General features: G+C 34.5%; 7 protein-coding genes across 16 annotated transcripts; 4 read left to right on the forward strand and 3 right to left on the reverse strand.

Annotated features, from left to right (window-relative positions):
* Positions 1-211: 211 nt before the first annotated feature.
* Rala (Ras-like protein A) lies at positions 212-39,238 on the reverse strand. Of its 3 annotated transcripts, none has more exons than XM_085944970.1 (5): positions 39,135-39,238; positions 22,551-22,751; positions 20,821-20,981; positions 19,752-19,926; positions 212-3,591 (listed from the first exon to the last, which is right to left on the reverse strand). In XM_085944970.1, the coding sequence occupies exons 2-5, from the start codon at positions 22,701-22,703 to the stop codon at positions 3,478-3,480; spliced, it is 603 nt and encodes a 200-aa protein (XP_085801096.1). In that variant the 5' UTR covers positions 22,704-22,751; positions 39,135-39,238; the 3' UTR covers positions 212-3,477. The 3 variants fall into 3 exon arrangements, with proteins under 3 accessions (XP_085801096.1, XP_085801094.1, XP_085801095.1); XM_085944968.1 differs by lacking the exon at positions 39,135-39,238 and adding an exon at positions 34,396-34,478; XM_085944969.1 differs by lacking the exon at positions 39,135-39,238 and adding an exon at positions 34,396-34,478 and having other exon boundaries at positions 212-9,895.
* A 12,098-nt stretch (positions 39,239-51,336) lies between these two features.
* mio (GATOR complex protein mio) lies at positions 51,337-96,377 on the forward strand. The gene is made up of 16 exons (XM_085944141.1): positions 51,337-51,668; positions 60,775-60,972; positions 63,294-63,434; positions 64,595-64,780; positions 65,551-65,746; positions 66,553-66,782; positions 67,913-68,094; positions 68,184-68,277; positions 71,379-71,526; positions 74,344-74,527; positions 85,967-86,143; positions 88,413-88,551; positions 89,337-89,475; positions 91,995-92,205; positions 92,991-93,268; positions 96,163-96,377. Exons 1-16 carry the CDS (start codon positions 51,539-51,541, stop codon positions 96,257-96,259), a joined length of 2,730 nt encoding a protein of 909 aa, XP_085800267.1. The 5' UTR covers positions 51,337-51,538; the 3' UTR covers positions 96,260-96,377.
* LOC147073628 (uncharacterized) lies at positions 76,328-79,459 on the reverse strand. The gene is made up of 2 exons (XM_085944142.1): positions 79,309-79,459; positions 76,328-78,151 (listed from the first exon to the last, which is right to left on the reverse strand). The coding sequence occupies exons 1-2, from the start codon at positions 79,326-79,328 to the stop codon at positions 76,948-76,950; spliced, it is 1,224 nt and encodes a 407-aa protein (XP_085800268.1). The 5' UTR covers positions 79,329-79,459; the 3' UTR covers positions 76,328-76,947.
* A 2,374-nt stretch (positions 96,378-98,751) lies between the features above and the next one.
* LOC147073629 (uncharacterized) lies at positions 98,752-111,845 on the reverse strand. 2 transcript variants are annotated; one of them, XM_085944150.1, is made up of 2 exons: positions 111,275-111,845; positions 98,752-100,074 (listed from the first exon to the last, which is right to left on the reverse strand). In XM_085944150.1, the coding sequence occupies exon 2, from the start codon at positions 99,733-99,735 to the stop codon at positions 98,887-98,889; it is 849 nt and encodes a 282-aa protein (XP_085800276.1). In that variant the 5' UTR covers positions 99,736-100,074; positions 111,275-111,845; the 3' UTR covers positions 98,752-98,886. The 2 variants fall into 2 exon arrangements, with proteins under 2 accessions (XP_085800276.1, XP_085800277.1); XM_085944151.1 differs by lacking the exon at positions 111,275-111,845 and adding an exon at positions 103,494-103,583.
* Trp1 (translocation protein 1) lies at positions 111,116-125,206 on the forward strand. Of its 5 annotated transcripts, none has more exons than XR_015070334.1 (10): positions 111,116-111,216; positions 111,474-111,609; positions 113,287-113,420; positions 114,027-114,146; positions 117,422-117,630; positions 118,778-118,964; positions 120,598-120,776; positions 122,136-122,294; positions 123,284-123,841; positions 123,907-125,206. XR_015070334.1 is itself a non-coding variant. In XM_085944146.1 (9 exons), exons 1-8 carry the CDS (start codon positions 111,181-111,183, stop codon positions 122,281-122,283), a joined length of 1,149 nt encoding a protein of 382 aa, XP_085800272.1. In that variant the 5' UTR covers positions 111,116-111,180; the 3' UTR covers positions 122,284-122,294; positions 123,284-125,206. The 5 variants fall into 5 exon arrangements, 3 of the variants coding, with proteins under 3 accessions (XP_085800272.1, XP_085800273.1, XP_085800271.1); XR_015070335.1 differs by having other exon boundaries at positions 122,136-122,209; XM_085944146.1 differs by having other exon boundaries at positions 123,284-125,206.
* A 2,676-nt stretch (positions 125,207-127,882) lies between these two features.
* Positions 127,883-168,411, forward strand: LOC147073631 (glycoprotein-N-acetylgalactosamine 3-beta-galactosyltransferase 1-like). 3 transcript variants are annotated; one of them, XR_015070333.1, is made up of 9 exons: positions 127,883-127,916; positions 131,309-131,365; positions 145,093-145,213; positions 152,570-152,835; positions 162,249-162,387; positions 165,401-165,624; positions 166,064-166,221; positions 166,318-167,137; positions 167,509-168,411. XR_015070333.1 is itself a non-coding variant. In XM_085944143.1 (8 exons), the coding sequence occupies exons 2-8, from the start codon at positions 131,344-131,346 to the stop codon at positions 166,576-166,578; spliced, it is 1,191 nt and encodes a 396-aa protein (XP_085800269.1). In that variant the 5' UTR covers positions 127,883-127,916; positions 131,309-131,343; the 3' UTR covers positions 166,579-168,411. The 3 variants fall into 3 exon arrangements, 2 of the variants coding, with proteins under 2 accessions (XP_085800269.1, XP_085800270.1); XM_085944143.1 differs by having other exon boundaries at positions 166,318-168,411; XM_085944144.1 differs by having other exon boundaries at positions 127,883-128,219; positions 166,318-168,143.
* Positions 168,412-184,551: 16,140 nt separating this feature from the next.
* Positions 184,552-205,100, forward strand: LOC147073632 (calpain-7-like). The gene is made up of 13 exons (XM_085944520.1): positions 184,552-184,656; positions 185,823-186,103; positions 187,154-187,296; positions 191,243-191,462; positions 193,866-194,176; positions 194,969-195,145; positions 197,107-197,253; positions 198,370-198,597; positions 198,802-199,046; positions 200,292-200,494; positions 202,484-202,689; positions 203,449-203,678; positions 204,295-205,100. The coding sequence occupies exons 2-13, from the start codon at positions 185,905-185,907 to the stop codon at positions 204,446-204,448; spliced, it is 2,463 nt and encodes an 820-aa protein (XP_085800646.1). The 5' UTR covers positions 184,552-184,656; positions 185,823-185,904; the 3' UTR covers positions 204,449-205,100.
* The last annotated feature ends 22,304 nt before the right edge of the window (positions 205,101-227,404 follow it).

The following is a 227,404-nucleotide window of genomic DNA, read 5'->3' on the forward strand; positions in this document are numbered from 1 at the left end:
AAAATGGCGATCTCAACTGTATTGACTTGTAGCTTTACAGTTTGTAGAATTGTACAAGGTTATTTTTCTTACATTCTCAATTAATCTTGAGTATTCACGTCAGCAGTTTAGTTTGGATAATCCAGTTAGCCCACTGTATATCGCTTACTGAAATATTGTGATGATGTAAGATTTATTAAATAGTTAAAAGAGGTGGAAATAAAACACAACGTTATGTAAAATGTTACTTTATGACTATGTGTAAAATATCCATATGCTTTTATAAATATAACAAAATAATATACAAGTTTTTCAAAATACATATGAATCGCGTGCTTATAGACAAGAGGCAGTACAGCGTAGTGCTAAAATAATGCTTTGTTTCATTTAATATCATGTTATTTGAACGACAATCTATGGTTATTATTTTGTAAAAATGTTTTATATAAAATGGTCTGGAATCAAAAAGGTGTTCCGTTTTATAAAAGTTTTTTTGGCTTATTATTTCAATCACTGTCCACTGACGTCTCCCCCTCTCCTTCCACTAAAATATTCACCCGTCACACGCATCTTTTCGAGGTTTCCACAATAAATACTCCCCCCTTTCGTATTGCTATAACTATTAACATTATTTTGTCTTACGACGGCTACAAAATGAACATAAAAGTGAATGCTAGATTTACCTTTACTAAAACAAACATTATCAATACATCTTAAAAACGGTTTCTGTATTTTAATTTTATTATTTTTAACAATTTACAAAATACCGTAGTTATTTATTTATAATTAAAAAAATATGCTGGGTTCGTTTTGTACCTACTCTCTTTAAATTAAGTTAATTTTGTTTGTACCAAAATCTTATTAAATTGTATGTTAATTTTACGAATCGAGATTAGTGATGATTTTTTTATCAGCCCCCGCTGAATTTGTAATTTTTTTTTTAATCATAAAATTTGATGAGAGCAACATTTATGATATTGTCTATGATTCTTTATCAGACATGTTCAACATGCACAATGAATTGCTAAAGCGTCAATAAATAATTTTATAATTATGTAATACAATATAAATAATTTCAATCATAATATTGAAATACGATGAAAATTAATATAATAATTATTTGCATTTTTCTTGCAAAGCCATATACATTTATTACGATAGAATGAAAAGAGGATTAAATGGAATAATTTTGAATAAGCATACAATTCGATAATATTATTAACTAATACATAATACACAATTAAATTGATAAAATATATTATATCGAATGCTGCAAATATTTTGAAGTCGAAACTAAAAAACATCAAACACATAACACATTGAATTGACTTTCAATTTTAGAATATTATGGCGGCAAAACAAATATTTTTTGAATTCAGTATAAAAGTAATGAGAATAATATTGTGTTGCATATGTGAAAAAATTTTAGTGTTAGAGAAAAGATTGTGCCACAAATTAATAGTATATTTGGGTAATATAAAATAAACTTTTATATTTAAAAAATCAAATTGATTCGGTCGCACCTCGGGCGGTAAGGAATCAATCCTCTCCATTAAGGAATTATAACAGTTTCGTCTTTTATTTTTAAATATACAAAAAAAAAAACAGCACCACCAAAATGTCTATGTTAAGATGTTCAATTTAAAACATAGACAAGAACACACTTATATACAAATAATAATAGTGGAAATTTAATAGTGCAAGATTTATATTAAAAAATTCTCATAATTATAAATAGTAAGGTGAAATAACATTTTTTTTATAAACAAGAACATTTTAGATACATACAATTTTTTATAGCCAACCGTATGGAAAACAAGAGATAAAAAAATGTTTTTTTTTAATTCCTGCAAATCAAAATAATATACCATTCTCAGCATGAAGTTACTGTAATATGCCACAAGTAATATTCAGTGGATAAGGTACAATACTGGTATATCATATCTTCACAAATGGCAATTTGACATAGTAGGGTTTATAAGACATCCTTTATCCACGGGATAAAGAAAGAATAGAACATACAACATCAAATGTTAACACTACATAATATCTGAGTTTCAGCAATAATGTAAAGGTTGGCAATATTACATTCTTTTTGTCTATGGTCACCTGACTGTCACCCAAATATACTCATCAAACATCAATTCTCGCTTGTATTAGATTCCATGTATATATTGTATTAAACATTGTGTATTTTTTAATGACAATATTCCACCATATACTAATTACAATTATGAGATATTATAACGATTGCAATAATCGTTTGTAACTTTTCTAATTAAAATTAATACAAACTTATCGACGGTGACTTAAAGTCTGAGCAAGTAAGTAAACACATAAAATAAATTGAAAAACTAACGATAGTTGGTGCGCTCTGCTCTTTGTAAAACTCACAGTTAAAATAATAGATCTATGTTATTATTTTTACACATTTCGCATCCTCTCAAATACAATATAATATTGTCGTTTGGTATGGACAAGTATTAATTTCAATGCGATTTATCTAATACATCCGTTATTCGTCAGATAAGATTCATTTATAAGAAAACAAATGGTTATGAACACATTCCGTGAGTGAGGTCACAATACATTTATATGACTTTCTCAAAGCCTGGGTATTTCTATGATTGTTTTACTATACCACTGTTTCATTACGCTATTATCATTAAGCATCATGGCCTGTTATAGACTGTGGAATTTTTAAGTGTGTAGTGCAGTAAAAAATTGATTTTACGAACTTCGGATTCAACAGACTACAGAATCTCAGACACGTATTCCGTTCGTAAAGAATGTTCGACGCGTGATTAGAATGTGAACACACAACATTGCGTGCGATAACTAGTTTTGTTGTCTGGATTGTGTAAATAGGATTTTGTTTTTAGAAAATAATTGAAAACATGTACACTAAGTTGTCAATTTTTAACATATTATGCATTCAGGATACTTATAATGGACTTTCGGCTTTAACGGAGGCCCCCTCGCCCGAATCAGTCACACACAATATTGACAATTACAAAAATGCATAATATTATTCATGAAACGAAAGGACATGTATCTTCCAATAAATCCATTTGTATATGTTATAAACGAGAATCTATTCCGACAAATAACAGATATCGATGTAGAAATTTCAATTACTGCATACGATCAAAACACATTTGGAATATTCAAGTTTTTGGAGTATTCATTTTAAGGGACAATTCTGTGATTTTACAAAACATAGTTTCTCCACATGACATTATATTATCACAAATAAACCGTCAACCTATGAAATGAATAAGTCCTACAACAATTGAAATCTCCGACATCGACGTGGATTCAATTATCACTTAACATTAGAACCGTATGCACAGATCAAATGCAAAATTATCACAAAGTATTGTGCCTTTTGCACGCATCTTTAAAATATATTACATATATATATAATCGGTCTGTCCTATTTGCAATATTGATTGATGTCCATATTCGTAGGCGAGTGTTAATTAGAATAAACTACAACTACATCAAGGCACAGCACTTGGCAATGTGTTTCTTTTTGTGGGCGTGCGGAGAATTGCCGTTGGCAAGGTCCGCCTTGCGCCGCGACACTTCCCTGATGAGCTGGTGAAAGAGCTGACGCACAAAACAAAATAATAAAACATTTCGTCAGTCAAATAAAATCAAAAGTGTTTGTTCGGACAGTTACAATTATTACATTAAAAAAAAATGTTACAACATCATACTTAACCACTCGTCTGATTATCTTTAATAAAATTGTAATAAAGACGTATTTTATCCAACCGTGTTCCAAAGAATATGGCCACCACGTTATGTGGAGCTATAGTAATCTTATTAGTTACCATTAATTTAATTGTTTATTGAGAAGAGGAAGTGAATCAAAAATACAGAATCACATCGCCTCAGTCCAAATTCATACATTAATGAAATTGAAAAATTGAATCAAAGATTCTCTGTATGTACCAATTACCCACAGCAACTAGCAGAAAAAGAAACTTACACGGAGAATGGTTGTCAGCCAATCGCCCGATCCATTAGGTTCTCACTCTGGTTCAAACACATTAGAAAACAACATGTAGTAATTATTTATGTAATCTAGACATGGGATTGTAACATGAACCCGCAGCTTCACAGACGGGAGCTCTGCCAACTACTCAATTAAATTGAATGGACTGACATTTTAAATACGATTCGAAATCGAAAAAAAATTCTTGCAGTCTTTAGACATTTTTATATGAAAGCTTTTCCAAACCAACAGTCCGATCTTGTAAAACTCAAAATTTTGTTCAATAATCAATATCTAGTTCTGTATAAGATTTATTTTACCCAAAACATGTCGTAATCATTTCAAAAATCCTCGCAAATCGTGACTATACAATGGAAAAATTTGCAAACCTAGTAAATTACCAGAGATCATTGTCATTTTATAAATTTAATCTGTTTTCATTTCTTAAATTTCGAAATTAATTTTAAAACAAAGTTTTTATTGATAAATAGATTTACAAAGTCTACAAGATAGAGCAAAGATATGTCATGATTTACTATCTTTGAAGATTTTAAAAACAATCAAATGAGTGATTTAAGTATGAGTACAACATAGTTATACATGACAACAACAGAAAATTCAGCAAATATTATTTAAGTTACAATAGAATAAATAAGTATGTGACAATGCACGTTTAGGATACATGGAAATGGTGATACGAAGACAGCATAAATGATACGATTAGGAATGTCGACAAAAGTGTCGATACTTTTGTTTCAATATGACATCCCTATACATTTTATTGAGATTAAAACGATTCCCGAAGAATGAATTGTTAGCACATTGAGACAAGGATTGTATTCACCGTAGATTCAAAACGCTTAACACTATAAATACAGAGATAGAAGCTCATTAAAAATTAAAATAATATCATTTGATTCGCCCGCGGATGTCTTCTTCTTCGAACAATTAATGGGAATGCTAGTGAGATGACGTACAAGAAAGTAAAACGAGATTATCCTACAAAATAAATAGGTTATTATCTAACAGAAAGCTTTATACATTTTTATATTATTATTATTATCTGATATTTTAAATTGATAAAACTGACCAGGATATTTGATCATATTTATATAGAAGTAATAATTTACTATTAATTATAGGGTATTATTTTTTGCTTACATGTATTCAAGGAGAACTAAATTCTTTCTGCGAAAGGAAAAAGTCTAAACGGCTAAAATAATGAAAAATTAGTGAAACATGCAAAATTAACCATAATGCATAAATGAGAAAGAAGATGAATCGAATCAGCAACGCAAAATTCACACAGAAACATAGACCTTCAACATACAAAGTGGCCTAAAACTCAATCTTCTTTTGGCTCTTTGTGGTGTTAAGACTTATCAACCTTTTCCTTTCGCACACAGAATTATTTGTCTATTAGAGCAGCGTTTTCCAACATTTATATAGCGATACACGAGTCCAATGAGTGTGGACTATAACTAAATTTTTTTTTTTGTATTACAACAATTTATGGCGATTCCGAAACGCTTTTGATGTGGTCGAGTTTGGTAGTCATAGTTAAAATAATATTCTGTACGTTGGCGCATAGAAAATTGGCTGTTTGTTTTGACAATAAATCGAAAAAAATTTATATCAGAACACAAAAATGAGACACTACAAATTAATTTATAATACAAAATAGTAACCCTTCTCCAGCTTCACTTTCATATGGTTAAAATTCATTTTATAGAACAAGGTTTCCTTCAACTCTCAATGCCCCTTTTCCAACGTATTGTACTTTTAAAACTGTGCATGTTGTAATTAATTTCAGCCGATATTTCATTCAAGAATGGTATTCTAACCCCCCACACGCAGAATGCAGAACTATTTTACTTCACATTTGAAATATTTTGAAGGAGAGTTTTTTGAAACAGTCTACTACTACTACAAATGTATGTACCATTTTATTCATCAATAATCCTTCAAAAATATGATGCGTACATTTTCGAGACAAATATTAAGTGAGCTTATATCGAGTTAAGTCCGCTGATATTAAAACAGTAAGTTTTAACACTGGCCGAGTCGCTGATAATCGGGCGTCATTTTAAGAAGCATATGATTCATCAAAGTAGTATATCAATGTCACAAACAGACATGCCCTAAATCCATGTAATCCATAACAGTGTGTACATCACCTAGCCAACGGGATTCAACCCCTAAATCCTCGTCGCAGTAGCACATCATGCTACCCTTTTGCTAGTGAGTGGCAGAATTTATTAAGAATTGTATCCGTAAAGTATATTTTTTAATGATTTCTAAGTAGATAATTAATTTATAAGATAACTCTGACCATCACTTTCGGATACCTTGGAAAACGCTGCATTAGGTCGATATTACAATATAGACTCATTCATAATAATGTAGCTGTTTAAAAGTTATCAGTCACGAGATATTTGATAAACATCATAGCTTAGCGGTTGTTCTTTATTCTGGCCATTGTTTAGTGAATATGTACAATATTTTATTTAAATTCTGAATGTTAGGGATACAAAAATACATGACATATTATGCTATTCAGCGAGTGATTATGGTGGGCTACATTTATCATTAATTATCATTCATTTATTTGTACAATGAGATTACCACGAGATACTATCATTACAACAGGTAAAAGATAAAATTATGTTGAAGCAACATCTCCGGCATTAAAAGTGCATCAATGACAGTATGTTAAGCACCATTTTTTTTTAGCAGAGATCTAAGTAAAACATAAAAAATCCCATAAACTGTAAATTAATTAAAATACTCCATTGAAAATGCCAACACTTCGGTATATAATGAGGAATTTGACATTGAAATAAATAAAATATCACGAAATAAAAGTAATAAAATATTTCCAGACAGATGTCACAATGTAGCTCGAAACAAATTGATAATGTACAATAAAAAATAAACAAGTCATGGTTGAAGCTGCTATGTGTTACAATCGTCAAAAAATTAGGAAAGAAACGACTCAAACCGTGTTAATTTATATTGCGAATGAAAGCAACACTGAAAAAAAATTATTGATTATTTCACATTTTAATTCACATTAATAAAGTTTAATTTATAATACAATTCATAAATTTTATTCCACTATGAATTTTGATACGGAATTAGGTATAAAACAATGTTTTAAGAAATTTCTCATTACATATTACCAAAGATATAAACATTATAATTTCATCTGGGTAAAAAAAAATGATAGGTTCAAATGAAGCATTTCAAATAACAAATGATCCGTTTTATGAATATTGAATTCTGATATTTAATGAATACATATTGCTTTTGAGTTAGAGAAGGGCAAAACAAAAAAAAACACCAGTCAGTGCAGTGCAGTCTGTTACTTTGATATGATCACCACCCTCACCGCTGTTACGATAATCATTAATCTTAGCAAACAGTATTATCCTTCCAAGCTTACCATGTGTGCAATGACATAATTCGGGTGACACTAATGAGTAACACCGGACGGTACCTGCAATCAACTGGAGCAGTCTACGGAATACTAAAACGTGCAGCACTGTTTTTAAAATTATTTCTTAACACGTAAGATGCCGTTTTCAACACTTTACCTACCACAAATACATATCGTCGTTGAAACTAGTGGCCGCTGTTAACCCGTCTTGCAAATGATGTAATTCGAAAAACATTGTAACATTGTTAAATGGTGAATGATTTAACTCCATAACCATATATTTGTATACGAAACCATAATGTTTTTTGTCTCTGCTGTAAAGTAGCATTTTTGGAGTTACACAATTTTCTAGTTTCAACGACGAATATGCCAAATATTGCCAATGTCTGATAAAAATTCAATCGAAAAATTTGAATTATGAAACTTTTGAAACTACAGATATATTTCAATCAAGTTTCCAGAAAATATTTTCACCCAATATAATATAATAAAACTTCAGGAATGTTCCAAAACAAAAATGCCCATTCAAGACATTTTTATGATTATTTTATGACTAAATATTTACTAGCAGCCACTTGAAGTGACATCCTCCACCACAAGATGGCAAAGTGTGTTTGGACCCAAAGTATCGACTTAATAGATTGCGCAAGTGGCCAGCAACCATTTCTCGTAAAAACTAAAATCTGTTAATACCTTACTCTGTGGAGACCCTATGATCTTCTTAAGATCCAACATGGCAATACTTAGCTATAACAGGGAGCGGTAGGTAGTGTTAATTATTAAATTAATCACGTTACAGCAGGTAATTTCAGCGGGACATTATTCATCTAATCTTAAACAGTTAAAGTGTTAATCTTAGATGACATGATCTAATAATTCAAACTGATGATGTCTGCTGAGTTGAATTCCACTTCTGCCACCGTCCGGCGCTCTCCCACAGTGTTACCAACATTCAATCATATTAGTCAATAATTATTATCGATTTGATGTGTTTGATGAATTATTACAACGACCGAAACATAAACAATCACTTGGGAAGGCTACAGAAAAATATACACGGGATGAAACACACTGCAGAAATCTTCACGGTGACAATGTTGACTACACAATAATATCTCCGGCTGTTATTGACACATGAGTGATGCACGTACATTAAGGTGATCCCCCCGACCAGAACGTTGCGAGACTGCCACACTTTCAAGACTTAAAAACACAGCACATATTTTTTAATGTAAATGGGATTTACTTTAGTATAATTTCGTTTTACGAACTTCTCTCTTCACAATTAAATTGGAAAAAAAAACAGATAATTAACGCTAAGCGTTCCAAAAAACTAGCAATAAATAATCCCATTAGCATTATCATTCAAATGCTATGATTACAGGGAAATGATGCTAGAGCTGAAAAAGTTAGTATGACATTCAACATGGCAATGTCGCACAACAGATCTGGTCATTGGCTATGCATTACATTATAGATACCACATTAGCGACCCAGAGGACTAATATGTATTAGAGACATCTAGTGACGAAATTGTGACACATGCAATTAAATACAATTCACTGATAAATTAACACTGACAACGTACTAGACAAAATACTACAAACTGCTTTATTGAACATACATAATTCAGAAAACTCATTAGAAAATATAGCCAATAGAAAAAATCTTTTTCAAAAGTAAGACACCCGGCAGGAATCGAACCTGCGTCTCTTGGGTATCTTGACACCCGTGTCTCACTTTTTTCGAAAAAGATTTTTTCTATTGGCTATATTTTCTCATGAGTGTTTTCAGAATTATGTATGTTCAACAATCGGAATGGTACATTCTTAAATCTTGTGAATTATTCGTTGAATAAAAGAAATAGTTGATTAAACTGCTTTATAAAAGAAGGCTTATAATCGATTGATATATAATTATTTAAATATAAATAAAAAGAATTTAAAGTTAAAAACATTTTTTAAATAATCAAATGTGTATACGTAAATAAAATGTCAATGTTTATTTTTAGTATATTGGAATGGGTAAATTAATGTGGGAAGTAAGTTACTTTATATATTTCAATTGCACGTATCGTAATTCTGTCACTAGAGGTCTCTAGTGCATATTTCTCTTGATGAGTCGAGAGCGGACCACCTTAACTTACAGCAAACGAACGAGCGCACAAACAATATCTAGTCCGGACGCCACACCTCGCCACCGACGTCACAAAAACAAAGCAACCATCACACACAACAATAATATACAGTTCACAAGCCACTCGGGTCCTCGGTCGAGAGTCACGCCGCGCCGAACCTGAACAAATGAACCGACTCGCGATCCGAGATCCGTTTACAAGCCCAGGCGGGAAGAGTCGCGCAGACCTAAAGCAGCACGCACTTGATTCTCTTCCTCTTGCGTTTGTCTTGGCCGTTCCCCATCTTGTTGTCTTCGGACTTCCGCGAGCGGATCTCGCGCATCAGATCGAAGAACACCTGCGGGACGGACACGCCACATCACGCACAGTTCATTATATCACGTATGAGTAACAGTTAACAGTTACCGACCCCCCACACCCACCCCGTGAACCGTAAACAATATTTACACGTATTTACAACCACAATGAAATAGCAGAACTCATTTACCCGGTGCTGATGATTTTTTAAATGCTACAAAAATTAAAGAACTACATAATCTAAAATCATCACTAAAATTTCCATTTGTTGTTTATTACATCTCAATCCCCGATTTAATCTTTTCTAGTGATTTCCCATTTAATTGGTAGTAATTTTAAGATAATTATTTAAGCTTACTTATAATATATCACTTGTGTATTCAGCACATGAGAACTTATTCGTGTAGAACAGTTCGCGAGTGGAGAACTACAAGGTTCTAAGTGTTTGTCCTTGGAGAAACAAAAGTAACAATGAGGCAGCTTAGAATACTACTTCATTGTTGGGTTTGTTTTTTCAAGGACGAACACTTAGAACCTTGTAGTATTAGGCTCGCGAGTTATTTTTATAATATAAAATACCATCTTATAGCATTGACAAAAAATATATATTTATGTGTGAAAGGAAAGGAAAAATAGTTTTTAAAAAATTTAAATGATATGCCAAATTAACCTCTGTATCAGTCAGTGGCAAGGAGTGGAAGTAGGCTGTTAAAATCTGACATAAATAGTGCACACTAAACTTTTTCAGTCATACTCATTTGTTTTCGTTGAATTAAGAATAAATATTACATGTGGTGTTGGTTGGTTTTTAAAATTCATTAAGCTCTGCCTAAACCAAACCATAATAGATATATCTATAAAATAATTTTAAATAATTTATAGATGTTTTCTTACTACTATTTATTATGGCTTGGTTTACGCAGTTTAAAAAAATTAAAAACTAACCAATTAGATCAATGAAAACAAATACGTAACTGACAAAGTTTGATGTGTACTATTTATGTCAAATCTTAACAGCCTACCTCCATCCTTTACCGCTGATATCTGCAGTCTTCAAATTAAGTATAATGTAATGTTCGTAACCACAAGTTTACCAAACTCATCTATTTTGGTCAACCCAAACTATTAAAATAATGACAATTATATATCTGATGGTTAGTTTTATATAATTTAAGAAGTGAAAGATAGATTATATTCCAATAAAAGATATCAGTTATCCAAAAGTCGCGAAATGTGGCATGTGTGAACAACACCAGTGAATTACTAAATTTCACACAGAAGTATAAAAATTCCAATTGAAAGTTGGCCAAACTTTCTCCCGAAAAGTAGTGACCTGCGTCCAATCTCCCAATTCCTTTCACACACGGATATTTTAGAATATCAAACGTAGATTTTTGGTACCTACACTCGATAAAGTTGGCTATATTATTAAAACATGTGCCGTACCTTTTTAATAGTATGATAAATACCAAGTGTCATCAAATTTAATATGTTTATAGTAGACTCAGGGTATCTCTGAATCAGATAAGTAATAATTAATGGTTCCATAGTCGATATACTTTTTAAATATACGACCGCTTTTTACTTTATCAATCAATCCCTGAATAAAATAACATAATAGGAAAGACATAATTATTATATCAAAGAACTGATAATAAACGTTTTAAATATCCATAGACAATAAAAAAATATTTGAACATAATTCATAAATTATTAGAAGATTTTTTTCTCAGTGTTGTCATACCTTCGTAAAAAATATAATAAACAAGCATTGTCATGAAATTTCAAACTCTGTACAGTAAATATTATTATTCCTCTCCACCAAGGCACAAAGCGAATAAGCAACAATGGAATTTTTCACACCATGCTTTTTACTGTCACCAGATTATAAATGAGTTCTACTAAATACATAAAATAAATAAAATATCATTGTAGTGTTGATGGGACACAATCGGATGTGATAAATAGCCGAGGTAAAAATATCGATTTAAAAGATTTTAATAAAAAAAAAAATAACAAGCACTATAAATTGTTAACCAAAACCCAAAACACACAGAATTTATTTTAAATGGTTCACATTCGGCCCCGACCTCGGCAACTGGGTATAGTAACTCTGCAACCCAGAATAAGGGCTAGATGCATAATCATAGTTGTGTTCATTAAGTGGCCTTATTTTTCCTATTAACTTATGAAGCATAATCAAGTTTCATACACAGAATTCAAGCAAATTCATCCCTCCATTTAAATTTGTTTTTAATATCATTCTCGAATACGACTCTCAAAGTACTTATTATATTATATTCATAAACTATCAAATCCAGCTATATTTGTTGGGGTAATAGTATTAAACTGGAGGAATTTGAATGACTCTTTGAATGAGTTTGATTTACCAATTCACTCTTTATTTACTAGTATGTTTTCAAAAAGGAAATATTATATTTGCAATCAATGACATTAATATGGACGATGCATCTGGAAAGAAAAATGACACTCACTTTTTCGTCGGGTCTGCCGAATGGCATAATCTGTTCTAACGCCATTACAATAAAGGTGATATTGCTATAAATTCCCGATGCTTTTGTCGGGTCTGCCGAATGGTTCGGTTCGAACGGGTTCGCTCAAATGAAGATTGACACTAGAAACACTGTTCTAACGCCATTACAATAAAGGTGATATTGCTATAAATTCCCGATGCGTGATATCGCATACTGGAAATTGCGTGACGTCTACCTATACAATGCGAATGTGGCTATGCGTGAATTTATTTGCTAGCTACTGTATTGAGTGCGTTGTCCATTAATAATGTCATTGTTTGCAATCCTAAATGTGCTCGATAATTTTTTTGTGCTTTCTCAAAATAGCGTAATATGGAGATAACTGACTTTGAAACTAATAGCTTTAAATATAATATTAAACTTTGTTTATTCATTTATGGCATTTGTATGCTTAGATAATCGGTACCCGATACAATTTTGCAATGTCGCAAACAAACTAACAAATTACAATACTTAGTTTACTGTGCTGCGTAAATGCTTGGTGCTAATCAGCAATCACCCGATTACAGCCGCATAAGTTAAGAGGCATATAAGGTCACTTATGACTATGCATCTGACCCTAAATTGACATCAAATAAAGAGATTATCTCATTTAAAACGCTTTTGCTGTTACTTAATATTCACACCTTTTATCTCATACTATTCGTTGTTGTCATATTTACCATAATTCATCGCGAAACGAAGGAATAGTAAACTAAATTGGTGACAGAAATTGATTAGTTGTCAGATTGAAAAGGCTTAATTTTTCGACTACAAAACAATAGTCTGGACTGTAGAATACATTAAATAGTTTGATATTTTTTCAAAATAAAATTGAAATAATATAGTGCAAAACATCAATTACTGCGACGTAGAAAAACAGATAATTAAAAATCGAATTTCTCAGATTCTGTAACAAATCGAATGTAGACAGAAAAAATTTGACTGGGTACTTCAATAAACGATTAACACATATTATGTACAATGTTAAATACTATATTCAAATAGTGTCTGTCAATTATATGTGATTAGCTAACCATTATAAGATCCTCATTATTAAACCACGTATGTTTATAACGCAAGGTAATTATTCAAATTTACATATTGCCCATCTATTAAAAGCAACTAAAATCATGTCATAGGAGCACTTTTCAAAAAGTATCTGACATTCCGCCGGTTTTACACGCGGAAACAAATGAAAACAAGCTCATTCGTGATTTTTTCCCGCCCGCCAAGTGCGTCAGTCGCTGGCAATTAACCTGTGAGCGAGGTAGTGTACTTGGCACAAGTCAGATTTTCATTTCACACGAAATGACAGAACGACTTGAGCAGCAGTACCTATTGCATCAAACTTGGCGATACCCAAAGAGAAAAACTCAGCAAGCCAAAATGACAAGATCATTGACCGTCTGCTAACTTCGGTAATGCAGGACCCAAGGCCAACTATATGCAGACCATGGTACTGAATTGCGAATTACGATGGTACTCTAGTTAATGATCATCTTTAAATGCAATGCGGTAACTTGTTTGCAATAATCGATTGCAAATTTTGTTCAAATTATTACCATATTACATTCAAAGTAAGACCAATAACTAGCACTACAACCGAAATTTACAGTTTCATGTCACAGCCTGATTATATTCGGCCTAGTGCAGGGCTGTAAGGCAACGTTTTGAGCCAGAATTTGGCCTTTGTGTGTATGCTGCTAATAATGGAGCAGAACTAACTACATTCGATCTTGGTTCTTACGACCACGGAAATAGCGAGATTTCGGATGTAATGATTAAACATTCGTTTTTACATTCTTTCATACATTTTAGTTTATGATTTTTTCCATACGTTTATTTATTCACTTTTGTAACGAGCTACCTCTCGGGTATACCGAGCAAAACTGTTTATGTGTCAATCGTTTAAAAACAACATTTTCGACCATAAGCAATAAAATCCGACCGGACAGTGAACTAGACCAATGCCGCCGGTATCGGATTACGTTTATGACACTAGTTAAGCGTCTAAGTACCTAATTAGTGTTTTCGCCGACAACATTGAAAAAGTATCCACACATATGATTGAAATTACATGTAAAAAATCCAAGCTTTGTGAAGTCAGTAGGTTACCTACCAGCGCCGGCGGCTCAGCGCTTCTTTTGTAGTTTATTAATGCCATGCTTGTTTCGGGGATTTTTACGATGGTTTTCAGATTTTTTATGTTCTATGCTTAAGAACGTGGCCCGGAAAATGTTATATAACAAATAATGCTTATAACGAGCAAATTCACTCGGTCCCATCTTCCTCGTAATAACCAAGTTCGACTGTACATATTTCGTAGAACACGCTTTGACCCCCTACTTTCCCAACATAGTTTCTTGTGATTCTTAGCTTTTCAAGCTGAAAATGTTGCTGAAAAATACCCAATTTGGCACACCTATATAATATACTCCATTCCCAAAGAGGCATTACAGAAATGCTTCCAATAATAGTGAAACCGATGGGAGATGTCGACTGCCTCATGTAATAACACACCAATTCGAAATAGTGTGTTTTATGTTTTTTGAGCTATTGTTGCATAGAAATAAATACCACACCAGCCAATTTTTTTTTGGATTTTTTTCTCGAAAAACACCCAAAATACTGTTTAAAATAATACTCGTAAGTAGAGTTATGATTATATAACATTTTTTGTAAAATCTTAAATTACATGGAATAATAATCCACTTGTAGTTGGTGTGTTATTACTCGGAAAAAATATACATGCTCCCTACACAAATCATTTTAGTGTATCATTTAACTATGATTTCACCGTGGAATATGACACTAATTCAACTTTCACCTTCAAATCTCGCCTTTATCAACATATAACAACACTGTATTGAAAAATCATTATCCTTTGTAATGAATCGCACCTACTTTCATTATCACAAATTGCTTTTGTGACAGTAAAATTGTATTATTTTTGTTATTGTGTACAAATGACTAATTTTAATATTATTATTAATACTATCGGCCTATGGTAGGTACTATTGGAATTTGAATTTAAATTCTAATGGATTTAAGTTATGAACTATTCCATTTAATTAATATGTCGCCAACTAGATCTCGGCGAATATTACAATAAGCTCAAGAGACTAATAAAATAAAGGATGGAAACAATAAAAAAATAAATCTCCTATTTCAGACAACACATTTTTAGGTTATAATTATAAATGATTCAACCTTAAATATTCTGTCTGTACTATTGGCTCCTACAGGATTTTCAATGTTTATAATATTCTGTGTTTCGTAATATAAACTATAACGTCTTCCTATCATTAGTAAGCATCGTATAAATGCATATTTGCACCATTAGTTTCCAATTTATAACCTACAATAATTATTCTTCTTGTATTGATTCCATGACGACTTGTGATAAGTAAATAAGGTAATACTTGCCTATTTTTGCACATGTGTTGACCTTTTTACTATACTTTTATGATAAATATGGTAGTAAAAAAAGTCTAAAAGGTTTATTGCATGTTTGGGTGAAAATTGGATAGTCCAGGTTGATTTTATCCCCATCTGAAGACTACGAATAGTCCTAGTGATCCTGAATTGTCGGGTTTTAGTTGTTCCTCCAGTGTGCCATTATGACGCAAAAATTTGGAGTAGATTTGGGAATGATTGATGATTTGATCGAAGAAATTACGAAATCTCCAGCAGATCTTACACAGAATGAAATATATCGCTCTATTTTAGAGCATAATAAATAACAGTATACTTCTGTCAGTACTTTGCCACCTTGAAACATAAATGCACTTGTAGACATCACGTCATCAGACATGACGCTGTCCTTACTAAGTGCATCTGTACAAAGTATTTTCACTATAAATTGACACACTTGAATCGAGAAAAAGAAGAGAGCTGTAATTTAAGACTTGTGTAAAAGGAAGAAAGCCAACAAAGCACTCAATTCAGGTGAAGAATATGTGAATGAATATAAGAATATTTGAATACCATGGAAGCACTATGTAAAAATTCTTGCCAATTCAAATATGTACCCAAAAAATGAGTGAATCCAAACGTCAAGTTAGTTTTGATTCATTTTGTATTATTGGCAATCATGAGAAACAATTGGATTACATCTTACGATATGACAAGTTAGTGCAAAAGAAAACCCAAAAACTACCAGCTTCTTTAAGACATTTAAAAGCACTTATTTATGGTTTGTCATGCAATAACGAAATAATAAAAGTATGTAAAACTATGTTTTTACAAACACTTTCAATTTCAAATATGTGGGTGGTGAGTGCTTTTAAAAAAAGAAAGAGTCAGAATTGCTATTGTATAGTCAAGGCAGGTACAACAACCGTTCTCATGCACTCAAGGAAGCAAAAAAAATAGTGTAATTGAACATGTTAATAATATATTTCATAAGAAAAGAATCCCACTATGTTAGAAAAAATAGCCAAAAAGAATATTAAGACGAGAATTTGAATATGGTGAAAATGTTTCCCCAATATAGCATATGATTTGGATCAAAATAATATCAATTTCCAATTGCTACTGAACGCCAATATAAAGGCATATTTTTCTCGTATTTATTCGTCTGAACAGGAACGGAAACAATAATTGAGTAAATTAAATATTTAATAAAAAATAATGTGATTATCAGCAACATTTATTATTTACAGAACGTTCGAGAGAGATGAAACAGGGTGATATAAATCGTGCAAAAGAAAATCACATTACAACTGTTACAGCATGTTTTGATTTACAAAAGTTTTAACTGTGTCACAAAGTGAAGTATGAGTCTTTCATTATAAGAGAAAATAATATGCCATCTATAATCTCACTGTTCATGATAGGATGGCTATTAATTGTTACCTTTGGCATCTACAAACAGCTAAGTGAGGTGCGATAGAAATAAGTAGCTGCATAGAAGTATAGAAGTCTTATAAGTACTATTTTTACATATTTTAAATCTAATTTTAAGAATACAGTTGTATATTAGTTGATAGTTTTCCTATACTTAATTTAAAAAGTTTAATTTACATAACGTTTATAATGCTGCAACGTAATTTACGTAAAATATATAGGTAACAAACTATCCTATCATTTCTTAATTTATACTACCAATCATTATTATGTTGAGTGGACTATTCATTAAGTAACTTTGCAATTATTTTACTATAATATTATGTTCTGTAAAACAATTTCCTGAAACTGACTGAATGGTTAAAATACAGTTTATTGCGATAAAATATTGTTTAATTAAAAAATCCTTCATATTCCATCAGAATATCTAATCATATTTTTGGTTTAATCAAATATCATCGAGAGAGAAAACACTAAGAGCACATACTATGTCATTTCCCGTAAAATTCAAAACAAAAATCTCTCTAAGTCGAGATATTTAAGATTATCTTTCAGAATTAGCATGAAAAAAAACACCATCTCAAGTTACGTGGTACTTTTTTTATGAAAAAAAAAATAATTACGTGGAAAAACACACCAAGTATAGATATATACACCCTCTAAAAATATATAAACGGGAAAAATCACACCAAATCTAGATGTAATATTTTAGTTGTCAAACTTAACGTGGAAAAACACATTTAGGGTATTATTTCCCAAATTATTGTCTTGCAAAAGTTGATTGTATGCTTAAATGATACTCTATTTAAAGATATAAATTATAATTTAAATAATATTTGCACATAATAAACGGCTTTTGCTACACATTTTTTTGAATGGTTTTTTTGCTCTCCTGAAAAGTTGATAATTTAGAGTTAGTGTGTTATTCCATGAGGTAGTCGATGTGAATAATGGTATTTTTCCTGGCTAAAAAGGTCGGATACTTTTTGAACAGATATCACATTTTTGTAATAATCACCTTGTTTTATACACAATTGCTTTAGCAGTACGAGTATCTTATAATGGTAGACAATTTTAATGACATAATATTAGTAACTACGAATTCAAACAAATACTGTTAGAATAATTAATGTAATTAATTTTCAGTGTGACTACATATTGTTACGGGGTGAACTATATTAAAAATTTATTTATAGGGGAACTTATTGGTGGGCCATATTATATTTACCTGACAAATCAAATTTAATCCGTTTCTTTTACGTAAGACTTGCGTATCTGTTATAAGTAACATAGAAAAAAATCAACTACAAAATGAACAAATGTAAAACTTTTAACATACGTTCATCCAACTATTTGTTGGACGTCGGCTATGTTCAGAAAAATTAGGCATTTTGAACATAGAAGGTTTGCAAATGTATAATAATGCTTCTACATTCTGGCTGATACGTCACAGTGTTGTATGTGGTGTGAAAAGATGAAAAATGAATACAGGAGACATATCGCGAGTGGAGAACTACAAGGTTCTAAGTGTTTGTCCTTGGAGAAACAAAAGTAACAATGAGGTAGCTTAGAATACTACTTCATTGTTGGGTATGTTTTTTCAAGGACGAACACTTAGAACCTTGTAGTATTAGGCTCGCGATATCGCGAGTGAAGAACTACAAGGTTTAAAGTGTTGGTCCTTGGCGAAACAAAAGTAACAATGAGGCAGCTTAGAATACTACTTCATTGTTGGGTTTGTTTTTTCAAGGATGAACACTTACAACCTTGTAGTATTAGGCTCGCGATATCGCGAGTGGAGAACTACAAGGTTCTAAGTGTTGGTCCTTGGCGAAACAAAAGTAACAATGAGGCAGCTTAGAATACTACTTCATTGTTGGGTTTGTTTTTTCAAGGATGAACACTTACAACCTTGTAGTATTAGGCTCGCGATATTGCGAGTGGAGAACTACAAGGTTCTAAGTGTTGGTCCTTGGCGAAACAAAAGTAACAATGAGGCAGCTAAGAATAGTACTTCATTGTTGGGTTTGTTTTCTCAAGGATGAACACTTAGAACCTTGTAGTATTAGGCTAGCAATATGTAGTTTCCCAGTAGGCAACTGTGACGTGTTAACCAAATTACAAAAATCATACCGTAGGAATTATTTAAAACGATATTTCTTATAAAAATATATACCTACAACAGAATTACACAAGTTTTCATAAAGGAAACGAAAAAAAATTCAGTGACCTAACATGGAATCTACCTAAAAATCATTTCACATTGGGCCTCTTCCTGAAAATTCGACGGCAGAGATCCAGACGTCTGGATTTGGAAAGGTGTCCAAAGATCTGCTGGCTTCATCAAAATTTATGGGGAAGCAGCAAAGGTCAACAGATCTTTAGAGAACTAAGAATACTAGACAGTACACGTCTATCTATCAGATCATTTTTTCCGAAGGCTGAATAACAGACACATATAATATATAAAATAACAAAAGCATTTAAAACGTATAACAGAGTTGTGTTTACCTTGTCGACATTGTCTCTGGTTTTAGCGGAGGTCTCGACGTAGGGCACCCCCCACTGTTGGGCTCTGCCCTGGCACTCCGATAAGGGGATTTTCCTTTTCTCATTCAGATCTGATTTATTACCTACCAGCAGGAAAGGGATGTTCTCGTCATTTTTTACCCGCAGTATTTGTTCTCTGGAGAAAAATATACAACAGAAATTGAGGAACTGAGGATTAAAATAAACCGAGTGAGGTTATCAAGTTAAGTAAAACGACTTCAAAATTAAACATGCAATTGCAAATTCTACATAACTGTTTGTAACATCGTGTAAGTGAGGTCCTGTTTTAAAATAATTCATTACAAATTCCATGAAAAAATGTAAAATGAAACCCTGATTGTATTTGGAAAAATTCAATGCTGAAAAAAAGTTAAAAAAAATATCTTTTATGGGTAACAGCTAATTAAATAATATTATGATCCTGTAATGTAATACCACCGAACATATCACATATAACATGCAACATGCATGTCATATAGCATGAAATAATAGTGTGCAAAAAGAAGAAGGCTTTATGTTTAAAATCTGTACTTTTCAGAAGCCAAAAGATTGATTTTTGGACCATTTTGTATGGGAACTCCAATATTTCTGTGTGTAATTTAGTAATTCAGAGGCATTGATTTGACTCTTCCTTTTTCTCATATGTCTATGAGTATTCGTATTTTGGATCATTTGACATATTTAATTTAATTTAATAATAATTTAATTTCGATTTTTAAGATGCATCACCTTTTTTCCTTTCGCTCAGATAGGTAAAAGGATTATATGATTATATAAAATTTATTTAATTTAATTGGCATCTTCGGTCGGTTGCATACCGATTAACTATAGGCAGACATAATGCCTGATGATGCCGAAAGACGAAACCGTGTCATTTAAAAGTGATTCCTTTGGAATTGTAATAAACATCCATTATTTAGAATTACTTATATATTCAACCATTTTAAAGACATTCTGAAATCGCTATTGAGTGATTTATTTGAAGTGTCCAAACTCCTTACAGGACGACTTACGAGCAACATAATCCTACCTGAATTCCTGTGTAGCCTGAAAGCTGTCATCTTCGGTGATAGAGAACACGCAGAGAAATCCTTCTCCGCTTCTGAAGTAGTTATCTCTGATGGCCGCGTAGTCCTCCTGTCCCGCCGTGTCAAGAATGTCTATCTGAACCTCTTCCCCGTCCAGTACAACCTATGGTACAAACAAATACCATGAGAAACACCCAGAACAATGCATATTCAACTGTGAAGGTTTTTAGCTTATAACGGTTACCATTAATTATTCTAAAACAAAATCATGGAATGGCTGAAAAGTCTCAAAAATCTCAATTTCATATAACATATCGTTCGACAAACAGCAATGTTGTAACCCACCAATTTGGATAAATTTACATTTATGTCTATCCAAGCGAGGAGTTTTACCATACACATCTGTGTAAAATATCAGAAAGTTTTGATATAATAGTTTTCTTTTAAACTAAAAAAATCAAATTGTCCTATATAAGACCTAAAAAATAATTGCAATATGTCGTATGACGTATGCTTTCCAAGCGAGATATAGAACATTTTGCATGTTCGATTTTTACTTGGTCGTATGTTACAAAAATGTACAGAATAAACTATTAACAACTTCTCCATACACTGCATTATATACAGTTTTTTGTGCCTCCTGTAAAATTTGTGAATAACTGTGACCAGCGTTGCTAGATAATTATTTTACGAAATCGGGATTTTTACCATGTGAAATAAAAAAGGATTTAGGAGGAAAAAGCGGGACACCCTGAAAAACGCATAGTTCAATATTTCTAATGTTTATTTCTATAATATCAATCATTAATGACACAACACAGACTACTAAACTTATTTTTCCTGACACTCGCCTATTTGTACTTGTCTGAAGAGTTTCTTTCTGCTGCTTAATTTATTGGTAAAATTCAGCACATGAGTATTTATCATGTTGAATTGAATAAACAATTCCGATTTTATCAACTCAATAGAACATCTGTTTTTTGCATCCGACCTTTTGAAATACCCGTTCGGTATAGCAAATCACAAGAAAGATAAGTACACAATGAATGATATTATTAATTCTTTACCAGCATCTCATCTCATATTGTTGCAAGTGCATAATTTTTGATAAGTTTATCTGAAATACTGACAATCGAACACCTACTTCAAGTCTATTAAACTGGTACCAACAATGTGCTCTATAAACTGTGCAAGTTTCATCAATATTGATCCAGTTAGAATTGAGGGGTATATTTTCAAAATGAATTTCCACTACTATTTGACGAAAATGAGTTACAAATGACAAAATTTAAAGGATAAAATTTTAGTATTTTTTGTAAAGAAGAACCTAATAGCATTCAATTTAGTGGAAAAATCAACTTCAAAATCGGTGTTAGTTACAAAAGTAACTTATTACAATAACAAAAACATTATGTAACATCAACATTGTAAACAGTTTTTTGGCGTTTGCCAAAAATTTGTTCAAGTGGAATAAGTTCACTTTGAAAATACACCCCTCAATTATAACCGAGCAAATAATACAGAAAGAAAGACACTCCGATAATTATATTATTAATATAAATCGTTTTCCCAGTTGTCAATAACAACGCTATTTGTGTTCCACCAAATGAAAGTTATTTTGTATTAAGTGATTTTTCGCAGGTTGATTTCCATTACAATATTCTACAAAAAATACAGTTGATGCTTATTTAAAAACGCATTAAGTTGTCGGTATATGTATACAACGGCTTGCCTTTTTTCTGTAGCTATCGGCCTTGGTGGGTTCGTAGTCCTCGACGAATTCGTCATACATGAACTGCAGTGTGAGGGCGCTCTTGCCGACGCCCCCCGACCCCACCATGATCACCTTGTGCAGGGTGGGCGCGATGGCCGGCTTCTTCGACATGGCTGGAGGCTGCGCGGAAGGGAATCCGTACGAACCACCCGAATCAAACTGAAAACCATTCATATTATTAAAACAACTGACTTATTATATATTATTACAACCATACACAGGGTTACGTTTTGATTAACTAAATTAACTAATACACTAATACCTCTTTTTATGGCTTTAGTATTTTATTTATATTTTTTATTTGTAAAAGAAATGTAATACGTAATACGTTTCAACTCTCTCCTGAACATTTACATAAAACGAACATAGAAAGTTTGCATAGTAAGGCATAAAGTCCACTAAAGCAGGCTTGCGGGGCGCTCGCACATTTTCTATGTGAATCATCGAAAATACAACGTAATCAAATACGCCAGCACACACTGGATTTGACGACGCCTTGTGCCCGCCTGCCCCATGAGCCACCGTTTTTCGCTTCTCAGCGATACGAATTAACGAAAATACAACGTGGTCCATTCATTGAACACGGCAAGCAAAATCACGCTCCTCGAAGCGTCGTCGATAAGACGGGCGAGAAGCCATTATTTTAGAACAGTGAGCTCTTTGTTTAGTTATTGCGTGTCCGATATTAATTACATGCCCCGAGAAATTTAATAATATTTTTATTGCTTTGTTATGAGAGACGCTGATAATAATAATTATTTTGTGCTCCTTGAGCCCCTTATTACATAGGTGAAGGGTAATGCGCGGGTGGGAGGAGGCCTACTCAGTAGTGAGCGCACCGAACGCTTTTTTGGTGGGCTTTATGCCTAAGACAACGATATACTTATACCTATATGTATATCTGTATCAAATATTTTCAGTGAATGAAACTTGAACCCACAACCATTCACATTCCAGGCTTTTACAGATTAATACACCAATGCACTCACTAATCACACTGATATTAGTAACAACTATGTAACTAAGGTGTTATATCAAAGTGTCCTCGTACGTAAGAAACAAGAGGAACTCAGAATTCTCTCCTACTGTCTAAATAAGTCTAACCTAGTGATATGTAAGGGTTTATGTGGGAGAGTTTGTTTCACTATAATTAAATACACGGATTCGGGGAAATTAAATATTCAGTATTTTTCGCTTTTAAAACTTATAAATTGATTGGAGTAAAAATTAATTATTATCAACATTTCACGCTAAATACGAAAAGTAGCAAATTAGATTGAAACAGTCAAGGCTCTAGGGATAGTTCCCGACTGGCCAGTACCTACCCTCTATCCTTCATCTACCCAGAAACAAGCAACGGGAATTTTTTCACTTGTTTGTTTCGCTGTGCGTCCCAGTCTAACATTTTTCTATTGACTCATTTAAAGTTACAAATATTATTATGTCCGTATTCCTTTCTTCCCAACTCTGTCGATTGCAGGATTTTTGATGGGGGATTTAGGCATTTAATGATGTGATATTTTTGGTATCACTAGCTATAGCAATTTGTACAAAAATAACATAGTGCCATTCCCTGTTTTTTGCTGATAATAATGATAATTTTTCCCCCATTAAAATATATAACTAAACAGGAAACAGGGCAGGGCGTCTTCAATCAACGTATTCATATCAATAGCAAATGAGAACATATTATGACATCACTTCCCTCCTGTTGGTTGCATTGTTGCTCAGTAATAATTGCTAATGCAAAATAATAATAATTGGATCATATGTTTTTAATATACAAAACTTATTTAAAAAGACAATAAAATATTTATTTTGGTTATTTATTTATTTGCGATTTTATATGACTGTTAATAAGGAGAGGTTTTTTTTCAGCTCTGGGAAAATTATATTTCTTAACCAATAATAAAAATCTAAGTGTAATATTAGCCGGTTCTATGCCTGCAGCGAGTTTTCTCACTCTATGAGCCCATCATTGATATACTACTGGATGAATCATATGCTTCTTAAAATGACGCCCGATTTTCAGCGACTCAGCCAGTGTTAAAACTTACTGTTTTAATATCAGCGGACTTAACTCGATATAAGCTCACTTAATATTTGTCTCGAAAACGACCTGGCAATAATTATGAGTAAGCCCGATCTAGCTTGCATCTTACTCTAACTAATAGTCAGCGCATGACGACTTGCTCTGTCCGCTCAGACATGAATTTTTGGTAGCTTGCAAGCTTTGGGTTGCAGAACCCTTAGGGTCACTATTCCAAGAACGCAAATTTAGTTTTACAGCCAGGGCAATACGGGTGAAATTCGGGAATCCATGTTAACAGTCTTAACGCATTATACCTACAAGAAAATATTATAAGACGATATTCGTAATATCTTCTTTTGTGGTACATTTTTAAAATGACACTTGTATGGGAACTCCTCATCTAGTAGTATATCAATGGAGCCCATACAAATTTCGCGAGTTGTCCCATCCTCAAATTACTAGCCACTGTCGATTGATTTGCACATCTGTTTGAATAATTATGAATTATGAAATACTAAGCCACAAATTATTGGTATTACAGCTAGACTTTCCCTCTACATTCAACATATGTCGTTAAAAATCTGCGGCCTGTCAGATGCTGCCATAGTAATACGGCAACTCATAGAAAAGGACGTGTCTCTTTTGAATTTCAAAATGTTAGTTTTTAGAAATAGAACAAATTGAAACTGAAATTACAAAGTTGCCATTCCACACAAACACCCTATTTATCAGTAATGAAAACAGTAAAATTAAAAATAAGTAATACATAGAATCATATAGTATATTAGTCTATGCATAGAATGTTGTTATGCTACTGATTTGTCTAAATATATGAATGTAGTGCTGTCCTGTTTTTAGTCAAAACGAATGTCATATCGAAAGAAAAAGTAATGATACCTGGTATCGGTATTGTATTGATATCAAAGTATCAGAGTATCAGTATCAAATGATGCATGTCCATGTCCACTAGGGATTTATTTCTGAAGAAAACTTCGCAAAATCAGTATCGAAGTATCGGTCAAAATGTATCGATACTTTTTTGACATCCCTACTTGTAACTGCACTAAATGAACATTCGATGCAATTAAAACACTTCTTATCACAGCACTTATTCTTATCATAGCCTATAATCTAGGACAAAGTGTGGGTATCTGCTTTCGGTACCTGTTTATGAATTTTATTTCATCTCAATCTTTTGATTGTCGATAAGTCATTTAATTCTTCCTGTAATTGCAATTCCGATTCAATATGAAATGGCTAACATCCATTTCCTGTAAAAACAATAATTTATTAATACAACCTCCACCCTGTAGGGGCCCATATGATCTTCTTGGGAATGCATACAAGGCCTGAACAAAAACAAACCATAAGTGCGAGTGAGTAAGCATTCGGCACACTTATATCTCCGCACTATGCGTTAGAGTAAGATAAAATTTATACAGCTGTATTAAATATTTTTTGGAAACGTCACCGGTAAATATGGATTTGACTGATTACATTCATTTAAAAACTGCATGTACGTGTTACTGAAATTTATTGTTTTTGTGTTAAATATAAAGTTAGTGGTAATTATTTTTAGTTATTTTAGTAGAACATATGGTTAACTATATTGTGTTTAAATTTGGTAGCCATACTGAGAAGCAACACGATGGTATAACATTTCATAGTTAAGTTGATAATAATAAAACATGCATTATACGCAAGAAACACAGCTTCATTTTGTCGAACAATAGGCGCTCTCTATATATTATTATCATTACTCTGAGCCTTCATTCAATTTTTAACAATTTAATAAAAAAAAAAAAAAACTACCAACGTCTTATGATATATTTCATAATTACTTGAAAAAACAGCCGTCAGTGACGAAAATACTCCAACCCAATCATTGCAATAATGAATGATTTTGTAAATAATTGTGAAATGTAGAAAATATGATGAAATCAATCAGATCTCTATTTTATATTGTAACCATGCAATTTATGCCTCTTTACACTGCTTTTTTTTATGTGATAACAAGTATTATACTGTCAATTATCAAGTATTATTGATACATTATGTACACTTATGGACCACATGGAAAGATAGAGGCATCAATTGAAAACAACACATTAGGCACCAGGTACAAAAAGATTAAATAATTATAATTCAAAACACTTGTATTTAAACAAATATTGTAATTATCACAAAATAGAAACAACCATCAATAAATTGGAAATTAAGGTACAGTTCGGTTATGAGGAATACAGCGGCAAACCCTTTTTGAAAATACACGATATACTGGATTATTTGTCAGGTTAACCTAACCAAACCTAACCTAACCTAACCCAACCTAACCCAAACTAACAAATAATCCAGTATATCAGGTATTTTCAAAATGTGTTTTCCGCTGAATTCCTCATAACCGAACTCACATACATACACTCTTAGTAATCCGCCGCTCGATTATCCGACAATTATTATAATCCGCCGTTATTTTTACTAGTTGAAAGCACAATATCAAGCTCTATAATTCGCCGGTATTCGATTGTCGAATTCAGTAGTCCGCTGCGTACAAGTGTACAACGCAGATGAGATGGGTTGGGTTTATTTTGGAAACTTCTCCTTCGTAAAACGTACGTTCATCGCGAAAAGAGTAATGTACCAGGAAGGACAGTGCCCAAGGGCTGCATGACAATTATGCCGTGCTCCAATCCAACTAGGACACACAAAATCAAACTGTTGCTCATATGGGAAGCCAGGAATCCTAAGCCATTCAAGAATATCTGCCTCGCTGAACAACTGGTTGCGTCAAGTAATTTACTTTTTAATATTTCGTTAATAAACTTAGTTTATAAATAGGTATGTATAATTTAGTAAATACTTGATTTTGATTATAAATAAAACCGTAATTTGCTAGTACAAATTTCTCAAAAAAACTATTTTTACGAAATACCTGTTTTAATTTTTACCATATCTAGTATGTGTCCACTATAATCCGCCACTTTTACTAATTGGACAATTGTCTGGTTTTTGGGGTGTCTGATTACTGAGAGAGTACTGTACATCAAAACCGCCATGGAGGTGTAGTTGATAAAGATCCCGTTTCCGAAGCAGTAGACATGGGTAAGACATAGGGAAGGAGTATATGTTATTTCTACAATGTACATTATTTGGTCCAGAGAAAAAGTATGGACGAACGACAGACAACCATTCCTCATAAAAAAGGTCTATTAGGACTCTGTGGGAGTCCAAGAGTGAAAATGGTAATTCATTTTACTTTTACAAATCAAAAAAGAGGCCAATTCTGATGGGAAGGTAAATGTCTTTGTGGCAAAGTAATTAACTACTTTGAACGTACAGTAGCAATTTTTTCCCATGCGCAGGAAGTAGACAAAACTAATGTGATTATCGCCACTATTGCATCACTTTGTCTCAAAACTATCAAACAACACGATTTATAAAAGCGATCACTAAACTTAGCGTGTCAACAATTACACATATCAGTACTACAAATGTAGACGATATATCACTGCTTGATCAACCAATATGTGATACCAACGGTTATATATATACATGTATAACATAGGCTTCAATGTGAGAAAGGTGTATGTCAGATCAAATGAAGAACCACAAAATAAAGAAACAATGCGATAGAAGTTGCTTAAATGACAATGGGTTGGATTGTCGCTCGGCACTGTCATACAGAAACGAATTAACCATTTTCACTACTAAACAAGGCACATGGGCCTCCGCATTCGAGGTGAAACAGAACTCTTTTGTTACGGTGAGTGGTTATTAGGAATCAGATATTTGCTCTGGATAAAAGAAATAATCAACTAAACAAAATGTGAATTTTGTTAAACACGGAATTTAAATATGGTAGCTTCAGAGGCAGACACCCTGCCATTACTCCACTGTGGGTTCTACGGTTACATGTAATTTGTACGTAAAACATTTTACCGGGCCATAGTGTGCCGTGAGCTTTTTTATCGGATGACCGTATACTATATGGTCTCCAATTTTATTAGATTCAATCGGAACATTAATTCAATTTTCATAGCTGATTTTGGCAAAATTCATGAATTCAAGATTGAAAACCTAACCTAACCAAACAAATAATCCAGCGTATCACCCATTTTCAAAATTTATTTGCTACTGGCTTCCTGTTAAGTGTAAACGACAAGAACCGTGTTTTATTTAGACATGAATTTTACATCAGTAGGTGCTATACGACCCAAAGAGGTTGGACAGTCTTCAATGTATACAACCATATATTTCCGATATATCATTTCATGGTAAAGTGTGATACGGCGAACTGCATACGTACAAGTTCCCGGACATGGGGTTCTACCATATATGGTAGCCACGAAACGTGTCAAATCGACGAATTGAATAAGTTAGATGAAAATACCTGTCAGTGAAACGTTTATGACTGTAAGTAACTTTAAAGACCTCTTCGACCAGCGGAATGACCCCAACTGACGTGATACAACAAAGAGGTTTAGATTACGATTGGATTAAAGATAAAATTGACCGACTATTGCAAATATTTTATTACCAAACACAGTTTACTGTAGAAAAATGTAATCCTGTAATTTAGTGAGCGTAATTAGATTAATCTATGATAACGTAAGTGTATAGGTAACATTACGAGCCCTGCACACACAAATTCGACTAGACCAGGGATGCCCAACCCAAATCGTTTGGAGGGCCAAAAAAAATATTACTGAGCTTAGGTGGGCCACACATAAAAAAAAATAAAGAACTTATTCTAAATATTTTATTTCCTTATAATTAATGCGACACTTGTTTTTGTATATTGTTTGATAGCTTTTTCATATTGACTGGTGGTTTAGCCAACGCGCATCGCAGTTGATTGGTCGTGTTTTCATCGAGCAACCTGCTGCGACACTTCGTTTTTACTACATTTAATTTTGAAAAGAACGATTCGCAGCGATACGTAGTCCCAAATGCTGCTGTAATGCACATTACCAGTCATTTTAATTTTGGAAATTTATCTTCGAGGATATATTTCTGATAAAACTCGAGCTTATTTCTTTCGAACATGCACTAGCTCTATGCTTGATTGCAGTTCTGTTTTGTAAACTTGGAGGTGCTGATTCCACCTCCACGTTAAATGGAGTTAAGAATATTTTTAACAGCTCCTCATACTTTTGCATAAATGCGAATCTGGTATCGAATTATTTAATTAATTTTGTGACTTCATTAGAATATTTTAAAAAAATCTTTACGGTCACTATTGAGTACGGAGTGTGTGGAGCCGGCATAAGCATAAAAACAGGTACTAGCACATAGCATAACAAGATCTAATTTCACAAAATATAATATAAATGTTGTAAAATTATGAGAATTTTTTTTATGGTATGAATACCAAAATACAACATATAGAAAGCTGAAAACTTCAATAGGGCCACAAAAAATCTTCATTTGGGCCGCAGTTTGCGCATGCCTGGACTAGACATTAATATAATCCAAACTTAGAAATGCCGAAACATATGCAAATTAAACCATGGAAAACCGACAATGATTTTTGGTTAAGACAAAATTTATTGAAATGAGTAAAATAAATTTATATAAAAAAAAAAAACTTGAAACGCATACAATCGCATTGTACACCCTTGGTCTTGGGGACTGCAGACATGTCGATAAATAGAAATGTACACATGCGACTGAAATTCATTTTAATAATTGCTATGCAATTAATGATTTTTAATTTAAATAATAATATAAAGTTTCATATGAATTTGAAGAGTTTCAATTATTGTTGCAGAGGAAACTAAATGCAGTTTCATTATTAACAGAATTTGAGCGCTGCAAATGGTATGAATTCTGTGTACGATGGCAGTAACTTTTTGAATTACACACATAAAAGCTGAGAACATTCTTACTTTATTGCAATCGCCAACAGCTGTCTTTCAATGAATAATGTTGCATTGACGTAAGGTTACGTGATCCCAACTGGATCACATATGTCGACAAGTTGGTGCAGGCGCACCGAGTTTGTATGTGCGGCCCACCTAACAATTACATAAACAAAACGGAAATCCAATTACTAATAACATGACTCATTGGTTTCTTATCAACAGCAATAAAGATAGTAAATATTGTTAAGTATCTGATAAATCTTTGATGGATTGACAATACCAATGTCATAATATTATTTCCCATATACTTGAAAAGGAAACATGATAATATTTGCTGATTCATAATATAATATACCTTTTCATTGGGAGTAGCATATCGCAATTATACACACATCAATAGAAATATAACATTAAGTAAGTAGAAACTTCAGCAAAAAATGCAAAAAACTACAAGGTTATGAGACACTTTTTCGCATATACTGAAAACGTCTATGTAATTAATGTAACAACATATTATGAATGTTTTGAATGATTGATATATTTCCTTCCTATTTGATACCTACCCTAGCCTGGTCTAGCCTAACCTAAATTAACAAAATATTTTTTTAAATGTACATTTAGTTATCAAATTTTCAGAGGTTTTATAAAATAGCCGAAGTAGTGATATGAAAGGGTTTATGTCAGGGGTCCTAGATCCCGGTCTAGCATTCGTCGATCGTTTCCAGGGTTTCAAACCGGAACTGAACCAAAAAACGAAAAATGGAAAAATCATTATTTTTGTCGGAACGAAAACCGGAATCGAACCGAAAAAATATATATCGGTTTTTTTGTTTCAGTACATATTTAAACATGCGCGTTAACATGATCTTACTCTCCCCACTTCAGTTATCGTGACGCATCTCGACATAATTCTCATAATTTATAATACTATTTTAAAAATTTATGGCAACGGCCGTGCAGTGCAGCATAACCAATGGTTTCGGAGTGTGGCGACGGGCTATTATAAAGTACCATAAAATGATGTATATTATAGTAGAACACAAATTTTTAGGACAAATAAAAACATTTAAAAATTAATCACTCGAAGCTGAACCGAAAACCGGAAAAACTGTTATTTTTTTCGGAACAAAAACTAGAACCAAACCTTACGACTATAGATACATCTAGACGCCACTCATTGCATTGCTAAATGAAGCTGCGTGCTGTGCGTTTGGTTTGTGGCGGAGCGAACGCATTCGTATACAAATGTTCGAGACCATAGACCATTTCGCTGGTGCTCGCCCAAAGTGCTTGCACTAGACACTCAGAATTAAAATATATTTTTCTATTTTTTTACGTTATATAGCATTTTTAAGCGGTTAAAATGCAACCATTCGGTAAAAATATCCATAATTTAAGTTATTTTAAAGAAACTTTGATATTAAAATATAGAATAATATACAAATAAATTATCACGAACATGTATCAACTTACCTATGAAACGTAATACCATCTTCTTGCTTATCAATATGGCTACCACATTTTAATACAACACACAGAACCATCTTTTCTACTTAATTAACTAAAAATATTTACCACTGACTTTATGTTAAACACAAAAAACAGCAATTTTAGCAACACGGTTATCGATGCTTAGTTAAGCAATAAGGTAAGATTTGGCGACTACACCGTAGCAAACCATCTCCTACATCTGTAAACCTTTTATCTTACTCTAGCGCGTGTCGCAGAGATTATAAGGGTGCCGAATACTTTCTCACTCGCACTTATGCATCGTTTTTGTTCAGGACTTGAACCAAACCGATATATATTTTAACGAAAACCGAAACAAAAAAAATAATGATTCGAATCCCTGATAGATCTGATTAAAAGTTACAAATATTATTACGTATGTATGAGTTCTTCCCAATTCTGTTGATTACAAGATTTAGACATTTAATTAATTACATTAATTGCTATCCGTAGGTAGTGATATGTACTATGACTTGTCTTTCTTCAAATGCATGATGTACTGAATTAAAGTGTCAACCGATGATTCCTGTATCCTTGCTATCATTGAAATTTCCATGAGAGTGGTTGGCTGAATTGATATCAAAACAATCCAAGTCGCTCACTTTAATCAAAATTACCACGTAGTTGTGTACTCAAAAATTATCACATTTACTAGGCCTCGATTGTAAATTTGGTCACCCTGGAAGGTTGCTGGTCCGAGGCCAACCGAAATCTACTGTGGGTGATTTTGTTAAAATATTGACTAACTGACAACTCCTCCCTGCGCGAGGACGATTTATGGGATGTCGGTTTTTTAACATATTGCGACATGAAGATAAGCGAAAGATTACACTAAAAAAATACACAGTAAATCATTTAAGAATGAGGGCACATCAAAAAATATTTACATAAAACAAATATAAAAATAGATAATATGGGACAAGTCAGTGTTACAATCAATATTATTTGGATGTATTTGATAATAATTCTTATGGCTTTATATTTATTAGGTTGGCAAAGATGTAAAATATTCTTAAAAGATGGAGCCGCCTGTGCTTTCCCTACAAAAATCAATGAAGCCACTTTCAGAGTGATATCAGTGCTTATTTTGTATGCAAAAAGTAGTATTTACACAATTTCACTTTCCACCAACTTTATAAATTTTCAATTTCTCTCTAACTGTCCCTTTATGATGCTAATAAATTCCGTCCGTTCCGGTGATGGCACCTTGAGTTACCATATGAGATTGACACTATTACAGTAGGTAAAAGGTGAATGCCTATTTTGGCAACATCATCATTATGTACTATTTGTTTTATCCATAAAATGATCCAAAGCGCATCAAAACCTAATTATAATCATACGAGTATTTCTATACATTCTTACAGCCTACATGTCATAATGCTATCTTGATCTCATGTCTTATTATCATATCTCTTTCTCACAATTGAGTATGTCACTCTTTGTCGCATATACTCTTAAATCTATCTCTATTGTTCATAATGCAATGTGATGCTCCATATGCAATGTGCATTTATAATTTATGACAGGTAAATGAAATCTGAAAGATATCTATCAAATTATGATATATATTTACTGCATAATGCTACCGAATTAAAAAAATATTTTAATGATAATTCTAGGAATAGCCGAAATATGAAGAAGACAAAGTGCATATTAACTGAAAAATATGCAGTTTAATGGGCTGGGTAACCTAAGGAGACATTATAGTAACGGGTGTGTAAACAAAAATGTGCTGGTTGTAATGAAAAAAATATGATTCTCGGTGAACTTGAGCATCACTGACATTTCGATACGTTTTATTTTTGAGAAAATGGTCCATAGATCTGAACAAATGATAGCCCGCTGCCACAATATCCAGTAAATCTTAGACTTATCAGTCAAACTGTTTTATTTTTTCATTGTTTGTTTTGCACATTTTATGCTGTCTTGCCCAGATACCTTTCTGATTTCAAGAATGCGTCTTTGCATTGTCGACTAAATGACCGCTAGTGTCAGCTATTTTTCGCAGTTCAGTCTTGGATCTGACTCAACCAATGAATTTAAAGCGTCATTATCGAATTCAAGACGTCCACTTTACACACTATCAACAACACATTAAAATATCCCCATAGGTTTATCTTTTTTGTTGCATTACATCCTGATCGAAAATAAAACAACATGCAAAGACATAATATGAGTTTGTCTGTATATTGGTTGTCCACCATTTTGTTTTGGAATAATAGAAATCTTTTATTGATCAAAACACAATACATGATAGCAAAATATGTTCCAGAGAGTAAAACTAACTGACTAATTAAAACAAAATCACAATTTATGGGTACCCCATTACACAGTTATCCTAAAACTATATTTTACAGCATTAATTCACTTTATTTAATTATTATTCTGTAGTTACATTTTGACTGGAAAACATGTTTTGTGAGATTTTCAGAGCAGTGAAAGTAGTAAACATTTTGAACGAATCCTGCTATCAATTGAGCTGATAAAAACAAACTGAAGTTTGGAGAAAAACATCAGACGCGGTATCGCTGAAGACAATCTATCACATGATTGCGCGGGACGGAAGATAACGATTGTATTCCAATAGCAAGAAATATACATCTTCCTAATCAAAAGTTTGGACTATCAACAAGGGGAAATCTTATGAACATTATCTATTACAGCAATAGTGAACTATGCTATGTTTATGTTCCAATAAATAATGGGTGGGATAGTAACAGTTAATATATTATATTTTATTAGCAACCCTGCTCATACTGAAAAAACCACTTTCAGTAATAAAAATGTAATCTGTCTTCCAGTGGCAATGGGTGTAGGTAGGGCCAGCGTTGCCAATTTAGCATTTTTCTTGCCAGATCTAGCATTTTCCGATAAGCATCTGGCTTGTGGCGTTTTTACTAGCATTTTTGAATACCTCCAACAGATTTAAATGTGCTAGAAATACGCTAGATATTTAGTTTATTTATTTTCATGGGCATCAAATTTCTGACTATCAGATACCTGCTTAATGCAAACAGATCGGTATCTATTTTAGTAGCAAGAGAAATAAAACGACAAAACTTAACACTTGAAACGACTGGAGAATTCATGGCCTTATGGTAAAATAGTATCATATAATTTAATGTGTACTTAGGTATGTGTAAACTTTGATGATGATCGGAATGACATGAAACGGAACTTGAATGCCACGCCGTTGACACAATATTTATTGTAAATTTTGAAATATATTTCTGTTAAAATGTGTTGTTTTTACACGTATAGATATTTTTTTGATATTTATTTTTTCCTGCCAAATAGCTTGTGTTCGTACCCCGTCTAGCATGTTTTTGTCAGTTAGCGACAGTTAACAACACTGGGAAGGGCTGTGAAGTTCTGACAAAAATGGTGCATAGTAAACTTTGTTAGTCATACTTATTTGATGTTATGCCATTAGATCATACATGATAACAACAAATAAGTATGACTGAAATAGTTTAGTGTGCAAAATTTACGATGAATAAAATGACACAAATAGAGTGTTTGTGGATATACAAGTAGAATTAAATCAGATGCTTGTTCAAATATTAATATAATGGTGGCCAACCGTCCTGTTCTGCCAAGAAACACAGTATTATTGAAGACCCAGGGAACTAAAATAACGGGAACTGAAATATCTAACGGGTAAGGAGTAGCAGGTAACCGATCTCGAGTAAGGAATAATCCGGGATAAACTTAAATACGTGTCAAGAATACGTCATACGTCGAATACTGACAACTGCTCTCGGTTTATGGATTGACGCTCCTTTAATATTGGTGTGTTACACACACTATTGCACCTGCATAATGCGTGTTTCATTTTCGTAGGACACTCACACATTCAAAACCCTGCAACAAAATGTAGTGTATTGAATATTGCCTATCGGAATTCTTTTTATTATCTGTTCTGTGTGAAGACCAAGCACCTACTTTCAAAAAAAATATATAATTTCGTAACATATAATTTCGTAATATATAATTCGCGTGCCAGCAGATTTTCCTTGAGTGCCACGGTAGTACAACTCTTGATAATGAAAACTAATTTAGTATACAGGCACATAAGACTTTAAAACGTAATTGGTTCCTGAAAATTACTTCGAATGTTGAATGTTCGAAAGTAGAGGGATGTAAATTAAACATCAAAAAGTGTATCAAAATATTTATTTATCGAATGGTATAATAAAGTTAACGAGGCGTATTATTAGCAATCAGTTGTTTTCTTTATAAACTTGTCAACACATGAGATTTGAATACCACCCTTTTATGTATGGAGAAAGGAGCGACTGAAGCGTACAGTTTTTGCATGAACAACAAAAATCTCAATTTTAAGAAACGAACAAAATAGCGAATTTTGCGAAAGTAGAACCCTTGAAAGTCGAGGGTCGCCTGTATTTGGATTAAAATATGACAGCTAAAAAATGTGGTTTATAATCACTATCTTTGGCAACCTTTCCACGTTTTGTTATTCCATACGCCTAGTATGGACAGTAAATAGAGTCGTATGAACTTTTTGTTTTCCAACACTTGATAGTGATTCCACAATGATTTTTGTGGGGTTAAATAATTGGTAGCAATAGGAAAATAATTATTCTGTACAGTAAATTAGTTGACTGAAATTTTTTATGATGGTTCATGTAAATATTTTAAATAAGATAGTTTGGTGTATTTGGCTGCAGTCGGTCCTCTCACAGGCAGTTATAAGCTATATTAAATTTGAAATTAGATCATTTTGAAAACCTCCCTAGAATAGTGAGATTCAACCTCACATCTTTCACTGTCAGAGTGTGTGCTCGTATTCTTGGAACTATCGATCTGGTCTATGATTCATGTGAATTTTTAATGATAACTACACTCATCTGGGGCTATTTATCATTAAACTTTTTTTTAAATACTACACACATAATTTAACTCTCACTACCATACCAATATTTTCCTGAAAGGTATGTTTCTAAGGTATTCCAAATTATCTAACTCATTTATCAGTCGGAGTTTTGTAATTTGTTTATGTAGGTAAAAGGTTTACATTTTTCAGTAAACATACTATTTTTTTTACAAACATTCATTAATTTTCTTGATTCAAGATGAAATTAATCAATGCTAAAATAAATATTTACACAAAACAGTCTCTTCGCTGGTCATGTGTTTCTCGTAGACGATTTTTAAAATAACCAAAAACATGTTTACCATTCAGCTGGCAACCGTGAAAAGACCACTTGTCCTGTGAAAATAGCAGGTTTCATTTACCGAAGGTCAACAACAACGAAGGAGACGAACCAAAAGGAAAAATACGAATACATAAGAATAGTTGTCATATATGGCTCCGAAACCTGGTATGATCAAGAACATGAAGAGGGCACTGGTCTCATTTGAACGTAGCTTTGGATTGATTAATGATCGAATTGAAGAAACAATAATGAGCTAGCTATTCTAATGGATGTAAGTTTTGTACTATTCCATTTGTGTCATTTTTTGCGACCCGGGTTTCGCATTTCGACATCTCCAGGCGCTGTGTATACTCACCAAAAGGCAAACACACACTGATAACGAACACTATTAACTCTAACTTATATAATAAATCAATAAAATAAAGTAGGTAAAAACTTATTATCAGTCTATTAACTAATCTAAAAACCTATTAAGTCAAGGATCCAATAAACAAAAAAAACCAACAAATTATGAATAGTTGAAGTGTTTGTAAAAAACCCATACCTTATCAATGATAGAGATCATTAGTAATTATAAACAATTAAAACACTACACTCGAGAGGTGTAAAATCGTCCATTCTGGGAACAATGGAAATGAATGAGTTAACTAATGAGATATATCTATATCAATTAATTATTTTCAGTTTATTCCATGTAGACAATTATATTAAATACCTATTCTGTCGGCGCGAATGCTTTTCAATCCAATTATTGTTAACTTGTCACACACTAAGATTATATTAGGTTATAATATTAGGTTGGGGTAGGTTAGGTTAAGTTGGGTTTGGTCTGCGGCATATTTACCAAATATTTAACTAGTCTTCTTCTTCAATGCATTTATCAAAAACCAACGACCCTCGCAGAAACCATATCATGGAAAATGCTACTCTGGTTGAAACAAACTAATAACACAAGGATAAATGAGTACCTTGGTATCAAAGTGGGATAAACGCCACCTCCCACTAAATTCATGTTTTAATTGATTTTTGTAGTGCAAGTGATGCTCTTTTCAAAAAATCCTCCAAAAGTATCAAAAACGGTAGTTTTCATAGAGACTTTTGAGTTTAAAGTTGGTATGTTATATGAAAAACGGACACTTTTCACACATGTTTGTGAGTCTCCTGTAAAATTTTGTAAATGGCTTATTTCCCACTTTGATACTAAGCAACTCAAATGTGTATTTACAATGTTGTGTAATACGACATACACCTAAATTTGATATTTAATACCTACCAGGCGAAATCATTGTCAAACATTACTACTTACTATTATAATAATATGAATGGTGGATAATAGGCTTCATTAGGTAACATAAATATTGTGTTTGTCGAAAAGTACCTGTATGTTCATGTTATTTAATTATTTTATAATGAGTATGTATTATTATTATTAAAGAAAAAGTGACAAAATTCTGTCAGGCGATGTTTGACATTTCCCAACTCTGCTTGTGCATTGTGAATTTCGTTAGCACGTCATACATTTCTCAAAACCGACAGGGATGGATATCGGCCAATTACTTTCGCCCATGATTTTAGTGAGTAATGTTAATTTATGGAGAAATCGCTGCAGGCACGGTTTTTGTTTGTAAAATGATAAATGCAACGAAAAGATACGATCGACTCCGCGGTCAAATGTGCAATCGGAGTCATATCCCACGTCACGCCACCGTGGGAAATTTGACTCGAGAGCAATGAAAACGCAACGGTATTTTCCTCACGCATTGTGTGATTTTTTAACGAGATTCGCGTTAAAATGGAAACAATTGAGTTATGGGAAAAGGCGTTGCCGACGTAGTAAACAATCAAGTCAATGACCTCATCACTATTTCCCTGACATATCCGTCATAAAACATAAGAACAAACATAATTTGCTTATAAACTAAAGATTATATCGTTTATGTATGCACAATCTTACCCTTAAAAACAGTACCGCAGAGATAAAGATAAACGAGATAGTTTCCACTGCCACTCAAAAGCACAAACGAGCACCGCTGTCAAATGCAATCGACTGGTCTGACGCCATCTATTAATAAAAGCATAAACTATATTTCAATCCCGTACCGCTCTCTAATGTCTATGGTTAGGAATAGTTGAATACCTACCAATAAAACTCTTATTATTCATGTTGACTTTGAAGTCCTTGAGATAGGGTTTGCTCTTCCTTCTTCGCGTGAGGTGTTATTCTACTAATTTAATTTCCCATTTGTTGTCGTTGGTCATTCCTCCCTTTTTATTTACTGGTCATACCCGCGCGTTCATTTTTTATGTAGGGAGTTTGGGACTCCTTTGTCTTCATTATGATATGGCTCAAGGAACCAGGTAGAAGTTACCTGGACTTCAAAGTCAACATGAATAATAAGAGTTTTATTGGTAGGTTCAACTCCTTTCATTATTCGAATTTGACTTTGAAGTCCTTGAGATATCTGTTTGTTATCACCTGGTGTTGGGTATGCCAAAATCCTGTAAGTGACAATGATTCATTGACGAGGTATAGACCATCGTGACGTTCAATGTATAGGGTTGAATAGAGAAGTGAATTGGTTTTTTTCCCCTTCTGATGGTGGTGTGTCCATCGTTCTCTGGTAGATGTAGTGAAATGTCGACTCACTACGCCAGTTAACTCTCTTTAAGATAGGTATCATCTATTAATTGTGTATATTTACAGTTTAAGGAAGTCACCATTGAGCGGACACTGCCTGGTGGTTATGTACCCCTACTTCCAACAATACTCACCTTATCCAATTCCCTATAACTGTCCTGGTGGCTGGTTTTGGTGGTCCTCTTGAAAATATAAATAATTCCAAAATATCCCCACCTTCCTCTCTCCTTGGGTTTGCCATGCAGACGAGTTTCCGTAACCAGAATACAGGGTCGATGTTCTGACACGTGGAAGCGCTTAGCTTCCATTCCGATTGACGATGCTTGGCGGTATCTGTCTGTGTGCCAAACATTGGCCACTCAATTATGTGGTCATCTTTATCCATCAATCCATTCTCTACTATCACTGAGTAGTGTGATGTCATGAACTCTTCGTCCCGATGCGAGAAGCAGCCGAGTAGCTGTCCTGCGAGACGTTTCGTATAGGTTGTACTCCACCGGTGTTTTCTTAAGATGATCTAGGTACCACTCGTCATGGATCCCAAGCCGGTGATTTGACGGGTTTGGTTTTATGTACCGAAATTGCCTTTAACATATTGTGTTGTACTACCACGTTGATGCTGATATCTACAATGATCATCGGTTTGCAAAATGTGGCTATGGCTGACTTATGCACCAGGGTGGTGTTGTACGACAAATCGTCCGAGCTGTGCAAGTAGCCTAGGTATCTGACCAATTCCATTGGTTGAGGACTATTATGATCCATTAGGTTCGTTTTAACATGTCATTGTCCTCCATTTGTTCCAAGCTGGTTTGTAAGTTTTTAGAGTCGAAGGCCGCCATCTGGAAGTAAGGAGTGCCCTTTCTTTCACCATTCAATTTGATGTTATTTCACACCACCCGAGATTACCCATAGTTAAAGGGACAGGTCCCGGGTCCTTGGAGGTGGACGGTTGGTCTCCGTACCTAGTAGTGTGGTATGTAGGTGAGGTATTGTATAAGGAGGTAGGTACTATCCCTCTTTTTCGCAAGTCCACTCCCCAAAAGCATTGTTTCCAGCTCGGTGCCACTAGTAAGTACTTCCCTTTTGCTGAGTTCAGGTACGCTAGAACTCGTGGAAGTAAGTTTGGTGGGGGAAATATCCACGCCAGTCTGAAGTCCTATACTCGGCTGAAGGCGTCGTGAAACAGCGCGCCACTGCCTGCAACGTCTCGTGAGACGTATGTTGCAACGACATGTGCTTTTTCGCTTGCGAATAAATCCACCTCGGGACACCCCATCTTTGAAACAGAGGGGGGTGGTTGCGGTGTTGATGATGTGCCATTCGGGAATGAGTTGTCTGCGGGAGAGATGATCTGCCGCACAGTTGTAATTTCTGCGGAGGTATTGTGCAGTAAACGTGATGTTGGCTCGACTGGTAAATACTAGTATCTGTCGGCATAGATTTAGGAGGGTGACAGATTTTGTGCCGCCCTCGTTGTTGATGTATGCCACCATTGTTTTGTTGTCTGTCTGCAGAAGCAGATCTGATCCTATGATTGTTTGTACCCGAGATTGAATTGCAAACATTTCCTTCCTGTTGGAATGCCATACCATGCTAACTAGTCTTGTTTCCACGTACCTGATAGGTTGGGCACCCTATCCTGTGTCGGCTACGTCTGTCGTCAGGAAGTGATTGAATTTCGTACTGTGTGTCAACTCTGAGGAGCCGATAGGCTATAACCTGGAGCCACCACATGATGTCCTGTTAGGCCTGTGGTGGGATTGTCGCCTATTGGCGAGAATGGGACCTCGACAATATTGATGACTAGAGCTTTGTAGCCGTCGGCAATGCAACTTTCCTCGTGGAGGTAGGATGCAAAGTTAAGTCGCCCCAGAAGGGATTGAACATATGCCTTTCTGAGGGACCAACTGCCTTTTTGTACCTGCGTTGTGTCAAATCTGAGGATCCTATCGCCTAGAGCCACCACATGATGTCCTGTTGGGCCTGTGGTGGGATTGTCATCAATTGGCGAGGATGGGACCTCGGCCATATTGATGACTGGATCATTGTAGTCGTCGGCAATACAACCTTCCTCGTGAAGGTAAGATGTGAAGTTGAGTGGCCCCAGAAGGGATTGGATATGTGCCTGTCTGAGGAACCAACTGCCTTTTTGTACCTGCGTTGTGTCAACTCTGAGGATCCTATCGCCTAGAGCAGGGGAGGGCAAACTGCGGCCCGCGGGCCGCATGTGGCCCACCGGGTATTTTTTTGCGGCCCGCCATCATTAATTGTACTTCTGATTACGAATAACTTTTTTTATATTTTTTTAAAAAATATTGACAATAGATTAAAATTTGAAGAATTTGTTGTTTCGTTAATGTATTATCTCAGTATGTCTTCCTTGCGTCTCGTCTCACACTATGTAACCACTATTTTCTATGTTGAACATCGTGACACATTTAAATACTTTTAACTCTGCGTTGCAAGGAAAAAAAATATATGCCCACGAATATGGTGAAGAGTTTGAATGGATTTCAATTAAAACTCAAGTTGTTCCTTCGACAAATATCGAATAAGAACGTGGACCACTTTCCAACTTTGAAGTTGCTGAATATACCAGAATATAAATTTGAAGAATATGGTAAAATTATTAAAGCTCTGAATGACGATTTTTTACAAAGATTTGGTGACTTCCGAAAAATTGAGACAAGTTTAGCAACAGTACGCGATCCATTTTCAATAGATATTGATAATGTACTGACAGAGCTACAACTTGAGATTATTGGTCTGCAGTGTGACACTGATTTAAGAGAATTGCATCGTCGTGAAGATTTATATCCAAATTTTACAATGCCCTTAATTCAGACAAATTCGAACAACTTAAAGATTATGCAAGAAAAATGTTCGTTGTTTTTGGATCAACCTATATATGTGAACAAACATTTTCGATCATGAACCTCAATAAAAATTCTTTACGATCAAATATCTCCGATGCCCATTTACAAGCAGTTTTGAAAATATCAACCACAAAATTAACACCTGAATTTGAAAAAATGTACAACACTTTCATTCTTCTCATTAGTTTTTTTTGTGATGTTTATTTTTCGTGATAATAAATGGTGTATATCTAAAAATGTTATTTTACTTGCGGCCCGCCGCTCATTTTGAATTTTTGAATTTGGCCCTCCATCCAAAAAGTTTGCCCGCCCCTGGCCTAGAGCCACCACATGATCTCCTGTTGGGCCTGTGGTGGGATTGTCATAAATAATTGGTGAGGATGGGACCTCAGCCATATTGATGACTGGCACGTTGTAGCCGTCTGCAATGCTATCTTCCTCGTGGAGGTAGGATGTGAAGTTGAGTCGCCCCAGAAGGGATTTTTTTTTCTAGTTGCCTTTATGGATACCTCGCATTTACTATCGAGGTTTCTTAAGGACTTTGACACGCAAACTACTCTACTTGATGCTAGTCAAATGAAAATTGTGCCGGCTGAGAGAATATGCCTTATTGAAAACTATTCTTCTACCCGCATCGGGTATTGCTAATTTGAATTCGGCCAGGGCCTATGAAACCGTCTTGCAAAAACCCTGGAAAATTCTTTGTAGTGCAAGGCGGTGGTGATTCTGATGAATATTTTGTCGTATTCATTGGAAACTGAGGACTGCGATTTGTAGCCGAGTTTTTTCCCGTGGTAAAAGAAATGTCGCATAGGACTGATATTCTGAGTATATACTTATCCTATCTTATATGGTTGCAGTCACTGGATCTGAAAGGCATGAATCGTCGTTACATGTCGCCATTTATTATTTTTATCCTTTTTATTACATCAATACAAAAAATTAAAAAGTGCATCTCTTCCGGCCTCGTTTGTCATGGTCCCCGGAAGGTCTCGAATGTCCGCATCTGCCATCTGTAATAAAAAGTTCAAGTTGTGCCGCTCCTTGCTAAAGATTTGACAATCTAGGAGTAAATGTAGGACGTACTGGTCGCTTCCGTCGTCGCATGGACACTTTCCATCAGATGTTATTTTAAACCGGTGCATGTATGCTCGCATGACTCCGTGACCTGTAAGAATCATCTCAAAACACAGCCCCTTATGCACCTGACGTCTCGTGATGCTGAAATCGAATGTAAAAACTTTCAGGTCAACTCCCCTGTCGATGAGTTTATGTATCGTGAGTTCCATTCGTTTTTTACCATTTCTGAAATTATAATTTTCGCGTAGCTTAGAAGAAATTTGTCATAAACTATCGCGGTCTTAGGTTCAAAGGCACCATGCCGAGCCAATTTGTCGGCTCTTTCATTTCCTTATATCCCAGTGTGTCCCCTTATCCACTTGAAGTGCACCTCGGGGTGGCGCCGTCTCAGTATTGCGGACTCGCTGTGAATAGAAAAGACAATCGGATTAGTAGACAAGGGATCTCCAATTGCTTGGATTGAGCTTTTGGAGTCAGAATAAATACAAATACTATGGTTTTCGGTGAGCTTTCGTTGTATTCGATCTGAGCCTGCCCACTCCAGAGCGCATTGGACGGCATAGAGTTCGGCCTGCATTACCGTACAATAGCTAGCAAAGCGGTAGTTACGAGCCGTTACCTCACCGCCTTTAATGTATGCCACAAACCCTGCACCAGTACTGCCATCAATTTTGCTCCCATCCGTGAAAATCGGCATGTTATTGCATTCGTTGCTTTCTAACGTTGCATGATAAGAAACCACTTCAGAAAATAGTCTAGCCAGGTGTGGCAGCCTTCTATAGTCCACCGGTTTTTCGTAAAGCCTATCGTCTCGCAGAAAACCTGCGAGGCCATCCTTGCCCTTCTTAGCTCTCTCTGTAAGTGAGAGCGATTTGTTTTAAACGGAAATCTAGAGGCATAAGTTCTGCTAGAGCTTGCGTTGAATTTAGTGAAGCCGTGCGGTAAGCTCTGCATTATCGTATCGCTAGTGCACGCTGAACCGTATTGAGTTTTTTTGCTACGTTTTTTCGTTTGGCAGCTTCTTACCATATGCTGGCCGCATACGTGATCATAGGCTTATGGCGATATTACATATTACAAATTGATTTAATAGGCATTTCCATGTAGGTATCAAGTCAAAGCTAACTTTGTAAATCAATGACCGCGACAATAATCTTTGTATATCTGTTCTCACTTAGTTAGTTAATAGCCTAATTATGACATATCAGTACTACGTCATAATTGATAAAAAGAGAATTATTCGATTGTAAGTTTTTGACCGAAGGACATCGCTCTGTGCTGTGATTCACATTATTGTAACAATTGTACACCTGTACTTATGCAATTTAAATAAACTCACACCCTTCATAATCACGACAACGACTTCTCATCTCTCCTCGTCACAACTCCATTGGCCCTCACATCGACAACCCCTACAGTGGTGAACCCGACGTTCCACGCAACCGTAAATTCAACATATTCAAGACAATGCTGAGAGGATACGACGACACCCACAGCCCCGCCGCAACCATAACAGCGAACTTATGGAAGCGCTGATTGAGACCAGGATGCGGAAACTCGCATTAGTATTGCAGGAGCAAATGACAAGCATCCGAGATGAAATCGAAGGCATCCACAGCCGTGACTCACGCCCACGGGCAAAGAACCACGACCGGCGGTTCAACAGCCGCTCACGAAGCCGTACAAGTGGACGTTTATTCAGCTGCAACAGAGAAGATACCCAAGGGAAATGCTGGTACCACCATATGTTCGGAGCAGCCACACAGAAGTGCAGACAACCCTGCAGCCATCAAGTGGGAAACGCTCCGGGCAATCACTGATAGCGGCCAGCGAATACAGCCCAATGCCAAGCCGCCTATTTGTCACCGACCGCAATACGAAAATACAGTTTCTAGTCGACACAGGCGCCGATCTCTGCGTGTACCCACGTTCTAATAACAAAAACAACATACGAGCTGTCAGTGGCGAACGGTACGGTAATCGCTACATACGGGAACCTTCCGTTGACATTAAACTTGGACCTACGACGAGACTTCACATGGAGGTTCGTCATTGCCGATGTTAATAAGCCCATAATTGGAATTGATTTTTAATCCATTTTGGATTGTTAGTTGACGCCAAGAATAGACGTCTGTTAGACCAAACCACTCATCTCACCATTTCCGGAAACCGCAGTACGTTAGAGGTCCTGTCAATCAAAACCGTTTCAGGAAGGTCTGCGTATCATGATCTGTTGCAACAGTTTCCAGATATCACACGTCCCGATGGCACAGTCAAAACGCCGTATCACACAACGAAACATCATATCAATACAACACCGGGACCACCAGTGGCTGCGCGCCCAAGGCGACGCGCTCCGGACAAATTACAGATTGCGAAGAGGGAGTTTCAAGATATGATGAGACTTGGGATCTCTCGACCATCAGGTAGCAGTTGGGCATCGCCGTTACACCTGGTCGCCAAATCGAATGAACAATGGCGTCCGTGTGGTAATTAACGAGGTCTGAACGCCATATCCATACCAGATCGGTATCCGGTACGTCACATCCAAGATTTTTTCCAAGCTCTCCGCGGGAGGAAAGTATTCTCCACCATCGACCTGGTCCGAGCATACAATCAAATCCCAGTCGCCGAAGAAGACATATCGAAGACTGCCATTACGACATCTTTTGGCCTCTTCGAGTTTCCATATATGTCGTTTGGCCTCCGTAACGCGGCGCAAACCTTCCAAAGATTCATCGACTAAGTACTACAAGGCATGGACTTCTGCTATGCCTACATCGATGACATCACTTCAAGCTCAGAATAGGAACACATCCAACACCTGCAAACGCTCTTTACACGTTTGCAGGAGTACGGAGTCGTGGTAAACTCGAGGAAATGCGACTTCGGCACCTCAACGGTCAAGTTCCTTGGATACCTCGTATCTTCGGATGGCATCTGTTCACTACCTGACGAGGTAGAAGCCATTCGGAAGTACAGCCGCCCAGAGAATATCAAGGGCCTACGCTGGTTTTTGGGTATTTTGAACTTCTATAGAAGGTTTATACCCAATGCTGCAGGTACTCAAGCACCTCTGCACACACTTCTCCAGGGCAACATGAAAGGCAAGCAGCCTATTTCATGGACTCCCGAGAGTATCAGGGCATTTGAAGCATGCAAGAAAAGTTTGGCTGATGCAACACTGCTAGCTCATCCGAAAAATGATGCACCGCTAGCTATCATCAGTGACGCCTCAGACACCGCTGTTGGCACAGCATTCCACCAATTGGTCGACGATCAATGGGAACCACTTGCGTTTTTCTCCAAGAAACTCAGCCCAGCCGAGCAGAAGTATGGAGCTTACAACCGTGAACTTCTAGCGATTTACATGGCAGTCAAATATTTCCGACACATGGTAGAAGCCCGATCATTCGTCAGATACACGGACCACAAGCCCATCACTTTTGCTTTCAGGCAGAAAGCCGAGAAGTCTTCTCCACGACAGTTTCGGCATTTAGACTTCATCGGACAATTCTCCACCGACATCCGTCACATCTCTGGCAAGGACAACGTTATTGCTGACGCTCTTTCTAGAGTGGAAGCGATTGCCAAAAATCCACTCGATTACGCAAGCCTGGCAGCTGATCAACAAAAAGATGAAGAGCTGAAGATATTTCTACGCGACGGATCCTCCTTACAACTAAACAGGTGCAGATTCCGGAAGTTAACGTAGTTATCTTTTGTGACGTGTCTACTGCATACGCAAGACCATTCATCACCAAGCCGTTCCGTGAAGCTGCATTCAACGCAATACACCGACTTTCACATCCTGGCATTACCGCGACCACAAAACTCGCAACACAGCGTTTCGTGTGGCCTTCTATCGAAAAGGACTGCAAGCGATGGGCTCGCAGTTGCATTCAATGTTACACGCCATGTCTCAGCACCATTTATTAGGCGCGTTTGTGCCACCGTCAACTCGATTTGAGCATGTCCACATCGACATTGTCACCCTACCACCATCGGAGGGATATCGATGCTGTTTAACATGTGTAGACCGCTTTACTAGATAGCCAGAAGCCTTCCTGTTGAAAGACCAAGAAGCAGAGACTGTGGCACGAGCATTTTACTCCGAATGGATCACGCGGTTTGGAACTCCAGTCCGAATCACCACGGACCAAGGAAGACAGTTTGAGTCACAGCTGTTCAGACAACTAAATCGTCTGGCAGGTACAACTCACATTCACACCACCGCCTACCATCCCGCAGCAAATGGCATGGTTGAGAGATTACATCGTCAAATGAAAGCAGCCATCAAATGCCATCAAAACACGCGTTGAATAGAGACACTACCCACAGTCTTGATGGGAATCAGGGCAGCTTGGCGAGATCTCAAAACTACCTCAGCCGAGCTGGTCTATGGCAAACCTCTACGGTTACCGGGCGAATTCTTAGGGGCAAAGCAACCCAACGACTGCGAACCAGCCAATTTCGTCAAATATCTCCGACAACATTTTTATGAGTTGCAGCCCGCCAAAACAACGCACCACGGCGGGAAGCACTCATTCATGTTCAAGGATTTGGATAAGACTTCGCATGTGCTACTCCGAGATGACACGGTCAAAGGACCTTTGCAGTCGCCATACACTGGCCCACACAAAGTTATCCGCTGGAATACCCGGACCTACGTCATTCAAGTTCGAGGCAAGGACACCACGGTCACTGTAGACCGCCTCAAACCTGCATACATAATGGCAGAGGAGGATGACAACTCATCAAAGGAGAAACCGGCACTGAACGATCCAGCACCAGAAAACATCAGCCAGCACAGTCACACGATCAGGCAGACGTGTACGCTTTCCTGACCGTCTAGACCGCTGAAAACCACACCAAAATTTCATATTCAAAAGTGCTACGAAATAATAATAATACAAGTGTTTTAATTAAATTATATTTTTCGTCATTTTATTTTTATTTCAGTTGTTTTGTTTTCATTAAGCTCTTAACAATTGTAATTAATTTAAGCCATCATAAATCTGTGATCATATAACAATATAACTTAATTACTTTGTAATTATTGCTAGGGGAGTTATATGGCGATATTAGATATTACAAATTGATTTAATAGGCATTTCCATGTAGGTATCAAGTCATAGCTAACTTTGTAAATGAATGACCGCGACCATAATCTTTGTATATCTGTTCTCACTTAGTTAGTTAATAGCCTAATTATTACATAATTATAAGTTGATAAAATAATAATCAGTACGTCATGATTGATAAAAAGAGAATTATTCGATTGTAAGTTTTCGACCAAAGCACATTGCTCTGTGCTGTGATTCACATTATTGTAACAATTGTACACCTGTAATTATGCAATTTAAATAAACTCACACCCTTCATAATCACGACAACGACTTCTCATCTCTCCTCGTCACAACTCTATTGGCCCTCACATCGACAACCCCTACATGTTCAATAGCACAAGTGTAGAGAATTCTAAGAGCTTCAGAAGATACACTCCATGTGGGTTTGGCCATTCTTGCTAGTTTGAGCGAAATCACCGCTGCTCTTTTGCAGATGCTATCTGCGTGATTCGACCAATTTAGTTTGTCATCGATTATTACCCCTAAAAGTTTAAAATCCCTAGAAAAAGATAGAGGTTGCCCATTCATCACCAGCGAAGGCGGAGAGACGCGCCTCCCAGTAAAGAATAAGGCCTTCGTTTTCTCCGCGGAGAAAGACAATTGGATATGTGCCTGTCTGAGGGACCAACTGCCTTTTTGTATCTGCGTTAGCAGATGGTGACGGAGTGCTACACACTTTTCCGGCGATAGAAACCTCCGTTTATTGTGTGTGTCCCACGTGATGTCCAGGAACCCTCATTGTTGGCTTGGGTTCAGACCAGGGATCGAAATGGAACGGAACGCACCGGAGCGCCGTTCCGGCTCTTGAAATTTGTAAAATTATCGCTCCGTCTCGTGGAAAAAATATGTTGACCATCTGAACTAGATAGGCCATAGAATAAAAAATCTTATTTTTATAAAATACACATACAATTTGATGACTATGTAAATATCTTGAGAAAATTTGTCGAGCGCTCCGGTTCGTAAACTTTTCCATTTCGAGCGCTGGTTCAGACAGGATCTTTTAATATTTATTAACCACCCTAAAGATTGTAGGAAAGTTATCCTGTATTCCACCTGAACCGAAACTGTTTCTCGGATTGGTTGGCTACTAAGAAGTCGTCTAGGTAAGTGAATATTCACAGCCATTCTTTCGTAGGCGTTCGGCGACCCAATTGGTCAGGGATGCAAACATAATCGGAGCGGCTGACAGCACGAACGGGAGACACGTGAATTGTAGGAGCTCCCCTTGGTAGGCTAGTCGAACGAATCGACGATGTTGAGAAGCCATGGGTACCTGGAGGTACGCCTGGCTTAGATCTATTATTACTAGCCAGTCTTCTTTTTGTAAGACGGCTGGAACCTCGTAATGGTGAATTAGTTTGAATGGCTTTGGCTGTAGGAACGCATTCAAACGCTTTCGGTTGAAAACAGGGCATAGGGTCCCGTCTTGTTTCTTGATCAGAAACAGGGTTGAGAGAAAACTGTGGGTTGGACCCGCTTCTTCTAGAACCCCTGAGTTCTTTAAGTCCTCGATCTCGAGAGTGACCTCTGCTGATTGTTGCGTTTGAAATTTTTTCCGTAAAAGTAAAGAAGGACTTACCAATGGTGGTGTCCGCACAAAAGGTATGCGGGCTACGGCTATTATTTTTACCAATGTTGGGGGGGGGGGGGGTACACTACGCCATCCAAACTCCCCGAAAGTCTCTTAGGCGGCCCCCAATATTGTTGGTCGTCCAGATGCGATCACCTCCGCTTAGAGTACGGATCCCTGGTGGAGCCCGTACCTCCGATGGAGAACTCCCTTCCCACAGGACGTCGCCCCTTGGGAGTACCCCGGCCATAATGTGAGTTCGAGGACCTTCCGGGACTCTGCGCTCGGAGGAATCCTTGATAGAAGACAAAGGAGTCCCAAACTCCTTACATAAAAAATGAACGCGCGGGTATGATCAGTAAATAAAAAGGGAGGAATGACCAACGACAAGAAAAGGGAAATTAAATTAGTAGAATAACACCTCACTCGAAGAAGGAAGAGCAAACCGTATCCCAAGGACTTCAAAGTCAAATTCAAATACCTAATAATAATTTAAATATGTACCTAATCACTTTTTTATCAGAATTCTATACCACGTATTATGATTAAAGAATTATTATTAAAAACAATCAAATACACTACATGACATCTTTAATTTCTTTACATATTTTTCTTAGAGGTTAATGAGAAACTTGATATTTCTGCATCCCTGATTAATTGAAACATATTTTTCTTTTATTTATCCACTTTATATTTTACTATAATCACTGAACATTCCAATATTATAATGCCAGTATCCCAAAATGGATCGACGAAACCGGTTCTAATTATTGTTATTATATCACCAGCTATCGATAATCTTTGATTGAATAGTCGGCAGAATATCGAGAAACCAATAGCCATAAATATGAACTGTCAGTAGTGTTTAATATTATTATTGTGTATTCTCTTGTCTATGGTCACTGCATAAAATTGATAACAAAATATAACCTGTCTCCGTGAAGGTTACTAGACAAAAAAAATATCGAAGATAAGAGAATCATAAAAGTTGTTTTGGTTCAATAATCTTCAAATAATTTAGATTAATTTAGCAAATGCAGATCATTGGCAATTGAGGTTATGATGAGCAGTGGCGTAAAACTGGAAATCTTGTGGTCACCGGTACATCCGAATAAATTCGTCACTTGGGGCACAGATGTTAGTCTTTATGAAGTTGCCCCTCTCAAAGACATATCGACGAAACCGGCATGTAAGTATTGTATAACAATCAAGTAAAAGTCCATTATTCATTTTATGATAATTTTACTGATTTTCTAGGAATAAAATGTTGTTTGTTTATAAAATGTAAAGTGCTGTCAAAACAATGCTAACTCGATAAATCATACCATTGTATATTAGTCTATGAATCATACTTTGAAATATATCCATCAAGTCTGTTCACAACGGTTCACAATAATGAATTAAATTCATCATTTTATTTTATACTGTAAAATTTAGTTGGAACTTTGCTTGAATTCCATTATACCTTCGTAAATATTAGTTTTGTTGTAACATAATATAGGACCTATTTTTAAAACTTTTATAAACAGTAAGTAGTCTTTATACATGTAGCACCTGTACACATGTGAAGGGATGAAAGGGTGTGTAGCGATAAAGTCATAATTACTCGGATGACTCGAGGAGAGAGTTTATTTATCGATACAAGAATAAATAAATACAATAATAAAAATGACAGAGTAATGTTATAATCGCGTGTACGGATGTACTGATAAGATTGACTTATTATTGAACTAATTGGCGATGTACCGAGATATTAATATAACCTAGAGACTGCGAACAAGTGAGTGACCGTGGTCGAGTGAGAAGTGAAAATGACTGTTATCAATTGTCCTTCGTTATTTATATAAAAGCAAACAATACCTTACGCGAGCCACCGTTTATCTAGGTTAATATTGAGTAACCAGTTGACAGCAATGTTAAACGACTACGAGGTGTTTTGATAAGCAAGCATGAGATAGCCGATTGCTATGTCATTGCCTCAAATAAAAACGCTGATGCTAGATGAAGCAATTGATAGTTAAATGACTTGATTTTACATTGTCAAAATTTATGCTGACTCAGTATAAAGTCATCGATCGCTATACGTGCATGGATTTACTGGCACCAATTGTGTGTATTTTAAACTATCGCGATGTTTACATGTCTCACCAATATCTTGTGTAGTTTGTATTTTTTTCCGGCAGGTTCGCCACTATCGTTCTACCATGCAAGTTCCAATTATTGCGTGAAAATTCAGAAGCGTGATCCATACATGTAATCTTGCAACAACTTACTCTACGATAATACATGTTTACACATGCATTTTCTTGTTATGCCCATGATAAAGCAGTTAATCCATGCACATGTAAACGGGGTAATATTCTTATATGATGCAGGAATTAAATGGGATAAATCCCCTTAAGCCAGCTCCATATTGGCATATTATAATAATAATATGCTCTATCTGAATTGGGTATTACCTATTGTAACCATTGATATACAAAATCAAATGAGAAGTAGATTGCCTTTCAGGTGACGTTGTAACAAGTTTTAAATATCGAGTGTGGAGAAATATGGGATAAACATCTGTTTAAGAATATATAATTTACATTAAAGTTTATAACGTAAACGAAACGCGCATTCAAGATAAATTTTAATGGTTGTTTCATACAAATCAAATACTTAGTTAACACTCCCGTTGCCATGAAGGACTCGCACTTTATTTAGGCCCTTAAATCATGGATACCCCATTTATTATTATATACAGAAAAATCTACTTTTAGCTATTTGTAGATAAAATGCTTATGCGTAAAAATAAAAATGCACAAGTAGTTTAATTGAATGTTTTCTATATAAAATTAATCAATTTCCAAAGTCTGATCGATATTTTGATAAGACAGTGATAGGGCTATGTAAAAAGATATACGTTAGAGAAACCCACATAATAATTTTGCAAAGTGAGACACTATTATAAAATGTTATTTGTTAGAACAGCAAGAACAATTTATGTGTTTGTTCAATTTAATTATATGACTGATGCGCTCGTATAAAACATCCCATAATATAACGAACCTTGAAGTTTAAAATGTTCACTGCATCTGACGATAATATGCTAAAATAACCCTTAATGTAATGTTATTAGTGTTCATTTTATCATGTTAACTTTGCTTCATATGGCGTTTATTCCCAAACACTTACCGAAAATTCCCGGTATCACGGGCAGGTCATAAAAACCTTTTTACCCAGATTTAGAAGAATACAAACCCTTATTTACAAGGTCTGTAAAGTTTACATCAGTTTGTGGAACATGTGCATTTGAAAATATACCTACCTCGAGTGACCTGCACAAAAACGCACAGCAAGCGGTCGGTTTGCCTTTATGCCTATGAGTACTTGCATATTCTACCTCTATAATAAATTCGAAAAGAATATTTAGTCAGGACATGCATTTATAATACAACTAGATATTCTTTTGTTTATGAAGTATGTAGGTATACAATAGTCGCAGAAAGTATTTTAAGTATTTTCAATAGTATACACGACTTTCTCGTGGTACGAAACACTATGATTTCTTTCAGTTGGTTACGTCTAATGAATAATTGCTTACTGATATTTATTTTTATCTTTTTTATTTTATACAAAATAATATTAGTGAGTAGGTACATGTCTAAATAATTAATTATATTGAAACTGTTGCATTTTCATGTAGTTATTATACTATAACATTAACTCCATGTTATTATGTCCCTGAAATCTGTGAATTTTAGTTAGGTAGGACTAATACATTTAAGATTACCTACTAATTATTAATTTTGCTTTTAATGTCATAAGTACCAAATAATATTATTTTATTATAAAAATGTTATCATATTCAATCTGATGTAGGTATAAATATAATATAATATTATTTCTCTGCACCCCATGTCTGTAAAATCAATTCATTTATGTTGGTATACCATTTTGGACATAGTCCGTACATAATGGTATTGACTAAATTTAATGTAAATTGCAAAAAATACCTATATCACATGTATAAAATGTTTTTATGTATTTTGTATATATTATGTAGGTAATGTTATTCTTAATATTTTGCATTTCAGAAAGTGAGTATTTTTCTTAGAAATATAATAGTAGGTAGTTTTATTATTTCGGTTGTTTTATATTGTAATATAAAGTTATGAGTCACCATTTAAATTTTAATTAGATAATATTATGTAAATATATTCATTTGTAGTTTGTATAATATGTTATGCTTAGAAAATTAAGTTAAAACGTAGTACAATGAAATAGGCGTAATGGAAAAACCACAGATTTAAAAAAAACCCGCAATTTAACTGTACCTCCACGGTGGTGTGGAATTCAGTACAATTTTTGAAGTAAGGGGTCTTTCACACCGTTATCTTCTACCTAAGTAAATCTAATGATTGTTTTATTATATGTAGGTAAGTATAATGTTTAGTATCTACAAAAATACACAAGTATTAAATTACGGTTCCTATCAAATACATCAGTGATTTCTAAACGTAATGTTATTACGCCTCCTTTTTTAAAAAAATCGAAACTTGGCGCCTCCCCCCTCTATTTCATTAAATAATTCAGACACCTTTTTAAATAGTCAAAAATGTAGGCACTAATACAAAAATGAAGAAAACTTAAATATATAAATAATAAACATAACAAATATAAATAATAACAAACCTATATCTGAGGTTAAGGGCAGTGTGGTACTATAATGTAGTGTTTCCTAAATTATACACATACACGGGAGTTATCATTACATATATCAATCATGATATAGGTATCACATCAAACGTACAACTACCTACATATTTAATATACGTATCATAGTTTTGAAATCAAATGATTTTTTTTACTATTAGAGTAAATTTGTGAAATAAACAATCTTAGCAAACTATCAAAGCGCTCAGTAAATAGATTTTTGTTTGCTTCAATATATCTGGCGCAAAATCATTTAAAAGTGGAAACATGACGATTTTTTTTTAAATTTTGATTTCCAAAGCTCCATTTTTTTATGTATGCCTTCACTTTGTCTTTTTAAATCAGTCAATGCATTAGTGGTCCTTGCATTGATTTATTCACTTTTTTTTAAATTTTAACTAAATAGACAAGTTTAACAACAGTTATCATTCGTAAACAAATTTGCCTCAAATTTCAATATTATGATTTGATCCTTGTATATCATTTTTTCACGAGATTGCCAGCACACTCAACAATAGTATAGAAGTGAGGTATTAAAAAATTAGTCTACATATTATCTTCAGACAGGTTTACAAACAACGTTTTTAAGGACTGTTTTTATGTAGTTTATAACTAGCGGCAGTTTTATAAACTTTATTTGCAAACTGTAATCATGACGTGGCTTTATTTGTGTAAAACTTTTCGTGCCTCCCTTCGCAACACTGCGCACCTACCAGTTTGGCAATATACGAGGGTGGGTCAATAAGTCCTTAGAAAAGCCAACAGGTGGCGCGACTAGTACTGTAAGCGGTTTGTTTTCATGCAGCGGCACTACCGATTCAGTATGCTGCGAAGTTTCAATCAGATTGGTCGGGTTGTTGTGTGTTTCTCGTACATTTAAAAAAAAAATTTGCTTGTTTACAAAAAATGGAGAAAATTGAGTTTAGAGCTGTTATTAAACATTTTAATATAAAAGGGTTAACAGCAAAGGAAATAAAAAATGAGTTGGATTTAGTTCACGGCACATCTGCTCCTTCACTTGCAACTATTTATAACTGGTTAAATGAATTTAAACGTGGTCGTACATCAACAAAGGATGAACCACGCTCAGGACGTCCTGTATAGGTGACTACACCAGAAATGATCAATAAAATCCACGATATGGTGTTAAGTGACCGAAGATTAAAGTTGAGTGAGGTAATTGAGGTTACAGGGATCTCAAAAGGTAGCGTCATTTCATCAAAGGGTGCCGCGTTTGCTCACAGTCGACAATAAACGCAATAAGGTGGTGGCCTCTAAAGCCCTGTTGTCGCTCATGCAACGCAATCTGGATGAATTTTTTCGTCGCTTTGTGACTGTAGATAAAACATGGATACACCACTATACTCCCGAGACGAAAGAACAGTCAAAGCAGTGGATTGCGAAAGGCAAACCATGTCCAAAGAAGGCGAAAACCGTAAAATCAGCTGGTAAGGTTATGGCTACTGTATTTTGGGATGCACGTGGAATTATTTTCGTTGACTATTTGGAAAAAGGAAAAACAATAACAGGGGATTATTATGCATCTTTATTGGACCAGCTAAAAAAGAAAATTGAAGAAAAACGGCCTCATTTAAACAGGAAAAAAATCCTCTTTCATCAGGACAATGCCCGTGTTCACACATGTTTACGATCAATGGCTAAAATTGAAGAATTGAAGTTCGAATTGGTCGACCACCCACCGTATTCGCCAGATTTAGCTCCCAGTGACTTTTTCCTTTTCCCAAACTTAAAAAAATGGCTAAGTGGACAACGTTTTTTTTTCAAATGAAGAAGTCATCGATCGGACAAATGCTTATTTTGAGGACCTTCCAAAAACTTATTTTTCTGACGGTTTAAAAAAATTGAGAAACGTCTAACCAAGTGTATTGAGCTCCAAGGAGATTATGTTGAGAAATAAAAAAAAATAAAAAAAATAAAAACTGTTTTAATGCTTTCTTCTAAGGAATTATTGACCCACCCTCGTATAATATGTATGAAAGTACATTTTTATGGAGATACAATATATTTATTTTAACATAGACTAGAAAACCTCTTGTTATGAAATTCTCGAAAGGTGGGTATATTATAGACTTACTACGTGCGTATAGATACACACAGCGTAGTGATTTAATTTTTATAATGTGTAATTATTTCAGCATAATAAACATAACATTAAATAATTTTAGTGGAAACTATAAGATTGGATTATTTTTGTTATTAATTATTCTTATATAAATATTTAACGTGTTTTGAAATCCGATTTTTAGGAATACTTAATTACATGATACAATAAGATCAGTGTTTTCAAATTATATTATAGGTGAGATACCCGGCTTCGCACAGGGTTGCTTAGTGGATACATTTACCTTAGATATTTAAAAAATAATAATGAAATTATCTTTTTAATAATAAAATATCTGTGTAATACAATATGACAATATGAAAGTAATTCTAATAGGAGAAAAGGTCAAACAAAAGAACAGTAAATTAAAATCGAATCCAAAATATGCAAACGTTATTAATAGTATTAATATGTAGTAAAAAATTCAAAATTGGATGGAACAAACAAACAACAAACTTTGTATTTTATTTAATACTAACCATCCCAGGTGTGCGAACAACAACTGAGAAAAATTTCATCGCAATCTGATGAATGTTATAAGAACGCATACGAATAGAAGAAGAAGAAGAAGATAATTGTACTAATTTAGAAACCTTCGCGGGTGTTGGCACAATTACCGACGAAAGTTTTATTGAAATCGTATGAATGGAATAGGAACGCATACAAATAGAAGAAGAGGAAAAATATTGTTGTACTAATTCAGAAACCTTCGTAGGTGTGGGCACAACAATTGACGAACGTTTTATTGCAATCGGACGAATGATATAGGAATCATACGAATAAAAGAATATAGAATAAAGACGATGAAGAAGAAGAAGACGGTTGTACTAACTCAGAAACCTTTGCATGTGTTAGCACAACAACTGACGAAGGTTTCATCGCAATCCGATGAATGGTATAGGAACCATATGAATAAAAGAAGATATAATGAAGAAGAAGAGATAGTTTTTCTAATTCAGAAATCTTCGCGGGCATGCGCACACCAACTGATCAAAATTTCATCGCAATCGGATGAATGGTATAAGAACGCATACGAATAGAAGAGGAAGAAAATGGTTGTACTAATTCAGAAACCTTTGCAGGTGTTACCACAACAACTGACGATGGTTTCATCGCAATCCGATAAATGGTATAGGAACCATGCGAATAAAAGAAGATATAACGAAGAAGATGGTTTTTCTAATTCAGTAAACTTCGCAGGCATTCGCACAACAACTGATCAAAATTTCATCGCAAACGGATGAATGGTATAAGAACGCATACGAATAGAAGAAGATAGAATAGAAGAAAAGGTTGAAGAAAATTGTTGTACTAATTCAGAAACCTTCGCAGGTGTGGGCACAACAACTGACGAAAGTTTCATTGCAATCGGACGAATGGTATAGGAATCATACGAATAAAAGAATATAGAATGAAGACGGCGAAGAAGAAGAAGATGGTTCTACTAATTCAGAAACCTTTGCGGGTGTTGCCACAACAACTGGCGAAGGTTTCATCGCAATCCGATGAATGGTATAGGAACCATATGAATAAAATAAGGTATAATGAAGAAGTAGAAGATAGTTTTTCTAATTCAGAAACCTTTGCGGGTTTGCACGCATCTTCTTCTTCTTCGATGGCGCTACAGCTCAAGTCGAGCCCTGGCCTCCTCCACCGCTGTCCTCCAGCCGAAACGGTCCTCCGCACGTCTTTTCCAGTTCCTGATTTTTAGTATCTGGTTGGCATCTTTTGTAACCCCATCGTGTGCGTGGCTTTCCCACTGGCCTTTTCCCTCCTGGGTTTCCTTCGAGGATCTTCTTCGGTATCCGCAACTCAGGCATGCGCTGGACATGGCCTGCCCAGCTTAGCCTCTGGAGTTTTATGAAGTTGGAGAGTTTTGAATCTTGGTATAAGCGGTATAGTTCCGTGTTGTACCTAATTCTCCACTCCCCATCATCATTCATGGGTCCGTATATCCGCCTAAGGATCTTTCTCTCAAAGCAATCCACCATTTCAGCTGCTTTCACATTTAGCGTCCATGACTCGCACCCGTAGTGCACACATCAATTCACCAAAATTTCATCGCGATCGGATGAATGGTATAGGAACGCATAGGTCAGACAGACAGACAGACTTTCATTTTTATGTATAAGATATAGTCTATAATCTGCGCGCAAGTTCAAGCAATAAGATGACAAAGTCTTATCGCAATCGGATGAACGGTATGGCAGCGCATAAAATACGAACAAACAAACTAACAAATATTGATTTTTATATTATAGATTATAATCAGAGAATCGATATTGCAAAATTATAAGTATTTTTTTTATATACTAGGTTATACTTGGGAAATTATCTAAAAGTAGGTTGATATATCTATAGTCTTAGAGGTATAGACTTAATACGTGCGTATAAGTTCAAGTAGCGTAGTGATTTATATTTATTAATGTGTATTATTTCAGCATAAGAAACATGATATTAAAATATATTTAGTGGAAACTATACAATCAATCGGAGTATTTTTCTTGATGTAAGTATATTATTTTAATGTGTTTTAAAATACGATTTTTAAAAATACTTAATAACATGATACAATAAGATCACAGTGTTTTAAAATTATATAGGGAATCGATATTGCAAAATTATAACTATTATTTTATGTGGTGAACGTGATAACGCAAGTCCACACAGATGTTATCCTACCTAATAACATCCCTCGTTCGCTTAGGATGAATTAGCCACCCCCACACTCCGTGAAATGGCAGCGTATGTTGGTTGTTCCATTTAAAACAGACCGAGACACGCCGTGGCTTAGATATGACGTACTTTTATCGATGTCCGATATTATACACGATTATAAGATAATTGCATGTAATATACACAGAATAAAATGTTAAACGATGACTAAACAGTATTTAAAAACATACTTTACCTTTTGAAGCAATCAATTAGCTTTTAAAATGCCTTAAAATGCCAAATTTCTATCGGGACACTGAGTGGACGGCATGGGAACGGGCGTAATTTTTTTACCATGGTAAGGGAAAGGTTAACCATTTGTTTATTTTGTTTTTTTCTGCGGTTTATAATAAATAACAACATTAAGGTTTTTGTATAACTGTCAGGGTTACTATAGTCAGGCCGTGATACAAAACTGTAAACTTCGATTGTAGTGATAAATATTGCTCATGTTTCGAATCCAATGTGGCAAATTGTTTGTGGACAATGATGATTGTTGCATATTGAAATAAATGGTAATAATTTGAATAAAATTTGAATGAAATATACAATCGAAAATCTTCATTTATTGCGAACATGTTACCACATTGGATTCGAAGATAATCAATGACTAGCATTTTAAATTTGCAATTCACTGCCATAGCCTGTATAAATTTAGCCTTGAAGCAGACCCTAGCAGACCCATTCTCTACGGCTTTATTTTTCTTCAAGTCTATATGCTTGTAATGAACCTACTAAAATAAAAACTGCTCTTTTCCAGGTATCAAATTATCAGAGAGGTCCGGTGCGCATTTGGTAGCCACGAATGGAAACTACCAATACGTCAAATGTGTGGACATTTATCCGCAACCTAAGACTGATCTCCTATTGGCTCTGGGCCAGGCCAATGGGAAAGTTGTACTCACTACGTTTGGTCCAACCACCTTTGATGCGTTAGGGATCAACGGAAAGGAATTTGGTAAATTGAAAACATTAACTACTTAGTATAATATAATATTCTAATGCTTGGTTTATTCAAGGTTTCATTGTATTTTACCATGTTTTTATTAGCTCGTATTCTTGTGTGTCCAGTACAAATTTTTTCTTGTTTGTCCAAGATTTGTATTCGATGATTGAAGATTTTTAATTAACTTCCCGACTAGCTAGACATTTGAAACTTTTAGAATATATCAGAACACAACGACAATGCATTCTTTTAATACTTTTGGCCATCTTTAAGCAGAATTGAATTCGTTTTCAGTTAATTCTGTTTTGTATGGTTATTTGGGAAAAAATTCGTAAAAAGTAAAACACTATTATTGGTTGCTAAGGGGGTCCTAGCAACTAAATTATTAATATAATACATGCGTTACTATGGAAATCCATATGAAATGTCAAAATGACATTTCAGTATTCTATATTTATTCAGTATTTCTATCAAGTACAAAAAAAAGTATTTATTAATACATAGAATTGTCAAGTTTATATGATTCAACAGAAAATTTAAAAACGTGGTATATAAAAAGTTCTTTTTATCTTGTAATTATTAAAAACTAACCTATACCATCGGCAATTTGTACTCTTAGTTCAATGAAAAGTATGACTGACAGAGCTTAGTGTATAGTATTTATGTTGAATATCCGCAGCCTACATCCACTCTTCGCCACTGATATAATGCTTTAATACAGTAGATACTTTAGTATATTATCCAGATTAATGATTATTTGGTTTGCACTATGATCATGAGTTTTTTTATGATTATAATAACAATCCATATACCTATGTCAATAATTATTAATAGTTCAATAATTAAAAGGTTACTGTATCGGTGGTTTCATTGAATATTTTGGATGGAGTGACCCTTGCATTCCTTTTAGTTACTTATAATTTAAATAGCAACACGCTCTCCGTATTCATTATCCACGCTCAATCCATAATACGTATGCACATACTAAATGCATGCAAATTATTCATCATTTGTTTTGGTTGGTGTTTGCATAGATAATCCGGATGCAATACAATTTTTATTGGTACAAACCGAATGAACAACATCCGTTACTGTATGTACCGTAAAACCCCCTAACTTCGCCAAGCGTCCCTAACTTCACCTAAATCAATTAAACATTAAAAACTCATGTTTTTATTATCGCACCACTTTAAGCCACTAAGGCGATTTTAAAGATAATATTCGTCCTGTTACCACACAATTTTCAAACTGCCATTATTTTCGCCGTGTTTGTGTTAGTACCGTTTTTTCAAGTCCGGTTTGAAGAGATTTTTTCGGAATACCTCTGAACTTTTGCTGATTTCTACGAATCTTGTAGAGGTAGGTTCTTCATATTTTTAATATAATATAGTGATATAGTCTGCTTGCCAAATGTAACGTGCGATTTCCGATATTTATAATAAAACATTAATTATTTGAGTATGCAATGTCAGGCTATGTTTTGTGAACTACTTGTTCCTACACTTCCCCTGGCTTTAGGGTTGTCACAAAAAAACGATTTTCTTGAAATAAATGTGTTTTTTTTATTTTTATAGTTTTTAGACTAAAAACTATTCATCACTTTGAATCACAAGTTAACAATTTTTCTCATACTTCCTTTATTAAAAATTTGCTATGTAAATCAACACATAAAAATGATACTATAATGTTTTGGGTTTTGGCAGCCCTAGCGTAAATTGGTAGGTTGTATGAAACAGTCATTGAAGTGATTCCTATCTTCGCCAATGTAGATATTTCTTTAAAATATGTCAAATTGTCTCTAGCATAAGACCTGAATTTGCTTAAGGTCATTTTTTAATAGATTCGTGAGTATCCATAGGCAATAATTTTTTAGTGGACCTACTAAAACACATTAGGCGAAGTTAAGGAATCGTGCCGTAACTTTGTCTATATAAAAAATAGTGAACTATTGTATTATTTAGTATGAAAAGGGTATTACTTCAATACAAATAAAAATAAACACTGTCATTGTGCATTACATAAGATCTATAAGACTATTGGTGGATATTTTGGTGGCAAAACGACTTTCTGTTAAAAAACCGGGCGAAGTTAGGGGGTTTGACGGTAACTAATTGATTTCTGTTTACAAATGTATTTATTTTGACACCTGACACTTCTGTTTGAATTTTGCCACTGTTTGGAGCTACTTGTTATGTTCCCGAAAATCGTCTATGTTGGCCATACCCCTACTTATTTACATAAGTATGGCCAAGAGGCTGTGGTCATTCTTTACATCTTCATTCTCCTCCTAATGTGGTATCGTTTTGTTACTTATGTGATTTTTTTTTTTGAAGTTCCCAAACATCCGAGACAATGCAACGCCGTCGCTTGGAATGGGCTGGACTCGAGCATTTTGGCTGCAGCTCTAGATAGATACCGAAACGACCATTGCATTCTGCTTTGGGATGTTATGAAAAGCACGACCGGCGGAGATGGTAACCTTTACAATCTTCTTACTTTTAGTATTATGTCATTCATTATAATCAGTTTACAATCAGCGAACATTACATATTATGGGTTTTAAAGAAATGAAAACTTACACATATAAATAAGCAATTTTACATAAATACAATGAGATATTATGTGTATGGTGAAACTCCGATTTGGCTATTGTGAAGGCACTTAAAAAACGTAAATTGGAGATATCGAAACAGTTAAAATAATTTATTTATTTTTAGTTAAAAATTCATATAATTTGGTTTGGTACGTATGTCAACGTGCTCTTTCTTTTTTTAAGTTCTCATGTTTCTTTTCTCTTCAACTGATGATGTTTTTCTTTATTGAGACTTCATAGTAACATCTATCAACATATTAAATTCTAACTAACGAGTTTAGACGATAATTAAGTCAAGTGATCAGTCGATATCAAACCTTCCAATTGAGCAGTTCAAAATTAACCTCTCAATGAAATAATCGTTCCACACATATTGTATTATAACGTGTGTTAAGCCTAATACAATGCTAAACTATTAAATACCAATTTAACATAGATAGCTAACTACAACATTATTTGAATAAGTTTAAAGAACAAACAACTACAAATTATTAATGTCAGCAACAGGATGTGACTGATGCTTTGATCCGAAACACAGAAAGACAAACAATTCATTATTCTTTTAAACATTTTCTGACAGTAGTGTAGTGAAACAATAGTGTATTTAATAATAGAAGAGAAATAATCACAAATACCCAGGCTTTGAGAAAACCACGTAAATATATTGTGACCTCACGGAGAATCGAACTCGGGGCTGCCAAATGAAATACCAGCGCCTTACGCATTGGACCACCCCTAATTGGCATGACCTTGGGCATTGCAGATATGTCTGTAAATAGAAACACACACATGTGTCTGCAATTCATTTCGATGATTGCCATGCATATGATGATGTGTTAAAATAAATTCGATTTTGAATATTATAGATTTAAATTACGGGAAATAAAAATGTTAAACCTTGAATTAAACGTTCTAAAATGAAATTGGACTGCAGAAACTGCATTCAAATAGCAGGATAACATGAATTCCGAGCACGTAAAATTGAGATTACGCTGTGTTGTATCACAGTAGGATCTATCTGAAATAAGCTTTGTTTTCCAGGCAACGCGTCACCCCGGCTGCTGTCCCAGTACTCGAGCAATGCTGCGCCTGCAGTAGAACTGGCGGGACCGATAGCGGAGATGGGCCTATCGGAGTTGGCTCACTCTTTAGCTTGGCTCAAAAAACAGTCGCGCACCCTCGTAGTCGGCATGAATCAAAAGCAGATCAAGATATTTGATCTTAGAGGTTGGATTATTTTTGAATTCGTTAGTCAAACAGGAAATTATAACGTGGAATTGCTTTATTCTGAAATGAAGATTGATCACATGGGTTAAATGAAAAAGAAAGTTAATACAGCCTCTTTAAAAAATCAAATTTGATAGATTCGAATTGAATGTATAGAAAATCATAGGACATATTATTATCAGTGACATTTCCTTGTAGGGATGCTGTTGAAAAATACGCATACATTGTATAAATCATTGAACCTTGGTAGACGATCAATGGTATTGCAGCCTCGTGATTCCGACATATGTTTAAGATAATTTCATAATATGTAGTAATAATATAGAATCTTTGGTACAATTTGGTTATGAGGAATACAGCAGTAAACACATTTTGAAAATACCCGATGTACTGGATTATTTGCTAGGTTAACCTAACCAAACCTAACCCAACCTAACCTAACCCAAAACTAACAAATAATCCAGTATATCGGGTATTTTCCGCTGTATTCCTCATAACCGAACTGTACCGAATCTTTTGAATTAAAAATATATTTACCATACGATAACAAATACCTGCATTATTAGTACTATATCGATTATTTCTGGGTATGCGGAACATTTACAGCATCTATGGACCGCACGCCAATGATTATTATGTATTTTAATATAATAGTTTTGAAACATCTTGATAAGATTATGGAGTAGGAATGAAATATGAGATTGATTTAAAGTGATTCTTGTAATTGAATCGAAATTATAACTACACTCAACAAGTTAAATATCTTGCAGACTTTTCGAACAAGGCCGTCATTACGACACAAACGAAGGCGGTGTTCGGTGTGTGCGTGGACCCTCACAACGATTACCAACTGGCCAGCAGAGTGGACAACATCATCGCCATCTGGGACACGAGGATGTTCGACAAGCCCGTCCTGTCGCTCTCGCAGAACAAAGCCGTCACAAAAATATTGTGGTGTCCCACCAGGTAATTAGGCATTTTGGTATTTTGTTTCTTCAGGTAAAATTATCCCATGTCTTGTAAATTCAACGATATTTCAATGTGTGCTTAGATCCCGTTCATGGACCTAATAAGTTGACCAAAATTATGACAAAATTTGTTACGAAACTTCCTCATGAGTTGTTCAAAATCTTCACTGAATTGTAGAGCTAAAGAGGTAAAAATTTAGTCAATGCTACCATCTAACAGAATATTAACTTTTCTACAGTCGAACCAATTTAACTACAGTCGAACTTGGTTATTACGAGGAAGATGGGACCGACTGAATTTGCTCGTTATAAGCGGTACTCGTTATATCAGAGAATTGGTATTTTTAAATGAGCAGTCACATAACAAAAAAAGTCGAAAATAATAAATCTGAAAACCATCATAAAATCCCCGAAAAAAGCATGACCTTCATAAACTACAAAAGAAGTTGTTTATTGTAATGAACGCTGGTAGGTATCTACGGATTTCACAAACCTTGGATTTTTCAACCATATGCGTGGATACTTTTTCATTATTGTCGGCAAAAACAACAATTAGGTAGGTACCTACTTAGACACTTAACTAGTGTCATAAACGTAATCCATCCCCGGCGGCATCCTGTCCGATCGGATTTTATTGCTTAGGGTCGAAATGTTTTTAAACAATCGACACATTAACAGTATTTTAGCTCGGTATATCCGATAAGTTGCTCGTTATAACAGTGAATAAATGTATGGAGAAAATCATAAACCAAAATGTCAATGAATGTGTCAAAAATTGTGTAAAAATTGTTATGTTAATTGCAGGCCTAATCTGTTGGGCTCCCTGCAGCGTGACAGCTCGGTACTTCATCTGGCAGACCTTAGAGGGGTGGGCAGTGAGGATGGTGCAGGTGGCGGGGAGAGTGCGGGCGGGGCGGGGGGAGATCCTCCAGCGGCGCTGGAACGCTCCGTGGCCCCCGGCTCCCCTCACACCATCACCAGTTTCAGCTGGCATCCAGTCAACAGCAATAGACTACTCACTATCGCGCTCTCTGGTAAACTACCTGTTTTCACTTACAGCCAAATGCAAAGACGTTAACACTATATTAAATTAAGTACTTAAGTCTTATGAGTCATATGCATAGTTGAAAATGCCGATATTATGTACATTTTTTAAATGATATATGTACATACAATGGTAAAAGTATGAAAACTGCACAATTAAATTGAATAGTCATAAATCAATAGTTAATATAAACATTACCTATATAATTTAATGATAACTTGAATAACGCACACATCGTGGATACAGTATCCCTAGCATTTGTCCATAGCAGGGTCCCGACAAAACCTCCCGAACCAAAACCACCCAGACATTGCGCCACAACAATTTAGAAATGAGACAATTTTTATTTTTACATAATATTATATTTTAGATACACAAATAAAAAAAACATGCAAATAAAGATATATAAATATAAGGATATAAAAAAATAGTAGATATTCCAGATATTCCATTAGGGAACTCAGGTATGAGCTATGCAGCTGCATCGGATTAAACACGTATTATCGTAATTTTTTTTGTTTTTAGTACTAAGTGTTAAAAGCTGATGATTTTAAGTTATTACTCTACTAACAACTGCAATGGATTGAATCTCAAATTACACTGATTATCGTAAGTATGTCTATCGATACGCAATTCGAAAAACCAAAAAAGCACTTGTTTTATATATTTTTGTATTTTTGGGGGATGGTTCTGTCTAGGCGGATTTGTCCGGGCGGTATTGACGAGCACTGGTACGGGCGGATTTGGTTTGGCAGCAATATCTGGGCGGTTTTGTCGAGGTGCCTGCAACACTATACACAACGTAAACGGAATGTCAAACTTTTTTCAGTATTTTCAATAGCATAAACTTGCATTTTTAATACTACTAGTATTTTGTGTTTGTGTAGATAATTGATACTCAATACAATTTTGCTTTTTCCAAAACAAGTAAATGACATTATTTTAATACCTACTTATTTGGCACTAACTATTTTTTATGCGTTGTGCGTTGTACTGTTGAAAATCAGTTACATAATGCATAAGCTCACTTATTTAGATCGTAGATTGGCAACAGTTCTCGTGGCATGAATAAAAGATAGTTTAGTATAAATTGTATGTATCCTGTTATCATCATTTTAGGAACATTGACTGATTACACGGTGTGCGAGAGAATTACACTCAACTGGGGCTCGGGAGCAGGTCCTATTGTCTGGTCCCACGGCAATACTACGCTCAAGATACTGACCGAAGGTTTCAACTCCATCGCCGATGATATTTCTATCAAAATTAAAAATAGGACGCAAACAGAATACGGTCTGAAGGTACACCCATTACCTAATTGTTGTATTTACATTTCTATACCGATATACATATAAGTTATTACATGTTTTGTGATTAATTTGTTTTGCAGCCTGACTTGTGGCATAACGGCGACTTAGCAGAGGATGACCAGCTCAAAAAGCTATGGTACTGGCTTTACCTTAGCAAATCCCTTGTTGAAGAAGGTAGCCAACTTTTTCACTACAGTACGATTGATGAATAAATATAACTCGATAAATTTTACGGTGTTTGTCAAACACGTAATAATTGACTCTAATGTTTCTCTCTCGCATGACGCTATATAGCTGTAATATATGGCTGGACAGGACCGATACATGAACATTATACTGTAATTCTTAAGGCCGTACATCAGTTGAGGCACGGTCTAAAAAGATCGTGGCTAGGCGATGCGCGGATTGCGGGTTGCGGGTGCAAATGACGCCTGTCAAACGAAATATAATTTGTCATATAAATCCAACATACGTCCATTTTATGTTCTGTTTATTGTTCTATTTGTAACAATAATAATATATTCATCGACATGTTTTCTTTTTAAAGTAAATGGGTAACGTTTTTAGTCATCTTTACACGATTTAAGAATTAATTGGCCCGTCGCCATCACGAAGCAAAGTGACGTGTTTCCAGCTCGACGTTCTCTCACTGAATGCGAGCGAGTCCAAAATTCCGTCGCGCCTATAGTTCAAAATTATTTGCCGTTTCACTGATGTGTCACCTTAAGAACCATTTTGTTTAATGCAGCTGTCAGTTTAATTTGTCACACTACATGTATTCCATATCTATCTGCATACTGGAATATGGAATGCTGCTGTGGAAGGGTTATCCAGAGCCAAATGAGAGATATTGGAATTGTTCCAATCCCTGTTTGATGCAGTTTATTTTATGAATTCCTTAAAGTTGGCCTCGATTGGAATCGGGTCAGTGTCGTCGATCGTTTAGATCTCGTCTTCAGGTATTTACATAGTATCCGATCAGTGTCCTATTGCTCGTGTAAGAAAAGGAGGTAATGGAGGCAGGGAAAAATGTCCATAAGGAAGCAGACAATACGTTCTGACTCCTGACAACAAACAAATTGTGACTGGACATGTTGGCCTCGTTAGCAAGCTCTATTAGCTTGAATTTATTACCCGTTCTACATGGAGAAGTTTAGGATACAAACCTTATCCTCCAGAAATGTACTGAAATGTGTACTGAACAGAAAGAGTTGCTGAAGTCAGTCCATCCAGCTGTTAGGCCCAACAGCCAACCTCGTCATCACAAATACTATTTTTTTTGCTTTCAAAAAATTTGCATTGTCATACTCCAAACAATAGGATCTCTTCACTTAGATCGTTTGTCAGTTTTAGCTTTTGATTTATATTATATTTATTTTTGTCTGTTCTATGTGCTCCTTTTTCCCATACTCTTAACCAGTGGCGGCCGGTGATCATAAAATTAGGGAGTGCATGCAAAGACATGCATTTTCCTTTTTGTGGTATTGAAAAAAATCGGCAATAGCCTTCAGAGTGGAGGTAGGCTTATGCTTAAATATATAATACATCTTGGGGGGGGGGGGTTGAGAAACGAAACGACGCTCACATTCACCGATAGCATTTATTTATTGTCAAAGTTATAAAGTCCAAGCTTCTGGATATGATAGGTATGATGCAAAAGGCATACAAACTCTTTTCAATTTTTATTGTAATACATTTCATATGTGCCAACGTAGTTTCCACGTTTGACACTCCTAACTTCCATTATCCACTTGATACAAGTATTTTAGACAAAATGTCATTGGCACAAAGCCGTAAACTCCTCATTTGTGTAGCTCCGATAGGTAGTACGCGGGTTATGGTCGGTTGAAGTTCACATACTGACGCAATTCGGGCATATCTTATACTCCCCTTTCGGTTATTTGCATCCCACATTCTCCGCATATACCTACGCGCTGTATCATTTTGATAAATACTATGGATCGGTGATTTTTCAACGGGATATAGTTACTATCTGTTAAAAAATTGCTAATACTTTGTACACCTCAACTCCAGAATTGCACTCCAAATGGGACTGATTTGAAAGACGTATTCAAAATGAAAAATACTTCGGTAACACGAATATTGTATTTGATAGAATAATTTATATTTCTTTTCTTCAATAATTGACATTGGAAAATTGCTTTGTTCATCATCTTAAAAAATATTTTATCCTCTTTTACGTTCAAAATAACGCTCATACTCCACATACACTATTGAAATACCTAATATTGTAGAAATTGTTACAATGTAACGCTTTTGTTAAATAACTACTTCTCTTAGAGTAGTAAAAGTAGGTACGTAAAAAATTGTAGTATGTATATTATATTATGTAAAGGTTATTAATAGTTTATCAATTACTTACTTACAAGTTTACTTTGCTCTAGGCATAATAAAATTATTTAATTTTTAAAGGTAAAATAATTATAAAATTGGTATTTGTATGTTGAGATTGCTACACCTAACTTAATGAACACAATATCACTCTAATCGATATTTTGATCGATTCAATATCATATGGCAAACAACGTAGCATTTACCTCATAACGTACGAAATAATAATATAATAATTTGAAATATTACGCGGGAATCTTGTACCGACTTCAAAAGCGTTTGTGAGTTGTTATTATTCGCGCCAGTCAAACACAGCATTGTCGTGAAATGTCGTCTGCGCTCGTAAGCTCAGATTGGGAGGCACAGTGTCCCAAGTGAGGTAAATATTGCACGTTCGGAAATAAAAAAAGATCACAACTGAGCCCACATTATCGGCAGCGTGAAAAAAAAATCATCGCCAGGCGGTTCGATTTCTCTCCTGCACAATTAATACTACGAAGGACGTACCTACGCATACATGCAGGCCGCCAGAAATTACGCGCATTTTATGCGTGCAGACGGGCGACAAATTAAAGATATTTTACAATAATTAATTCATACAATATGTAGGTATTTGAATACGTACTTATTATTACATAGTTACGTAATAATTTGGGAGATCAGTGCACCTTTGCTCCTGTACAAGAGCCGTCCCTGCTCTTAACTTAAAGTAATGTAAACTTAGTCATAGCCCACATTAGTGTATGGTGACCTCAGTCTTCGGTAACTGCTCCTGAGGCATAAGCAACTGCCACCTAAATGATATGTCCGATTAAGGCCGGATGTGGTGCGGAGCGGTTGGTTTCAAGTGCTCTATGTTTGTGAAATTATCATGGACTGTATGTTAGATAATAGACTATATGTATTATGTTTTTATCCAATAGGGTGTATCCGAGGCCTAAACTGTAAACATCCTGGCATCAAATCGGTGCTGAGATTTGATCTAGCGGAAGCCACTCCTGGTTGTCTGAACGGAAGCAGCGTTGTGTCACTACGTGCTGATTTCGGAAACATGCAGAATACCGTTTATAGGTTGGTTATTTCAAATTTTAAACACGGCTTGCCATACTTCCGCTTATGAAAAAAATGACGTATCATGTTTTACCACTGACCTCTCATTAAAAATTCCAAACTCCTAGTATCTATCGTCTGTTCAAAAGTGACCTTTAGAGGCCATCCATAGACTGAAACCATATGCGGTTTAGTGCCATACTAAACTTATGATTTCCGTTCATGGAAATATATTTTCACAAAGTATAATATTAAAAGCATCTGATCGTATCCGTTAATACCATACACTTACAAAAACTTAGTGAAAATATATTTTCATGAACAGAAATCATAAGTTTAGTATGACACACGGTTCTAAACCACAAACAGTTTCAGTCTATGGATGACCTCTAAGGCTTTAACTAGGTGAAATACTTACGTAATATGTAGTATTGTTTGGAATTTCGCACTATTTTTTATCCCTAAATGTGAAAGTATATTATGAATTACTTTGCAAAGATTGATTGTTGATCATTCCCACGATCCTTAGTAATGGGGTAGGAAAAAAGAAGAAGTAAGGGAGAACATCAAAAAGCACCTATGCCTTAGATCCAAACTAGGTATTGCAATACCGAATGAAAATACTAATACATACCGGTATTTCCTATTGAATACCGGTATTTTGAAATATTTGGGGAAAAAACAGAAGTATCTACTAATAAATTTACATCGTCGCTTTACGCTTTCAAAATCGGCTATCTGTATTTTTCAAAACTTTACAGGAGACGGAAAAAAAGTCTAAATTACAATGCCTGTCGCCTACATCATCGAAATATTTTTTAAAGCAATTTCAGAATACATTTTATCATAATCATTTTATTTTTTCCTTGGTATAGAAGGAATTATTACAAAATTTTTGTGCAAAAAACTTGTTTTGTAAAATTTATGCACATGGCCGATTTTTAAGGCGCAACGACGATATATCGTCACTGTTCTGGCAGAAGACACTAATTCGAAAAAATGACATATTGAGTTAGTTATACCAAAATGTTCCTTATTTCAAACATTACCGTCTGGAAACCTTCTTAATAAATAAACAGTTTTTATTTTAAAGTCATCCTTTTTACGATTACTTAATAAACTCACATGATAGACCATTTCAAACATTTTAACAACTTCAAACTCAAATTACTCAAAACTAGTATTCTCCAGTTAGTGTGTTCTGCCAGAACAGAGACGATATATACATTATATATATAAAAAGCTCCTTAAAATATTAATATTTTATAGCACTTGGCATTGCTTGTCTTCAATGGCATTGAAGGGTAACGGAAGTAAATCAGACATCGCGTAACTCGACAAAAATACAGTCATGTTAAACCTTTTATGTTCATTAACAGGGACGGCTTTTGTATAGGAGCAAATGTGCACTGATCTCCCAAATTATTATGTAATAATATGTACGTATTCAAATAACTACATTTATTGTAATAATTAATTATTGTAAAATATCTTTAATTTGTCGCCCGTCCGCTAAGTGCATCCACGTAAGTATTTCTGGCGTATTTTTAACCAGCCGCTGAGCTGGAGATGTGTATAAATGTACGTCTTTCATAGTATTTGTTGAATGTTCGAAAGACGACCTGTACCGCCCGAGTGCCCGACCGTAGACGATTTTTTTGCATGCTGCCGAAATGTAACATCATTGAACGTACAATTTTTACCTTGCTTTGAGCAATGTCCTCCCTCTTAGTGCTTCAAGTATAACCGATAGATGTCGCCATTGACTGGCGCGTTTATAATAATATTATTGTACGTACGTATGAAGTAGGTAAAAGGTTCCCGCGCAGTATTTAAAAATACTAGGTATATTATTATTTCATACGTTATGACGTTATGAGGTAAATGCTCTGTTGTTTGATGTGCCATATTAATATTGAATCAATCAACATATCGATTAGAGTAATATTGTGATAATTAAGTTAGGTACAGCCATCTCACCATACAAATACGATTTTATAATTTTACATTTCAAAATTAAACACTAAATAATTTTAATATAAATAAATCTACAGAAAAGTAAGTCAGTAACATAATACATACAATATACCTACTTATACTTATTATTATTTTTGATGTTGAATGTCTTTCAAATCAGTCCCATTTGGAGTGCAATTTTGGAGTGGAGGTGTACAAAAGTGGCAAATTTTTAATACACGTGATATCCCGTTGGAAAATTAATGATCCATGCCCAGTATTTATAAAAATGATACAACGCGCATATGAGAATGATGTGGGATGACATATGAGGATTTTACGGCTTTTTCTCAATGACACACGTCTAAAATACTTACATCAGTTACGATTTATGGAAGTTACGAGTGACAAACATGGTAACTATGTCAGCACATATGAAGTGTAATTAGGTACAATAAAAATCGAAAAACGTGTGTACCTATTGCCTTTTGCATCATACTTATCATACCAGAGGCTTGAACTTTGTAACTTTGACAACAAATAAATGCTGTTCGTGAATGTAAGCGTCGTTTAGCATTCGCCTACCTCCACCACGAAGGCTATTGCAGATTTTTTTTCAATACCATGAAAAGAAAAATGCATGTCTTTATTTGCACTCCCTAATTTTATTATCACTGGCCGCCACTGTTCATTAATACACTTTGTTTCCACTTTCCGATTTTTAAAACCGGTATTTCGGTATCGAAAAATATTGGGATACCGGTTTTAAAATACAAATACAGGTATTGTAATCCCTAATCCAAACATCAATATTTACATTACAACTCCGTATTCTAGTGCTCAATGCTATCACTGATTTGAGAATATTATCACTGTGTTCAGGAGTGAGGATCGCGATAAGGCTCTCCAGTTGTGTGGGTGGAGCTTCGACAAAGAGTCTGCATCGCTCACGGCATTCCTTGAGAGGCTGGAGTCGGAGAAGGCTTACACCCGAGCAGCTACTATCTCCGTCTTCAACATGAAATTCAGAGCTGCCATCGATATTCTTAACAGAGGCGCCGAAAAGGTAAGTTCAATCAATAATACTCAATTCCTGATAATTAGCGGAAGAAGTAAAGAATACTTCTCACTTTACAGAAGAAGAAAACTCGTCTGCACACTATATTGTGTTTGATGTTTAATATTACAAATCAATGCTTTTGTCATCTATATTGAATGTATGTATGTACTGTTCGACAACAAGATCTCGTCGCTGTAGTCGCATATGGAAGACTTCTCATCGACGTACATATCATGGCGGTAACGCGTGTTTGAATAATGTATCGGGTCTCTTTTTAGATGCGACTCCTTTTCTTCTTCGCAATAAACCAAAAGTTTACTATTAATAATTCTAACATCACTCCTGATCGTTTTAGACATATTTTTATTATAAAAAGCATCAAATTACATATAATCCATAGATCCGTACACTACGGAAGCGTAAAATGAAATGATAAATTTGGGGACATTTGAAAACGAAAGTGCGATTTACTGCACAGGAGGGGTTTATTAGTTCACAGTTTTAACACGTGGACAAGAAGTTCTTTTTCGACAATAGTATGAGGATTGCTTCCACGCATCTGACAGGTAGCTGGCGGCAAACAAAATGATCCATTTACGAGTTAGTTTTATAGTAGTTACAAGAAATCGTTTATTTGAGCATTTTTAGTAGCAAATTTTTTTTTAGAATTTTCAGCTTTCGTTGGTAAACACCAATACTACCAATATATACAATAATGAAAAACATCATTTGAACAAAATTTCACTTTCAGGTGACGTTTCCTAACCTTCAAAATATGAGTCTTGTTGTGATTACGTGAAAATGGAAAAAATGTATCAATAATTAAATAAATCGATTTATTTATTATTGATTTAATGTTTTTCAAACTGTGGTTTATGGTTTCCCAAGAGTACATAAGATTTTCAATGAGTGGATAAGGAAGCAGAGAAGGGTTTGCGATGTAATAGAGTTTATTAAAAGCCTTAAATGGAGATGGGCTGGACACATAGCTCGAAAAAGAGACAATCGTTGGACAAATCTAGTCATCCAGTGGTATCCAAGAACTACAAAACGTTCGCAAGGTAGACTTAGAGGCCGCTGGATCGATGAAATGATAAAGTTCTGCGGAAGTACGTGGCAACGCAATGCACAGGACCGAGAGAAGTGGAAGCAGCTTGAAGAGGCCTTCATCCAGCAGTGGATAGATTCAGCCTGATGATGATGATGACATAAGATGTTCATACAATTAGTACTTATAATTTATTTTTATCACCCCAAATATTCATATAAAAAATAAGATAAAACGTTTCTAACCCAGCAGATATTTTAGATAATAAAATAGAAATAAATATGGTTCAAAACGACCTTGAAATTTAACACTTGTTTCAAATGAATTGCTTGCTGGGCTATCTATACCCAATTTAAACAGTGATCTTTTGTTATATTTCCAAGAATTAGTCATTGATAGTATCAGAGGTTCTCAATCCATAGAAATAAAAGTTTTATAGTTTAAATAGATTATTTAAAATAATAAAAGTAAATAAGGAATAATTATATTTAAAATTATAAATCTCTATGGATTATTTTTCAATAAATGTAAATTTGGACTTTCCCCAATAAAATTATTTTTACTTGTTTTGTTTTCAAAACATCGACACAATAGAAAAATATAAATCACAAAATGATCAACATTTGTGAATTCACTGTAAAAATTTGATTTTAAATTTCGAATATGGTATTTCATAATATACATACATAATATCTACACTGACATTTGCTCACAAATTTGGAACACGATATTAGAGCATCATATTTTTTTTTGTATTCAAAGTAAACATGTGTTGTATGACGCCAATTGGCGTTCCCGGTAAATAACGTAATTTTGTGATTTTGAATGTGTTACTGGAGTACTAACTGACCTAAACTCCTAGATGGTCTCAGATATGCTATAAATATTATTATGTATGCAGTATCATAATATTAAAAAAAAAACAAAAAATCAAGCACGGAACATAGATTGATTAAAACGAGGCAAGTTTTAGAATGCTAATAGCATTAACTGGCATAGCAGTGTGACAAATGAAAACTATTTCGTAGCATTTCTGTATATAAATACTCCATCTTTTTATTTACTACATCTATGATAAAAAAAAATGGTATAATTGAGAATTTCTTTGATAAACATACGATACACCATTAAGATAACGTCATAAGACGAAACCGATCTTTCGGTTGGATTTTATAAAATGTGGAAATTGTTGGTAAAAATAGGGATATTAATTAACTGACATAATAAATTTTAATACTGAGTATTTCAACTATTATGATGTCTTCCCACCAAGTAAAAATAATAAATAAAATTATTATTAAATTGAAATGTCCTGTAAGTCAATGATGTCAAATAAGTTTTATATATTAAAATTTATAAGAATATTTAGTAATTTGTGTTATTCAGGGGCCACATTTAAATATTCTTCTTCTTTTCCCTGCAAAGTGTTGCTGATAATTTCCAATCCTAGCATCAGATATTTAGCCTGCTCACGCACCATGATTTTGTTCTTCTCGGCGGCCCTCCAATCTGCCTTCGGTAGGCAATTGTAATTCCTGAGGGAGTACTGGTCGATCATGTCGCCTTTTACGCTTACATCCATCTCTTCGAAGTTGTATAGCTGTCCGATTTTGTCAGATCCGTTGGTGATGGTGTCCAACATCTGCCGTGCGTCATCGGTAATATTTTTCTGCCTCTCAGTTTTCTTAATGAGTGCCGTTATCTTGTCTTTTTCAACATTACACAGTGTATCGGAAACTGTGTCTATTTCTTCGACATGTGTTGTGGTTTTCTCCGTAGGTACAATCGATTCATCATTATTTCTTTCCGGACATGTCTCGATAATCTCTGTAATCTTTTCGTTCATCGTATATGCGAAGGATTTCATCAGTAGACATCTATCGATGTCATCTTGTGAATATGCCATTAAGTATCTATCATGGCATCCCATGTTTGTCATCAAATTTATGAAGTTGATCTTAAGTGCTTGTTCAGCATTTGACGGTGCCACTTTCACCGTGTTGCACGGATTGTTCTCCAACTCGTTGATGAGCAGAACGTAGCCACCGATTCCTTCTCGTCTACCGATTGCTATATCACCGGTATTTGGATCGACAGATACACTCGTGACAGACGATCTTACTTCTTCAATTACTTTCAATATCACTTTATGATTCTTCACTTCAGGTTTGTTTGTCTCAAAGACATACAGAGGGCCACCTTTTTTGATAGCAATAAACACCATCCTTCTATCTTTGCTCATGGCATACGTCGCATCATTTAAATATGGCTCCGTTCGATAGTGCTTATTGTAACATTTTATATATACATATACTGCTTTTTTAAACCTTGCCATGTAGAATCTGTTGCCCTCGGCGTCTATGATATCGTCTGTGTGATGAAAGTGCGTATGTTGGACACCGAGTCCATAATTTCGCTCCGCAAATGAGATGTATTTGGGGAATTGATCACGATAGCTGGCGATGATTCGCGTGCTGAAAAATTTTCCCGATATCTTGAACGTGTTGCTCGCGCAATCTTCTCGGGGCTGTTGAGCTCCAGATGACACCGCGAGGAGCGCCACGACAACTGCTGAGAAATATCTGAAACACCGATTAGTTTATTACAGCAGTGTTGGCGAAGTTCCAACATGCGCGCAATGTTCAAATTTTCATCATTCAAACATTTTTATTAATTGAATTTTAAAAAAGAAGTGAACTTACATAATTTTGAAAACACTTCTGAGAAAATATATTATAACCAATAAAAAAATTTTTTTTTGAAAAAAGTAAGACACCCAGCAGGAATCGAACCTGCATCTCTCGGGTGTGGCGCCCCTGCACATAGATCACTATGCTATTTGCGTCATACTTAATTGTGACAAATTTTAACTAATGGCTCTCAATACTCTCTGAAGCGCTCTCCAAGAAAAGTAACCAAGACTATCAGCAATTTGTAGTCTTAGTTCGATGAAAACAAATATGTATGACTGACAAAGTTTAGGTTGCATTTATGTCAGACCTTAACAACTCACCTCCGCCCTTCGCCACTGATTGTTATTATTTAAGATCGGGTGTGGTACATACACGATGATTAAATATTCTTGATAAATCTAGAGTCAACTCTATAACAGTTACATCAATGTAAAATGTATCTACCTACCATATTTAAAACTTATGTATACCGTCGAACTTGGTTATTACGAGGAAGATGGGACCAACTTAATTTGCTTGTTATAAGCATTACTCGTTATATTATTATATAACATTTTTCGCGCCACGTTCTATTTAAGCATAGAACATAAATATCAGAAAACCATCGTAAAAATCCCTGAAACAAGCATGGCATTCATAAACTACAAAAGAAGTTGTTTATTGTAATGAAGTGCTGAGCCGCCGGCGCTGGTAGGTACCTAGGTACCTGTACATGCAATTTCAACCATATGCGTGGATACTTTTTCAATTTTATCGGCGAAAACATCAATTAGGTACATAAACACTTAACTAGTGTCATAAACGTAATCCGATCCCGGCGGCATCGGTCTAGTTAACTGCCCGGTCGGATTTTATTGCTTAGGGTCGAAAATGTTTTTGCTCGGTATACCCGGGAAGTAGCTTGTTATAAAAGTGAATAAATGTATGGAGAAAATCATAAACTAAAATGTCAACGAATGTCTCCTCATAACATCCGAGATCTCGCTATTTCCGTGATCGTAATAACCAAGTTCGACTGTATATATATTTAACATTAATTAGCTTACCCCATTCTATGTAGTGTCATATTCGTCACTTTTGTATCATGGATTGCTATGCACGAGAACCAATAACTTTATTTCATTTAAAACTATAACTTTGGTTTGACACCACAATAAGAACGTCTTATCCACTCTACGAATGCAAATACGTTATAACGAAATTATCTGTGCAAATTACTTCCTTTATCAAAAAATTTACGAACGTCGTTATGACTGTACCAACTGCAATTTCTAATGTGTATTATGATATCTTTATGCCTTAAGGTCACAACAAAGATTAGGAGTTAAAGACAAGGGCTGAGTGGTAAATCATAATAAATGATTAATTGCGAGGAGCGAGCAATCTCTAAGCATATCTATTTATAAATCAAATTAAACTTAATTATCAAAAATATCGTACAACAAAAGAACGGTTAGGCTTGGTTAAATTTTTAAACAATACATTTAGACCTGGGCTTCGAACCGTAACTGAATCGAAAACCAGAAAAACCATTATTTTTGTCGAAACGAAAACCGGAACCGAACCGAAAAAAATCATATCAGTTTTTCGGTTCACTGCATGTTCAAACACGCAGTTTTGACATGATCTTACTCTCCATTTCAGTTGTGAAAATGATATAATATATTCTAAAAATATTTTTTTACATATCGTCCAACACATGTATCGTGTTACAAGTCATCCATACACTGCAAATAAAAAAAAATATTTCATTTAAAATATATTGTAGTTGGTACATCTTAAATGGGGACTGTCTGAAAGATTTTAATGTGTGACCACAAATATAAAGTTTTGTGGGTTGTATAATTTTTTTTTCATTTGGCATTTTTTGACATTTAAAATTTATGTTCGTGGATGTGACCACTTGTTTCCCATATTTTAAATTCTGACTAATGAAATGATCACCCACCATGCATAGTGTGAGGTTAAAAAAAATTACGCTATACAGTGGAACCCCGATCTACTGTTCTCGCATAAATCGTTTTCCCGCAAAGATCGTTCATTTTTGAAAGTCCCGCCAAACAACCCGTAAGACCTTATTAACCGTTCTCCGATTTATCGTTTTCCTCGATCTATCGTCTAAATATTATGGTCCCGTCACAAATATTATCCCGATTGACCGTTTTTATTGAATATTTTTCATTTCGCTTTCGTAGAATTGATTATGATACATACAGACCTTACAGTCGCGTCGCTTTGTTTGCGTCGCATCAAGTATCACGAATTTTTATAAGTCACAACTATAATACCCCCCATGAAGAAAACTAGAACTCTGTTGAGAAACTGAAAATAATTCAAGACGTCAAAAAAATCCAGGAGAAAAACGAGTTGACATTTTTTATATATCCCACATTCATCGTTTCACGTATTTATCGTTTTTTTAGGGTCCCTTGAAAACCGTAGAATCGGGGTTTCACTGTACCCACATGTTCATAGATAATACGCCAAAACACACATACATAAACTACTCTTAAATTCTAATGAAACTTTTTTTTTGCAAATTTGTTCCATAAATAGTAAAAAAGTCGCATGCGTCGCTATTTATGTCTTACATATCTCACCGTGAGTGTAAAACCAAGGTATCTGCAAAAGACATATTTTGGATATATTAGAGTTTAAAGTCTTTGTTTTGTTAGGATAAATAGAGTTTCTAAAAAAAACCATAATATTTGGTTTATATCTACATTATATTGCATGTTCTTTCGATTACTTCACTTTTACATTATCAAGCTCACGACTTTTGCAGTTGTTTTGCGTTTAATCTCGAAATTGAAAAATTTGCAGATGCCTTGGTTTTACACTCACGGTGCGATATGTCGGATGCTGTACAATGTGAGTTCAGGTTATTACCACGTTTTTATTAGCTCGTATTCTTGTTTGTCTGGTACAGATTTTTTCTTGTGTGTCCAGTACAAATTTTTCTTGTTTGTCCTAGATTTGTATTGGACGATTGAAGATTTTTAACTAACTTCTCAACTAGCTAGACATTTGAAACTTTTAGAATACATCAGAGCACGACGACAATGCATTCTTTTAATACTTTTGGCCATCTTTAAGCAAAATTGAATTCATTTTCAGTTAATTCTGTTTTGTATGTTTCGGAAAAAAATCGCTAAAAGTAATATTTACTACCCACTATTATTGGTTGCTAAGGGGTCCTAGCAACTAAATTATTAATATATACGTGCGTTACTATGGAAATCAATATGAAATGTCAAAATGACATTTCAGTATTCTATATTTATTCAGTATTTCTATCATTCAGTATACATAGAATTGTCAAGTTTATATGAATACGTGTATTAATTAAGGCGCTAAATACCAAAATAATAAAAACTGACATTTTTATAGAAAAATGTTCTACATACCAACGCCAATAACTTCAACTATAGTCTAAGTGCCTCAAGCAAGTCAAAAAAATACAGCAAAATAATTAAACCTGTCGACGTTGTAAGTCCGTTGGCGTGTTTTATTTATAATGGTGTAAGTAGCACTGCAGTGGTCAACGGCATTCAATATAAAATAGCTGACGATGGTGTGTTGACACTTGCGAGTTATTAATACCTAAAATTATAGAAGCTGCCGTCATTGCTTCACACTGTAAAACTACATTTTTCAAAAGGTCTGCTTCATGAAATTTTACTGCAATGACTCGGTATTTTGTAAATACAGGCAATACTACTTTTTGGTACTTAGAGCCTTATTTAATACACGTATTCATATGATTCAACAGAAAAATTTTAAATGTGGTATATAAAAAGTTCTTTTTATCTTGTAATTATTTCTAGATTTTGTTCTAATATTATGTACATTTTAGATATAATTGATACAGTACTCTCTCAGTAATCCGCCACCCAGACAAACCAGACAAGTGTCCAATTAGTGAAAGCGGCGGATTATAGTACATAGGTACATACAAAATATGGTAAAAATTAAAACATTTTAAAATTTTTGTGTTACAGTATTGATTTATTATATAAGCTAGAGTTAAGAGTGTTCGTTGGCAGTGTATGTTTGCCTTTGGTGAGTGTACACAGCGCCTGAAGATGCCGAAAGGCGAAACTTGGGTCGCAAAAACGACTCAAATGGAATCGTACAAAACTTTAATCCATTAGAATTTAAATTCAAATTCCACAAGTACCTTCGGTCGATAGTATTAATATTATATATATTGAAGTAGCTATGTGCCGATTATATTCTGGAGAAATGTGGTATCCATACGGGCAACAATATTTATAATCAGCCAAATGAATGACTTTGTTTTAGTGCTTCATTACTGACCTTTTAAAAAGTTCAAGTCTTTAAATAGAAAAAATATTTTACAGCATCCGGAGAGATTATAGCAATGACTTGTCGTATGCACTGATTCAGCAATATCCCCAAATATTTTTTCAACACTGCGCATTGCGTATACTTGAAGCCTCAATATAAAATAGAAGTCTCGATTTTTTCTTTCGATTAATATTACATTCTATGCATTCCTCTTAATGAACTAATTTGTTTTTATTTTAAACTTATCATAATATGTAATAAGTAGGGCCCGGATTTATATGCTAGTGCATGTTTTGTTAGGGTGTATGCACAGCTATGAGAGTTGCACATACATCTGTTTTGAAAGACACAGAATCCAAAAATAATTTTATTGTGCATATAAATGCATATTTGAAACGTTAGAGCATATTTGAGACATTAGTGCATATTTCATAAATAAATGCATATTTTAGAGCTTTTGAATTTATAATTTTAGTTTTTAAAATATTTTATCGAAATATAACTAAGTTAGGAAGGTAGATAGTTTAGATGCACTTGCATTTTTAATGCCATCTCCGAACTGTGGATTTATCAGAAAAAGTCAACTCGGGCACTCTTATTTAAAGTTTGTGCCCTATCACTTCTGTGGACGTTGAAAGGTCGTTTTCCGTATATAAAAAAAATACTGACTATGCGGAAAAGTGTATCGTTGTTATTTTTTTAAGTTATGTTTGGTTAACATTGCATTTATTATTCAATTAATTGTACTTTTTAACTATTTTGAAAATTGTAATTGATTAACTTTATATTCATTGTTTCTGTTTTTTTGTTGTGCTATCGTATTATATCAAATCAGTTATTCGATTTTTTGTCAGTAATATTGGGTAAAGTGGGTATTTACAATTTTTTTCCCACAAAAAATGACAATTTTTAACTGCATATTTCTTCAGTTTTAGTGCATGTATTATTGATTTTAAGTGCTTACGTGCATGCATATAATCATGTTTTTTGCTGCATAGAAATCCGCTCCCTAGTAATAAGGTCATCATAATTCATTGGGAATTCCCAACATGTCATAATAACAAATTAATCGTTGCAAGAAATTATAATGGTGAAATTCAAAACATTCATTCTATTCTTGGTTGTCTATCACAGTGCTTCCCAACCAGTTTGCTAGCAATTGAGAAGGGTCCCATATGTTATTATTCATCATCGTCCGAAGCGTGACAATGCGGAATAGATCCTGGTATTCTCTAATGACTTTCTCCACCTGTTCTCAGTGGCGAGTGACCTTAAAAATACCTGTAGATCACCACTGCTCGACTCAATCGCAAACGATTATTAAATAGTTAATTTTTACCTTTACTTGTAAAGAAATCTAATTACTTAGATGAAAATGAAAGGTAAAAAAATAATGAAAATATAATTAATATTAAATTCTACAGGTTTTTAAAAAAGGTTTGTCGATAGCTATTTCGGTTGTAACACCATTATCAAGACGAAATAGCTATCGACAAACCTTTTTTAAAAACCTGTAGAATTTAATATTAATTATATTTTCATTTCTTGTAAAATGGAATTCTACCAAGTAAATGCTAACTCAATTAATAGAAAAATAATATTTGTTGATTGTGTTTAATTTAATTAGGTGGTACTTAACATCTCTCTGAATCATTAAAACCACACGATTATCGCAGCACATTCCATGTTTACAAAATCAAAACAAACACAAATAATATTCAAAGCGTATGATATGATAAAATGAAACAATGTTTGAATAGAAAGGTACAACATGATAATGAAAATCTACCGATGCCAGTTTTATCTGTTTGATATTTGGTCTGTTTACTATGTTATCTGTGTCTAAATTGATTTGAATATATTTTTTCTCACACGCTTTTTACATCACTCACTTTGGCCGAGTTGGTAGAGTGGCAGTGGGTCGTAGGTTCGATCACGCGGTTGGTCATATAAAAGTGCATCTTGTCTTTTGTTTTCTGTTTTCAAATCTGCTGTGACGGTATTTCGTTACACGTTTACTGGTAAATTTTCTGTACAACCTGTAAAAAAAGTGTCATTTCAAACATGTCTACATACAGATGCTGATTTGTGGCATTAAGCATCCTTTTAGTTATATGAGTTGCACTTGGAATTACAAAAAGGAATTTAGAAAAGTCGGAATTTATGGATTGAAGCTTAAATGAGAATGTTGTATTGAGCACCGCAGAACTGAGTTGACTTGAGAGAATGAAAATATTCTTTTCATTTCCCTTCCCATTAGTACTGCAGCCTCAGCACCTAGCGACCTCTTATATCATACTGCCCAATCTCTATAAAGTCAGTTAACTAATCAGTGGCGAAGGGTGACTTTTAAAAAGAAGTAGGCTGTGGAGATCAGAGAAAAAGAGCACACTTTTCAGGTATACTTATGAGAAATAAGAAGATAATACGATATTACTACTGATGAATAGCTACACACGAATGACAATGACACACTACATCGATGAAATTTCAATACCTTGCTAATAATATAAAGTTGAGCGATGGGTTTAAATTACGTATTTTTCTAAACATTTATACACATCAAAAATCATTTTTATTTTTAAAAACAATCTATATTTATATGTGATTAGATTATCTAAAATTAGCCTCAAGAGATCCGTCGTCGAGGCTGGCCCTTCCTCACCCTGCGGCAATGCTTCAAAAGCGATTTACGCGCTGCAGGTTTGGCATGGCGGGAGGCGGAAGAGTTGGCGATGGATCGAGGGAAGTGGCGTGAACTTGTGCTTGCCCTATGCCCCAATTCTGGGTTGTGACAGGGTGAAAGAAAAGAAAGAATTATTTTGGACAATATTACGCGCAAAGGTTTTAGGCTTCGCCTCTTGAGCCTACCGTGTTGCATACATTACGATAGACACGACTGAGGTAACCGTGAGGTAAATTCCATACAAAAAAATCTGGCATTCATCGCACAATAATCTGATACATACAATAGTTGCATTCTTTTAACCTTTTGACAGATGGTTCTGTATATATTTATAATAACACATTACTGCATAAATACGACAGAATTGTCTGATGTTATTGGCAAATTGAATTATTTTTGTAGAATATAAAATAACAAAGTTATTATTTAAATACATTAAATCGTTCATTGCACACACCGCACCTAGCGCGTAGCAATTAACGCTATAATTAAATGTGGTAATTAACGAGTTATTATACAATTAAAAAATATTTTTCTTTAAAAGGTATGCTTTAAATAATAACTTAGTATGGAGTCTTCGCCGCTGCTAAATGTACGTAGAAGCCATTAAATGTATTATGTCCGCTTACTGTATACAAGTAAATTTGAAACATGATTCAGAGTTAATAGTTCTCAGCAATAAAGTGATCAAAGCAATTTTTATGTAGGTGCCGCAAAAGGGTAACCTGTGCATCATCGCCATGGCCTTGTCAGGATACTCGGAAGCCCCCGGCAGCATGTGGCGTCTCCTGTGCTCCTCCACCAGAGCACATCTCTCCGACCCTTACATCAGAGCTCTCTTCGCCTTCCTCACTGCCGACAGTGGATGCTACGATGCCGTCTTGGTAAAAAAACTCCTCATTCTGTCATAAATCTTCCACATTTTGGTTCATTGGGCTGAGAAAAAACACCATTGATAAAACGATAACAATTTCCTAACACATAACAAGTCATGAACAAAATTTGATTGCTAACACATGACAAGAACTACTCAGCTGACACTTAACTTCAAAGGTTTCGATAAACCATTTTGTTTATTCAACAAATAATTCAAAAGATTTTGAGAATGTGACATTCCATATATTGAACATTCATAACTTGAAAACACCCCAAATATATCGCACCGTGAGTGTAAAACCAAGGCATCTGCAAAAGACATATTTTGGATTTATTAGGGTTTGAAGTCTTTGTTTTGTTAGGACAAATAGTTTCTAAAAAAATATAATATTTGGTTTATATCTACATTATATTGCATGTTCTTTCAGTTACTTCACTTTTACATTATCAAGTTCACGACTTTTGCTGTTGTTTTGAATTTAATCTCGAAACTGAAAAATTTGCAGATGCCTTGGTTTTACACTCACAGTGCGATATACTCACTAGAAAAAATCATCCAACAATCAAAACCAATTACAAACTAATAAACAGCAATACTACATTGTAACAAAAATTTTACTAAACAGTGTAACCGGAGTGGCCCAGTCCACCCTACCCATCCAAACTTAAATTACAGTTTATAAAATATCGCGTACAGCATTTTACTTTACGACCAACTTTCGTGGAATGTATCTCAATAATTGTAAAGCAAGATGTATTAGATATTTTGCATTACACATATTTCCCGTCTCGGTTTCGGTTGAAATCCTGTCGTGATAATTCACACATTGCTCTTTATATGTGAGTCTCCTAGAGTCATAACTCACATTTTGCAATTTTGTCAATTTTTAGTTAAATATACCTGTGATTCTAAAGGCATTAATATATATAAAGAAAAATAGTTGGGTATCAAAAGTCAATTTAAACCATGTGAAAATCGTTGATAAAGTTGACTGTTGGTGTCATTACTCACATTATTCAATAAATAATGTGAGTTCTGTCATCAAGGCATTTCTAACCAATCAGGAAGCTCTATTTATCATAGTGTGCTGTGTGTCTGCAGCCTTAGGTGTGTTATATATATTAAAAAATAATGTAAATCGACTCACTCACTCATTACCTAATATTCAAGGGAGTTCAATACTTTTCTTCTAATTACAAAGACAGTGATCTAGTGGTTTTTTGCAATTATCTCAAAACCCAATTTTTGGAATATGTGAGTTATGACTCTAGGCAACTCATGCGTGTTTTGATCCAGAGCATAAATCATATCGTGTCTGTTCTAGCAGAACACACTAACTGGAGAACACTAGTTTTGAGTAATTTGACTTTGAAGTTTTTAAAATGTTTGAAATGGTCTATCATGTGAGTTTATTAAGTAATCGTAAAAAGGATGAATTTAAAATAAAGACTGTTTATTTATTAAGAAGGTTTCCAGACGGTAAAGTTTAAAATAAGGAACATTTTGGTATAACTAACTCAATATGTCATTTTTTCGAATTAGTTTCTTCTGCCAGGAGGGCGATTCACAAATGAAGCACTATGACCGGTTGCGCAACATAAGCGCAAGCCTACTTCAACGAAGTATATTAAAAGTCAACCGGTAGTGTCGACTACAGTATGCAATTGAAGTATACACGCTTTGGCGGTAGAGGCGCCTTTTACATAACTATTACCGCTGAAAGTATTATTTTGTGTTTAAATTCTCATTTAAATATTTATTGTGATTTTGTAATATTGTTATATTGGAGATATAACTAGCTTGTTTAAAGATTAATTGGCTACGTACTTCAACAATGAATGGTTTAATCATGCAACGTTAACGGTAAGTACTGATTAAATATAAAGTCATTACCAAAATGGATAAAAATGTTATTTAATTTCCATGAAATTCAGAAGAGTTCCGTCATGACATGTTTACTTTCTATCTTACTCTAACACATGGACATGAGGTATAAGCATGCTGAATGCTTTCTCACTCGCACTTATATATCTTGTATCCATTTCGTCCGAAGCTCTATACACACAATATCTCCTGTAAAACTAAAAAATTTACGTATTTCAGTTAAAGCGGTTCGGTGACGTGTTTTGCAGTGCTTCATTCGTGAATTGCCTTCCAGAACAGTGACGATATTTATGTAATTGTTTGTAGATAAAAGGTGCACATACGTATCGCAAAAATGCAGTAACTTGCAGTGCATATTGGGTAACAATAATTAACGAATCGTTCTTTTCCAGAATGAAAGCGGGATGAGTGTAGAAGATAAAGTCGCATTTGCCTGTACATTTCTGTCCGATTCTGAACTCATAGAGTACATAGAGCAGCTCACCAACAAACTTATTGAAGAAGGAAACCTGTTTGGCATACTACTTACTGGTAAGACCTTTCATTAGTTAGAACCTAATGCATAGAATATAGACATTATTTAAAACTGTCTATGACATTTTAGCAAAGCAATCAATTAGATGGCAACATTGCTTTTGGCGATTTAGTAATTTTTTAAATCATGATAATATGAGTTCTTAAAAATATATTTTTTAAATAAGTAGTGTAATCATACCTATCGATGCAATGTTCAGTAAGGCACACACAATGGTCCAGATCACTCCCAGAAATGGAAAAAATTCAAATCATTTAGTTTAATGGAATATTGCTTCTTCTTATTCTTCATCAGGACCTCATGACTGAGGATCGTGACCCGAATGATTTGGCTGTTGAACAGCATTCTGAACCGGTTGGCCCCAATCCTCTCGGCATTCTACGACACACTGTGGCCACTTGAATACCTGTGACACTCATTAATTGACAACTTGACAATTATCAGGGGCATGCTTTAATATTCCAATGCGACATGTTTAAAAGACAAGGCAGCACGAACAATACAAACGGACACTAACGAATTTAATAATTATGACCGTTAAGCCACGCGCATTCGATAACCAATATCCAGACTCAATCTACGGAGTATCTGGGTATGGGGAATATCCCTGGAAAGTGCGAGGGTCGGCGACTAACGAAACAATAAGTTATAAGAACCTAGAAGATAGGGTATGTGAGTCTTGGCTCCATCCAAGTCTGTTCAAATACATGAGGAAATAATATCAATTGATCATCAGCTGACATTATAAACTTCTTACACAGATGATAATGTCTTGTTGCAGGTACGAATATGGAAGGGGTGAAGCTACTCCAGCATTATCTGGATATAACTGGGGATGTCCAGTCGGTTAGTCTGATCGCCTCACGAGCCTTCCAACCGGAACTCCTCAAAGAACCCCAAGTCGCTGAATGGATATCAAGGTTGGTGAAATCACCCCACCGTGTACTATTTTCCAACCCTAATTTCCTTTGTTCGATGTCGATATGAACAGGAGCGCGACTGCCCGGGGTGAGTCCCGCTTCCTCGAACAACTCTTTCCACCTGTCCCTATCCAAAGAGGTCACCTTCCAATTTGGCAGCATATGCATACGGCAGTCAGCTATTGGTTCATCTAGCCATTGAATTATCGTGTTTTTGTTTATTTGAGTCTGGCGGGTAAGATAAAATTATCCAACACATAGATTTGGGGTAATGCACAAAAAGTTCCTCGACCCCTAACCTAGACATAACTTTTTGTATTACAGTGCTATAAAGCTTTTTGTGTGGCTGAATTGGTAGAATTGACTATGATGGCCGAGCGGTAATGTGTCAGCTTATGTCGTGGGTCCTGGGTTCGAAACCCGGAAAATTGTTTTTTCAATGTGTGTTTGGACGCAGCGTATGGACCTAATAGAATGAGCAAGTGGCTAATGTCCATTTCTCTTAAAAATAAATATATGGTAATACAACCTCTACTTGATCGATTGTGGTGATATGTATTGGTGTGTGATTGGTAGCGATAAAAAAAATATATTCTGAATGAAAAAGATGCCTGTTTTGACATTTTGTCATAATGTACATAATAACATGATTGTTCATCTAAATACTGTAAAACAATGGTCGGCTACCTGCTACCCGTGGATAATTGAATTACCCACTAAAACATTTTGAGTTACCCACCAAGAAAATATGAAAATATGTTGGAAAGGTTTTTGTTTGAAATTATCTGTATTTGAAAAACACACGAAGGCATTGAAGATGTAGATTTGAATATAATTGTGAAATATATCAGCGCTATAAAAACGGAATTTGACGCGAGATTTGATGATTTAAAGACGTATGTTCCAATGTTTAGCTTTATTATAAAACCGGATGAGATAGATTTAAACGAGAGCTTGAGCTTAAATATTTTGAAAATCTTGGAATAAATAATCTGGAATTAGAATACATTACATTCAAATGCTCAGTTCAAATGGACAGATAAATTTAAATATCTTCACCAGCATCTTGAAAACACAGAACACGATCACATGACTGTAATACCATCATGCTGGGCATCATTACCACAAAAATTTTCAAGTTTAAAAATTGCATTTGCTCTATTACCAACATTTGTTTCAACATATTCTTGTGAGCAAACATTTTCTCAAATGAAATGTGTCCAGAATACTCTGTGAAATGTATGCGTAATGGTACTTATCTATATATTTTTATTTTATAAAAATAAAATTGTTTTTTTTAATATTAAAAATTTGTTTCGAACTTTCACCCACTAACCAAATAATTTTTTCAAAATTGATTTTTTTACCCAGTCTCTCAGAAGGTTGCCGACCACTGCTGTAAACAATGAAGGTTCATTGTTTTTACTGAAGTAACACTTACCGCATGGTGTTTTTATCTTAGTGCAGCCTTCATAGAAGATGTGTTGTTTGCTATGAGTAAATCTTATATATGAATTGACCTGCAGCCGATTTAATTATTTTAAGCTCCGTCTCTAATTTAATTACCGGGAACGCCAATTGGCGTCATACAACACATGTTTACTTTGAATACAAAAAAAAAATATGTTGCTCTAATATCGTGTTCCAAATTTGTGAGCAGATGTCATATCAGTGTGGATATGTATATTATGAAATACCATATTCGAATTTTAAATCAAATTTTTACGGTGAATTCACAAAAATGTCGATCATTTTGTAATCTTAATTTTTCTATTGTGTCGATGTTTTGAAAACAAAATACGTAAGATTAATTTCATCGGGGAAAGTCCAAATTTACATTTATTGAAAAATTACTTAACTTTATTCCATAGGGATTTATAATTTTTATACAATTATTCCTTATTAACTTTTATTATTTTAAATAATCTATTTAAACTATAAAACTTTTATTTCTATGGATTGAGAACCTCTGATACTATCAATGACTAATAATTAGTCATTAGTCAAACAGTGATCTTTTGATATATTTCCAAGAATTATGCTTGGAAATACAACAAAAGATCACTGTTTAAATTGGGTATAGCCCTGTAAGCAATTCATTTGAAACAAGTGAAATTTCAAGGTCGTTTTGAACCATATTTATTTCTATTTTATTATCTGAATTAGCTTCTGGGTTAAAAACATTTTTTCTTATTTTTTGTATGAATATTTGGGGTGATAAAAATAAATTATAAGTACTAATTGTATGAAAATCTTATGTACCTTGGGAAACCATAAACCACCGTTTTAAAAACATTAAATCAATAAAAAATAAATCTATTTATTTAATTATTGATACATTTTTGATGATTCTTGAAAATTTTATGTCAATAATATGTCGACGCATTAAAGAGATATAGCGATTTTAATAAAAAGGTCGATATTTTTCGCAATTGCAAAAAATTAGCTGGTACCGGTATAAGTCATTGATTCACGTAATCGCATACAGTAAATGATCGTTTACTTTTTTTGTTTTGTAGCTACCGGAATCTGTTGGACTCGTGGCACTTTTGGTCACAGCGAGCTCTCTTCGACATCTCATTAAACGCCTGCAACCCCACCAACAAGCCCTCACAGCAGGTGTACGTGTCGTGCAACTACTGCGGCAAAGGGATCTCTGCGTATATGCAAGGACTGAACAGAAGCAGAAACACGTTCGCCAGAATCGCCGCATCCTCCAACAAACTTAAGGTGAACTTATTATAAGTTTTTTGGCCGCAGTAGCTTAAAATTCTTCAGAAGTAAAAGAGTGCCCTGCTCCTCCGATTCAGGCTTGACAGTACAGTAAGTCAAGCGTGAGATGTAAGCTGGTCTCACATACCATCCCCATGCCTCCCAGTATGAGAATCTTAAGATTTTTCTGAGACAATTTTAATTATTTTTATGTATATTTAAATCTAAGGCATGAGTGACTATGATGTTCTACAGTGGCGCGTTTAAGGACATGGAAACCCGAGGCACTGATTGTATTTTAGGCCTCCTACGATAAACAATGAAATAAAAATCATAAACTCCATCTACCACCGTATCTCGTAAAAATATCCAATTATTATTGAAGATGTCACATTATAATATTAGCGAATATTAGAAAAAAATACATTTGAGAAAGGATACAGGCGCGAATCCAGCAGATACAGGTTCAAGTACCGTTGGGTGTCGTATTTTTTTCTACAAAATGATTTTTTCTAGTGTGTATTTATATGCATGAGATGTTTTCAAATTATGTATATTCAGTAAATAGAATGTTACATTCTCAAATCTTGTGTCTTATTCGTTGAATAAAAGAAATATTTACAATATTAGTGGTTTATTTTTTGTGTACAAGTACATATCTATTTAAATGGTTATGTTATAGGTCCTTTTGATTATATATATTATAAAAGACTCAGATCATTCAATTCATATTTAAACAAATACAGAGGAATACCAAGTGGAAATGAATAGAATAAAATACATATTGAACTATTGATTTGCAGCAAATGTCAGCGTGTCCACACTGCCGGAAACCACTGCCGCGCTGCGCCATCTGCCTATTACACATGGGCGCACGCGGAGTGGTCAGCGGGGGAACCACGTCTGTTTCCTCTTCATCTAACGCCGTGGCAATTAATCCGACAACTGTGGTGGCCGCATCAGCCCCCGCTGCCCCCCCTCCCCGGGACTCACACAAGGGCGGCGACTTCTCCGGCTGGTTCACGTGGTGCCAGACCTGCAGGCACGGGGGCCATGCTGCACATATGACGCAGTGGTTTAAGTAAATCAACATTTTATATATGTACAACAATAATTATGTAGATTTAAAGAATCAAGAGGTGTTTGGTTATCCATTGGAAATACAGTCGAACTTGGTTATTACGAGGAAAATGGGACCGACTGAATTTGCTCGTTATATAATTATATATCATTTTTCGCGCCATTTTTTATTTAAGCATAGAACATAAAAAATCTGAAAACCATTTTAAAAATCCTCGAAACAAGCGTGGCATTCATAAACTACAAAAGAAGTTGTTTATTGTAATGAACGCTGGTAGGTACCTACTGACTTCACAAAGCTTGGATTTTTTATATGCAATTTCAACCATATGCGTGGATACTTTTTCAATGTTATCGGCGAAAACACCAATTAGGTACTAAGACACTTGACTAGTGTCATAAACCTAATCCGATCCCGGCGGCATTGGTCTAGTTAACTGCCCGATCGGATTTTATTGCTTAGGGTCGAAAATGTTGTTTTTAAACGATCGACACATTAACAGTTTTGCTCGGTATACCCAAGAAGCAGCTCGTTATAAAAGTACATAAATGTATGGAGAAATTCATAAACTAAAATGTCAACGAATGTTTCCTCATTACATCTGAGATCTCGCTATTTCCGTGATCATAATAACCAAGTTTGACTTTATTAATTTTTTGTTAAGCATGGCTCTGGAAGAAGAAGGATGTCTTGACTCAAGAATCTCAGAGACCAGTATGAACTCAACACTCTTTCACTCTCAGCTATTTAGATCAGCGACAGACAACGGGTGTGGCACAGAAAGAAGGAGAATTAATTGTTATAATAGATAATTAATATTTCTCTAATTATTTTAATTTTTATTGAATGGTAATGAATTGTACTATGAGATTATATTGTATACAATCATTTTAAACCATAATATTGTGGAAAATCTAGTCAATTATAAACTCCAATATAAAGTATTACAGAAAATAAAATATTTATAAGAATAAGCCGAGAGCATATGTCAGTATTCGACGTATGACCTATTCTTGACACGTGTTTAAATTTATCCCGTATTCTTCCTTACTCGAGATCGGTTGCCTGCTTCTCCTTATCCGTTAGGTATTTCAGTTCCCATTACTTCTGAGTTCCCTGACCACGTATAACTACCTAGTGTACAAAATATAGCTTTATCATAAACTACCGATCGCCCATGACTTTGTTCGTGTGAAATACGGAAAGGCAAAATAGACAAATAGGTTTAGTAGTATATAGGTATAATAGTAAATAGGTCTAGTAGTTTTTGAGCATAATTGGACATACAGACAACTCCAATTTAAATAATATCAATATACATTGGGCTATTGGTCTCAAAGTTGGTTACCTCTACTTATTTTTTTGTTGATATTTTTCATGATTCTGGATTACCTACTTACTCATTTTGCTAGTAAATTGGTATTAAACCGGATATTGGTTGAAAATTTAGTTATATGTATTCGTCAGCTGCCATTTTTTATATTTTCTGACTAACCTTAAACATAGGTTTCCAATATTTTTATTGTGTTTTATAACATTTTATTTCGCAATTTGCCTTTTATTATGTTATTTAAGGGACTGAAAAAAAAAACCTAATTGGAGGGAAAATGTAAAAGGGGGCTATTGAAAAAAAGAACATTTAAATTTTATGTTTCTAAAAAAATAATGTTTTATTAAAAAACAACATTCAATAAAAAAATTTTATTAAAAAAATCATATACTTATATTAGTTTGTTGCATTTTTGTTTTTTTGTTATGTAATTCTCTTTCAAGACTATATAATCATTTAAAAGTGTCATCTGCTTTCCGGAAACAATTCTTTATGGTACAGTCACGACCCAATAATGTCAAGCGCGCGTAACTCGCATATTTTGAATATTTCCGACGTAAATCGCGGGAAAGAAAAACATAAATGCGGGTATTAAATGTACTGAAATACATCGGAACTGAAAAAATTACACGCAATTGCCGGAAAAACGTGAATTCCGGGCACGTAAAAACGAGGTTATACTGTATTACTAAAACGTTTCTTCTAATTCCAGTACTAAATGTTCTTGGTAGTTTTTCGTGATTATTTCAAAGTATATAGGGTTAACCGACTTTGAAACCTCATAAGTATATCATATGATGAGAAAACGTGGGGCATCATAATGACACAAATCTTTTGCGTACAAAGTTTACAGATCATTCAGGCTTATAAGGAGTTGGAACTCTTCTTCCTTCCTTCCCTCTTATTAATAAATTATAAGTTGTCTTTACATTACAATAATTTGATACAACGCGAGTATAAGTTTGCGGGGTAATTTTATACTGAAACTACGGCATAGTCAGACCATGTACAGTAAAAACAAAACAATGGTTTGGTTGGTCGATGGTGTGCATGCGGATGTTTACCCCTACTAGTGCTACAAATTACCTGGCAGCCGATGTACTCGTAGCGCTGACGACGGTATACGTATTCATACACATACAATCCACGAACCAAATCATTGTTTTGTTTTTACTGTACCTAGTTCAATCGAATAGCTCACTTGACTCTGATACGGCTTAAGGCTAACCGCATTTATCCGTTTAGTGCAAGCAAGGCTACTGTAGTGAACTAGGTGAATTAGATCTTTTGACGAAGCCAAGCTCGACTCAATTCTAATGCCATATATATTCAAATAGGCGATACCTTCTCTACCGTCTGTGTGATAACGTCTGCGCGCTATGGTGGGAGCGCCTGATAGTGGGAGTGTGTGATAGTGGGGGCGTCCGATGAGTGAAAGAGAATGTATTCGAAGGCCCCGCGCTATAGGCTTAGTTTGTCGCAAATTTTTCATTTTCAACCCTTTAGAGACACTTTACTAACGACTAATGGTTTTTGTTACATCTAAGCAATATTATGATTTCAGAGAACATTCGGAATGCCCCGTGACATCGTGCACCTGCTGCTGCTTCTCCGTTGATTCCGTTTCTAGTCATTCTTTTATGCAGACGTGTGTAAGCTGATGATCTCCCAATAATTTAATTTTCTTATGTATATATTTTTGTTTATGCAATAATTTGTACATTTCCACATAATATATATTACTATTAACAATAAAATACGTACAATGTTTTTATTTATATAGATTTGTTTTATTTTTAACATTTTTTCATGGCAGGAGTTCTCGACTGTGTGCTCGTTCGACTCATTTGCTTGGACATGACTAATCATAGCTCATGTATGTTCAATAATTATAATGTTACATTTTTTCTGAGTCTCGTAGTTGAGGGACGAGACCTCTGTGTTTGGAGTTGACCAGAAGGTGTAGATGGAGAGTCGTTAGGGGAGAAATGAAAAGTCGAGATTTGGTGATGGTTGCTCCGATGGATGCAAGAGCGAGTTTTATTTGCAGCATAAACAGTTGATACAAGAGTATGTTACAAGAGCGTTATGTTACAAAACTTATGATAATGTTTCGTGGTCCGAATGGTTATTAGCAAGTTCAAGTAAGTTACAACAAAAAATCTTGGAGTGATCCGTGACGTCCGTTAGTAATTACAGTAATACATACCTACTTTGATTTAAAATACAAAAGCTGATCGCTAATAGTAGCTCAATTTGGAAAGCGCTTCAGTGAATATTAAAACCCATTAGTTAAAATTTGTCGCAATTAAATATTACTCCTTTAGCATAGTGGACTATGTGCGTGGGCGCGATACCCGAGAGATGCAGGTTCGATTCCTGCGGGAGTGTCTTACTTTTTTCAAAAAAGATTTTTTCTATTGGTTATAACATATATATCAATTAAACCCTGCCCCCAAGCCATACTATCTACTAAAAAAAATATTTGTTCAACTAAAAAATATTTAAATTATGCCATTAAACCATACATAATTTTAGATATTTTATAGATAAAAGAATATTTTTTATCGATTATGATTTGGAGAGGCAGGGCTTTATGAATTTTAAAAACTAACCAACTCCAACTGAAATATGTATTTTTAATTCAATGAAAACAGATTAGCATGACTGAAAAGTGTGCACTATTTTTCTTGGATCACCAATAGCATCTCCTTTCTTCTTTGGCCATATCCGCCCCTTAATTGGAGAAAATGGACACCACGCAGCGCCTCCAAGAATCCCAGTCTTTTTGCTGCACCTAAACTATTATGGTTTGGTTTATGCAGGGCTTAATTAATTTTTAAATCTCTCTCTTCTTGGTCGTGCACTCATGGCTGAGGATCATGACCACATTTAAATTTCACTACCCTTTGAGCGACCAAGACTTTCCATCCTTCTCGATCTTCCGCTTCTCTCAGTGCAGAATGAATGGTGCCCCCATTCAGCTCTTTCACTTGGTCGCTCCATCGCGCAGACGCTCTTCCTCTGCTTCGCTTTCCCTGGAGGCTACCCAAAACTACCAGTTTCTCCAGGTTGTCCGGTCCGCGCCTGACAATATGTCCAAAAAACTGCAGAATTCTTCTCAGACATATCGTCGAGAGCCGTTCCTTTATCTTCAGTCTCTGGATGATTGACTGGTTCATCCTGTGCTCCGTCCAAGAAATGTGAAGCATTCGGCGCCAACACCACATCTCAAAGGCATCAATTGCCTTCTGTTCTCTTGCCTTCAGGGTCCACGACTCAACTCCGTATAGGAATATCGAGAACACCAATGTTTGCACAAGCATCAGTTTTGTGGCAATCGAAATTTAAATACTATCTGCATATTGCAGTCTTAGTTCAATGAAAACAAATACGTATGTTTGGTACAAACAATGGTACATACAAAGTTTGGTATGGACTATTTATGTCAGATCTTAACAAATTCGCGGACACGATGTCCATAGACGTCGTTTTTTTTAAGTGTGATATGACAGAACGTCTATAGACGTCCTGTACTGTACAACGTAATACGACACAACGTGTATAGAAGTCGTATTTTGGATTAAAACACTATGTTCCTTATCTACTTGTGTCACGGTGCGAACATATTTCCATTAGATAGTGTCATATTAAGACTTAACTCATTTCTATATATGTGTCGCTGAGTTTCAAAACCTGCTATAGCACTTTTTTGAAATGATTAAGATATATATATTATATATCGTTAGATTCGTTATTAAAATCTCTACATGAAAATTTTATCGCCTCTTTCAAAAGCCGCTACGATTAACTGTCATTTATGAAACAAAATCAATGTGTCTATCAAATCCCGCTATAACACTACTGAAACATTCAAAAAGTTTTTGTTGATTTTCTCAACATAATGAAGTGTTATAGCGGGTTTTGAAACTCAGCGGCACATATCTTAATCGAAAATTTAAAAAATTTAAGTTTTGAATATGTGTCATATCACTAACATGTATTAGCTAACATGGGTCCGTGAATGTGTTAACAGCCTACCTCCACCCTTCACGACTGCCTAATTAATTAATTGATTGATTATTTATTTTCAACTTTTATGCTGTGCTGCTAAGAAATAACACTAAATAATGTTACTAATAAATTGATATGTCATGTAAGTCAATGATTTATTTATTTATTAGAAAAGAGTAATAGTGCATTACAGTTATGGGTCGATGTCATAATATATAAAGTTTTATTAGAATTCATAACAAAAATCAATCATAATTATTATTTGTCATTTGTGTTATTCAGGGACCACATTTAAAAATTCTCCTTCTTCCCCTTGCAAAGTGATCTTGATAATTTCCAATCCCAATTGCATCATGATTTTATTCTTCTCGGCAGTCTTCCTCGGCAGGCAGTTGTAATCCCTGAGGAAGTTGTGGTCGGTCATGTCACCTTTCACACTCCTGTCCATCTCTTTGAGGTCGTGTAACTCTCTGATCTTATCGGATCCATCAACGAGGTTGCTCAACATCTGCCGTACATCATAGGTAATATCGGTCATTGGTAAATTGCTATTCTTCTCAGTAATATCATTGAGCTTTGTCGTTTTATCATTATCTTTTTCAACATTACACAGCGTATTGGAAACCATGCTCGTTTCTTCGATCCGTGTCGTGGTTTCTTCTGTAGGTTCAGTCGATTTGTTATTTTTTGAATACATCAAAATCATCTCTGTAATCTTTTCGTCCATCGTATATGCAAACGATTTCATCAGTTGACATCTATCGATGTCATCTTGTGAATATGCCATTAAGTATTTGTCATGGCATCCCATGGTTGTCATCAGATTTGTAAAGCCGATCTTAAGAGCTTGTTCAGCATTTGACGGTGCCACTTTCATCACATTGCACGGATTGTTCTCCAACTCATTAATGAGCAGGACGGAGTGGCCGATTGCTTCTCGTCTCCCAATCGCTATATTACCGGTCGATAGATCGACACTAACACTCGTAACAGACGGTCCAACGTCTGTAACTACTTTCAATACCACTTGACTATCGCTTAAGACAGGATTTCCTGTTTCAAAAACGTACAATGGTCCGCCTTTATTGCTAGCAATAAAAATTATTCTTCCGTCTTTACTCATAGCATATGTGCCCCCCTTTAAATTTGGTAATGTTTTATAGTCATAACCATAACGTCTAATATACCCTTTCACTGTTTTTAGAAATCTTGTCGTAAAGAATCTGTTGTTCTCAGCGTCTACAATCTCATTTTTTAATTGAAATGGATGCGATGGGCACCATATTCATTGTTTCTTTCCGCATATGAGATATAGTTAGGAAATGTTTCAAGATATTTGGCAATGATTCGCATGTTGAAAAATTTTCCCGAAATCTCAAACGTGTTTTTCATGCAATCTTCTGAGTACTGTCGAGCTCCGGATGACACCGCGAGGAGTACCAAGACCATTGCTGGGGAGAGTCTGAAACACCAATTAGGTTATATTGATTAAATGTATATTGTACGTATTACATTTCACCATTTCACAGTTCACTCTAAACTGTCGTACGGGAAAGAGATGGGTGTATGCAGTGTTTCCCAAACGTTCAACATATGTGTACCATTTCTATAATTTTCGTAACACTGAGTACCCCTCGTCAAAAAAAATTGTATATGCTTTAATAACAATCAAAATATATTTATTTTTCCTTTAGTACATAAACAAAATAATAATAAATGAAAAATAAAATTCATTCATAACAAAATATAAATAAAAGTTATATGTATTATAAATAATATTCATTATAATCAATGGGAAGAATGAAATTGTTTATGTTGAGACTACAGATCATCATAATTTGGTTCCCTGGTTGTTAATTTTAATCTGAGATGCGGTTCCACATCCAAAAGCCTGTTCCTTTTTTTTACTTAATGTCTACAAATAATGCTGAAAAAGCAGCTTCACATAGATATGTGTCGCTGAGTTTCAAAACCCGCTATAACACTTTTTTGAAATAATTAAGATATATATATCTTTGGATTCGTTATTAAAATCTCTACATGAAAATTTTATCGCCTCTTTCAAAAGCCGCTACGATTAACTATCATTTATGAAACAAAATCAATGTGTCTATCAAATCCCGCTATAACACTACTAAAACATTCAAAAACATTTTAGTTCAAAAAGTTTTTATTGATTTTCTCAACATAATGAAAAAGTGTTATAGCGGGTTTTGAAACTCAGCGACACATATGAAGTTGGAAAATGCAAGATGTGTTTCAGGACTCTCTCTGTTAAAACTGGATACACATGTTGCATTTGCAACCAGAATGATGTTAAAGTACATACACTCCTTATATTTATTTTTCAAGAATCCATCGGAAGCTAATTCCAACAACTGCTCTTCTTCCGCAGGTGATAAACTTTCTAGCATGGATGTTGTATTGATGTCGTATTAATGCTTGTTGCACCAGGCACAGCCAAAGCCCGGTGCAGCGCGTACCCCCACCAAACTCTTCCCGTACCCCAGGGGGTTCGCTTTGGGAAACACTGGTGTATAGCATTGAGATCTGTGTGTAATGAGGAGGTCGTGATTTGGTGGTTGCTCCGATGGATGGAGTACGAGTTTTATTTGCAGCTCAAACAGTCGGTACAAGAGTATATTACAGTAGCTATGTTACAATACTTATGATACTGTTCCGAGGTCTGAATTTCGGTAGAATGAGATGTTCTGCGGGACGATACAGAGACTGAGTTACTAACAGACCATGAACATATATCCGAGTGACATGTCCAATGAATTATGTTCCACTATTTATTGATGTACTCTCAATCAAAATAATATCTTGGAAAGAATATTTAGGAAATAACTATTATAATTGAGTCAGGTATTTTATATGGAGTTTGCGTCATCGGATATAGCAATGTGAAAAAACGGATATGCGGAAATTAGCATTGCAGTCAGCTATTTACTGAGTTTGCCATAATTGGACAATATGAAAAATAGATATTTAATATCGCCGTTCAATATGCTGAGTTGTTTATCCCCATAGATCTAAAAATGACATGTTGTTCGTGGAGCATTGCAGACAGCAGTAGCGAAGGGTGAAGGTAGGCTGTTAAGATCCGCCATAAATAGTGCACATTAAACTTTGTTTGTCATACGTATTTGTTTTTGTTGAACAAAGACTACAATAATTTACAGATGGTGTTGGTCAGTTTTTAAAAATCAATTAAACCCTGCCTAAACCAAACCATAATAGTTTTGGTATACTTTGGGCGATACGACAAAATTAGGCACACTTTTTCATTCATACTTATTTGTTATCATTGGATTAAGAATACACATTACATATAGTGATGGTTTATTTTTTTAAAGCGCTAAGGCACTGCCCTAACCAAACTATAGTAGATGCAAAATATTATTCTATATATAAAATATCTAAAGTTATGTGTGATTTAATTGCATAATTTTAGATATTTTATAGATAGATGAGTATTTTTTGACTATTATCTATTTGGCTTGGGTTTCGCACCGTTTAATTTTATTTTAAAAACTAATGAACACAATCTGTAAATTCTAGTCTTATTTTAATGAAAACAAATACGTATCACTGACAAAGTTTGGTCTGCACTGTTCATGAAGGATCTGAACAGCCTACCTCCACCCTTCGCCACTGGCAGACAGTAATCTTCCAATTCTATTAAAATCAATAAAAACATTAATTTGATAAGTATTACGCTCATGAGCACCTACTTGCTAACCATTCATTCAACTACACAATGACAACGAATACTATTAACTCTAAGTTTGTTTTATTGGTACTTTGATTCAAAGCACAAAAGCCAGTCGTCAACATTAATTTGTCGTATATAATTTTGTTATTGATAAAGAATTATTTCCTGAGCAAGAGATAAGACTGGAGAGCGGGTAATGTCCAGCTATATGCAGCTGTTTTCTATACCTATCAATATGATTAAATTAAAACCAACATGACGCACAACAGTGGCAAACGGTAAAGATCCAACATAAATAGCGCAAGAAATGAAAATATAATTAATATTAAATTCTACAGGTTTTTAAAAGGTTTTGTCGATAGCTATTTCGGTTGTAACACCATTATCAAGACTATTCAGATAGGCCGTTTGCTTTTGCTTAAATACTATACGTATAGATAGAGACAGAATACATTTTCTTATTCGTTCCAACAATATGACTGTGTAACAACAATACTTTGAAAACCCTAAGTGGGTTTTTAATAGATATCTATAATAGATATTTGACGATATTCCTAATATATGTCGTTGTGTGTTCAACATATTTGTATGTTTAAAATAATTGATTTACGTTAAAAGTTTACGTAAAATCCGGTTTAAAGCGGGACGTCCAAAGACGTTATTTTTGTATGAGCGGTGTTCCGTTCACGGAATAGTCGAATGTCTTAAGACGTCATTGGTAGCCATCCGTTTAAAATTCATTAAGCCCTGCTTAAACCAAGGGATAGTATATAAAAATATTATTCTATCTATAAAATATCCAAAATTATGTCTGATTTAATGTCATAATAATTATAGATATTTCAAAAATAGACGAGTATTTTTTGACTACTGTCTATAATGGCTTTGTTTTCGCAAGGTATAATTGAATTTTAAAAACTAACCAACACCATCTGTGAATTGTATTCTTAGTTCAGTGAAAACAAATACGTATAATTAACAAATTTTAGTATGCACTATTTAAATCGGATCTTAACAGCCTACCTCCACCATTCGCCACTGCTGTACATAAACGAATAGAGAACATAAAAAAACTATTTCAACCAAATTATCACATCGGAGGTTTTAACAGTTCCCCGAAGATATTATGTAGTTACATCATCAATAAACCTTAATAAGCTTACCCCATTCTAAGTGGCGTCATATTCGTAACTTTTATATATTATGATGGATGTGTACGCACAATAATTCTCTTCCAATTCAAAACTACAACTAGGGTTTGTTACCACAACATGAATGTTATATTGACTCTTCAGATAGACATAAAATCAGTGATGCCTGCTCTAACATCCTGCATTATTTTGTGTTATCACTCAATTATCACAATGCAATACAAATAGCATTATTATCAACGGTATGTATATATATATATGAGATGCAGGGGTGTAGTTCTAAATATCCAAATTAATAAACTTGAGTTCTTGTATAATAGCGCCTGTACGCGTGCATGGATTTACTGGCAGCAATAGTGTGTATTTTAAACTATCGTGACAATAACTTACTGTTTACACGTAAAAGTCCTGACTGTCTCTTCAATCTCATTCTTCAAGAGTGAGCGACATGCGATGTAGTCATTTTATGATACTATTACTACTATTTGACAGGTACTGAAAAACGGTTAATCTCAAAATTCGTTCGAAGTTGGTTTTTTTGCCGGCAGGTTAGCTATCGTTTTATCTACTACTGTCACATGAAAACTCAGAAGCTTCCAAACTTTTTTGATTCATGCATGCAAGCTTGCAACTGCAGGATAATACATTTTCTTGTTATGGCCGCAATAAATTCATACACGTGTAAACGGGGTATATCTTTACAACTCTGCGAGACTCAAATTCAATTACGTCCACACCTGATGAATCTTCTGGTTCTGGACTTTCTTAAGCCACGAAATGCTGCGTCATCCTCTACTACGCTTATCATTGATCTTTCCTTGGATGACAAGTTGGGGAATGCTGTATTTTGTCCTCTCATAATGTGACCGAGGTACTGTAGTTTTCTGGTTTTGATAATACGTTTTCTCAATCCTCTCCCATGCAATTGAGAACGTCAACATTTGTCAAAGTCAGTCCAAGGAATTTTGAGGATGCACCTATACAGCCACATCTCGAAAAACTCAACTCTCCGTGACATCTCCTGGTATAACTTTCATACCATAGAAAAGATTGAGAGAACATTACTATAAACCATACGCAGTTTCAGACCTAGGTTAAGGTCTTGGTCTTGCTAAGGAGGCATCTCATTTTGAGAAAGGCACTCCTTGATCTCAATTCTAGTTTTCATTCCTGAGACTGGTCCCATTTCTCATTGACCCATGTTCCTAAATATTTATAGTGGGTCACACGTTCAACCGGTTCGCTGTTAATTACAAAACTTGTGTTGGTGTTTGATATCGATATTAATGATATTGTTATTAATTTTATTTTCTTGAGGTTCATTTTTAAACCATAAGAATTACTGACCTCCTTATCCCTTTCTACCATTTTATGTAAACCTATAAGCTATCACCAATTAGCACTGTGTCATCGGTATACCGTATATTTTTAATAGATTTCTCATTAACTACAATACTTGCCGATTCACTTTGTAAGTCTTCTTTGAAAATAGCTTCCGAGTACAGGTTAAATAGTAGAGGTAACAGTATTATACCCCTGTCATACACCTCAATGAATGTCTATCTCTTCATTGTGTTATGTTCAAATATAAACATGACCAATTTATTTGACCATCCGGTGAGTGACTTCACTAAACAGGCGATAATGTTACATGTCCAGAAATTTGTATATATGCTGTTCGCCATATCACACTTCACCGTGAAATGTTGTATTGGTAATATATGGCCGTATATTAAAGACCGTCCAACCTCTTTGGGTCGTATAGTACTGACATAAAATACATATCTAAATAATACACGGTTCTTATCGGTTTACACTTTACAGGAAACCAGCAGCAAACAAATTTTAAAAATAGCCGATATACCTACTGGATTATTTGTTAGGTTAGGTTTTCATTCTTGAATTCATGAATTTTTGAAAATGAACCACACATTACAGACATGCAATAGTGTGTGTAGCATTACAATATTAAATGAGCGTCAATGCATAAACCGAGAGCAGTTGTCAGTATTCGACGTAGGACGTATTCATGACAAATCTTTAAATTTTTCCTTACTTGAGATCGGTTGCCTGCTTCTCCTTACCCGTTAGGTATTTCAGTTCCCATTATTTCTGAGTTCCCTGAGCTATAGGTACTAATGGGCCTTCATTCTTAATAAAATTATTGATAAAAATTTTTCAATATTACGTGAGTCGTAAAAGAACTTTTCAGTAGGTATCTATATTCTACATAATGCAGGGCTCGAAATCAACCGGAGCTCCGTTCCGATACGTGAAATCGGCAAAATTATCACTCTGTCTCGTGGAAAAAATAATTTGACCGTCTGAACTAATAGCCATTTATTATTATAAAATACCTACACATAAAATTAGATAACTACGTTAATGTTTTCAGAAACTTTTCGAGTCTTCCAGTTCGTAAAATTTTTCATTTCGCTGACATAATCATAATATACACGGTGAGACGCAACATAAACCATGATTATTTTTTTTACTAGATATTTTAGATTAATAGGTACTGAGATACCCGGGGTTCCAGCGGCTAGCTCTGATGTCCATCGAACCCCGGATTCACAAAATAAAAAAAATATAAACGGTTAGAGTGGAAATAAAACTCGGTCTTTCGTGTTCGTGACGTGGTCTTATATTTTCTTATGATTTTTAGTTTCACAAATTTATCTGGGTTTTTACGATTATAGTCGCAGGTCCTATCCTATTGGAAAAGGGCTGCTTACTTACTTTTTTTCTCTTTTTAAATTCCTCAGACCCACGCCAACTAGTAAAAGGGACTAGTGATTGGCCAAATCTGATCGCATGATCTTTGATTCGGCGAATCACGAGCCTGACCCTGGCGCCGGCGCGCGAGGATTTCACGCACAATGCGCGGCAAAATTTATTATATTTGAATACTTATATTTAGTCTTAAAATTATCTTTTTCATCCATCATCATTTATACTTTTTAAATCAAATTAAATTTATCTTAATTACACCTCCGCCCAGTATATGATTTTCACACACCGGACGAAGGCCTTTACTTATGAATAAAAAATACTTACGTGGTTGAATAAGGAATCAGATTAGATGTTTTATGAAGCCGTTTCTAGAGGTCAGGGTTACGTTTCGACTTATAGCTACTAAATGATTATTTTACACCGGGAGAAGCCCGCCTGTAACAGGGGTGTATCAGTACCCATATTAACAATTTGATTTTATTAGTATCAACCCATATTTTTAAAAAGATTTTTTGCTGCTTCTGCACTCTTTTTATAAACTGATTATCGTTCATCCTCGACAAGACGTACCAAAGTTATAGTACACATTCCGACCATGTCCGATCCTAATAGGATCATATGGGCCTCCACATTTATTAACAGATTGCATTGTATTAACAGATTTTGTTTTTTTACGAGAAATGGATGTCAGCCACTTGCTCAACCTATTAGGTCCATACCCTGACTCACACACAAATTGAAAAACAATATGTGTACTTGCCAGACCCAGGATTCGAACCTGAGACCCACGGCGTGATAGTCCAACGCTTATGCCGCGCGGCCACCGTGGGTGTTACTATAATCATAATATTATTAGTATGTTTGCCTTCACGTTGCGCCAGGCTGTGTTGCCAACTATACTATAATTATAGTATTTGTACTATAATTTTGGTCAGCGTACGACGGTGTCACCATAGATCAGTGGTAGCGAACCTATGGAACGCGTGCCACTAGTGGAGATGATTTTTGAAGAGTTAAAAAAATACCTATCATAATAATAATAATGACAGTTCGCATTGTATAAAAAATTGCAGGCAAATACTAAATAAATAAGCACTATGTTTAATGTAAATATATAGGTAATTACATAGGTTGGTCCTTAGGCTTTATGCGTCATATATTATATAATATTATCATACTAACCTCATCAGGTGGCGAGGGATGCCGCGCCGCGAGCCTCTAATTTTGATTGAATACAACGCTTGAGACCACTGTAGCGAAAGAATGCCTCATCTGATCGGAGCAATCAACCCAAAGAGAAAATGAGCGAGGCAGAGGTGGTCCACCTTGCCAACCTCAGAGGCTCAGTCATCCTGGCAAGGAGGTCAAAAGGTACGCCCAAAATACGACAATTTTGAATGTTGGAAAAAATGTATTTTTTTATCTTAAAGATTCAATTTCGACATACAAAATACGACAAATGTAAGTACTTACTTACTCAAATTTTGATATTTATCTACCTACTACCAATAAATCGGTGCTAAAGTACTGGGTGTAATTTCGTAATAACTCCGCCTATAGTAATAGGGAACGACTCTACCTACGCTATGGCCGGTCCCAAGCCCGGATAAAGGAGGAGGGTTCGTCGTAGGGCTAATCACCCAACACGGTAAAAAAAACCCTGATTACGAACACCAAAACAACTGCCTTGGACCCCGGACTCACCATAAACCAACGACCCAAGCAAAGAATTAAGGACAAACGATTATATATACAATGTGGCACATGGAACGTACGCACTATGTTGCAGCCGGGCAAGATGGAGGAGGTTGCAATTGAATTGCATAAGTATAAAATGAGCGTGACTGCATTGCAGGAAATAAGATGGGAGGGCGCAGGTTTCATAAACAAGAGAAACTACACTTTGTATTACGGTGGATCTGCAGGTACGCAGGGTCGCTATGGAACTGGGTTCTTAATCAGCTCTGATATCCGCAGGGCAGTACTAGGATTTGAGCCAATTAGTGAGAGATTATGTAAACTTAAACTGTACACTTTTCAATATTACGTTCATCAACGTTTATGCCCCAACTGACGATGCGACCGAGGAAATTAAGGATAGATTATATAAAGATCTGCAGAGAGCCTGCGAAAAAGTCTCCCCACATGATGCTCTAATTATCTTGGGAGACTTCAATGCAAAAATTGGAAAAGAGGAAGCATTTAAAGAAGTAGCTGGGCAGCACAGTTTGCATGAAACGACAAGCGATAATGGTGAACGTCTATGCTTTTTAGCGGCTGCAAAAAATTTAATAATTAGTAGTACATGGTTTAAACATAAAAATATCCACAAAGGAACCTGGAAAATACCCCTGGAAGTAATACATGCATTCTTATATCGAAAAGAAGAGCGACAACAGTGGAGGATGTGCGCGTCTGCAGAGGAGACAATTGCGATTCTGATCACTTCCTGGTGAGAGCAAAATTAAAACAAAAAATCTCCTTAGTACTGAAAAAAGAAGACCAGAGAAAAACTAAATGGAAAGCTGAAAAATTGAGGGATGAAGAAATTTTGGATAAATACCAGGAATCTACAGAAACAAACTTAAAAATGACTTTAGTAACCGATGATGTGAATGTGGACTGGGAAAATACAAAAAACTATATTATCACGAGTGCCACAGAAATTCTGGGGGAAAACAAAGCAAAAATAGATGCAGGATGGTTTGATGATGATTGCAGGCAAGCACTTGAAAAAAATTAAGCAAGGAAGAAATGCCTACAAAGGGAAACGCGCCAAAATTACGAAACTTATAAAGAAAAGAGAAAAACTGCAACAAAGCTCTGTCGAGAGAAAAAGCGAATTATGCTCAAGAGAATACTCCAAGACATGGAATGTCAAAGAAGAAACAATGATCCCAGAAAATTTTACAAGACCCTTCGAAATCTAACGAAATCCTATCAACCCAGATTAAACTCCTGTAAGGATAGTGAAGGACAAATGCTGATCGAAAAGGAGGACATTATGGAAAGATGGAAAGGCTATTTCACAACACTTTTAAATCAGGCTTATAGTAATGGTCATGAGAAAACGGAAGAAGTATTGTACCACACTGCTGAGGAATTTATTGATGAGCCTACTCTGCCTGAAGTAAGAAGAGCATTAAGAACGCTGAAAACAATAAAGCACCTGGAACCGACAGGATAACAGCCGAGCTGATAAAGAGTGGTGGCCCAACACTGGAAGCAAATATCCACAAGATAATTCTCAATATTTGGGAAAAAGAAATTCTACCCGAGGAATGGAAGATGGGTATAATCGTGTCTATTCTGAAAAAGGGAGACAAAACAATGTGCGATAACTACAGAGGGATCACAGTTCTAAACACAGCTTATAAAGTTTTCTCATCTGTACTGTATAGCAGGTTAATGATCTATGGTGAGGAAATCCTGGGAGAATACCAATGCGGCTTCCGAACAAATAGATCCACCATAGATCACATCCATCTCATAAGGCAAACTATGGAGAAAGCGCACGAATACAACCTTACACTCCACCACCTGTTTATTGATTTTAAACAAGCTTTCGACAGCGTGAATAGGGATAAGATGCTGCAAAGCCTAAAAATACTGGGAATTCCCTTAAAACTAGTAAGGCTAATAAAGACTACACTGACGGATACTCAAGTAGTTGTCACTGTGCAAAATGAGCAAACTGAAAGCTTCAAAATCGAATCAGGTGTGAGACAAGTGGATGCGCTATCCACTATGGTATTTAACCTTGTGGTGTAATCCATAGCTCGTGAAACCAACATAAGAGGATGGGTAGATAACAGTACAACGCAGATGTGCGCTTATGCTGACGGCATAGTAATAATTACAAGCAGATCCAAAGAGAGGATGATCGACCATGGTGGCACTATGAAAATAATAGCAGAAAACGCTGGGCTGCAAATAAACCAGTCAAAAACTAAGTATATGGTCAGCACACGCGATCAGGTACCGCTGCAGAATATAGACATAGGACAGCATGCATATGAAGGGGTGGACAAGTTCACGTATCTCGGATCCAGTCTAAATACCCAAAATAAGACAGCAGAGGAGATAAAAATCCGCCTTATCTCCGGGAATAAATGCTGGCATGCCTGCAAGCGACTGGTGGGGTCGAAAATTCTAGGCCGAGGAAGTAAACTTCTAATTTATAAAACAATTATAAGGCCAGTGGTCACTTATGGCTGTGAGACTTGGTGCTTAACTCAAAACGAGGAAAACAAATTAGCTGTCTTCGAGCGCAAAATACTCCGCAAAATTTTTGGACCCACGTTGGAAAATGGGAACTACAGAATAAAAATGAACCACGAGTTGGAAGAGCTGATTGAACAGCAAACAATCATAAGATACTGTAAGTCCCAAAGACTACGATGGGCGGGACATGACGTGGAGAGAATGCCTGAAGTTAGAGCGCTAAGGATCATGACGAAGTGGCTACCCCAACGGAAGAGACCCAGAAGCCGTCCAAGAAGGAGATGGGCTGACGCCGTAGAAGTGGACTGGCTTCATATAGGAAGACCCGGTAACTGGAGAAGGCCAAATCCCACCCCGGGATGTAGCGCCGTGGAAGAAGATAATTTCGTAATAAAAGGAAATTTGGCGAGCCGAGAAAAAGAAGTTTGAGAGGTAGGTAATAAAAAAAATCCTCGAAACGGAACTGATTTTCTCATACTCAATGTAACAAGACAGTGAGTACTATAATTATGACGAAATCCTATAATTTTTGGCACTACGTACTATAATTCTGTGACAAATATACTGACGCCAGCAAAAAAGCTCCAGTATTGCTGTCTGCCATATTTTGTCAATATTGTCTATGATTTTTTTCGACTACAGCTGGCAATACTGGTAGTAGTATCTAAAAGTATATTAGTCTATGGTAGTATCGAAGAAAGTGACAAATTGACAACTGTATTCACACAACAGAAATAAAAACATGGCAGAGAAGAAGAAAGGCAAGAAGCGAAAAGAGGTAAATGATGGATCATTGACACAATAACACAATTAATTATTATAAATACAACGTATACCTTTAGCATGTGTAGTGAGCTGTTCATTCTGACGATTGTCAAAGATCCTTATTACATATGCGCATATGATTTCGCGTGACGACTGAATTAGATGACGTTGCTATCATTTTAGAGTGACGCGAAATAAACATAAGTCCGTTTCTATTTGAAGAAATATAATACATCGCTTGAATGAATGGGTATGTTGTTGTTTTGACAGGAGTTCGCCGGACCTGGTTTCAAGGAAGACGTTGGAAAGCCTTCCAAGGAAGAGTATGCCGTCGCTAAATGGTTGCGTTCAAATATTCCCACCAAGAAAACCAAGTTCCTCAATCACCACGTGGAATATTTCCTGGGTTAGTTTCTCTCACTTTATAGTTTCCTTCAATTTATTGAACTATTTAAATTTTAGCTATATCATGACTGCACATAGCGTAGCTGTCTCACGCAGACATTACTTAGGTAAGTAGTTGACATTTACAAAACGCTTGTAACGCAATGCACTGATGCACATAACTCAACATTGTTGATTGGGGAAAAAATATTGGGGGTCTTTTTACTGGTTCTCCGCCACCGCTCGCTGTCATCTGTCAGTGGGCGCAGTGTTGCCAACCAAACTATAATTATAGTACATTTTGGTTTGCGTACTATTAAAAAAGTAACATTTTCGTTCACATACTATTAAAAAAGTATAGAACGTCAAAAATACCACAATTTAAAAAAAATGGAATTAATTGAATTCGCCGCTTGTGCGAATATTCCCCATTGCTTATTTCATTGCGTTTAAAAGTTGTCTATATTGTCGATGTTTAAGGTTCCGTAAAATGTTCGTACTTCAATCACAGCAAATCGTAATAACGTGAAGCGAGGGACGTAGTAAGTAATTCTATATAATATAAATAATATAAGATCTCAGTGTGCGATATTAGTCTATGGACGTAGTCTTGCGTTGTATACTCTAAAAAACTAACATGACAGTTAATGACAGCGCCCGGTGTTAGCATTTTTCGGTCATAAGAGGTGTTTTAATAAAGCAGGATTAAAAATATATTAAAACAATGAATTTGCCAACAACATTGTCGTATATGTAGAAAAGTGGGAATATATTATAAAGAAAGACTTGAAGAAAACTTTAAAAAAACTTTTAGAAAGACTTTTCTGTCTTTAATAAATTTCTCTAATTATTTGCCATGAATAGTGATATTTTTTGTATAAACTTTGTCATGTGACCTCAGGATGTTTGAAGCAGTCTATACAAAACGATAGGCGCTAATACGTAAACCTGAAATCTTTGCGTATAATAAATACATTACAGTAAAACCTCGTTAATACGAATTCCATGTTACCGAAAATCGAAAAAAAAATCGAATTACGAATTATGAAACGTAGGGGGAAGATATTAAAATTTTGAAGAAAAAAAAAATTTTTTGTTTTTCATTAATTTTGTTTCCGATCATAGATGTGCCTACCGAATTGAGTCATAAAATGTCAGGATTATTTTTATTTCCTTCTTAAAATAAGTAATTTTTGATTTTTTAAGAAAAGTCTGTCACAATTTTCAATGACTGGCTCATAAAATAGTGTACTTTATTACGATTTATTGAATATTTTTGTATGCCAGGGACTCTGAAATCATTTCGAATTACGAAATTCGAATTAAAGGTACGGTTTTATATGAAAATAATGTTCAAGGGACTTTTTTTTCGGGAAAATTTCGAATTACGGCGAATTTCGAATTATCAGTGTTCTTACTAACGAAGTTTTACTGTATTAAAATAATATCTATTGCAAATTCGGACTAATCTGATTTTTATCCTTGACAAGAAACTATCACGTTTGTTGGTATAATGGTTAGCACTCTATACGTTGACACCATTAGTGCGATCCGGGTTTAAATCTCGATAGATTTTTATTGAAGACAAATATATTACACCCATGTAACCAAATTACACTTCTTATTATGACAACGCCTATAGATATGGTTCCATGTACAGTTCTTACAGCTAAAGCTAAGATTATTTTTGTATTTTTAGGATCAAAAGCCGTAGATGGATTACTGGCTTCGAAATGGGGCACAGGAGATGCCCCATTATTTGTGGAGAGGCAAGACGTAACAGATTTCCTACACGAAATGCTTATACACAAGTTTTTCCATCGGGCAGTAAAGGTATGTAATGCCAACTACAAATTAGACTGACTCAAGTATCTTCCCTTCCAACTGACTCACTAATTCCAAAACACTCCCAGGGGATATGATCGAGATCCTGATCACCACATAAGCGAACACTGAGCATTTCATTGGCCCTTAGTCGGTATGGTTATCTTCATATGCCATTTAATGCTATAATGGTGCATGACACTGCTCTGGTAGACCTTTTAATTACCTTTCAATTACCAAATTTAAATAACGCATTAATTATATCTAATGCCCAACTACTCCAAATGCGCCAGTCAAATGTAAACGAGTAATATAACTAAGACCTGAAAGCCTCTTCCAGACTTCGGTCGATAGCCTCTGCTCAGGGATCTTTTAATTACCACATTTAAATAACACGTTAATTATATCTAATGGCCAACGCCTCCAAACGCGCCAGTTGCGGTGTTAGCACTAAATGAGTACATTGACTGCTGACTAGATAATTACTAAATAATTACCACATTTAAATAGCATGCTAATTATATCTGATGGCCACCTAATCGTTACGCGCTAGAGTGTCTTTAACGTCCAATAAGTTAAGAACCGTTATCTATCTTGACTGTCAATTTGTTTAAGGTACCCGTCACGGAACAAGAATTGAAAGGCCGTAGCAAGAAAAAGGACACGGAGAAAGTTGAGAAAGATGATGCAAAAAAGAAAGAGCAAGCACCCGGTGATAGCCAAGCAGAAGGAAAGGTAAATACAGATACTCTTTATTGGACGCATTATTTTCTTGAGAGTGCATTTACAATGAGGGTTGGTTTCTCCTAGCATATCTTTTCATATTTTTTGCTTGACAATGGTGTAAACTAAAATTACAGATTTTGCCAACCATCTCCATCCATTTGCAAGCGATACTGCACTGTTCTTCTTCGGCCATATCCGCCCCTTGGAGCATATGGGCACCACGAGGCGCCTCCAAGAATCCCTGTCGCTTGTCAGTTTTCTTGTATCATTTCAAGTCTAACCAGCATCCTGTAGCAACCAGCATCCTGTAGCTCCGCCGTATACATTCTATAGATAGTATTTAGCTGTCTTCCAGGACACCGGAATCTAGTTGGCTTGAAGAACAGGCAAGCCAGGTTGAAATTCTCTCCTGGCATCCGCAGCACATGGCCGAGTTAGGTTCAACGTTGCCTCTTCACTTTCAGCGTGATGAGAGGCTGCTTGGTGTGTTCTCTTATCTCCTTGTTGCTCCTGAAGTCACACCCCACCGCACACCCAGTATCCGTTGCAGACATTTCTTTTCGAAGCTCAGTATACGGTTGCTCTGAGCCTTCGTAAGATGCCATGATTCACTACCGTAAAGCGGCACCGTCAGAATGCAAGCGTCGAATAGGCGGAATTTGGTTTTGACCGAGTACAATCGTGAGTTCCAGACATTCCGCATCGAGTTGAATGTTGTTGCTCCAGCCATTCCCATTCAGATAGCGAGCTCTCTCTGCAAAATGTCATCTTCCGTGATGTGTACCCCCAGGTATTTAAAGTTATCGACGCTCTCGATGTTTTTCCCCTCGCTAATCAGAGGGAAATCTGGATCAGGACATGGGCAGTTGCATAAAATGTTGGTTTTCTTCGCATTGATTTGAAGTTGTCATGCAACCTGTCGATTGTCTCCTGAATGTCGTCGATTGAGTTGTCGAATAGGACAGCTTCATCATCATATTCCAGGTCGCATAGCTTTACCGCGGGGTGGGGGTAACAGATATGCCTCAGTCAGGTGGTATTGACTTTCGTAGTATGAAGCCAAAGAGGATGATGAAGAGAAACGGAGCAAGGACACAACCCTGTCTGACTCCGGTCGTGATCCTGAACCATTCCGTGACAGTGTCACCAATTCTGACACAGCATTCGCTATTCTCGTGCTGCAGGCATTTGATTATGGCAATAATCTTTGGGGGGATCCCGCATGCTCTCAGTATCCTCCAGAGGGAGGGCACTGCACCGCATAGATTTACTGACACCAATAATGTGTATTTTAAACTGTCACGATAATAACTTTACACGTAAAAGTGCTGACTGTCTCTCCAATCTCATTCTTCAAGTGTAAGCGAGACGCGATGTTGTCATTGTAACGAAGCGAAGTCGGCAATAGAAACCATAACAAACCGTAAAAAATCACATCTGTGTATGTTCAAGGTTAAATTATTCCACTATAAATAGAACGGTTGTGTTGCAAGGCAATGGCATATCATTTTGTTGTTAGTTAAGATAAGGGTCAAATGACCACAGTTTATCACATTGTGTTGGCAATAGGTAATGTTGTCAAATCGTTTAAACATTAATGCCAATGTTTAATTATGAACATTTTTATTATCCAAGGGCTGTCCAAATTTAAAACATAACAAGGCTATTTAAAAAAAAAATTGTCATTATATTTTTAAATACACAAGCCTGTATTTTTTTTTAAATTTTTAATTTGCTTAATTTTAATAGTTTTTGAGATATCCAACTTTAAAAAACCTATCAACTACACGTTGCCGCCGTTTTACAAATTCATTACCCAGTATCCTACAAAAATAATTTCGAAACCATGTAGGGAAGCAACACTTGCTGGCTTATAATTTTGGATTGTGACATTCTTTTATATCACATGCATGGATTTACTGACACCAATAATTAAACTATCACGATAACTGTTTACTACTCTTGTACTGACCATCTCACCAATCTCATTCTTCAAGCGTAAGCGAGACGCGTTGTTGTCATTGTATGGTGCTCTATTTAATGGGTTGTGAAAATTGGTTAACGTCAAAATGCTCTGCAATGTAGTTCGTAATTTTCCGTCAGGTTCACTACTTTCGTTCTGCTCCTCGGGCACAGATTTCACACAAGTTCACGTGAAAATTCAGATGCCGCTGAACTTTTTTTATCCATGCATGCAATCTTGCAACTTGCACGATAATACGTGTTTACATGTGCATTTTCTTGTTATTGCTACGATAATACGTACTGTCGGCAGTAAATCCATACACGTGTAAACGGACTTTAGATTATGATATTCTGGTTGGATTATGGACAATGTTATTTAAAGTAAACTTTTGTTTCATTCAGTATCATACTGCAAGCGCAATAAATGATGTAGTATAGTAATTATCTAAAAGTTTATTGATATTGAGTTAATTGCAGTCAAATATATCTAAATAAAGATGTTAGGGATTGCAATACCGGTATTTCAAAACCGGTATCTCAGTATTTTTCGATACCGAAATACTGGTTTTAAAAATCAGACAATACCGATAGATTCGGTATTGAAAGTGGAAACAAAATGTATTAACTAACATAAAAGGTTTAACAGAACTGTAAATTTTTGTAGGCTTACGCGATGTCTGGTTTACTTCTATTGCCATTCGACGTGTAAGTGTAAAAGTGCAATAAACTTATAAAACATTACGTGGAATTATCAGTGGGGCACATACACATCTAAGATCACTTCATTAAATTTATTGAAAGATCATTCGAAAGAAGTGCCAATCATTCAACTACTAAGTATTTGTAAACATCAACATGTCTACCATATCTTACCTCACCTATTTTTAAAGGTTTACATGTACATATTTAGATATTTTTTCTATGAAATATTAATGTTTTAAAGAGATTTTTATATTTATATTAATTAGTAGATACTTCTATTTTTTTTCATATATTTCATGAATGCCGGTATTGGTATTTTCATTCGGTATTGCAATCCCTATGTCGGTTAGGTGACATATTTGTTGAGTTTTTCTCCATGGTATTTTTTGTTTTGTTTCGTTTACACGCCCAAAATACACCAATTCATGCCTCTTAGTATTTCTCTTCTATTAAGACTCCATACTGTACAGGTGTAATGGGAGGTCACTATTGAAGATACTGTTCAAGCCCCTGAATGCGCCCCATGTGATTTTGGTACCACTGAAATACAATAATTGCAATCTGTGATTACCGTTCGTTTATGATGAATGTTTCATGCTTTATATTTGATTTTTCAGGATGGCAAAGGCGAACCCAAAGAGAAGGAACAGAGGAAGAAGCGCAAGATCCGGCTGGACATGCACATGCAGCAGCTGTTCATTGACGGGCCCGAGGCATACGTGTGGCTGTACGACCCCATCCCGCTCTACTACTGGTTCATCGGTGCACTCCTAGTTCTGGGAGCTATCGGTGTCTGCATGTTCCCACTCTGGCCGCCGAGTGTCAGGTGAGCCTACCTTACATCTCTGTACTCTTTGTCAGACCAAAGAACTTGGATTAATAAATCCTATATTATATTAACACAATACGCTCTCTCTTTCTGTCATGTCATGGGAGCTACACATGCTCAATTTTAACTTTAAAAAATGAGTTATCTAAGTGTCATTCTGAAGATGGGTTTAAAGCGCAAAACAGCTATAAAAATAAATATCTCAATATCATAGAATTAACAAAATAAAACATTATTTTAAAACCATTACAATTCTTTGCACGGTTTACAGGAAGAAATTAAAAATATAGTAGTTATGGTAGCGCTTTTAGCAGTGGACTGTATAATTTGAAGGTGATGGTGGATTACGGATCTAGCGGGGGTGTTTACACGAGAATACCAAGCACTGACCTTTGATGTTGAGAGAGCTGGCGCACTGGTGAACGGACAATACACTTTTGGATAGATGATAAATTATATGAGGTTGATGAATAATGACGACGTTCACACAAACCGTAACAGACTTAGTGCAACGAAGGTCAAACAGATATGTTTTGAGTTAACTTTTGAATCACTCTGTATAACGCGGTGCGGGAACACACACCCGTTCGTTCTCTTGAGCTGACTTACGCGCAACGGCTGTCTTGAAGTCAATTTGTAGGTAGCGAAGGTAAAGTTATAAGAAACTTGCCCGCGTCCGCTTGCTGCATATCACTTGAGCTAACTGCATATTATTCGCAATCACGGTCGCCTTATAACCCGTAATTGCTCATCGTCTGGTCTTGTGACAATAATAAATAAGGGTGTGAGGTGGGTGGGGAAATAAGGGATGACGACCACCATATTTGGCTCAACCATAGTATCTTCCAATGAAAAATCGTTGTTTTGCACTTATTATAAATTTACCAAAACCCACAGAATTATAGTTTTCACTCTTGATCGTATGGGCCTCCACAAGGTGGAGGTTATATTAACAAACTTTTTATACACTGAATAAAACACATACATACGTATTCATAAAAACAGCATTTAATTTTTGGCCTAGCTGCAGTATTTAATCAGCCACCCACGGCTTCATAGACAGTCATTTTACCAATTAGGTCATTGTGGATACTGTAGTTATTCGGATGGAGCTAAACAAATGAAACTTGATCTTCTGTTGCAGAAAGGGTGTCTATTATTTGAGTATAGCAGCTGCCGGTTTTTTGGTATTGATAATTGTTCTGACGACTCTCCGAGTAATCATATTCTGCCTGGTTTGGGCGCTCACACTCTCCCGGCATCACCTTTGGCTGCTACCCAACCTGACGGAAGACGTTGGATTCTTCGCATCATTTTGGCCTCTTTATCAAGTGAGTGACACCATAGCTATAATGATTACATTGATTGAATTTGGGATAACTTAAGGATTACCTTTGAACAATATGTAGAATTTAGCATTATTTATTGAACTAGCTTTGTGATTATAATAAACAAAATCATAATATTACAACATAGCTATTGTGGCAAATATAGATAGATAGTTGGTTACGCTTTTCATAGTGGACTGTAATTTTGTGACGGAATGATTGTGAAGGTGGATGTGGATACTGAAGGGGGCGTATGTTAGGATGCCAGACACTAACCTTATTGCTGTTGAGGCCGTGGTCTGGTTGCACTATCACTCGTGCGGTATTATTTGTTAAGTTACCCGGTGCGCGGCACTTGACGGTACACTTTTGATGAATAACAAAAGCTGGTATCACGGCTTGCCAGGTATTCAGAAGTATCGCTTGGACGATGGTCACACTAATCGTGGTCCACAAATAACTCTGAATCAGTCTCTATAATCGAATTAATCATTAAACAACTGCTTAGCTTTAACAAGCCAGGCGCGTCCGCTGTCTTTAAGTAACTTGTGCTAACTCTTCTACAATCTGGTCGACTGATGACCCGAAACTGCTGGACTTGCGACAATAACTAGGAATTTGAGGTAGGTGGGAGCGACCATAACTGACCCAACCAATAGTAAAATATGGCAATGTCTCCAGAATTACGAGTCAATGATAACCTCCAATAGAAAGTTTTATTGTATAATGGCGTGCATTATGTTATTCGCATGGAGAGAAAAGATAGGGCATTACAATGGCACATATTGTATCTTTCCTATTAATTTACGGATTATTATATTAAGTCGTACCGCAAATTGTTAATTTCTAAGTAAATTGTTATCACTAATTTGGAATCTTGGTGGTGAAGGTGTGGTTCGAAAGACACACAACAGAAGAAGAAGTCGCGCATTTGGCAGCAGATTTTCAATGACGTTAAAAGCAGAAACGTTGTTCTGCAAATACTACAAAAAAAATCCACATATTTATGCTGTCGAAATAGGGAGATTTAAAAGATCTTCAGTGTCATCGTTGATGTTAATTTATGGTTTAATCAATTTACCAGAATAGATGGTATCATGGCCCCCACAAGGGGGGTTCTGATAGGGCTCCGGGGGGGCCGGCGTGGCGGGTCAATCAGGTGTGTGAGATAAACACATTTCACAAATCACACACTCTTAATAGTAAAAAAAGTCGTCTGCGGTGCTTTAACACGAAGGGGTTGTTAACATTTAAGAAATGATGTTTGTAAAATGCAATTTTTGATTATTTTGTTCACCAATCAACAACTCCATAATTCAAGTAGATGTATCAAAACTCCAGTAAATCGCTAAAAATAAACTGAAAGTCCTTACTTTTACCTCTAACACAATTTTCAAAACGCTTGTGTTGTGCATCACATATGCTATTAATCTTAGCGATAGGTAGGGGCCCGCCAAAGATCCTGGCCGGGGGGCCCGCTTTAGGATGTGGGGGCCATGGATGGTATAATCTATTCTCCGAAGTATTGATTTCTCTCGTAATCCAGAATATCAATTAAATTTAATTCCAAATTTCATACGCATTACCGATGTACGATCTACACACCCGTTGATTAATTCCAAGCTTTCCATTTCAGTACGAATACAGGGGCGATGGTAGCTGTCAATTGAAAAATGACAAAAACAAGAAGAAGAAGAAGAAAGACAAATGTTCAGACGATGAGGCGGAAGGAGAGACAGAGCCTCTCCTGCAAAGTGACAACTCCAAATCTTTGCACAAGTCACCTAGCAAAGATTCACATGGGGAAAGCGATCGGTGAGTAAATAAACCGTCAGACTATTCAGACTACAAAGACGTTTGTCGTACCCCCTCTACTCAATTTGATAATAAAATTTATAAATTTACCATTCATTCATTCCTCATTCCTCCTGGTTGATATGAAGTTGTGCATTAACCATAAAATCATAAACACTGAATACCTTAGAAAGATTGAGGTGTTTAATTAATTTTGTTTATAACATTTCAATTTGTTTATAAAACTATTTCTGTAGACACTTGTCTGTGATTATGTTTATTATGTAAAAATATATTGTGAATGTAGATATGTACATAATAGAGGAGCCTTATAGTCGAACAAGAACTTCTTATCCGCGTGTTAAAACTGCAAACTAACTATCCCCTCCAGTACAGCATATCACACTTTCTTTTTCAAATGAGGAACGCCTCCAAATTTATCATTTCAATTTACACTTCCGTGGTGTACGGAATTTTAAGCTATCTATAATAAAACGTGTCTAAAACGATCATGAGTGATGTTAGAATTATTATTAGTAAACTTTTGTTTTATTGCGAAGAAGAAAAGGAGTAGCATCTAAAAAGAGAGCCGATACATTATTTAAACACACCTCTAACATGCATTGCCGCTATGATACGTACGTCACTAGAAGATTTCTACATGCGACTACAGCGACTTCCTGTTATTGCCGATTCCTCATTGTCGGACAATACATACTGTAATCAGTGCTTCCCAAACTCATGGGCCGAAATGTTTCAGTAGAACTACAAATTAATATTTATTTATGAATATTTTTTACAATAATTATTATCACATCCCTCGTACTAATTTGTTTTTGTAGTCTTCACTTGTATTTATTTTTGTATTATAACTAACATAATTTATTTTCGGCGGAGGGGGCCGTGGTATGAAAAAGTTTGGGAAACATCTAGAAGATGTCTATAATATTTGGCCACGTATTTTTTCCGACTTATACGCGATGTAAATGATAACTCTGCCATTCTTGGTATTGACCTGTCCCCCTAATAACTATCTTAGAAATTGGGAGCATCTGCCATTGGTGCCTTCGGCTATTGTTATATTCGTGAGGATGAGTAACTTTATAATTTTTGTATTTTCTCCATGCTCTTTTTATTTGTTTTTTGTCATTTTATAAACGTCTTGAATTTGTAATTTGTAAAGTTAACTATATATAAACAAATACATTTGAATCTTGTCTTCCGGTGTGGTAAAAACTGGAGAAGAATAGTTCAGGATTGAGGAGAATGGAGAAGTCTGCATGAAGCGGCCAGGGTCCACCCTGAGCCGTAGTAACTCCAGAAGAAGTTAAATGTCAATCATACTACCTGACCTGTATATTGTTGTTTTATTTGTTTCAGGGGGGAAAAGGGTGAGTCTCCGAACGAGGAAGCCTTCCATCCTCAGCAGGACAACACAGAGAGTGAATCTGAAGGTAGTCAGAGATCTTCCACTTCCACGGGGAAGGATTTCGAAATGGTTGATGCGGGGGACGTTGACACCTCATAGTAATCTCCATAGTTAGTAATCCTCAATGTCCGGCCTTGCGTAATTTTTTCAACACAATTGACAATGTTGGTAATCGACAACGTGAATCGCTGGTGGTGTGCTCCTGATACATCTTCCGACAACTCAGTGTGGCCAACTGTTCTAATGACAGTTGTCACAACAACTTCGGTCAAACGACTACATTGTTATTGAAATGTTTGTAATAATACCTCAAGAACATTTACTATAAATTGATTTTTAATTCATTATTTTTCTTAATATAATGTCCCTTGTAGTCAAATGCATAAGGCACTGGCTTCTTGTCCAGGGGATCCAGGTTCGATTACTCTTTAAGTTGCAATACAACTGTAATTTTCTCGAGACCTCGATTTTTCTGTGATTGTTGTTGTCTACACTCTATTGTTTCACTACTACATACTACACAATTGTCATTGTGCCTCATTTTCTATTATTGTAGTGTAGTAAAACAGTATTTTCAACATCCTTGGTGACACAATTCGCCTTTTTTTTCTACCTCCATGATTTAATATTACGTAATTATATAACGATAATATACTAAACATACATAATTTTGAATACACTTCTGAGAAAATATATTATATACAATAGAAAAAATCTTTTTGAAAAAAGTAAGACACCCCACCCCGCAGGAATCGAACCTGAATCTCTCGGGTATCGCGCCACTATGCTAAAGGAGTCGTACTTACCTGCGACAAATTTTAACTAATGGCTTTTAATACTCACTGAAGTGCTTTCCAAATTAAGCTACTATTGGCGATCGGCTTTTGTATTTACTGACTTTTTTCAAAAATATGTTTTCCATTGGTTATAATATAATATTTTCTCAGAAGTGTGTTTCTCAAAATTATGTATGTTCAATAGTTGGAATGTTACATTCTTAAATCTTGTGAATTATCCGTTATATAAAAAAATAGTTAATTGATAATATATTTTGTGACAATACTCAGATGATGACTTACTCTTCTTTCTTTCTTTATAGTTTGACGATACATATGTACCCAAAAGAAGACCAAAATTTATTATTTTCATAATAAATGTATTCTCTGTGACAGTAAAAGACAAGTGTTACTCTATCTCAGTATAATATTATGTTTATTCACGTTGAAGACAATGGGAGGTGTCACTACATATGTACCATTTTTGAAACTGGTTAGTAGATCACAACCTAGTTGGACATGCCTGATGTATAGTATTGAGAAAGTCGTTTACTCGCTTCAGACAACTGTACAACATGTACTACAGTACTCTCTTAGTATTCTGCCACCCCAAAAACCAGACAGGTATCCAATTAGTGAAAGCGGCGGATTATAGTGCATACATACAAAATATGGTAAAAATTAAAACCGGTGTTTCATAAAAATAGTTTTTTTTTTGAGAAATTTGTACTAGCAAATTAAGGTTTTATTTATAATCAAAATCAAGTACTTATATACTAAATTATACATATTTATAAACTAAGTTTATTAACTTAATAGTAAACAGTAAATGACTTGACTTGACACAACCAGTTGTTCAGTGAGGCAAATATTCTTGAATGGCTTAGGATTCCTGGCTTTCCCTATGACCAAAAGCTTCATTTTGTGTGTCCCGGTTTCATTGGAGCACGGCATAATTATGATGCGGTTCTTGGGCACTTTCCTCCCTTGTACATTACTTTATTCGCAATGAACGTACGTTTTACGAAGGAGAAGTTTCCAAAATAAACCCGTCTCATCTGCGTTGTATACTTGTATGCGGCGGACTACTGAATTTGACAATTGAATACCGATGAATTATAGAGCTTGATTTTGTGCTTTCAACTAGTAAAAATAACGGCGGATTATAATAGTTGTCGGATAATCAAGCGGCGGATTACTGAGAGTGTACTGTATTATCCAAATGCTAGGGACACTATCCATTTTGCTTATCTGTCATCCACGCAAAAGGTTCATGGTTACTTTTACATAACTTTGACGTCTTTCCATTTGGCCCATATTGCATTGATTAGGTAAAATATTCCTGAATATTTTGATGAATATCAAATAAATGACGACCTGAATATCATGAAAAAATACGTATAGGCCGTGAAACATTGTTTAGTTCAATTATTATTACATATTGGAGGAAAGGGGGCTAGCTTTAGGAATTACCATGCCGGTGAACGCATTTGATGAATTTTTTTTAATAACCATAATCATAATTTTATTATAGGGGGGTGTTCTATATTGATTGTTTTCCCCTAGCTCTTTGGTGCTTTTTTAATGTTATTTATTGCATTGTATGTGTTGAATTAGTATTTTTTCGTTTTAAATGCATTTACATTGATAAAAATAATATTGTTAACATTTTTAATGCATTCGATGCTTCCATGAATTTTTCATATCTTACAAAGACCCTGATTATGTAACAAAATCATTTTGCTTCAACATGCCGAACACACGCTCTTGAAAATATATAATATAGTATTTTGTAATAAGAAAAATCTAACTGTAAAATGGTAGCGTTGTCTTGATGAAAAATTGAATAGGAAAAAACATTAGTATGGTGTTGTCATATATCAAGAAATTTATTTTATCTATGATTCTAGAGCTGTCATTATTATTTTAGTAATGCACAATGTTTAAATCCACGTAAAGAGTTATTATTCCGAAATGTTGTAATGAATTGCCTGTAATTTGGGTAAAATCCAAAAGGAACATTCCACGTGAAATAAACAATTAACTTGTAAAGCTCATAGTTTCGTCTTGTTTTGATGAAAAAGATTTCATTGTTTCTTGTATAAAATTAACTTTTTAAATATGAAATACCTTCATAGGTATATCTGTCACATATTACTTAGAGATATCTTGTCTGTCTTCACAGTCTTTGTAAATTATATTATTATGCTAATAATGATGTTAAATAAACTTCAAAAATCATACAATTGAGTTTTATTGTAACGGTTGTGTAAGGATTAAGCGAATACGTACAAGCCAATGACATTATTAATGGACAACGCACTCAATACAGTAGCTAGCAAGTAAATTTGCGCATACGAAATTCGCACATGTATATGTAGACGTCACGCAATTTCCATTATGCGATATCACGCATCGGGAATTTATAGCAATATCACCTTTATTGTAATGGCGTTAGAACAGTGTTTCTAGTGTCAATGTTCATTTGAGCGAATCCGTTCGAACCGAACCATTCGGCAGACCCGACAAAAAGCATCGGGAATTTATAGCAATATCACCTTTATTGTAATGGTGTTAGAATAGATTATGCCATTCGGCAGACCCGACAAAAAGTGAATGTCATATTTTTTCCCACATGCTTCGTCCATATTAATGTCATTGGTACAAGCACATCGGTGACCAAGTTAAGTGGATCAACTTCAAAGTTGAATGTAAATAAAGAGAAATCGTATTGACAATTTGAAAAACATCAATTTATTTTTTATTAAAATTCATACAAATTATATTATTATGTCAATTGTGCTCTTTGACCCCCAATATTTTTCTTATTTGGATACACAAAACAACAAACTTCAGCAATCGCATTGTGTATGACATAACCATGGTCTCAAGGGCACTGCATTCATGACATCTATAAATGGAATACGTGCCTGGAATTCATTTCAATGGTGTCTTGCGTTGAATCAAATGTACATATTCAAATCAATTGGATATTTAATTTAGAATATTTCAGACGTAATTGTACTAAAATCAAGATTCCTCTGTATGTCCATGAAATTCAAGAATAAAATGTGTATAACTTTTCATACAAAGCATTTTCATGATGTTTGAATCATGATACATGCATACATAGGTTTGTCGTGATGTTCTACTGCTCTTAACTCAGTTTTTAATTTATCACCTGTACTCACTTCCAATTATTGCACCTCTTTGTTTCCTAACTGTTGACGATAGAGATCTTCATGACGTGTCCTCAAACTTATACCCCGTTTACATGGGTATGGATTTACTGCTGACAGTATGTATTATCGCAGCCATAACAAGAAAATGAACATGTAAACATGTATTATCGTGCAAATTGTAAAATTGTATGCATGGATCAAACAGGTTCAGAAGCTTCTGAAATTTCACACGATAGTTGGAACTTGCACGACGCATGCGCAGTAGAATGATAGTGGCGAACCTGCCAGAAAAAAATATTAACTACACCATTGTGCATTTGGACATTCAACAATTTTCACTACCTATCAAATATGTAGCACTATACAATAATAACAATATTGATGATTACATTATCCTTCATTTGCAACCCTGCATGAGAGCTGAAAATTAAACTGGAACCGAACCCCACTATTAAGTATTTTGAAACCAGAACAGCTGTTGATTTCAAAGATGTTAAAAACCTATAGTGGTAGAGCAAAATTGTATGAAATTGAAGCAAAAAAAAGAACCATTGATTCACATGAAATTAGCTTCAAGTAACTTTGCATTGCAGGTTCATTTGCTGAGAACTTCACACTACTGCTATGACGTATAAAAAAATAATCCGTCGCCATGAGTGATAAGAAGTCAATAATACTGCACTTCAGCATTATTATTTAGTTGTAAAATTTTTGTAAAACCGTTTTTATCTGCACTCTACTAAGTAATCACAATGAACATAAAAAATGGCCGTCATTGTGTATGTAAGAAAATCAGAATGGCAACTGAGCGGTGTTAATGTTTGTGAAGTTTCCAATTTAACAATGCTTCATGTGCTTGCAAAATAATTTCAAATGTCATAACAGAAATACCTAGCGTATAAGACTCCTATTTATAGTCAACCGATTCACTTAAATTAATATATTTTGAACAAATATTATAAGCTCCCACTTTCCATAATACCTACCCATGCCTTGTTGGGTCGATAAGTATCAGTGATGTAGATTGTAAAGGACTGGACCGCTATGATTGCGTTATGGCACTTCTTCAAACAGCTGTTCTAATCAATATTATGTTATACACAATTATGCTGAATCACGTGAATATAAGAAAAGGTATTGTTATTTTTATAACTTAAAAAATAAATCAAACCAACATGAAATGCAAGAAAATTGATTAAACAGTCTAAATATCTGATGCGTTTACGTGACAAATTATAGTCTGTTCCTCCAAGCGCTTTACCCAATTAGATTATTTTTACACCAATCTTATGTTGATACATTGACCACATGGCTAATTTCGTTAAGTATAATAATCTTCAAAGATAATAATTTATTACGGAACTATCTAAAATTTACCTAATAAATCAATGCTCCGGGAGTCTTTGCACTACACAGTTGGTAAGTATATTGGTTTTATAAAGAACCAGGGTTCCTTCTTTTTTATTAATTGATGGAACTGACCCCATTAGATTTTACACTGGAACCCAACCTTTTAATAAAAACTGCTTTATACTAAGAAAGAAATAAAAAAATCTCGAATAAATTTTATTGGATTGTATTTATCTGTAGCATGTATTTTTTCAAACAATATTTTGGTTTTTACCATAAATCGAATAATATATTCAGACCAGTTATGGCTTTGTGAAATATAATACCTACCTTCAATATAAAGGTTCTATTTTGAAGTGTCAGTTTCAAAAATTGTCTATTGTTTTATTAGGTAGTCTATTGGCATACAGAGTGAGTGCGAGAGGTGAATAATTATTTAGTTTTATTTTATGTTCAATTTAATTTATTTGTGGTCAGTCTGGCGATGTGTGTAATAAACAAACTAAATAAAGTGCTCCAAAAACAATTTAATCAAAATACACTATCTCTTGGTGGAAAATAAACGTCAAATCGCGGTCACGCCAACACTCGTATATATCGATATTTCAAAAATAAATCCTATCCTATTCAATTGGGCGATAGCTAAGTATAAAAACAGATACGCGGTTTACTGCTTATCATTTAGTATTTAGATTGCTATTTGTAAAGCTGCGCACGAAGACTTCATGTTAGTGTTGTTTTTTCAATACGATATTTATTCACTTTCCTTTTTGTTACATCCTTGTACTTTTCGGAGATGAATCATTAATCGCAGTGCATTCATGTTTTTGTGCAAATATCCTTGGAATAGTCAAATTGATGTACAAAGCCGCCCATCACAATACGTAGATTAAATCTTTTTTTTTTTATTGTGTCAGCGTAAAATTACTAAACAGACCGAAGCTAAATAATTGTCGATTGACAACAAACGAAATAAAACTCCCAATTAGAGAGTAGCCTTAATTAAACTAATAATAATAAATTTTAGTGACCGATATTGCAATTTATAAACAACAATCGTAGTATAACCGGTTATGACTAAACATTACCTACTTACTGTCACAATATTAAAGGTTACCACATTTTTAGTGGAATTCATTGAAACTTTTTTTTTAATAAATCTAATACAGTACTCTCTCAGTAATCCGCCACCCCAAAAACCAGACAAGTGTCCAATTAGTGAAAGCGGCGGATTATACTGCATACATACAAAATATGGTAAAAATTAAAACAGGTACCTATTTCATAAAAATATAAAATTTTTTTTTTTTGAGAAATTTGTACTAGCAAATTACGGTTTTATTATAATCAAAATCAAGTACTTAAATACTAAATTATACACATTTATAAACTAAGTTTATTAACTAAATACTTATTAAACAGGAAATCACTTGACACAACCAGTTGTTCAGTGAGACAGATATTCTTGAATGGCTTAGGATTCCCGGCTTTCCCTTTGACCGAAAGCATCTGTTTGTGTGTCCCGATTGCATTGGAGCACGGCATAATTGTGATGCGATTTTTCGGCACTTCCCTCCCTGGTACATTACTTTCTTCGCGATGAACGTACGTTTTACGAAGGAGAAGTTTCCAAAATAAACCCGTCTCATCTGAGTTGTATACTTGTACGCGGCGGACTACTGAATTTGACAATCGAATACTGACAAACTATAGAACTTGATTTTGTGCTTTCAACTAGTAAAATAACGGCGGATTATAGTAGTTTTCGGATAGTCAAGCGGCGGATTACTGAGAGTGTACCATATATTAAATTTAATAATAACAATTAATTATTTAAACATACTTAAATTACATGATTTGGTGAAACTTAATAAATCTGTTGATCATAATATGAACAATAGTAAACCACAAGATAACGTTGTTATGCCTTAGGTCAGCTGTAAAATTATAATAAGACTCACTTGAAATATCTCCTATCTTATTATTTGACGCATGAGAAACTTTCTCAGACACATAGCTATTTATAAACACAAGATTGGTCCAATTCCACACATCCGTCTGCTACCTGTAGATCGCTCTAGTAAGGTTAATGCAGGATGATGAGGGATGGACAACCACATTAGTTTCTTATTGCAACACGTAAATATCTCGTCAGATGGTTTTCAAAGTCACTGCAGTGATTCTAAAACCATCGATATACTTACATCCATTTATTTTCTATGCTCCGCAAACCTTAAGGAGATTGGAAAAAGAAAGCTTATGGTGACTTTTGATATTCTGCCACATCCAGGGCCAGATTTATCTTTAGAGGAACCGTGTGCTAATTTTTATTGGTGACCAAATTTTTAAAATACTGTGTTTTCTTCTAAAAATTACTTGATCTGATAAATTTAACATTTCAGACTCTATTGACATTAGCGGATGTGGACATGGTAGTGTGTCAATAGTGTTGGTGTTTTTAATTTGTTATAATCAGGAAAATTACTTTATCCCTTGGCAATTCATTTTTTTTTATACCGCAACCCTCTGCTATTTTAGGGAATCTAGGCTGTAGGCCCTTTACAACAATGGTAAATCCACGCTGGCTGCATAATCTTCGTCACTCAATGTTGTCAGTCATTAGCATCACATCCAGATTCTGAGTGCTTCCATAAGAATGAATCAATGAATTTACCCTCTCCATGCGGTGGCCTCTTCTATTAAAGAATTAGGTCTGAACTGCAATATGACCCTATTTCTTGTTGCAGTAACACCGATGCTTCAACATCTCAGGATGTTTGAGAAAAGCTTTTCCTCTGCTGCTCCGCATGTTTCTCTGTAAATCTTTTTAGTCATTCATGACTGAGGATTGTGATCATTCTGAAATGCATCCATTTTTTATCTCTATCCCTCACGATTCTCTGCTTTTCTCAGGAGTCAAAGTTACCCCCATTTGCCCATTTCTTTACCTTCCCTAAAGCCGCGTTGACACGGTCCAAGTACAATCCAAGTCTACTTGGATAGGAATAATTAGTATGAAGATGTCTCATCCAAGTGACAGCTTCATACTATTTATTCCTATCCAAGTGCACTCGTATGTGACATCTTCATACTAATTATTCCTATCCAAGCTACTTGGACCGCGTCCTACTCATCCAAGTTAACTTGGATAGGAATAAATAGTATGGAGCTGTCACTTGGATAGGAATAAATAGTATGAAGCTGTCACTTGGATGAGACATCTTCATACTAATTATTCCTATCCAACTCTACTTGGATCGTACTTGGACCGTGTCAACGCGGCTTTAAGGCTACCCAAAATCATTAGTCTCTCAAAATACTCTGCTTTTCTCAGGAGTCAAAGTTACCCCCAGTTGCCCATTTCTTTACCTTCCCTAAAGGCTACCCAAAATCATTAGTCTCTCAAAATTCTCTGATATTTAGGTAAACATAATATGGTCGACTACTGTTCCTCTATTTTGAATCTTTTGGACAACTACTGATTTGTCCGTTCATTCTCTGTATAATGAAATTTAAACAATTACACCTCTCTTTGTCAATAATTTGTATGATTGATTTTTAGTTATTTGTATTAAATTCTCGAAAATAATTTTTAAAAAATATATAAATAATACTTAGTCAGTTTATGTAATAAAATATAAGAGTCTCGCAGATTCCTTTGCTCTGACCGATGGTCAAACATGTTACATGTAAATCACTCGTTATAAATTGACCGTAGCTCTCAATGATAATATGTTAACGTAATTTTGTATTAATTTGGTGAATTACCGTTTCTGTGAAGTGTTTGTAAGTGTTTTTACGTAAAGTTCTTTTCAGATTTTTGGCTGTGAATGCATCAATGAAGATTTCAAATGGGGATGCTACCTGGAGGAGGTAAATATTTAAATCATTACATTTTTATTTCACCACACTATCATCTAGCTTCCATTCAAATTACCTATAAATTCAATATAAATAAAAAGGATTTCAAGTTTTAATTTGTTTGAAAAATCATTTTTTTTTTTTTTTTTTAATAAAATACAATATTCAAGGCCTGAACAAAAACGATGCATGAGTGCGAGTGAGAAAGTATTCGACACCCTTATAATCTCTGCGACACGCGCTAGAGTAAGATAAAAGGTCTACCTATTTTTAGTTAGTTTCCAAAACTATCGCCGGCAAATCGTGCTGAATCGCTTCACGCAGCGTCGATAATCTGCGAGTTCGTGTTGTCGTGGCGTCTATATGTATCTATAGTCTATGACAATATTACTTAAGACACTGCGCCAAATCTTTGAAAAGAAATGGGAATACGCCCAAGATGTACACTGTCTCTTTGTAGATTTTAAAACCGCATATGACTCTATTGATAGAGAAGCTCTCTGGAATATATTGAAAGAATTTGAAATACCGTCAAAACTTATAAATATAATAAAAGTATGCATGGACGGATCCAGAAGTAGAATTCATATGCAAGGTAGTATATCAGAATCTTTTGAGGTGACAGCAGGACTAAAACAAGGCGACTCCTTATCACCCATGCTGTTCAACTTAGCTTTAGAGAAAGCCGTTAGAGAAGCTCTGAAAGCAGAAGGTGGAGTTACCCTGAATGGGTCCCATAAAATATTGGGCTACGCAGATGATTTGGTGGTGCTCGGAGAATCTGAAGAAGAAGTCAGAGATATTTTCACTCCTCTGGAGGACACAGCGAAAAGGTTGAACCTACGAGTAAATGTGGGAAAGACCAAGTATTTGAAAATGACAAGAGGCATTGAACCCTCTGGAAACATTGGAATAAGAAACTCCTCGTTCGAGAGAACCTATCTCTTCAAGTACTTGGGCTCCAACATTACCTCTAAAAATGAAATGTCCCTAGAGCTCTCTGACCGACTGAGAAGTGGAAATGCAGCGTACTTCGCGCTGAGTCGTCTGTTCAGGTCCAAAATGCTGTCCATCAAAACGAAATTCCGGGTGTATAACGTGGTCATCAAGCCAATCGTCATGTATGGATGTGAAACGTGGGGTTTAACAGAAAAACAAGAAAAGGCGCTCCAAGTGTTTGAAAACAGAATCCTCCGGAGAATACTTGGACCCGTCAATGAGAACCACCGGTGGCGCATCCGCACAAACGCTGAGCTCTTCGACCGATACCAACCTAGAATCACTAATATTCTGAGGTCAAGAAGGCTCAGATGGGCGGGCCACGTTGTACGATCTGAAAGATCTAGAACTCTCTATAGGATTTACAAAGGCACACCAGCTGGCACTCGACCTCTTGGCCGCCCTCGACGGAGATGGGCGGACAACATTCAAAGGGATGCGGAAAGGCTGGGGATAGTCAACTGGGAAGAGAGAGCGCTGGACAGAGATGCCTGGAGAAACGTTGTGCAGTCGGCCATGGACCTGAACGGCCCCTAGCGCCAGTTTAATAATAATAAGTACTTCAGTGAAACGGCAAATAATTTTCAACTATAGGTGCGACGAAATTTCGGACTGGCTGGCAATCGGAGAGCGAAAGTCGAGCTGTGAACACGTCAATTTGTTTTGTGATTGCGACGGGAGAATTAATTCTTAAATCGTGTAAAGATGACTAAAAAACGTTACCCATTTACTTGAAAAAGAAAACATGTCAATGAATATATTATTATTATTAGTAATAGAACAATAAACATAACATTAAATGGACGCATGTTGACTTTTTATGACAAATTATGTTTTGTTCTGCACGCGTCATTTTCGCGTCGTGTAGTCACAATCGTTTTAGACCATGCCCCAGCTGAAGTATAGTCTTAACACATTCGCGAACACATGTTAGCTAAAAAATTTTAATTTTTTAAATTTTCGATTTAGATATGTAGAAATGAGTTAAGTCTTAAGATACGACACTACTTATACAATGGAAACGTTCACATGCACCTTGACACAAGTAGCAGGGAACCTTGGAATAAATAATAATATTATGGTCTTGCATAGATGTTCATAATAATTCATATAAGGTAAATGTTCATCATACAAAGTAAATGTTGATCATTAAGGTAAATGTACCGGTAGTTGACCTTTTTTCAATAAAAAAGCCCAAAATAAGAAACATAGAAGCGGGATTGCTCTAAATCAGGGGTATTCAACCTTTTTATACCTACCGCCCACTTTTGTATTTCTGTTTTCTGCCCACCGGTTTCACAGTACCTAATTTATAAAGTAGGGAAGTAACTTTACTTTATAAAATGTATAAAGCAGTTAAAGCATATAATAATAATTACTTACCAAACACCTACATTATGTCAGACGTTCGCTAAGTTTGGCAGAATAAATATTTACAAAACAACTCACCGTAGTTAAATCTATCTTTTTATTTATACTTTGTATACATAGAAGCATGCCGACTGATAAAATTACATTAAACTAATTTAATTAATAACGTAATGAAAATGTTTTTAAAACTCCTATCTCCCGCCATGAAAGCTGGAACGCCCACTAGTGGGTGGTAGGGAACAGGTTGACTAAGGTCTAAATGCTCTAAATTGTAAAGTTCAGACAAGTGAAGCCATCTGTGGTCAGGTTGAGGAACTAACACATCACCATATGTCATAGGAGCGTCATAGCAGCTATTTAAAAACAACACCTCACGCAGTAAGTATTTTATTTTTAATTTCTTAAGTAAATTGTTAAGGCTGTAAATCAGTTGAGGCACGGTCTAAAAAGATCGTGGCCAGGCGATGCGCGGATTGCGGGTCGCGGGTGCAAATGACGCCTGTCAAACGAGATATAATTTGTCATATAAATCCAACATACGTCCATTTAAGTAAATGGGTAACGTTTTTAGTCATCTTTACACAATTTAAGAATTAATTGGCCAGTGGCCATCACGAAACAAAGAGACGTGTTTCCAACTCGACGTTCTCTCACTGAATGCGAGCGAGTCCAAAATTTCGTCGCGCCTATAGTTGAAAATTATTTGCCGTTTCACTGATGTGTCACCTTAAGGATATCAGTGGATGTAAGCATATGGCAATTTAATGTTTTTGACTTCATAATACCTAATCGAAAAAAAAATCTTTTTTTTTAAACGGTACATGTTCAAACACGCGCGTTATCATGATCTTACTCCATACTTCAGTTTTAGTTTGTCAATTTATGGCTACGGCCGTATGTTGTAGCTTAACCACTGGGGAATGCCAAAAGAAATGGCGTATTTCAAAAAAACACTACCTTATTCTTAGGTCAATCATTATTCGTAGGATGTTTATCACACTTGAATGGTTACATGGAATGAAAACATAGGTTATAATTAGTATCTTTAGAATTATCTTCAAATGTGTTAATCTTGCCCAGTTTTTGAATAATAAAATGCCTAATTCTTGTCAAATTTGGGATCACAGAGATTATTAATATAATTTTTTATCTTAAATATTTCACTATAATAATGTCAACATAAATTATGCTGATGGTTTTATAAATGCGTTTAAAAATCAATAAATGTAAAAAATCTTAACACCACTGCACATTTATGTACTGAAATATGACTATATTCTAAAACATTAGAGCGAGAGGTTTAAAAGAATACTATTTTATGTAATAAAAATACTTTATGCAGTCATCAAATGTTTAAAATAAATATAAAGGATAATAAGGCTTCAAAATTATATAAATAGATTATCTACAACGTTTAAGGAATGTCCAGGATCATGCTTTGAAAATAGAATAAAAGCTCCATTTTGACCCACGCTGAGCACATCCACCCTTAAGTACTGAGCCTATGCGTTACTATGTAGTATGTATGTACTTGGTGGCTAAAATAAATTTATTTTTGTATTTTTACTTTGATGAAATAACTAATTTTGTACCTTTTGTTACCCGAACAAAGCTGATGATTAGCTGTCAAACAAAATCCTCTCCTATGTAACTTGTTCCTAAACCGCCCATTGCTACTTGATTCAAGTTGATTCAAGTAGCTATGGGCTAGATAGTTTGCCATGAAGCCCCCTGATTAGAAATGGTCAACTACTGAAAAATATAGTGGTCAACTACTGGAACTTTCAATTTTTTAGATGGTCAACTACTGAAACAGTAACATGGTTTTGAAAAATTGAACACAATTTTTTTGTAACAGACCCTTTCTTAATTTTTGTCTTATCATATTAATTAAGACATTTGATCCATTATAAGTAGACTTGCTTTGCCATCATTCGGTCTAATGCTAAACGTTAATCGTTATTTTTGTTGATTTTTTTTTTCTTAAGTGGTCAACTACTGATACGTGTGCCTTAATATATAAAATAACATAGTATTATTGTTTAGATAAAACTGTTAAATAAAAAATACAAATAAATAAAATATAATAAAAATATAATTACAGTTAATTACAGTTAATTACTTACTAACCAAAAAAAAAAGTTTATTATATTACCTACCTATTTACACATGTGTATTTTGAAAATATTTTATGAAATAAAAATATAACATGGGTTCGCTTTTAACATATTGTTTATATAAACCTATTAGACACAAAATACAGGTAGGTATGTTTAAAATTTGATTGTACACTTAAGAATTACAATATTTTATCTATTTTATATTAATTCATACAAAAAAAATTAAATAATTTAAATAACATTACGAAATTGCTACATATAGTCCATTACATACTTCATATAAATACAATTTTTTGTTTGGTACCTATTCTTAAAAATATATTTAACTCTGAAATGAAATATAAATCTATGTAAATACCACTAACAGTTTTTACTTTGAAAAACACATTGTATATTTTTGGCTCAAAATAATGTTATGAGTAGGGCCCTGGATATTTTTCACAATAAACAACAATTTTTGACGTTTGTAAAAGTTGTGAATTGTTATTGTAAAAGATGTTTTAGGAAAAACTATCAATGTATAAATTAATATATAATGTTGCGAAATGCTGTTACTCCTTTGTATTCTTCCATTAATACACACTTTTTTAACCGAATAATGTAGAATAATACAACACTCATTTATCCGGCATCCGCCATGTTTTTTTACAACACGATTGTGAAGCTAGCAGCTTCCAGTAATACCAACTGTCTTTTCTCCATGTCGTATTATTTCGTACGTAAATGATGGCATGTTCCCTATCTAGTCTTCGATCTCTTTGAGTAATTCGTATTTAAGCAACATTTTACTAACTAATGTACCGTGGTGACTTGCATTTTAAGAACATAATTCTACACTTCGGGTGACATACTCAACTCAAAATTGCCTTTTTGATAGTTGGTGACTTTTGCCTGAACGGTAACAATATGGAGTACTATAAAATTACCATAGATTTTCATGCTTACCTTGACAGTTAAGTATAATGTCATTGTTGGTGCACCCAGCGTTGCCAACTTATCGTTTTTCTTGCTCGATCAAAAAATGCATCTAGCTTATAGCGTTTTTATTAGCATTTTTTGATGCCTTTAACAACTTTAAATGTTCTGAAAATAAGCTCAATTTTTAGTTTATTTATTCAGATATTTAATGAAGGTAGGTCGGTATTTGAGAAATAAAACAATACAATGAAACAATAGGAGCATTCTTGGCATTGTAGTGATATATTGGTATCAGATATTATTATTTAATGTGTGCTTAGGCATGTGGCAACGGATTGACGATTATCGGGGATTCCACTCTCTAGTATTACCTAAGTATTACTTATCATAACTTGTTGGATTAATTAATATTATATGTCAATTTTGAAATGAGTTTCTGGGAAAATGTGATGTGGTTTTTACATATATACCTACCCATTCAATTTTTGCACTTTTTTTTCAGCCAAATAGCTTGTTTTCGGACCCCATCTGGTATGTTTTTGTTACCAACACATGATTTTTTCCGTGAGGTTTGCCAGTGTTTACAATGTAAGTTATTTTAAAGTTTAAATGAGGCACCGAATGCCAAAGGAGCTCAAGCGCCAACTTTACGATTTTTGACATTTGGATGTAGGTTTTTTCTATAAATCATGCCACAAAGTCTTATCGCTCAAATAATTATAGATATTTTACAATAGAGATTTATTTTCTGTGGCATAATTGTTTTGGTCGTTATGTCGGCACACCACAGAAGCTTATCCGCCATTATTCTATGGAGAGCGCGAGACCAAAACAGTTGTCAGATTTGCCTAATTGAATATACGTTCTCAACGGTGAAAAAAACTAAAAATGAGCTCAAGAAGGATTAAAAAAATAGTTTCGATGTGTAGCCTAATTGTAATAATGGTAACATGCAATTACAGTTACAAACTAAATCTTTTTGTAACAAAGCGCTTAAAATGTTGGGCTTCGTCATGCGTACTTCCCGGGTCTTTTCAGATGTTACGGTATTAAAACTTTTATTTAATTCTTTAGTTCGAAGCAGACTTGAGAGTGGGTCTATTGTTTGGGCACCGCACCAGTTGAAGTATGGCCTTATGGTGGAGAGGGTACGGAAGAAATTCTTGAGACTCCTTTACTTGAGGTTGTATGGATACTATCCGTGGCTTTATCCAACTGACTTTCTCTTAGGCATGCTTACATACTGCAGTCTGCAATTTAGAAGAAATCTTTATTTAGCTACATATTTTTTTCCACTTATACAAGGTATAAATGAGAACTCTGCCATTCTGGGCAGTGTTGACCTGTGTATCCCTGATAACTATCTTAGAAATAGAGACCACCAGTTGTTTATTCTCCCAAGGTGCAGAACCAACCTGCCACTGGTAATGCCAATTGGGAGAGTGATAACTATGTTCAACGAAATTGCTTCGGGTGTTGATATATTCCACCTACGTGAGAATGAGTTTAGGTGGATGTTGTTTTATAAAATCTTAAAATAGGGTCTGCTTAACTCATCCGGTGTACTTCCTTGTACCTATCTAATTCATCTACTGATATATCTCTTTTTTTATGTAATACTGTTATATTTATATATCTTTGTTTCTAAATGTCATGTTGTGAACGTCTTAAACTTATAATTTGTAATGTCCACAATATGTTAAAAAAATAAATGAATTAGTTACAGTTAGTAAACCAGTTAAACATTGCTTATCAGTGTAATAATTTATTATATATTCAAGTTACAATATACAGTACTTAAATTTCGTTATCATATTTATGGCTAACAATTTATTTTCACAAAGGCCATGAAACTTTTATTTTTAATTTTTAACAGTCACCCCCTCTCCCTTCGGCAACATTTGCATGACAAAGTATTATTATTCTTCTTCCCAACCTGTCGGCTCGTTGGGGCATATAGACACCAGTAGCGAAGGCCGGAGGTAGGCTGTTAAGATCCGCCATAAATAGTATACATTTAACTTGGTCAGTCATACGTATTTATTTTTATTGAACTAAGGCTACTATTTTACAGATAGCGTTTGTTAGTTTTTTTTAAATAAAACCCTGTCAAAACCAAACCATAATAATTTTGGTATACTTTGGGCGATATGGATAAAATTTTGCACACTTTTTCAGTCATACTTATTGGTTTTCGTTGGATTAAGAATACATATTACACACATTGTTGGTTCATTTTTTTTAAATTCATTAAGCCCTGTTTAAACCAAACTATAATATAATATTATTCTATCTATAAAATATCCAAAGTTATGTATGATTTATTTGCATAATTTTAGATATTTTATATACAGATTAGTATTTTTTGAATTATTTTTTTTTATTTATTTATTTATAAAAAAGAGTATTACGGCATTACAGCTTTTGGCCAATGCGCCATAATACATAATACATACAAATATATAAAAATATCTTAATTACAAATAACAACTAATATGACAAGAAAGTGGAAAAGACAGCATGTGTAAATATTAAAGAAATATGATAATATATACAATTATAAATTTATCCTATTTAAAACGTCTACAAACATTATATAATTAATAAAAAACAAATCAACTTTTATGGTGTCATCAAATAAGCTAATTGCACGATACACAGCATCATGAAACATAACATCTGTCCTGCGACGAGGTATCTTGAAGACCGTGGAGCTGCGAGTGATATTGGTGGGAACATGAAAATTAATATTTGCCAGTATATGCGGATTGTAAATGAACCCACGAAGAAGTAAAAAGAAATGCTTTAAAAGAACAATCACTCTTCGGGTAGACAGGGATTGCATTGATAGCATACCCAGAAGAAAAAGAGTCGGGAAATTCATTTTATTGTCATTATCATAAGGAAAGAACCCGTCACCATCTGTAAATTTATTGTAGTCTTATTTCAATAAAAACAAATACGTTTGACTGACAAAGTTTAGATCACATAATGTCAAGCACTATTTAGAGTGTGATCAAATGTTGCCAGTAAAGAAAGGGTTTTTGAAAGAGAAACAGATTTTTAGCTTTGCCATCTAAAATACAGCACACATGGGTACATTATCAATAAGAGAAGAGCAGTTTACAACAGCTACCGAAGCATATGAATCTATAACTATAATCGTGCATCAATACTTAGAATCAACATTTAAATGCTAATGGATTTAAGTTTTGTACTATTTCGTGAGTCGTTTTTTGCGACCCGGGTTTCGCCTTTCAATATCTTCAGGCACTATGCGAACTCACCAATGTTAAATACACACTGACAAGGAATACAATTAATTCCAGCTTATATAATAAAGTACATAGGTAAAAACTTTATTACCTACCTATTAGTCAAGGATCACAATAAAATAATATAACAAACAAATTATGAATTGTTGATGTAATAAAAATTCTATCTAATAGATCATTAGATAGGTACCTAATCTTACCTAACAATACCTTATATAGTCCAACAAACGAAACATTTAACCTGCTTTTGGGTGTTTTGAGGTAAAAATATTCATATTCATATTTAACTGAAATATTCGATATAATAAGGCAAAAGGGCCCGTTTCCTTTTGCCATCAAAATATTTTTGCAATGTCTCATATTTTTGTCTTATTCCGATTGGTTTTCATTTTCCAATTATTGTGAGAATAGGTATTTAAATGAAGACATTTTGTAAGGTTCTTGCCAAATTGTACCAATCCCTCGATATAAAAATGATGTCTTTCGGCTTTGCATGTTCTATCCGTGTCTCCATGTGCATGTTCCAGGCTCAAGAAACTTGTGGTATTTGGTTCGTAGTGCACTAACGGATGTATCCTTTGCCACATTGCAGATTAATATGTTTAAAAACATGTGTGGGAAGAAAACTTTAATATAGAAAAAATGCAGATGGGCTCTTCTGCCACCTAACTACCGAAATTTCGTGTGCAAAAAAATTCTCTAAAAAGTAGGAATTTTCTTATTTTTCCACTGTTCAACTCATTTACTAATTAAGAGATGTAAATTACTGTTGGTTCCTTGAGATTTGGCCCAAATAAGAGGCTGCCCCATTTAACCGGTGGCCTAATTAAGCAGAATCGTATGTACTTAACATTAATTCGTAACATTTAAACATCTGGCTGTAAAAATAGTAGTATCATAAAATCTTCACTCCATATTAATGGCAGTTAAACATTTTAGTTGTGTATCGTGGATACATAAAACAATAAAATAAAAACTGTACACATGTATTAGTAGTTTGTCTAATCAAAAACACGATTGATAATAAAAAAAATACTTTATTTTCCTTTTTATCAATAAAAGGGCCTTGAAAACAAAATAAAATATTTCAAATAAAGCTCATTATCTATGAGAATTTACCAATGCAAATATAATAAATAAATAAAAATACAAATTCTTTTTACACAATACCACTTAAATTCTACCAATCACAAGTCTTCTTCTAACCGATGGTCAACAACGCTGGAAATAGTTTTATAGATTGTCACTACTTTCACTACAGTTTTCCGATACAAGCTATCGTAACCCGCAAAACTAAAAAATTGGCACTAGCACATTGCCGAGGCAGGTGTATGTTTGAATGTAGAATGTGTCTTGGGGGTTAGGGTTAGGCAATGACGGCTCTACCATCAGGGTAAGAGGATGTTACCCGTTCATAATTAAATGAAAATGACAAAAAAACACACATTTGTTTCATTAATATCGACAAAATCAATATATTATAGAAATTAATCAAATATTATGTAGGTACCTTCCTAAATTCATTTTATATTTTGTCAATTTTATTATTTAATAATATTTTTTAAAATTTCATTCACCCATCCTTGTTATTTTTTTGTCAATCTCATCTCTATTGACACCTATAAGACATGACTTGCGCCCCACTAATATAATCAACGGCCTGCGGCGGTAATTTCGCCAGCCATCCTGCAGGCTTATTCTAACATATCACTGAACATCGAAAAAGAGCTAATTATGATAAATTTATCACTTTCCGTATTCCGGCGGTTAATTATGTAAAAAATTTATCCCTTTGAACAGTCAAAAGGTGATATCTTTTAACTGCGCGTCTGTTAGGCGTGCTAACGTGAGACTGAGACTGAGTACGTCAATTTTACATATTGAGAATTGAGTAAGAGGATAGTTTGTAACGCCTCACTATCCTCAGCCAAATATAATACGTTTGTTTAAGTTAGAGAATAACTGTGGAAGAGTGTGGATATCACTGCCAGTTTTGATTCTGGATAGTAGATCACAGCCTACTTAAAGTTGGACATGCCTGCTATATATGTCAGTAGCGAAGGGTGGAGGTAGACCGCCATAAATAGTGCAGATTAAACTTTGTTAGTCTTACGTATTAGTTTTTATTGAACTAAGACTACAATTTATATATGGTATTGGTTAGTTTTTAAAAATCAATTAAACCCTGCCTAAATCAAACCGTAATAGTTTTGGTATATTTTGGGCGATACGACAAAACTATGCACACTTTTTCATTCATACTTATTTGTTTTCGTTGGATTAAGAATACATATTATTACACATATTGTTGGTTAATTTTTTAAAATTCATTAAGCCCTGCCTAAACCAAACTATAATAGATAAAAAGTTATATATGATTTAATTGGATAATTTTAGATATTTTATAGATATATGAGTATTTTTGACCATTATCTATTATGACTTGGTTTTCACAGTGTTAAATTGAATTTTAAAAACTAACCAACACCATCTGTAAATTGTAGTGTTATTTCAATGAAAATAAATACATATGACTGACAAAGTTTAGTGTGCACTATTTATGGCGGATCGTAACAGCCTACCTCCACCCTTCGCCACTGATATAATATGTTACATGTATGCCGACATAGTTGCCGCATTTGGCACTTCTAACGGCTTTAACTTTCACTGATTAATTGCTGTTAAACATTGTTAATAATTGCATAACACCCCAACACCAAGATGGCACTAATTTCAAAGAGATTCTTTCAATGAAACTCATTTGATTATTTGATATCAAAAATGAGACCAATATTATAAAGTTAATCCGTCAATTTTGACAACATAACTAGGTAATTCTTATTCATATTAAATTTAATGATATTGCAAAATTGCCTATGGAAACATAATAATAATGTGTTTCCTATTCATTACAAAAATATTGCAATCTGTCATTTTGGTCTAATTTATTTTGTTCTGGAAATTCCAATGAAAATAATATTAATATCACATTAATAATAATAGGTAAAATGCAGATTTTACATTCAAATTTTGCACATTACCATACTATCATGGGTTGCTGCCAAAAGTTGGTAAGTCGACATTTTAGGTATTTTGAAATAATGATTAATTATGTGTATTACAGTCCTACGATGGCCGCGCAGCTTAAGCGTCAGCCTATAGCGTCGTGGGTCCAAGATTCGAATCCTGGGTCTGACAAATAAGCATATTGTTTTTCAATTTTGTGTATGAGTCAGAGTATGGACCTAATAGGTTACGCGAGTGGCTGACAACCATTTCTCGTAAAAACAAAATCTTTTAATACAAACCTCCATTCTGTGGAGGCCCATATGATCTTATTAGGATCGGACATGGTCGGGGAAAAAAAATATGTATTCAAGTAAATGTCAGCCTAAAATAAATTTGGATCTGATCCCAACACGATCCCAACACGAACACGTTACGGTACTTCTTCAAGTTGTCATATTATTGATAAAAGTTTGTATCTGCTGATTGTTCAATATGTGGTCATGGAAAAGTTTGTAAGTTAACACTTACCGATATCCTTCCTTAGATATAATTGTTGAACCTATATTATAATATATCAATACAGGAAAAGGTTTTTAAGTCCAATTACGGTATTCTAGTATCAAAATATAGCACTCTAATTCAAAATTGTTATGCCAAAAGTTTCTAATTTACTTACAAAGTAAATGTTACTTTTCAATGTATTTTGCCATCTTTAGAAGATATCATCTCATGGTTGATATAATTTCTTTGAACTAATTATACTAACAACGGGCCCACAGCCATAAGATTTCAATAAATTTCTTCCTTGATTCCAATATAAATGCACAGTAAACTATCTAAATGTGTAAAATCTTGTCTGCCAAAAGTTGGTAAGTATGACCGTTTCTTAATTTTTTTGTGTATAATTCTTAGATAATGTGGACTATTTAACATACTGAAATAAATATTCTACAACTTATTAAAAAAAACCTTAACTTAACTATTTTTAGATTTGAGATTGATTTTATAAGAGATGTCAAACTTTAAAAAACGGCCATAACTCTGTAACATGTTTTTGAGACTTACAAACATTTAGCAGTAACCCCTTTGATTAGTTTATGGTTTCCCATCCCACGAGTCGCGATCTTTATTGAGACCATTTTTATTAAATTTTTGTTTTATTTTTATTTTTGCTTCTATAGACTCATATCTCTTCCATGGGCATTTAAGTGCGTGATCTTAGTCTTGGATCATGAGATGTTCTCGGATATAAATAAATTCATGATGCTTACAATCTAACGTAAACCTCAATATGCTCATGCTAAGCCTGGGTGTCGTGTGGGGCGGGTTGGTTAGAAGGGGTCTTTGTTTGTATTCATGAAAAGCTACATATACCCAATTGGTGTCGAGAGGCTGCAAAGATCATGCAACCGGAGGGAAGCGGTGATGGAGATAAAGTCTCCATTTGAGTTGAGTTTGAATAGCACTCAAAAAGAAAAAAAAATCTAAATTTACTCAGTGTGATAAGTTAATCCAGTATTGATAAGATTTAAAAAAGATAGTCTTCCAATTTATTAGTATTTTGATAAGAAAATCTGTAAATGTTCCATATCCAAAAAATTAATGTATCAAATCCAATTTGAAATGACTCAAAATATAGGTACATAGGACACAAATTGCACCGGTAACCACTTAAATATGTGATTGTGATTACTTAACTGTTTTATCATTCTGTAAATGAGGCTTTATCCTCAAATGATACATTATTACCATTCCGAGAAAACAATGATATCTCTTCACGTTAATTAATGTTTTTAGTATTTGAAGGAGGGTCAGTAAATTTAAATAAAAATAAATTAAAATTAAAAATGTTCTATAAACTTATATATTATAATCATTTGGCGATGGTACAAAAAAGGAAACACTCGATTTAATAAAAAAATGTAAAAATCACAGAACTGTCCATGAATCATCCAACATTAAAAATAAAATACATATAACTTTCCATGCAAAGCGGTTACATGTTTGAATCTTGTTTCTATAACACGTTGTGTTCTTTTGTTTGCAGCCACTCGCCCGATGGGTAGTAAATTCATCCTGACGCTGACCATAGGAGTATCAACCGGCTTCAGCTTTGCCTACCTCATTCTCATTTCCAGCGAGTACAGCTCACACAATTCTTGGTTCAGGTGAGATCATTTATTATTACATACGTACCGATAGTGTATTATCGATTTATGTTATGGTTTAATTGAATTTTCAAAACTAACCAGCACTGTCTGCAAATAAAATCTGTTTCTATCTATCCCTATCCTGCCCTCTACCTTTTCCTGCAATATGTGGTGGATCTATACTACCTGTGTCACGTGTATTGTTATCACGTGCAATCAATTCATAAAAACTTAACAATATTTTGTTTTATCATGGCTGTAATACAGTAGTCCAATCTTTTTAGTTTGCCCACTATAAAACACTTCTCATTTTATTCCCGACATATCGTATATCAATGGATTCGCTGTTAATGACTTGTGAATGTCAGAGTAGGTATATTATGATATTCGTAAGTCTGTAGATAGATACGTATGTTGTTTATAGCGGTACAATTTGTCAAATGTTTTATCGTTCAAGTCGTTTGATACAGCAAGTAATAATGTAGATTAACATACTGAATTGCAATACAGTGCACCAGATAGTGCGTTGAACTTTGAACTCTCTAAAACTGTGTTTGATTGTTAATTGTATATTTATAGCAAATATTCATAGTTGTCAATCGTTCAAGTTAATTCAATAACTGAGAGGATTTTTAAATGATTAAAAGATAAGGAGATCATCCATGGACCGAAATTGCATGTGGTTTTGAACCGTGTGCCATAATTAAGCTTAATCAGCTGAATGCAGGACTATTCTACCTTACATTCGAATTTTTTGAGGAGAGAGGTATTTGAAACAGCCTACTACTACCACAGTTTTTTATTATTTTTATGGATAAATGTATGCATCATATTTTAGAAGGATTATTGATGAAAAAAATGGTGCATAGAATTCGCGACCCGAGAACTACAAGGTTCTAAGTGTCGATTTTTGGCCAAACTAAAGTAATGATGAGGAAGTCTTCCAAGTCACATTATCTACATAATATATTAATATGAAGTCGATATTTCTTATATTTTTTCATTAAACCCCAATACTACCGAGTTCTATGTGCACTTTACACAATATCTGGGATACTACAGAGTTCTATCATAATCTAAAAAGATCCGTCGTTCTACAAAGTTCTATGTGATTTGACATTTTGCGGTTGTGGAAACATTTAAAGCTGTTAAAATGGTTTTAATTTCAATATGAAGAGTAAAATATTGTTGTTTTGTATTTTCAATTTATTATTACGACTTCATGCAGTGTCTTTAACTATATAAACCACGAGTATTTACATAAACTACTATAGCTTCGAGATACATAACCTCAAAAAAATGTTTCGTGATATTTGATATCAACAGTAAATTTTGAACTTACTTCTAGATGAATTATAATATTATGAAACGTAAGTAAGCTTCAATTATATTATCTTAATTTTTTTAAATTTTGTTACAAACGCCGTTACAGTTACATATTCACAAACCGTTAATTATAATTTACATAATTAATTGTTTTCATAATTTGAATGTCGAACGAACATTGTACATTTTATTCTTCGACCTTTTGTTAATAATAATGTCTAAATATTAATAGTATTGCATTCATTGACTTTTCAGGTTTAATCTGTGGATCTATTCTATACTTATCGACCGCTAAAGTGATAAAGTGATAAATATTATCAAACTTAGGGTAGGTTTAACAGCACCTCTCTTGCTTATTGCAACAATTATAACCAACATATTGCAATTGTTACACTTTATACATACTTTGATATAAACCTATCCTAAGTTTTGTAATATTTATCACTTTATCACTTTATCGGTCGATTAGTATAGAATAGACCCACTTACAGTGATATAAATGTTTGAGATGTCTCAAATCTCAGTAGATGAGGTGAAGAAATGGATATGTATTATACAATCCATATTCCTGAGAATTTCCTAGAGATTGAGTATATTAATTATACAATATCATTATGATACTCGTATTATGATGTAATGATGGATCTGAAAGATATGCCTCTTCTTGGCTTGAAGTTTATTCTAAAACTGAGGCGAATAATTATTTAATAGAAGATTTTTACACAACATTCCCTCAGCCATTAGTAACAACAATCGTGTATAAAAAATTAAGAGAACAGACCAGTTGAAATTGAACCATCAACATTGGGCTTGTTGCATCAACAATAGTTTTGTATTTTATATTATATTTTCAACATATTTTTCATTTTAAAATGGTAATAAACACAAAATAGAAAAAAATATTTAAGTTTTTCCGAATTTCCCATTTTCCCAACAATTTCCATACATTTTCTCCGGAAAAAAATATTATATTCGATAACTTTCAAGAATTTTATTTATTTTTAGATGAATAGTGAAACTATGTATCCTGAATCACTAGGATTTCCATACAAATTTCAGTTAGAACCTTGTAGTAAAGGCGATTTGTTTGAGTTTCAGGTGGACATGGTTCTAACTGAATTTATGACATGTAAAATTAGCTATTAAAAACTAGTTTTAACGTAGTTTGACAGGTACACCATAGCAGTACCATCATTGATATATTCAATCAAAAAAATAATTGAAAACATTCACAATTTACAAAATACAAGCGTTCAAAACTTCAACAGCCCATAACTTTTTTGCTGCAGTTGTCCACTTAGAACCCTGTAGTTCTCGGGTCGCGAATTGTCTATATAAATAATAAATAACTGAAGTAGGCTGTTTCAAAAAATTCTTCTGCAATATATTTCGAATGTGAGTTAGAATAGTTCTGCATTCAGCTTCACTTATGATTTCTGTTCATGGAAATATATTGTGTTCAATTATATAAGCATCTAAACCTATCCGTTTATATACCGTATACATGTACGCTTATATATTTTCATGAATATAAATTATAAGTTTATTATAACACACGGTTTAAAAACCACATGCAGTTCAGATCTATGGATGACCTCAAGGTCTATATCATTTTTTTTACAAATAATTGTATTTAAATTCTAATTTGATTTGTTTTGTATCATTGTTATCATTGTTATCACCCTCAGTTTCGCATTTCGTCATCTTCAGGCACTATTCAATCCAGCAGTGAAGGGTGGAGGTAGGCTGTGCAAATTCGACATAAATAATGCAAACTAAACTTTGTCAGTCATAATTATTTTGTTTTCATTGAACTATCATTACAAATTAAGTAAAATTCAAATAAACCCTGCCTAAAGCAAGTTGTAATAGATATTTTATAGATAGAAGAATATTTTTGTATCTATTATGGCTTAGTTTAGGTAAGGTTTCATGAAATTTTAAAAACCATCTGCATTATGTATTCTTAGTTCAATGAAAATAAATAAGCATGACACAAATCATGCATTATTCTTTCTTATCAGATCTCCACTCTATCATTATGGTTTGGTTTAGGCAAAATTCTGAAGCTTTTTTGATCCATGCATGCAAACTTTCAATTTTCACCATAATACGTGTTTACGCATGCATTTTTTTGTTATGGACGCGATAATGCGTACTGTCAGCAGTAAATCTATGCACATGTAAACTACGGTGTATTACTCTTAAATGACCGTTTTAAGTATTTTACTGGGGTTGCGACAATTACTGATGCGACAATAATTACTAATTCAATTTTTATTATTCACTACTGACACAAGATTAATATTGTAATTATATTTCTAATTGGTTTATAAATAATGTATTTTCAACAATACAAATCTGTGTGTCTATAGAATAATAGTTTAAATAAAAATGAATAATTCATAACTCTTATCAATAAAATTAGATGTTATAATACTAATACATGACATTTTTAGAGATTGGCTGAAATATTTCAAATCGACAAGCCAAAAATGAGATAAAAATGTAGCCTAAACCCACACACAATGTATAATATCATTTTTTAATTATTGTGTTTAGATAAAAAGTACTGCGATGTAATGATTGTTTGTCAAATTTTTATCATAATATTTACATAAGCTGTTATACAAACAGCTGAAAGTATTACCCACCACGTTTCATTTTCTTCCAACTCTTGTGCAGTATTGACAACATAGCATTTTTTTGGCACATATTCTGTCATTAGGACACCAAAAATATGGCATCAAATCTACAGTTTTTTGACATTAGAAATTATCATGAAAATGCTAGAATGTTACACCAGACTAAAAATCAATATACTAAGAGCCCATCCATAGACTGAAACCGTATGCGCGTTAGAACCGTGTGCCATACTAAACTTATGATTTCTGTTAATGGAAATAAATGTTTACTAAGTGTAAGTGTATGGTATACAAACGGATACAATCAGATGCTAACATACTACTTTGTGAAAATATATTTTCATGAACAGCAATCATTAGTTTAGTATGGCACATGGTTCAGTCTATGGATGGCCTGTAAAATTAAACCAAATTATAAATGTTAGTACATTCATTTTTAACATACTTAATTTAGCACAAACACCTCAACCTCATTAGCATAGCATAACTGATATGATTTGATTATTTGTTTATTTGTTTAGAAAAAAGTGTATTGTGGCATTACAGAGATTGGCCAATGCGCCATAATACATAATAAATACAAAATATAAATGTTAATACATTCATTTTTAACAAACCGTTGCTATAGGATTGGTTTTTGTCGAAATCGACCTTTTAATGCAGAATGACTTGTTGTATCTAAATGGACTAAAACCATCCTTTTCTTTAAATTGCTTTGTGATGAATACAGCATTCATATGCTGTAAAAACAACAATTTAAAGTTTTCCATGTGTTTAAATATAGGATAATGACATTTGTTTTTCATCTCCTGAACATTTGCCATTTGGTCTATTCGACAAACCAATCCTACAGCGACGATACCTAATTTGGCACAAACACCTCATTAGCATAGTATAACTAATATGATTTGATTATTTGTTTATTTATTTAGAAAAAAGAGTATTGTGGCATTACAGAGATTGGCCAATGCGCCATAATACATAATAAATACAAAATATAAAAATAATTGAATTACAAATAATTAAAGTAGGAGAGAAAGTATTTTCTTATGTAAATATTAAAGTAAAATGACAAAAACAATAATTATAAATTTAACCTATTTAACACGTCCACGAATATTATTATAAATCAACCTTTATGGTGCCATCAAACAGGTTATTAATCGCACAATACACAGCATCATGAAACATCACATCCGTCCTGCGACGGGGTATCATAATGATTGCAGAGTTAGGAGTGATATTGGTGGGAACATGAAAATTAATTTTGCCAGTATAGATAAATTGCAAATGAACCCATGAAGAAGTAAATAGAAATGCTTTAAAAGAGCAATCACTCATGATTAGGGAATCCAATCCCGAGCCAAAATTCTTATCCCGGGATTTTGGGATTACAATTTGACAATCCCTTGACTGGTCCCGGGATTGGCATTTTTTTCCATTGTTATTATAAAATTTTTATATTTACAAATAACATCGGTCAAAAATAAATCTAGTATAATTTATACTCTTTAAGACATTTATTGTTAATATTGTATATCTACGTTCAATCTTGGAAATACATAAGTTTAATGGAGTAAATAATATTGTAATATAAATAATAATGTGAATTTAATATGAGATTGCTGTTTCTGATAGTAAAGACTTAATGAATGGATTAGCGAGATTTAAAATAGTAAAGCAAATAATCATGGTATACTTATGGCCTTTCCGCTTCATAAATCTAATTAGTCAGCCAAATATGAAACTGCCGTAAAACGTAAGAGATCATGGTGGAATTACTTTGTTAATGGTGCGAAGCATTGTTTTTTTCCAATATTTCTCATTTTTATTAATTTATGTGAAAAAATAAAATAAATCGGCAACTTACACATGGGTATAAATCAAACTTCATTCAAACTCAGTTTATTTCTAATGTAGTTATATGTTATTAAAAGTATTTTTTCTGTTATAGTTTCGTTTTTATTTTATTTTCCATAAAATTTTTTTAAAAAATCAATCCCGAAAGTTTCGGGATTATGTTTATCAATCCCGGGATTCGTAGGTATCGAAAATAGCTCGAGATTTGGGATCCCGGGATTGGAATCCCTACTCATGATATTGATAAATTTGACACTTCAAACGTGTAGTTGTTAGTTAATTTCATTGTGATTAAGTATGGCACAGACGTCTTAATTAGTACAGCATATTAACCGAAATCCAGTGGATCCAAAAAGTGTGATTCTGAGGTGTTCCAAATTATATATCGACTCCTTAATCTGCAAACCACCTAACTGCACTTTTGACCGAAAATTAGATTTTGACGGCATTCTGTTATAAAGCGTGTTTTCTACGCTCACACAAAATTTCAAATTCCTAAACCTATAAATAAATGCTTTAACGTTCTTCAGACAAAACAGCCAACTGCAGGTGCCAACTTTCCAATATCATGAATGGAAACATTCCGATCTTTATATAAATTTTCTTTATATTTATATAAAAGGAAAGCTAAAATAGTGTATTAATCCATAGTGCAGCTTATTTATAAAAAAAAAAATCCAATTGTATTTTTGGAATTGTTAAATTTTGCTCGATATTTAAATTATTAAGTTTTTTCTCCTTCCTGAAGAATTTGCCCAAATGGAGTTAGCCGGTTTGCAGAGTAAGCAGTCAATATAGCCTTTGTAGAAATTTGCTACTAATGAATCCTACATGCAAAATGAACTGCAGACAGTAGAACACAAGTCCTTTTTTTCAGCTTTACTTGCATACGTTTAAGCACCGTCTGTTTGAGAACTTTTTCTTCAATGCCTTTGGTTTATGTATATCATGGCCCCCACATCCTGAAGTGGGCCCCCAGGCCAGGATCTATAGCGGGCCGCCCAACCTATCGCTAAGGTTAAGAACAGTATGATTTTCTACAGTAGTGTTCCCCAAGTGGTTTCCACGGAATGCCAAGGTTAAGGGCATTCCGTGTATTTTTAGCGATTTTTAAATAAATCCAGTTGATTTATTGAGTTGTCGGCACTCAGCATAATATTGTGAAGCACTGATCGAGACCTTCTTTTGTGGTACCCAAGTAACATGGAACCCTTCGCCATATTGGATAAAAAGCCATTTTGTAAGCTAAGTCAGGAAACACACAAAATTCTGCACGTGAATTATCATTTAATTATATCAACCTATCTATATCACATTGCACAGCCACATATTTCTTAATGTTAATAATTATTAAGGAAAATAGCAGGCGACTTTTTTACTATTAGAGTAAATTTGTGGTGTATGTTTTTCTCATTTAACCAGTCGACTTGCCACACCGGGCCCCCAGGCTAGAGCCCTGTCAGCCCCCCCCTTGTGGGGGCCATGATGTATATTGTTTTCACTGTTGTCAACATGTTTTGAACAATAGTTTGTTTGTTGACAGTCAAAACAACTGCCACTCGCATGATCCGCACAATGGGCACGACCTGGAAGAAGCGGCGGGCCCCTCCAGAGACGTCGGCCATCACGGAGCGGACGAAGAGTTCCACAAATTCGAGGACCGGGCGGTGGCGGACCAGTTGGCCAGCAAGGTGCGGGTGCTGTGCTGGGTCATGACTAACCCCACCAATCACGAGAGGAAAGCCATCCACGTCAAGAAGACCTGGGGAAATCGCTGCAATGTGCTACTCTTCATGAGCTCCACTGCCGGTTAGTCTTTTTTATAAAAAAATATTATTTAATATATTATAAATATTAGTAGATTGTTTTTTTCCAAACCTTTCACAGCTTCATGGAAGGAACTTCACTGCCCGTCAGTTTGAAAAGCAATGATCTAAGGCACATTAAAAATTTAGCCCGCTCTTTCGTGAATGTACATATTTTTTGCAACGACCTTGGCTTCCATCTTTTCACATTTTATACATCATGATATCTTCTTCTTATTGTGCCATCTCCTAACGGAGGTCGGCCACCATCAAGGCGATCTTAGATTTGTCATCTACTACCCGGAACAGTTCAGTGGAGCTGCTCTCGTAGCAATCACATAGGTTCTTAAGCCAAGAAATGCGGCATCGTCCTCTGCTAAACTTACCATTGATCTTTTCTTGAAACACAAGTTGGGGAATGCTGTCCTCATAATGTGGCCGAGGTACTGTAGTTTCCTGGTTTTGATACTACGCAGAAGTTCTCAGTCTTTTCCCATTCGATTGAGAACATTTGTCACCCGGTCAGTCCAAGGAATTTTGATGTCACATCCACAAAATAGAAGTTCCACTACATATATGGCTCATTTTCACCGAGCGACAATAAATCAGTGTGCAAAACAGGGAATGGTGCTACTACTCCAGCTTTGAACGGTAAAAAAATAGCTCTTATCTGTGATGGTGATGGATTGACAGTGGTAATAATTACCATTTCCGCTCCAAGACAGCATGTGAACCCAAACAGTATCGAGGAATCCTTATCAGAAGTTTTAAATTAGTTAATAAAAATCAATATGTGAATTTAACCAGACCGCGGGATTTGAACCTGCACCCATTGACCAAAGGGTGGGCGTTAGCGTCTACTCCACTATCGAGATATGTTTAAACTGTGTCATAATCTGTGTGATTTAAGTTTTGTATCATTTTAAATGAATTTGTTTTTTATCAAGTGGTGGAGGGGTGTTAAAAAATGTGACGTAATTTAGACAGGGGGTAAAAAGATTTAACAGTCCCAAGATGGCGACGTCGCCCTATAGCGTCGTGGGTCCCAGGTTCGAATCCTGGGTCTGGCAAGTACACATATTGTATTTCAATTTGTGTATGAGTCAGAGTATGGACCTAATAGTTTGAGTAAATGGCTGACATTAATTTCTCGTAAAAACAAAATCTGTTAATACAAACCTCCACTCCGTGGAGGCCCATATGAATTTATTACGATCGGACATGATCGAAAAAAAAAAAGATTTTGTGACAATGGTCAAAAATACTAAAGTGTGATGTCATTTATGGACATAATATACTTTTTATTACATAATCGTATTATTTGAATGAGCTTATAATTTTATGCCTTACAACGAGTTCCTACTTGTCTCTTTGTATAGGTAATTTTTTCGACTACCTACATGTTTTTGTTTTATTGTTTTTTTTCTTCTAATTGTTTATGGCTGATTACCTATAAGGTAAATGGCTTCTGCGTTCTATTGTTCAAGTATGAGGCCTGAACCTTTGCTATTCAAATATTCACCCCATGAATCATTGATTGGTTAAATTATTAATGCCCTTCCAGTCAATACGTACACCGATTATTGGCTCCATTTGTTTTTCTCTTGTGGCAATATTGTCGCCGCTGCTAATTGAAACAGATTAGTCAATAGCTCATTTGCTCAATAATAACAACATTGTTACCGTTTAGACAGCTGTTTTAACAATGAGAATCGGTCGGAAAATGCATTATTTTTAGACTGCCACGCAATATGTTATAATAATTCATAATACATCGCAAAAATGATTTTAAAATTTTCAGAAGTCAGATAATACAACCGTAGATTTGTTTATTTAGCAGCCTGTTTGTTATCGTTATGTTGGCAACGTTTATTATGTTTATTCTAATTTATAATAGGTTATCTCCTTTTGTAATTCACTGTCAATTAAAATTTGTGCAAATATCTGTATGACAAAAGCTGTTTGTCAGATGGGCAAACAAAATAATATTATACACGTAATAAACACGTTTGATATTGTCGTGTCTTTTCTACAACCACGTATCTCAAAAAACACAACTTTTCAGGAGAGGCAAAAAACAACTTTATTCTCTCAGTTTTTAATTCAGAAATAAATTTTCTTATGCTCAAATTACATTGGCAGATTGCATCTGGCCCGATCGATTTCCAAAATCTATTATCTATGGTTTTCCGGGATTGTGAACGATCGTGAGCAAATTGAACGAATCCTATTTCCGTATGCCACGATTCACGAAAATTCAAGCGAAGATTGCCGAGAACGTACGAAAACATCCGAAGCTACCGCCCGCTTGCAAGGTTAGGTTAGACAGCTGAGTTTTGACATAAAATTGCGAGGGAAAACTGTTTAGTGTAGCCACCAAACTAACGAAGAATTAGTTTTCAGTCAACCTATATTTTTAATAGTAGCAACACTATATTTATTTTAAACCAGTCAAAAGCAATTACCAACGCAATCGAATCATTGCGTGCAATTGCTTAAAGTGTAAAGATATTGGTCACGACGGTCGGCGTGGATCGTTGGATCTGGTTGGATCTACGCGTCTGCCAGTATAATTAAACCTTTACACATATTTTCATGAAAAAATGTTATGTTTATTCAGTCTATCGCACTACACTTTCGACCGATCAGTCATCTTGTCGAAGATACGAGAATGCGTTGCAACTTTACTGTGAATCATTCCACGATATTACTGCAGTAAACACGTATCTTGACTTTCCAGAAAGAACTTCAGTATAATCATTGGTTCCGTGTACTTATCACGTTATCACGTACAAACACGTATCTCAAGATACGAGTTTAGAATATTTATAAAAGTCTTTTATTGTGATACGATTTTTTTGTCATTGCTTTAATCGATTATGTTATAAAGTATATTTTGAGATACTTGTTTGTGGAATATGTGCCTATTCAAATTCTGAATTCATTACATCAAATAACTCTAAACTGACAAAAATTGAGATACGTGTTTGTAGAAAATTAACGACGATATTTTCGAAGTGCAAGAATATTACTATGAATCTGTCAAGGTTTACAATGTGACATTAAAGTCACGGAACGGATTATAAGTCACCTTTACAAATTGAGCCCATGCGAAGTAAAATGGACCAAGTGACAAGATCGTTAAATTGGTTTTTGTACTTATACTCTGTACTTAATATTTTTCATGAAACTGTTTTTTTTATACAATATGGAAGTTTGTTACGTACATATGAACAGAAAAAATAATTATGTCTCATAATATTATAATGCTTTTGAAACAAAATATTTTGTTCATTCTACGATATTTGAGTTAATTATGTTGACAGCTGTTTCAGGCTATAAACCCATCCTCAGAATGATCAGACAACAAATCAATGCTCGTTACATAGATGTGATGGAGGGAGAGGGTATACTCTGTTAATATCCGCTTCTCTCTTTGCACGCAACAGTGGCGTACTCTTTCATCTTAGTTATTATTTATTTACTAATTTTCTTATTATTCTAGATATATTTTATTAAAATTCATGAATTTAAGAACGAAAACCTAACATAACCTAACAAATAATCCAGTTTATTGGCTATTTTCAAAATTTGTTTTCTGCTGGCTTCCTGTAAAGTGTAAACCGACAACAACCGTGTTTTATTTACACATACATTTACATATTTACATGAATTTTATGTCGGTACTTTACGACCCAAAAAGGTTGGATGGTCTTTAATATACGGCCACATATTTCCGATAAAACATTTCACGGTGAAATATGATACGGCGAACTGCATATGTACAAGTTTCCGGACACTAAAAATTGTTTACAAAGTTGACTGTTGGTGTCATAATTTTCAATGAAAGGTTTCAATGAATATAGAAATATAGAATATAGTTCTGTCACCAAGGCCTTTCTAATCAATCAGTGTATTATAGCCTTAGGACTATTATATATATTTAAAAAAAAAATGTAAATCAACACACTCACTAATATGTAATACAAAAATTAGTACCCTGGTGGTTTTTTGTGATTATCTCAAAACTTGATTTTTGTAATATGTGAGTTATGACTTTAGGCAACCCAATTCTTCAAAAAAACTTTATAATGTTACCAAGCTCTTCTGTCTTCCCCAATACCAGGGCATGTTTGAGTCTCTCGACATTCTTAGGTTGCAGCTCTATTTGGTGTGGCATTATGGCTATGGCTAAATGGCATTGTACCCTGTATGTGTGCAATGCCGATTCACTTCTCCCAGCGACGAAATCAAATCTTTTGCCCACAGTGCGCTCTGATCGTAGTCTCAACATCAGCACAGTGCATATCTTTTTTTATATTTTTCATTACATATTTCACGCAGACTAAGTCTCGGGCAATCGCTAGTGAAAAATTAAATTATTTGTCCATCCCAGCTTCTATAAGAAATAACAATAATTCTGAAGGTCAACATTTCAATGGTTTTTATTGTATTATCTGGTGTTTGAATATGATAAGATAATCACTACTCGCAGTCAGTCACCTACCTGTCAATGAAAAATAAAAAATTCGACGTATTATTTTGATAAGTGCATAATATCTCAAATATTATTTTTGGTTCAATTGCTGTCCACTGTTTAAAATTGGGGGGAAATTATGAATTTAAAAAATAAAGTGACTGTATAGAACAACTTTCATTCTCTGTCATAAAAATTACAATGGGAAGCATTAAATTACTTATTTCAAGACGTTTTTATAGTACACATTTTTAGTTTTGTTAATACAAATATTTTAGTTTGCACTCGGGCTAGTATAAATAACAATCATGGTGCCAAATAAAAAATTTATATCGTTAATATGTCAACATACATTAAAAATACAGGTAGATATAGTTTAATAATAATTAGGATCGATTACATCCACTTCTTCAATAATATCTTCATCTCAACATCATGACTGTGGATCTTAACCTAGATAATTCGACCATCTCAACGGCTTGGCTCTTTCTTATTTCCAGTGACGCCCCTAGACAAAATGCCGCCCCTAGGCAGCGCCAAAATGCCACCTCATTTTTTTTATACATCATCCTTTCATGAGTCCAATATCTAAAAAAATGTGTTGTATGGATACATTACTAACAAAATATCAGACTTATTATTCGCAAATCTGCACGTGTCATTTCTGGTCACCAAGGACGTCGAAGGGCAACGGAAGTAAACTAGATATCGCAAACCCAACAAAACCAGTGAGCTGAATTTTGTAATGGAAAGATATTTTCGTTATTACTAAGTTTAGGTAACTATTTCTATATATTTCAAATGATTCTCCTCAATATGCCGCCCTTCGAGTAACTGCCACCCTCAAACGACGCTCAATCTGCCTACCCACGGGGCGTTGCTTATATCTTATATATGAAAACAGCTGTAATTATTTTGTGTCTGTCATCAGATTTCAATACTTCAGATTTGAAATCATTTATTAGTATTTATAACAAACATTATTATGCATTGATAGATAGTTCAGCTGCAGTAAAAATTTCTCTCATTATTTACCTGTTTATTGATTTTACTTGCATTATGCAGGTGCTATTTATTTAATCAATATAAGTAAATTAAAACTGCAGGACATGTGTGCTAAATGCATTCTAAATTTGTTTGATATGTATATCAATTTTATTATTTGTTCACATGTCTGTGTAAAAAAATAATGTAATTTTTCATCTGCCCACATTTCAGTAAATTGTGATTTGAGAATATTTAATATAAAGCCACATTTCGACCGAGCGAGTGAATGTTTGTTCTCTGAACGTAAACGCTTTTTGTTGAGCGAGCATATGAATTCCGCTGGATTGGGGGGAAGAACAAATATTCGCTTACTTGGTCTAAATGCGGCTTAACACATTTCAATTTATTTATTTTTAACATATTGTGGACATTACTAATTATAAGTTTAAGACGTTCACAACATGACATTTAGAAACAAAGAAATATAAAACAGTATTACATAAAAAAAGAGATAGATCAGTATAGAGATGGATATTAAGTTATTAAACAGTAGAAATGTGTACATACAAAAAATATAAATTAGATAGGTACAAGGAAGTACACCGGATGAGTTAAGCAGACCCTATTTTAAGAATTTATAAAACAGCGTCCACCTATACTCATCCTCACGTAGGTGGAATATATCAACACCCGAAGCAATTTCGTTGAACATAGTTATCGCCCTCCCAATTGGCATTACCAGTGGCAGGTTGGTTCTGAACCTTGGGAGAATAAACAAATTATGTTCTCTATTTCTAAGATAGTTATCAGGGACACACAGGTCAACACTGCCCAGAATAACAAACATGATGTCATGTAAATTTTAACTTACTTAAAAGACATAGAAAGTATGTAATCCACATGATTTTATAATTATCTGGAACTGTTTCATCCGTTTAAAGCAGTTATTTCAAAGTTAGAGGAACTCTTGAAATGTTTAGTAAAATCTCATGAAACCTTGACTGAGACAATATTATATTATTTTTTTTTTCTTTTTTTTTTTCGACCATATCCGATCCTGATAGGATCATATGGGCCTCCACAGGGTGGAGGTTTGTATTGGCAGATTTTGTTTTTATGAGAAATGGATGTCAGCCACTTGCTCAACCTATTAGATCCATACCCTGACACACACAAATTGGAAAACAGTATGTGTACTTGCCAGACTCAGGATTCGAACCTGGGACCCACGGCTTTATAGTCCAACGCTTATGCCGCGCGGCCACCGTGGGTGTCAAATTATATTATTAAGGTGTAAAAAAATCATTAATGTTTTTACTTACTGGTTAAAAATGTGAGTTATGACACCAACAGTCAACTTTGATATTCACGTGGTTTAAAGTGACTTTTGATAGCCATTCTTTACATAGAGCCTTTAGAATCACTTTTATATTCAATATTTAACTAAAAAATGACAAAAATTGCAAAATGTGAGTTATATGACTCTGGGTGACTAATATTACAATGTTTTTCTTAGCTCGTATTCTTATTTGTCCGGTGGTTCTTTGTCCGGCACAAATCTTGCAATCGATTTTTAACTAACTTCCCGATTTTATGACAAATTATGTTTTGTTCTGCACGCGTCGTTTGCACAATCTTCGCGTCACGTAGTCACGATCGTTTTAGACCGTGCCCCAGCTGAAGTATAGTCTTAATAAACAATATTTGAATGATTGAAGTACCTATGCGATGTTAACTATTGGTAATTTACAATATTAAGTGAGAAAGCTATTTTGTATGCAAAACATAAAAGAAATGTATCACTTATAAATGAGTAGGATGTAGTATTCCTAATTTACCAGTAGCCGCCCAGTCATAAACATTTTTCAAATTCTTAAGAGCGTACATAAGTGAAACGGCAAATAATTTTCAACAGTATATAGAACGGAATTTCGCACGGAATCGGAAGAACGGAATCGTGTATAGATGACTAAAAAACGTTCCGCATGTATTTGAAAAAGAAAACATGTCAATGAATATACTATTATTATTATGAATATAATAATAAACATAACATTAAAAGGATGCATGTTGAATTTTTATGACAAATTATATTTCGTTCGGCTCGCGTCATTTGCACAATCCACGCATCGCCTAGTCACGATCTTTTTAGACCATGCCTCTGCTGAAGTATAGCCTTAAGGAACCCCATCACAAAGTCACGGGTCCTGGTTGAGAATCGCTGTTCAGCGCGAACAAAACTTGTTCTAATCGTGCGAATTAGGTAATGTACATTTTACTTTATTTTATTTAAAATCGTAACTATTTACTCTGAGAGAAAATGAATATAAATAATGGTAGATTCTGATTTGTATTATACCTACCGTAATCATTTTTTTTTTGTTATCCTTGGCGAGTAATGGTCATAAACACTCGATGTGATAATGTGTAATGGTGAATCAAATGAATTTTCCCATAATTAGGTCATTGGACACAATTATTTCCTGTCATTACCTATTGTTATTAATTTTTTTTTCGTCACCAGAGGAAACTATTTCACTCCTAATGAAAATATAATTTTAACCTTAATCTGTTTCGATGCGTGTGATAGTGTATCCATAACATTTAATGGCCGCATCCTGTGCCTTCTGTTATATTATATCGATAAAATTAGAATGGCCATTTTTATTAAATTATATTTGATTATATCCGTGTGTTAGTTCTCTCAAGAGAGTGTATTTTATCATTAGACCATGTCCGATCCTAATAAGATCATAGAGGTTTGTATCACCAGATTTTTGTTTTTACGAGTTATAGATGTTAGCCACTTACTCAGCCTATTAGGTCCATACTCGAATTGAATGCACGCTCAATGTTTGCAATGAGGGCAGAAAATTATTATTGAAATTGAATTTTGTTATCGCTTAAAGAAAATGGCCACTGAAACATAGAAATCTATCATTGTAACTTGTGTTTTTTGGAACATCCCGCAGTGCCCCTTGGAATTAGTCCCACACTTTGAGTATCACCGGGTTAAAGTATCTCTCGAGTCAAAAATCTCACTGTAAATATTTTTATGTTATTTGCCGTGTGTGGCCTTTAATGGCATTATTTCGTAATTACAATTCAACGTAACAATTTTGATAAACGTAATCTCTAAAAAAATTATCAGATTTTATCCTGTTTACTTTATATTGTTGCAGATTTTATGAGCGGTGATAATTAGTGTGTTAAAAAATGACATGGCTTTTAGCAACAGTTTATGTGCATAACACGTTTCAAGTTTTATATCAGCTGTTCATATACATTATTATTACAATGTATTTTTTTTACAGTTGGTGTTTAAGGGACATGGTGCTGTATGTCATTAATCATTATGATACCTTGTCTTTTCTCATCTTAGAATTTAACGCTTACATATTACATATTAATGCCATAAAAAAGTATTATTGTAAACATAATTGTACCTATTAAAATGGGGATTAAAGCCATATTTGGTACTACTTTTTAAAATTATTATTTTGTTAACACGCGCATTATACCTTAATATTAATCATTAATCTAATTTAACATAATATATATCATTTGAAAACACCTCAGAAACAGACCCATTTCAAAATATGCGGTTTGGATCCATTAGATTCCGGCCTAGATAGGAAATTGAATTTTAAAAACGAACCAATACCATCTGCAATTTGTATTCTTAGTACAACGAAAATAAATAAGTATGACTGACAAAATTTAGTGTGCACTATTTATGTCGAATCTTCACAGCCTACCTTCACTCTTCGCCACTGCTAGGTGGGTGCAAAAAATGCTAATTCAGGGATTGAAACATTATGTAGGATTGCATTCCTTATTTTGAATTGGTAATTACATCTAGGAGTGTATTGCTAAATCTATCTCTTTATTATTTGTATTTAAACATTTTAATGGCTAAAATTTAATATAAACATTTATTTTTATTGTTTTAGACCCCAGTCTTCCAACCATTGCGTTGCCCGTGGACGAGGGACGAAATAATCTGTGGGCCAAGACGAAAGAAGCCTTCAAATATGTCTACGAGCATCATAGGAACGATGCTGATTGGTTCATGAAGGCTGATGATGACACGTAAGCCTATCAAAATGATATCTTTAAAATAAACTACAACATAAAAAACGTTTAAAAAAGCTAAAAAAAAAATTTCTGTCGCTCTCAATTTTCGCCTACTTACCGTATACACACCAGCGACACTAATTTATCCTTGGATTCAATACACAGCTGCTAATGCAGTGACTTATTTTTTTAAATTTTGGTGTGGTCTGATACTCCAAACATGGGTCTCCATACAACTTTCTTGAAAATAACTAATTTTTGTGTTAATGATACTATCGATCTGAAATCTACACTAATAGATTCTTCATGAATGGTTTCCAAATAGAATGGGTGTTATTGATTTACTTTACGAGATAATGGAAAGAGTAAACATTGCATTAGTGCAATAAAAATAGGAGTGGTTAATGCTTTCCTTTCAAAATCTCAATGAAATCATATTTTATTATGACATGGTTTTTACTTTTTCATGACTATGGGGCTATGGTGCGATTGACCAAAATCCGCGTTGAACATGCCTGTTATAAATTTTAATAATTACTGTTCGCTATTAAAATATTTTTCAGTATGTCACAGTACAAATAATTATTTATTTCCTGTGTTGCGTATGGCAATAATAATTTTATCCACCACATTGCATTGTCCCATATTGAATACTGGTAACACCATTTATTGAAGGACATTTTAGCATTTTATATTGTCCATTGAATATGCCATTATAAATCTCTGATAAAAGAAATTGATATATTACATTAATTAAGTATAGATGGTGATGTTAATGATATTTGATTTGTTGCATGTATTTTTCATTGTTTGCTACCGGGAAGTAAAATTAAAAATATGTTTATAAAACATGCTACTTATTTAAAACATTGTCTATGAAACCAATTCATAATTCAAAAAATATGTTCTTGCTCATTGCTCGTTTATCACCATCATCTTGTCTGCAATAAACTAATTAAGTTTTATAATATACAAACAAATTTTAACAAAAAATGATGGTGCAAATAAACCTTGAGAGACCAGTGAAGGATAATTCTAGAAACGCAGAAATTTATTCCAAGTATAAACTCTGCCATCACTTTTGTCAGGAGCATAAAAATATCACACAAACTCACACTGGTACTAACAGGCCAAGGAACAGTACGAGCCTATCTAAAAAGATTTAAATTGAGGGACGGTGACTGTTGTCCATGTGACGGCTACACATCTCAAACTGTGTCATCAACGACTGCCGTATACTAGAAACTCAGAATTCTATGTAGACAGCAGCATAACCATGAAATTGAAATACTAAACAACAAAACAACACAAGAACACTACACAAAATATTTAATTCTGGCCATAAAGAAAATTAAAGATATAAATGGAGGAACATAATTAACTGCACATCAATGTAACTAACCCTCCCAACCACCTTGCACGAAAAAGCAAGGGCATGGATATTTAAAAAAAAAAAACTTCCATAGCTCAGATATTAAAATCAGTGTTAGGGCCACATGTAAAGATGTCGACATTATGTAAAACTAACTAATTATGTACCCTGCATGATTGTCAGTTTAACAACACAATAAATATCACGGCAATGTCGCTTTTGGTGATAGAAAGTGATACTGTTTTTTTAAATTTATGCTTTCCGTAGATTTTCAAAATTTTTTTTAATTTACATAAATTGATATAATTATGAAAACTGCAAGTTATCAACTTTAAATAACTTAGTGGTTTATTCGAATAAATGCACACACCAAAAAGTGTCGCTACCATTTGTACTTGTATTGCAACACTATTTGACTTGATGCATGCAATAAAGAATGTAACATTTTTATTGAATATATTTAATTTGAAAACACCTCAGAAACATACCTACCTAGAAAAAATCTTAAAGAATTTAAAAAACTTAAAGTTGTAAAGCATATTTGTCGGAATCCGATGGATGCAGGTTCGAATCCTGTCCGGCGCCATAATTTTTTTCTAATATTATGTTTCTGAGGTGTTTCCATACATTTTTAATTTTGACTCATGATTGCGTAGGTAATTAAAACGCAATAAAACTGTGCTTTGGCTGAAACTACTAAATGACATTCAATACTATTTTTTTCTGACCATGTTCGATCCTAATAAGATCATATGGGCCTCCACAGAGTGGAGGTTTGTATTAACAGATATTGTTTTTACGAGAAATGGATGTCAGCCACTAAACGTATTAGATCCATACTCTGACTCATGCACTAATTGAAAAACAATATATGTACTTGCCAGACCCAGCATTTGAACCTGGGACCCACGACGCTATAGGCCGACGCTTAAGCCACACTGCCATCATACTATTTACTTGATATTACAATAGTATGTATTTATTCGATGTAGTATATGGCTTCATAACTTTGCACTCCGGCTCTCTAGGATGAAAATGATGTAATATATTCTAAAAATACTTTTTTTACATATATTATATATATTTAATTATTCCTACGTATATTAATACAAGTGAATAGTATCAGTGTAGTAAAAAGTGCAAAAAAGTCCAAAGTTATAAAACGTATACTCTACCTAACACTCCTTTTGCGTTATGTATAGCTGTTTGTTGGCGAATTTATAATCTGCCTGTAAAGTCGCCCAGTATAATCATCGAACAAGCTAACAAGCAGGTTGTAAAGACTCTACCGAGAAAAGTTGAAAGCCAGTCAACTTTACACACTACACGCCGGCGTGTGGGCCTACTGCGTCTGCGCAGTAGCAACCTCCCGGTAAAAAAACGAACTACGTTCTGTCAAAATAGTCGCTGGCTTGAGGCTTCTCAGCGAATGGAAAGTTTTGTGTGTAATCATCAAATCGCAGTAGCTGAATCGCCCGCTTTTAAATTCGCCAACAAACAGCTCGTAAAGAAGCTCAATGTAATTGACGCTTTATGCACTTGAAAATTGGCTACATACCACATAAGCCCACTTATTTCTATGTGTACATTACTAAACATAAAGTTGATGATTTTATAATCCTGAGTCAAATTCTCATAATCTTTTATCCATTACAGATATGTCGTTGTTGAAAACCTCCGTTACATGCTAGCGGCTCAAAACAGCCAAGATCCCATATATTTTGGATGTCGGTTTAAACCCTTCGTGAAGCAGGGATACATGAGCGGGGGAGCAGGCTACGTTCTCAGCAGGAGTGCGCTGGATCTCTTTGTCAACAAGGCTCTCACTACTCCACGCCTCTGCAGGACTGATCATGACGGTTCCGAAGACGTGGAAATGGGTAAAAAAATCATTCTTGTCATTTTAACTTCCGTGCGAACGTTATTGTAATCAATTTTAAACATACAATATGTATAGTGTTTTGCCTGGAAAAGGTTCCGCTAAAAGGAACGCTTTTTATATGCATCAGTGGTGAAGGGTGGAGGTAGGCATAATGCACATTAAACTTTGTCAGTCATACTTATTTGTTTTCATTGAACTAAGAATACAAATTGTAGCGGTATAGGTTAGGTTTAAAAATTCAATTAAAGCCTGCCATATACAGCCATCTTCCAATTTCCATTACAACAGCTCACATTGAACGATGATACGGCCAACTGCATACGTACAAATTTCCGGACATGATGTTAGTGCGAATTCTAGTGATAGTTTATAATTTATCATTTGTAGGCTGCCTTGTAAGAGAGTAATACTAATGAACCATATGGCAATCTTTACAGGAAAGTGTTTGGAAAATGTGGGAGTCAAGGCTGGTGACTCGAGGGACCCTCTGGGCCGTGGCAGATTCTTCCCGTTTGTCCCCGAGCACCATTTGATTCCCGGACACGTCAACAATGATTTCTGGTACTGGAAGTACATCTACTACAAGACAGATGAAGTAAGTTAACCAATAGTATTAAAACAAAGTTTTTTCGTTAATTCTACCATATTTGAATTATATATTCCTTTATGCATCTCCATTTTTTTTCTCCAGGGCCTAGACTGCTGTTCGGACAATGCCGTTTCCTTCCACTACGTGTCCCCCAACCAGATGTACGTCCTGGACTACCTCATCTATCACCTGAAGCCGTACGGCATCAACTACAAGATGGAGATGCCGGCCGTGGTGGGCGATGAGGCGGGGAAACCCTCCGCCACTCACCTCCCGGGCATCTCGCCCCCCAAAGACAAGGTGGTCAGCCAGTCGTCCAGCGAGGTGCTCACCGCCACCCAAAATGCCAATAGCGCCAGATAGACGGCCGCGGCGCCAGCCGGACGCCGCCGAATGCGTCTGCCGTTGAATCCTGATTGATCACCGACAATTGCCACTATCATAGGAGAACGTATTTTAGGGGTAAACTGCGATTGAAATTCAATACATGAACTCGGAACTGTGACGGTGAACGGTGTAGTTTTCGAACCGCTGATCGAATAATTGGATACTAATTACATGTACTGTATTATTCGCATTTTTATACCCCCCAAACTGTAAATCTCCTAACGGACTTCACAATTATCTAATCAGGATTCCAAAGCTAATTTAAGTAGTTAGCACTTTCGAATTAAAAAAAAAAAATTCTCCAGCGTAGTGTTTCCCAACCTGTTATGCGCGGGGGGATTGTAGATAGTACGCAAGAAGACTACCGTACCTACGTAAGTAATTTTTGAGATATGTACGCTTCTTGAGTGACCAAAGGTTCTAACACTGTTCTAGTATATTGGTACGATATATACAACAATGTCCGTTATTTTGATGATTATTTCTGATATTATATTATAATTTAAGTTTACATTATTACATCTTCGCATCTCTTGTATACACAAGACTGCTATCGAGGGTAGTTTTTCATATGTTTGTATAGAAGTATTATAATTGTTACAATAAGTTAGATCCTAATAGGATCATGCTTCACAGAGTGAAGGTTTGTATTAACAGATTTTATTTTTACGAGAAATGGATGGCAGCCATTTGCTCAACCTATTAGGTCCATACTCTGACTCATACAGAAATTGAAAAACAATATGTGTACTTGCCAGACCCAGGATTCGTACCTGGGACCCACGATGCTATAGGCCGACACTTTAACCGCGCGGCCATTGTGACAATTATACTAACTTATTGTAATTGTTACAATAAGTGCTAATACTTCGATACAAAACTATCCTCGACAGCTGCTGATAGCAGTCTTGTGTATAGAATAGATGCGCTGGATACAATAATAATATTGTCAATGTGTATTTTTTTTAACTGTCAACATTATTCTTAAATAATTGTTAATACAAGTGTAGTCTAACAGAAGTGTAGCTATTGAATTATGCATTATATTAGTAGATAATATTATAGCAACAATGTATATAGACATTAGGTTTACCTTTTTTTTATTCATTTATTTTTGGCATTTAGCCATCGGTAAAATGGAACAATATCCATTTTTTCGAAAACTTGCCATTATAATCTAGTAAAGTGAAGTTAATTGATTTAATTTTAAACTAGCGTACTTCAAGCCCTTTCGCTTTTCGTTAGGATTAATATTTTGTTACCACTATTATGAAAGTAAAGTTGTGATTATATTGAGATGCACGTCGTGTACTGTCACGCTGTCACAGTCTTTAGTCTATGGTTTCGTCAGTTTGCAGAATATTTTAAATGATCACCATAACTGTAAATTCTATGATAGAGAGTGCCAACTCTTAACGTATTAGTATTTTGAATTATTATTCATTATTCATGCTAATTTCGATTAATTTTATCAGTTTCTACGTGTGCGTACATGAAAATTTCTTGCAATATTACATCCATAGATAATATTTTGAACAGAACCCAACCCTATTCTTATAGAAAATACATAGTGCTATCTTCTAAAAACAAAAAACATGCGATTGACATGAGTCGAAAATGTGTATGCATGTAGAAAATGATAAAAAACGTTAATTGAGTCATGCAGGTGTCGATGCAGTGTGGTACAATGTGAGGTGACCTCATTGTTGTTCTGGTGATTTCGGCAGATTTTTCTAACTGGCAATGTTCGTTCAAAGGTTAAAATGTGCTACGGGATGGGAGCATCGGTCTGATAACATTATAAATACCAAGAAAAAATCAAGTTCGTTCCCGTTGAGAACGACAATAAATCTGAGTTATTGCAGATTAATTCTGACATTACACACTTTTTTTCCGTAGCGGCAGCTTACTGTGACGTCACGTGATAGTACGCGATGTGCAGCATAATATAATCACAACTTAATGAACATTTAACTACAGGTAAAATCTGCCAATATTTCAAATAATATTAATGAGGCCAAAAATTAATATCCAAATAATGTTTTTTTTTTCTTAAATCATTATTTACAATTATTATGCAAGTAATAAATATTGATTGTTGTGCCTTGGAAATGTTAACCAGATTTTTTTATGAAGGACTTATTCAAATGAGAACCAACAAAATCTTCTGATGTTATCTCTTATTACGAATAGATAACAATGACATTCGTTAGTCGTGGTCTATCCACTCTTAGATGAAAGCCTCCCCTAGCTCCCTCCACTCTTACCAGTATCTAGTTTTACACTGCCACATACATCCACTGAACTTTATAAGTTTGTCTATCTAACGGATTTTAGAGTATCCCTGTGGTCGTTTAATGCCCACAGAGCAACATGTTAGCCCATTTCATCTGCTCAGCGAACTCTATCACAACACGTACTGTTGTCTGCTTCCTTATCCATTGGTTTATTGTGTAGTCTTTCCGTGATATGCCTAACATGCATCTTTCCAGAAAATTTCTTCTGGCAACAGAGAGAGAACAGTGGAATCGCAATTAACGATGAATACCTCAGTTGATGTCTTAGCGAATGGCCCAGGCTTTCAGAAATGATGCAGGAGAAGTAGATTTAAAGATTATCTCGTAGATAAGTAATGATAAACTGTTTTGCTGAACTAAAAGCGATTCTTATCAATGGCACTCAAATCGAGTGAGTCTATCTTGGACAGTCTATCTGACGAGATTAATTGCAGATTGGCATGGAGTGCATTTGTGTGCCTGAATAGTACCTATCTTCAAAAGTGACCTGACATTGTGTCTTAAGCGTAAACTGTTCAACCAATGTGTGCTACAACCGCTCACATGAGTATGAAACATGGACTTTTAATAATATAAGAGAAATCCTAATATTACGATGTTTGTATATAATTATTTTAATAATCTATACCAGTGTTTCCCAATTTAATTCAGTCACAGAACCTTTTAAATAGTTTTAACTTGTTATCACACAATGCATACAATGGAAAATGTACCTCATTCTATGTTCCAGGTCAAATATCTTTTGACCTGTGTTTTTAATTATTGCAACATCTTGAAACCCTCAACGTCATAATGTATTGGTTCATTTCCGTCCATTTGTCTTGTAATAGGGCAAAGTGTTCAAATTGGACCGGCATTAGACGTTCTGGTATAATAATAAATCACCTGTTCACATCTATTACGCAACGCAAAATTAATCTACACTCGTTTATTATTTCTTCGTGGTATTACTCACCTCCTTTTTTTACGAGTATGCATTAGTTTGAATTCAGACCCAGCCAAAACGAAAATTAATTTAAAAATATAATGTGGTAATTTCGCACATACATCAGGAAACACCAGTGCAGTGCTCTATCCATTCCTCTAAAGTGGCTTCCATACGCAAACTATGAAGTTAAAAATGTAGTTGGTTCTCTTTGTCGTAAGTCCATCAATTCAATTCATTCGACTGTTTCAAAATTACTTTACAACTTAAGTAAATCGTATTACGTTTTTTTAAAGCTATCAGCAACATAGCTATTTTTTGTGTCAGATCTCCAATAAAACATTCACATTGTAAGTCATTTTAAACTAACCTTTTCGTACTGAATTATGAAACCAATGAGCATTTGTAATAATATAATTGAAGCCTTGATTACTGCAGTGGCCTGACCCACATCATTTGCTGGTGTCCATTTATAACTTTTCCGTGAAGTAGAAGTACTTTCAATCAAACCAAAAGTCAGACAAAGTCATATTTTATAGCAACTTTTTGAAGTTATGCATCTTTGGTAGTCAAGGCAATTATTACACGTCATCTAAATTTAAAAAAATACACTCATCTGCGACGAGTATTACTTTTTACCAAAGTCAAATTTTCAAAGGGAATATAAATTATAATAAGATTATTATGTGATTGTTTTAATTTTCGTTGCCATAGAGACTTATTTTAATATAATTTTACTATGTTACTATCGCACTCGAGGGTTGATTCAACCCTTTGACGTCATCATTAGTAATTGAGGAGCTTTGTACATAGAACAGGGGCATTATTGCTAAAATATAGTTTTAAAAATAATCATTGGATCGAATTGGGATTCGGTGACAAGATAAAGAAGGCATTTTGATTTTTGAAAACACTGCCTCAGCAGAATCCCCTTTACTATTTAGTTCCACAATTATTATAAATGCATCCCATAGATTAAAAGAGTTATAATCGTAAACTTAATGTCAAGTAACTGGATGAATATTTTGTAATATGTATGAATGCCAAAGCCATGTCTTATTTATATTTTTATAAATGTTTAGTTTAATTTTACTCATATTTTTATGTAAGTTAACACTTGAATACTTGTATTAAATAGAGCTCTGAGTATCAAAAAATCAAATACGAGTATTAGATTATTTCCTGACCTGATTTCAAAGATTTTTAGGATTCTTTTGATTGTGGGTACTGGTGAATGATAATGAATTAATATACGGTTCGAGATCTCACAGGGTGTATTTATTTTATTTTAAAAGTTTTAACATCAAAATAAAGCTAATTACCGAAGGGGGGAGGTGACATATTCCTCTTAACCTACAAAACAAACACAATAAATTATATTACTCACTCTTTGACAATATATTATTATGTTGATAACAGCACTTTGGCTATTATTCAGGTTATAAACATTGCCACATACTATGTCCACTTTGGTCAATATTTAATACAAGTATTCACATATTAGATTTGTTCCCGTTCAAACCAGCTTTAAGCCATCTAGACCAGTGTTCTTCAACCGGTGGTCCGCGAACCGGTGCCGGTCCGCAAGAATTTATCACCGGTCCGCGTAAGCTTTCACCATGCTTTAAACCGACTATATCGCTACACGATTCGGGGAATACGCACTAGATAAAATCCTGGGAGAATTTTTGAATGCTGCTGATATTAACCAGAAAGTCATATTCAACACCATAAGCCAACAGTTAAAAGCGTTAGCTGAAAACTGTAATAAATATTTCTCTGAAAATTAAGATCTACGTAAAGGCGGACCTCTAACCTCTGGATAATATCTCCACTCTAATCTTTTTGGATAATATTAAATCATGCTCAAGTGTAGGATCAAGTGATCCTCGTGAGAAAGAAAAGCTCACCGAGCTATCTTCTGATGTCACTCTGGTGTCCAGACATAAAATGCAATCATTGTCTCAACTTTGGATATCCCTTGATAAAGATCATATTATTGGTAATTTTTTCGACTTCCTATTTATTTGAAAAGAATTTTTCATCTATGTCAATAATAATAACCAAACAGAGAAATCGAATGGATGTTAATGCAGCCTAACCTAACCAAAAGTTGTTATTTTAAAACATAAGATTTAATAAATAAAATTCTATCTATAATGGTTATTATATCTGGCTAGTACCGGTCCGCGAAATATTTCCCCTATGTTCACCGGGCCGCGGGTGTTAAAAGGTTGAAGAACACTGGTGTAGACATTTCGTAAGCAGATGCGCTAATGCTGTTATATATAAATTATTAGCTGGAATACGTAATTCGTAGGCTCATGGCTAGTTTCTTATACAAAACATGTAAAAAGTGTTGAATTGATATTGTTGCATTAGCACTTATGATTGTTTTAGGTTATAACATCTGTCAATTGGTAATAATCATAGTTATTCGTTCCTTCGAACAAAAACAAATTTGTACTGTGGAAACAGATTGCTAACCGCTATGAACATAGTGCACAAGTGGAATGCAACAAATATCAGGAAACCATCCAAAATGCTCGCTGGAACAAACCTAGTATATCATTTGTATTACACTGGAACATTGAACAACCATGACTGACTCGCAATTCATTATGACAACTCGCTAGTGATTGAAATTCATTGCCACAATTGCAATGAAATGACTGCCTCAATTATTTTGATGCGATATTTCTTGGTTGGATCTTGTAGTGTAATACAGGTATAATTATATTCAATTTAGTACATTTAAAAAAAAATGTAAACTTACTAATTAATCTATTTTATTTTTGTAATGCCAACCATCACTGTCTTTGCCTTCCGTCAATTTTCATAACTCTTTTTTCAATTAATTTTTTACCAAAAGAATACCAAGATACATCTAGTTTTTGTGCTACCTGTTATGATTTTTTTTAATATCAGCGCCTTGCCTTCCCGTTAAGATATTACGGAAAAAACTTAGAATGAAGTAGGAAAGACAATGGGCTTGACAGTTTGAGGTTATGAGATTATTATTGCAAATGGGTTTCAGTAGCGCCGTGTGCGAAGGAAGCATCAGTCATTGGCCAATTTGTGAGTTCCATCAACAACCAGTTTGTCGGATTTTAGTTTCTCCATGAGCAAAAGGCTTTATTGTAATAATTAACTGCCTGAATACATAAAGTGATAAATGTGATTATATTTATCACATTTAGCTCTTTTTGGATGTTAAGTGTTATGTTAGAATAGCTTTGCTGCTCTCAGTATTGGTATCGAAAGAAAGTATGTATCGATATTTATTTTCACTTAAATGAAACATTTTTTCTTCCGTTGAATATATTGTTTTCTATAGTGCAACCCTTCTGTGAATACAAAAGTGTAACGTAATAATATAATAGATAATGACTATATCAATATCATTTCAATATTGCATATAAAGTAACATACAATCTTTTATCTTGACACGGCGATATGTAAACAGGCTTAGCTTATTAATTATTACTGAATAATCTGGTACTAATTTTGTATACCTAACCTTATATGAGTGTACATTACGGATATTTTGTATATCCAACATGATGCTAGCATTGAGAAATTGTTTCTAGTCATATATATGCCAGATATATATCAATGATATATTCTAACAACGGAGGGATTATGTTGGATAATTTCCGTAACTGTGTTGTTTATATTTAATTAAAATGTTCGTCTATATGTTTGTAATTTTCCATGTTACGCATGGAGGGAGTGTATCAAGGTTTAATTGAATTTTAATAACAAACGGCACCAATACAATCTGCAAATTGTATTTGCAGTTCTATGAAAACAAAAAACTATGACTGAAAACTCACACTTGTGCACTTTTTATATCCAAACGGTATATGGTATCTAAACAGCCTACCCCAACCCTACACCACTGGTGTCTCTATGGTTTCGTTATTTTGGTGAATTGAGATTCTATATTCCTTTTAAAATCAAAAATATTCTGCATGTTAAATAGAATCCTATTAAAAGTTAATTTTAAAAAGCGACATCTACAGATTTGTATGAAATTATCCTAGGAAAAACATTGTAAACGTATATTTTCATGGAGAACTTTATTATTTTGATTAACTAGTTGTTGCGTTTTCATTCTATTTTAAAGATAAATTTAAGCCGAAAAGTCATACATCATAACGATTGTAAAAATCTATATTCATATCTGCTACACCCGGTCAAGCATGCACACAAGTGGGGTTTTTGGGTCCGGACTCCCCCCTATGAACGGAAAAAATACAAATTCTTTAGGTGAATGGAATATTACTTCTTCCTCTTCGTCAGGACCGCATGACTGAGCATCGTGACCGGGATATTTTGCCTGTCAAACAGCTTTCTTAACGGGTTGACCCCACTCCTCTCAGCATTCGACGACATGCAAGGCCAGTGGCCACCGGAATACCCGTGGCATTCACAAATTGTTGATACTGTCTTAGGCATCCAATATTTGCTTTTATATTCTGATGCAGCATTTATAAACGACAGTACAACAGACGACACAAACAGTCACTGATGATCCTTATAATTATGACAGTTTGTCCATGCGCATTCGACAACCACTTATGGATACGACAGCTTGTAATAACTCGTAGGTGAGCATCCTTAATTATACCTGCAGGCCAGGTGCTTATTGCTAGAGTCTTAATACAGAGTGTCTGGGTATAAGGAATGTGCCTGGAAAATTGCAGGGAGTCCACGAGATGCTATAAGTAGTCAGTGGCATTTGCTAGATTTTGTTAACCCCGCCAAAAGTCAATAATAAATTATGAATATTTTTTTCAAAATGGACCGTTACCCAAAACATTTTTCTGTGTATGCGCCTGAACCTGGTACATGAAAAGCCGCATTTAGACGAAGCAAGCGAATGTTTGTACTTCCCCCACTCCAGCGAAATTCTCTCGCTTTTTGTTGAGCGAGCATAAGAATTTCGCTGGAGTGGGGGAAGAACAAACATTCGCTCGCTTTGTCTAAATGCGGCTTAAGGTATGTCAAAGAGCATTCAATGTTATAGTACAGTTTAAGTCGTAGATCTATCATAAATATAAATATTGTACATACAACACATACATACATTCTGTTCGGGAAGAAATGGTGGGGTGTAGTAATTTATTTTCTTGATTGGCAGTAGAAAGCTAGTCACTTTTTTTTCTTATTCCATTTTGACTCCTTCATACTTCGCTTGGTTGTAAATATACATACATAATCAAGTTTATTGTTACTGAGTTCCTTAACGCATGCTAAGTATCTTAGATATAATTTTTTTATTGGGAGTAATCATTTGGTATAACATTTTTTTATTCATAATAATACTAATTTATTTTCGTCTTTTATTTGTTTGCAACATTATCACAAAAGACTGGCAGTCGTATATATAATCGTATTGCAACCAATCTTTGGAAGATTTACATTCATAAAAAAAAGTCAAATCAAAAGATATTTTTCATTATTTATTTTATTGTTTTAATTTGGCAAAAAGTTTGTACATAATTTTCAATACGTACTAAATAATAGAAAATTACATCATGCAACCTTTTTTTAAATTTCATTATGTACCTAGCTAAAGTATAATAGTCTCATAATATACATTAATAAGTACGTAACTGGCAAGGTATGTAATTTTCATTATGTAAAATTTAATTTCAATTTTTAATAGCTTTTATCTATATTATTTTTAATTCATATTTTAATATATTACGATATTATTATTTTGTTTGGCATTTCTTATTCATTACTTTAATTATTATAACATGGAAATATTATTTATCAAAAACTACATAATAATATTGTGGGGTTACTGCCAAAAGTTGGTAAGTCTCGAAATCATGCTATGGAGTAATTTCAGTTTGAAAGTTTGACATGCCCTATAAAATGAGGCATAATGCTAATTTATTTGTGCTTTATGTGCATGTTCTATTGTATATCGGATGACCTTTATTTTTTTTTCTAGTATATATATTTTTATATAGACATTTAATCTGTTGTTAACTCTAAATACCTAAATCATCAACTTACAAACTTTTGGCAGCAACCCTACGAATGTACTTACCAGTGGCGATCCACCTTTATTTAATGTATTGACATAATTTTAAATATTTTATAGGTAAAAGAATATTTTGTATCTTATATCTACTATGGTTTAATTGAATTTTAAAAATTGACTAATACCATGTGGTATTTGCAATTTTAGGTCAATGAAAACAAATAAGTATGCCTGGCAAAGTTTAGTGAACACTATTTGTGTCAGATCTCCACAGCCTACCTCCACCCTCCCCCATGGTACCTACTTTATTAGGATTTTTTACTCTTTGACTATTTTTTTAAACTAAGACGTTACACATACCCCTACGGGACGTCACTGCTGGTAATGATTATTGTCATAATTAGATAGCCAAAACGTTAAAATCCAGAATTTAATTTATGTAGAGACTTGTCGATGTTTAAAAAATTCTTATTAAATCAATTTGAAAACTATTGGGAACCTTCTTCTTCCACGGCGCTACATCCCGGGTGGGATTTGGCCTCCTCCACAACCGCTCTTCACTCACTCCGGTCTCTCGCCACACTTCTCCAGTTACCGGGTCTTCCTATATGAAGCCAGTCCACTTCTATGGCGTCAGCCCATCTCCTTCTTGGCGCTCTAACTTCAGGCATTCTCTCCACATGTCCCGCCCATCGTAGACTTTTGGACTTACAGTATCTTATGATTGTTTGCTGTTCAATCAGCTCTTCCAACTCGTGGTTCATTCTTATTCTGTAGTTCCCACTTTCCAACGTGGGTCCAAAGATTTTTCGGAGTATTTTGCGCTCGAAGACAACTAATTTATTTTCCTCGTTTTGAGTTAAGCACCAAGTCTCACAGCCAAAAGTGACCACTGGCCTTATAATTGTTTTATAAATTAGAAGTTTACTTCTTCGGCCTAGAATTTTCGACCCCACCAATCGCTTGCAGGCATGCCAGTATTTATTCCCAGAGATAAGGCGGATTTTTATCTCCTCTGCTGTCTTATTTTGGGTATTTAGGCTGGATCCGAGATACGTGAACTTGTCCACCCCTTCATATGCATGCTGTCCTATGTCTATATTCTGCAGCAGTACCTGATCGCGTGTGCTGACCATATACTTAGTTTTTGACCGATTTATTTGCAACCCAGAGTTTTCTGCTTTTATTTTCATAGTGCCATCATGGTCGATCATCATCTGTTTGGATCTGTTTGTAATTACTATGTCGTCAGCATAAGCGCACATCTGCGTTGTACTATTGGGAACCACTTGCACGTAATATTGTATTTTTGATAATTTATTTCCATGTCATTCTATATTTTTTCTTACAATTTTTTTTACTATTTTCTTACTACTCCTAAGAAATGATTTATATAAGAATTTACATTCTTAATTACTTTTGATGTTTTTTCTTTGTGTGAGTGTTTTTTTTTTATCACATAGATGTAAGGTTTTATTATATTTAAAAAGAATTTTAGTCACCAAACAATGCCAAAAATGCTTTTTAACTCTTACCAGTTATTGAGAAAATATTCTTTTATACAGAATTTGTTCGTTGTTATAATTAATTATGTATTAAGTTCATTAGATAAAGTGTAATATTAGATTAAGTAGGTTTATGACATATTCACTTATCTTTATTTACACTCAATACCTAATTATTCATGTCTGGTCAAATCAGTGAAATTACACGTGGAATAAGTGTTTCAACTATTCTAATATTTTATTAAAACAGCTGCTAAATTTGTATAAATTCTAGACACATTCTCAATTAAAATAGATAAATAAATCCAGCATATTAATATCCTTAAATATAAGTGCCATTGAATGTATATGTTCTGATAACGTTGTGTATAAGCAAACAATATGCCCGCGAAATTAGACTTAATTAAGTGAATATTTTCTTCATGTTTCCTATTTGATATTTTTGTTGTTGCTTAAAATGAGTGGAAGGAATGTCAGGAATACCTAAAGATTTTTTTAAATAAAATTTTTTTAAACGATGAATAATTGTGTTTTGTTACTTTTCATCGACAGTGATTTATTTCTAACAGGCCGACTTAGTAACACTTTAATTTAACATAATCACTGCTGACCTTTTTAATTACCACATTTAAATAACACGTTAATTATATCTAATGGCCAAGTACTCCAAACACGCTAGTCGCGGTGTTAGCACTAAATGTGTTAACCCTCCTCCCGCTAACGGCATCTAGAAATGCCCATGATAGTTAATATATAACAGGGGGTTGGCGAACCTTTTTACGTACGCGTGCCAAAATTTCTCAAATATTATTTTTCGACTCTGACATACTGAGCAGTTTTTCATGGAGAAAAAACAGTTTTTAAAAATCCTATTAAAAAATAGAATATAGTACACATATAGCTTTATCACTTTTTTTCAATTACGCCTTACATCTTGGTACACCAATTTTGAAACTGTCTGCCAGAATTACAACTACAAGCTCCACCAAGTATTTGTTTTTTATTTGGTACTGCCATTTATGTGGTTAGAAATGAATTTTTTGTTACTGTATTACTTTAATTCTTTACGCACAAATTGACACCAGAATTGCTACGATCAGATGACGCGATCTCTCGCTACAGTGGTCTCAAGCATTGTAAATTGATCAAAATTGAAGTTCGCGGCGTGACGTCCCTCGCTGCCTGATGAGATTAGTGCGATAATATTTTATGTGACACATAGAGTGTAAGGACTGACCTATCCAATTATATATTTACATTAAATGTAATGCTTATTCTTGAAGAGTATTTACGTGCTATTTTTTATACAATGCAGTCTGTCATTTATCGTTATTATAGGTCAACTGAAACGGAGACTGATCGGACAGCAAAACTGATTGTTTAAAAGCACAATATTATTATAAATGAATGGTGGCACCTGTTAATTAAAACTATAAGTATTTTCTTATCACACTTTGTAAACTACATTGAACTGCAAGTGTTTAAATAAAATTTCATTCAACCAAAAAATATACTTATACAATTTGTTGCTGAAAGGAAACATCATGGAATATTAAGTGGTAAAGCAGACTGATCTACTATCCAGTATCAAAACGGACAGTGATCTACCACACTCTCATTGTTATTCTTCAACTGAAACAAACGTGTTATATTTGGTTGAGGACATCATCATCAAAATATTATTCTACTGTGCAAAGAGCCTACTACATAATGTTATGAAGAAACTATGCATCTGTTTAAAGCGCAGGATTCACATCACCTCTTTCCTCGCTTCTGTATAAGTAATATAATACAAATTGACTGGTTACGTGGGCTTCCTCATGATTAATTTTAAAACGACTTTCACATTGATCGCCGACAAGTATTATTTGAACTAAATGTCCCACTGAGGCGGACGAAACCGGTCCTAATATATTAATTAAAGTGGAATAAGTACTATAAAAAAATTGCGTTTTATTAAATAAAAACAACAATACAATGCAGTTCCACCATGAATTGACAGTTAACAAAATAAAAGGGAAAAAAAAGTATTATTTGATTGAATATAATATTATAAAGATATTGGTTTTTTTTATGTGCTGGCCACAGGCATCTCGTCGCTATAGGATTGGATTGTCGAAATCGACCTTTTAGTGCAAAATATTTTTTTGTATCTAAATGGACCAGAACCATCCTTTTCTTTAAATTACATTGTAATGAATACAGCATTCATATGCTGTAAAGACAACAATTTAAATACCTCCATGTATTTAAATATAGGATAATGAAATTTGTTTTTTGTCTCCTGAACATTTGACATTTGGTCTATTCGACAAACCAATCCTACAGCGACGATCTGTCGCAGTGCTAATAAAATGATTTATTACATTTCGGCGCTTTTCTCGCTTTAGTGAGGTTGTTTGCCTGTTTTAATATTCCGATGCAACATTATTTGAGGCGTAGAGTTACAAAACCCGCTCTGGGCGATTTTTCAAAAAAAATAGTTATGAATGTACGCAGGAGCTCTTTCGTAAGACCTATCTTCTGTTCTAAGTGAGAGTTTTAAATCCCTCTCTGTTTCTTCAAAAAATCAAAATAAATATCGAGGAGACTGACTAAACCCGCTCTGAAAATAAATTTGTTCTGGTAAAACCCTCTCTGCGTAACCGGCCAATCAGACGCCGCGATTTAAATAATGACTCTTCACGAATCCTTTAATCTCCATACAAACCGTTTTCTTGTGCGGGTCATAATTTTGCTTCAATTATTTTACTATTTTTTACTTTTAATAATGAATGTTTCAATAGTAGTTATTGTGACGGAATCTCAACAAGAACAATGAAGGAAGCGTTTGAAAAATCCAGTTGCGTGGAAATGTAGCCTGTTACGCCAAAAACCGTATTTAAAAATTGACTATATTTTACTGTATTGTTACGAATAACCCAGTGGTGGCTCATATTATTTTCTAGTTTTACGTGTATTTTTTTGTTGTCATCATCATTATTTGGTTTGAGTCAAAAATATAATTGAAGGAAAGCTATTTTCTGTCGGGGAAATGCTTTTTGTTTGATAATTTGTACTGTATAAATGATAGATTTAGTAGGTTGTTACGTTAGGTAAGTTTTTTCATCTCTCCTGATAAAAAATGACACTCCTTATCATTATCTCCACGGGACAAGTTTTTTTCGTCATAAAATTGTATCATTTGTTAATATGAATGATAATGAATTTTAATTCAAATATGTTTATTAATTTGTAGATTAGCTTAGGTAGTTGTAATATCGATACATAGTTAACAATGCTGTGCTACGAGGGTGGGTCAATAATTCCTTAGAAAAAAGCATTAAAACAGTTTTTATTTTTGTATTTTTTTTTTATTTCTCAACATAATCTCCTTGGAGCTCAATACACTTGGTTAGACGTTTCTCAATTTTTTTTAAACCGTCAGAAAAATAAGTTTTCGGAAGGTCCTCAAAATAAGCATTTGTCCGATCGATGACTTCTTCATTTGAAAAAAAACGTTGTCCACTTAGCCATTTTTTTAAGTTTGGGAAAAGGAAAAAGTCACTGGGGGCTAAATCTGGCGAATACGGTGAGTGGTCGACCAATTCGAACTTTAATTCTTCAATTTTAGCCATTGATCGTAAACATGTGTGAACACGGGCATTGTCCTGATGAAAGAGGATTTTTTTCCTGTTTCAATGAGGCCGTTTTTCTTCAATTTTGTTTTTTAGCTGGTCCAATAAAGATGCATAATAATCCCCTGTTATTGTTTTTCCTTTTTCCAAATAGTCAACGAAAATAATTCCACGTGCATCCCAAAATACAGTAGCCATAACCTTACCAGCTGATTTTACGGTTTTCGCCTTCTTTGGACATGGTTCGCCTTTCGCAATCCACTGCTTTGACTGTTCTTTCGTCTCGGGAGTATAGTGGTGTATCCATGTTTCATCTACAGTCACAAAGCGACGAAAAAATTCATCCGGATTGCGTTGGATGAGTGACAACAGGGCTTTAGAGGCCACCACCCTATTGCGTTTATTGTCGACTGTGAGCAAACGCGGCACCCATCTTGCAGAAATTTTTTCATGCCCAATTTGTCATGTAAAATAGAAATGACTCTACCTTTTGAGATCCCTGTAACCTCAATTATCTCACTCAACTTTAATCTTCGGTCACTTAACACCATATCGTGGATTTTATTGATCATTTCTGGTGTAGTCACCTCTACAGGACGTCCTGAGCGTGGTTCATCCTTTGTTGATGTACGACCACGTTTAAATTCATTTAACCAGTTATAAATAGTTGCAAGTGAAGGAGCAGATATGCCGTGAACTAAATCCAACTCATTTTTTATTTCCTTTGCTGTTAACCCTTTTATATTAAAATGTTTAATAACAGCTCTAAACTCAATTTTCTCCATTTTCCATTTTCCACAAGCAAATTTTTTTTTTAAATGTACGAGAAACACACAACAACCCGACCAATCTGATTGAAACTTCGCAGCATACTGAATCGGTAGTGCCGCTGCATGAAAACAAACCGCTTACAGTACTAGTCGCGCCACCTGTCGGCTTTTCTAAGGACTTATTGACCCACCCTCGTATCTTGTAGAAATACCGTTATTTTTATAATACGTTTTTGCAATAAATTTCAGAAATTCCACATTTACTATTATTTGTATACAAAAAGTATCAGGAACAACAGAATATAGGTAATAAATATTTATATGGGAAAATAAGTACCTAAGCTAAGACTTCGTGACTTTTGTTTGTCGGATTTGGTTTTCTGAATTAAATGCTATAAAATATCTAATATACCTAAGTAGATATATTGCTTTAAAATATTATCATTTTATTTTTACATTAAATAAATAGGTTGGTAGGTAATGGTGGGTTTTCCCACAGACATGGAATTTGGGGACACAGGTAATGCAGGGATTAGTTAGGTAAAGGCCGGTACTTAATTCCGCTGGGGTTTTTTTATTTATGCTATTGATATTATTAAAAAATATGTTATTGTTATTTCAAATTATCTTATATTTACCTTTGAAGCCTTTAATATTATCTTTCTGAATCAAAATATGGTCATTAATATTAAAATTATTAAGAATTATTAGGGCACTTATGTGTCTCCAGGAAAAGTAACATTTTTTGATAATGATTTTTTTTTGTTTGTTAAGTTGTTAGTAAAAATAAGTACATGACATTAACATATTAAAATTAAAAAGTTTCACAAAGGCAATTTGACATAGTAAAAAGTAGGTACTATTCAACTAAATAACTATTTTTTTAAATTTCAAAAATTTTGTTTTTAAGACAAGTACATACCACTATTTTAAAAAAATATAACATACCAATATAACAGCTAAATATGTAGGTGCAATTCGAAAAATATACAGCTCCCAGTAGGTAAGAATGGCTACAAAATATTTTCTAGACAAAGTAAATTCGAAAATATATTACATAATTAAAATAAATACGGACCGCTACTGAACTATCATCTCCTGTCGACAATGTACCACTGTGCGACAAACACCGCTCTTTTTAAAAAATTCCGCGTCGAACGCCGCTCTGTCAGGTAGAGACTGACAAAGACCGCTCTTGGGATAATTAAAATGCATATATTTGAATAAATACAGCTTAAACATTGGATTTGACAATTTATTATACTTTTCCGTATGTAATGGAAGAAATATAACATCTAAAATTACACTTACATCATCATAATATGCCCAAAACAGTTTTTCGTCATTTACTCAAAACTCAAAAAAGTCTGTAGAGCGGGTTTTGTAACTCTACGCCTCATTTGATAATCACTTGTGAAAGCGACAGCTTGCAATAACTCGTAGTGAGATACCCGGGATTCCAGCGGCTAGCTCAGGTGTCCATCGAACCCCGGATTCACAAAAAGATAAAAAAAGGATTTATATATGTTGGTAAAATTAAATAAAACACTAAGTCTTTCTCGTGCGGTCTTAGGGTTATATATTTTAATATTTGGTTGGACAACGTTACTTTATAGTCCATTACATATTTTGTTTTTTTACAATTAGTTACGCAGGTCCGTACACGGTTTACAAAGGACGCTTACTGACTTTCTTTTTCAAATTCCCTGTACCCACGCCGTCTAGCAAAAAAGACTCTCTTGATTGGCCAAATTTTATCGCGTGATGCTTTTGATTTGACGAATCACGAGGACCACCCCGGCGCAGGCGCGTGGAGATTTTAACGTTGGCGGCAAGCGCGGCAAAATTTATTATATATGAATACTTATATTTAGTCTTAAAATTATCTCTTTCATCCATCATCATTTAAACTTTTAAAATCTATCTTAATTACACCTCCGCCCAGTAAATGATTTTCACGCACCGGACGAAGGCCTTTACTCATGAATAAAAAAAATAAAATTACGTAGTTGAGCAAGGAATCAGATTAGATGTTTTATCAAGCCGTTTCTAGAGGTCAGGGTTACGTTTCGACTTATGACTACTAAATGATTTTTTTACACCGGGAGAAGCCCGCCTGTAACAGGGGTGTATCAGTAGGTGAACACCTTTAGTTTTACTTGCAGACCAAGGTGTTTATCAGTAGACTCAAAGTGTGGAGTGTCTGGGTATAGGGTAAGATTATATAGCATAAACCGGAACAAAATGACAAACCGGCCAAGTCTTCGGGATGTATGGTAAGCCTCGCAACGACATAATATAGAAGGTAAGTTAACAGATTTACAAATTTTTATGATTCTTATTTAACAGTACCATAAAGGTTGTAAAAAATAATGCCACTGCTGTAGGTACAGATTGCACAACCAGAGTTGAGGCGATTGAATACTCACACAGACGCATTCAAAAAAGGAACAGCCTGTAAAAGAATACTGTATTCGTCAGAAATTCACCAATGCACACAATTTTTCGTATCTGTGTCGCACTAACTCTGGCTGAGAGACGTATACCTATTTGGTCACAACCAAAATTCGGATACTCTAGAATTTAAATTAGAATTTTTAATTCTGATGGCATTTAATGGTACCTAATACAGTCTTGCTGTTTTGGTGAAATACCTGTTTTTTCATTTGTTTTGGAAAATCTTTACCAAGGTATCTACAAAATTATTTTGTTAGAGAATTACACAATATAATATAATAATTAAAATATTTTCAAATTCGTTTTAAATTTTTGGGAAAAATTAATTTCATACGCTATGGAAAATTATAATTTTTATACTGGCAATTTAAAACTATAATGTCATTCTGACAGTAATCAAGTTTAGTTTATTATTCGTGAGTCATTTATTTGCTTTGAAAATATTACCCAAAATCTTAAATTTAAACACATGATATCATTGCGTAAGTGAATTTACAGTATTTTGTTAACACTAAAGTATTGGGAACGCAATATTTTCAACGCGATGGTTAATATTTCACGTCTAAATCTGTAATTGAACTATCATCGTTTAGTTTTCCCACCCAAAAACGCTTTTGACAGCTATGTTAACCCCAAACATTTTTTTGCGTTTCCAATCAAAAATTTATGATACATGCATCGTTATTCTCCAATCGTTATTTTTCTGTTCCATTTATGAACCCAATGAAGTAAAGCTATAATTTTGAATGGATAATTGTTAAGAATTGATCTATTATTATCTGAGTAGGTATTGTAAGGTTTTATCTGCAGAATTTAATTAATTAATTATGCACAGTATGCCAAATAGCCGCATCGGGTTCTGTGACAAATGATCATTCATTTGGCTATGTTTTCCATGATTTTTGCGCATAAATCTGCCTTTATCACCGGATAATATATCGTCTCTGTTCTGGCAGAACACACTAACTGGAGAATACTAGTTTTGAGTAATTTGACTTTGAAGTTGTTAAAATGTTTGAAATGGTCTATCATGTGAGTTAAAGTAATCGTAAAAAGGATGACTTTAAAATAAAGACTGTTTATTTATTAAGAAAGTTTCCAGACGGGTAAAGTTTGAAATAAGGAACATTTTGGTATAACTAACTCAATATGTAATTTATTCGAATTAGTGTCTTCTGCCAGAACAGTGACGATATATGAGATCAGGGCATCTATTCTATACACAAGGCTGCTATCTAAGTTCTATTAAAATAAGTTAACCATCTGAACTGTCAAAAAGTGCTATGTACTATGTTTTAACAGCACCTCTCTTGACTGTGTTAACTTTTAGCTGGCTCTCACATCTAAACTCGCCTCGTCTGCCGCACAGCCATAAATCAAACCTTCGACTTCAACTAACTTTTTTATTCTAATGGATTCAAGCTCTGTACTATTCCATTTAAGTGGTTTTTTGCGACCCGGGTTTTGCCTTTCGGCATCTTCAGGCGTCGTGTACACTCACCAAAGGCAAACACACACTGGGCGAAACTCGGGTCGCAAAAAACCACTTAAATGGAATAGTACAGAGCTTGAATCCATTAGAATTTAAATTCAAATTCCATCAAGTACCTTTGGTCGAAAGTATTAACTTTTTATTATTTACTTCCAGACATGAATACCATGATTATATGATTAATGCCTTCAATCGGACAAATAATATTCCAATGTGATTGTGAAAGTTGACGGAAACAATGTCAATAGTGCAAGAAGCGATCAGGCTGGCCACGATTGCGGTGGAGTATGACAGCGCCAAGAATGTACCGGAAGCAATAAAGCATTACGAGTATGCGGCCAATTTACTGGATCGGGCGTCCTCGCAGATGCCTAGAGATCAGGGGGAACCTCTGCAAAGGAAATCCCAGGAGTATCGTACACGAGCTGCTCAATTGGGTATGTTTATTAAATTGTGAAATTCTTGAAGTAACACTTCCTTAATCTGCGATAGCGTTAACTCACATGTAGGAAAAGAATGTAGTAAGTACCTAAATTATACTAAATATTATTAAGTTTTGGGGCAGCATGATATGTGAAGAGAAGTCAGATATAATGGGAACTGAAATACCTAACAGGTGTGGAATAATAGGCAACCGATATTGAGTGTGGAAGAATATGGGATAAAATTAAACACGTGTGAAGAATACCGTTGTCCGTGGTTCTGACAACTGCTGTCAGTTTATGCACTGACATTTATTCAATATTGGTGTATTTGAAGGTTGAAAATTGCACGTCAAAATGTAGTGTATTGGGGTATAGCCTATCGGATTCTATTTATTAACCTGTTCTGTGGTGAGGAGGTTATTGATTCTGAGGGAAACGAATCGGCAAAAAATTTTTTCGAAACAAGTTATTTGAATTTTCCTGTCAGATCAATAAATTGTAAAGTAATAAATAAATTACCAGATTTACTTCTAAACGGAGCAATATATAAGACTTTTTTATGAGGATATTTGTTACCCATTCGCCTAATCCATTGAGTCCTTGCACTGGAGCAAACACAAATTGAAAAAGATAAAATGCATTTTTACTTGCCCAGCCGCGGAATCAATCCCATGACCCATGGATTCATAAACCGCCATTCTACCAACTCGACCACTGTGAGTGTGGCGCAATGAAATAACACAAATGCGGTCATATCAAGTCTTTCTTTGGTGTGAGAAAAAGATGATTTCCTAGTTTTAAAAAAGCATAAATATACTTTTTGTATAATTTTCTTATTTCAATACTCATATTGTAATATACAAATAAATGCTGACTCAATTAATATATTTTTTAATGGTCATTATAAATTTTACGTCTGCCGCACGTGGAGACCACATCAAATTTTTTTTAATACCACGGAGAAAGTCAATTGTAACACTTTTGATCGAACCAGACTTCTTACAACCAAGTCACAGCAGCCTGCGAATGTAAACATTACCTAAGGCACATACATCATTACAGGGATGGAGAAACAGGATGAAGAAGATCGAAAGCTGCATCGTTGCTATTTTCTATTTGAGCAGGCGCTCGATGCTGATGATGAAGGAAACTCTCCCGCCGCCGCTGAACTATATACTCAGGCTGTAGAATTGGGCATTGGGATTGTAAGTATTTTACTATCTGTGTGATTATCCCAATGTGTAGCAAACATCTAATCTAGTTACATATTCTTGGAAAGTGACTAAATTATTGTTGTTTTAATTTAATAAAACGCAATTTTTTTATAGTACTTATTCCACTTTTAATCAATAAATTAGGACCGGTTTCGTCCGCCTCAGAGGGACATTTTCAACTTATGTTTCAACATGTCCCTCTGAGGCGGACGAAACCGGTCCTAATTTATTGATTAAAAGTGGAATAAGTACTACAAAAAAATTGCATTTTATTAAATTAAAACAACAATACAATGCAGTTCCACCATGAATTGACAGTTAACAAAATAAACGAAAAGATAAAAAAAAGTGACTAAATATTTTTTCAAATCATCGTTTAGTTAGTTAAGAAGTTTGTTTCTAAATATTTAAGAAATTAAATCAGTGATTTTATGTTGATGCCCACAATAGCCGAGCGGCTTACACATCGGTTTTTAATGTTGTGGGTCCCAGGTTCACCCCGGGTTTGCCAAATAGACGTATTGTTTTTCAATTTGTGTTTAGAGTCAGCGTATGGACCCAATAGGTTGAGCAGGTAGCTAACATTGGTACTGTTCGGTTATCAGGAATACAGCGGAAAACACATTTTGAAAATACCCGATATACTGGATTATTTGTTGGTTTGGGTTAGTTTAGGTTAGGTTAGGTTCGGTAAGGTTAGGTTTCGTTAGGTTAACCTAACAAATAATCCAGCTATTTTCAAAATTTGCTTTCTGCTGTATTCCTGATAACCGAACAGTAGCCTAACATCCATTTCTTGTAAAAAAAATCTGTTGATACAAACCTCCACCCTGTGGATGGCCACATTAAGATCGGACATGGTCAAATGAAGAAGAAAAAAGAATCTTACGTTTTCTTAAATCCACTATAAATATTTTAATTAATTAAATAGCCGAGACATTGATTATGGAAATTTACTCAGACAATAAATTAACGTGACATTCGATTATTGCACTATGTGGATTTTATCACATTTGATATTTCACTTTTTTGGTTAACCATGTCTGATCCTAAGAAGATCGTATCGTCACTGTTCTGGCAGAAGACACTAATTCGAAAAAATGACATATTGAGTTAGTTATACCAAAATGTTCCTTATTTCAAACTTTACCGTCTGGAAACCTTCTTAATAAATAAACAGTCTTTATTTTAAAGTCATCCATTTTACGATTACTTAATAAACTCACATGATAGACCATTTCAAACATTTTAACAACTTCAAAGTCAAATTACTCAAAACTAGTATTCTCCAGTTAGTGTGTTCTGCCAGAACAGAGACGATATTATATGCCTCCACAGAGTGGAAGGTTGTATTAACAGATTTTTGTTTTTACGAGAAATGGATGTTAGCCTCTTGCTCAACCTAATAGGTCCATACTCTGGGTCCAAAACACACATCTGATTTATGAATTTTTTTGTTGTCAGACCCGGGGTTGGGTATCAGTGAGACCTACTGTGATTACTATCCCTCAGTAGCGAAGGGTGGAGGTAGGCTGTTAAGATGCGTCATAAATAATGCATATTAAAATTTGTTGATCATATGTATTTGTTTTTATTGAACTAAGACTACAATTTACAGATGGTGATGGTTAGTTTTTAAAAATAAATTAAGGGGGGACAAAATCTAACATGTACCTAACAAATTTTTTTTTTTTTTTTTAAACGGTACATGTTCAAACACACGCGTTAACATGATCTTACTCCCTACTTCAGTTATAGTTTGTCAATTTATGGCTACGGCCGTATGTTGTAGCTTAACCACTGGGAAATGCCAAAAGAAATAGCATATTTCAAAAAAATACTACCTTATTCTTAGTTTAATAATTATTAAACAACAATCATTATTCGTCGGATGTTTATCACACTTGAATGGTCAAAGACATAGCTTATAATCAGTATCTTTAGAATTATCTTTAAATGTGTTAATCGTGCCCATTTTTGAATAATAAAATGCCTAATTCTTGTCAAATTTGGGATCACAGAGATTATCAATATAATTTTTTATCGTAAATATTTCACTATAATAATCTCAACATAAGTTTTACTAATGGTTTTATAAATTGCGTTTAAAAATTAATAAACGTAAAAAATCTTAACACCACTTCACATGGATGTACTGAAATATGACTATATCGCACCCGGGGAATAATAGTGGCACAAGTCGAAAAACTTGTTTTTTCAGGAGAGCAGTTTGAATATTTTATGTTTGTGTGTTAATTCAGTTTATTATAAATTTCAAAATATTTTTGCACCAAAATGTGGGAACTAGGTATTAGATTAGGTTACAAATCTGAATTTTTTAAATTTTTTATATTTTAAGGGTATATAAGACAAAATTTGTGCCGTTGTTATTGCCAAAATATTTTCAAAATTTTAACTTGTGCCTCTGAACAATATAATTATGAAACTTGATATTATTGTTAAAATATAATATAAATAAAATCCAATTTGTAATCATTTTTATTTAAACCAAATAACTATAAACAAAATAAAAATAAACCTTTTTTCTTATTACAAAGTTGCTTACGACACGCTTATAAATTAAAAATTGTCAATGAAAATTATTATTGAAACAAGTTAAGTCATCAGCATAATTTCAAAATAGCTGGAGAAACATTTTAATTATAAGAAACAATAGTTTATACTAATAAACCACAACATTGAAAAAAATATGGAATAAAGTCAATAATACATAAACAAAATAATGAGGAAATCAATTATCATCAAGAATATTATAAACCCTATCAGCATCGGTAGTAGTGAAAACCTTTCAAAATTTTTTAAAACTGATGATAGTGACTTGGAATGAGTTGTGCTTCAAATAAAGACCATAGATTTTAAAAGACATTCGCAAAAATAGAGGCACAACTTTATATAAGCGTGAAGTTGGCATACTTGCGTCATCTGGTTTTGAATTTTATCCGCAATAACAATGGCACAATGATCATTGTGCCACTATATCTGCTTGAATTTAAGTAAAATTTTATAATTTAATAATGATAAAATTGCTTTTAAGGTCACCATTATATTTTTAAGAATTATGCCGCTGTTTGTGCGGATAGAAATGATATCTAGGAACATTTCTGCATACTTAACTCAAAAATGACAAATTTGGACTTGTGCCACTATTATTCCCCGGGTGCGATATGCTTAAACATTAGATCAAGAGATTTAAAAGAATACTATTTTATGTAATAAAAATACTTTATGCAGTCATCAAATGTTTAAAATAAATATAAAGGATAATAAGGCTTCAAAATTATATAAATAGATTATCTACAACGTTTAAGGAATGTCCAGGATCATGCTTTGAAAATACCATAAAAGCTCCATTTTGACCTACACGGAGCATGTGGGCCGTTAAACCCTGCCTAACTAAACCATAATAGTTTTGGTATACTTGGGCGATACAACAAAATTGTGCACACTTTTTCATTCATACTTATTTGTTTTCGTTGGATTAAGAATAGGTACGTATTACACATATTGTTGGTTCATTTGTTTAAGTTCATTAAGCCCTGTCTAAACCAAACTATAATAGATAAATAATATTATTCTATCTATAAAATATCCAAAGTTATCTATGATTCAATTGCATAATTTTAGATATTTTATAGATAGATGAGTGTCTTTTGATTATTATCTATTATGGCTTGGTTTTCACTGGGTTTAATTGAATTTTAAAAATGAACCAACACCATCTGTAAATTGTAGTCTTATTTCAATGAAAACAAATACGTATGACTGACAAAGTTTAGTGTGCACTATTTATGACGGATCTTAGCAGCCTACCTCCACCATTCGCCAATGCATTACACTATAGGCTGACACCTTATCCGATCGGCTATCGTGGTCATTTTTTGGTTAACTGTGTATAATCATTTAAAATGTGTTATAGAAATGCAGCGACCCAGATAAGAAATCTCAGCTATCGGTAATTTTAAATAAAGCCCTCGAAAGAGCCGAGGAATTGAAAGGGCTGTCTCCGATCGGATCAAAATCGTCCGACAACAGTCCAACGGAGGATGACATCGTCAGCGACCTGAAAAAAGCTTCTATCAGACCATCCCTTAATCGTTCAACCACTACACCTACTGTATCAGTTCGGGCCACACCCAGTAAGTCAACAAACACTTAATTGATTGGTCTTATAGGTAGCATTATCTTTTGACACATAGCTTCCCAACCTTTGAGCGACTAAGTAGTCTGTTGCATACAATAATGATCAGTCAATGTTCACCACATCCATTCATCTTTATCATTTTTCATACGATAATTACAAGTAGTTCGATGAAGGTATAAATTTTCTTTAATTTCAAAATAAACTAAGCATCAGTATACGTCATAACAATATTGATTTCTATGGAATTTGATGTGCAACTTTTACACGTTCTATGTTTTTTATCGATGGCCGCGTGGCTTATGTGTCGGCCTATAGCGCCGTGGGTTCCAGGTTTGAATCCTGGGTCTGACAAATACACATATTGTTTTTTAATTTGTGTTTGGGTCAGGGTATGGACCTAATAGGTTGAGCAAGTGGCTGACATCCATTTCTCGTAAAAACAAAATCTGTTAATACAAACTTCCACTCAGACATGGTCGGATAATATAAAAAGTTAAGTCAAAATAAAACACAATACGTAATAAATACATAGGTATTTATTTCACATAGTTACTACATATTGTGCTGTATTTTGATGGATACCATGTCTTTCTGCCAAAAATTGACAGTTAACACCATTAAAGAAAATATTTTTCTGTCAAATTTTTCTTTTCCATTAAAAAAACCTTTTCGTTTATTTTCCGTCTACTCAAATCAATGACATTATTAATGGACAACGCACTCAATACAGTACCTAGCAAGTAAATTCGCGCATAACGACATTCACACATGCATAGGTAGACGTCATGCAATTTTCATTATGCGATATCATGCATCGGGAATTTATAGCAATATCACCTTTATTGTAATGGCGTTAGAACAGTGTTTCTACTGTCGAATGTTCATTTGAGCGAAAACCCGTTCGAACCAAACCATTCGGCAGTGGCGAAGGGTGGAGGTAGGCTGTTAAGATTCGCTATAAATAGTGCACACTAAACTTTGTTAGTCATATGTATTTGTTTTTATTGAACTAAGACTACAATTTACAGATGGTATTAGTTAGTTTTTAAAAATCAATTAAACCCTGCCTAAACGAAACCATAATAGATTTGGTCTAATTTGGGCAATACGACAAAATTGTGTACAATTTTTCATTCATAGTTATTTGTTTTCGTTGGATTAAAACTACATATTACACATATTTTTGGTTAATTTTTTTGATTCATTAAGCCCTGCGTAAATCAAACTATAATAAATAAAAAATATTATTCTATCTATAAAATACTCAAAGTTATGTATGATTTAATTGCATAATTTTAGATATTTTATAGATAGACATGTATTTTTTGACTAATATCTATTATGGCTTGCTTTCTCAGGGTTTAATTGAATTTTAAAATCTAACCTACACTATCTGTAAATTGTAGTCTTATTTCAATGAAAACAAATATGTATGTCTGAAAAAGTTTAATGTGCACTATTTATGGCGGATCTTAACAGCCTACCTCCACCCTTCGCCACTGCCATTCGGCAGACCCAACAAAAAGGATCGGGAATTTATAGCAATATCACCTTTATTGTAATGGCGTTAGAACAGATTATGCCATTCGGCAGACCCGACAAAAAAGTGAGTGTCATTTTTTTTTCCAGATGCTTCGTCCATATTAATGTCATTGACTCAAATACTTAAAATTTGGTACACAGGTGCTAATATGGTAAGATTACAGTCTATTAAAAATCGGGGGAGTTCTGATACTTCAAACATCCAACACTCCATCATCCAATAAGGGTCTCCGTACATTGTCCTTTAAAAAAACATTTTTTTGCCAATGATGCTATTGATCTGAAACCTTCCTCGTGGACGGTTTCCAGTTAAAAATGTAAAACAAATACAGGTATTGTCGATTGGCAAAGGGAAACCCCCTCTAATGCGCCGGCTAGATGGCAGCGACTTGCCTGCGTATACTAGCTATAGTTTGTGCAAACACTTTTACAGCGCTTTTCGGTTTGCGCGAGCCACAGTTTTCCCGTCCATATACTCGTGCTTCCCGATAAAAACCGGTTTGCGTAAAGCATGAGTGTCTAGCCAGTGTTTAATAGGAAGTTGGGATGCTGAAGGCGGCCAGGGGGTAGAACAATATCATATTCTCTTATGCTATTATGAAAAACCATATTGAAATGTAATTCATTGTTGGGAATAAAATACAATATTTCATACAAAACAGTCAGGCAATCAGTTTAATCTCATTTTTACCTATAAATACGTATGAATACCTATATGTCACTTGTACCTGTTGAATCTTCAGCCCCTCAATTTTGTTATTTTTATTTGTGATATCATGTCGGATCTATTACATTCATGAAAAACTTAAAAAAGCTAATTATGTACCTCAGTTTCGTGAACACGTCTCTTTTCCAGAGCCAACGCTTCATAGAGGCAGCAGCGCTCATCTGAAGGTCGGCCCCGGGCAGGCGATGTACACCGACGAGGAGAAACTGGTGCTGACAAAGACGTCGCAGATCAACAATAACCAATTTGTGCCTTTTATGAGCATCGACCTGTCGGAGAATTTCCGATTTGCTTTCACATTCACCGACAAAGACGGTCTCTTGACATTGTCTTCGAAGCAGAAAAGCGGCTTCAAGGACTGGGCGAGACCGGAAGAAATCAGCGCAGAGCCTAGGATGATAGTCGGCACTAATGTGGACTGCTTTAGTATTAAGCAAACTGTAAGTCTTTATAATTTTACAGTTACCAGAGACATCTTAACCGGGCATTGCATTAACCGTGGTAGAAATGGAGTTCATAATCATTCTTGTTTAACTTCAAATGATTAAATTTGCATTTGATGGAGGAAATACTTTGTATACTTTGAATTGTGCGAGTCATGGCACCTTATGAAGGCTCAGAGCAACCATATACAGAGCTTTGAGAATAGGTGCACAGTGGTATAACTTTAGGCATAACAAGGAGATAGCAGCCTCATCACGCTGAAAGTGAAGAAACGACGTTGGACTTGTGTTCAGTGCTATGGTTGCCTCAGGAGAATTTCAACGTGGCTTGCCTGTTCTTCAAGCCAACCAGATTCCGGTGTCCTGAAATGGTGTTAAATACCATACACAGAGTGTATACAGTGGAGGTATTGGATGGTGGCATGACCTGGGAAGATGCAAAAAAAAATTGTTGGAAGTGACGTGTGGTATCTATATGCTCTTCCATATACCAGTATTCCGTAGCTCCGTCACACACCATATACTCTGAAGGGTACTAAGCGGCCTTCCAAGACGCCGGAATCCAGTTGGGTTGAAGAACAAGCATGCCAGATTGAAATGCTCTTAAGGCATTTGTAGGATGTGGCCAAGCGAGGTCCACTATCGCTTCGTCACTTTCAGTGTGATGTTAGGCTGCATGGTTCGTTCTTCAACATGTTTACAAATAATACAAATAAATTTCTACTAACTACAAGTTTTATTTATGAATGTATCAAATTCTTGTTATTTAATTTAATATTTATTTCTTAGTTGGTGTCTGATTGTTCGTTCGTGGCATCGCTCGCGGTGGCAGCTCTGTACGAAAAGAAATTCAAGAAGCGGCTAATTACCTCAATTATTTACCCAAAGAAAAAAAATGGCGAACCTGTCGTGAATCCATTCGGTAAATACATGATCAAACTTCACCTCAATGGCGTTCCCAGAAAGGTAATAATTTAATTATTTTAATTAGGATTGAACATACCAAAGATATTGAAGAAATCCTAACAAAATTGCTGAAGCAAATTTTAGTTTGTTATGGGTAGTATTTGTTCATGCAAAATCAACCACAATTCCATCTAACACTTCATAGTTTTTATGAAAATTAGTATACCGGTAGCTTTATTCAGTGTACCCACCGCGAGCTCAATCTACCGCTCTGAGATTAGCAAGTAGTTATCGCCTTGGTTACTCAACGCGATTTGAATTCATGGTACGGTAATCTATCGCACCGATTGTGCAACAGGCTAAATAGTTTGTACAACTTCTCTTGCACATTTTAACAAATGATTTACTTTGTAATGCGCTTGCACACTAGAGAAAACAAAATGACATTGGGTAATTTCTATTGGAATTATATATAATATATAAATATATCTATATTAACATTTGCTTCAAATTATAAAATCACAATAGATTTGCAGATGACAGATGATAATATTATCTCCATATACTTCTCAATCTATGATGTCAGTTGGAAAGAATATTTGTATAATTAAACTTATTACTCATTTAATTACTTTATTGAATGAAAATCAAAGAACATGCTTGAACCATTTGACATTACAAAATCGTTACAAAACTACTCAATTTTAGTCAAAACCTTTATGAAACAAATTTTATGGAATCGTAATAACTTTTAAACATATTCACAATGTAATTAATACGATTTCTATATAATATTTGATGGTAAGACGTACGTATACGAATGTAACAGTTATGCTATCTGCAGAAGCGGCGGAAAATACTTGTGGCGAACATCTCGTCCTGCGGAATTATTCGCAGATTCAAACATGGGCTGAATTGAGTCGCGGATACAATTATGTTTTAGAACTGTCGCGGCAGGTTTGAATATACTTGTAGCTGCAGGTGTTCTTTCTTGTGTCATTTTCATCTCTATAGAAGAAGGTTTTCTTCAACATCTTTGGAAAATACACTCTATTAAGAATATAGAACCATTTTCTTTATTTTTTGTAGTGAGTGACTTTTGCAGGCCTTTCTAAACTATGCTTCAATGAAGAGTAAAATCTTTCAAAATATATTAATACTATCGACCGAAGGTACTTGATGGAATTTGAATTTTAAATCTAATGGATTTAAGTTTTGTACCATTCCATTTGTGTCATTATTATTAGGTTTTGACGATTTATTCTAATAATATGCTTATCGAGTGTATTATGATTAATAAGATAGGGGGTTTTTTTTACTAACACTTCAACTATTCATAATTTGTTTAATACATATATTTTTTATTGTGACCCTTGACTTGATAGGTAGGTAATGGAGTTTTTACCTACTTTATTGTATTGATTTACTATATAACGTTAGAGTTAAGAGTGTTCGTTGTCAGTGTGTGTTTGCCTTTGGTGAGTATACACACTGCCTGAAGATGCCGAAAGGCGAAACCCGGGTCGCACAAAATGATTCAAATGGAATAGTGCAAAACTTAAATCCATTAGAATTTAAATTCTTAACAATTAAATTGAAGTATGAGAATGTAAAGAAATCTTTTAAAAATTGCTAAGTAATTATGTTCAATGTTTATTAATCCTTATAAGATAATATCGTCACTGCTCTGGCAGAAAACACTAATTCGAAAAAATTACATATTGAGTTAGTACCAAAATGTTATTTCAAACTTTACCGTCTGGAAACCTTCTTAACAAATAAACAGTCTTTATTTTAAAGTCACCCTTTTTACGATTACTTAATAAACTCACATGATAGACCATTATTTCAAACATTTTAACAACTTCAAAGTCAAATTACTCAAAACTAGTATTCTCCAGTTAGTGTGTTCTGCCAGAACAGAGACGATATTATACTCAATGATTTCTTGTTGTACATTGGCAGTTTGATTTAATAATTCTAAGATATTTTAATTATTGATATGTGTAAATGTTTTACAGATTATCATTGATGACTTGTTGCCGGTCAACAGGTACAACCAACTATTGTGTTCATATTCCAGCAATAAAAATGAATTCTGGGTATCCCTTTTGGAGAAGGCATACATGAAAGTAATGGGGGGTTACGATTTTCCCGGATCGAACAGTGTAAGTATATTACCCCTCCCCTAGTGAACTTCTTTCTCAATAAAAGTTTAGTTTTAATTAAGGCCATAGACTAGTCTAAAAATGATCCATAATGCTCCAGTAATGCAAACATGTCGTAAAAATTAACGATATTAATGGATTTCTTAATTTGAATTGAATTTTGTCTACTACATTAAAACATATTGGTTTTCTATAATTTTATTATTTTCGTATTGAGACAAATACTCATTGGAATGTTTTCCCTTTCGAGTGTAAGCGTAGAGTCATGTTTTAATAATTCTGTTATCACAATTATAATCAGACACGTAAAACTACGTAATGTAAAGTCAACGTCATGCCGTTTTACTAGAGGTAGCCTTTCTGACGATTCTAATCAATGATTAACAGAAGATGCAGAGTAATTTGTTGGATGGATCAAAAAAAGTTCAGAAACTTTTGAATTTTCACGCGATAGTTGAAACTTGGACGACGTATGTGCATGCAAAGTAGAAAAATAGTGGTGAACTGCACCGTACAGAGCATTTTTCACGTTTTCCAATTTTCACAACCAGTCAAATAGCACCATGAAATTACAATGTGTCTCACTTACGCTTGACATATGAGATTAGCGAGACAGTCAGCACTTTTATGTGTAAACAGTTATTATCGCGATAGTTTAAAATACACATTAATGGTGCCAGTAAATCCATGCACGTATAAGGCACTATTATTTTGTTTTAGTCATTAGATGTTTTCTTTGTGAAAAGGTGACCCCGAAACCGAGTATTTTTTGCATTTCACGTTTCAAGTTTCCACCTAAGTGAACATGCCTTATTTCATTTCAGATGTTTATTGGGGCTTCTTATTGACTCGAATGACTTCATTTGTCATTTTTTGAAGCTCTGCCAGTGGTCCATACTGACTGATGCTCTAGTCCTCCACAGACTTCACATCCTTCTTATGTGTCTCTAGGTCACTTCCGCTAAAGTATGCGTCTGTTCAGGATCTTTGGTGTCCAATTATCTGAATATATTTATGAAGTATTTCTTGACAGTCCTGTGAAGGTTTTCTCTTACAGATAGGATTGTTTAACTTAAAATCCTCGATGTGTTCAGCATTGCAATTTTTGTTTTACAGAATATTGATTTGCACGCATTGACGGGATGGATCCCAGAAAGAAGTGCCATAAGAAAAGATGCTCAAGATTTTAATTCCAACGCCCTCTTCGACACTATCAAGACAAACCTGGAGAACGGAAACCTGCTGGCTACAGTTGCCACCGGAGAACTGTCACCGGCCGATGAGGATCGCACGGGACTTGTACCGACGCACGCCTACGCAGTCTTGGATGCCAAGATCGTTGGGGTAAGTGATTACAGATTTGAAACGATTTCTGGACCTTTTCCTCATTGTGGAGGACTTTCTACCAATCACCAAACTGATAAAAACGCACTAGTGTGGATTGAGGCTCCACAATGAGAATTTGTTTCCTTATTCTTTATATAACATGGTTTCTCATATTATGAATACAATAACAATTTTGAATTAATTATTGTTTGTTTAATGTAGGGTGTGAAACTGCTACAACTGAAGAACCCATGGTCACATCTGCGGTGGCGCGGTAACTACTCTGAGCTGGACACCAACCACTGGACGCCGTCTCTGCGTGCCACTCTCAACTTTGACCCCGATACGGCCGCCGGCTACGACAACGGAGTCTTCTGGATCGATTATGACAGCATCTTACATTTCTTCGATGTCTTCTATGTCAATTGGAATCCTGAAATATTTATGCATACGTATTGTCTGCATCAGTGAGTATTTTATCAATTTTTGTTATTTTTATTCAAAACTAAATATTCTCTAGTCCTAGAGCTTGAATTATGTTAGATCCGCGTTTTGACATAATTCTTTCTCAAAATCAATTGCATCCTTTTCAGTAAATACAAGACATAATATTATTTATATTAATGAGGTATACTAATTTTTATTTGGTGTGCTGTGAAACAAAAATCCCCTGTATCGTTGGGTGAAAACGTTTCACAGATACTGTACTAGCGGGTGCCTTTTGAAATTTTAATAACTGACAATAAAATATGGCAGCATTGTTTACAGCCACCATTTTTGTATTTTGAGAGTTGACGTTTGTGAATGTTCATCCAAATATTCTAAATAATTGTACAAGTTGTCTTGAAACAGCCATGTGTATAATAATGTGTCCGGAAACTTGTACGTATGCAGTTCGCCGTATCACACTTCACCGTGAAATGTTGTATCGGAAATATATGGCCGTGTATTAAAGACCGTCCAACCTCTTTGGGTCGTATAGTACTGACATAAAATTCATGTCCAAATAAAACACCGTTCTTGTCGGTTTACACTTTACTGGAACCCAGCAGCAAACAAATTTTGAAAATAGCCGAAAAGTTAAGTTAGGTTAGGTTTTATTCTTGAATTTTGCTAAAATCAGCTATGAAAATTGAATTAACGTTCATATTGAATCTAATAAAATTGGAGACCATATAGTATACGGCCATCTCTTTTCGATAGAAAGCTCACGGCGAACTGTGCCACAGTGAAATGTTTTACGTACAATTTACATGTAACCGTATAATAATGCTGTGTGTGTTTAGTCATCCATTCATGCACAATTGTTTTTCAATGCTTGCAGTTTTTGACAGATGAGGTAGATATGAAAATAACGTTTACTACAAAAATGAATTTACAATGCAAGATGAATTGCAGCTGATTTAAACAGCAGTTCATGAGTTCTTTCTTTCAGCGTCATTTTAATATATTTACACTACATCTAGTAGTCCCATATGGCAACCGCATTCCCACGATGTGAAATGTGTATTCGAATGTGGAGCATATTCACAACCGTTGCCTTTGGACGCTGGGTGTAGTATAGTGTACAGTCGATATCGATATGCTGGTTCTGGATTACAATTATAAAGACAGTTTAGTGCGCAAGTTGTGCAGTTAAAGTGACCTGACCTACGTTTTTTTTTTACTTTTAATGTGAAATCCTTATGTAAACATATCTTTGTTTATTACAGGTTATGGAATGCGGAGTCGGGTCCAATAAAAGATGGTTATAACATTGGAGACAACCCTCAGTTTAGTCTGGAGGTGCAGGGCACTGGAGAGCTGTGGATCCTCCTCACCAGACACATCACACAGATCGATGACTTCCGGGAAAACAAAGAATACATCACAGTACTTGTCTATAAACATGACGGTCGGAGAGTATACTATCCAAGTATGTTCAGAATGATATTTCAAAAGTTTCATTTCCATTTTAGCTCTAAATGATAGAAAGAATCTATTATCTATGTCAGATCATTACATATTTGCCAATAACATGCTTTTCTAATAATTAAGCCTTGTTTTCATTGGTAGAGTATTGTCACCTCCGAAAGGTGGGGAGGGGCAGGAGTAGCGCTGGACCCCCCTGATGATATAAGGTCACGGTGATCGTCTGCTGGCTTCTTCTTTCGGGGACATGCTATGTTGATTGACAACGCGGAATTACAGGCGAAAACAGGGCGTTTTATTGTTCGGAATACAGTTACAGTACAGTTACAGCGTAGAAAATATTTGAAAAAATAAATTTAAATAAGGAGACGCCGGCGCCGCGGCCGACATCTCGCTCGAAAGTCCGAAAACCGAATGAATCTTCTAGGGGCTGGGGTAGCCTCCGAAAATTAAAGTAGGTAATAATAATACATAACAAATAACTCACAATTCTATCACTGAAAAATGACACAAAGACAGCCTTTACACCCCATGTACCTGGCTTGTAGGTATAGAAATAGACAACCAGACCTTTTCCAGGTACATGCTTTGAAAAGAGGCTGTGCATTTATTGGCATTATTATTACTGCATTAAAATTACAGCTTGCTTGTATGTTTAAAATTTAATAAGTATAAAATTTATAATGACGCTAGGTTTTACTTTGCTTGCTTCTAGAATTAATGTAGGTATAAAAAAATGCAGGATTTTACATACATTAAGGGCTAGAATGATTTCATTTGTTGAAGTTGCAAAAGGATGACTATAAATTGTCATACATTTAAGCTTACGGGCTAGAAATTTGTCTCGCAGTCGATCTGCTCATGTTTGCATGAATCCGCCCAATGATGATTCAGGCCTCATGGCCTTGGATCCTCTGAAGATGCCATGGTTTAGGCGGTAACACTATACTAGCATACTTACTATCCACTACTAGTCTACTCTACCTGATTTGGAAAAGTAGGTACCCGTTCCCGCAAAAATGAAAAATGATGTGGTATATTAGTTGAATCATCAATTTTTTCTTCTCGCACACCCAAATCTCATTTTCATCGCTCGTCTTGCTCATTTTTGAAGCAGAACAAAAACTAACTAAGTACGTGGTGTTATCATGAACCATACCACTAGATTGTAGAAATCGGTGGTAGGGAAGTGCGTGTAGCTGGCTTAGTATCCCACGCGTAGAATTTTGTTTTATAATGATTTTATGTATCTTTCCTGACTGAGGCGAATATATGGCGAAGGGTTCCATGTTACTTGGGTACCACAAAATGAGGTCGCGATCAGTGCTTCATAATTTGCTGAGTGCCGACAACTCAATAAATCAACTGGATTTATTTAAAAATCGGTAAAAATACACGGAATACCCTTAACCCTGGGGTTCCATGGAAACCACTTGGGGAGCACTACTGTAAAAAATCACACTGCCCTTAGGGGAGCCCGCCATAGATCCTGGCCTGGGGGCCCGCTTTAGGATGTGGGGGCCATGTTCAGACCATGTACCTAGTTCAATCGAATAGCTCGAATGACTCTGATAGAGCTTACGGCTAACCGCATTTATCTGTTTTCAGAATGCAAGCAAGGCTACTAACTGTAATGGACTAGGTGAATTAGATCTCTTAACGAAGCCAAGCTCGACTCAATTCTAATTGATAACTGGAGGTCAAACATCGCCTTATATAGTTTAATAGGCAACCCCTTCTCTGCCGTCTGTATAACATTTTCTGCTCGCTGTGGTGGGAGCGCCTGGTAGTGGGAATACCTGTACGGTGCTGTATGTGACGTCCAATGAGTGAAAGAAAAAGTATTCGAAGGTCCCCGCGCTATAAATTGTAAATAATGTAATGGTTGCTTTAACAGCGGTTTGTTTGAATTCACGCAGGTAACTGATTTTGCAGCTACTATCATATCTAACCCTTAAAGATGACTGACATGAAATATAAATTTTATTTTCAGATGACCCGCCTCCCTACATTGACGGCGTAAGGATCAACAGCCCTCACTATCTGTGCAAGTTGAACGTTGGCCCAAACAGTGCTAACAGATACACCCTAGTTGTCTCACAGTACGAGAAGATGAGGACCATCTATTACACTCTTAGAGCCTATGGTACATGCCCTTTCAAATTGAGGAAACTGGAAGCCTTCCCCATCAGAAGACAGGTATACCATGCATTAAAAATTTACAATAACGCAATGGCATTATACATTAATAGATCCAGTGACTTTTTATAAAGAATAGTAATACCAGCAGGTCACTGATTCCCAATCTTTTTTGGGCAGGCGGCAACTTTGAATTATTTTGTAAAACTTTGGGGAACCTGATACTTTTTGGAATACTGGTTTCAAACAACAATTATACATTAACATTATATAAATTCATCTTCGAGCTGAAGAAGGGACAATCGTTGGACAAATATAGTCATCCAGTGGAACCCAAGAGGTACAAAATGTCCGCAAGGTAGATGTAGAGGCCGCTGGATCGATGAAATGATTAAGCTCTGCGGAAGTACATGGCAACGCAACACAGGACTGAGAGAAGTGGATTCAGCTTGGAGAGGCCTCCATCCAGCAGTGGATAAATTAAGGCTGATGATGGTGATATAAATTTTAATTTGGCACTTTTCCATAGAAATCGGTTTTATGTACCCAGGTTTCGTCTTTCGGCATCTTCAGGCTATCATATGGTTTGTTTTACATGTACCTACCATAGCTTGATAGACATATAGCCTAAAGATGTCGAAAGGTAAAACCAAAATTGATAAAACTGATTTCTATGGAATAAAAAAAAATCTCGTCAAATAGAATTTCAAATTAAATTTTCATCAAGAACAGAAAAAATACAAGGAACATGGATCATGCATGGAGTGGTCTTCAATCAGTTCTAGTTCAACAACAGCTGACAATAACTTTAAATTGCAGATAGTCGGCGAGTGGACATCCAACCTGGCAGGCGGCTGCGCCAACAATCCGACATACCAATTGAATCCGAAATATCTAATAACTCTGGGAGACTGCGCTGGCGCCAATCACATGGTCCTCGATTTGCGAGGGCCCAAGGAGTATCAGGTCGGCATCGACGTGGCGGTCGTATCTCTCGAAGACCCTTCCATCACAGCACCGTTTGTCACCAAATCTTCAGGACCATATAGGTAAGTGTGAAGTGGGTAGAGAACAATACCTGCAGACCTATTCTAACATATCACTTAACATAAAAAAAAGCTAATTGTGAATATATCACATACATCATTTTACGTATTGTGGCGGTTAATTATGTAAACAAGTTAACCGTCTGAATTGTCAAAAGGTGCTTTTTTAACAGCCCTCGCTTGGCTGTGCTACCTTTGAGTACGAGACAGAGAATGTCAATTTTACATTTTACATATTGAGAATTGAGACGCAAGATCCGACTGTTTTGCTGCAATCGCATTGACATGACTAAGAAAATTGAAGGTTGTGTTGATATGTCTGACGTGTCAATACAAAATTCTTGTGTTCGGCTCATTACTCACTAGATGGCGCTGGTTCTGCTTTATCCGCTTGTGTTCGGCCTTATCCGCTTGGGTTTGGCAATACGAACATAAATTTTTGCCGTATTACAAATTAAAGATAGCCGCCGCTAACCATTTAGTGTAAAGAATACCTTCCGTGCTAATTTGGAAGAATGAAAATAACGGAAACATGCTAAAGTGATAACCATTAAGAATAGACCTGCTGGTTGCCATACCTTGTGGATATCTTATATTTCACTGTTAATGATTGTTTCAGATCCGGCTTCGTTATATTGGAACTGCCAGATCTGCCGTCAGGAAAATACAAAATTACAGTTTCCACGTATCATCCCAACCAAGAAGGAACGTTCATATTGAATGTTAAGTCAACAGCTGACGTCAAAATATCTCTCCTATCTCCGAATCCATGAATATTAAATGCTTTTATTGAAATATGCACTTAACGGTTTTGTGTAAATCAAGTACAAATATGATTCTTGATGAAAGAATCCGTCCTTCAGTGAAGCATACGGTTACCATGTGGTGTATCCGAGAGTCTTTCTCTCTCATCAGCTTTATCGCTTCTTCCGAGATTATGCATTGTCCTGTGACTATGGTTCACCTATTTGAGTGAATTTGATTTAGAATATTGATTCAAATTACGGCGAAGTTCAAAATTTCTGTATCAAATAATATTCCATGTCCAATACCAAGATGACTAACAAAACATATGTAGCAATCAGGGAACACAAAATTAATGGGAACTGGCTTACCCTACTGGCTAACAGGCTAGATATCTCGAGTGTGGAAAAATATGGGATAAACTTAAAACATGTGTTAGAGAACATGCCATTTTAATAGTTAATACATAATGTGCATTTTAGTTTGTCACGTTAATGTAACGTCCTTTCAAACTTCGGGAACAGTCAACGCCTGTTTTTTTTACTTCAGAACTTTGGTCTGTGGCGATGGCTTTTACATAATTTCTATTTATTGATCTGCTTTGTGGTAGCAATGTTTGAATTGCTAGGATCACTTGATTTTAAATAAAACAAATTCAATAAAACGCCGATTATCTGAATGAAAAAATATTTTTACATTTTAACCACTGATTCATGCATACCATCACATAAACTAATACTCTCACAATTTTCCACGATTTTACTACACTATTTTATATACTGTTATAAATATATCAACAAGCTATCTCTATATTATCTGATTCAATAATTGCTACAAGCTTTTGTTATATATAAATTTATCATTGTGTTACTCACTTTGGACTATGATTTGTAATCCTGGGAATTTGAGCAATTTCGTAATCCCAGGATTAAAAATGCTGGGGAATCTCGGAATTAGCTTTATATTATATTATTAACCATTATGATAAAACCTGTAATTTAGAAAGAGTGAATAATTTTATAGATAACAAATATTGAAATCCGTGAAAATACTATAAATCTGATAATTTTTTCGGCTTTATGGAATTGGTAAAAATATACATAACCATAAAATATCTAAAATATTAAATCAGTCTGCGGTAGGGAGCTGAAATTTAGCACAAATGTAACCCTCATTCTCACTTAATTTTTTGTAGGTATGCAGTTAATTTGTACAATTTCTTAATTATTTATCTTTAAATGTAAATTCTACCACAATCATTATAAGCCAACGTAGACAAGAATTCGTAAACATAGTAATATGGCACTGGATCACATTAGGTCAAAGTAAACATGAATATATCCGTGTATGGCATGAAAAAAAAATCAATTCTCCGGACAGCTATTTGTGCGCTTGGTATTCTGTGATAAATCAGAATTGTTTTTAAATTTTATTTTGTTGAATTTACAAACATTTTACTAAGATTTAAAAACATAATCTGGCTTACCGCAGAAAGCAAAGCGTATAAATAGCTGCCCTGAGAATTTATGTTTTTAGACTTGTCAACACACGTCTTTGTCACGCCATAGACGGATATTTGTTATCTACAAAATAAATTCATAATTATTACAGATTTTAAAAGAAATTTAACTTGTCTATATCTGGAATTTTAAGATACTAATCCCAGGATTGAAAATATATTAATAGCAGAATGTGAGAAATACTAATCCAGGAATATACTGGGCTAGGAATTCCTAGCCAGGACCGTTAGATCATAGGAAGATAATATCATATTATATGGTAATACACAAAATGTTTTTGAGGGCTCTGGAAACAAAAACGACTGTCTCCATTTTCACAATATGTTGGTGAGTCATAAAACATGTCCTACAGCTTTCTTATAGGTATAATTTCTGAAAAAACGTTTTTTGATGTTCGTATAATAATAATATACAACATGTTATAATACTTTTTTCAGAAATTATACCCATAAGAAAGATGTAAGACATTTTTAATAACTCACCAACATATTGCGAAAATGGAGACTGCCGTTTTTGTTTCCAGAGCCCTCATTTTAGTAGACTACCATTCTAGTGTTTCCGAATATATTTTTCATATATTATGTTTACAATATAATATTTTATCATTAGAAATTTAGTAAGTTAATCAAAACAATGTCTGTTCATAGCAAGATTGAATTAAGTACATAAATTTGATTTATTATGTAATATAATATAATGTCATATTACTAAATTAAGTGTTGCCTTTTATGTATTGTTAACGAATGTAAAACATTTCTACACAGTATAAAAAATAATCGAAATAGAAAAACATGAATAAGAAAATTAATTTTTTGGTCGCCATCTTGGTATTTCATGGGATGAAAATTACAAAATTTCATCAAATTGCGAATTAGCATTCAGTATCATAAAAAAATATGTCTAAACTGAAAATGAATCAAATCAAATGGAAATTTAAGAAAATTGATATTTAGGCCACCATCTTAATATTTTATGGATTTCCAATTCTGAAATGTCAAATTTAACATCAAATAAGTATTCAACACCATAAAATACATGTATAAACTGAAAATCAATCACATCGAACGGTGATTATAGAAAATGTAATTCTTCTCCGCCATTTTGGAATTTAGTTGTTCCCTGGGTAAATTTTGAAGCATTTCAATATCTTAAAAGTGACCATTAGGATATGCCTATACAAAGTGCACAATTCGTTGAATTTTCTAAGCCAGTGGTTCTTAACCTTGGGGTCGATTGGCATATTCAGTGGGTCGCAAAATATTCTCAATAAAACAACATTCTTGAGATAATAACTCAACTAAAATTAATTTAAATTTTGTGTTATTTTATTTATTGTCTTGGATTGCAAAACCAAAACTATTACGATATTAAAAGATTAAGAAACGCTGCTCCAAGCTATACCGCCGGGATGGATATGATTGAAAAACTGAAGCATTTCATTTACTACATTCATTTTTGGTAAAACAGCATTTGATATCAGAGTAATTTAAATTTGTCTTCGGGGTCAAATTGATTTTTGTACTTTTTTTTCAAGTTCATAAGAGCAAAGAATCATTGTTCACAAAAGATGAGTTGTAGCAAAAGGCAGAGGCAATTTGTCATTGTAAAATAATTATTAAGCCCTGTCGCACATTGAAAATCGTGTAAGACTTACTTACAATAAAAATTAAATGCAAAAAAATCATGATAGCCCGATTACATGTGCATGAATTTACTGGCAGCAGTACGTAATGTCGGGACCATAATGATAAAATGCAAATGTAAACACGTATTATCGCCCATGTTGCAAAACAACACGCATTAATCAAAAATCTTTTGCGGCTTCTGAATTTTCACGCGATAGTTCCAACTAGTATGACGCTTGCGCAGTAGAACGATAGTGGTGAACCTGCCGGAAAAAATACGAACTACAGTATTTTGATGTTTACCAATTTTCACAACCTGTCAAATAGCACCATACAATGACAACAACGTGTTTCGCTTTCACTTGAAGAATGGTGATTGGTGGGACAGTCAGCACTATTACGTGTAAATAGTTATTATCGTAATAGTTTAATTTATACACTATTAGTGCCAGTAAATCCATGCATGCGTACATTATTGCGCTATTATATTAGTTTTATGGCTGTTTTATTATTTATTACAAGAATTTCATTAGTTTTATAATTATGTTATTGTTTGTAATACTTTGAATTGTTATGATAGTTAATGCTATAATTTGAAACAGTCATAAATCAGAAATACCACCAACTAAAGTGCAAATTATATTGTGTCTTAAATCATTGTTGATGTCAAATTAAATATTTTTTTATTTTCCATCTGCTTGTTATAGCTGTTTTTGTAAATATATATTTTAAATAATGATAAAGTGCTTTTATAATAATATATTCTATAAACTTGTTGATTAAAATGGTTGTGCATATTAAATCATTCATTTTTTTATAAGATAGTTCCTGTGTTTAATTTTTCCTAAGCCTTATAAAAGTATGGTTTATATAATATTACGTATTCCGTAACTTTTCGCTTCCCGGGCACATCTTGAAGAGACAGGGAGGACAGATTAACGATACCTCTATGCTTGGGAATAAAACACGGAAATGTTTATTTGAACATATTGATTTTAAAAATGATCAAGCTAAACAGTTTATAATATGACAATAAGTTATTAATTTTATACTTCCGTGACCCATGTAGGGGGACACACTAAAAAAACCAACTACAAACATAATATCCCAGAGTATCTTAATGAACGAGGATGGGTTATTATGTCAAAAAGTGATAGCACAAATAGGTGTCTTTTGCACAAATTGAAACACATTAATAATTCAGTGGAGACATAAATATGTAACAGTTATTAATCTATTTCAAACTACATAATAAAACATTTTTCATTTGGTGATGATATTATGCAAATTAGGTTTAAAGATGCGTGTTTCGAAGACAAAAGTATTACTACTTGTCCAACATTAAAATTGAGAGGGTCAACAACTATGTATATCTCAACAACAGATGTCTATTATAGACAGAGGTTATGCAGTACTCGAAATAGAAAATTTTACGAACCGGAACGCTCAATATTTTTTCAAAAAATATGTGCAATATTCGATATAATAACTGTACTACAAAAATATCTCAGTTTTACATAATGTACTTTAAACATTTTCGGTACTGTTCGGTTATCAGGAATACAGCGGAAAACACATTTTGAAATTAGCCAATAAACTAGATTATTTGTTAGGTTAACCTAACCAAACCTAACCTAACCCAAACTAACAAATAATCCAGTATATCGGGTATTTTCAAAATGTGTTTTCCGCTGTATTCCTGGTAACCGAACAGTACCACATTTTCATCACCACATTCGCCCGAATCAGTTGTTTGTGACATCAAAATATATAATAATATAAGTTTACGAAATCGTTTACAAAATCATAACATTAATATACAAATATAAATATCTAAATGTATATGAATCTAATTGGAGTAGGAAACATAAAAATACATGAAATAATGGATACAATTTTCCATTGGTTTCGTCAGTAGTTAGAATAAATTATAAATGTATAACTAAGTGTAGATGGAAACATGAGTGAAGATTCCTTGTCGTAATTTTTGGGTTTATACCATGTGTACTTCTTCCTTCTTTCCTCGACATGTTATAATATAGTTATTATGTTTGATTATGATATCTCTTGATAATGGCCTCTGCAACTAGCCCGAAACGTCAGGGAAAGAAGGAAGAAGTCCACGCGGTGAAAACCCAAAAATCAATTACGATGACAAACAACCGTGAAAGTCTCAAACAGCAGATACCTTATTAAAACCAAGACACATGCTACTTTTTTCAAAGCTCTGATTTTTAGTAAATCGGAAATATTTTGATAAAACTATTTTTTAATCAAATCAAAATCCAACATGTACGAAAAAGCAAGAGCATCAAGAGGACAGTATGAACATCATAATAAATTAATTTAATAAAATTAGGTATTCAATTAATACACAACTTTTACGAATGTAGCATTCTTTATTAAATATGCATATTTTTAAACAACCTTAGACCTAGATTCTTTGACTAGCTCTGGTGTGGTGATCAGTGGCGGCCGGTGACAAGAATATGAGGGAGTGCAAAAAAAACTCACCTATTTATGCAAGAAGTCCCCATCTTCCATCGATTTTGAAAACACGTTGATAACACGAACATTAAAGTCTGGTGTTGACGATATCAATTGTTTTTCTATACTTAACATCGCAAGAGCATTTAGCCTGTCTTGAGTCATTGTATTTCTCAAAAATGACTTAACCTTTTCTAAAGTTGAGAAACAACGCTCACTTCCTACTGAAATCATCGGGATTGTACAAATTATTTTTAATAGGGTAACACTTTTGCCAAATACTTCCAGTAAATTATTATTAGTGAAAAGTTGAAGTATCAATAATGCTCCAACAGTAACGTAGAAATCTTCTCTACTGTATAAGACTATTAGTTCATTTTTAAGTTAAAATTTGTCACGTTAATAATAATTATTCATTATTTATAATTAAGTATTAAATTACCCGATTTAAAAAAATTCATTTACTAAAATATAAAGCCAGCCGGCTAGGTAGGCGGCTAGCTCTCTTCAGTACACATTTTAAATATACGTATGATTTTGAAATGATTAATGCGAAACATAGCTGATAATTTGGCATAATTCGGTCGCGTTGTTTACGGAACTCTAACTGTGACCGCCGATTTTTAAAAATTCATTGCGTGCAGCCGCATTGTAGATATGTTTCAGACAATGCATATTTACATATTCCCCAAAGTTTTAACGTTGTCCATCGAGTAATAAGATAGTTATAATAAAAGTTATAAAAAATAAATGTCACCTCCGCGCATTGCCAATCTGCCCCTATGTTAAACGTCGAACTGCAAAAAATGATATAAACTTTGCAACGAAGGAATTTCGGCACATTTAACATGATGAGTGACATGCTTATTGAACATATTTAAGCCGAAACGTCGATATTGAGTGGGAAAAATCAATATCTTCGGTATTTTCTTTAAAATCAGCCCATGTCAGATTCAAATCGCAGAACGTTCCCGCGACACGACAGTGCTGTGATCTGTCATATAAAATCGCAACTTCGTTTAATGAATGCATTGTCACGATACCTACGATGACGTTATTGCATTGAATCGTCGATTTATGCTCTAAATTCCCATTGATGACATTCTGCCGCTACGGCAGCTATCCAAGGTAGGGTTGTATCGAAGTATTAGCACTTATTGTGATCCGAAAGCAGTATTTATACTTACCCACCTATAGAATAGATGATGCGCCGATGTGAATAATAATTGCTTCATGAATTCGACTCGGAAAATTAATTCCCATTAAACTATAGGACAGTGGGTAGTTATCGACATACTACCTACACAGTTACCTACCTAATGATAAGGTTAATGATACCTACCTAATCTCAAAATGACCACGAAAGAAATGGGGCCTTTTTATCGTACTTACTTACCTATCAAAATAGGTACCACCTAATCTCAAATCGACCACGAAATAGGGCCCCATTATCGTTTCAAATAAGAAAAATTATAAATAGGTAGGTAGGTACTGTTCAATGAATGAATACCTGGCTGAGCTAATAATGTCGGCCAATGTAAACTGTCATCCGTCTCGATGTGAATCGCTCATTAAAATAACGATGAACAATAATAATTCCACTTGTAAAATTCTCATTCAACGACAGTACCTATGCTCCATTTCCTTCTTATTGAATAGATACCTACCTACCTATCTGTACAAAATAAACGTAATAATAAATATTATAAGTCCTATGTAACTAGGTACCTACTTCAATACGACAAACACTAGGATAATTAATTGTTAAAAGCTACCCACCCACCTACGTCTACAATTCTACACCTAAGTACCTATTTATACTCAATAACTGCGTTTCTGTGAAATACCCACCTGATTAAAAAAAATCAACAAGCTGAACTGAACTGTGTGTACATCAAATTTAAGATACCTACCTATTGAAACACTAATAGTAATAGGGTAATCTCAAAATGAAAATAAAAAAATTAATCCACCAACGTTATCATAATAATATCGGCGAAATCGGTGAAACCGGGAGCGGCTTACGTTGAACTAAACTTACTAAACTAACCGTTTGATAAATAAGTCGGGAATATGTTTCTATTTTTGCACGGCATGCATCGACATGACATTAGTCATCAATAATTAGGCTTCCAACTATATCTCGACGCGTGGCCTAAGCGCTTGTGTTGGAATATTTATATCGGCCAGTGTATGGTTTTGTTGTCCGAACGCCGAGTTAAGCTTTGTGTGCTATGGCATTAGGTACAGGCAACCTCCTGAAGAATTAACTTGGAAAACATCATTTCCAACGAAGATTCATGTAGTCTTATAGAACTTTGTTGGTTTTGATTCTACTAGCCTCATTTGCTGTTGTGAATTTTTAAATGTATGCGTGAAAAATAGTGTAAACTCAAGGTACACTTTGAATTTTGCTCCTTGCCATGTCTCACCGATGGAGGTATGTGTGGATTAGTCGCGTCTCATTGGTGTAGTTACGTGTGTATTGGTAGACGGTGGCGTTGCGCGTCGAAATCACTATTGCTCGAATGCGCGCGGAATTCAAAATGATTGATTTCGTATAAGTTTTCGATATCGCATTTTTCGGAATACATGGGGGTTGTATATTATATATTTTTATTTAATCGATGATGGGAGTGCAGTGCACACTTTGCTCCTTTACTAGAGCCGTCCCTGGTGGTGATTTAGAATCAGGTTCACAAAATAAATAAAAGTGTTTCTTTGGTTCATCGAACTATCCAAATTATTTGTTTTTCTTATTGGTAGTGTTATCAAACGAAAAAAAACCCTGGTGTGTGACAGTTCCAAATTCCAAATCAACAATCTAACAACAAAAAACATCCAGCATCCCTAAAGAATGTTGAGAGCCCCTGACAAAGCTAAGTAAATAATAGCACCCTCGATGGGCGAAAAAAAAGAAAAAAAGAAAAAAAACAGTCGCGTCGCTCCTGCGGGAAGCGGCGCGATTGTCAAGATAAGCCGGATAATATGTTACCCTAAATTGATATCAGTGCACCCCTTTTACTGATAATGTGTTAATATTAATTCCTATAACTACCGTAAAACACGCATCGCGCCTCCGACAAAGTGCTTCGACGTCAATTTCGCCAATGTGTAAACACGTCCACGTGGAAAAAAATACAAATTGAAGTGTGATCCAGTTGAATGCTGCGTGCCCGCCAGCCACCGACAGATTGCGTAACCTCCGTCAATTTGACGTATTTGTTTTCAGTCATGCTGAACCCATGTATTCCAAACCTGTATGATCTAGTGTAAATAAAAAAAAAGTTCCGCGTGGAACTATCAAATTAAAAATTTTCGTGTTATAATTTATCCTGTCTGCCATGATGTCACACATTTTCCCCAACCTGAAGTGGTGCTGGATCAAGGATATCTACCAACATACACGTGAGTCCTTCTTCCTGGTATCAGTAGGAAGTTGAAATGGAATGCCGCTGGTTTAAAATTATCTTGTTGCTTAATTCCATATTTATTAATATTATTTACTATTACATACTCTTTTAATTATCTTGTTAAATTACACACTCAAAAAAAGGGCCGCTTATTGGAGCTCCGCTGGCTTAAAATTATTTTATTGCTTCTTTCCGTAATTATTAATATTATTTACTATTACTATTTTAATTATCTTGTTAAATTACTTAACTTTAATTAGTAAGAATGCGAAAATTAAAAAGAAATTGCCATTGCCGTGTAGGTACTATTAAAAAATAATCAAAAACAATTTTCTTTAATTGATTATAAAGTAATATACCTACATAGTTTATGAGTGCCTAATACATTTTCCAGTGCATCAATAAGATTGTAGTGAATATTTGAAAAGTAGGATTACATTATGGTAATTTTATATTTTTTCACAAACAATCTACCTTATGGTGCTCTATATTATGGAGCCTAATACATTTTTTTAAATATGGAATATCAATATTATTTTAAGCGTAGTAATAAATAGGTGAAAATTGTAGAAGGCATTGCCATTTTTTCATAAACAATCTACCTGCAGGGTTCTATGAGAGCCTAATACATTTTTTTTTAAATATGGAATATCAATATTTTGAGCGTAGTAATAAATAGGTGAAAATTGTAGAAGGCATTGCCATTTTTCATAAACAATCTACCTGCAGGAGTCTATGTGAGCCTAATACATTTTTTTAAAATATGCAAATCAATATTATTTTAAGCTTAGTAATAAATAGGTGGAAATTCTAGAAGACATTGCCATTTTCACAAACAATCTACCTGCAGGGGTCTATAAGAGCCTAATACATTTTTTTAAATATGCAAATCAATATTATTTTAAGCTTAGTAATAAATAGGTGAAAATTGTAGAAGGCATTGCCATTTTTTCATAAAGAATCTACCTGCAGGGGTCTATGAGAGCCTAATACTTTTTTTTTTTAAATATGCAATATCGATTTTATTTAAAGCTTAGATTTAAAAATGTGAAAATTGTAGAAGGTATTGCCACTACCAGTGGCGCACCCAGGGGGGGGGCAAGGGGCCCTGGCACCCCCAAACATAAAAATTATCAGAATGATTTTAAACATTGAAATTGAAATCCAATAAACTATACCTTTGGGCTTACACAAATAAAAACACGGCATAAAAATGATTTCAATTTCTAACATAAAAATTTTGAAACACTAATGTCAGGTTTTTTTAGAAACCCAATTGAGATATTCTGGGTTCCAGGGGTTAACTCAGGTGTCGATCGAACCCCGGATTCACAAAAAAAAATAAACGATTGGAATAGAAATAAAACACGGTCTTTCGTGCTCGTAACGTGGCCTTCTTATATTTTTTAAATTTTTAGTTTTACAAATTATATTTGGGCTTTTACAGTTGTAGTCGTCAGGTCCGTACGGTTTGAAAATCAGACGTTCACTAACTTTTCTTCTCGAGGTTCCCTTTTTTTGAAATCCCTCCGAGCCCACGCCGACTTACCAAGAGCCCTCGTGATTAGCCAAATCTGATCCGATGATCTTTGGATTCGGCGAATCACGAGCCTGACCCTGGCGCCGGCGCGCGAAGATTTTACCGTTGCGCAATGCGCGGCAAAATTTTCAGTCTTAAAATTATCTCTTTCATCCATCATCATTTATACTTTAAAATTTATCTTAATTACACCTCCGCCCAGTAAGTGATTTTCACGCACCGGACGAAGGCCTTCACTCATGAATAAAATATTAACGTAGTTGAGCAGGGAACCAGATCAGGTGTTTTATTCAATTGTTTATAGAGATCAGAGTAGCGGTTCGGCCCGTTTTTTATTTAATGTTTACGGAAACCAACAAAAGCCTGTTGATAACAGGTATGTGTCACAATCCTTGATGGAACTGTCAAAAAAATCTCGGTGTCCACCCGAATTCCGGAGTGGTGTAGGTCATGGCTGAGGAGGGCTGACAGGGCTATAGCCTGGGGGCCCGGCGTGTTGGGTTGACCAGATAAATGAGGTAAACACACATCATAAATTAGCTTTAATAGTAAAAAAAAGTCGCCCGCGGCGCTATTATACTTCATGGCTATGAACATTTTAGATTATATAATTGTGCAATATATTTTCTGGTTATTATGTGTCGATACTTGACAGCTCCATTATTAAAGTAGATGTATTAACGGCCCACGTGCTCATCGTAGGTCGAAATTGAGTTTTTATTGTATTTTCAAACCATGATCCTGGACACTCCTTAAACGTTGGAGATAATCTATTTATATAATTTTGAAGCCTTATTATCCTTAATATTTATTTTAAACATTTGATGACTGCATAAAGTATTTTTATTACATAAAATAGTATTCTTTTAAACCTCTCGCTCTAATGTTTCAGAATATAGTCATATTTCGGTACATAACTGTGCAGTGGTGTTAACATTTTTTACATTTATTAATTTTTAAACGCATTTATAAAACCATTAGTATAATTTATTACGAGATAATTTTTGTAAAATATTCACGATAAAAAATTATATTGATAATCTCTGTGATCCCAAATTTGACAAGAATTAGGCATTTTATTATTCAAAAAATCGGCAAGATTAACACATTTGAAAATGATTCTAAAGATACTTATTATAAGCTATGTCTTTGACCATTCAAGTGTGATAAACATCTTATGAATAATGATTGCTTTATAATAATTATTGACCTAAGAATAAGGTAGTGTTTTTTTGAAATACGCCATTTCTTATGTAATTCCCCAGTGGTTAAGCTACAACATACGGCCGTAGCCATAAATTGACAAACTATAATTAAAGTAGGGAGTAAAATTATGTAAACGCGCGTGTTTGAACATGTACCTAACCGAATTTTTTTTAATTTTTTTTTAAACGATACATGTTCAAACATGCGCGTCAATATCATTTTACTCCCTATTTCAATTATAGTTTGTCAATTTATGGCTACGGCCGTATGTTGTAGCTTAACCACTGGGGAATGACAAAAGCAATGGCGTATTTCAAAAAAACACTACCTTATTCTTAGGTCAATAATTATTATAAAGCAATAATTATTCATAAGATGTTTATCACACTTGAATGGTCAAAGACATATTATCTTATAATAAGTATCTTTAGAATCATCTTCAAATGTGTTAATCTTGCCGATTTTTTCAATTATAAAATGCCTAATTCTTGTCAAATTTGGGATCACAGAGATTATCAATATAATTTTTTATCGTGAATATTTTACAAAAATTATTTCGTAATAAATTATACTAATGGTTTTATAAATGCGTTTAAAAATTAATAAATGTAAAAAATCTTAACACCACTGCACAGTTATGTACCGAAATATGACTATATTCTAAAACATTAGAGCGAGAGGTTTAAAAGAATACTATTTTATGTAACAAAAATACTTTATGCAGTCATCAAATGTTTAAAATAACTATAAAAGATAATAAGGCTTCAAAATTATATAAATAGATTATCTACAACGTTTAAGGAGTGTCCAGGATCATGGTTTGAAAATACAATAAAAACTCAATTTTGACCTTCGACGAGCATGTCCCCCCTTAAAAATCGCCAATAATCCACTGTATAAGAACTCTTAATTTGAACTAAAACACAATTTGAAAAACGTTAATATAGTGTTTCACACTGCTTTAATCTTAGCGGTAGGTAGGGGGCCCGCCAAATATCCTAGCCTGAGGGCCCGTTTCAGAATGTGGGGGCCATGGTGTAGGTACACCGAGTGCAATAGATAAAAGACCGATAAACGAGAAATTAGGCTGTGTTGTGTTGAGTAGATTTGTGTATAAGTTAAATGCACTAATACTTTTTTTGTCCATTTTCAATTAATATTTTGGAACCTCAATATTAAATAACCAAAAATCGACGATAAACATTAGGCGTAAAGAACGACTACACCGACTAGTCGGTGGTAGTGTAAGTCAAAAGAACATTTTTTTTCAGTGGAATTCGGCATAAATATTGTAGCTCTCTAGACCAAGCGGGTAGCACAGCCAATAATATTTGAGTAATGTTTTAGCATACTAGGCGCACATGTCCAGCGTGGTCGCTGTTAGTCACTTCCAATCCGCCAGTCGCTGATGACACACTCAACGGTTACCGCCGTTATGCCTCCAATTTAATAAAAACTAGGAGAAACTGTACAAATATACCGCCGTGTATTGTGAAAATATGTAAAAATAATTATATGAAGAATAAAAAGAGCCTATGGGACTAATTTACATTCTCCTTCTTGCCCCCCCCCCCCCAATATTAAATCCTGGGCGCGCCACTGGCCACTACCATGATTATTAAAAAAACTATTTTCATTAATTGATTATAATGTAATATACCAATATACACCTACCTGCCTGCAATTGTTTTATGAGTGCCTAATACATTTTCCATTGTATATAATATTATTATTATTATAAGAATGACGTGAATATTCGAAAAGTGGATTGATTGCATCGTGATACTTTTGTATTTCACAAACCATCTACCTTACATCCTTCTATAATCTATACCCATAATACCAGGTACCCTAAAATGATGTATTTTGTGATTTTGTCTGCACCCAAAAAAAACATTCTTATAACAATAATTATAATATCTCATATTGTCTTATTAAGAAAACGGAAGAGAGCAATAAATCTAAAGGTGCTTTCTTCAATAAAAACTTTTATTTTTTATTGTTAGACACATGGGTTGTCTAGAAATACATTGTTGGGAAAAAATATACCTAGCTCGATGCATTTCTTAGAACAAAATTTTAACTTGGCTAATTGTGGCACCCATTTGTATCGACGTATCGACATATTATGTAGGAACAAAAATCCGGTCAACCAGTAATATCATTGTTTAATAGAAAGATAATTATTTTATTATGTTTTCAAAATATTTTGAACCGGAACGCCATATGAAATATTCTGATGAGGCTCGAGAATTTTACGAGACATCTTGCTATCTTCTAGGATTCCACGAGAAGAAACGGTATATTCCTTGGATTCCACGAGACGGAATGGTATTCTCGAGGAATTCACGAACCGGAACGGCGCTCCAGGGCGTTCTGCTCCATTCCGAGTGCTGAGGTTATGTATGATGACTATGGCCCGGATTTATATGCCAGTGCATGTTTTGTTAGGTTGTATGCACAGCTATGAGAGTTGCATAGAAATCTGTTTTGAAAGACACAGAATCCAAAAATAAAATTTTATTGTGCATATAAATGCATATTTGAAACGTTAGAGCATATTAAATTTGAGACTTTAGTGCATATTTCATAAATAAATGCATATTTTACAGCGTTTGAATTTATAGTTTTAGTTTTTTTTAAATTATTTTATCGAAGTATAACTAAGTTAGGAAGCTAGATAGTTTAGATGCACTTGCATGTTTAATGCCATCTTCGAGCTGTGGATTTATCAGAAAAAGTGAAGTCAACTCGGGCACTTTCATTTAAAGTTTGTCCAATCACCTCTGTGGACGTTGAGAGGTCGTTTTCCGCATATAAACAAAATACTGACAAATACAAATGCGGAAAAATTTAATGCCAGAGCATAATATTGAAAAAAAATATTGTAATTTTTTTTCGGGCAAAAAACAGAAAATAGTACTTATCTACCTATTTAGGAATAGTTAAGTGTGTCGTTTTTGTTTTTTAAATTATGTTTGGTTTACATTGTACAGGAGGACCTCGACTTTCGCACATAATTGGTTCCTGAAAAGGTGTGCGAATGTTGAATGTTCGAAAGTAGAGGGAAGTAAAAAAAATTAAATTGTGTGTATTTTGAAATATTTATTTATCAAGTAAATATAAGATGTTTAAAAGACATGTTTAAGTGGGGTTTGCGGGTGTTTCCCTTAAAAAGTTATCAAGAGTTAACTCTTTGCCACTCTTCTTTTTCTTATTTTAAATAAAATATTTTAAATGGTAAATAATTAACTTTACAATATTGCTTAACTGCTGGCACGAAATGTAAAGTGAACCAATCTTTTAATATTAACGCAGTAAACCCAGGCTTTTTTATTTGATTACTGTAAGCAGTTCTTTATCCTTCCCTTTCAATGCTCTGGGATAAATTAACATTGGCATCAATTTTAAATCACCAGCCAAGTTTCCACCAAGAAGCAATGTCAATCGGTTTTTAGAAGGTTTATGCCCTGGGGCAACTGATTCTTCCTTAGATAAGAATGTACGACTAGGCATTTTTTTCCAAAATAAACCTGTGTCATCTACATTAAATATTTGGCTAGAGGAATATTCTCCATCTTCAATAATTTTGGATAATGAGGAAATAAATTCTTTTGCAGCATCTTTATCCGCATCAGCCGATTTTCCAGTGAATTTAATATAAACCAACTGTTACTTGCTTGAAAAATCGTGTTAGAATCTTCTTTTTCTAGCCTTCCAATCTTTATACAAACTAAGAGCCTTCGCTTGAATAATTGAAATATTCAGAGGGACATCTTTTTGATGTTGGTCGTCGATTCATGATGACAAATATTTTTCCATTTCATCCATAACTATGTCGTGTCCTTTAGAAACAACCTTTAAAGATAATATATTTCCACAATTTTGAACGTATTCCTTAATTTTATTTTTATTTTTCAAAATTGAACATATCGTAGTAGACCTGTTTGTATCATACGAACGTCCGATTGAAGCAAAAGATTCACCGCAATCAGAACGTCATGTGAAGTTTATAAGTCCTTGATTTCTTTTTGTTCGTATCAACACTGCATTTTTTCCGTTTCTCACTCATGTTTATAAATTTTTAGGGTGAAATATTTCAAATGAAGAAAATTAGTAAAACGCACAACATGACACGGTAGCACGCGCTTCTGCGCAAGCCACCTATCCATAGATAAGATACTATCCTAGCTAACTTACAAGCAAAGTGACGGGTGCGAGCAGGATGCAAGTGACGCAAGAAATGCACTTGCTTGTGAGCGAGCGAGAAGGGGATATCTTAACCCCACGGCCAGCGTGACGTTTTAAAAAACGATTTTTTTTGAAATGTGCGAAATAGCGAATTGTGCGAAAGTAGAACGTTCGTACGTCGAGGTCCGCCTCTATTTATTATTCAATTATTTGTAAATTGATTTTGAAAATTGTAATTGATTAACTTTATATTCATTGTTTGTGATTTTTTTGTTCTGCTATTGTATTATCTTCTTCTTATTGTGACATCCCCTAGCGGAGGTCGGCCACCATCAAGGCGATCTTATCTTTGTCGTCTGCTACCCGGAACAGCTCAGTGGAGCTGCACTCGTACCAATCACGGAGGTTCTTAAGCCACGAAATGCGGCGCCGTCCTCTGCTACGCTTCCCATTGATCTTTCCTTGAATGACAAATTGAGGAATGCTGTATTTTTGTCCTCTCATAATGTGACCGAGGTACTGTAGTTTCCTGGTTTTGATACTACGTAGAACTTCTCGGTCCTTCCCCATTCGATTGAGAACTTCAACATTTGTCACCCGGTCAGTCCAAGGAATTTTGAGGATGCGCCTATACAGCCACATCTCGAAAGCTTCAAGTCTCCGTGACATCTCTTGGTTTAGCGTCCATACTTCCATACCATAGAAAAGAATTGAGAGAACATAACAACGTACGAGGGTGGGTCAATAAGTCCTTAGAAAAGCCGACAGGTGGCGCGACTAGTACTGTAAGCGGTTTGTTTTCATGCAGCGGCACTACCGATTCAGTATGCTGCGAAGTTTCAATCAGATTGGTCGGGTTGTTGTGTGTTTCTCGTACATTTAAAAAAAAAACAATTGCTTGTGGAAAATGGAAAAATGGAAAATGGAGAAAATTGAGTTTAGAGCTGTTATTAAACATTTTAATATAAAAGGGTTAACAAAAATTAATAAAAAATGAGTTGGATTTAGTTCACGGCATATCTGCTCCTTCACTTGCAACTATTTATAACTGGTTAAATGAATTTAAACGTGGTCGTACATCAACAAAGGATGAACCACGCTCAGGACATCCTGTAGAGGTGACTACACCAGAAATGATCAATAAAATCCACGATATGGTGTTAAGTGACCGAAGATTAAAGTTGAGTGAGATAATTGAAGTTACAGGGATCTCAAAAGGTAGCGTCATTTCTATTTTACATGACAAATTGGGCATGAAAAAAATGTCTGCAAGATGGGTGCCGCGTTTGCTCACAGTCGACAATAAACGCAATAGGGTGGTGGCCTCTAAAGCCCTGTTGTCGCTCATGCAACGCAATCCGGATGAATTTTTTCGTCGCTTTGTGACTGTAGATGAAACATGGATACACCACTATACTCCCGAGACGAAAGAACAGTCAAAGCAGTGGATTGCGAAGGCAAACCATGTCCAAAGAAGGCGAAAACCGTAAAATCAGCTGGTAAGGTTATGGCTACTGTATTTTGGGATGCACGTGAAATTATTTTCGTTGACTATTTGGAAAAAGGAAAAACAATAACAGGGGATTATTATGCATCTTTATTGGACCAGCTAAAAAACAAAATTGAAGAAAAACGGCCTCATTTAAACAGGAAAAAATCCTCTTTCATCAGGACAATGCCCGTGTTCACACATGTTTACGATCAATGGCTAAAATTGAAGAATTGAAGTTCGAATTGGTCGACCACCCACCGTATTCGCCAGATTTAGCCCCCAGTGACTTTTTCCTTTTCCCAAACTTAAAAAAATGGCTAAGTGGACAACGTTTTTTTTCAAATGAAGAAGTCATCGATCGGACAAATGCTTATTTTGAGGACCTTCCGAAAACTTATTTTTCTGACGGTTTAAAAAAAATTGAGAAACGTCTTACCAAGTGTATTGAGCTCCAAGGAGATTATGTTGAGAAATAAAAAAAAAATACAAAAAAAAAACCTGTTTTAATGCTTTTTTCTAAGGAATTATTGACCCACCCTCGTATATCCAGGGCTTCGAACAGTTATTTTTGTTTATTTCGGTTTTTGTTCCGGTTCAAGTAAAAAAATATATACAATCAGTTCGGTTCTGAAAAAAATAACAGATTTTTCAGTTTTCAGTTCAGCTCTGAGTGATTAATTTTTAAATGTTTTGTCAGTCCCTTCAAAAATGTAAAAACGAGGTTTCACTTTATTAAAGAATGAAATAAAGAACAATTTGACAACTGAAGTGGGGGTAAGATCATGTTAACACGAGTGTTTGAACATGTACCGAACCGAAGCAATGGTTTTTCCAGTTTGCAATTCAGTTCCGGTTCGAAGCCCTGCATATATTCTTCATTTACACGATACAAAATATTGTGGAATAGATAATTCTTTTACTAGACAAGCGGATTGGTTGAACATTGTCACTTGGTATTGTAATGAGATTGAAATAAAAATCCAGTGAGTTTCCTTTGTCAAGTGAGGCATATTTATTTATTTATTCTATATCACTGTATGAGTTACATAATATTCCATAATGTATGTAATAGATTTAACCCTAAAAGAGAAATTGCTTTAGCTGTAATAAAAAACACATTTTATGTGAAAATAATGAATGTCATCAATTTAACAATTAGTATTACACAGTGAACAAAACAAATTGATCATGTATACAATGCATTTATTGAACTGTATAAAATTAAATAGTACATAACATATTATGTGCTTATAAGCAGTGTACAAAAACAAATAAGTAAAATCTAGCTTGATTTCATATACTTTGATCACACTAAAAAATATATAATTATTTAATGCTATGAAAAGCCATGGTTTATAGAAATCCATTTTGTATTAGACAATGTTATGCATTAACTCAGGGGTGGGCAAACTGCGGCCCGCGGGCCGCATGTGGCCCGCCGGGTATTTTTTTGCGGCCCGCCATTATTAATGTACTTCTGATTACGAATAACTTTTTTATAATTTTTATAAAAAATATTGACAATAGATTAAAATTTGAAGAATTTTTGTTTCGTAAATGTATTATCTCAGTACGTCTTCCTTGCGTCTTATTTCACACTATGTAACCACTATTTTCTATGTTGAACATCGATTGGGTATGAATGGAAAGAAATTTTGGATTGTAATCTCGCTCTGGATGTAGATATTGTATGTAGATCAATAGATATTGATTGTGTACCGACAGAGCTATAACTTGAGATTATTGATCTGCAGTGTGACACTGATTTAAGAGAATTGCATCGTCGTGAAGAAATCTCCAAATTTTACAATGCCCTTAATTCAGACAAATTCGATCAACTTAAAGATTATGCAAGAAAAATGTTCGTTATTTTTGGATCAACCTATATATGTGAACAAACATTTTCGATCATGAACCTCAATAAAAATTCTTTACGATCAAATATCTCCGATGCCCATTTAGAAACAATTTTGAGAATATCAACTACAAAATTAACACCTGAATTTAAAAAAATGTACAACAGTTTCATTCTTCTCATTATTTTTTTTGTAATGTTTATTTTTCGTGATAATAAATAGTGTAGGTATATCTAAAAATGGTATTTTACTTGCGGCCCGCCGCTCATTTCGAATTCTTGAATTTGGCCCTCCATCCAAAAAGTTTGCCCCCCCCTGCATTAACTGATGAAAGAAGGGTTTTACAAAAGATCTTATATAGCCTGAAGATGCCGAAAGGCGAAACCCGGGTCGCAAAAAACGACCCAAATGGAATAGTACAAAACTTAAATCCATTAGAATATTAATTATAAGATGTCTATATATATTTGTCTTGATTGATCTGCACAGGCGCACACACATACTCCACATCTGTCTGCGCATGATGAACATGAACACACTGAACGCTTCGACAAGAATTTCGACAGGTGGCACCTGGTATTTTTTCCTAGTAAGAAAATATAGAGTACGTAAGACCATCATGTTGATTTTCAAGCAAATCTAGTGTAACATTGTAGCTTTATTATAAGAAGTTTCAAGATGCTTGCGGTGTCTAAAAAGACTAGATATAACGCCTTACGCCAGATGGATTTTGCAAGCTAAGAAAAATGCTAATTTGGCAACGCTGCCTGCAGAGTACCATAAATCAATATTTTTCAATCACACGTATTTGTTTGGATATGACACATAGCGCAGTGCAATTACTCACCAAAAACCTCTGCCACTCCAATGTATTTATAACATAATCCAATAAAAACAAGCCAGAGCAAGTTTGCATTATGCATATCAAAAGCTTTCTGACGATAGGTATGTCCTATCTGATAATTTTGTCAAAATTGTTAATTGGCCAATCAGTATCACAGATCTATTGCAAATGGTTGTACTTAAGCTTTTCCCTATCTGGGAAAATCATTTTTTTTTATCTGACTACTCACAATTAATAATATGAATGGCATAATCTAAATATTTTTTTTCGTATATGCATTTTAAATTGTTAAAATACAGATTTATTGAAACTACAATAATTATAATATAAACTAAAAGCAAATGATAAAAACCCTTTTAGATTTAAATAAATTAAATGGTTTAATTATTTTTTTACCTCTCCTGATGGTAATGAATTCGAGTCATAATGTCATCCTATTCATAGACTGAATGTAGCACTGACGTTTGCAATGCTGGCCGCTAATTCACACAGCTGCACTGCAATTTAATTTGTTTACTCAAAGTGAACTTCAAAAGTGCAAACATAACTTGATTCTTCTTTCAAAGCAGGATTACCGAAAGCAAGCGTACCGACGAACATTAAAGTCAATCCACAACGGATGTGTCTGGATATATCATCTGAAGACGAATAAACAGAATTTTGTTAATGTTTTTATATATCGGACTTTTCAGCTTTAACGGATGCCCCATAATCCGCATTAGTCTGTTTTATCGAGGTTCTACTGTATATGTATATTTTACTAGCAGCTCTTTCTTATTGATAACTGATTTATAGATAAACCAGTCTATTATGCAGTTGCAAATATAAATTTACATATCATATGCATAACCTATCATTTATCAATGTCAGATGACAAGTTTTTAACTGCATATTCATGAGTCTAAGCAGGGATTCTGTGTCGACCACACAACAAGAAAAACAAGCCAAACCAGTACATAATATTTTTATCACAAAGCAAAGAGAAACTTTACACTTTCTTCGTGATTTCATTTTTATTTAAATACCTGAAATAAACGTGCCAAATTTTTTTTAAATCAAAATAGAAATTTATGTTAAATGTATATTATACTGCCCTAAATAAAAAGACAGTGTTTTTGGTTTTAGTGAAATGAGAATATAATATAAATGACGCCCACGGTGGCCGCGCGGCATAAGCGTTGGACTATAAAGCCGTGGGTCCCAGGTTCGAATCCTGGGTCTGACAAGTACACATATTGTTTTTCAATTTGTGTGTGTCAGGGTATGGACCTAATAGGTTGAGCAAGTGGCTGACATCTATTTCTCGTAAAAAAAAAAAAAAAAAAAAACAAAATCTGTCAATACAAACCTCCACCCTGTGGAGGCCCATATGATCCTACCAGGATCGGACATGGTCGAGGAAAAAAGAGAAAATGAGTCGGCTAGAGTCATAACTCACAATTTGCAATTTTGTCATTTTTTAAGTTAAATGTACCCAGTGATTAATCTATATAAAGAAAAATAGTTGGCTATCAAAAGTCACTTTAACCCATGTGAAAATCGTTGACAAAGTTGACTGTTGGTGTCGGGCATATCAAATGTAGTTTACAGCTTCTTATTGGCATCTCGTCACTGTAGGATTGGTTTGTCGAATAGACCAAATGTTCAGGAGACGAAAAACAAATTTCATAATCCTATATTTAAATACATGGAGATATTTAAATTGTTATTTTTACAGCATATGAATGATGTATTCATTACCATTACAAAGTAATTTAAAGAAAAGGATGGTTCTGGTCCATTTAGATACAAAAAAACATTCTGCATTAAAAGGTTGATTTCGACAAACAAGGATATTCGACAAACCAATCATATAGCGACGATCTGGCAAGTACACATAGGTTGAGCAAGTGGCTGACATCCATTTCTTGTAAAAACAAAATCTGTTAATACAAACTTCTACTATGTGGAGGCCCATATGATCTTATTAGGATTGGACATGGTTGTCGTTCTCATTTCACTAAAACCAAAAATACTGTCTTTTCACTTAGCAGGGCAGTATAGTAATTAAAAATGGAAATTTATATTTTATTCAATTTCACTCTTATTGGCTTATTTATTTCAGGTAAGTATGTATCAAAACGTCATCGGCATATGTTAAAATTATTACCATTGTAGGGTTAATACCTTTTTACATAGATACCTTTTTACAATAATTCCATTTTTTTTAAATAGCCTTGCTATATACATTCAAATTCGACAAAAATAGCTATGAATATTCATATTTATTTAAATCTGATTCAAGCATCGATACATATGTTTCATTAAAAATTCATATTATTATGTGTGCAAATGGAATAATTAAATATTTCAAAACAATACTGTCATTAAAATAAAACTATCACAATTTCAACTGTATAGTTATCACAAGTCATCAATAAATACGGCGAGCCCTCGAGCGGACCAAGTCCAGTATAATTAAAGTTAATTTAGTTGCGTCCGAATCGATTAAAAAAGATCGTTGATACGTAACATTCGTTTTTCAATACGAATTTCATTAAGCGACAAAATTGTGTATATTTAGTATCAAAGAAATGGATATTTATAGACACTTTGTCATTATCGTTACCGGCATCATATCTAGGACTCCTATCTGACAACTTTCATATTTTCACAAAATTAAATACAATAGAAAAAAATAATAATAAAACAAAATCCGCGAACATATTAAAAGTCATTTCTTTCACGGCTAATAGAAACAGGTAAATCACTGATTCCATTCCAGATGGAAAATATTGACTACCAACAATGTATGAGATTACTTTACGAAAC

The sequence above is a fragment of the Rhyacophila brunnea genome, unplaced genomic scaffold, assembly GCF_057557595.1.
Source record: "Rhyacophila brunnea isolate RB1 unplaced genomic scaffold, BYU_Rbru_1.0 scaffold_17, whole genome shotgun sequence".
Taxonomy (NCBI): Eukaryota; Metazoa; Arthropoda; class Insecta; order Trichoptera; family Rhyacophilidae; genus Rhyacophila; species Rhyacophila brunnea.

Excerpts from the sequence above, each read along its gene's own strand:
- LOC147073632 (XM_085944520.1), top strand. The coding sequence starts at position 185,905 with ATGTCAATAGTGCAAGAAGCGATCAGGCTGGCCACGATTGCGGTGGAG. Across the intron at positions 195,146-197,106 it reads TCAATGGCGTTCCCAGAAAG|ATTATCATTGATGACTTGTT; the intron begins GTAATAATTTAA and ends AATGTTTTACAG. Across the intron at positions 200,495-202,483 it reads TCGGAGAGTATACTATCCAA|ATGACCCGCCTCCCTACATT; the intron begins GTATGTTCAGAA and ends TTTTATTTTCAG.
- mio (XM_085944141.1), top strand. The coding sequence starts at position 51,539 with ATGATGAGCAGTGGCGTAAAACTGGAAATCTTGTGGTCACCGGTACAT. Across the intron at positions 68,278-71,378 it reads CAAATCCCTTGTTGAAGAAG|GGTGTATCCGAGGCCTAAAC; the intron begins GTAGCCAACTTT and ends TTTATCCAATAG. Across the intron at positions 74,528-85,966 it reads TTAACAGAGGCGCCGAAAAG|GTGCCGCAAAAGGGTAACCT; the intron begins GTAAGTTCAATC and ends ATTTTTATGTAG.
- Rala (XM_085944968.1), bottom strand. The coding sequence starts at position 34,452 with ATGTTTACTACTTTCACTGCTCTGAAAATCTCACAAAACATGTTTTCC. Across the intron at positions 22,752-34,395 it reads ACATGTTTTCCAGTCAAAAT|TTTGATTCGGGTGGTTCGTA; the intron begins GTAACTACAGAA and ends AATGGTTTTCAG. Across the intron at positions 20,982-22,550 it reads CCGATAGCTACAGAAAAAAG|GTTGTACTGGACGGGGAAGA; the intron begins GCAAGCCGTTGT and ends TTTGTACCATAG.
- LOC147073628 (XM_085944142.1), bottom strand. The coding sequence starts at position 79,328 with ATGACACTACATAGAATGGG. Across the intron at positions 78,152-79,308 it reads ATGACACTACATAGAATGGG|ATATTTCTCAGCAGTTGTCG; the intron begins GTAAGCTAATTA and ends TCGGTGTTTCAG.
- Trp1 (XM_085944145.1), top strand. The coding sequence starts at position 111,181 with ATGGCAGAGAAGAAGAAAGGCAAGAAGCGAAAAGAG. Across the intron at positions 111,610-113,286 it reads CCACGTGGAATATTTCCTGG|GATCAAAAGCCGTAGATGGA; the intron begins GTTAGTTTCTCT and ends TTGTATTTTTAG. Across the intron at positions 117,631-118,777 it reads CTCTGGCCGCCGAGTGTCAG|AAAGGGTGTCTATTATTTGA; the intron begins GTGAGCCTACCT and ends CTTCTGTTGCAG.
- LOC147073629 (XM_085944150.1), bottom strand. The coding sequence starts at position 99,735 with ATGAGTAAAGACGGAAGAATAATTTTTATTGCTAGCAATAAAGGCGGA.
- LOC147073631 (XM_085944143.1), top strand. The coding sequence starts at position 131,344 with ATGGGGATGCTACCTGGAGGAG. Across the intron at positions 152,836-162,248 it reads CTTCATGAGCTCCACTGCCG|ACCCCAGTCTTCCAACCATT; the intron begins GTTAGTCTTTTT and ends TTATTGTTTTAG. Across the intron at positions 162,388-165,400 it reads ATGAAGGCTGATGATGACAC|ATATGTCGTTGTTGAAAACC; the intron begins GTAAGCCTATCA and ends TATCCATTACAG.